Here is a 230,824-nt window from a genome sequence, read left to right on the forward strand (position 1 = left end):
CTAGCTCCACTCACTACACATGCCCAAATACCCACTTGAGTAATGCACAGTTAAGACTCTAGCATATTCTCCAAAGACATGGAGATTTGTCAAACCTGAGCTAAAATCTGCAAAAACAATGCTAATCTAAATTTCTGACTGCCAAGAAACACAGACTAAAACTTTATACTCCAGACTTCTGGCACAGGCTCCCCTGCCAAAGAGTGGGCTGGCCACACGTTAGTCTTTGCATCATTTTTCTTTGTCTCACCTCTCTTCTGGTCTAGCCCAGCCCAGCTCTTTGTCTTTAATCCTTCTTCCCACAGGAAGGCGGGGTTGTGCAGGACATAGTTCAATCCACTTTCTTAGGACCAGACGTTAAGAGTCAAAACCAAGCACCAAACCGCTGGCTAAAACCCAACTCTGGGTTTTAGCTCCCTCCTACTCTTGCCCCATCATGCAAGGGATGTCTGGTCAGTGGGTGTCTTCTCCTCCTCCTCTTTTTTCCACAGCTGACTGAATGTCATATCCGGGCATCCTGTGCAGACCAAACCTGGAATAAAGTGATTGCTGCCACATCCCTTCACTTTACGCTCTGTTTCTGATGGGGGTTGGTGGCCTGCAAAGAGCCGTGTGATGGTGAGGGCTCTGCAGGTGGAGAAGCGGGGCAAAAGCTTCCCATGCTTTCTTGTGCCAACCTGACATCTTTCTCTGTAAGAAGGGGGAGTGCTTGTTGAAGGATGAACTTGGTGCATGTTTTCTACCACTAGAGGCAGCACGGGGCAGGGGATGAAAATTCCTTCTCCCGCCAAAAAATGAACGGTGGGGTTGGTGGCAAGAAGTTAGTAGGTGGGGTTGTTTACAAGGAAGGAGCAGGCTGCCCCTCCATGAACAACACTAGTTGTATGACCCTCTGAGTTCATTCTTGGCAAACTAATTCCCAGCCAAAACTATATGTGGAACCTGATGCTCATGACAGTGGTTGGGTGTTTGCACTCAAGACAGTCATCGGCTGTGGCCTACCAGGGCTTGAGTCAGCATCACCTCGGCAGACAAAGAGGCACAGCCCTCGCTCTTGTACCTTCCTTACCCCAGCACCTCCTGCTCTGATCCTGCGACACTCTCCTGTCTTCCCCAGCTGCTTTGCCTTCATAATCCTGTACTAAAATTGTGAAGAACAACCAGAATTGTTAAACCAGCTCACACTAGGATGAAGGGAAGAAGAAACAGATTCATGAGCGCCTTGACAAAGCATGACCTTGCAACTTGAGCCCTTCTAGTCATGTCCAGCCCCATCACATCAGATACGGCTAAAAAGTTCAAATCCTAGGTGCATCCCTAATCATTGCTAAGGGGGCTTTTGTCTCCCCATCAACCTGCCTTTCTAAATTTTACCCTGAGAAGCGTATTCACTGTGCATGTTGTTCCACATCGCAGCTGGGCCATGGGCAAGTGGGCTCAAATCCAGCCCAGGGAGGAAGAGAGCTGTCGTTTGAACCCAAGGTATGTGCCAAAGTGATTCTGTCAGCAGCTGATTTGGGGCGGGGGGGGAGAGACAAAGAGTAACAGAATGATACCTTTAGACCCCCTTGCTTGAATTGCCTATAGTACGTATCATTAACCTTAACTTGTATCCCTCCGAGACGTGGTGAGTATCAGGACAATCACTGTGAGCGTGTGAACTCTGGAGCACTGGAAATAATTATCCACTTTCCATTTCAACTAGCAGAGCTGTTGCTCTGCTGTAATGAAAAGACCTCACACTTTCCCCTATCACAGCAGGGATCCAGGCTGTATTATGTCATTCTGACTGGCCTTAAAGGCTTTAGTGATGTTTCTTTCATCTGAGCGTTATCTTTCTGCCAATTTAGAATCCCATCTCCTCCCCACAAAGCAAACCTATAGTTATCCAAGCAGCAGTGGGAGGATGGTAGATGGCAAGGAAAACATAGATAGGACAGGAGCATTCTTCATGGCATTTAGAAGTAATGAGTGCAATTTCCCACATCTTAGGACTTTTTAGACCAAGGTTTTAGGAAAAAGAGAAATGAACCTCAGTCAGACAGGAGCTCTACCCATGTATCTGGAATAGCGTGAAAGTAGCAACAAGCTAGGCACTGCTGCAGCTCCAACAGGCAACAAAAATGATGATAATAACATGAGAGATTTGGGACTATCAGACAGCTCCATCCCCCAGGAAGGACATACATTTTTAAATGAAGCAGTGTATTCCTTTCTTCACAGATTCCAAAGAAGTTTTAGATTCCCATCTCCACATGCAAACTAGGTGTTCAGCCTCCTCTCAGTTGTGTGCAGATTACTCTCCTGGCACACAAAGGGAAACCAGCAGTTTAAGAGCAATATGTTGATATTGTATTTTATTCCCAAAAAGCTCTTTTCAGAATGACAGCTCCTAGTGTGATCCCACATGCTGTGCAACTGCGTGGGCAAATGCTAATTCCACCCACCAAACATGCAGGTAATGAGAGTGAATGGAACAGGGGTCAGGAGCAGACACCAATCAAAGCTGTTAAGTACCGCTGGCAGCTGGAGCACACCGAGCAATTAATAAACTCTTTCTGAAGTTTGTAACATATCGGTGATGACGACTTTGATACCTGCAATAGCTGTATCACTAGCATATTGCATGTCATGCATACCATTACTGTTGTGCCTATCCTGAGAGAAACAGAGCTGTAACAAATTGCAAGACTGACACATGCAGAGTCCTTTCATTTTTAAGGTGATTACACCTTAACCCAAGGTTACAGAGCACATGTCTACTGACGTGTTCAAAGTCAGGCCTCAGGACGACTATGGATAATTAAACCCTAAAACCATCAAGGGCTGGGTTTTGTCCCTGACTGCCAGAGCTGAAGGGGGAATAATGCAAGGACATGGCAGAGAGCATCATGTTGGGCACAGGTGAAGTGGGCTTGTGCGGAAAGCAAGTACTTTCCTCCCTGTCTCTCCAGTGCTGCAGGCTGTGCGGCAGCCCACAGCCCCACCTCTTCCCTCCCGGGGCACAACTGGCATGGTAGGTGGTTCTTGGGGTAAAACATCCCACCTTCTCCTTGCAGAGCATGGCTGCAGCCTGGCCCTCAGCCTTACCCTTGTGCTCATCCTGTTTCATCAGAACCTGTTTATGTTTTTACATCACAGTAATACCATATCTGCTGCTAATTACAGCCCCACAATACTAACTCAGTGTGCAAACAAGGCCATCATCCAAGTATTGTTTTACATAGCCAGAATGCTGGGGTTGTGAACATTTGCATAATGTTTAATTATTTAGTCAGAACACAAAATTTGTCTTCCTCTCAAAAACATTTTTATGAAATGTCTCAATAATTAAACACCACTATGTTTATTAACAGCAGGGAAGATTCATAAAATGTATTAGTCAGAAACAAGCAAGTAACTACATCTCGCAACAGTAATCAAAATACACCACTCCGAAGTAGGTCCCCAAGCACGGCAAACACCTGCGTGAACTCCTACGTGCAACTGAGCAGAGTATGATTAAAAGTGTAACAGTTCAGTGGCTGTACCTTGGAGGGGTCAGGGAGCCAGAATTCAATGGCTTAATTCACTCATTAATCAATATATATAATTTTGAGAAGACCGGTTCAGTTATATTGAGTCAGCTGAAGTGAGCCCTGTGTCTATCAAAGGTAAAATGTGGGGTCAGCTGGAGGCCCGTGCGTGGTGCTGCAGCCTGGGGAAGGTATCTGCAGGCTCCTGCTCCGGCATGCTGCCCGTTGGAAGGCGTCGGGACCCGCACACTGGGTGACTGGCCCATTTTTGCACCCCTTGTGTGGGACCTGGGAGCAGGGCAGGGCTCTTCATGGGGTTCCTCTGAGCGACTGCCTAACAGGCTGAAAAAAAGTAAAACAGGATCTAGGAAAGCAGCACGAGGCATGTATTAAAAACATCTGCCTTGATGGCATAGGAAAGGGGTTCCTTCTGCAGCATTTCTGCACCATCACTTGCTGATAGGGAAGAGGGGCCAGCTCTAACCTCAGTTATTTTGGTGTGTAAATAGAAAAATTCACCTAAAATGAATGCTCAGACTCTGGGCTAAAGTTGCTGACTGTGTTGGGCATGTCCCAGCACCTGGCAAGACCTGTAGGTTCTTTTAAGCAAGTAACACTCACAGGCTGCTGAGGAAGAGACAGACACTGGCTGTCACACACAGGGCCCCAGTTTGGTCAGAATAGTTGCTGTGCCCAAGAGTAAAAGCTCCAAATTGTACTAAGTTGTTTGAAGGGAAGGCAGAATTCAGGACCAGAAACTGTTTCTTGTTAAAGGTGCAATCGCCCACTAAGTTAGGAGAAAGAATATCTTATGTCCTGGGAACAAGCATGCAGCTCTAAAATCAAATATTTTAATAATTTGAACTTACTAGCTTACATATAAGAGGAGCATAAAATTAAAAGGTTATTTTATTTAGGCAAGATGGAGCTTTTTATTCTCTGTTTTAAATTCAACTTTATACTTCAGTTGTATTTCAATAATGTTACGCGAGAAATTAAGCTTGCGTCCTTCCGCTCTCTCTGAAACTTGTCTGCTACTTCCTAACAAGGATTCCAAATTGCTCAAGCCAATTTTTAAGACACCCATATAGTTAAAAGGCTCCCTTTTTGTCCATCAGTTATGTAAAAGCAGCCAAGGAAACCATCTCTTTTCCCATATCCTTGGCGTAACTTCTAAGACTCAGTCTGAGCATTACTGTTTTGCAGCACTGTGCTGGGGGTTGTGTCACGCAGGAGCTGGTGAGGGTATGGCTTGCTTTGGTCAGTAGATTGGAGGATCCATTTGTGCAACGGGGTAAAGCAAACAGGGAAACCAGCACAAGTTTGAATAACGACCCTCTGCTTTTCCCAGATGAAGACATAAGCCTGCATAAATAAGCTCTGACAGCAACCGTTGCCTTTTTCCTAAGCCAAAGCAAAACCCTCCTTCCCAGCCTGCTTTAGGGAAGTAGGGCACAGTAAAATCTGCCTCCCCCAATCTCCTGTCCACAATCACAAGGTAAGATAAATTATATCCTCACATTAATTGGGGAAATTGTGGTGTGAAAAGGCCGTTCAAAAGCTCAGTGTCTCTCTGGAGAGCAGCTGACAGCATGATCCACCATCAAAAGTGCCTTGCAACCCGCTGCCTCAGGCTGCTCGTGCCCCGCTCTCCGCTGACGGACCACGCTCAGTAGCTGGATCTGATGTTGAAGACACACAGCCACCCTTCGGCAGCAGGCAGCGCACTGAGGGATGCTTCAGTGCACCAGGAAAACAAACAAAATCACAAGAGGGGGAGGAAGCAGCAAAGAAACGGGACAGTAGGAATTCCCTGCTGAGCAGGAAAGGTTGCCTCTGTTATCTCTAGCTCCAACTTCTTTTCTTTGCATTGCTTTTCTTCACCCCGAGATTGTAACACCGTGGTACACAGCCTGTGCCCACCAAAATACCGTGCCACACAAGCACATGCAGCACATGTAGTCCATGGTGAACGCACACTCACGTGCACGTTGCACGCCTGTTAGTAGATGTGAATTTACACTTGCCTTGTACTCCTATGCCAGCGTTATGCTGCGGCCCAATAACACATGGTCCGGCATGACGCCTGCCAGCCAGGGTTATTGCGGCAGCGTGCGGTGTACGGTTACAGTGTTGCCTTGGTTGGCCCTTGTGTCTCCCAGTGGGTCCTGTGAGCGCTGGAGCTGGAGTTACTGTGCCACGGAACCACCACGTAGCCTGGGGGTTTGAAAGAGCATACAGGTGAGCATTGCAATGCCACAAGGCCGAGGTGCAGGGAGTGACTTGCACCGGCTCCTCTTACTTGAGAGTCTTTTTTTTTGTGGTTCAAAATAAAGACATGAACCAAACAAAAGGCTTCATTAAGCAAAAAGCAAGCCCTTTTGCATACTTGAGGCGAGTGCCGCAGGAAGAGGCAAAGGAGTTAAAAGGAATCAACCCTTGTTTAAAGGAGCAGCCAGATGGGGAAGATGATGTCTGTTGTGCCTGGACAGGCTCAGGGCCTTATTCTTCTGCCTTTTCTGCAGGCAGCCTGCCCATCAAAATTATCCCCGGTGCTGAGTGCAGAGAGGACGAGCCAACAGCTTATTAAGGAGTCTCTGTTATTTCTGCGCAAAAGGGTGGCTTTTATTTTCCTGAAGGGTTATTAACTGAATTCTCCTCTTGTCATAACTTTTGGTGTTTTCCTCTGCTCTTTCCAGACAGTTCTCCTTGGTCCTTTGATGTAGGCAATGGTTTGGAAGGGTTTACTGACAGTCTTGTTAAATTCGGGGCAGAAGGAATAAAAATAATGTGGGAATAGGATCTCTTTGGGAGACACGATCACCAGAGCATGACTTTGGGACAAACACAGCTCTGCAGTTCAGCGACTTCCATTTCCTGGTACAGGAAAAAGATTTCAGTGAAATCTTTACAGCACCTTGGGCTGCCACTCGCACAAACAGTCCTGCGGCTGGAGTTAGAGCCCAGAGACAAGTAAATACTGTTGCTTCACCTCAACACGGTCTGATACCAACTGCTGGTTGGGGAGGGCAGCACGGGTAGTGGTTGGCAATAGGAGGGTCTTGCTGGATTCCTCTGTCTCCTCTCCATCTCTGATGGGGCCATACTCTTCTGCAGTCTGGCCCAAGAGCAGCACCGGTGGCCTGGCTGCCTTCTCATCCTTGAGCTGCTGGCATGGGTGACAAGTGACAGTGTGGAAGCCATGCGATGGTAATCGTCACAGGACCCGTTGGTGCAAAGTGCCATTTTTCAGTAGACAGTGAACAGAGATTTCTTTCTTTTTCCTTTTTTTATTAAGTGGTTCTCAGGGAGAGTTGACTTTCAAAGGCAGGGTAATAAATTACATGTCAATTCTAAACTTTAGAAATCAAGCCATATTTGGGAAAAAACGGGAACAACTTGCTACAGTGAGTTAAGATACCACAGTGTCTGGCTCAGCATCCTTGAATAGGCTTCAGTGGAATTATGGACCTGCAACACATACCACAAATAAGTAAATAAACAAAGCAAAAAGAAAGCAACAATGAAAGTACTCAATGTGAAGCTATGTGAGATGGAAGGAAGGAAAACTGTCCTCCATCACTTTGCTTCAGTAAAATCTTACACACTCTTAGCTGCATTCCTAACAGTTCTTAAGAGAGTGATTTGGGATCCCGGAGGGGGAGATAGTTCAACATTTTCCTGAATGACCTCCATTTAAGCTGCTTTAGGTGAGCTAGAGAGGTTTTCTTCTGGGAATGCAGCCAGTGCACATAGAGAATTAGAATCTTCAGCAAAGGCACTGCAAGATACAGCAAAGGAAGATCTGAATGGGCTATGAAAACGTGTCCTATCAGTCTCCAGCTTCAAAGTGTAACACGATGCAGAGAATTATCTGGGAGTAATAATCCATAAAAATCTTCACACGTTATTTATTTTGTGAAGTCAGACAATAAAAAATCCTGTGCTATAAAAACTCAACAGTTTCTGTCACTTGTTGAGCATCTTGGTGAACATTGGGAGTATGTGAGCCTGAGACCTGTGCCCACTTGGAACTGAAATGCCTTCTCCTACAAGAGGTAATCCCATGCAGCCACGCTGTGCTGGATCATGCAGGGTTACACTCCCCCCCCTGGAGTTTTATGAGACATGCAGCACTGTCCAGTGTTCACAAACGGCTTTTTTTTTGTTGGACTCCATACAGTACAAAAGTTATCTTCTAACCGCAAACACGAAATCCTGTAATTAAACCTTTGTTACCCACAGCAGAGTGCTTATCATGTATACAAAGCAAACATTTTGGCAAGTTTATTATGCTCCTCAAGACTAAGAGGGAATTAATGGCATTGCAAAATTACAGCAAGCTGCTTGCTATGCTGCTGCTGGATATTTTCACTGGCAACAAGATTTTATATTCCTCTTTATCTTGAAAAAAAATGCAACAGATTTAGTAAACATTTTTACTGTCAAAGGCAACACAGTGCAAAACACCATATCAAAGTAAAGGCCAGAGGGGTATTTTGACCTTAAAAATGTATTACACTTTGCTGTACATTGAAAATCATTTAGTTGTAATTTTTTTACTTAAAATTTAAACATTGGGAGGTAGCTAATTAGGATAATCCAACTAGTAAATTGTGTTAAGTCACCAAATGTAGAGTTTTTGCACTGAAAGATGCCTAATTCGCGATCTCATTTGCACTGTGTGCAGTCCTTCACCACTGGGAAGGACAACTGCTTGCAGCCGTCACCTTCCTCTTTAAACAGAAGGCCAAAGACATCTCATGCAGCACTTCTGGGAAAGAAAACTTCTGTTTTTCAAGTCCATTTTGTTGTTCTTCTTGTACTGTAATTCAAACTGTGTTAGTTTATGTGCATGAGTCATGAACAAAGGGTAACTTTTTACATTTTATTTCCCTGTTAGATGTTACACACCAACAATATATATTGCAGCTGCCTGAGCAAAATGGATCAGCCTGAGACAGTCACATCACTTCTCAGCTGGAAAAGTACAATGACGTCCTTAGGAAAGCTGAACAGATCTGAAAGGCTTTTCTGGTGGTATAGAGTGTGAAACATAAATTACTGTTCATACAGAGAAGAAAAATATGTTTGTATTTGCATCTTTCCATTGCCACAAATGAGACATTTGACCAAAGAACAATACATGGGCTCTAAAACCATTTTCTGCCTACTTGTTGACAAGACTGCTATAGCAAGACCTACTTGCATGAACCTTTGACTTAGAATGAAGAAATCTGGGTGCAGACCAATGCCATGAGAAAATAAAATTCCTCTAGTCATTAGATCAGAGGTTCAGGTAGCCAAGTGTCTTCTCTTGCACAAAGGCCAGGGCCATTGGCAGTGGTAGGAGAACATGAAGACAATTCCATCAGTCACACAGCCTCCCAAAGCCTTTCACAATGTCCCAAGCCAAGGCCCCGGCTTTTGTGCTGAGCAGCACTTGGATTTTGTCTTCCACTGATCTGCCTGGCTGCTTTCTGAAGTCAACTAAACCTTTGGTGTCTACAACCTCCTACGGCAATCAGTTCCAGTGTAATTATGCATTGCATGAAAAGCAGCACAACATGTTACCACTTCTCTGAAGCCTGTTTTGAGATACTTCAATTCCTCCATAATTACGGCACAATTGGTCAAGATCCTGAGTTTGCTTCACGTAGGCCTGAGCACCCTGTGGGGCTGCAGTCCCATTCCCTTGGAGGTCAAGTGAAGGTTGCTCATGGGCTCATAGGGATCCTCAGAGCTGGCTGTCGCAAAATGCAGGCTGATGTCTGCCCCACGCTTCCCGCCTCAGCATGCTCCCAAATTCACATCCCAAATGCCACATGAGGAGTAGGGCTGCGCTCTGTGAAGAGCTGGTCACCCCCACACCTCCTCTCCTTGACATGCCTGCAAGGCAGCGGGACAAGGGGCTTGTTCTCCTGGCGACTGCGCTGGTCTTGCCACAATACCTCTGCCTTTCGTCTCCGTTATTCCTGAGCACCTGTCTATGAAAACAGGACATAGTCCAAGAGATTTGTGCTCTTCCTCATACAGCTGCACAGGTCGTGGGCCAGGAATTCAGCCACAACTCAACACAGTTTTAATCATTTTAAACAGTGGGAGAATTGTAAGGAGACAGACCGTACCTTTAACTACATTTCCTGAAAATACTCTGCTCTTTGCATGGGTGACGATAATTAGAGAATACAAATTTGGTCTTTTTTAATATATTATATTCCTTTAATACAGAAACAGGGTTTTTTTTCAAGATTGCTACAAAAGGTAATAGCGTAACTTAAAATTACGCTTTATGCTAATTACTTATTTATTACAGAAAGGACGTTTTGGAGAGAGAGGAAGTTAAGATGTTTTTTATTGTATCTGAAAAATGTACCCATTTCTACTGTAGGTCTTGGAGTATGATTTGAATAGCAAAAAGAAATCACTTGGGATTAAGGACTGTGAATGCTTGCTCATGAGGGAGTGTTGTTTACACAACAAACCTTTGGGTGATTGAACCCAAGGCTGCATGTCCTGTAATTAAGTTACTATTTCTAGTGGATCTATTTAACAGAGGGCTGCCTGGCCAGTTCTGATTTCAGCGGGTATGCCCACACTGTCTTTTGTGATCTGCATAAAGGAGAAGATCCTGGGACAGCTGGCAGAAACCCGTTTGCATTGGGACCACTGACAGCAACTGGGATGGGCTGGAGCATGTCTCCGTCTGACGGCTGCATCAGGCCTTCAGCCGCCACACAGGCTGATTTCAGCAGCCATGCAGGCTGACTGGCTTTATCCAAAGGCTTTGACAAATATAAAACTTGTTTTTCCTCCTTCTATTTTCAACAATGAAAGACAACCTGTCTGAAAACTGTTATCAGTATCTTGGGTATTCATATGTTCCAATGCCCTGTTTCTTTATTCATTACAAAATGCAGCTGTCATTACTGAGGGAGCTCAGGTTTTCCTCCCCACCTCCTTAGAGAAGACAAGATTTCAAAACTGCAAATGCAGGTGTTAGGAAATCATAGGTTTCCTAAACCCTCCCTACATTTTTCCAAAAAGAACGTTAATGCAACAAGAAAAACAAAATCACAAATGTAAACATAAATAAACCTAGGGAGCACAGTGCTAAGGTAGTACTTCACACATATATATCAAAGTGAAACTCTTCCCTCAGCAGTGGAGCATTCAGTTTCAAAGAAATTCCCTAACAGGGTTTGTTGTTTGCTTCTTTAACTCACACAGAGGTCTTAAAATATATTCAGAGTGATTTCAGTCAATCATCAGCAATGATTTCTCTTGTCAGTCTTGTTAAACAGGTGAAGGTGAAGAGCCTAGGAGACTTCATGAGCAGGAGTCCCAAACTGGTGGGGGAGACTCAGGCTGAGAAGCGTGAGAGTTTTATATAAAGGTAGTAAAGTACAGACATGCTACGAATTACTGGGTTTTAATGAGAATAATTAAGATTATGTAGGGGGTGACATGTGAAGCTGACACTGCAGTGAAGTTCAGTTTTTCCCAGCATTTCAGTTTGGACTCCAGGTAAAAGCTTTTCAGTTCTTATTTTTTAACTAAATTCATATTGTCCATTGCTACTAATACTATCCTCCTAATTAGGAATTATGATCTCACATAAAGGAAAACTAGTTGCAACCAGATAAATTCAGGTAGGAAAGTAACTGTGAAGGCATTGATGAGCTTCCAACTGCAGTTCAGTTTTCTCACTGCTCGCCTGCTTGCAAACATTGTGCAACTGAGGTTGCTTGCAGAAGGAGCTGAGGAATTTTTATTTGTGGTCACACATAAAATGTGCTTATTTGCACCTCATGAAATATAATCTAAGCCCAGAAACTGGACCACTTGGCTCAGCTAGGCAAACACACAGCTCAAGCAAGACAGTTTAATGGAGTACTCACTAGCAGCTATTCATGAATACCTGCATGGGCCAAACAGCTTTGACAGAAAGAGTGTTGGGCGGTTCCAGTGAAACACATCAACAGAATCAGGATGTTAGTGCACAATTTATAAATGTAAACAGAGAAAACCATAACAAATAGAAGTTTCCAGCAACAACAGAAATTCAGCAAAGTTTAGCAAAGATCCTGTTTTGATGCAAACATCATTAAAAGCAGAAAACGCAGGAAATACGTAAGGCAAAAGTTTTATTTTCCAAAGTATGTCTTTAGCATAATTTAAGTAATCCGTTGCCATTGGAATCCTGATTGCTACAAAGTTGAAGGTAAACTTTTTGACTGCACCTATTGCACACTTTCTCCACAGATGTATAATAAAACCCTTCTCCTGCATCAAGAGATTCTTCACTGTGATTAGCTGGTCTGTAGAAGTTCAGTTAAGTAGTTGACTTAATTATGAAAGATACTATTTGTTTGCATCGTTCTATTTTATAATCTGTGGCATATCACTCCAAGCTTGTGACTTCTTTTTGGCCAGTTCCATCCACGATGGCTGATCAGAAGCAGTATTACTGGCTTTCTTCAAGTGGTGTATTTCCTCTTTATCCACCAGGGCTGGTGATGGAGCTACTGTGAATAAAACACACGGACATTTTATGTTTGCTTGCTGTGCAGCTGTACACCCTAGCTCTTTCACTGAAAACTTCCCATGCCCTGCCCTATGGTAGAAAATCTTTACATCTCACATGCAAGCTTCTCTGCAATATGTTATTGAGGAAATAACCATTATGTGCTCAAAAGAATACAATGTTTTTCTCATCACTAGTATCTTTTGGTCCCTACATTTACCAAAACCAACACAATGACCAGAATTCCTTGCCGTGCCCTGTGTTAACACCCAGGCCAAAGAAGAGAGAGTCTTTTCATTAGCAAGAGCATTCATTTGTGGACCCCTCCTTTACCCAGCCCCCAACTCAGAGGTATTTCATTACCTCCAAAACTTCTGTCCTTCTTTCAAATTTTAATTTACCAAAGAGATTCGAAGTTATCGTAGGAGGACTGATGGGCAGACAGTTTGTGATCACATCATTCCAGCTTGCTGAGGAAACCACATTAAAATTGAATGCTGTTAAAAATAATTTTGCATACATTTTACATTTTACACCAGGATAATGCATTTGGGACCCTGTCCTGTGAAATGGCCTAGCGCTCTCGGTTCACATTTCTTTCAGCATGAGTTTTGACTACTCTGTAATCAAAGTGGTCAAAAGAATATGCCACCAAAACAAAAAACCCCAGACGTGAGTGCTGAGAAAACAGTTTGCCCTTGCTGATGTGTGGCTGGGGAAGAGATTAGGATCTAACCCCTGATCCTTTTCCAGCACGCTCAAGCAGGATTTCTTCTGACAAGGTTGTGAGATAACAGCCAACATTTTAAGCATTTTGTTTCCTACCTGGGACATGTGACAGTGAATTGGTTCTCAGCAGGGGCTCCTTCACTTCAGACTTTGTCTCTTTCCTCTGTTCTTCAGAAGTGGTTTTAGGTGCCAAGTGTGAAGGTTTGCTCCATGGCTGCTTCACTGACCCCTAGGCACGGAAAGGGATAAAATCCAAGTAATGCAGAGAGAATGAGAAGCAAAGGGAGCGGATGTGGTGCCTGTCACAGTCCAAAAACCACGCGCGCTCATCACACGCTGGTCCCAATCCTGTCACTTGAGCTGATACCTGTTCAGAAAGCTCCAGTGGTTTCACGCTGGCATCCATGATACTCAACTTTACAAATTAAAACTATCCCTCTGTACCTCTTATTCATAATGGTAACTATGAGTAGGTTATTATAGTCTTCAGTGCAAAATGTATTCCAAGCCCTGTGCACACCCTTATTAACATATACAGGATTTGGAAACAGCCTTGTTCTCTCATGTTTCCCTTCCACCTCCCAGATTTAGTGGCTTAGGGCACTGTATTTTTGGACAGTTGATGGTAAATGGATTTTCCATAAAAAAGAAATCGAACACATCTTCCAATGGATTTTCTTGCCAGTATCAAAAACTACCCTGAAGTGACAGTGCCTGGTGCCATGTGGGAGAAGGAGAAAGTGGGAGTAGTACAGTGGCACCAAGCATCACACGCTGCAGTCAGGAGCATCTTGGCATGTTCCTCTGTCAGCTGATATAGGGAAATAAAATGCATGGCATGAATCTTAGGGAACATTGCCAGCTAAAATCTGGAGTTTCCTATTCTGACACAGAAACAGTATTTTGGGATCATTTAAACCCTTGGTGTTTTAAGTGCTATGACAACGTTAAGCATTATTGCAGTTCATAATCTTGCCTAGACATTTTATTAGGTATTATTTCTTGTTAATCTAACCACTGCTATTTTTCATCATCTAGAGATCTTCTCTTATTCCACGATATAATACAGCTACCTATCTGGGTTTCTAACAGTACCATCTGAAGCAAGAAAGTAGGCCATTTGCACTGGGAATGCTGCACTAGTACAGGACACACATGCTTCTGCATCAGTGCAGGGTTCTTACTGTGCAGGAGGCGATACAGGCAGCACCTGCAGGCTGCTGCCTCCGTGAGCTAGCCCAGTACCAGGGAAGCCTTGTTAGTATTCTGGATTAATGCCAAGTGCTTCTGCTGGTGCAGCTTTGTCATCTGGGAAGATCACTTGCTACAGGTATCACCCTCTTTTGCATGGGATCTTTGAAGAGGCAGCGTTAGCCCACATTCCATGGCACCACATGGGCAGCTGAGTTATCCATATACAGAGAACCAGAATTTATATCCTGGCACTGTCTGCAAGTGCAAAAGTTATTTTTATCCTATTTCACTTCTCAAGACTCTAAAAATTGTTACCTAGGAGCTTCTGGGACCGAGCTGTTCATTCAGTGTTAAATCAGTCAGGAGGTATAGGAGGTTCAATGAAATGCTATGCTTAGAAGGATAGTTAAAGACGATGTATTCCTTCTGTATTGAGAGAGACCAGAAACTGTACAGTTTAGCACCTCATTTTGGGTATTTTAGCATGCAATACACACATTAGATCTGGTAAGTATGTATCGGGCACCCAAGGAATTTTACACACTTCGCATAGTTCCAGGATTTCTTGGAGATATAAAATTACATATCTGAATAATCAGAGAATTCTGAAGCTGTACATTTCTGAGCAGTGTCTTTGTTACTTATGATTATACTCATTAAGTATCTGTAATCATTATGGCATGATTGGTAATATAGTAGTAGATCCAAAGAGTACTACAGGAAGGTGATACGAAAGCATCACAAATTTGTGCTGTAAGTACCTCTGTTTGTTCCTTCTCTTTATTCTGTTTCTCTGTATCTGACTTAACATCCAGAGCCACAAGTTTTTCTCTGTCGAGTTCCTGCTCCTGCTGCATGCCCCTCTGCTTTTGCCTCGCTATGGAAATCCAGGCTGGCTCTGCGGGAGTGTCAGGATCTCTTCCAGAGTCTCCAGCAGCCACAGGGGAAGGCACGCTTCTCTCTGTTGACAGATTATTTATGTACATGGTTATATGAAAGAGCTGTAATTAGCTTCAGCTCGCACTTGCTCAATACACCGATTGGTCCCAGGACGTGTGACCAGCCTGGGTAAATAGGTATTCTGTTTAGTTTGATCCCCAGAGAGCAATCTTCCAGTGCTCACTGTTTTAAGTTACCATTCTACTGGTGAGAAATGCTTTGCACCTTTGTTGGATTAGAGTCGCAGTGTCACTGCCCTCAAGTGAGAGAGATGCAGAAATATGAATCAAGCTTCATTAATCTATCGATTTTCCAAGGTTTCCCCTTCTGCCCTCTCCTGCCATCTGCTTTGTGGCCTCTTAAGAGACAAGCAGCAGCCGATTCAAAGCTGGACACATCTGGACCATGGTGTTGCAAAGGCAACCCCCTCCCCGTGGCGGCTGCCCTCGGCTTCCGCTCCTCCCATGCCCAGGCAGCAGCAGCTGATGCCTTAGGCTGGTTCCTGTCTTCCTTCCACCCCTTTAGGGGCAGCCTCCCTCATACAGCCCCTTGGTGCCTGCAGGTGCTGTGGGTGACCGAGCACAATGGTCTGTGGCATCTGAACACACAGAAACACTGCTAAAATCACAGGGTTAATTCACGGTCTTTTGATGTGAGGTTTACCTTCACTTATCCCTGCTGACACTGACCGTGCTCTCTGTTTGGGCCAGTCACTCTCATCGTGCTCCACCAGAACTGAGATTTCAGCAAAACAAGAAAATAAAAGCACTTCTGACAGTAAAGGGTCGAAAGTGCTATGCTGCTGTCCTCACAACTGCTACCCAGGGACGAGCAGTATTCAGAGGTATGGGGAAGGGAAATACCCTCTATTCAAACATTCTGCAAAGGGAAATCCTGTCTGTACGGTGAGCAGAACTGGATCAAGAGAAGAGCCTCAGCTCCTCTGTTGGCTCCTGCACCCCAGTTCTCTGCTTCATGGGTTCATGCTGCACCCAAAATTCAGTTTTCCAACTAACGTAGAGCCTATGCATGGTTTAAAAGAGGAACAAGAATAGTACTAACACTCTTAGAGCCATGCTAGAGCCATACAGAAAGATGATTTAACCTTTCCCAGCCGTTTCTGACCACTAATGTACCCAAATTTATAGAAGGCTACTTCAGAGCAGAAGTTAAGCTTCTCATCCTCAAATCACGCACAGTCCTGCCCCTAGGAAAAGGGGGCTGTTACCTAGTCAGCATCCTGTTCAGGGACTCAGGAGGAGGCAGACCCAGCCAGGAAGCATTACTCAGCTGCTGTGCTGGCGTAGAGCTGGGCCACCCAGCACAGGACCCCATGGAGCTGTCAGACACGTTTCTGGAGGGCTACAGTCTAATTTAGAGGAACGTGGCCCCGATCAGGAAAGCAGGCAAATGTCTCTGAAGGCACGTTTGAGATGCCTCATAAAGGCATAGGAGATGAAAGGGATGATGCTCTCCCAAGAGCTGGAGTCTGCAAACTCAGGCACATTATAAAAGCCCACAAACTTTCTTTGCTCAGGGATTTTCTCAAGTCACTGCTGTACCTCACCAGAGACAGACTAGCTATTTGAGCAAGAAACTATTGTAAAGCCTATGTCAGGTATAAACCATAAAAAGAGAAAGCACAAGTTTTGCTTTAAGGCCAAAGCAAGATGTTTTGCCAGCTGATGTCTGCACTTCCCCTCACGTTCACCTCATGGGATCCTGCAGGGAAACCTCTGACAGAAACAAGTCAGAAAGTCCAGCTGCGCAAATGCAGCGCAGATAAAGCAGGGCCCTTGGATGCTGAACGAGCCTCCCTGTCTCCTGCATGGCAAGCTACTTCAATACTCTGCATCCTACCTATGCCCTGCCTTTCCATGCCAACAGCTGTTTCTCCCATAATCTTCTTCCCTTATCTTCACTGTCTGCCCTCACTTCATTTTGTCTAATTTTACAGGATGATAGAGAATAAGGCTGGGAGAGATCTCAAGATGTCATCTAGTCTATCCTTCAGCTGCAAGGCAAGATCAGTTACAAGATTAATTTCACATAAACTGTTTCCTGAGAATTATATATCTAACCTGTTCTTTAAATGCTCCAAAGATGGGACAGATCTCAGAGTCTCCCTAGACAACCTATCCTGTGGCTTGGGTGTCCTTTTTCTACTCGATTTTTTCCCTATTGGGTAAGTTAAATCTTCCTTGCTCTAATTTGAACCCTTAACTTCTCCTATACACTATGGACACGAGCAGATTGTTCATAGCTCCTTGCAGCAGCCTTTTATGCATGTGAAGACTCAGACCATGTTTTCCCTACTTTTTTTAACTTTTCTGATTTGTCATACTCTCTAGATCACTCTTGCTTTTGTAGAAATTGTCACAATTTGGTCCAAATCTTCTTCAAAATACACTGCTCAGAACTGGCACATAGCACATGAGATGAAATGATGAAGTGGAAGGACTACCTCAGGACTACCTCAGGTGAAGTGGAAGGACTACCCCACCACCTGAGATGGTCTCATGTACACATCAGTCAGTATTATGAGTTTCTCAGACAATTATGTTATTCCTGTTTTGTATTTAGTTCATGAGCTCCAGATTGTGTTACTTCCCCTATTCCATTCCCCCTTTGTATCTGCGCATCACATTATTTTTGCACACGTAACAGAACTTTCTACTTGTTTGTAGTGAAAATATTATTTTCAAACTATGTTTCTACTTAAGATAACCCTGATTTCTATTCTTGTCCTCCAGTGTGCCCACAGGCTTTCCAGCTTGGTAATACTTGCAAACGTACTAAGCACACATTTAGTTCTGTCACCCATGTCCTTAAATATACTGAATAATGTCAGACCTAAGATGGCCACCATCTGATATGACAGTGAATCATTAGTTGGCACACTCAGTAGCTTTGCATCAACCCAGTGAATAGCTTCCCCAAGACTGTATTTAGAGGAATGTCATGATATTTATAGGAATGCCCTATGATACCAGTTATCATCTGATTTGACCGCTCTTGACCAAGTCATGTTGGCTGGAACTTATACCTTTGTTATCTTGTAGACATTTAGAAATAGCTCAATTATTCCTTTAAGTATTTCATATTAAGTTAAGTCGTACATAACACCCCTTCTCCCTCTCTCTCTTCTTCATCTCACCCCTCTTTTCAAGATGTGCCACCTTCTGGAGCTTTCCCTTATCTTCTGCAGTTTGCCAAGATAACAACTAGCAGCTCAAGGACTGCTAACCCATCTTCTCTGAGTATCTTAGGACAAACTTCATTAGGAGCTTCATAAGTAAATGCACACAGTTGAACTGATGTGATGTCTGCTAATGCATCTGCCATCATACTCCCTCCTTTGCTTGTAGGCCCTGCCCTTTAGCCCATCCACACCCATCTGCACCTTTTTATGTCGTAAGCAATTTGGGCGAGACCTGTTAGTGCACTGCCCAGCAAAGCCAGGTGCCACACTTCATTGGTTCCCAAAGCACTACTGTGACACACAGATCGACTGCCACTACCAAAGGTGATCATCACGTCTAGTGTTCCTCAGAGGTGAGGATCCCTCACACAGTACATAAAGTAGCTTTTCACTTTAGCTACCTTCTATCCAAATTAGTCAACTCATTTTCCTAGCATCCTGTAATGAACACCTATCCAACAGTTACACTCAGTATTTTGAAGATGTTTCCCCGCTGAAGCCTCCCTGTGCCCTGCTGGACTTATCCTGTAGATCCATCCCATCAGACATACCCTTTCCCCCTGTGTACAGGCCTCTTGCCAGCCCAGAGAAGACTGGGCTGCTTCTCTGACAGTACAGCTACGGACATACCACCACACGCATCCTTTTCCACCACCTTTTTACCTTTCTTCTCTGGCTGTAAAGTCTCAGTGCTCACAAACACCAATAAATACCTTTAACCTGAAGACCCTTTTCAATCCACCCACCAGCTTTCCCATGATGCTGGGAACCCAGGTTCTGTCTTGGAGCTGCTAGTGATGTACTTCTTAGTCTCTGTGATTCAAAAGCACCCTTTATGTTTTATCCCATTTTCCCTGTCACAGCACAGGAGATTTCTGAAAACACCAACTGAACTGCACATTGGTCCTCCTCTGCTCCCACCACACAATCAACACCGATAAAATGATTGCTATGCCCAGGCTCTATTTACTGTGCTACATGTAATGGTCTTAGTGCTACCCGTGCTCCTATGTCTCTGTCATCCTCATGGACTTAGGATTCACCTTTCTGATATTTTGAAGTGCATTGCCTAGCACAACAGGGTTCCCAGTCCCACAGTGGTATGGCTGCAGGCTGCTCTTACAACAATGTTTTTCGTAAGGCAGATACTCTAACGAAGGCATCAAACACTTTTGCTCTTCAGACAATTCTCCCTGATGAGACGCCAGACATCCTAGTCATGCCAATTAGAAGGCAGCCAAATCAGAGCCAAGTACCATCCCGTAAGAGATGGTATCAGAATGCCCCTGTGATCATAGGGAACAAAAGCTCTTTATCATCATCTTAAAGATTTTATATGTATCTGTACGAGCCTGACTTAGGACAGCAGAGTATTATCACCTACAGAGGATCAAGAGCTGATCTGCTTCTGGGAGGGGCTTTCCTGTTTCTTTAAGCAATTATGTTTTGCCCTTGTTCCTGTGAGAGTCTTTGCTGCAGAAAGACAAGCAGGCAGTCAAGGCAGGGGAAATGCCTTCTCTGCAGCAAAAAAACATCAGATGCAACTCATACAGGATTTGCTACCTCATCTGTCAGCCAGAATTACTGTAAGGGGTAGAAGAGGCATATTCACTATTTATTATCTTTCCCATTGCCCAGAGGTCCTTTACATACTCCCACCTCCAACTAGAGAAGGTTTCTTGGCAGTAATCATGCACCATTGTTCCAGCCAGAAGGATCAAAGGTGGTGAAGTAATCCAGGAGATAGTACGGTGAAGTGAGTCGGCAGTTTAAGGTGATTTGAGACTCTCCTATGAAACTCCTGGTACCCTGAGGGGCACCAAGAGGCCAAAAGCTTTCTCAGGAAGCAACTGTTCACAAGAGAAGTGCTGCTCACACATCTCCCTCAGTTCAACGACTGTCTGATCGCCTTGAGCAAGTCCTCCCTGTCTTATCTCATCCGGTCATGAGGTAGTCTGCATGGTTTTATGGTTCACCACGTGGCAAAGCACAGCATTTAAGGAACCGGATAGCCAGGGTGGAACCAAAAGTACGCAAAAGCACAATCTAATTCCTGCTTCTGCTGCATGTCACGTGCACAGCAGCTAGTACAACAATTCCCAGCTGGTAAATGCCACTTTTAGGGAGACAGCATATTATGAAACGCAAGCAGTGGCATCCTCCGTCAGAAGCTGTGAGTCTGACAGGCCACAGCCACCACAAATGCCCCGTGTTTCACTTCTCCAGCGAATCAGGGCTGAGCCTCTTGCTTCCGTGTTACACTTGGGAGATTTTCTGAATAAAACTAAAATCTGAATCATATTCTTCAGTTCTTATTACAACATGTTATTTTAAACAATATGCTATTCAACTCATTACTTAATAACTTCATAAGCTAATAGAGGATATTGCTGGCAGCAATTTGTCTCTTGTTCACTCACTTTTAACCTTGTGATTGCATCTTTCCCTGGTTTCCTTGGAGCTGGCTTGGCCTCAGGCTTTTTGAAAGACAAGTGAGCCCCTTCTTCCCCTTGGGATAAGTCACCAACAATGGGAAGATACCAGGTCAGAACTTGTCAAGCCAAAAAGCCGCTCTGTGCATAATGTCACCGTGTATTAAAACTAGCATTTAATGTAGGCTGCCAAGGTCTTCTGCTGAAGAGAGGCTGCTGAAGACCTCTGTTCCCTTCTTTCCCCCAGCCACCAAATGCACATGGACAGTCACAAGACCAGCCGCTCTGTCTGTGTTCTTCATCACTTCTACAGCTTCCAGACTGACCACCGAGGATAAGCCCTGAAGGCCATAGCCACCTTCTCAATTCCCTCCCGCAGATCAGAATCACCCAAGCTCTTCTCCACTGGGTCTGACAGCAGCAGGGCTGGCTGCCTCAGTGGTCCCCAAGGGGGGAAATTCCCCTGCTCCAGCCCCATTAAGTGCAGGTATCTGTTTCCTTCAGTACCTTACTAAAGCAGCCTATTTTTGTTCCTCAGACTAAAGCTCTGATCTTACAGATGAAATTTCTTCTGCCTACATATTGTGGAAATGAATGTGTACACTTCTCATTAATAGTTGGATATTACCCTTTAATGTGTGTCAGACTGGTTGTGTGAACAGTAAGATGAAGATAAAACATGAATCTTTATGTACAAAAGGAGATCTGTGATTGACTTGTTATTGTGCACTGGTTTATACACACACAGAGAAAGTGAGAGAGAAATACATACCTATTTCTGTGTATTGACAGACAGATATACTCAGTGTATTCAAGTGTATCTGGGGGTGTGTGTGCTGCTTATATGGATAACTAAAGCAAAGACATATTTAAACATCACCTGAGATTTAAGGATTGATTTATTTTTTTTTAGAGATGACCTCAGATACTGTACCTGTTTTCTTTAAATCTAAAAGCCTTTGTGCTCACAAAGACTTTCCAGCTTGGTAATACTTGCAAATGTAATAAGCACACATTTAGTTGCAGAGCAACTGAAGAGCAGAGGCTCTTTACAACATTTAAATTTCATACCTGAAAATGATCATCTTATGGCTGCAAGGACTGCAAAGAGTGGTTGCTCTTTACATACATCTGTGCAGGCGAAAGGTCAGAGGCAGAATATTAGAGCCTTTTGAAAGTCATACCTCTAACAGCAAGCAAAGCTAACTTGTGGATTCCCTGCGTATTTTAAAAGCAAACATACTCCAAACTAATCCAAACAACTTTACATAGGGAGATAACACCCCCTGTATACAACAGTGTCATTTTTTTATAACACTGTTTATGCATGCATATTTAATTCCACACTGTTGTACCTTTGCTCATTTATAAAACACGAGTTATTTTAAGGAAGGCTTTACCAATGCATATGGAGTTTAGTCTATCCTGGCCTATATATTTTCCTTTGTTTATTAAAGCACTACATGCATTTGTGCCAGTGGACACACCCAATTCCTTAAATTTAGACAAAGCTATTCTAAAACATTTGGCTAAGTATTTCTGACATTTCTTTCTTCTCTAAGCTGCTCTGCAAGGTATTTGACTTTTGGTTGGATCTATAGCACCGATGTCAGGAGAGTCTTTTTTACACAGGAAACTGCTATGTTTGCATCAAAGTCTATTTCATTGCTGGAAAACAGCCATATTGCAAAATAGTCTGACACAACTGAAAAAGCAACTTCTTTGGGAAAAAAAAAAAAAGACAGCTTTCTTTTCCGCTGTAGCCAGGACAGCATTAAAGCAGTGTCTTTTTTTATGTAGAGAGAAACATTTTTCTTGTCATTTCAGAGCCTGTATCTGCCAGACAATACACACCAATTTCGTTCAGTTACGTTCACTGTCCCTCCCCAAGCTCCTTTTCTGTCTCCTGATTACAGCTCCTCAGTTGCTGATTTTTATATATCCTAATATGCACATTCACACAGGTATTGCTTATGATTTTGCTCTTGTAATAACCTGTTAGCATATGTTAATTGTTTCTGCCCTTTGCAGGATTTATAGCAAAGTGTATCAACCCCAAACAACACAGCTTAACCTTTTAATTCTTGCAAAGACTTGTGCCTTTAGCTCCAGAAACTTAAAAATTACTCCTCCTGGGGTGACTGATTTCACACAGCCATTTCAGCTTGACAGAGACCAAGCAATCTCCTGCTTGTTCCCCAGAAACTGGAGAGCAGGGGTGCTGCTTTCACCCGGGGTGGAAAGACAGCATCCTACCAGCCCTCCTGTTGCCTTTGGTACAGGAGTGCTGAAAAGCTAAAAATTGAACTGAATGAACAACACTGCTCCTGCTTACCCCATGACACAGCAAACTGACTTTTTCAAGATGAGTGTACATGAGAAGGGAACTGCACCCCCTTACATCACCATTTCACGGTTTGTCTTCTTGTTCAGTGCAGGGATTTCCCAACAAGCAGTGGGAAGAAACTCCCTGACAACATAAAGTGCCTCCCGACAGTGACCACAGCTTTTCAAAAGGGTTGATAAACTCAAGAACTAGGAGAGGGGTCGGTGGTCAGAATTAAGGGCAGTTGGATAAAAATAAGAAGTGGGTATCCCAGCAGGAGGCCAGAGGTGGCTGGTAAGCCATGCAATCCACGAAGGGCCATGCTGATCGTGCTTGTCAGATCTCTCCTGCTTGCAGTTGCAGACATGCTCCCGACTCAGTGGGCCGAGGCAAACATTTTGAAGAGCTTAAAATGATGTTTGGGCAGGGGTATTGCCCTGCTAAGCCCTCACTGCGTCCTGTGGCTCTGCTATGCTTCACAGAGGGGCATCACATTTGGGGTCACTGTGCAAATCTCCCCACCAAGGCTGGTGTGGTGCGAGGGCAATCAGAGGAGGTGGGCACACCTCGTTCACCCGTGACTTGAGGCAGCCAGCTCAGGTTGATGTGGCAACTTAGCGCAAGGAGATGCTTGGTCAGATGTCCAAGGAGAAAGGTCTGCAGTGGGGTAGGAAGGACCTCAGGTCAGTTTGGAGCAGACTGCTTTGTATTTAGAATTAAACTCAAGAGTCCTGGCATGCCCACACATCAGAACTCGTTACCAAGCAACTCAAAGCCGGAAATACGTGGAAAACCATAGCAGCTTTGCTTAAGGTGATACAGTGAGATCAGTGGGGCAGCAGGTAAGGAAGAAGACTAATTACCATCGCAGACCAATCTGAACCACTGTGTTATACAACCCCAGGCCATACAGATCTGGTGTAATACTGTTGGGTGGAGAGGAACATGTCCAAACAGGGTTCCTCAACCTGCAGCCCCAGGCTCAAATTCCAGCTGTGTGCATCCCTGCCAGGGGCACCAGGGCACGGCTCTCACCCGCAGACCCTATTTTGCAGAGGACAGTCCTGATCCTGGGGACAGGAGTCTCCTTCACCCCAGGGCTGAGGAGCCACAGGAGAACCCTGGAGGACAAACGTGCTGCCCAGCTCCATTTCTTCCCCTTCCCCCTTCTCCAGCACCCACTGTCTCTAGCCCCACTCCTGCTGCAGGCACCCTGGCACTCAGCAAGAGGGATGTGAAGAAAGGCTGTGCGCAGGAGCACGGGTACTGCCATTGCTTTCCTCTGTCCTCTGCCAGATCAACCCTACCATGCTAGGTCTCCTCCTCGCTTGTTCCCAGTATGACCCTCCCCAAAATCTCAATCGATCAGAGATCTGGGCGTCACTACAAATAATCAACTACTCCTCAGGGCAGGGCAGAGGGGAACATACCTTTAAAGGGAGCATTGGAATTATACAAAGGTAAAGTGCCTTGCCCGCAGGATGTAGGGAGGCTCTGGACAGACAGCTGTGATAGCCTTGTCCAGCTGTGGGGGCAATGAACCCCCTCCTTTAAGGCCGCTGGAAGAGCAGAAAACTGTAAATGTGGCCAGAGCCCTGCAAAAATGTCTGTAATACTGCAGCAGATGACAACTGGAATCTGCTGTCACTCAGGGTGTCAGCAGGTTGCCTCTGGGGACAGGAAGAGGCTTTCGTCACCCTACAGGATAACTGTAGGATGTGTCCTGAGGTCTTCTTTTGGCTTGGTGTTCCCCCACTCTGAAGCTCAGACACTGACCCCAACTGGAGAAGAGCCACCATGGAGGGGAGCTCTGCAATGGCACAAAGAAACCTTTTCATCTGCTTGGCCCACATCTCCTCCTCACATTCTTAACATCAAACTCGTGACCGGACAGATTCAGGGCAGGGAAGAAGTTTCTCCCACATATCAGAAGACCTAAAGATTTTTCTCCCATTTTGACTGTTCTCTGAAGTGAAGAGCAGAGGTCTCCTCCTCCAGTTACTTGAGTGTACTTCACCTAACTTGTTTACTGTTGTTGCAAAGACCTCAGACAGTGGTGCCACTTCCAGTCTTTTCTGTTCTCTGCCTGTAGCACACAATATGTTAGTCTCCAGAGGACTGATTTTTTCTTTTAAACTCTAACCCAATTATATAATACAGGCAACAAGGTGAAATTTAACAATCTGCAGTAGACACAATCTTGCAGTCTATCCTGGCTTTAAACTCCAGGAAGCTGCGGGGTAGTTAATTTCTGTTTTTAAACAAGGAATGAGTAATTATAAAGATGGATAAATGAATAAGCAAAGCTCACAGGAGACAATAAATAAATGGCGTGTTGAGCATGCCAGGCAGTTACTACTGTTTCTGCTTCAATGCTATGGTGAAAAAGAAGGTCTAGAGGTCTGAGTCACTCATCCCATGCAGGGCACTGCACTTAATATGTGCTCCTGGCTTTTGAGTTGCCATACTGCATGGGGACACTTAGTGGCTTGATATTTCCGTTTCACAATACTTGCTAATGCACTTTATTTTTTGAGTGTCACTTTGAATATCCTTTAAACAATGCCCTGAAATGCAAAAATCACTGGCAAAAATATCTTATTGTGTCTGCTGCTTCTTCCCTGCTGTCCTTCTAATAATCTTTTCAGCAAGGGAGAATCAGAGAGCAACATCGCTGAAGGCAGAGCCGTAAGCTCGCGCTCACCAGTGTTGTGATTGACATGACAGGGCTGCCTCACGCTCTCTCACAGGTAAGGTCATTTCTTGCCAGTTAGGGTAACTTTATTATAAAGTATTGGGAGTCTTACCAGGCACTTTACAAGGATTTGACTTTTTCTCCAAGTCTCTATCTTCATTTCTGGATTCAGGAGAGTGAATAGTTTTATCCTGCTTCTCCTTGTTTGCAGTAGCATTTGGAATGGTTATGTTTTGCAAGGCTGGCTTTTTAGGCAATGGAGGTTTGCTACTAAGCTGTTCAGAGGATTTTGCTTTGGGTTTGATCTTTTCATTTAAAGAATCACCAATATTTGTATCGGCTGTTTTTTTGATCTGTGCCTTATCACCTTTTAGAAAGGAAGTCAATCCCTCGTTTTCTAAATTAAACTCTGTACTGTATCTTTTAATCCCTTTTGATTCTGGTGATGAGTTGTCTCTATATTTCAAGGACAGTGAGGTGGATCTAAGTTTCACTTGAAAAGGACTTTTATCTTCACAGCTTGGCTGATTCTGAGATATCACTGAAGAATCACTTGGCACTGGTACCACATCGACAGCCGGAGAAACACAGCCAGCCAAAATTTCTGTAGGTTGGCCTGTGTTCTCAGGGTTGGACTCTGGCAACAAAGCCTGCTTTTTCTTGCTACTTTTTCCCTCCTCCAGATCTGATCCCTTCTGCAAGTCTTCTTTCCACTTCTCATTTCTCAAGGAGACCTTTGCTTTGGACAGGAAGAATCCGGTATTTAATGGGCTTTCCAGCTCTGATCTTTCTGGGAAGTGTAGGCTTCTGGTCCTTGGTCTCTCCCGTGCAGAGGAGACAGAAAACTTTCTCAAGGCATTGACTTCATTGGCTGCTTTTTCAGCTTTCTTCCCCAAAAGTTCCTCCTTGTGGAGCAGTGACTGACTGTTCTCCTTACCAGAGGCAGCTGCCTCTTGCGCAGTCTTTGTTTTCTCTAGAGAGCAGGAAGCAGATGATCCCATGCGTGTTGAGGAAGCAGGACGTGAAACATGGAACAAGTCCATGGGCTGGAAAGAACCTATGGAAAATTGCTTGCTGGACTCTGACAATAGAGCAACCTCTTTCTTTGCCTCTTTATTACAGGGCATTTCTGCAGGTATCTGATCATCCTGCTGCATATTTTCTTCTGACCCTTCCAAACAAACAGTACTATTCTTACTAATCAAAATATCTTCTTCAGATGGTATTTTATTTACTGAAAGCACAGGAGGAAGCTCCTTATTTTCTTGATTTAAAATATTGATTGACACATCGCTCACATCCCCAGACAACAGATTGGATGCTTCTAAGGAATCTTCTTGCTTTTGTACTTCTCTGTCTGGACTGGAGTAGGAAGAAGTTGCAGAGTCTTTGCCTTCTAACAGCAGTGAGGACTCAGACTTCACACACGTTGTTTCCAGTGTTGGTTGGCAGCCCTCTGGTTTATTCCCTGGTAGCAGGGCTTCCTGTACAACAGCAGACTCAGAAGTAGGCTGAGTCATCGCTGGTCTCAAAGCAGGGGGAAGGTCCTCAGGCATTCTGGGCTTCGGCCAGGAAGCCACATCCTGCGCTGCAGCTGTGCCACATGGCAGTTCTTGATCACTGGGTTTGAATACAGCATCTGGCAAGTCTGTCTGCATCTCCTTTTCATCATCCTCTTCTTCTTCTGGGGTACAGCTCAAATCAGTCAGAGATTCAGACTGGGTCCTCTGCAAGAAATTAATTCAGAAAGCTCCATCACCATGTACAGATTTACTTTTTTTCTTATTCATCACTGCATTTACAACCAAGATCTTAGAGAGGAAGGCAATACTTGCCTCCAATGCTGAGCTCGCTGTTTTCGTAGCCTTACATATGGGATACTTTTTTATCTAAGCAGATCCTGGAATAATGTATTTAACCAACATAAAAGCAATCAGTGACACTTCCTTCTGCACAACTAGTGCTTTCATGACTTTGTAGATGGGAAGTTCAGCAAAACAATGGCCATTGGACCGTCCTTGGCACTTGACTCACCAGAGCATACTGGATATGTTGTGTTGCTCTTGGGCAAAAAGCAGCACTTGAAAGAGAAAAATCTGTCCCTTTGTATCTTGCTACTGCATACTAGCATTAAAAATAAAACAACCCATTCTTGCATGACTCTGAAGAGGGAAGGGTACACAGAAGGAAGAGCAAAAACCTAACAAGTCCATCCGGTTATGACACTCTATGCCAGCTGAGTATCTACCCCCATATGGCAGTCTTCTGCCTAATCCCACTGCCATACAGCATTACAGCCTTGCCTCCTTTGTGTAAAAGTCTTCTTTTTCTTTCAAGAGTGAGACTATTTGATAAAAGTTTATATATGCATCTGTGAGGTCTTGTGATTAAGCTATGGGCAAGGACTGGCTAAATATATAGGATTATTTGAAAGCACATTATTAAACTGCTGAATATGCCTTTTCATATGGTGCCTATATTAGCTCACTGATTCACTGTAGTTTGTTGGGTAAATACCTATTTTGGATGCAGGCCCTAATTCTAAGAAGACAAAACTTGCACTCTGAAGATACTTTTAGGGTTCTTCCAACTTCTTGTTTTGCATGTGCAATTGCAAAGACAGAGCTGCAATGCCACCTGCATTCACAGTCCATACACACAGAAACATAAAAGCAGAAGACATCAGTTAGCCAGAAGCGAGGTGCACAGGCAGAGTCAGGCAGGAAAACATAAAAATTTGTGTTATTGAAAGACGTGAATGCTCTCCATGGAAAACCAGGAGGCCTCAGTCATCTGGCAGTTCATAGGCAGACTGGACAAAGCAATTGTATTTCAGTAACAATGTTACAATGGAAGAGGAGGTTTGATCAGTGAGTTATTGCTTTACATGCTGTTCTAAATAACTGGCCTTATCATTGTGTTGCTTGCAGAGGTGCTCTACTGAGCCCAAAGATCACTCACAAATTTTGGAAAATACAGAGTATCAGCTAAGTAATATTTAGAGACAGAGGGAATAATATTCCTGGTGTTAAGCAAGCCAATTTAATGGATTTAAAGTATTTAAAATATTGAAAGAAACCACAAACAATAAGGTGGAAATACTGTAGTAAGATCTGCAAACTTTACTTCTAAAAAGAGAAGGCAGAAGAATTAAGCTATGCTCTTCATAAGATATGACAAAGAATCAGATAAATGTTGTTTCAGAAGGATGGTTTTAAAAATGGGTTTTTTTAACAGTATACACTTTTTAATAGTTTTTTTTAATAGTATACAACTTTTTTTTTTTTACCTGTGGAGATTTATTTTAAGCCTCTGTAGTGCACATAAATGGTTTACAAGTTTTGGGCCAGGGAGAGGGCTGAATTCAGAACAGTTCTAATGTACAGAATTTGGCTCCAATTAATAGGTCATAACTTATTCTTTCTGTACTTTTTGAAAATATAAGCCCAATTATATTTGGAAAGTTAAAACAGCTCCTCCATCAATACTCTCTCAAAGACTCAAAATTTTACAGGATCTTTCAGACTAGGAAAAGTACACAAGTTGATCATAACACTTTCCAAAAAACTGTTTTTAAGTAAGAAATGAAGCAGTCAGCTGCAACTTCTGCATCACAAACAAGATTCTAAACTGTACTGCATGGTAAATTTAAGAAGAAACTGTTACATAAACTGCTGCATCAAGAATTAACAAGTAAACTCACAATATTTAATCTGTTCCTAGTGTCTTCTCCACATACGTAGCCTCATCAAATAACAGCTATCAAAACCCAATGACATACCCATGCTGCAGTCTGACTTTTCTTATCGTATCTGATTTTGAAACACAAAGTCCACTAAGAACTTCCTGGTTTTGTGTCAAAGGTGACAGTTTATTTTCACAAGTACCTGAGAAAATCTTCTCATTTTACTGGATCTCTGGTTCCTGGGTTTTATTAAAAGTTTGTGTTTGGCAGCAGAATTATCCAAGCAAGAGGAAAGCTCAGGTGGAGTGTCAAAATTGGCTGCAGGCGAGATGGTACTGTCAGATATCTGGGGAGCTCCAGTTTTAGCATTTCCTTGCCTAGGGAACAGCTGACCATCTGTAGAGTGAGATCTAGAAGAAGGACCCAATGTAACCTGAAAAAAAAATCCCCAAATACAAAATCAAACAAAGAAACAAAGACATGAAAATAATAATTCTACAAATAAGGGGACATGTTTATGGGCATTTTAAGGTTGCCTCCTTTTCTTTTTGACATCTCATTAAAATACATTGCATTTCTTAATATTGCAGTGGAGTACTGTTGTTAGCAATTCTGGTTTTTTAGCTGCTTGAATATCATGCTATATTGTCCAGAAGGAAGGATGAAGTTACATTTAACGAGAAGATCTAAAGCACACAAATACATGTCCAGCATGTTTTAGAAGACAGATTTATGAAGAGTACTCAGTTACAGAACCTACAGGGCCAGTTTCCTTTCTGGATCTGTCCTCCAGCATCTGTGTCTAGGTTCCTACCCACAGTTATGCTGGGCTGGAGCATCTCTAGCTTCCCATATGTCATCAGGTCCCTTCCAACTCTACAACACCCTCCTAAAGACCAAAAGAATCAAACATCAATGGCATTGGCGCTTAAGTCAGCTTGTGTTTTCTCCTCATGTATTTACATCTGCAAAATAACTAGGGAGTTTACCTGAAATATAAAATTTAATTTGTAGACTATTCTGGGGAAGGAAATGGACAATTCCCACTAGAGACCAATAACTCATCCAGAAACAACTCCTGAATGCTGCAAGGGGTGCAGTACTTTCACGAAGCTGGAATCCAGCTTACCTGTGCGTTTCACCAAAAACCACCCTAGTCCCAGGGCTGATGCAAAAAGGAGACTGAAAAATTTGTGAAAAATTACTCTGAAAAGGGTTCTTCCTTTCTCTTGGATTCAGTTGTTGCAAACAGGCAAAACATACTTCCAAACTATCTGTCATGGCATTAACATGACCTCTGACAACTCGTGACAGCACTCCCTTTGTAGGCTTGAAATTCCAGTTCATTTCATTAGAGAAGCTTTCCTCCTTTGTCATGCTTTCTTCTGCAGCCTTTCTTCTTTCTTCTTTTCTTCTTCTTTCTACTTTCTCTGGAAGTGGTATTTTACTGAGGCACTAGGATGGGAGAAGGGGAGAGCAGAATAGTGTTTGTTTTATTTAGGGAGGGAAAAAAGCATCAGTGTTTTCTGCAAGTAGAATTCTGCATTCATGCACTACAGCCGAAAGATACTCTGTAGTGTAGTGAGGGCCTGCTACAGCTTCCTCAATGGCCAGGGGAAAACTCCCATTGATTTTAGCAGAGGCTGGATCCACAGCTTCCGATCAGGCTTTCTATTTAAGAAAAAAAAAGCAGCTCAGCCATGCTGAATAATGGATGCTCTCATTAATTTTCACTCTACAATATCTGCAGTCTAGTACTCAAACATGACTAATGTACAACAAACGATATGTGGCTGCATTATACATTAGTACCTAACAGTGAATACATTGACATTTCAGCTCCATGATAAAGACGCAGCACATGTTCTCTTTCAAGGCACATCATTATTTGCCTGCCTTTCTTCTGGCTTCTGCTTTTCCTCGAGAACTTTGCATGCCTTCTCGTTGGCAGTACTCAGTGTTGGCCATTACACTGGAAAATCAAGAATCTGGTTTGTTACTTAAATTTCAGCAGCCTGAATGAATGCCAGCTCTGAGCCGGCTGCAGAAGTTGCCTGTCCCACGAAGTCTGGCTCTGGCAAAGCCTGCTGGAGGAGGGGACGGCTGGCAGACCCCTTTCTCCAAATCTCATGTGCACATGGCTCAGTTGTCCTTCAGCTGGTCATGCTGAGTGGCACAAGGTGGGGGGCCATGAGGGAGCCCCATCCTCAAAGCCTGGATGGGACAGTCGCAATCCCTTTCTTCCTTCTGTCATCCAGGAAAGCTTCCAAGACACAGCAAGGTGTCACTGCTGCCCAAAACCTCAGGGTTGCGTTGTGTAAAACTCTTCAGCCCTGCGAGCTGGTCTCCTCTGACTTCGAGAATCTGGGCTAATCTCTCTGAGATGCCAGGTTGTAGACCCTGAGGTCTGGGAGGAAAGCCTTCAGATGGGGCTACTTTCTGTTTGTGCTCTGAAGCTGGACTGGGATGAAGAGAGCTCTGAGCTAAATGATGGGGCATGTGGAAAAAGCTGAGCAACCATGTAGTCACTGCCACGGCTCAGGAGTCAGCAAGTGAGTCAGAGAGTGATGTTAATGGAACAACAGGGAGACATAAATCCTCCTTTAGCAAACATGCATCTGGACTGGACAAATTTACAGTGAGCCTACTCCAGTTTTCAATACCTTCTTCACGTGTTCTGTTGTTCTTCTTTAAAAACATTAAAATTTTGCTGCATATAAGCAGTTTTTCAAACAGCTTCACGTGGAATCTAACAAGCGTGGCCAGAAATCTTTGCTGAGCCCTGCTGCAGCTGGCCTTGAAATACATTTTGCATAATTACCAAGGAATAGTCAGCTCAGGACTGGCTTCTCTATTTCCTTTCTGCAGTTCCCCTCCACCCCTCCTCCTATTTCTAAAAAACGCTTTTCCCTTTACCCCCTGTGTTGTTTCCACCATGACTCCAGCTGCGGACAACTAAAAAGGACTCTTCAGAGCCTTTCAAAACCACCCTTTAATCAGCCAGAACGGCTGGCTGCTGATTGAAGAAAGCCATCTATTTGCCTGTACTCAAGTCCTGAAAACATCACTTCAGCAAAATTCACAGCCAGAATCCGACTGAAGGCTGAACCTTCAGGCAAACACTTTCTGTACCAGTGCGAGGTAACCTTGTACTTAAAGCAAGGGGATGGGCAGATTTCAGAGGCAGATCCTCTGAAATTCTTCTCCATGATTTTACCAATGGCTCAAGATTCCTTCCTTATCCTATGTGTGTAATGCAAGCAGCCTTTAGTGCAATTTCCCGTCTTTAAGAAATGGGAGACCGTTTCAGTGTCTAAATCTGGTTGGTCCTGTTCGGAGATTAAATCATGTCTGTAAAGTTTGCTAAAGGATATGAGCTATTCTAGAGGGCTTAATTATTATCAATGGGAGATTACTTGGCATCAGAATTATGTTGATAAATAATCATAACTTTCATGTTAGATGGACAGGCATTAAAAAAGCACAGCAAACAGACAGGCATGCAATTACATACATACAAGGTTGGTTTTTGCAGCAGACAGGCAACAAAATAATATTTATGTCTTACATTTCTTTAAAAACTACTATGCATAATAGCTTGGCCCTTAATACATTTGGCAAAAGTTACCTGTTCTTCTTCTTCACTGCCTGTTCCAGCTAAACTCAAAGAGCTAAGGTGCTTGTGAGAGTCAGAGAACTGTGGGATGGAATGAGGAAGAGATTCAGTAAAAGATGACAAACAAGGTGGATATACTTGCAGAAACCATCTACACAAAGTGCACACAGATACTGACGATGTAAGTTGTTTTTCTCTACAGTCTTAAGGATTAGCAAGGACACTGCAAACATAAAGTGTAAGACATGCAGATAAAGAATGAAATAATATATAACAAAACTATAATTTAAAAAGAAAAATCAGTTTCAAATTCTTTACTGTTTCTTTTTCTGATGACAGTCTAGAAAAACATTAAAGAAGAGAGCTCTCTTATCAGCACATTCAAGGGGGAATACAGATTTTTCAGCCTTTTTTTTATGCCTGGCAGCTCTCTGTAGTCCCTAAAAAAAACCCAGCATCCCCATACACGCACACAAACACATCCTCTCCTTCCTAGTTCTGCATTTTCTGGCATGGTATTTATATTTTAACAGGAACAGAGATTCTAAGTAGCTGTTTACACAGAGAGATAGCATTTTCCCATTTCAAGTAAGGTATTTCTGAATTGTTCAGAGATAAAGTAGTGATACATATAGCAAACCAAATCATATATTCTGCCTTCCACACATATGTAAAACAAGTCATTAAACAATGATTTTTGTCAATACTAAAATTACTCACTCTTGTTGTGCCTGAATTCAGGTTTTCATGGAGCAAAGACATTTCTGGAGGGCTCCTGGGTAATCCATCATCTTCAGAACTGGTGCCAGCATCTTCTGTCCGCTTTGCATGAAGTCCAAATGGAGGCGGAGGTCCCAATTTCATGGTAGGCTGGAGTTTCAACTTCAGCATGGCATAAAACACATTAGCATAGTGATGGAGGTTTCCCCAGTACATTTTTTAGCTCAGGTCAATGAGTTACCTTTATTTTAACTTCACAACTGAATGATGCAGAGCACAGGACATCTCACTTTAGATGTTCTTTTAGGGAGCCAAACAACTTATCTATTTTTCAACTATCATTTAAGTAGAACCAAGATATGTGCTGTCTAATTAATAAATGAGACTTTTAATGTAAGCTGCAGACAGATATTACTTACTAATCAAATGTTCAACCACAAATATTATCCCAAAAAATCAAGCCTGGAAAGACATTCCACCTCTTGCATTTGAAAAAATTATGTTGTGTAAATTACCTGTAATGCTCTAATCCGATCAGAAATGTTTTCTTGAGAAAACACTCTTACTGGCCTTGCAGGCTCTTGCCCAGCCTCAGGGATGAAAATGCTATCATGTGACAAAGCTCTGCTTCCCATAATGCCTTTATGTGTCCTAAAATAATATAACAAATTAATGAAAACATACAGAATTTTTTGCCAGTCCTCTTACTCTTAACTCAGGTGGTCTGTTGAACATGGAGTGGGAGATAGGTGTGCACAGCATACATCACACCTGAGATTCCAGACTTCTCCATGAATACAATACAGACTTTCAGGCTAATCTAGGCAACACCTTTAAAAACCAAACAAAAATTTGCAAATGCTGTTATCTGTCACATCAACAACCTGAATCAAGGTTAAAGACAGTTTAACCCCAGCAATTGAGTTATATCTTATGGAAAAGCTGGAAGCCAGCAGCTGGGTGGTGTGACAGTGCTGCAGGCAAGCCCAGGTGCAAAATGAAGGGAGTTCACATAAACAAGCCTGTACCTGAGGTGGACTAACTTCTTGCTAACGTAAGAACATGACTTGCAAATAACTGACCATTACCATAGGAAGAATAAGTACCTTTTACTATTTAAGCACGGCATAGCATTTAATGTATCTCTGTCATAAACGTCATTAACAAAAATATTTCAGGCAATATAGTTCTCACATAGAATCATTTGCATAAATCCTTACAAGATGCTTACAAGGTCCTGTGCTCTACATCAAGATCCCTGGGATTTTTCTCTTACGAGCCTGGGCGGCACATTTTTTTCACGGACACTCTTTGTGGGCTAGTGAGAGGAAGCTGGAGTTGCTTTGTGGGTAGCTTCTGTCATATTCTGTTTCTTACTTTTGATGCATGTGATCTGTAACTTCTTTTGCAAATGTTACATGTGGGGCACAAACACCTTGTTTTCTCATGGGAATGGCACAGGAGACCCACAGACAGACAGCTAGCTGCTAGGAGGTCTCTTGTGCTCATTTTCCTCAGCTTAGCTCATAGCCCAGCTGAGCAGGGACCAGAAATGCATGCACAGGGAATTTCTTATAGGACTCCCTTCCTATAATTTTTTTTAAATAAGACAGTCATGAAATGGCAAACCAGAGTACAGAATACAGAACTGTTTGGGTTCATGTACCTATCAAGTTAATTGAGCAGACATTCTAGAGGAAAAGAAAAAAAAAAAAAAAAAAGGGAAAAAAAGGAGGAGAACTGTGTATTTTTGGAACTTAGATACTGTCATAGGGACATTCAGGAACATAAATAAACATAGCAGAAAGTAACATTTTCCTTGTAATGGCTGCTATAAATATATTTAATAAAACAATAGCAGGAAAAAGTTGATCTGTATTCCTGCTGCAGAAGGAAGGAAAGCCTGCTGCTTCTGCTTAATGTATCAGAGACATTAGAAGAACAATTTATCTAAGTGAAAATGTGATCTCTGCAATGCATCCAAGGTCAGACAGATCTATAGCAATTTGCAAAGTAAGTGCCAGTCAGAGCTGCGATGGCTGCTCAACGCACCGACATTTTACAAAGACTGCAATGGCAGCCAGATAAGCAGTGTTGTTGCATGTGCACGTTTATCCCAGCATGCTACCTTTTGCTTTCTCTTTCCAGCAGATGTGTACCACTCGGATGTGTAGTGGAGGTAGCCTACATGTCTCCTCAGATTATGAGGGCTCAAATTAATTTTCCTTGCTTTCAAGGAATTTTCTGGTCTTTGTCTGTCTAAACAAATATTAAGAAACAATAATGTAAAAACCCTGCAAGTAATGGCACAGGAACATGGCTGAAAAAGCCAAAGATAGTACCCACTTGGACATGACCTTGTTGAATCGTGCATGAGGGAGAGAAAATTTGACCATTCAAATCTTAAAAATATGTTGTCGAACAACAACGCTATAGCCCACTGCTAGACCTGGTGCTGCCAGCCCGGGACTCCTGGGGCTTCAAGCTGGACTAATATTACTGTTGCCAATGCCACAAAAGACCAAAAAAAATGTTAATAATTTCTTTTGGTTGTTTGGCGCTGCCTGGTGGCCGCGTTGTATAATGTCGTTTTAAATGGCCGGGATGGTTTGCCTTTCCCGTCCCTGGGCACGGCAGCATTTCTCGCCTGAGGACCAGGAAGCTTGTTCTGAAAGGCACAACGCCCACCAATGCAATTTTAGGCAGCCAAGGGGCTCTTCAGTCCATCTTTCCATCCAGGAACACGTTTGAACTTTAGACCGGGTTTCTCATGGTTACCTTTCAGTAGCGGGTAAGATTTTTGGCAATGCCTGAATGAAGACAGGATTTTCAGAGGTAGGCAGATACACAGGCTGGGATTCATCCGGTCTAACTCAGGCATCTACATCAGAGCTGGTCACCCCTGGCTTCCGTTTACATTCAGTAGGGAGAAATAGGCACTTCTAGAACCTGTTTCATCTGAACAGCTTCAGACGTACACAAGAATGATACAAGCTTTCTTAGTAATGTTGACTTCTCTCTTGCTGATCATAAAAGGCAGCTGGTGACTAACTCGGATGCAGACATTTGTCCTTTGGTCAGATGAATTCCATGTATAAAGGCTTCATAGTCTCTGGTTCCTGCTGATTGCCATTGCAGTCATCCCCTTATCCCATCCTTGCTTTCAAAATCTGGTGTAAATGGTTAGGCATCTAAATTTCCTCAACAATCCTTAGGAGTTACATCTTAGGGGCATAAGACAATCCTGGTAAGATATAAGCTGAGTACCTAATCCATTTCTGAAAATGGGAATTACTTTCTTTTGAAATGATAACCCAAGGCTTATTTATGATTAAATGAAAGCTCTTTTAGTTACTACTTCTCTCTGCACCCCATCCAATTCCCTTGTGATTTGTCTTGCATCAGCTATTTTATTTTGTACTTTCCTGAAAAAGGCAACTGTTTGAGAATACAGCATTCTGAACAAGAGGAGGCGGCAATTTTGGGGTGTCTTTAATCTACAAACACTGTAGGAGTTCTGTATTTGTTTACCAGCCAGAGTCCAAAGACTTACTCAAGTTCATCTTCAGAATCATAGTTAACGTGCATGTCATGAGAGGCCGCGACATCACTTGTTGACTGGAATAACTTCAGATTGCTGCTCCCAGAAGATGACGTCTCCTTCCTTTTCTTTTTGCCAAAAAACTTTTTGAAAGATTTGAACTTTGATTTTTTCTTTCCTAAGGGAACAAACATACAGAAGATGCAACCAGCAGCATGTGCAAGTTTTTGGAACTAATAATTCCTTTATAATTTCTGCGCAAGTGGATTTCTTTCATTGAAAACGCAACACAGTCTGCTCTTGCATTAATGTCTTTCAAGACTATACTGATAGCATGAAATTACTATTACCTTGGAGAATGGATTGCAATGTTTATGGAACATAAGAAATAACCTATGGTATAGAATCTTTCCTAATAGAGTTTCTACTTGCCTCTTGAGATAATTAGACTGTGAAGAAAAACTTTGGTATTAACAGCCTGGGATGCAGAGAAGAAATTACAACTTGGAAACCCATTGCCTTTGTTCAGCAAGCTAAATAGTGATGATAAGGACAATGTTACCAAAACCAATTTAAATGCAGAAAAGGCTTACATAGGTGGAATGTACAGTGTCAGGAGGCTAATGCTTTTAAAATGTCAGTTTTATAATACATCCCAGAATATTTTGAATGCTAATTAGGAGACTCAGTGGATCACAAAGTATTAAACTAGAAATCAAGCAATAATCTTGAAAAGCAATGCTAGTCTGCTCAGTGAGGGCAGACCTGAATTAGGATCACCTGCAAGCTCTGTGAAGGAAACTAAAAATGAAATCAGCGTTTTGCACAAGACATCCCAACAACTTGTGCCTGTCCCATATGAGTTGGCATGACAGCACTGCGAGGCATCCCTCTCAGCATTTCACTTATCATTGGACCTTGTTGGGTAAAAAAGTTAACTTGGTCACAAAATGCTATTTTACACAAATCTTATTTCAAGCCTCTGAAAATGTCAAAAATATAACAGCTCTTGGAGACAGGAGGAGAGAAAGGGAGAAAGCATTCTCTAAACAAACAGATTCACTTCTGTGATAGAGCTAAGGCAATGAAGCTCAAGAAGTCACAGCACTTTTCATTCATTGGGGAAGGCAGCAATTCTACCTGAATTGTCCTCTCCATCTCCTTCAGTCTCTCGTACCTTAGGGTCCATTATCCTTGAAGAACTCATGTGACAGTCACTAAAGGAGGTAGAAAAAGTGTCAGTCATATCAACAAAATAATGGTACTTCACTATATATGTGTATACATACATACAGGCAAGTTACTAAAATACAAAAATATAAAATAATACATGATGTGTATGCTTTTACATACAAATATGTAGACAATATATGTCTAAATATATGTATTATATCTATATATAAATGTACATAAAATATAAAAATATACCATAGGATGAAGCTTATTAGTCTAGGTATAATAAATTCCATAGAATATTTCCACTTTTATAAGACAATAGTTCATTATGGGTTAGTTAACCAACTAGCCTCTCTGGAGTGATGGGATTCTCAGATGCTTCTAAAAGCTTCTAAAAGCATGCACCATAGGAGATGGGCTTCTTTGACTCTCTCTCTGTGACTATTCAGGACCACAGACAAACTGTCTTTGTGATAATTACAGAATCTGGGTAACATGCACCACATGTATTTTTCCTTTATTTATATCCAATCTGAAGTCTTCTACAGATTCTAGTTTTTCTTCTTTTTTCAGCAACTTGTGAAAAGGTAAGAGCTCTTTTTATTCCTTTGTTCATATAGACAACAGAAAAATACAAGTAAAAATAAAACAATTGATTTTTTTCTTTTCTTCTCTTTGCTTTTTGGAAGCAAAATATAAATTTGCTTATTAAGGTTCCAAAATTAAAAAACATTTCCAAAACTGTATATGTCCCAAGCCTGAGGACAGAACATCTGTAATTTAAAATGTATTTCCAGAGCCTTAGCCTGTTTGTGTCTCTTTTTTCATCTGTAAAGGCATTATTTCATAGTCAAGGCAGAATAAAGTCATAGATGCCATTGACTGGATGGTGAGTTAAATTCTGCAGAGTAACTGTATGGGCTGTAATGGTGACAGATGCTCATGCCGCAACCTGGATGGGAGGTTGAGTACACTGTGGCTATTTTGATCCCCTGAAGTACCAGCAGACTTAAGTCATGAGGCTCGTAAATTCAAAGCGTTAGTAAAATGGAAATGAAACATTTGTTACTCAAGTCTAAAACATGATGCGTTGTCTGAACCATCAGCAAGCGTTTGAGCTGGGCCGTGACAAATGGCTGCACGACAGCCACAACAAATACAGCTCTGCTGCCCAGTGGCTCCGGGGCTCCCTGCCAGCCAGACCTGCATGCTGGTTGTAAAACACCCCCTGCCACCATCCATCGGGAAACCAAATCAAAGTTAAACACAAACATGAGGGTGAGCATCTTTTGGTCAAGGGCATCTGCCTTATGTAGGGAGCATTAGTAAGGAACTTGCCCTAGAAAAGAACAGACATGGATGATACATGTATTTTTAAAGTAAATGCCCGCTGGGAGGTGACAGATAAATACGTATTGTGGGCTGTGACATATCTAGTCAATTATTAAACAGGTTTGGGGTGTCTCAGATTCATGCTGTCATGTTGCAACAGCAATGGCAGGAGTGCAAATCAATACCTTTAAAGCCTCAGCTGTTATATGCATGCCCTGTAGCATCTGTAAGCTACACACATTCAGAGGTGGGATCCTACAGTCTCTATATAAATTATGGATACCATAACTCAGATCCCCAGCTGTGGTCCACTGGCATGGCTCCGCTGCATCCAGCTGCACTCAGGTGAGGGTGTATTTTTTTAATCTGAATGTCTGTATGCCATACTTCACTAGTTCTGCACAGCAAAGCCACTGGGGGATAAATACCCACACAATGGAAATGTTAGTTTGAAACATGCAGGCAAGTATAAACACATTCCGTCTGGCAAAATTCAAGCAGATAATGTATTTCTGACAAACCAGAAATGTGGTGTTGTCCCATCGCAAACCTTAGCAGACAATTTTCTAGAGAAAAATGATTAACGAAGGTAGCTCCACCATGTCAGAGATTTGTGTGACTGATCTGTGACATCTGAGGTCATGAAGAGTGTTTCCACTGGGTGCGCCAAACATCTGGGGACAGTAATACGTGACCAGGGGGGCGGCATACTTCACTTAGGGGAGACAGAAGGACACTGAACACTGATGAGCTCTCTCCTTGCCAGCCCTGCATCTTGAAGCAAGGTCCTCCCTCCCCTTCTGACTTCATGCAGCCGTTTTTCAGGTCTGCCACATTTTTGCTGTTTTCTAAGGTTATTTTAAGAATTTGTGTGTCTTTCCAATAAGTGCCCAAGACCTGGGGAAGGCAGCACACCACTGCTGTGCCTTTGGGGGTGCTTCTTGCAAGGGCGCAGCATGGGCTGCAGGGCTGGAGCGCCGCCTTGTGAGAAGGAGCCAGGTCCTTGGCCAGAGTTGTGTGATTTGGTATACTACTTATATAGAACTTGTTTAGCGTAACTTGCTTAGCATTAGTAGCTAAATTTGCTGAAGCCTTAGGCTGCAAGCTGTGAAGTTTCACCTATGTATGTTGAACTTTTACCTAGTCAAGTAAAAGAACGCCCCAGCCAAGAAGGTTCAAGCCAGAGGGTAAGGAATCTGCATTCATTAACAGAAGCTGCAACCTTAGAGATGAGAAAAGGAACGGCCCGCCTAGAGACAATGAAAGGACCCAGTGAAGAACAGGAAGACCCCAGACCCTAATATTACTACTGGTCCAAACTGCACATGAGGGTGGGGAATTTAAATTGTAACGGTATAATTGCCCAGGGATTTCTTTGTTCAAGGTCCCTCTTTGGAGGCACCCAGCTCAAGCTGCAGCGCTATTAATAAAAAGTACTTTTATAAAGGAATCTATCTTTTGGCTTATTGATTCAGCAGAAACACAGAGTCGAATCCTGTTACGGTGGCTGGCAGGAGTAATTTCTGTAATACCAGGTCCTGCCACAGCTGCCAGAGTCGTCCCTGGACAGCTTCCCAGTGTCGCCTGGGGAAGAGCTGGCTGCTTCGCTGTGGGAGAGCTGCCAAAGAGATCCAGGCAGTGTGTGGGGAGGAAGGTCATCTGCGTGAGACGACTTTGGAGGGAAGCAGAAAGCAACCTGAGGTGCGGGTCAGAGGCACCGGGGGTGGAGGCGACAGTGGGTGTAAGCACCAGTAGCCTCTGCCTCCTACACAGGAGCCCAAAGACTCTGATGCCCCCAGCAGAGACATGGTTATTTTAAATTACGGTAAATAAATCCTAGAAGTTTGGGTCAGATGGGCAGTATCGGTTTTGCAGTGGGGGGACTGTGAGGCTTTTATAAAAACTGCATCTCAACTCAGTGTGCAATTACAAGGATTGAGGAACTGTGTGGACCTTTCACTGCCCAGAGCTTGTGAGTGGGTGTCTCTCAGGTTTTCATTTCAAAAGGCAAGTTTCCAGCCCGAACCCAGGGTTTGATGTGACTCTCCCAGGCCTGGGCTAGCTGGCACGCAGGAGGAGGAGGAGGCGGCGGTGGCAGCCCTCGCTGCAGTCATTATGTTGTGCAGACACGCGCTGTGACGAGGACCGCGAGGCGCGGTCACCCACCCAGCGCCAAGGGTGCGGGAGGAGTTTTATGGCTGCTGTTACTAACGGGAGATTTGTTTGCATCAAGGGGTGAATGGGCACCTGCTTCCTTAACCTGAGGATAGTGTGTGGGGGTCAGCAAGCGGTGGAGGGGAGTAGAAGGAGTTGTGAAACACTTGGTGGGCAGTGAGCTGGTGGCCAGGTTTTCAGAAATACGCTCGAAAGTCAAAACTTGCATACCTAGCAAACCTTGATTTTAAGCAAATACTGAAGCTGAGACTTAGCTGCTTGCCCGAGTGTTTTGCCAAGTGATGGTTTCCACTGGAGCAATATCCCAACACAGTGCAAAGAGATACCAGCCCCCGCTGAGCATCTAATGGCTGCCAGAGATCCTTCTGAGCTGCTCCACAAGCAGGGCGCTGCCCAGCTTAGTGTCTCACCAAACCTAGCCGTAGGCAATCACATTCATGCCTACCTTAAAATTTACGATGACATTTTTATTGAATAGCGGGAAAGTTGGTTTTCCTTTTAAATGCTTCCTTTGCTGAATGTTGTTAGAGAAACGTTAGTTTTCAACTGCTCACCACCTAGCATGAGATAACCCTATTTTCTTTCCCAAATATATAAACTCGGAGAACTGTTCTATCTGTATCTCCCCTTTTTTCCTTCAGAATAACCTATTTTAACAATATCTTTAGGCAGGTTTTCATTCTTTCAAGCTTTTTCTTCAGTGTCTGTAACAAACCCCCCAGTATTAATACATTCATCGTAGGAAAGATTCAATTAAAGCATGATACTTAAGAGGAAAAACAAAAAAAACAGAGGCCAAAGTTTACCCTTGGTATGACTCTAACTGCTTGTCACTTCCGTGATGTAAACAGAGATTTGATTGTTTGTTCTGGAGCTAATTTTATCTTCCTCAAAGCTTTGCTTAAAATCTGTGATGGCCTACAAGTTTAATACCTGTGCAATGAAATGCTGACAAAATCCAGCAGCTTTGAATCAGCACCACCAGCACTGGTAGTATTCAGTGTGCACTTATGCTTGGATTTGGAGGCTCGGCTGCGAAGCGGGGCTGCTGAGCTTTCTCATTTCCAGTTTCCCCAAGGATTTACTGAAGTCCATCACTATATTAAATCATCATGTGATCTGAAGACTCAGCAGGATTCACATCCTAGAGCAGCAGCCTGCAACACTTCTCCCCTGTTAGCAAGGGCAAGATTTACCACACTGCTGGCAGTCATACACTTTTCCTCCTCTTCTTTTTTCCTTCTCATTTTATGTGTGGTTCTTTTCACAGTGGAATACTAGAGATACCTGCTTTATCAGTTTACTATGAGATTTTATAAGCCCAAAATGTCTGATGATAAATTGCTAAATATTACGTGAGTTTATAACAGTATTTTTTCTATATTGTACTTTTCCCAGCAGAGACTTTTTCCACTTTCCTTCTTCTTTCCCATGCCCTTTCTAGATGAGCTAGGATACAAGAAATACAGCTGAGACTACATGAGTGCAGAGAATAGAGAGGGAATATGGCAACACAAGGTGTGTTTATTCCTCCTCCTATCCCTCCCAAATGTCAGTAATTTCAAAAGTGTATACCCAAAAAAATTACAGCTGAACGACAGCAATTTACACCTTTTATTCCTGTGTTGTGCAAGAATAGTCTATTTCTAGTAGGCAAAGAATATCAAGAATTAAGGTTATTTTAAAAAAATCTGAATTTACAGAAATTATTTCACATGAAAGGAAGGCCTGCCCTTTTCTCTCTCCAATATCATGGTATGCACTAAAATTCCTACTGGTATTACACAGCCTTGTGGATTTGGGAAAGAAAAGGCAGGGATTCTGGGGATATAAAGAGAACCAAGCACTTAGAAAGACTCCTCCAGCTGAGGTAGCAACCAAACTGAAAACATCTTAAATACCAGGGGCAAAGACTGGGGCAGCTTTTCCTCACCCATCCCCCCTCCGAGGGCTCAGGTCTGAAATGAAGGCACCGTCCACAGGCCATGCAGCCCCTTCTCCTGTCACATGGACTGCAGAAAAGGGACAGCTCGAAGTTTCCAGAGAGAGCAATCCCAGGGTACCCGCCACGATCCCCTGCCAGCAGCCAGTGCATCAGCGGAGCTTTCACACCTCTGGAGATGCTCCAGCTCTCCAGCACGTGCGTTAGCGAGAGCACGATCTGGGCATAGCCCTAAGATGCCGTGCCTTGGCATAGTGCAGGTCCAAAAGTGTGTCATGATCACGTGCCTCTCTACCATATGTCAGCACCTATACAGGATCTGTATATATTCTAGCTGTGTCTCCACCCTTTTTTAAATTATTAAAATTAATTTACCCACATATTTTCTGAGAAAACTGTACTGTTTTCCTCTACCAAATCTATATAAAATATCAAAGATAATCTTCATGTCAAACCAAGAAGAAAAATGCTGTCACTTTTTATATACAACTTTGTCTTTTATTTTCAAAGTTGGGCAGATGCTCATCTCCTTCCATTTTGAATCAGTAAACTAAAAGTATTACTTTGCAAAGTCTCTGACTTCATGTGTTCTCTCCTTGTTTTAATAATTTAGTGCAGATGCTGTTAGCACATACTTGTTTATGCTGACTGATGTCCACGGGGACATCATCTTCAAAATGTGCTATTTTCACAAATGGTTTGCTGTCTAAAACATGATAGTTCGTTATACATCTTCATCAGTCTCACACTGAACCTGGTACACCTTCCCCATCTTTTCTTGTCTGCATTATTGATTAATAAAAGGTTTTGTTTCTTTGCTTGTGGTTGACTTTCTCCAGCTACTGCTACTCTTGCAGCATGTTCTCATGTTATTAGAAAATCTGTATATTGCACAACCACGATGATGTGGTGAGAGCCTGTGTGCCACTCATGCTCAGAGCAAGGCTGGCTGTGAGTAGCTTCGCTACCAGCACCCCCTCCCTGGCTGCGTGGGTCCTAGCCCAGCACCCATGTGAGAACACTCACCCTGAACCCAAAGTCAATGCCCCCCCTTTAAAACTCTGTCTTTTAAGGATCCTCCCATTCTCTTCCTAGTCACTGTCAAAATGAATATAGCTACCTGTCAGTGATATGCCCTTTCTCTCAGAAACGACTAACAAAAGTTAGTTGCACCAACACATAATCTCTTCCAATGCTGCTCTGTGTGCCAGAGTTTGCTATTCCTCCACCTCCAGCATCAGTGAGATGGAGGAATAGCAAGCTGTGGCACAGGGACCAGCACATAAAACTACTGACACGCTACTATCTCTCTGCACCAGCCCTTTCCTTTGCAGTACTCGCACCTACCACTCAAATCCCCTGTTGCATGCTGTGTAAACATAAGGTGGTGCCCAATGTCCCTGTGATCACTGACAGAAGAGACACCAAGGGATGCCAAGTAATAAAATACCTGCTAAAAGGAAGGTGGGAGAGGGGAGATAGGGTATAGCTCACTGCATGGGCTCCCCTTCCAAGCCTTTGAGCAAACAGGGTGAGACCTGCCAGGACCAGTATGTCAGACAGGAAAAACAGAAGCAGCAGCAGGTGCATCTTCCCAAGCCTTTCAGTGGGTTTTCTGGGTGTTCAGTTGTTTTGGCTTGCTTCTTTCACTGCTATTGGGCAGTGTGTGTTTTCCATCGCCTAACCAGCCCAACTCCTCTCTGGCGCATCTGCCCTGTTATTCCGAAGGCTGTGCAGATTCTCATGTCGGATCCTCACCAGACCTTTCGCTGCCATGCCCCTGCCAACAGCACATTCCTTTCTCTATTACAAGCACAACACATTTCCAAGGGACGGGGGGAAAAAGCCCTGCTCTCTCTACCTGTTTTTTTCAAGAACTGATAGACGTTCCTTTCCCCATTGTTTCTGAGAGAAATGAGAAACACTCCATAAAATAAACTTTCCTCCCAAGCAGCTTTTGAAGAGTGAGCTTCTTGTTTTTAAAAAAGTGCATTGCAACAGAACACACAAACATAAGAGGTCAGAAGGCACCACTGGGATTGCCAGCCTTATGTCCTGGATAGCACAGGGAATACGCTGTCCCCCAGAAGGGTGAAGGGAACTCTGCTTCCCTGATAGAGCTCTGTAACTCATGGATACACACCTTGTCGAAGGTCATATTCTGTCCATGGGAAAAGCCTTAGCCTGTATGTTTTCTTTAAACAACAACAACAACAAAAAAAAGCAAATCAAACAACCATATAAAAGAATTTAAAAGGGGCGGGGGGGGGGTTACATTCGCAAAAGAATAAAGCAAACTCAGGTGAAATGCCTTATTCCTATGGAGCAACCCTTTCCTTCTTGCTTTCAGTTAATAGAGGGGCTAGGATATCTATTCTACCAATGTGGAAAACATTATTATTAAAAGACCTGTTAGAGTAATAAAGCCACATTGGCTCTCTTTCTTCTTTCTTAGCATACAGGGATAATAAAGACATAGCTGTTTAACACAAAGACTCAAGACCTCCCCCGGCCAGCTCCCTATCAGAGATCCTCTGCTATATTTAGGAGCACAAACAGCTTGACATACTACCAGAGTTTTAGGCTTGTATCAGCCACCTTTAGTGACAGAAGCACAATTTGTATTTTGAGCTTAAATAATATCACGTGTTCATGTAGAGTACTTTGGCTAATAATGTTCTGAAGAAGTTCATCTTTTTTGTACAATAGCAGGTTAACATCAGAGTCAAGGGTCAGGAAAGTATTAAAAACTCACTGTGCCCCTCCTTGAAAAGCAATAGAAAAGAAAGTAAAGTGTCTTGCTTTAGTTAGAACAAAATTACATTTGATTCTACACGTCGCAATTGCAATTATTCTTGAATTCAGCACTGGGAACATTCCTGAAGCTATTTCACAAAAATAATTATACCAGGTCTTTTGGTATTCAGAATGAGTAGAAATATCAACATTGTTATAAGGTCTCAGTGCCTTCAAATTCATGGAAACATAACAGGGCTTTCATTGATCCTTCCTTGCTTATTAGAACCATGAATACAATAAATTGTCTATATACCCATGTACACACACACACACACACACTTACTTTGTGGCAAAGAAAGAATAAGAATCACCTGGAACCACAGCAAGCCCTAAGGAACGGCTGCCCCATCAATTAACCTAATGTAAGCGTGTTCCTGTACAGTGCGAGGTTAACAGGAGTTTAAGATACAGAAAGTGTTTAGCACTACCGAGAATGAGATCCTTATTCAGCTTTATCTGCTATTCTGAAGAAAACTCAGTGCGCCAAGGTAACCAGACAATGAAGGCAATTGCTAACATCAGAGCTGAATGTGGCCCAATTTTCATCCCTTCTGAGCCTATCTATACCACATGGAGTATTTACTCTCAGCTCCATAATGTGTTGTGTACTCAACAGTGTCATTTCAACAGTTTTATTAAGTTTCTTTAAAAGTTAATGACAAATCTTTTCAAATGTCAGGTTCATCTGGACATAGAATATAACTATATCCCAGGCCTACTTCCAAACGTTTTGCCATTAGTGTGATGAAAAATAGTCTGGTTTGGCCAGACACAAGTAACGAGGAAAGTGTATGAAATGAGACTAGGCTGGGCTTTACCAGGTTCCTTGGGAATTCCTATGCTGGAAGGATGAAATAATCACTGGGATCATTTCTGACCCACGTGCAGAATAGTTTTAATATTGTTGATTTAAAGTACAGAGAAAAGAAAACAGGGAATGCAAAGAGAATGAATTAAATAATCTAAGCGAAGCCTGAGCTCTTCCAGGCAGAGAGACACCAGCCTACCAGCTGACACTAGCCAGAACATAAGCAGGTTGATTTCCAGGAGCTGCTCATGAAAGGTGCCATCAGGGGCCCTCAGTCCTCAGCACTCACTCAGCTTTGCCTCGTTTCAGCCCACATCACTCTGCCGAACTAGCTGCAGTTGTGCGCTAACCTGGAGTCACCTCGGATGCAGGGATAACAAGAAGCCATGTCTCCAGCCCAAGGACCGGTTCGCCCTCCTGGGTCATCCTAGCATGAAGGAGCAGTGAGGACGGAGTGAGATCCAACTGGAGCTGCAGGAGGGCAGCAGGAGGTGGTGGAGAAGGGGAGCATCTTCCCCTGCATTCCCTCTGCAGGGCTCTGACTGCAGACTCAGAGGCCAGTTTCTTCCCCAACATCCACACGGAATGTCCAAGAGGTACAGCCACTGTCAGCACAATCTCAATCCTCTGAAATTTCCCCAGGCAATAGCACTCACATATTTCAGCAATAACTGCTACCTTGTAAACACATTCCACATTCCAGTTGCATTAAACCCCACAGGCCAAATGCAAAGCTGAACGGCCTCTTGTCTAACTGCAGTACAAGGCTCACTCTGCAGCGGTACATGTGGCAGGCTTTTAATTGGGAAGGACCTTATTTAGCCTCTTTTGACCCTTTCTAATTTAGTCCCTCTCAGCTTTCAATTGATAATCATTTTCTTGAGCCCAGATGGAAGAGAGATGAGCCATGGGCTCCTTTCTCTTTCCTCCACCCATGTAAACCCTCAGATCACTTCCAGAAGAAAGAGCACGAGATTTTTAATGCAAGGTCACAGCAATACATGACTACCACAGGGGTTTCAGGTAGGGTCCAGTTAAGTTGGACAGTCTTCCTAACCCAAATAATTTCTTACGTGAACAGGCTGGAAGGTTGCTTTCTGATCACACCACAATAAACAAGATTGCTGAGTCCTTTCATCTTTGCTCGGGACCTTCCTCCACAATCTATAAGAAAAACACAATCAGGTTTTCACAAATGTAAGAGCTCTAATTTTTTGTACATCCCTCACAACATGCACTTGCAAACTTTTCATCCTTACTATCCATTCAGGACATGTTTGTTATTTTGTGTTGGAAAGAGGAGATATTTTCCTGTAGCTCTTCTCTCCCTGCAGGTCTGTGCTCCAAAACAAGGATATGAGCAAATGGAAATAACTGCCACTTGCTCAGGTTCTTTTTTCTCCTTCACTCCTTCCCTGCAGCAATAACCTCAGTGAAAACACCCTCTGGCAAGTCACTCTGCGTGTTTCACCTCCAGCTGCCACTTCAGACTTGCAGACTTTTGGAAGTCAATACCGTGAATGCAGCTTAATAGTTTTTACTGCTTCCCTGTCAGAAGTCCAGAGCCAAGTCTCTAGCATACTCTACACCACCAGCACAAGCCCACTCATTCCCTTGGACTGGGAAGTAGAAAGGATTTGCATGTGCCAATTTGTCCAGGACAAGTAACAGTGAGCATGTGTGCTCATATATTCAGAAGATTATATGCAAAAATCTTACATGCAGAACAAAGTCAGAATAGGGGACTGGAGAAAGTACAAGAGAGGACAGTACTGAAGAGCTCAAACCTTCCCTGAGAGTGTTTATAACAGTAAGGGACATAGTCACTGGGAGGGCTCGTGCTCCTTGTCTAGCCCGAATAGCAGAAGAATATGCTAACAGTCACAGCATCATACCAACTGTGCATCCTCTCTCACCTGCAAAACAGATGGTTCCAGCCCTGACAGTGCTTTCATCTTAAACCGGCACAGGCAGACAGGTGATAAACATCACCATACAATGCTGCTACTCCTTAGGTTTCATTTCCTAAGGAAACAACACTTACGTGACTGCACTCTCTCTCCTGCTCCATTTGCCCGTCTCCCCACCGCTTTTGAAGCCGTTTGTCTTTTCCAGCTGAGTTTGATGGAGAAACACATCTCAAAGCTATGAAGCTTCTACCAGTTTTGTGAAAACTGGTGATCATGCAGAGTCCCCTCTACAGAAAAGCTGACAGCAGAAGGAAAGCAGTTGCTTGTTCCTCTTGCTAGCCAGCTGAGCAGCCAGTACGCCCGTAGCCCAGGCACTGCCCTGATGAGCTTCTAGGCTGGCCATTAGAGGTTACGGGCAGTTTAGGGTATGATGGAGAGTCAGAAGCAGAAGGGAGAGACTGAGAAGTGAAGTCCTGCAGAGAGCTCATGGGGGTATGCATACTGCAGTGGGGGAGCGCTACTGGCCTGGCAGAAGCCAGCTGCTGTTTAGAGAATGACACTGATGTTATCCTGGTGCTGCTGCTTAACTTGGAGGTAGAGAAAGGAGGGGAGGGAAGGGGAGGGGAGGGGAGAGTGGAAGAGGCAGTTACCAGCTCTTGCTGCTCTCTAAAAGACCTGAGATTCGGACCTGTTCCTGACCTCAAATCACTTGGGACTTTCTGGAGAACATCACAGCATTTCAAGGAACTGTGCTACAAAGGTACAGTTGTTTCCATTCATACCACTACAAAGCCTACCATGACAAATTTACGCTGAACCAGTCCATACATATACAATGTTGGGATCACAACCAGCCTACAACTTGAAAAGGCTCTCCAAAAGGGGATGAGAATTGTTGGCTTCCCCATTTTCTAGATGGGTACAAAAGTATGGAGAGATTAAATGTTTTTCTTGATGTTCTTCAAGAAGCACCTCTCAGAGCAGAGACCAGAGTGAGTCTGTCATGCAGAAGCAATACTCAGCTCCAGGCCTGTCCCTTGGTCCAGCTCTGCTGGAGCCACTGGAGCAGACTGAGGTGCCCATTCTGGTCCAGGGCCCAGCTCCCCATGGCACCCTGTGGCATACTGGAAAGCAGGAGGCAAAGGGAACTGGATCCCACTCCCTGGATCTCCCTTGGAAGGGGTCCTATGGACCACTGGTGGGGAATACAGTGGGAAAAATGTCCCCCTTTTCCCACATCACCACTTGCCCTCAGTCTCTTCTCATTTCCAACACTGAGGCAGAAATTCACCCTATCTTCCTCTGACCTGAGGAGCACTTTCCTTGTGAAACTCTCTGCTGGTTTAAGATCTCTTTGGCAGAAAGCTCTCACGTGAACATTTTTCCCTGGCTGCATCTCCCTCTAGGCAGTGGAGAAAAGATATTACTAGGTCTAAACCACCTTACTCTGAGGAGATGCCTCTCTGTGGAGGATGGAGGGAAGCCAGGGTTACATAACAGCTCAGTTGGGTGCTCTGCATTCCCATCCCCATTGTCGTAACCCCCATGCCAAGTAAGCCCCAAAGGCTACACAGAAACCTGAAGATGACGTTTAGAAGGGGCAGAAAGGAAAAGATCCATTTTGAGACTTATCCCCTTTATACCCAGGCTCCCTTCTTTGAATATACCACAAATGTTTTACTTCAATACTGAAAAGCCCAGTGAGATGCAGGTTATTAATTTATGACTATGACAAGATTATTATGGTTAATTTAACATGTCCAGGCACTTAACTAACTACTGTTGGGAAATATTTGTCACTAATTCAAAAAATTTTCTGTCTGCAATTTGACAGATATAGCACAAGTGAGCTGCAGAAATCCAGCATGACATAAAGAGCTCTCATCTGCCATCACCTTTACACGTGACTGTACAATACTTGAGCTCTGCCTGATTTAAATAAGCACAACAAAATGTACTGCAGCGTTCATAAATTAAATGGGATTGGAGTTCAGATGCTAGAAAAATCTAACTTAAGTGTATGCTCTTCCAGACATAGGAAGACGAGCAGAGAGGCACACAACCTCCCCATGGGGAGCAAAAGGGACAACATTGGGAGGGAGGGTGGCAGAGCAGCATTTCTAATCAAAGCTCAGAAAGCAAAGCTGTGCAAGCAAAAGCTGCTTGTGTGGGCTTTCCTCCCACCTCCTGTGGGTGTACCATGATCCCAACCAAGTCAGGTGGTGAAGAGTAAAACCACTGAAGTGGTTTTATTCAGGAGCAACCTGTCTCTCAGGCATGGCACAAAACCTCCAGGGCCATCTCACCACTCCTGGGGAGGGAACTACCCACCTCAAACTGCTGTGTTTCACTTGCTTTCCCAGGGAGGCACATGAAAAATCTGTGTGTACTGAGCTAGTTACAGCAACAAATAAACAGTCATGTCCAAAATGACCAGTCTTATGGCACCGCTGAAGCATCCCAGCACTTCTTGGCTTTTTCTGATCCCTTGGGCAGGTCCAAAGTCAGTGATGAATCATTTTGCCCACAAAGGCTCTTTAGCGCTGTGGTTTTGCAAGACCTATCAATCACTATCAGATGCATCCCACATATCAGCCCCTTCCCAGTGCAGGTTCTCCGTGCATTGCCTGGACTTTTTCAGTTCTCTCACACGGTAAAGTCTCCTGAGGAACAGCATGTTTTGGTACACTTAAATCTTTGAGCTTCACATAAGGGTGTCAGGATAAAACTTGGGAACATACTACCAGAGGGGACTTCCTGAGCATTCAGTCCCCCATTGTTGCTGGCAAACACTCCATTTAATCCTTTCACAGGATGATTAAAGTCTTATTTTGAAAACTATTCAATTTTCCCTAGTCCTTTGACTGAAATGCTATTCCAGAACTTTGTAACTCTGATGGTTAGAAATTCCCAGACTAAATGGCCAGTCTATACCTGTTTATTTTTTTTGCCAATGGAATACTTTCTTTGAAGCAGCTTTTCTCTCCTGCTACAGGTATTTAGAGAAGACAGGAGTCTCCCCTCTCAGCCTTCATCTGAGAAGCCAAAAAAGCACAGCACCTTAATTTCCTCCCAGAGATAAGCTCTCCATTCTCCTGGCCATCTTACTAACCCTTCTCTGCACTTGTCCCGCTCCAAGCTCACCTCTTCTGGCAGCCAGATGCCCAGAACCGGACAGTGGATTCCAGGCAGCCTCTATAACTAGATGACACAAAAGTCACTCTTAGATTTAAGCTTCCCAGCTCCCAGTTAGACTTGCACAGGTTGGCAGACAGGCAAAGAGGAAAGCATTCACCTTCCACCTCTAGCTTGCTGTCTCCTGCAGAGTCCAAGGACATGTTTGAGCCACTTACTATCAAGAAATGCCATTCTGTGCAAGGCCTATGTTCCAACAACCTCCCCAGACTTGGCTCTTTCCTACGTCCAGCCACCCAGATCGCTGATGCTGGCTGCCAATATCAGACTACAGGACCCATTCCAGCTTCTTTTCAAACACCAAAGCGCCAACTTACGCTCCCTTCGCTGGTCTCGCCAGGGCGCAGCCATCTGTGTATCTGCAGAGTGTCTCTGGTGTAGGTGTAATGGGAAAATATTTAGCCTTTTACATGCAGTTGGCAAATGTACTAGCTCAAATTTGAGGAAAACCTGGCCCTCTTTGCTGAGGGGCCTCCTTCCTTTTAACATTTTTTGGAGACATTTTAAAAATACTTATGAGTCATGGCAATGGGCAGGGAATGAGATGTCTAGCAGAGCTCCCAGCTCTAGCAGAAGAGCATTACTAAGAGGACACTATAAGGCTTTGTGAACAGAGGAAAGATCAGGGAGTACTGGATGACTTAATCTGTTGGGTCCCACGCTACCCTCTGAGGGTGCTGCTTTACTAAAACAGCTAGATCAAAGTGACTAAAGATGGTTCAGCTGTTAACTGTCTCCTGAAAGTTGTTGACCTTGAGGCTGGAACAATTAAATGAAATGTGAAGCACCTCCTCAAACAGGTATTTCTTCTTCTCTGTCCTACATCACCTAAACACACAGTAGTGTGAAGTTACACCCTTGGGAGAGCCTTTTGTAACAAAGAACATCCCGAACTGCATGAAGATCCTGCCCTGGTATAGATTTTTTTCTCTCTTCTTAATTGGACACATATAGACTGTGGGTCCTAGGAATGGATGTATGAGCTCTCCCATATGTATGATAGAGACAAAAAACTTGGGATACCATTTTGGACACACACACTTTGAAAAGCAGCCGCTGTATCAGGTATGCAATGTGAGACTCTGGGAATTGTTTTTCTGAATACTAAGTGTGGAAAATATCAATTGAAACTGCACTCAGTCTCTCTGAAGAAATCAGCTCTTGAATGCCTTAGAGCCAGCTTCATATTAGAGATAATTAAAATATACAGCTTAAAAATACTCCGGTCTTTTATGTCCCTATTCAGAATCCACCACTACAGCCTCCTGTGCAAAAAACCTACAAACATGCTTGCAGTGTACCTGTCCTAGAGATGTGCAGCCAGACCTTTGGCTGATGTCACTTGGCAGGCCTCTGCTGAAGTTAATTGGAGCTGTACCAAATCATATTGCTGAAAAGCTGGAGCATACTGTTTATAGACTTCTGAAAAATGCAAGTTAAATAGCCTGTATGCACCTGGAGACATTCATTTCCACATTTTTCAAAATATGAAAATTGTATTTCCTGTGAGGAGTGGCCCTTCAGAAAACTATCATGCCAGCCCTGTACCTGTACTAGATATGAATAGACTGCTTTAATTCCCACCATCTCTGCTATCTGTGAGAGGCTAAAGCACAAAAAAGACAATTTCTTTTTCCTAAATTTTTTTTAGAATATCACATTGCTTTAGTTTTTACATTTGCCAAAGGGTTTCTACTTGTAGTCTACCAAAGGAACACAAAAAGCAGTATCAAATCTGACGATTGCTGGCCTCTGCAAAAAATACATAGTTAGGGGGACTTGATGCTTTTCAATTTGTAAATGTGCTAACAAGGAGCCAGTGCTGTGACAGCACAGCAACCAATAACTCTTGATCACTTAAGGATTCTTCATTAGCCAACTCTACAATAAATTAACTAGAAAAGTTTAAAGGTTGTTTTCAACACTTTATAAACAGACACCATAAGGAACTAGGGAAGACAGTTCATCTTTCCACTTAACTTTTTTACTTACCACCCAATGAAATTTTAATAAGTACAAAGGCAGGTCAGTACTCCCACGACTGAATGTTGTGCATCTGTGTAACCAAGAAACTCATTACACCTGTAGGAAAACAACCTTTAAAGCACTTCAGACATAAACTTTCCTCAGCTGCTTACCTGCGTGTGTTCCTGTTTGCCAGATTCAACGTAACACAAAGGGCTACTGGTGTTTCAAAAGGGATCTGTCACCTTGCCAGACATTTAAGCAGTAGCAAAACAAGCAGAGGCACTTTCAATTTTGCACGGAGGATTCCAAAAGTCTCGATTCGGTTTGGCTTGGATGGTACACCCTATGTCTCATCAGCTGCCCAGCACTGTGCTACACTCTGCCTTCCCGAAGCGTGAGTTGTTAGCACTGCCCGGATCCCTTCACCAAGTGATCCCTGTATCTAATGCTGAAGGAGCCGGTCAGAGAGGAGAAAGCACCAGTATCCCCCAGTTGCTAGGAAACAAGCAGGGAGATCCTGACCTGAATTCTTAGCAGAGGCTGATGTTGCTCAGGAAGCTTAGCTGTGTCCTTCTTGGAAAGGCAGGGACACGGCGAAAAGTTACTCCTGGCTTTGCAAAGGCCACCGCGTAGCACCACCCAAGACAAAGGGACAGCAGCTGAGCTATTTTTACGACAAAAAGGCACCTGTTGTGAAAACGGGAAACGTGCAAAAATGGAGGGTGAATTTTCTGTTCTTCGTGCCAATGAAACTACAAAGTTTTTAACCTTAAAATAAGATCTTTGCATTTCAAATTTGGTCATTAGATAAAGCGGAAGAAACCTCCCACAATGCGCACAGCCTCAACATTAGCAAATGCAATGACAGAATACTAAACAAGAAAATCAAGAAATTAAGGTTATCTGAGACACGTATGCTATGAAGCATAATCTAAAGCCAAACTCGTAACAGAAAACTGAAGAGAAGCAAATCGGGAAAGTTAATGATGACACAAGAAGTCAGCATTTTCTGACCTTTTAAATATTTTAAGTTACTGCCATGCCATTGTATTAATTACTCTATTTAGCTTGCAACCTCCTCAGCATGCATTTTCTAAAAGATGAAAAGTAAGAGCTGAACTAGAACCGAAGAGCTAAAGCGGCCTCTGGGTCCCTTGCATAGTGTATACCTGACCCTAGTTATCCTGTAGAGTAGAAGGAAATAATGACTTCACAAATGCACCATAATGTAAATGTCTCACACAGACCTGATTATCTGAAAAAAATGCCTGTTGCTTTCTACTGACTCCAAGGAACATCCATCCTCTTGGCAAAACCAGCAGGAAAGTGATGCTGCGCACACCACGTGGGGCATGGCTCCTGCAGGCTGGAGGGGCTGGTGAGGCCGGCAGGGGATCGAGGGATGTTGGAGCAGAAACAAGTCCTTCCATTCCGGCTGGTCACTTCCCCATTGCATCTGGGCGCGTTCCCACATGTGAGCAGTTCCATCCTTGCTCGGGCAGACACTGCCAGTGCCAGACAGGAGTATCTGTGAGGACCCACACCCAGCCAAGGCAGTAGCTCCAGGATCATCTTTGCAGGGCACACTTTCTGCATGAGAGATTTGCAGGGGGTATACCTACCACCCAGCCACCACGTGGGCAAAAGCCCTTTTAAAGAGGGGTCTCAGGCACAGGGGGACTGGCCTGTCATGTCTAGAGAAGTCCAGCTATAACCTTAAAAGGGAATTACTCCACGGCTTACAATAGACTGTCATCTGTTAAAAAACAAAGCAATGTTTTAATGGAAGGGAAATGCACACAAGTGTCTTTGCAGAAATGACAGACCGTCTCAGCTGTGCAATAGCACACCTAATGCTTACTCCTAATGTGTGTAGTGTACCCCCAAAAAGGCTCTCCTTTCATTATAATATACAGTCCAGTTCAGTAGCCCAGTACAGCTGCGTTCAACACAGGTTCAGGGTCAGGCAACAGTCTCTTAGCTATCTCTCCCTCCCCCATAAATGACTGTATTTACCCAGGGAGTCAGTCTATCTCTGCAGCAATTATAACGGCCCAAAAGCAGATGAGTATTACACTGCTTCAAGTACCTTTCTGAACAAGAGCCAAAGCCCATCATGATTATAGGAAAATTATAGTTCTTTTGTTCATTTCCCTTCTTTCATCTTTTTGCAGAAATAGGAAGAGCTCAGTGTTAAGTCCTTTCCCAAAAGCACTTAAATTTCCAGACAAAATAGTTACAGATGTCATGACCCCAGGAGCAGCAAAGCTAAATTAATCCAGGTTTTAAAGAGAGTCGCAACAAAAAAGTCTTTATAGATAACCAAGTGACCTTTGGAGGAAACAAACTGAAAAATTAAGAAGTATATACTCGCTGCTAAAGAAAAGATGATCACGTAACAGAATACTGAATGCAAGTCAGAAATCATAGCTCTGTGCAGTGCAACTGTATTTTAAGTAGTGCAGGTATTCTGAAACAATTTTCTTTATGAAAGGCCATCTTAAAGATACCATCACCAGAAGGCAAAATGATGCAGAGAACCTACTCATAGAAATATTTGTATTAGATAGCGCTAGATTAATTTTTTTACTATAGATTCTTCTTTTGCAAACCAAGTGGAGTGGATGTCACTTCAGTGCATTTTTTCTTACAAATTCTTCCAAATGGCCTTAATGTTCAGCAACACAACAAGTTGACACTAAATAACAGAAATTACAGAAAACAGAGGAAGCTTGGCAAAATAAAAGGTGCAGCAAAATGTAAGCTTTTAATAATGAGGCCCTTAATAGAGGCAAAGAGAAATTTAAAGACACAAGCATGGAAGATTTGAGAAGAAATGGAGAATTGCTGAGCCTGAAAGAGAGAGGGAAAGGGAAAGCCTTTCAGGGACAAGAATTTCAGATGTGAAAGGGGAGGAGGAAGATGAGAAAAATACTTCTGAATTTTTCTGTAGACAGACTGAAGGACATTTACCAGGGCTGGTGATGAAGACAGTCCTTCAGGTGAATACCAGAATCCAATGATCTCCTGGCCACAGATGAGCAAATAGCTCAGTCAGTGATTTGTCATTGACACTCTTAGAAAGCTGCCAATTATTATATGGCTATTAATTTTTTTAGGTATTTTCAAGCATAATCAAAATGCTGTGAAGACTCATGGGAAGTTTTAAACTTCTGTGCAAAAAAGGGAGTGTGAATGGTACATGGAGAGTGACAACAGGCCGTAAACCAGTGAGAACCACAAAACAATAAAGCAGCTTTATATAAAAGTTAGAAAAAGGATGTAGATGGGAACAGTGCTGCTGGAAATGCTGATTCAAGGGAGAGTCCAAACTGTGCACCTTTCCTCCCTCTTAATATTTCCTCTGTTCATGTCTTGAGCAGCAAGAACAGGTGAGTAGTAAAATGGATCTGGGTGGGATACAGAAAAGCCATTCCATAGCATTAAAAATAACCTGTCACTTCTTCCTATTTTCTAAACTGGCATAACTCCACCAGCTTCATTTTATGCCAGCTTAAGATCTGGCCAAATGCACAGAATAAAAGGTGGCAGTTCCTCTTACATGCTTCACTTTGCCTGCAGGCAGGTTTCAGCAAGGCACGTGTCTATTCTAGGGGAAGATACTTAATGAAGGATTTAATCTTCCTGATGAATACAGAAGGATGCTAAAGTACCAAACTCGTCAAACACACCTTGCAACAAAATACATTGTTAAAAATTTGCTTTACTCAGCTATGTAACTGTAAAGCCACGTAAAACAGACAGTTCAAAATTACTTGACTTCAACCACTGAAAGTCAAACGCTGCTGTCCGAATCTCTCTGCAAAGGTATAGTTTTACAGTAATTGAGATAGTACGTAATCCGGTCACATCTCCGCATACATCAGTAATACAGTACCGAGAAGTCTCCCAGTTGTTCAGACGCAGAAGGAGCTGCGTGAAGCATTGATTCACGCTGATGAATTGTAACCAAGCAACACTGCCAGCATCCCTCCAGCCCATTGTTCATCTGAGCTGGGAAGAATAGCAGCAGAACAGTACTGAAAACCTGCCAAACTCCGGCTTCCCCAGTGAAAGGATACCATCCCTCTAACACTAGATATAGCAAATTCTTTAACCAAAATTTAACAGAAATAAACTCTTATTTCCCTCCCAGTAAAAAGATAATGACATGCCTGAAGGCAGCAAATTAATTTCTGTGTGTCCATGACTCTCCTGTAAATAGCCTTTACAAAAGAAACAGTTCAAATTTACTTTACACAAAAAGTGCAGGCCAATGAATTATTCATCTGAGCAGAGGGACAGAAATACTGTCTTTTTGTTAGTCTGGCTATTAGATGCTGAGAAAAACTAAAGACAACTTTCTCAGATACAATAACTAATCAGTAACAACACAGATGAGATGGAAAGGAAGTAGATATACTTGAAAAATTTGTTCAGTGAGAGTTGGCAACAATTTTCCATGTAAGTGTCTGAAACCAACAGTTAACACACAAAATTCAGCTACTACATCATCATCAATGCGAACCTTATTATCAACACAGGCATAAAAAAATGATGTTACAATACTGAATTTTTTCCTTTTATGGCAGTTAAGTCTGAGTGGTGGGATTATTTGTTCTGTTTAATGCCACAGACCTGGACATCAAGACCAAAATTCACTGTAAAATGATCCACTGTTGCTCTTTATGGGAATAAGAAGATGACACAGTCTGCCAACAAAACTGTTGGTTACTAGAGAACCTGAATTTTCAAGATGTGCCACAGTCCCCCATTTTACCAGAAAAAAGAACCCAAAAAGCACATATATAAGTTAAGAATAAGATACAGAATCAACTTGTTCTTGTAATGTAAAAGACAGGCTACCAGCTGTGTGCATTTCTCAAGAGTATAAAAAACCAAAGCACTGACCTGTAAAACAGAAATAGTAATAACATCTGCTAGACTTCTGGGCTCTGAAATCGCATTCCCTGAGAGCGAGTTTCCAAAAGAAAGGCTGGGCACTTATGTAAGATACCACTTCCCTTTTCAATGAATCGTGCTTCTCTTTTGAAACATCACTTAAAAGCCTGAGTGCAAAACCACATACATCTCTCTTCTCTGGGAATAAAAGTAGAGCAAAGTAACAAACTGCCATGGCATTGACAAAAAACCAGATTTATCAATGCCTATCAGAATTTGGGATATATTAGATCACCCTCTTTGCTTACTCCCTGCTCTTCTTTTTAGTCAAAACAGGTTCCTAGATGTGGTCTTTTCAACCCCATCGTGGGGGATCAAGAAGTCCTGTTCCCTATTCTACATGGAGTATCATCAGGATCTCACACAGGCAGAAATGCTGCTCCTGCTTAGGCTCTCTCTGCTTGGTATTTAGGGTCTTATAAAGTCCTCAACACTGCCAGAGGTTTTGACACTCCACAGAACTTCTTACAGGGTCAAAGTCTGCTCTCCCATGGCATGAGTTCCCAGCAACTTCCTCTCGGTTGTGAGCAGGTATTTAGAGCAGAACTTGGTCTCCTTCTTTCCACTCATATGTTTGCCAGATGGCTTTATTTAATGTCTATTCCCTGGATTGGCTCTGAGATTGATTTTTTTCCTCTACATTTGCCATCTGCTGGTCCAAACAGCTAAATGATATACTTGCTTTTCAATCTCATGGCACTGATTTCATTCTTCCTGTCAACTTGGCATCCAGAATAGTATGGCAGGCAGACCAGCAGGTCTGGGTAAGGCCTCACTCCACCAACAGGAATTGCTCCTTCTCGTGCCTTTGAGAGCCATTACCACAGGAGCAAAGTTGTAAGAGGGAACAAAGCACAAAGCCAGAGCAAAAGACAATTACCGAGAGGAACTGAACTGTTTTGTCTCGATGACGAAAAGTGGTCTGTGTCGTGGCTATCGCCTGGAAGCAGGATTTGCAGCCCCAGCAGCTGGCGTTGTGTGGCCTCGTACAAAGAGAAGACATCATGTTGTGCAGCAGCTAATGGCAGAGAAATGCATGTGCACTTCCAAAAGAAACAAATGCTGTGCAGAAAAAAACCTGACTTAGATCACCCAAATCATTTTCCAGAGTCTTCGGCAACTGTCTTGCTCTTTTGTATGGGGACTCCTCTGAAATAACTAGCGTGAAAATGGGTACCATGCCCATGCCCTACAGGGTACCCAGCCTGGGCAGCACTCCAGGGGACAGGGAAAGGCCAGGACAGGGGCCTGCAAAACTGCAACAGCAGCTGGCTGGGAAGGGTGTGAGGAAGAGGATGGAGGCAGCACTGAGGAAGGAGGAAGAGAAAGGTGCCAAAAGGTCTTGCTATGACCCCACCTAAATGCCTAACAGCAAGGTATTACTGAGCTGCCTGAATGTGCATGTTTTACCCATCTTGTTACTTTACACTCAGAATTTTCTAGAGACGATTCCATCTCTTGAGTGCTTGCACAGTTCCAAGCACAATAGCTCCTTGTGCTGACTGAGTCCTTTGAACGCTACGAGAATACAATTAACTAATAAGAGCAGTAAAAAGCTTGGTGCTATTCATACTTGAGAAGATTTTGCATGGCTCTGGACAAATCATAGCCACAGCAATACCCTCAACAAACACATTTTCTAATCCCCTCATTATTATTTTTGCTCTCTCTTAGAAGTATTTTAAAGACAGAAACAAACATTTCTTTCACAAAAAAAAATTATTAATTTCATTTCATATCTGAATGTCACAAAAGACTAACAATTTATCCAAATAGTCTAAGTGAACAAAAGCTTGAGAACTCCTAGTTCAATGCTTAAATTTGCACATACACTTGTCTTTCTGATTCTCTTGTGGTTTTGGTGGCTCAGCTGACATCCAAATAGCCTGCCTGCTCTCAGGTTTGCACCACATGGTGAAGGAAGTGGGAACAGTGTTGAGGTCTATAGCATCTAGATCTCTTAATGTTTAGATAAATGCTGAGACTACAGACCTGGTCCTACTTTTCCAGAGCTCCCCACCTCAGTCATGAAACTAATGAACCTATCCCAGCTGTTCACAGTGTTCTTGGTCTCAGCAGCTCTGATCCAATGCCCACTGAGGCCAAAAGAAAGATTCCCTAATTACCCAGTGAGTGCCAAATCAAGTGCAATGAGACTCAAGTGCAACTGAAGAACAGGATGTATGAACAAGATGTATAAATTTTTTTGCAATGCAAATTCCTTCACTACTGGACTGTATTGCACTGACCTGCCTGCTCCAGGTCTTTGTGTAACCTGATACTTCGTACACCGCCCAGCGTTCAAGGGAGTGGTCTGAGAAACAAATTTCTTCAAATTCCCAAGCTGCTTTATGTACTTCATGTTAGCAGTTCACAAAGCAATGACAATCAGATTTCTGGTTGTCACCATCATGAATGAAAGGATAAAAATTCAGTGACAAGTTATGAAATGTTACATCTGCTCGAGAAGGTAGAACAACCAGCCAAAACCAACATGTCACAGAAATGTGTAAAACAGCACCAGATCTAGTCAGATAGAGCACAAGCCAGGTCTATATTTGAAAGCTGCACTGGTACAGATGTTAGTAGGTGTACTGAATAAAGGACAGGAAGACTGTACCACCAGTCTGCATATCCATGGTAACCAAGAGAGGATCTCCCGGGGAAAGGAGTGGTGAGGTGGGAAACAAAGGAGCTTTATTCTTTTCCCCTTTGCAGCAGGGCTAAACAGCTTTCCCATTATATAGCGAGATTATTTAGGTTGGGGCTGTGTTCACCCCCAAATAACAACAGCAAAGAAGGAAAAAGAACAACAGGCGTTCATCAGCATCTTCAGTCCACAGAGGGCTTGTCTAGCTTTCACTGTGGTCCACGTCTCTGCATGTTCACAGCTATTGTTCCACATAAACTGAAGTTGATGCAAACACACCCAGTCATATTACAGACAACCCATTATAATATACACAATACAGTATAGTACCCAAGACATACATTGGTTGGCTGGGGCATGCAAGCTAAAGAAACAACGGCCTGCTATGCAGCTATCAGTATACAGCAGTTAAGTATGAAGTACCAGAAGAGCTCATTTGTCTTTGTGTATACAAGTATGTTCTGAATACATTTATGATGATGCAATTGCATCCGCTCTAAGCAAAGTTTGACAATCTTCAGTGTCTTATAACTACTCATAAAAGTTCTACTGCTGAAGGACAACATCCAGTGAAAGAACGAGCTATTGCATAAGCAATGAAATGATTGGGATCTCCATACAATGCACAGTGATACCAGTGTGCCTATTGCATTACTCTGATGACCCAAAGTGCAACCCCTTGAGCTCCCACTCCTCTGTGTACCCCAAACGGCCCTTGCAGAGTCACCGTCTCTGTCCATTTCCTTCCAGTTATCAAGGGGGCAAGACACAGCGCTGCGGCCGACACCAAGCTGAGCCCACGTGGACTGGCTGCTGGGCACCTGATCTGCCAGGCAGGAAGCCAAAAAGAACAAAAGAAATAGGTACTATCCACCCTAAAGGTCTATGTAACCTCTGAAGTAGCAGGATGAAAAATTATTACAAATGCAGTTACTTTTAATAATTTCCTTTTCTTATTCTCCTGCCTCTGCCACAAATTTCAGTTTAGTCCCTTTGTGAGTCTGATAACTCTCTGCACATGGTCCATTTCTCTGGCTTATTCCTTGGTGCAGGTTCTCCCTCTGCTTCACTAGAGGCAAGAAACAGTGACATCAAAAAGAAAAGGGAAGAGAAAGAAAACCGAGGCAATAAAGCCTTAACATACTCAAAATGCCATCTGAACATTCAAACAGGAGCAGCAAAGCTCCTTCTTCTTTTTAAATATTTCTTTTGTTTCCATGCTATACTGTCTACAGGGTATTTTTTTTAATAGTCTGTTCTAAAATGAGTTGGGCATGGTCTTGTTACTAAATATTGTATGATTTGATAATCATACAGCAGAGCAAACTACTTTCCTAATCTGGAATAAATTCTTAAATTCTACAGTGCCTTTAAGAAAATGGGGTTTAAGTACATTTTATTTCTCCAATGACATATAAGCCCAGGAAAAAGTAATTTTCTCTCTATTTTAGTTGAATTTGAAAGCCTTGGAATTGACAGTTGTACGTTAAAATTTTACACCTTCATTTTTACAGCTACATGAAATCTACATTGATTTACGCAGCACACAATGTCTTTATTTCTTGATTAACCTCCCTTCAGGCTTTCACGGTAAGCCAGTGATATTTTATTAGAGAGGAGATAACGGTGATACTTGCATTAACTTCCTTCATTATAATCAGTTGCTTGTAACATTGGCAGGTCCTTGTCACTTTAAGGTCCTTTGGGTGGGAGGGCAAAAGGATGAATAGCTTGTGATGGTGTAATTGAAGACCAGCCCACCTGTAAGAGGCAGGTTACAGCTGCACAATGAACCTTGGTTCTGACACACTCAAGTTTGCACGTTGACTCAGCAAAGTAAATAATGCTCTTTTCAAGCAGCCTGCACAAAGTTGTCAGGGCGTTCTGGTTTAATACACAGCATGTTATCAGACATTACACATCCAACATAATTAATTAAAACATTTAAAAACTGAAGTGGTTTCCCCTGGTATTTGACAATCTGCTCTTCCTAAGCAAAGTGGCTGAGAGTTTAATAAGAAATGTCAGGAAAACTAGTTAAAATTTGAAGTTCATTTTGATTAAGAACCTTCTCATGTAAGTAGACCATCTGCACTTTCCTATCGCAGTAGCTCTCTTACCTACACTACCAAATGGCTTTTGCTTCCTTACCTTAACCTATTAAAGCAGATATTGTCTCCAGATCACTACACGCTGTACAGACCTGTTGTGGAATATAATATTTTAATGACACCACAGCAGACTCTTGAGCTGAGCTAATACAAGCTCTCAGCTTTAGTCCAAATCTGATAGCAAAGTAAACAGAGGTAAGATGATGCTGAGTGCTACTGTAAATTCCAGCCTAATTTCATCCTGAAAAATGGATGGAGAAAATAAAATGGTGTAATCACTTATAAATATTATGATGAAAATAGAACATTGGTCAGGTTTATTTTGCCTTCTGCTTCAGAAATAGAGGCTATTAAAGTAACAACTAGTCAGATAAGAAAAGCTAATAGAAAATGAGGCTTTATATTGTGAAGATACAACTGACAAAATTTAGTGTTGTAGGAGCAGATGCGGTTGGAAAAACAATGAAATACTTTCCTGCAGAATTGGCAAGTTTAGTGGTGATGGAGCCAGGAAGCCTCTGCTGGAGGCTCCCACCACCATCACCCACAGACCCAAAGTCCCCACGAATCCGACAGGAAGGCTCATACTGAGATGTACCTATTTGGACACATGGTCCTCTTTTACAACCCAGATTATTGTTGTGTTTGAGCTACAGCTTGTGGTCTTCATTCAGAATAAGACTGCAAAGCGGCTGGGCTGGTTATTAAACCAGATAATTAAAGCAACATTAATAAAAATTACAGAATTAAAGGTTACTTACAGTCTAATTGCCAGTAAGCCCTTTTATTTATTTCGCTTTGACTAAGAAACTTGCTACATCAGGCTCATTGCAAGAGTTGCAGAGAAAATTTCTGAAAAGTTTCAAGAAAACTAACCAAAAATCTTGTGTGTTCACATGACAAACTCTTTACAGTGCTCTCTGCTCACAGAGTCATTTGGCATCAGATTCACAGGGCCAGCTTTTACTAAAATAACCTCTCACCATGAGAAAGCTTGTGGAAACAACCTCTTTACTCTAGAGCAGATAGGATTTCCTTAAAGCGCTCCACCAGAGTCCAAATATAAACCCTCATATGCTTGTGCTAACAGTGCTGAGTTACACAAGAGATGGTAACCAGCTGAAAGAGCATTATTTTGTCAAAACAGCAGGTCAGCTAGCATTATCCTTCTGTATACTGCAGACTCACTGCAAATGTCAGAAAGGAGCCAGACTGTTTATTTGTTTCAGATATCTCTGAAACGGACCAACTTTCAGTCCCATAAAAACTTTGAACTTTGTCTGTTCAATGGTTGAAGCCCACTCAGGGATCCCGGAATATCAGGTATGCAGTATTAAATTATTACACACCCATGATTTCAACTTGCTTCTAGGCAAGAAATGTCTCTCTTTTTCTCCGATCATCTTCCACTGCTAAATTTCAAGCTAAAAGCCAACGGGAAAATTAATAACCCAAGTTATTGATGTATCTGAGTTAAGCATTACTAAAGCCATGGCTATAATTCAGAGCAAGTGTAAAATGCAACAGAGCTTCTTTATCCAAGAAGGTAATGAGAGCAACAGAACCACTATCTACAGATGCATGGCAAGTTCAAAGAAACAACTGATGCTGTGGGCCAAAGGAGATGTCCCTTAAGATTGTTATCACAAATGCAGATATTTGTACGGCAGAGGTGTTTCTGTGGGAAAGAAAGGAAGGAAGGAAGGAGGAACTCTGTAGGAAAAATGATACAATAAAGGCAGCAGAAAGTCTGAGAGAGTGAGAATAGTTGTTGGGAGAACTTCCCTGAAAAGACCTAACAACAGAGCACCACCTCACTGGTGGTAGAACAAAGTAGGGAGCAATGCTCAAAGAAGCCTTCCTCCTCTTAGCTGAATTCTATTTCATCCGTGGAATCAAGGTTTGGGTTGGGTTTTTTAATTACCAGGATTGGATCTGGCTTCATCACCAGATTAACATTATCTAAAACTGATTAAAAATTGCCTGGTTTTGACCTAAGGTTTGACAGCCTGAACTCAAGTGAATCCAGGGTCACAACCCCAATTCTGACCTTGCAGCAGTTCCTCGTTCTGTCTTGCCCAAGCATGGTTTTATTTGTACATGCTGCTCTATGTTCTCAAATGCCTGCACAAAAGTGGAAGAAGCAGCAGTAGTTTCACTTTCAGGTGGGTTTTGTTGATTTCTTTCACAGCTGTGGCAAGAATTAATAATGGCAAACCTCTCAAAAGAAGCCAGTAAGCCTGTTCTACAGCCATGAGGTCACAGACAGGAGGACACCTACGCACCACACCAACCAGTGGGACCCAACACTCGCAGGAGCTGTGCTGGAAGGCCCCATTCTCCTGTGCTGAACTCCATCAATCTTTCACAGGAGCCAGTAATGCTCCTCACTGTCTCCTGTAGCCCAGCTTACCAGACACATTACCTTCACACCATCACGGCACTCAGCACTCCTTCAGACACGTGCACAGGGGAAGCAGGTACCTGTGAAATTCTGTCCAGCAGATAGAAGAGCAGATTTCCTGAAGTCCCTTAGGCTTCTCAGCTGATTGCAGTATGTGCCACGGTTTCTCAAAACTAATCAGTTGTTTCAAAGAAACATAAAACTTATGAGGAGAACGTGTCAATTCATTCACAATATATGCTCCTCTACAAATACGTAACACAGATTGGAACTGACATTTAAGATGACCCACACCCTATATAAGCCTCACACAAACTGCCTAGTTATTCACTTTTCCAGCTTGGCAAACTAAGCCTCCATACTCAGTGTCAAGCTAAAACATTTGTTAAAATAATTCTTGGCTTCCTTCCACTCCAAACAAATTCATCAGGCAGATATTTCAACTCCTTTTTGACTCAAGCAAGCAGAAGTAGGGAGGTACAAAAGTAGAGGTATAAAAGCCTTCATTAGCTAGAACATGACTTTTTTGTACACCTTCTTCTTCCACATAAGGATAATGGAAGGTTTCGGCTATTTTTAAGGTCACTGTCTCCAATTAAGAGTAACACATGAGCTTTAAGCAAATCAGACAACCGTGGAACAATTTTAATCCCTGAATGAATAAATCCCTTGGGGGACCTGGCTGCAGAGAAATCAATGGGCAATTCTATTAAGCCCTAACAGCAAATAAGGCACAATCCGGCTTCTACAATGAACCTCAAAGCCACAAATCCTGTCATAAGAATTTATCAGATTCGTGTGATCAGTCATCAGTGTACAGAGCCAGATTATACCCAGAATGTCTTCTGCTTACAGCAGCTGTTGGAACAGCATTGTGCTAGATCATCTTTGTGTTAATCTTACGGGGGAAAATAAGACAGTAATAAGCGTTAACTGGGTGAATACTCATTTGTTCCAGTGAACTCCTACCCTTATCAGCACCCTGCTGCTCACTGACCTTACCTCTAGCTCAGAAGCATTAAGAGAAGTGTCAGCTGTGACTGTGAGAAGCTTGGCATTTGCTCCCACAGCCTTTTACAGCAACATATAAATGACCTCTCCTGCCCTACAGACTGGAAGCGCTCTCTCTAATGGTGGGATCAAACACAAATCATTCATATCGTGCTACAAAAATACACCACAGGTTGGCAGATAAAACAGAACTGTGCTTTTAAAAAAATCATCAAAACAGAAGAGACAATTTCCCCTCCCCTTCAATATAACTAAATGCTCACCTGCTGACAACTCTCAGGCTAAGGACAAAATGACTTTGCTTGGTATGGTTGATACAGCCTAGCCCATATCTAGGAGCCTCTGCAGCATGCCTCAGGCTGCATCTGTTCCTAAAAATGAAACACTCCCAGGACTGTTCTATGATGGCACTGGAGCCAACGGCTTGAAACCAGACTGCTAAACTCTCATGGTCCTCGAAAGAGGGTGACTACATCCACACTGCTTGCTGAAAACCATCACCAGCCTATCTAACCAGGACTATGTCCAGGGCTGTTCTAACAACCCATAAGGACAGGTGACCAGTGACAGCCTGACTCAGGAACGTTCCCTGCACTGTTCTGTAGTATAGATGCATCTTCCCTGTCCAGCCACCCAGGCTATTCAGATATGGGGCATGTCCGAGGTGCATGACAGCTGCCTCTTGGTTCACAGAACCGAATTTCCCTTCTTTGAAACCAAGACACATGAATAAGGAAAGAAGGTGAAAATAACACACATACAGCTATTACCCAGGCAGAGCCATGATACGGACATGGTACACCCAGTGCTCAGAAGTTCAGAAGTATTCACTCTGAGCATCCACTGTTTAGATATATAGTTCTAGAGAGTCAAGTTTTCAGAGTCATTAGGTGCTTAAAGATAGAGATGGGAGCCATCACCTCTTGTAATGAATAGGACTCATTAGCTGATAAGATGTACTGTGGAATTTTAAGGTTAGGTGCCTCAGTCCTATTGCAGTTGACTGGAATTACCTCCCTGAAGATGTTAAAAGCCTGTGTGTTAAGAGAGATGCCTGTGTTATCCCTCGGCACCCAAGTATAGTCAGTGTGTAATCTATTTTGCTGGCTTATGAAAGAAATACGGAATTAATACTACAAGCATTTTCCTCCTTCTCCTGGGTAAATAAAAAATATCACCTGCATATTTCAGCTTCGAGATCTTGCTTCAAGTCTGTCTCCAAGCAAATAAATGGAAGTCCCACAGAAGCTGCTGAAGTAAATTTCAACATTCCCTGGTAACGTGAGACACAAGACAGGCAGAAATAGTTAAGTAGCTTAATTCACACTGGTTTGGCATTCTGTCAAAGGGTTTTTGTGGAAGTAATTAAAAAAGGGAACCTGAACTCATTAGAAAGAACAAATAATTTTCACAGTGACACTTTATTTTTTTTCCCCAGCATCCTTTCACTGATACATGTCCAGAACTCTGTAATCTGCATAATCAATTTAAAACACCAATATACAGTTATCACCTCACTTGAAAAAACTAAACTAGTAAAGAATCACAGCACTCCATCAGTTGGTTCAGCAGCAATTAGATAAGCTGGCTTCACAGTCTGCAGCATACCTTCTTCCAACTTTGATCTCACAGAAAGATGGGGAAAAAAGCTAAGCTAGAAGATAAAAATATCATACATATTGTCTACCATAGCTCCCATTATTTTGAATGAAATCACTTTTGAGATAAGTGCATATTCAAAGTGAGTATTTGAGAGCAGTAAACTGGACAGTATCTTCTTATAAAGCAGGTTGGTGAGAAACAAGAAACCCATGGACCAGATACAGTCTACGACTTCACTTTGATAATCCGGGGCTGAGTGATTTTGGAGGGATACATCTGGACAAGAAAGAAAGTGAATCTGTGCCCTATGAAATAGGTCTGACCGTTCTCCCTGGACTGCAGAAAAAAAAAAAAAAATTGTCATTTCTGCTATAAAGCAATTAGCACACTAGGAGAAAATGATAGCACACACTGACACAAGACAATACACCACATTAACTGTTCCCATAAACCTTAATGGGAAGTAGGAGAGACAGAAGTAAAATATGTTATCCTCCTTATTGTAACAAGGGCCATTTTTTTTTTCAAAATTGACTTGGATGTATTCATGTTTGGAAGCTAAATTTAAAATACCTGAAATAGGCTCCATTTTCTTAAATTGTTGAGCACTCCTCTTGGAAAAAAAAAATCAGTCTTTGGGGTCCATCTACATTCAGTGACCCAAAGACACTAGCCTAAGAAAATTCAGAACACTTCATGAAATACACTAATTTGTCTTTCTGCTTTTCAAAATCCTGGGAGAACAGTGCTGATGAGGACAGCATTTTCTTTTTCAAGCTTGGATTATGTGCCAGTGTAGCAAAATCCAGCTACCACTGCTGGCCTGAATAGACCAAGCAAGATACTGAGGAGGATCTCTGCAAGTCCGCATGTTCAGTCATGCTTATGAAACTAAGAACACACAGCTTTAAGAGCTTGATTGACCTATTTTAACTGTTTGCTTAAATGGCAATCAACCCCAACAAGTTTGTCATCTGCTCTTTTTGATTCACACTCTTTTGTATATTTGTTCATGACACACTGCTGAAGGAACAAAGGACTGATCTCTGTTTGGCTAAAGACATCAAGTAAACTCTATTTTATTATGATGCTGCCACCTATAGCCTTTTTGATCACCACACTATCCCTGCACAGTTTTGATTTTCATTTAAGCTTACAAAAATTACATTGTCTGTCCTTTGATAACCCTCAACATATGGCCCCCAAGAGAAACATGAAATAAAACGTTTGGGGTGACAATCTTTTGCCATCTTTCCTCTGTGATTTCCAGCCCCAAAGATCTTCCCAGTTTTGCCTGCTCTGATGTTCTCCGATGAAGACTGCTGTCAGCATGTCTGAGAAGAACAGATGACTCTGAGGTGAATGCTTACCAAACTAGCACAAGTGGTTTCTTCCAATCAACAGAGAGTATGCCTGATCACACTACACAACCGGCCTGCAGTGCAGCAGACAGGAATGGAAGCCAAATCTAAAGTTTCTGTGAGGCCAAACGGAGAACTCTCACCAGCTACTCTTATATATAATTCACTCGTGCTCTACTTCTGTACCCTGATTAGTACCACTAAGCAGTGACGTCAATCCTCTTCCTCTCCCAATGTTTTTCTGTACAGTAGTTTTTTTAAGTTAACATATCATCAAGTAAAAAATGGATCTTGCTGAGAGCAGACTTATGTGCCTTTTTGCTGCAGAGCAGCACACGAAGTGATGTAAATTCAGAATCCCTGTTTTGTAGTCTTACAAGCAGAGACCTGAGCTATATGGATGTTTCACACAGCAGTCCTAGCTATGAAACTGTCAACTCAGTGGTGATGCATTAAACACTATAGCAACTCAGAAGGCCCACAGCTACAGAAATTAGCAGTTCATTCTTCTTCTAGGAGTGGAAGTAGTTAGAAGGACAGACAGCATGTCTGTCCCTCCTTAGCCTCCAACTTCTCCAAGGACGTATGGAAACTCTTGCCTTGTTTCCATGGTCAGCTGATGCAGTGAAGCCCCTGCTTCTGCCCAAACCCCTAATACTTTGCAAAAAGCCTAGTGATACTGATTCCAGTATTAAGGAAAGAATGTCACAACTGTAAGATTTCAGGAGTTACTAACCTTGAGGGCATACAGTGCCCTTTTATCTACACGCCTGAGTCCTTTACGTTCCATGTTATATTGTATTTATAGCTTCTTCCTTCAGTTCTAGAATATTTTCCATTTTAGGAAGGAAAGAAATCTAATCAAGTGTAGAATCAAATAAAACCCGTAATCTAAAATACAGGCAGCTGATAGCATTGTGTTAGACAATGAGTTAGAAGACGAAGCTATGCCTTTGTTATTCTATTTTTCTTTAAATAGCAGAGTTGCCGAAGCTGGTGTGATAAAAGAAGAATGACATGGAGAAAGAAAAACCGGGTAATCTTCCCATCTCACTTACCACTTTTGGATACAAAGGGGTAAAACTGCAACTTGTCTCCCCTGCCTAGTACCTTCATGTGCTACAGATAAAAAAACAAAGGACACTGAGTTTTTAGCTTTTCAGGGAGCCAACATTAACTATGCTATTCAAAATAGACTTTAAAAAAAAATAAAGTCCTTTGCTGTTTAAAAAAAGCAGAGCTATTGCGTATTTTTATCCACAGAATATAATAAAATGTTTATGGAGACTGTAGCTTAGCGGTACGAGCTGAAGCACTTTTTGTAACTCTGTATACTCTCAAAAGTGGTCTCCCTTGTAAACTCAGACTTGCACATCATACCTAAAACCGTAAGTGTAGCCATAAAAGAAAAAGTTGTACTTCAGTACAGTCAAGATATTTTCCTTGGAGGATACTTCTGTCTTAGCTTAGCAACAGACTTCATCAGAAAACCAGCTGGTAGAGGATACCACCGAACGTATGTACCAGCTTATACACACATGGGTTTTCCATACTCCCCAGGCTGACTGATGAAGTCTGCTCTGAAGCAGCTGAGATCATGGAAGTCCATGGGCCTGAGAATTCTGAGAAACAAAATGTACTGGAAGAAATACCAAAGAAATCAGTGTCCTGTTTCATCTCATCCTCTTTGAACATCAACAGACATGCTAAAAACTGTTTGCCCTAAGTAAATAATCTTGTAATTACACTTCACTAGACTCTTCAAGGTCACAGAGAGTCAATGGTGACAAACTGCTAAAAAATCCCATTCTCTTATACCTGTTTCGATGCATATTTCTCCAAGTTATTGATTTAATTTTCCTCTTGAATTATTTCAAAATTTGTCAGAATTTAAGGCATCACCAATGCATACAGTGAAACTTGCTCCCAATTATGTTTCAAACATGCTCTACAAAAGTAGATGCTCCATCTGCTGTTTAAAGGGCTCTAAGACAGTTTTCTGTTAGTTAAATTCCTACAACTACTGGATAAGCTACTACTGCCAAGAAGAATTTTGTTGGCTCCAGCTGAGGCTATACAGAGTACAGCCACCAGGAGTAATGGGACTTGCAAGACGTATGAACGCAGTAAAACATTACCCTTGAAATCAAGACAACGACTATTTAAGTCTCAGCTTCATTACAAACTTCGTTGCTGATTGTTTTTGCAGAAACATCTACTAATACACTTATGTTATGCTCCCAGACTGCTGTCTGTATTTTCCCAAGTGCCAACAGACCCAATTGATTTGTTTTTGAACTGCCAAGATTTCTAGTTTCACCCTGTTATAACTCATCAAACAGATGTAGGCATTTTACACTCAGAATTCTACAACGCACAATGTTCACACTTTATAGACACCAAAAATTAAAGTACTCCAGAAATACTGTACTGGTTGCACTGTTCACTTTCATATTTCATTTTAAAACCTTCCATTTTCAATGTATTTCAGAACAGCCAAAGACCCCCTTGCCTCTTAGACTGCACTTAGTTTTATCCAGATCTACCTGCAAAATGTTAATCTGATACTGAATTAGAAAGATCTTTCCCTTAATGACTATATGAGATGACACACACTTAATGAGCATATCTTAGCTTAGCCTTCTTCACGCAGGGTGACGGACTGAGAGAGGCTGCAGTACTATACTGAGAAAGCACTGGAGAAGGACTTGTGCCAGTACTGGCCAATTCAAAAACATAAACTGAGGGGAGCTGACCTTATCAAACCCAAAGTTGAAGGAGGGAGAAACATAATTTTGAGGGAGTTCTGCTGACTTTAGGATGAGTAGCAACCCACAGAAATGCTTCAGTACAGATAAAGCCATCTTCCTTAAGGGACCATTATGGCCATGAATGGATATTTCACTGTAACAAAATGGGTAACTAAATGGTCTCCTTCCCTGACCTTTTTGCATAGCCTCTCTTTTCTCTTTAATAATACAGAACCATAAAACCCTCCATAAGAGAAGACTGTATACTTAATACCTTGGACACCTCACATTTTAGTGGTTTATGATTGAATTTCCATCTCTCCTGTGATTGCTAACTCTCTTTCAGAATATGCAAAGCTGGGAAATGAAGTAGCTTTTTCTATATGAGTATGTTATAACCCTGGCATGTACAGTCTTCATTCTACTGCCTTTCAACAAAGATTTCCATGTTCAAATGGATGTCCTTTAGTATTCTGGACTGATACAAACCAGACACATTCAGTTCATCAGCACCTACAATCTCAGAAAGGCACTTCTAGGCATCTGAAAACGTAAAGATAAATTAATTGTGCATTGCTGGACACATACTACATTTAATGAGCCAAAGCCAGTGCTTGCTGTTAAGCAAGATCTCAGAAGGCGAGAGAGCTTGTCCAGGGCACTGCACGAGAGATCTGTGACACTAGTAAAACCAGACTTAGGAGACACCTTGACTTTCTGCACCACGAGTGCTCTGCAGGGTCCCTATCCACAGTGTGGTTTGGTTATAGTGCCCCAGTCGGAAACTGGTTGTGCTGGCAACATGCATGTGAAACCAAGAGTGGAACGGCCAGATGCTCTACGAGGCAAATGGCCATTTATTAAATCTTCACACAAACATAGGGAGAACTTGTCTCTGTGTCATTAGACATCAGTGACTTAACTTTAGTCCTGCTGAATCGGAAATGTAGCTTTGCTGCTGCGATAAATATTTGCCTGAGACACTGCCATAATTTAATCATATTTTCAGTTCCTCGGTAACAGTCCAGTGCCAGTCCCTGCTATTACAGAGCTCGCTCTTTCCTCTTTGGTACTCTTCCATCATGACTATAAACCCTAAATCTGCCAGCCAAGTAACTTACAGCTGTTAATGTCCTGCACAAAAGGACAGCAGACGATGTCAGCACCGCTACAGGCCGCATATGAGCAGAGCCCTTTTCTGTGGAGAGCTCAGTGGCAGGCACAAGGCATTCATGTTCCCACACACTACCTTAGAAGCAACACTGCCGCAGCCACTATTGCACAGATTACATTTTTTTTTTTCAAAAGAAGAATCAGATTCTATATATCCACAAGCACTTTTTATGCTAAAGAAAATGTTTTTAATTAAAAACACAGTAGAAGTAAAGTTCACAAGGTCATTGTGAAAGCAAAGAAACAGGAGCTCCTACTGTCTATAAACTCTGACGTCTGTACATAGACAAATTAATTACCCATCAGTACAGCCACAGAAAGTTCCTACTTCATCACTGGATGAAGTTAAATGCACCTGCTCCCTTTCCTTTAATGATAAGCCAACTCCTACCTTGAAACTGCCTTCCTTCAATGATTAAAGAGCTACAGGGCAAGTGACAGTAATAATGTTACATTTTTTCCTTCTGTAATCTAATCTTTGCCCCATAGAAACTGCTGATGAGAGCTCGCTTCCACTTAAAATTTACATAAAAACAATCCATATCATGTTGCATGAAAAAGGACTGGTGCCCCAGTGTTTATTGGCATGGTGATATAAGGAATGAGAAATTATTCTGATGCAAAAATGATATACAGCCTTGTATGAGTATCAAACAGGCTTTGATGCATGGTTACTATTTTTGGAAGCTAATGATACGTGAGTGATAAAGCAAATGAACTTTTTAATGATGACAAATACAGGAGAATCTACAGCACTGAGAAGAGAACACGATGTCCAACTGAAGAAAGATTTATGGGAGCTAATTATGGTACATTAGGTTTATAATGGAAAAATAGGAGAATAGGAAGAATGTTTGGAAGATCTTGTGTGTGTCAAACTGTAATAACAATTTACTTTCAGACAAAGCATGTAATGTATAGTCCACTGCACGCTTCTTGCTGATATTTATATTGCTTTGGTATTTATATGCATATAAAGCCTAAGACATGCATGATTTTATGTAAATTAAATACAATTAAACTAGCTGTAGAAAAAAATGTAGGTATTTAACTAGTGTGAAAATATGCAAATAATTAGTGCTTATATTGGTATTAAAGATACGTGGGGGGTTTTTTCAGTTAATCGTATGGCAAAACTAAGCAGGATGATGTCTTCACAACAAAAATAAACTTCACTGCACTCTTAAAGCTTTTTGAGTTGAAGAGATTCCCATACAAGTGACCTAAGATCTATCAGTAGCAATTAAAATTCGATACACTAAATATACTATTGTCAGTAAAGTTTGGCAATAGAAGCTAATATAATAAGGGGAGAAATTGACTTGTGATATTTCAGATCTCATGTCAAAGAATATATTAAAGAGGGGAAGAAGTCACAATGTTTAAGGCCATAGCATCAGTCAGCATTTTGCAAGAGGTCTGAGGAATGTGAGAGGGAAAGCCACAGTCTTTTGGGGCAAGAAAACACTCCTGCAAGCTAAACTCGGCCCTTCCGAGGGCGTTGAGGCGGTGGAAGCACAAGCCTATTCGCCTCAGCCTTATTCACACCTTTGATAGACCTCGACAGGGTGATCGCGAAGGGGCCTTTTGTGTACACCGGTGCCCGCGTCTTCCCACTACGTGCCGCCGGCCCTGAATTAAACGCCCACTGCGATTCAGATTAAGTGTCTCCCTTCACCATACTCTCAGAAAAACGGGCTCCGGAGACCACGACGGGAAACAAAGCCCCGTCCCGGCGTCCAAAGCCTTCCCGCCGACAACGGCTCCACCTCGGCCCAGCGCCCACCGTGGGCAAGAGGGAGCCGGCGTGAGAGGCTGCCCTCGCCCCCCTGCGCCGCCCCTGGCGGGCAGAGGCGGGCGGCGAAATCCCGGCGGACGGGGCTGAGGGGAAGGGGGATCCCGGCGGGCGGGCTGAGGCGAAGGGGCAGCGGGGAGCCCCGGGGGCGGGCTGCAGGGAGACCCCGCCGGCGCCCAGCGCCGCCGCCTCACGCGTCCACGACCAAGCCCGCAGCAAAGGCCTGCGGCGAGGCTGCCCCCCGCGGCGTCCATCTTTGGGCACCTGCCGCCGCTTCCTGGCAGGTTTCCTGGCTCCCGCCGCGCGGGGCCGGCGGTAACGGGGAGCGGCAGCGCCGCCGAGGCCTCCCACCGCCCCGCCGAGACTGACTTACGCGCTGCCGACGGCGGGGCTCCGCGCTGCCTTCTCTCGCTCACCTGGAGCCGGTGCGAGGGGCGAGGCGGAAGCCCTCCGCCGTCAGCCGTGGGGCAGCCCGGGGCACCGGCAACCCGCAGGCGGCAGGAGAGCGGTGCCCGCGGCTGGCGGCGCCCGGGAGGCGACGGGGAGTGAGTCAGGCGGGACCGGCCCATCCGAGCGCGCCGCGCCAGAGCCGCTGACCTGCAGCCACCTGCCCGCAGCCCTGCCTCGCTCCTCCCGGCCCGGCCCGGCAGCCACCTGCGGCGCAGGACCCGCCTGCAGCCGCGGGGCCAAAGGCGAGGCGAGGCAGCAGCGCTGCATGGGGAGCGGCGCGGAGGTAAAGGGCACGGCAGGCGGCCCGGCCCGGCCCGGCCCGGCCCCCGCCTCCGGCCGGCCCTGGGGCGACCCTGACTACGGCCCGGTCCCTGAGGGACACGGGGCTGAGGAGAAGAGAGCAGACCAGGAATTGTAAAAGGGGCTGTTTCACCACTGGAGCTTTCTGCCTTGGCTTCACTTTCCCCTTCGCCTGCCCTCACTGGTTTAAGGTAGCAACTGGCCCTCTCCGGGTTGGAGAGTTAAAGACTATGGCAGATGTCATAGGGCAATGGCAGCACAGTCCGTAGGTACATCTGCTAAAAGCAGATCAGACCCACATTAAAAGTCATTCAAGATCCTTACAGTGGTATCAGAGTAAAAGGCTCTAGCTGAAGTTGCTTGCAGCTGTGAATAGTAGCCCATTTGGGTAGTGGCTTTGAAGCTTAGTTTCCATGCAAGAAGCAAGAAAGGAAGGCTGGAGGAATGGGCTGGAAGAATTGACAAAAGTAACTTCAATGGAGTAATTTTTCACTTCAGCATCTATTTCAATAAATTTGTTTCGAAGTTGTGAGTTCTAGTTTCAGCCTTTTGTCTCCTAAAGAGTCTCCCTGGTGTAAAGTCAATGAGTCTGAGGACAGCAGTTTTGCATGGAAAATACAGGTGTTGCCTGAAAAAAGAACAAACACCACACTACCTTGCCTCGCAGTCCAAGGTAAAAGTGTTAGAATGAAAAATGCTGTGGCGCTTGCTTGTTTCTTAGGGCACTGGTAAGGGGAGAGGAAATGAAAATGGAAAACTGGTGCACGCTCACTCTGTCTTAAAATGAGAAATCCTTTCAATGTTACTGCTAGAGTAGCCACTGTCGGTCAAAAAAGAAATTTAGTTATAGGTTTTACTTCTATTAAATAGCATTGTTTCTAAAATGCGTATGCTATTCTGGCAACAGTAATTATAAAATATTACCATCTGCAGGAAAGACATACCCTTGTGTAACGCAAATCCGAGAAGCACATTGTTCACCTGCTAAATTGCACTGCAGCTCTGACAGAAGTGTTCTGCTTTGTGTACTCTGTATAATTGCTTGGGTGTAGGCTCCATTCAAGATAAAAAAATGTTTGTTCTCCCGCCTCAGGAAATAAAACCACTGAAAATACAATGTAGATGAGAAGCACAAGCTGGGAAACTTAAAACTAAGCTTGGACTTTTGCATCTCTTGAAATAAATGATTAAACTGCTTCATGGATTTTAATAAAAGTCAAGTGTGGGACAGCCTAGAGAAAAATCAAATTGCATATATTAGGGAGTTAGGTCAAAAAAATCCATTGGATGGAAACATCATTTCAGGCCATGTCTTATACGTAATGTTTTAATTATAAGCAAACTTTGGTTTTTCAAAGTTTATTAATAAAAAATCTCATCCTTGTAATGCAATAAGGATCCAAGGCAAGTCACATGCAAATTTTATCCGTGTTATCTAACTATTTTTATTCTGTGTGGAAAGTGTCCAAAACATAAAACTAAGTGAAATATCTTTCCATGTATTCAGATAACTGTGTATGTTAATACCACAAAGCTATGTATGATTCATTCATCATTTCACATACTCCCTCTGCTGGAAATTAATATGAAGGTTCAGTGGATCAGAAGAAAGATCATTAAGAGTGCATGATACATTAAAAAACCCTCTTGCTTCTTGTATTAAAAGATCACACTGCTTTACAGGTCTGTGTCAGTAAAACAACTTGTATTCCTTGTTGCAAGGCTATTTGTACCAAAACCACTAAGACATGGAAGGAGGAGCTAATGCAAATTAACCAGTTAAGTATTCCATATATACTAATTTATATGCATTCTATTGTATCATTTAAGATCTGCTAATATCAAATATTATATAAATACACAAAAGCAAGTGAGTAACAGAGCTGCTAAAGTGTATCTGATGCCAATAGCCATGTGGCACTCTAATACTCCACAGGCTACACTGATCCCGACAGGATTAGTTGCTCTCAAAAGAAAGGAGGGGGATAAAATAAAAAGCTCAGCTGTAGTACTACCAAAGAGTACCCCACACCATGTGCATTTTTCCTGGTCAAAGACTAAAACCACTTGCTTTAACACTGACAACAGAATATTAACTCTGATTACATGTTGCTAAAGTTCAAGCTTTATTAGTGACTGAAAGGACATAAATCTGGTTTTCTTTGAGCGGAAACAGCAGGATAAATCACATAGATACATGGTTCCAAATGCTGCTGGAAGGTTGATTGCATAGATTTTACAAAAAGCAGTGAACTACTTCTACCCAGCAACACACAATGATTTGCTCCTTGGTGGGACTATACTAGTAATGGAGATACAGTTCTGTATATGTATGTCCTGTTTCTTCTAGTGTGGAGAAAAAGACTGAGGAGGGATGTACCAGACGCACCAAATTCTTTGTTCCACAAACCCTGTAAACCAGTTATGCTCAAGTAAAATACCTTCTACTGATTAACAGTGACAGTTTCCATTGCTGTGGGTAAACAAACTCAGCTGGAAACAACTCCATAACCAGTGGCTAGAAATTAGAAAAATATTGCTGCAGAAGAGCATGAATACTTTTTAAAGTACTGTAGGATTCTTTGTTATGCAGATAATTTTAGATCATCACAGAGTAGCCGGGAACAAGTTTAATATGCTCTTATTTGATATAAAACCACAGATTGTATTTTCAGGTTTGCCTATGTACAAATATTATGGTAAAAGGCCATTAAAAAGAAGTATAAAAATCAAGTATAGCATTGTTCACAGTTGCAAATAAGTGTCACAAATGCAAAAAAATGATAAATAGATTCTTGGTGTATGTTTCCTTCCAATCAAAATACTGTAATAAAGCAACAAGAAAATCACCCTACCATGAGTAACACACAATATGAGGAAATAGATACTGTCACAAAATGTGTAACATTTCAGTTTGGGCATATTCAATAGTACTTCCTGGTTTTTGATAAAATTAAGGCGTGTTACAGATTAGAGAGTTTGCAACCAAAAGTAAAGAACTTTACTCTGTTTGAGCTCATTATCTATCTTTACTTAAGGGTGAAGCAAAGTTATTCAGCAATGGTCTGAAGGTTTTCAAAATGTACTATTGGGAGCAGTACATACCCAACCAACAAACTGTGCAAGTCCTCTTGGGCTACTGCTACAGACATGGCCAACAAGCAGCTGTTTTGTTAAACTAAAAGTTACTACTTGCAAACTTCTGCAAATTCCATTTTTTAATTTTTTCTTTCTGTCAGTTCCTGACAGTGTTAGGTCAAATGTAGGGGGATTGCCACTACAGTGATATTGCTCTCTGAATACACTCACTAAATACACTCTCTGAATGATTTTTGTTGTTTTTTTTTTAAACCATCAATAATTACATAGCAATTAATTGCTGTCAGAAGTCAGCTGAAGTCTGTATCCCATCATCATTGACAAAAGTTCCTTTGGCCCCATCCATGACCTGATGATCTCCTTGCAATTTTCCAGCAGAAAAACAAGGTTCTCCTTTCCATAACATTTTCTAAACAAAGGCTAACCCTAATAATAAAGGCTATTACTTTATCAGAGTACTCTAAAAGAAACAAGTTTATTACATCTTGATATTTATAATCTCACATTCCCTTAAGCTTCTCTACTTAAGAGAAGAATTTTAAAGTCCAAATTGCTTAAGAATCTTGCCGTTTGTAGGGGAGCACCTCGTTACTGACTTCTTTATGATCTTATATGGAAAAGCTAACATTATTGCAATTACATGTTAGGACATGGGCCTCTGCACAGCATATCCACTCCAAAAAAGAACTCAGTTTTATCTATCTTTAGCTAACCTCTCATTCTCATCTTCTAAATGATAGGATATTAGTTTTGTAGACAAAGGTCACATTTTTCAAACTTTTTTGTGATCATCTAAAAAAATCAATATGGCAATATGATTGCAAAACAACAAACCGCTTTCTCATCTTCTGGGATGATGAGATGATCTCCTCCTCTCACCTGGGAAAGTATACAATATGCCTTTTAATAACTGCATAATGTGGAAATGGTTAATATTACTATGTGTGATCCTACAATCTTTATTACTTGCAAGTAGTCCCATTAACACTGGTGACTGTTGAAATTTGAAAGGCTGTGGATGTAGTTTACCTTGACTTCAGTAAGGCCTTTGACACCGTTTCCCACAGCATTCTCCTGGTGAAACTGGCTGCTCGTGGCTTGGATGGGCACACGATTCGCTGGGTAAAAAACTGGCTGGATGGCCGGGCCCAAAGAGTTGTGGTGAACGGAGTTAAATCCGGTTGGCGGCCGGTCATGAGTGGTGTCCCCCAGGGCTCGGTTTTGGGGCCATTCCTGTTTAACATCTTTATTGATGATCTAGATGAGGGGATCGAGTGCACCCTCAGTAAGTTTGCAGATGACACCAAGTTGGGTGGGAGTGTTGATCTGCTCGAGGGTAGGGAGGCTCTGCAGAGAGACCTGGACAGGCTGGAGCGATGGGCTAAGGCCAACTGTAGGAGTTTCAATAAGGCCAAATGCCGGGTGCTGCACTTGGGCCACAACAACCCCCAGCAGCGCTACAGGCTTGGGGAGGAGTGGCTGGAGAGCTGCCAGTCAGAGAGGGACCTGGGGGTGTTGATTGACAGCCGGCTGAACATGAGCCAGCAGTGTGCCCAGGTGGCCAAGAAGGCCAATGGCATCCTGGCTTGTATCAGAAATAGCATGGCCAGCAGGGACAGGGAAGTGATCTTACCCCTGTACTCGGCACTGGTGAGGCCACACCTCGATTACTGTGTTCAGTTTTGGGCCCCTCACTCCAGAAAGGACATTGAATGACTCAAGCGTGTCCAGAGAAGGGCAACGAAGCTGGTGAAGGGTCTGGAGCACATGTCGTACGAGGAGCGGCTGAGGGAACTGGGGTTGTTTAGTCTGGAGAAGAGGAGGCTGAGGGGAGACCTCATCGCCCTCTACAACTACCTGAAAGGAGGCTGCAGAGAGCTGGGGATGAGCCTCTTTAACCAAGTAACAAGTGATAGGACAAGAGGGAATGGCCTCAAGTTGCACCAGGGAAGGTTTAGACTAGATATTAGGAAGCATTTCTTTACAGAACGGGTTGTTAGGCGTTGGAATGGGCTGCCCAGGGAGGTGGTGGAGTCCCCCCTCCATCCCTGGAGGTGTTCAAGAGTTGGGTTGACATAGCACTTAGGGATATGGTGTAGTTGGGAACTGTCAGTGCTAGGTTAACGGTTGGACTAGATGATCTTCAAGGTCCTTTCCAACCTAGATGATTCTGTGAAATTCTGTGAAATTACTTCTGTGGCTATCTGCCAAATAAAGAATGAAGAATCAGGACCTACAAATTAAAAACAAGTCACCTGTACTGAAAAATATTGTTGCTCTTATGGAAGATAATCCTAGAATTTATGTTACTGGTATATATTTCTATTTTACTTTTTTTTTTTAAAACGCATTATTCATCAAAATACTCTTACAGGCTTTTTAAAGCTACCTGTTCCTAAAAAGCAACATAGAATCATACCTACAGCTCATATTAACAGGTTATAAAAGGCAGTCAGAAGCATTCATATGGGTTACGCTGTCTTTAATCATTACTCAAAATATGAACGTTTAGTAGTCAGGTTATCACAAACGAAATTCATATGAAGAAACGAACGTGCAAGAGATATGTTTAAACCACTACCATGACCAAAGTGCATTTTCTTTCAAAAATAAACTGGAGATGTGTTTTAAAATTCTTTTAGGAAGATAGCAAGAAGAATGAATCTATCTTTAAAAATTGATAATTTAAATGAATTAAACAGGAATTACTTCTCTATTTCCAAATACAAAAGTATAGATTTCCCAGATGATTTATAGGAGAGAATTCTACATTTTCTCTTGCATTTAAAGGGTAAGAATCTAGAACATAGACAGATGTTATGACATAAAGTGCAGAAATTCTGAACAAGTTTAAGTGCCAATACCTATCACCAAACAGTACTCACTCATATTAAAGAACTCTTAAGTAGAAACTTTGTGCAGTTTTAATGAAATTCTTAGAAGTTGAACACACCTGCAGTATGTATGGAAACCTACAAAAGAATATATATCTTCACAGATGGATTTCGAAACACTGGTATCTGTTGGCATTACTATCTTATTTATCCAAATTAATAAGTGAGGTTTGAAGGCGGGGGGGAAACCCAAAACTCTTCCTATCTTGAGATGGCACAGCATTCTCTCAAGCATAATATTTGCATAGTTCAGCAAAAATACATCCAAATCATAACACCTGAATATAGAAATTTTTCCCCAAAAAAAGTTTCATATTGTTGTTCTCTTTCCCTTTTTTTCAGTTATATCAGTAGCCTTTTAAAATTACGCAGACTTTTAAAATAAAAGCACAGTGTCAGTAAAGTCAATGGAACTTGGGCTTTCTGTTTACTGAGATGGGCCATCTCACAATAATACAAGAGCTGGGAGAGGAGTGGGAGAGGAAGCTATCTATACGGATTTCTTCCCACTGAACAACATTAAGACTGAGGAAAAAGCCATGCAAGCATTTTTGAAATGGCTTTAATGAAACTTAGCATTCAGCAGGGAAAAGCGATGATTAAATGAGCATTAAACTTGAGCTCTAACTCTCCAGATGGTGTGCAGAGTCTCCACAAGCCATTGTGAATATAACATTACAAGTCCTCGACACAAGAATTCCTAGGAAAAAAAAGAAATCTAATTCGTTTCATCTTCAGGGAATACAGAAACACATTTTGATGTTTCCATGTGCAAAATTTTAAGTTTTGATTCTGAAAGCACTTTGAACAGGCTTCCCAGTCTCTTCAACAGTCAATCCAGATCATTTGAATGATTAGATTTTATTGTACAAAAATGCTATAATGCTCTTTGAGGTGAAAGGCAAGCTTTGGGCTCCTATCACTTAAGAAAATCAGATAGAAAAGGTCTTTCCCACTAGGTCTGCAAGACTAACTACAAGGCACATCCTTTGTTTACTGAAACAAGGAGTCTGGTGCAATAAAGACAGAGAGAAAGATGTAAGAATAAGAAAAAGTTACTGTCCAATTTACTCCTGATATTACATTCTCAATAAAATAAAAAGGTGACTGTCTGCCTCATCTCCCATCACAGTCTGGCTGCTAAAATAGCACCAAAACACTAGAGGGGAGGAAGGGTATTAATGGTGATTCCAGCACTGCCATCTCATTATACTTCATGTATTGCAGAGTCAGACATTAGCTGTGGAAGAAGCCTCTCTATCAATGAGTAGTTGTTTCTACAGTAGCTTTTTCAAACCCTGGTAACTTGTCTTCAAGCAATTGAAAAATGATATTTCACCTCCTGGAGGACTATTTCTAGTAGTATTCTGCTTTAAATCCAACAGGAACTTACACCCAGACTGTGTTTCAACAATTCCCCATACATCTATTTTAAAAGTCTTTAGAAGTCTGTGATATTTGCACTAATATTCTTGCTTTTACTCAGGCCATATTTTACATTGTGGTTTTCTTTTATTCTGGTCTCAAAGAATTTTTATGCATCTTTCTAGAGTTAGCTGGGAGGGAAATGATTTCATCATTCATAAATATTTCAGACATTTCTACTATTCCATCTTTTTCTTGATACAGACTCTAAGTTCTTGACATAAAATTTATGAAGAACCTTAGTATTGTGGACATTAGAGCACTCACTCAGAGACAGGTAAATCAAATGTAAATCACCTGTACAAAGCAGAGAGATCCAGATCTGGATATCTGCTCTCAGGAAAGCCTTATCAAACAGGCTATTTTATTCGCCACTGTATCACTACACTACACAAACCTGATAAATTCTTTCCAGTTAAGCTTTTGAAACATAGCACAGACTGCCAAAGTTTCAGGTTTTATTAACAAAAATAATCCCAAACCTTTTAGTATAAATAAATAGGTAAGTAAATAAGTCTGGAGCAACTCTAGTTCTTCCCACTTAGCCAAAAAAGTATGGATGAGGAAAAAAGTTATGAATTATATTAGTGTCTTGAGCACTCAAAAATGGAAAATAATTAAGCAGAAAAAAACCCTGAGTTAATTGGCACTCAAAAGCTACATTGAGAAAGATTTAGCTTAAACCAGCTAAAGATTTTAAGCAAATGAAGTATGTATACTTCATTTTTAGTCCTTACTTAAACTCATTGTTCCCTAGGAATGTGCCAAAGCAGATCATGCCACATAAGCCAGTCAGGCGGAGAAAAACCCAACCAAACAAAAAACCCCCACAAAACCCAAAAAGTAAACAAGGAAGGAGTTGAATTCATAATCTAGTTTGTAGAAGATTAGTCTTGATCTGGTATTTAGCCAGAAGTTTACTAGTTAGAAAGAAATTCTATCACCCTGAAAAGGGTGTGATACAAATAGGAAAAGCACCATAATTGTTAGTATCAGTGTGATGACTACATGGATTGACCCCTCTCTTCTTGATACAGAATCAAAAATAGAAGAAAGTGTTATGGTAATTAAAAGTAAATTAAACCATTCCAAATGATACAATGCTTATTTCAACAAATGTAAGAGCTACACTATACTCAGACTAAGGAGGTTCTATCAGAGGAATGAAGATTCCCTGTACTTGCTATCAAGGACTGGCAATAGCTACAAAATCACTGCCTTGCACAGCTGTGTTTTCCTACTAAGGGCACCAGAACCAGTTCATATTCTTAGGACCTACCTTAGAGGAGCCTTTGATAACCAAGATTAATCAGATGTGAAAGGTAATAATCTCAGTTAACAAAGTATTAACAAAATTCATCTTGGAAGTACATAACCATCTCAAAAGCAGAAATTATTTCCTGCAAGTCATGAATTGAGACTTTTTCCCCCTCAACTGGCTTTTTTTTTTTTTTCTTATTTTTAATGTGTGCTGCCAGCAATCTACCAAAACAGTGTGATGCAACAAACATGCAGCTACCAAATATGAAACTAAGCTGAGACTGAAACTGACAGGAGAGCAGCTGCATATTGTGGAGGCTTCATTTCACTGATTGTTAAAAGCAAAGCTGGGCTTGTTCCTACTCATCATTACAAAAACTACTAGAAGAAGAAAGGTTGGATTGTTAAAAGCTTTTATGTAGGAAAGATGAAAATATTTACATCTACACCTGCACAAAATGGTGGCAAGTCAAGTAGAGATATTCTGTAGCATTATTTCTATTACTGTTTTAAGAATTTATGACTGTAGCATCCCAGTGCAAGTAGTTTCTATTAACCATATAGTTTTGATACAGTTCAATAAAACAAAATAAAAGGAGTATCATCAAAAGATTGTGGTCCTGAACCTTCTTGTAACTTTTCTTGGCACAGTGTAATTCCATGGAATTCAGCCAATATTTCAACAAGAAATATCAGAATTCATCTTTGTATTTTACTTTTTTTTTCCCCCCTCGGTGTTTAGAACTTAAATGTTGTTGAACCACTTACCCTTCCAGGGACCAGTCCAGAGACCAATCAGGAGGTCGATGATGGGAATGTTCAGATGATGACATTCTTAACGTAGAGCTTAACTGATACGAGATTGTACGATTCTGGTGTCGAAGCTCCTGTACAGCACATTCTCTAAATAAACATTATTTTACAGTGAGGCTAAGCACTTTTACAAAATCATCAAAATGATTTCATAGTATTTATAATCTCTTTTTCTTTTTCTATTTAAGATTGTCAGCTTTTTTATTTTATTTTAAAAGAAGATGTGGTGTTCATCATAACCTTCTGTGAAAGACAGATTAGTGACTCTCTCTGTAGTACTCCCTTACTCAGATTTAGTTCTACATATCCATTGTCTCTATTTTCCCTAAAAGACAAGCTAGCCATGGTTGCTGCAGGTTAAACTCTAAAAATTGTAAAACTCTCCAGGGAGGAAGAGCCTAATTTTAAAGTTATTCACAAGTCTGCAACATAAAGATAATCACTTTAATATCATTACTGATTTTATTAAGAACAGTGTTGGTTGTGGTATTCTTGTGCTGTTTGATTTGGCAAGGCCAGTGAACTAGAATCTACCTGAAGTGCACTGAAACTTATGGATATTTAAGGGATGGGTATTTAAGAGATACCAGTGGGAAAGTTGTAAAATGGTAGTCTAGTCGTTTTGACTGCAAGGGACAGGGCCTGGATACTGGATCAATCCATAACTCTTGCATCTGGGTGTACGGGGAGGAAGTATGTGGGATTGGATAATACATTGGAAAATTTTGGAGGTACATACTCATCTGGGATCCTGGTTTCAGGCTGCCAATTGTTTACAGAAGAAGAATCTAGTCTGGGTTGGATTGGAAAACTACTAGAAAGGGTGGCTACAACAACCCCAGAGTTTCAATGTATAACCCCAGTAAAACCTGGACAATAGTTCATTATAAATGAATGGGTGTTTTGGGAGGTAGCACTGACCCAGGCTGGAAAAAAGGACTCCAATTTGCCCAAAACGTTGCAGATGAAGGTATAGCAAGGACTGCCTGTATGGTATTGAACTGAAACCAACCCCAGTGTGGCTTAGCCATTACCACAGGCCTACCTATGGAGTGGACCACTGAAGCAGATCACCAAAACCTTTAGGAGAGTGGTCAGATCCAGCATCAGCTCATGGAGCTCAATCTACAGGCAGGAAAAGGGCTCGCTCTAGCAGCAGGAGCCCAGTGAGACAGTAACAGTCTTCCACCACGTAGCTACTAACATCCCACAACCTTGTGCCTGGGGAGGTATCATATACATTGACGGCTAGTCTTATTAGCATTATTGCTTTTAAGGGCTTTACTATGCACATGCTGTACTGTCTTTAATGGTCAAGATGGTGCTGGCAGTGGTGGGAAGTCAGAGTGCAGCTGCTTGCACCTCTCACAGGTAACTGCCATGGAGAATACCAAGTTTGAGTATGAATGTAGCAAAACTGTGACCAATGAGGAAAAGTAACTATGGGCAAGTTTTTCATTTGGGAGGAGACTGGGGCAGAGAAAGGGAGGTGCAAGGCAGCAAAAAGGAGGGTCAAGAAACAGAAAGGGATAAAGAGATGTTCAAGTCTTGCACTTGAGGCTGTCCAGGGGTACCTGACAGTCAGTCCCTGCACTTGGTGACCACAGCCAACAGGACAGTAAATCAAACCTGTTGTTTCCACATGAGTCCAAACTGGTTCTGCAGTCAGGAGGATGGGAGTGATGGGAAGGTGCTTTTCCTGACTGGTATAGAAAAACCCATACAGATGGATTAAGCCTCATGGTATCACTGTGTTGGTGCTCATTCAAGGCCTGACAGCGTGGGCACTTCCACCTCCTAATTTCAGGCATTATTTCATTCTGCACAAAGGCAGTAAATCAATACGACTAGCTAAGTCAGTGTTATAACAAGGATATCAACTACCCTCTTCTTTAAACTAACAACAAAAAAACCCAGTCAGTACTCACATCTGCTGCTTCCATTATATACTATCATGGTACTGTCTTTAATGATAGTATTTTTCCTCTCTGGCTAATTATCTCATTTTCACTTGCTAGTACCAGAAAAATAGATTGGCTGTAAGAAGCCGGCTTGGAGCTTTAATCCCTTGCCCTGCAAGCAAGAGAGACAGATACCTGCTCTTGTAAAGCATGACTTTCCAAGGAAAAACAGAAAAGAAATAGAATTCCTGTAACCTTTGCAGGACACTGAAGGGACACTGTTTTGATTTTATGAAAAAGCCAAAAAAAGAAAAAAGCTCTAGCCTTTCAAAGACAGCTAAATTGAATGACAGCCTCAGATTTTTATATGAGAACATTTCAGTCTTTGCTATCTAAGATTTCTGCATACAGTTTTTGCAGCTGCCTTACAGACTGCATAGTGGAACCTAGATTTGTTCTTTCCAAAACAATTCAGGTAATTATGTTTGTAATTCTCCTGAAGTAGAAGAGAAATTCCCTTCAGGAATGAAAACTGAAGATCTTTGCCTCAGTATAGGCTCACTCTAGTATTTGTTTTGCTAACCAACTGTAAACTAAGTGTTGATATTGCAACTATAAACAATCACGTGAGTAACAAATTATCCTTAACCAGAAGAAGAGATTAAGTATGGAGGCTGATTCAACTTTCTGCCAATGAACACTTCAAGAAGAAACACTTGCAATCCCTACCAGGGAGCATCCATACACCATGAGATGGATGCACTCACATAGGGGAAGTAGAGAAACAACAGTCTGAAGAAGATCGCATTTCTTTTAAAACTCGTACTCCTGTATTAGCATAGTATGTCTCATTCTATGCAGCTGAAGAAGCACAAACGATGCCACCTTTTAAATTGACTCAACAGCTAACACAAAAATTTAGATGTTTTTGCCATGACTTCAGGGTAAAGGAGAATCCAATTTGAAACATACACTGAGATATTTAAGAAATCCATCTGTAAAAGACCTAGCATTAGGTATAGAGGTGCTCCCTCCAAAACCCTCATCCTTACTTATGAGAGAACAGAGTATCAACAAAGTAATTTACTACAATTAAACAAGACATCTGATTCTCAAATCTGTGCTATAATCACATCACTCAGCTTCTTTTAGCCATCCTTCTTACATACCCAAACTAATGCCTGACATGGTAGTATTTTATCCTCAATACATCTATGAAATAGAGAAGTACTGATGTTTCACAGATAAGAAAACTAAGTAGATAAACTAACTCATGAAACAGGCTAGGGACTGTTCTCTGGTACTGTGGTCAAATCACATGAAACAACTTGTACATATTGTTAAACTCTTCCCACAAGAAAAAAAAAAAAATTACTTTGGCCATGCTGCCATTTGGGAACTATCTCTAGCACCTCCCACGCCCCAAGTAGTACCTGGGAGAATGCAAGTTGGTACAGGCTAAAGTAATTCCAGAGTGTCTACTAAACTTTATGGACAGTTGTGTGGATCCCTCAAGTCAATGCTCTGACTTGGTTTACTTCAGCTAGCACAGGTGTAACCAAAAGGTAGCCATTCATATCGCAGAACTTAGTACTCTATAAACCACTTTTCTAGCCAACTAGTCACCTAGACTGTGCCTATAGATCAAGACAGGCATCACTATAAATGAGTGAAGACAGACGAGCACCTTCAGAAAAGTGATCCGTTCCATCCTAAAACAGGCAATTCCATAGGGCAGTTTATCTCAGTGTCTTGTTCCACTGGCTATAAAGGGAACCTAGACAACTAATTTAGACAGCATGTATAAAGCTACACAGACTGAAGTCAGTGACATGAATAGCCTCTGAACACAGAGGAGATGTACAGCAGAGCAAACCCAAACTTTGCTGTTTATCCTACTAATCAGTCTAAGTCTTAGTACTATATTGTATTTCACCCGAGTTAGATGCAGGAAGCTTAATACAAACACATATACTTGCCTTTCAAAGTGCTCAGTCCCCAGCTGTCTTTTGGCGATATACAGTTCCAACTCTAGCTCAGCTGCTCTATTTCTGAGCTGAGTAAGATCTTGACTCTGCACAGCACTGTAAAGTCCATACACTTTAATTAGATAGCAACTATAATCCTCCAAGTATGTTACCAAATACAATTATCCAAAGCCAAAAGGGCAGCTATTCCATGCAATTGAAATTAAGAAAATTTTTTTGAGTAAAATGTAACACTACACAGAAAAGTCTATCACGGTATAGCTGAGGAATCAGAAGCAGGTTTTTGGTATCTTCTGCTGTTAAGGTGACCAAAGTACATTGGCCATTTGAAAATGCAGCTTGATATAAAATCATCTTTGAGTATATACACTTGGAAAGAATGGTAACACCTGAAATATTCTCCTAGTCATTTACTCACAGTTTATTTTCTGCTAAAGAATGCTGTTCCTTGAGAAACTGAATTTCAGAGTCTTTTTCTTGCTTTGCTCTCTGTGACTGAAAGTCTTTCTCACGACTGGACACAATCAAAGATTCCAGGTTTTTCATAGACGCTCTTTCATTTCCCAGTTGTTTTCTCAGCAGCTCAATTTCAGAATGAAATGAGTCACACTTGCTCTGCAGCTAAACAAAGATTTTAAAGTTTTAGATGTATGTTTGTTAAGCTTACTGGCTGTCTGTTATGGTAATTATTTTTTTTTTAATAGAAAAATAAAAAAGGAAGTCTGGGACCAATGAGAACTAACAGGAGAGTGATAGAATCATATGGAAAATACCTGAATAATCTGAGCATGTATGAACAATTTTTCAGAGTTTATCCAAGCTGAGTTTTTTAACATTTGCCTGTCAAATATTAATTTTGTAGTTTTTGTAAAAATCAAAGACAATAGAGATTGATCTTCAAGGGAAATTATGGAAATATTATTAAAGAGATATTGATAATTCCTAAACCAGCCAAGCATTTTAAAGTCCATGACAAGTTTCTTTGCTAATAAACTGCTCTAGCTATTCTGCTTACTTAGTGACTAGATGTAAAATCCAAGACATCTTTAAAGAAAACAATCAGTAATTTTAAGTCCTGACTTTTGAGTATTCATAGTAAAACCTTGCAAAGCAGTGAGCTTTTCAAATAGTATACAGCATCCACCCTCTGAGGACTAAGCCAAATTAAACATTCAAAAAATACTAATCATCAATAAGGATTTCTTTGATCATTCTAGATATCAAAGTAGATTTAGAACCCTTAAGTATAACGTTAACATAAACTTATTTTTCTAATATATTTCACATACCCTTTCTACCTTCTCTGCTTGTGGAGGATTTAATCATTCTTTGACTGCATCTAGTTTAATGCAAAGTTCTTGTGTAGATGGGAGATTTGCGAGCACAGAGATTCTCTCCCAATATATGCTTTGAAGGTCTCTTTCCATTTTCACAAGAGACTTGCTTAAGACAGAAATCTGAGCCTCGTATGCTGCTTCTGTTGTTAAATGCTACAGTAAAGCAGTATCAGATAACCAAAACTCTACTGCAAAGAGATTTTAAAACTGCTTCCAAAATCCTTCAAAAATATCTCCATGTAGTTGTGGTGAATTTTAAGAAGCAGTGGTCATTTATTCTGGAATAAACTTTGAAGTTATTTCTTTAAATAACTCCTGTATATAAAAACTAGAAGAGAAGAGTTCTTGCTTCTGGCAGCAAAATCAGCTACTAACATTTTATCCTCTACTCCTTCTTTGGAGCTAAAAAGGGTCAAAATTCTGTCATGGGCCCCATTCCATTTTTAGATTAGACCCTCTTATTTTAGCAGTAAAATGTATTCTTGCATGTAGATGATCAGTGAATGTTGAGATATTGTCAGTCATATTTATACTGCTGTCACCTGTAAACTCAGAAGTCACACTGAAGAGAAGGCCAGCAGCAGCAGTTCTGACTAAGCACATTCAGAATTTTGTATAATTAACATAATGTAGGTTTTTCCTTTTTGAAAAATACTTGTACTTTGCCCAGTGACACTTGTATTTCCGGTCACTTTTAACTACTTAATTTTCAGTGGATAGCAGAATGAGTCTGGGAGCTTGACAAAAGCAAAGAGAGAGACCAAGCACTGTGACTTCCTTGAAGGATTTATTAGGATTGAGATCCAAAGAGATGATTGTAGCATCACATAAGAGCATATCACATAAATTCTAGCTCCGTCTTGCCTGAAATAAAGCACAAGGAACACAGAACACTGCTGAGCATGTTAAGATTTCTGAATAAAAACTTATGTGTTTTAGATACGTGCCTTACACATAACTGCTATGAACCCGAATATGACATCTGGAATTCTGACTCAATTTGCTGACAAAGTTTTCATGAAGAGGCCTGTTTATTCCTATACTTAATAGCAGGCATGTGGGAAGGAAATAGAAGGATGAAATCTCTATCCATTTGAGGCTCGCTGGACAAACTAGGACCATGTACCTGTTTTATTATATTAAAAAAATGTCAAAATCTGCCACACAATCTTCCTGTGCTGTTTTGCTACAGTTCTCATCCACTTGCTGAACAGCAGCAGTTCAGTTCCTCTTGGGTATCTAATGTGCATGGGTAGCCCTCAGTAGCCTATGTCATATTCAGAAAGCAGAGATGATCTGCAACAAAAACTGTAACAACCCAAAACCAGAAGATAGTTTATGTGTTCATAACATATTTCCAAAGCCATGCTGTGCATCTCCCTTTAAGTTCTTCAGATTCTCAAGCACGGAGAGGATCTTTAGGACACCTAAAGTTGTGGAAAGAAGGTTGAAAAGCTGGAAGCAAGAAAAGCAGGGACAAGAATCTAACAGATGACAAAGCTCTAGGTATGTTTCAGGTATGCTGTGGAGTTGTGTGTGACATTATGCCTTCAGTCATTCCAAACATGAGAGCATTTTATAACTTTTTTTCCTTGAAATATGCTATTTTATTTAAAGATTTTTTTTCCAAGTGTGACTAGTGGAATTCTAGTAATGTTTAATTAAATAAACTTGAACTCCATACAGTTCATTGTAGAAGTACCTCTAAGATACGAGAAGTGGCATTAAGCATAATTTTAAACAGCTGCAGGCTTAAAATACCACCAGATCATTTCAAGGGTGAACTATGGAAAGAATGATTTCAACTTACTTGCTCTATCTCTGTTTCAAGGGACCCCATTTTCTCTTTCAACCTGCGGTTCTCAGACTCCACACTGACCAGTGCCAGTCTAACAGAGCTACAATCTGCTTCTGCTTGATGGCATTTTGCTTCCCAACTTTCTCCTTGTTCACAGGCTTTGTGGTAATTCTCCAAAAGCTCGCAGTTCTCTCTCTCCTAACACATAAAGCTTGTTTAATAATTTACAGTAAACTTCACAAAATATGGATATCTATACATGTATGACATGATATTGGATGTTCTCTTTCCATTGAAAACTTTGCTGTTTAGCCAAAACGTTGAGACACTTCTCAGGAACCAGTGTTTTTTGTACAAGATGGCTGCATTTTAATGCTCAAAAGAGATCTGTTAAAAATGGCTAAACTAAAATTACAAATATGAGGTATAGTAACGTATTGCAGAAATATTTTTTTTACTGTTAATCCCATATGGTAATAAAGACAAAAGAGTCCCAAGTCTCTATTATTCACAGTCTGAATTCTTAAGTTTAATAAACACATTTATATAAAACCACAGTGAAATATACTTCCTTACTTGTGTACTGCAAAAACAGCTAAGGAAATGTGTTCAAACTATTAAAAACATGTTAATAGAATACAAATAAGTTTCAGCTAGGAAGCAAATTCTTTCATGGAAATATGGTTAAAATTTCATTTTTAGTTAAAACAACAGCTTTTGTTAACAGGTTTAATCCATTTACTCACTTTAGACTTCAGTACACCCTTCAGCCTGACAATATCTGCACTTGAATCCTGGGCTTTCAACTTCATATCATCAAGCTCATTCTGGTACTTTGATAGTTTTTTATATAGTACCTATAATGAAAGATTTGTTTCATAAGGTTAAAGTATACTGTTTGCACCTTTACAAAAAAATAGTATGTATCTAGCACCTATGACTTTATTAACTACTTATTTAAAGGCTATATAAAATCTAAACCATCTATATTTCTAGAAATAAAAGTTTGCACATGTCAAAAAATATTTCCCTTCTTTGACTTACAAATAATGCTAAATTATCTTAAAAAGAAGAAAAGTGACAATAAAAGAACGCAGAAGCTAAGAAAAAGACAGATGGTTTATTTAGCAGATAGGTGGTCATAACAAAATAGCCTGCCCTATTTAAGGAAAAGGGCTCAAGAGTCAGTTCCCTCTTTTTTACATGTTACAGTCTCTTAAAAGCCCACATCTGAAAAGGCAGAAGACAGCTAAAAATGGAATTAACTAATTAAGTGGTTATCTCCTAATCAGGAGAAAAAAAGCCACAAGTATTAGGAGAAGGTACACAGTTCTGGCAACTACTGCTTGAGAAACAAAACAGAGAAGAAAAAAACCCCACAGAGAGGCTGTTTTGAACCGCCCTGTTCAGAAACTCTTCCTTCCTTACAAAATTGCTATGAGAACACTCATCTACAAGAACCAGGTGGGGCAGGGGTGGGGCAGGGGTGGGGCAGGGGTGGGGCAGGGGTGGGGCAGGGGTGGGGGGGAGTGGGGTGAAAAAGGTAGGCTATGGAGAAACTCCTGTTCCTGTTGTGAAAAGGCTGTGAATTGCTGGGAAAGGTTCTGTGAAGTTTTCCAGTGAACCCAACTGAAGAAAAGGGAATGCTACTTTAAATACTTGGAATGTCACCTAAATTAATGGAAGAACCTAGAGGAACCATTACATGTTATAGAGGAAAGCCCATTAAAAAGTAGTTGATCCTACAAGGCTAAGACCTTGTTTCTAATTGCTTCTACAAGCATCCAGGCATTGTAAAGAAAACCATGAAGTTTTCAAAAGTAGCTAGAAGCAACAGGAGGCTGTTTTGTACCAGCTGACCACATCAATAACAACTGGTCTTCTGAGAGAAGGTTCAGAATAGTGATTCCCTGAAGCAAACTCTTTCAGTAATCCATGTTTCTAGTCACACTACTACCTACCTTTGGCGTCCAAGACTACTAGGATCTCTTTTCTAGCATACTCAAAGAGGGCGCTAAAGAGTTAGTGTGTTTGAGAGAATTATTTAGCATTGCAGTGCAGAATTAGGCACCTGATCTAATGTAGTTAACTATGCTTCCTCTGTAGTGAAGGGAGAGAGACAGGTAAAATGAATCACTTTAAAAACTGGGATGGGATGAATCTCCTTCTGGAGGACTTTTCTTCATGTAAAGGGGAACCTTAATGCCCAAAAACTTTCATATAGCTAAAATCAGGTGAAGTTAATGTGTTCCTTCAAAACAGGGTAGCACTTCTAGAAGAAGAGAAAGCCAGGTGAGCAGAAAGTATTTTCAAAGACAAAGATATCCTAAACAGTAGAATAAGTGCAGAGAAGAAAGAGCAAGTATCAGAAAACCTAAATGAAGGCAAGAAGTTGAACAAAAAGAAGAAAAGCCAGACATTACACAGTGATGAACTACTACAGGCATTAAGCTTAATTTCTAGCTGCTTGGAAAATACATTGATGCGTGAACATTTTGTGTGCATAAGATGACACTTTAGTTTTAAGTATTTTTAACTACTTTCATTAGTAACTGCACACAGATAAATAACACAGTAGATAATGTAATTTTCTATTATAACCAAGTATTTGCAGCATCTTTTATCCAAAAGCCACTTTAAAGGAATGTAAATAAATACAATACTATTCATAAAGCTTTGAACCTTATTAAAATATGTACTGTGTTAAATTATTAGCAAATCAAATTCATAAGCTTGTAAGTGCTCTGGACCAGTCACAGCACAGTATAAGAAATAGTGCTGCCTTTATAGTACTTTTCCATATAAGCGATAGTTATAACTGCCAGAGTGTTTTTACATGAAGATCAAAGAGAAACATTAATTAGCTCTTCCTCAAGATAAGCATCCAAACCATTACATAAGAATAGCAGGTCCTCTTTATACAAGTGAGCTGAGCAACAATGGAAAAATCGGAATTTGAAAAATGAGCTTAAAAAGTAGTTTGCAGATTTACTTCAGATGAGGGCTCAACAATTCTATGCACTACTTGAAAAATACACAATTTGCCTTTTTATACAGGGGTTCTCCATTCAAATATACCTGATTTTCTTGCTTAATATTAGAAAGATGCTCTTGTAACCTGTCATTCTCCTGAGCTAATGATTCTCTGTTCTTGTCAGCCTGTGCAAGTTGTTTGTTGGTTTCTTGTAGCTGTTGATGCAAACTGGTGATATCTTTCTCACAGATACAGAGAGCTTCAGCAGATTTTCTATGCAGCAAACAATAAATACTTCAGGTATGACAATATTGCCCAACCTAATACAAATGATAGCTTTTCCAGTGGTTAAGTTTGTAAGTCATGAAACAAAGCTGTAACACTTTAATATTTAATAGAGTTTAAAAAAATTCATACATTAGCACATTCCATGATTCAATTTTTGAGTTAATGTTATAAATTAATCAAAATTTAGTAATGATCTTGATATTTTATCCTTACTTTGTGGAATGCTCCAACTCAGAAATCAGAATCTTGAAATCTGAAATTATATTCTCCTTAAAAAGAAATAAAAAATTAAAACAAATCTCTCATCACTCCTCACTATAAATAAAAAAAAAAATAAATAAGCTTATTTATATTTTCCTTTCATTCAGCTAGCTGGTTCATTTAACTATTTAGTGCAAAATGGATTGTGGGTTTCCAAGTTTCACCATGTGCTGTTTAGGGCTGAAAATTCTGATAATCTAATTTGGCAAATAAAGGAACAAATATTGTTATCTTCTGCAGAATTTAATAACTTTAATTAAATTCTTTAATCCTTTGTGGTTCTAAAGGTAGAATTTGGCTCACACTCCCAAAACTAAATGATGTCTTCTGTCTATTAGATAAGTTATCACAGCTTTTCTACAATGAGTAAACTACCAGAGTCTGGTAGCTTGTAACTGATAAAACAAGAATTCCATCACTGTATTTCCATAAAGAAGACGATGTCGCTGTAGAGACGGACAAAGCCACACACACACACACTCTCACACGGGTGAATAAGCGGCTAGGGGTTTTTTATTACTAAAAGCATGCATTTTTATATATTTCAGGTGCCAGAGTGTCACAATATATTTGGTCAAAAAGTTGTTTTTACCATTCTCATTGGATAACCTTTATCAGTTTTCTCCCTGCTTACTTCATCCTGCTGTATAATCTGCAGTTCCTTGGAAGTTATTTGCTTGAAGCAAAGCTTCCCTATCTGGAGGGTACACCGGAATCTTGTCAAGGTCAAATCAACAACCTCTTCAATCAGGTTGTTGGCAGACCAGCTGCCTTCCCCGACAAGACAGCACAAAGTATATCACTTTATTCCCTTGTCTTTGGATACAGATATTAAAAGAAGCATAGATAGGCTAAGGAAATGCCTTCCACTGGAGACACAAGAGAGGTGAGAGACAGCCATCTCTTCTCTGAAATGGACCCCATTTTACAATTTACAGTTTTTAAAATGTATAGTCAGTGCTTATGGCAAAATGATTACAGCCTCTCCTGCAATATCTTTTCTTTAAGATTTTGCTAAAATTCAGTGCAAATTCTTGAGTTAACAATTGCAACAGTTAAAAAGTACCTTCTTTAGTTTACCCTAAATACCCAGATTACCTAAGCTGAAGTGAAAAACACTGGTTCAGATCTAAGAACTAAGCATCTTCATTATATAGTTTGAAATCACACTGTGCAATAAACTGATGACTCTTGATAAGTATAAACCATACAAAACACCGAACATGAGATGTTCAACACTGCTCAATCCTACTGCTGTTGAAGTCAAAATGAGCTTTATTGTTGCCTTGAAACTGGAGCAGAACTAGGTCAGCACTAAGCACTGTTGCAGATACCAATATAAGATAGGTGTGATGACCCAACAGATCCTTTCCCTATTTACATGTTAGAACATACTTTAAATGCCATGCTTTCCTCAAAAGTAGCTATCTTCTCTCTTTCTTCTTTCACACAGTCTTGCAAAGCTGCCTTCTCTTTACCAAGTTGTGCAATTGTTTCTTTCAAAGCACAGATCTCCTCTTGTTGCACAAGACTTTGTCTTGAAAAGTTATCTGGACACAAGCAGAAAGGTCTCATTTTTCTTAATTCAACCCATTTGAAATAAAAATTCTTTTGATGCACTTCTAAAGCGTAAAAGAACATGGCAAAATCTTCCCTTCAAGAAAACACTGAAGCATGTACCTTTTTGAAACATATAAATAATCCGACTAATACTTATAGAATCGCAGTCTTCCTTAGATCAAGGCCATAAATTACTTGGCTCAAAATAAATCTATCTTTAAACAGCAAACGTTTAGATCATTAAAAACAACTTTCTCGGGTATTATAACAATAAAGGCTTAAACAGAATTAAAATAGAAGCAATATGTAGACTATAGTATGCAATGATTGATGAAATAAAAGAGATTGATATCCTGATATTAGCCAGTTTTTTTCTGAAATTCTTTTTTTTATTTATTTAAATGAACTTCATGTAAAAGTGAATGAGTAATGCATTTATAAAATTCAACATCACTTAAAAATTGTGAAGATAATAATGAAAAAAGCAATCTAGTCACTAGAAAACCAAATTTTAAAAGATCTGTCTCTCCCTATCTTCATTCAGGTAATAAGGTGTTACACACTACATTTACCTTTAAATGGTCAGAGAACCAATCCTTATATGATCTATATACATTACATTTGCAGAGGGAAAACACAGAAACCCTTCTTACAGTGAACCTTACATCTCATAAAAACCATGCAGGCTGAAAATTACTCTTTAAATATCAGAGTAGTTGGGCTTATTGAATGATACTTATTAACCATTTCCAGGAGATAAAACATCCAAAGTAAAATGATGTGTAGCTCAGTCTTTCAGGGACATCTTAGCACATATTCACATTCTGTTTTTTCCACAAAACTTCTCCCTATTTCAAAACACAAGATGAAAGATGCTCAAATTTCTGCCTGATATTTTTGGATGCATGGCTGTGGAACCTGCTAAGACAGTGTTCAAACCTGGCTCAAAAGAAAATTCTGATGGAGGAACTAATCCTGGAAACCACTTCCAGGCACATTAAGGACAAGGAAGTCATCAGTAGTATCCAGCATGGCTTCACCCAGGGGAAGTCACGGTTGATGAACTTGACAAATTTCTATGATGAAATGACTGGCCTGGTAAATGAGGGAAGAGCAGTGGATGTTGTCTACCTTGAGCTCAATAAGGCCTTGGACATTCCCATAAGATACTCATAGATGAGCTGTTCACATATGGTCTGGATGAGCAGTGAGGTGGATTGAAAACTGGCTGAACAGCCAGGCCCAGGGTGGTGATCAGTGGCACAAAGCCTAGTTGGAGGCTGGTAACTAGCGGTGTGCCCCAGAGGTTAATACTGCATCCAGTCCTGTTTTACATCATAATTTCCCAGATGATGCAAAACTAGGAAGAGCGGCTGATACACCAGAGGGTCATGCTGCCATCCAGAGGGACCCTGACATGCTGGAGAAAGGGGCAGACAGGAACCTCATGAAGTTCAACAAAGGAAAGTCCAAAGTGATGCTCCTGGGGACAAACAACCCCAGGCACCAGTATGCAAGCTGAAAAGCAGCTTGGCAGGAAAACTGGGCATCCTGGTGGACGCCACATTGAACACGAGCCACCAATGTGCCCTTGCTGCAAAGAAGGCTATTGGTGTCTGAGACTGCATTAAGGAAAGTATTGCCAGCTGGTCAAGGGAGGTGATCCTTCCCCTCTACTCAGCTCTGGTGAGACACACCTGGAGTGCTGGGTCTAGTTCTGGGCTCCCCAGTACAAGAGAGACATGGACATACTGGAGAGAGTCCAGCAAAGGGCCATGAAGATGATTGAGGGACTGGAGCATCTCTCCTATCAGGAAAAGCTGAGAGAGCTGGGACTGATTAGCCTGGAGAAGAGAAGGCTCAGAGGGGCTCGTAAATGTATATAAATACCTGAAGGGAGGGTACAAAGAGCACAGAGTCAGGATCTTTTGAGTGATGCCCAGTGACAGGAGAAGAGGCAATGGGCACAAATTAAAACACAGGAGTCTCCCTCTGAACATGATGAAACACTTGGGTTTTTTTACTGTGAGGGTGACCCAGCACTGGTACATGTTGCCCAGGGAGGTTACGGAGTCTCCTTCCTTGGAGTCATTCAAAAGCCATCTAGACATGGTCCCGGGCAACTGGGTCTAGGTGGCCCTGCTTGAGAAGGGGGTCTGGACAAGATGACCTTCAGAGATGCCTTCCAACCTCAGCCATTCTACATCATTTTACAGAGAGGGAATGGAGGCACAAAGATCAATTGAAAATGCTTTCTGATTATTTTGGATGTCCAAACTGTGACCTAAATTTTCAGGATAGAAAGTATTACATGTTCAAAAAAACAACCACAAATTGCTGCCACGGCTGTGAGTGCTCAACATTTCTGAAAATTAATATCCAAAGTCTCAAATCAGGCACGCTAGAAATATATAATATATATAGTTAGTGAGCAATTCTGTAAAGGTTAGTTGTGCATCACTCTAAAATTCTAATGTACAGACTGCAATACTATAAAATACTGCATAACAATATTTAACAGTTTAAATAGTGTGTGTTTTCTCTTTGTGCAGTCACCTGCTTTATTCACTGTATTTTCAGCTAAGGAGATCTGACAGACAAGTTGCTTCACTAGACAATACTAATTTACTCCCTACAAAACCATGCAAAAGTTGCAGCAAGGATCCTATAGAGAAACACCACATGATAGTATAATTAAAAACATTACTTAATAAGTTTAAAAAAAACCCCACCAGAGTTTATTTATTAAGTAGTACAGACACCTTAAGAACGGCATTCCCAACTTCTTAGTGTTTGTCTCTTGAAATAAGTTACTTGTGTGAAAAATAAAAAGTATAATTTGGATTCCCATCATGTGTCACATGACATAGAAGATGAACCTTTGGGGGACTATATCGCTCTTCTCTCTGCAGACAAGCACTGGAAGAGACACTTTGCCAAGTTTATGTTATGTTGCTGACAAGAGAAGATTATGCAAGACTTGGAAATCACAAGTTTCATTCCAGACTCCAAAAGGGAAAAGGTTCTCTAGTGGGCACACACACTTTCTTTCCATCTTCTCCAATTCTACCTCTCCAAGGAGATACCATTTAGCTGCCCATCCTTTCTCTTCACTTTGGTCAGCCCTGCGTCTTAAGGTTTCTCCTCCTAGACTCCTTCCCTAACAATCTTAAATTCCTAAATCCACATTTTCCATCTCAATCTCCTTTTACTTCCAATCTTTCCCCTGCTTTCAGCTTTATTGTCCAAGTCCTGCATATTCTGTGTGTGCAGCTGCTCGCAGGTTCTAGTCATGGTGCGTGACAATAGCTCCAAGTCCTACCCCCAATCTCTGAACTAGTCATTCAGTTTTAAGGATGTTTCCAGTCTTTAACCACTTCATACCAGCTCTCCTCACTGCATATCTCTGGATCCTTCTTCACTTCCTCCCCTCACTTCATTAATTTTCAGGCTCTGATTTCTTGCATTGCCCCAGTTTTCCCTGGCACCACCTCCACACTGTTTCTCCATTCACTGACTCCCAAATCTCGCTGTTTCATACTTACAGTTTCCTCTGACAACAAATCCTCCTCGTTGCAAATTCTTATCCAGCCAATAACCCTATTTCTCACTTGTCTTCTGTCTCTCTATTAACTTTATTTCTCCTACCTATTTCACTAGGATTATGCTGCCTCATCCAAATTGTAATCTCAGTATCCTCTCCTCATTGATCCTGCATTTAAAACCTCCCAACTTTCTTTTCTCTGTCCATTCTCTCCCCACACCTACACTGTAGTTCCTCTCCTTTGGCATCTTCCACTGTTATCCCTGTGGTGACAGGGTAATAGCACAATACAGTCAGTCTCCATTAATTTCAACATTCTTTGCCTGGACTTGCCTCACAGTAATGAGAAATCCTAATGAATCTAGACTGGAACATGCTTCAGTCAGATGATATGAGACCTCAGATGACAAATTCTGAAGTCTCTATTCAGCTTTAATGAATGGATTTTTTTATTTTTCTTTTAGGCTTCAAATATGCTTAATTTGGACACATTTCCTGGGAACAATCAAAAGCATGCAACAACACATAGACTGACATGCCTATCAAACATTAAGTTCCTACTTTACTGTACCAGTGGACTTTTAAAACAAAATACAAGGATTTTAATGTGAACAAAACATCCTTTTCTATAGCCTTCTCAGGAGTGGCTTAAACACCTTAGCTAAAGCATTAAAAAAATTAAGTTCACTTTGAATTAAATGTTTATTCATTTGAGTGAAATGTTCACCTCAAATTAAATATTTAAATCCAAATAACAGGAGTTTGAAATTTGTAAGTAACAGAAACCAAGATATTTTAATAGCATAAGGCAGCTTTAACATTAGATGCCATTAGCTATAGGTTAGCTTTATTTTCCCTTCACAAATGCAGCACTGCATTTGAGAACAGATTATGTCAACTGCATCTATAGAAAATAATAGAAGACTTCTAACACAATACAGTTGTAATTTTGGAATTAAGAACATATCCCTTGGCACTACAGGAATAATAATTCCTGTATCCACCTCCTTTACTCCCATAATATAAAAAAGGTGCAACATACAATATAAGATATATACTATAAAGGATGTTTTCCTGATTCCATCATCATCATCTTATGATGCTGAGAGGTGCTACCACCACCTCAGTGGATCATGAATATAACTGATATGCTCAGACACTGCACATCGGTACCAACACACATTGTTCAGCTGACAGTATGTAATGTCACTGAAACTTACTTTCAAGAGATTTATTACATAATTTTAAAACACAAAAACCTTCCAATAATGAAAGAAAACAGATGTTTTGCACTTGAAATATTAAAACTGACAAAAGTATATTTATTTTTTTCTTTCAACCCAAAAAACAAACAAACAAAAAAATTGGTAATACAACAATTAGCCTATTGAATTTTATTGTAAAAACTATCTGTCACTCACCAATTTTTTCATCCAAAAGCATAATTTTCTCTTGGGTAAGTTGCATTTCATATTTTTTCTTAACAAGGCTTCGCTGAGTCTCTGAAAGACTCTGTTCTGTCTTTTCATTCAATAAACTGGAAAAGCAGAAGCATTAAACAGGAGAATTCAGAAGTTTATATATTAATATTTTTTCCTTTTTGAAATGTCACTAAAATTTTAAAAGTAAAGAAAAAACAAGATTCTTCTGCATATTTTAGACTATTTGGGGTATTTTATTAATGTTAACCTTAATCTTGGGATATTAAAGTCTGAATACTCTTGTATAGAATCAGAGAAAAGTAAGAAGAATTCTTTACAACAAGTGGACATAAATCTTCTCAAAAATTATTAAAATAAAAATCATCACTTGGGACATACATTGGAATGCTTGACCTATTTCAAGTTATATGCAAGTCATACATTCAAATCATGTAGTAATATTAATGATTCTCAAACTGAAACTGAAGAGAACTATTAGCCTGGTTGGGGGAAAAGAAAAAGATATTTTAGTAGCAGTAACTAATCTTGAACAACTCAATTTTTACAGCATTCATAACTCTGACAGCTTATTATAAAGCAGCAATAACCCAGGACTGGTTTTGTAAAGGAGTTCATGTTATTTTAGAAATCACAGTATCCTTAGAAAGGTATTGTGGGCCAGCACAACATTGCACTCCAGCACCCAACATTTCCACCAATCAAAATCTAACAAAAAAGCCTACAACACCCATGCATCGACTACACCAGTCACTTGTAAGGACTTGTAAGGACGCACAGGTTTAGGAGAGTGTTTGCCTAACTGAATTAAATTTAAGGAAATACAAGAGGAAAAAAATCATAGTATCTTCTCTTGCAGTCTGTTCATTCTGTAGCTTAGTCAGTCTGTGATCTAGTCCTTCTTATCTCTCCACACAAAACTTCACATGTGCTTGATCTTCCCCTCCAGTCAGTAAATTATCCTTTTTTATCTTGCACTCACTGACTTATGCTTTCCTCCCTAAAGGCTTCAACTGAGTCTAGTCCCACTACATGCTTCTGAACATGGTTAGGAACTCCAGTTGAGCAGCAGGCCATAAACCCTACTCAAGGCTTCAGTTTTGTTTCATCTCATGAAAAAGCTCCAAGACTAAGAAAAGCATGTTTGAAACTAACTACACGTGACACTTATTAGTTTATGCGTGTTTGCTTGCCTCTATAAAAACAACAATAAAAACTGAAAAAAATATTTTAAACTCATACACAATTTACCAAAAAACATCAATCCCTGCAGCTTCTAATAGAAAGCTCCTAACTCTAAGTCAGAGTGAATTTTACTTTTTCACTGAAGATGGTTTTCAGCATATCATAGTATCAACAAGCCAAGAACATTTACATGTAAATAAGCACTGAGGAAAACAATTTCATTCCAAAAAGAAGGATACCTCATAAGCACAACTATTGTAAATTCCTTTCCCTTTGAGCTACATAACAGTTAGGAAAACCAATGAACGTAGGCTGACGTTACTCATCAAATTAATGCAATTATATACTTTTACTTACCTAAGTGAAACATATTCAGCTTCCTGTCGGCTCAGCTCAATTTCAGAGTCCAGTGCCCTTCTTGCCAATCTTTTTATCTCAGTTTCCAGAGAATCAATGGTGTCTTTCATTAGTGCCATTTTGGACATCTGTTCTAACCGCTCACTATCTAACTGTAAATATAATTAAACATTAAAAGCTCCCAAAAAAGCCAATTTATACATAGAATTTCCCCTATTGATTCAAATTCTACTCTGTTTTTAACGTAAATTTTTTACTGAAGAAGAAATGTCCAAGTATCTTATTTACTGAAGGTAGATGGCAAAGAGCTGAAATGTGATTTTCACTTCCTTTGAACAACAATCAATTTCCTGTCTTTCAGATCTCTGGGAATATTTTAATTTATTAATGTAAATTTTAGGTTGGCGATTATGCCTGAGGGCAAAAATGTTTGGCACTGATCAGCATTAAAAGTTTTCAGTGCAAAATAACATAACAGAAAACATTATTATGAGTGTACAAAGGGAGAAATCCCAATTCAGGATATAACATTACCAATGATGACTTTAGGCCTCTACTGATTTATATATCTATGCCAATAACTGGATAGAGAAATCACTGTAGAACACTTGCATAAAGCACTGTCCAAATTACCACCATGAGGCCTTTAGGCCTGTATCTAGAACAAAGAACAGGTCCAAAACCTCTTGCACAGACTCCAGCAAAGCTAGTTTGAAATCTTGAGTTTAAAGAAAGGTTAAATGCTTACACTTAACATTCAAAGAACTGCCCTTTCTCAATTATTTGAAGCAGCTTATTTTAAGGTAAAAAATTCTCACCTCATCCCTCTCCTCCGTTACTGATTCTTTCAGTACTAATTTCTGTGTTACTATAATCGAAGGTCAGACCTCTAAAGAGCAAGTCAGTAAGCCTCTGGTACGCAGTAACTTTTTCAGTACTAGTGTCATAAATTTCATATTGATTTATCGCCCTCAAAGGGTACCAAATGAACTGAAGAAATAAGATGATGTACCTAAAACAGGACTATTCCCAATATTCACTGCACATCATATGTCAAGTGTGTGATTAAAGCTAATTTACTACTCGGAGAACTCAGAGCTATTTAAGCCTACAGTGTATTCTTCATCACAGATGCACTCAGTTTAATAGTATAATCCTTGGAACTATACTTATAAGCTTGGTAGGATTTAAAATGCTGAAGGGGAAAAAGAAAATTAACCAGAATTTACAACCACAAGATCTAGAAGAAAGATACACCACAGAAATCAATCTTAATCTATTTAAAAATCAAGTTCTATCAAGACTGTAAATATATTTAAGATTTATATTCATTTTGTTAATGTTTTCATTTTCTGTTTTAGTGCCATATTAAACAGGACTTGCCAGAACAGTACAATTAGATTTGGTTTCGGATCAGGTCTTAATAATATACAATCATAAGGTAATTCACATTGGAATGGACTCCAGGAGGTTTCTAGTCTAAACTCCTGCTCAAAGCAGGGCCAGCTCTGAGGTCAGGCTGCTCAGGGTTTTGTCTAGTCCAGTCTTGAAAATCCCCAAGGCTGAGGACTCCTTGACTATCCTCATGGGAAAGAAGTATTTCCTTGTATTCAGCATGAACCCTTCTCATTTCAACTGATGCCCATTGTTGCTCATCCTTCCACCATGCACTGCTGTAAAAGCCTGTTTCTGACTTCTTGATGAGTACTGGCAGGTAGGACTTAGGTTCCCCTTAAGCCACCTCTCTTCCAGGTGGAACAAGCCCAGTTCCACCAGTATCCTCTAATAGGGAAAGTGTTCCAGCCCCAAGTATCGTGGGAGCCCTCCAATAAACTCACTCCAGTTTGGCAACGTGTTTCTTGTACCGTGGCGGCAAAACTGAGTGTGGTGTATTCCACATGTGGTCTAATAAGTGCTCAGTAAAGGGGGACAATCTCTTCCCTTGAGCTACTGGCTGTGTCCTGTTCACATAGCCTAGTACACTCTTGGCCTTCTTTGCCACCATGGCATACTGCTTGCTGGCTCACATACAGCTTGCTGTATACCAGGACCTCCAGGGCCTGAATTTTCAGCGGAGCTGCTCCCAAACCCATTGGTCCCCAACTGGTATTGGTGCCAGTGGCCCTTCTTCCCAAATTCAGAACTTGGCATTCACCCTTGTTGGACTTCATAAGTTTCCTGTTGTCCATTCTTCCTACCTGTCTTGGTCCCTGTGGTTGACAGTCCTGCTCTTGAATATATCAACAGTTTTCCCTAATTTGGTGTCACCTGCAAACTTTATGAGCATGCATTCTGCTGCCTCCTTCAGGTCACTGATAAAAATGTTAAACAGGACAGGCCTCAGAACAAAACCCTCTGGTGCTCCATGTTAAGTCTCCAGGCCAAATTAACTGCTACCTGGTAAGACTGACCATCCAATCAAATTTTTCCCCACCTAGCTGCCCACCCATCCAGACCATAACGTCCTAATTGGATACAAGAACACTGTGGGTAACAGTGTCAACTTGCTACAGGGTAACTTGCTACAGTCTTAGTAAAAACATCCACGGCTCTCAGCCTGTTGTTTCCTGATAGAGAGCAGTCAGTTTGGTCCTGCAGGATTAACCACGAACATCACCTGTATTACATTTACAATTCCATAAATAATTATTTTCCCTTACATTTTGAATAGTAGTTTCTAGCTCTTCAATTCTCTGTTCTAAATGAGCCTTTTCATTAAACGCAGTCTCTTGAGAAATCTGTATCAAATAACAACAAAATCACATATAGAACAGGTCTGAACTCACCACAGACATGTAATGCCATTAACTTTCAGGATTAGAATAGAAATCTTTAGCAACTTTAATTACACTACTAAGTAGTTTTCACGTTAAAAAAACCTTGGGGGAGGGTGGGGTAGAATCAAACCTTTAACTGCTCCCTGAGGCTATCACGTTCTGTAGTCATCCTTCGGAAATCTGACAGTGCTGTGTCCCTTTCTATCTCCACGTGTCTTAACATAGCTTGAGCTGTCACAGTACTTTTAGGAGTCCTGGGGCATCTGATAACTTCCTGACGAAGTCGGGAAATCTCCTCCTGTGCCTGTTTTTAAAAACAGCAGCATAACAGAAATATGGAATAGATGTGATGTAATATAATGTATTACTGTTGCATATGGCTGGTAATGCAGAGCATCCCAGAAACTTTGCAATATCGAAGATGAAGTAATGATTTGTGCATGTATTCTTTGATTCAGGAAAGCATCCTTAACTCAGGACAGCACTCACAAACTTGTATTTAACTGACAGATTCAAATCACAGAATTTCCATAACTTTTTTTTCTATTTTTTTTCCACACAAAACCAAAAATAGGATTTTTTTCTTGCACATCACCTTAAGTTATTTTAATTAATCATGCAAATATAAATAAAATTACCTGTTCATAAAGATTGACAATTTTGTCTCTCTCAGCTGTTAAAACTTTGCAGTTACCCTGAATTTCTGCCACATGGCGCTCATATTTTTTCAGCGTTGACTTAAGTTCTTCACGTTCTCTCAATATTTTTAAAACTTCTAGATCAGAACTCACTCCCTTAAAGAATAAGGTGATATACGGTTAAAATAGAGAAACAAAACTCGATTCACTTTCTTATTATATCTGGTTTGGAAATTTCTATGAAAGATTTAATAAGCCTTCAATCTAGTAACCTCTAGATAGTCAAGAACATGCATATATATTTCTTGGTATTAGAGACTAGATATACATACCATTTTCTAAAACAGACATTATTTTGAGCAGCGAATGTCTATCAGAAACGGTACTAACAATTATGTTAATTATTTAAATGTAAGCAGTTGTCAGTAACCTTTAAAGTGATACACGCGCATGCAATGTGAACTTAACTGCTGCTCTACATTATTGGCCAACTCCCATCTTATGCATCCTTCTCTTTATAATCAATTAATTTTTCTTCCTGGTAATTACAGCTTTGGTAGTTTAGCATAAGATAAACCAACATTTTTTAAAAATGCATTCCTTCTTTTCCAAAGTGTTTTCCCAAGCTCACCTGGATGGATGAAAATTTTTTTGACATGCTGCCACAAGTAGAGGTTTGCTTAGGACTTGAAAATGCGTTTCTAAATACCTTCAGCAAATTCTCAGTCTCACATTTATAGTAGTCTCTGTCCTCTTCCAATGTCTTAATAAAGGTATCAAGCCTTGAAGGTGACTTGCCTTGTTTTATTTCAGCTTCTGTTTGTAAAATAGCCTGCATGTGCAAAAATGAGAGAATTTATTCACTGAAATAGAACTTTCATAATGAATGATACTTCAGTGTAAAATGGATAAACATACTCTTCAAAATGAAGATGAAGCAGATATCCAATAAAAATAAGTATCCATTTAATACTTTAACTTCTGAATATCTGTATTTTCTTTTTTTGTTATATTGCAGAATATGTCTGACTGTCCTTCTGAAATGGATCTAATAGGACAGAAAGTTACATAAAAGCTAAATGTTAATTAACTTGGAATATATCTGTTTGAAACTAAGGAGGACAATTAAGTAGATTTGTATTGGAATATCTAATGAATTTTTAAATATGAAAGAAATGAGGCCACTATGTTTGCTTAAGATACATGAAAGGTGAATTTTGGAAACAGAAATAAAGTGATGTGCAAATAAGTAGAGTCAAAATCCAGGAAGTCCTGTAGGGGCCTAAATGAGATTTTGAAGATTAATTGCAATTCCAAAGTTCAAAATTGCACACCAAATCCCTCTTCGTTACAACCTATCTGTTGGAAGTACCTGGACTCATGAAGGTTTAAGCAACTAGGGAATACTAAACTCTGCAAATTTATTATTTTTGTTAAGACAGATGCAGAAGTAGGTGTTTACATCCCTGAAAAGTTATAAATTAATCAGCTAAATCTCTCAGTGAATCTAGCTCTCAAATCCCAAACTTTCTCGATGAAGGACTGAAATATTTCAGTCGACATAGCGCTGAGGGATATGGTGTAGTTGGGATCTGTCAGTGCTAGGTTAATGGTTGGACTAGATGATCTTCAAGGTCCTTTCCAACCTAGATGATTCTGTGATTCTGTGATTTCCAGGGTAGTTGAGCAGTAAACTCTACATGATCAGAGTGGTTTTTTTCCAGAGGGGGTTCTTTGCAGGATTGTGGCATAAGCTCAAATATTTTATACAGGAAAGAAAAAAAAAAACATTCCCACCCACTCCCCTGAAATTCGAGACAAATCTTTAAAATATATTAAGAAATCATTATCCTGAACATATAAAAATTCCTGGTCAACTTACACTGGAAGCAAGTGAATGAGTCCACTTAATAAATTCAAATGTTCATTTAAGTTAGATTTACCACTGGCAAATATTTCTACAATTACAACATCGTATACATTTCAAAATATTCCACAGAATCACAGAATCGTCTAGGTTGGAAAAGACCTTGAAGATCATCCAGTCCAACCATTAACCTAACATTGACAATTCCCAACTACACCATATCCCTCAGCGCTATGTCAACCCGACTCTTAAACACCTCCAGGGATGGGGACTCCACCACCTCCCTGGGCAGCCCATTCCAACGCCTAACAACCCGTTCTGTAAAGAAATGCTTCCTAATATCTAGTCTAAACCTTCCCCGGCGCAACTTGAGGCTATTCCCTCTTGTTCTATCACTTATTACTTGGTTAAAGAGGCTCATCCCCAGCTCTCTGCAACCTCCTTTCAGGTAGTTGTAGAGGGCGATGAGGTCTCCCCTCAGCCTCCTCTTCTCCAGACTAAACAGCCCCAGTTCCCTCAGCCGCTCCTCGTACGACATGTGCTCCAGACCCTTCACCAGCTTCGTTGCCCTTCTCTGGACACGCTCGAGTCATTCAGTGTCCCTTTTGTAGTGAGGGGCCCAAAACTGAACACAGTCATTGAGGTGCGGCCTCACCAGTGCCGAGTACAGGGGTAAGATCACTTCCCTGTCCCTGCTGGCCACGCTATTTCTGATACAAGCCAGGATGCCATTGGCCTTCATGGCCACCTGGGCACACTGCTGGCTCATGTTCAGCCGGCTGTCAATCAACACCCCCAGGTCCCTCTCTGACTGGCAGCTCTCCAGCCACTCCTCCCCAAGCCTGTAGCGCTGCTGGGGGTTGTTGTGGCCCAAGTGCAGCACCCGGCATTTGGCCTTATTGAAACTCCTACAGTTGGCCTTAGCCCATCGCTCCAGCCTGTCCAGATCTCTCTGCAGAGCCTCCCTACCCTCGAGCAGATCAACACTCCCACCCAACTTGGTGTCATCTGCAAACTTACTGAGGGTGCACTTGATCCCCTCGTCTAGATCATCAATAAAGATGTTAAACAGGAGTGGCCCCAAAACCGAGCCCTGGGGGACACCACTCGTGACCGGCCACCACAACTCTTTGGGCCCGGCCATTCAGCCAGTTTTTTACCCAGCAAAGCGTGTGCCCACCCAAGCCATGAGCAGCCAGTTTCACCAGGAGAATGCTGTGGGAAAATTCCAACAGTATTGTTACACCTTAAGGAAGACAGAAGATAGAAATTTTAAAGAAAAAAATGTTACTTCTTTCTGTTTTGCAAGTGATTTACGCAGTGTCTAAAACAGTTCTATGCAAGTTTGTAAAAAAAAATTATTAATATTCTCAAAAGCAAAATCATTACAGGCTAGTTGCAAAACAGAAACAGATTCCCATCCACCTAGAGACAGAGAACTACAAATGAAAACAGATCTGTTTATCCATTATATAATTTCTCTGTTAACAGTGAAAACAAAGCAAGTGAAATGCACTTGTACAAGTATTAATTTCATGTGGAAATGACCTGATTTCATAGCTACATATATATTAAGGATACATGTTTAACTCACAGATTTTAGTGTTTTCACCGTGTGTTCCAGCTTCTTTATCTTGTTCTGGTGGTGTCGAATTTGAATCTACCATAAAAAAAATTGAGAGCACAGATGCATTAACTTTGTATGATCGATGCAAATCCAGCATTTTAGCTCAACTGTTCTAGTTCAAAGAGCATTTTGTACATGTCTTCTAGTTTGACTAGGCTGAAAACATATTATTTAGTAACAATAAACATAATTTAGAAGGGGATCAGTTAAAAGTGTTATCTTCAGATGCAGTCCAGGATTAGGAAAAACAGTAACAGTTAAGTTATTCTCGGGTGAGTGAATGAAAAAGGAAACATGGGACACCTTTTCCCAGAACTGTCTTACTGAGAAACTTTTCAAAACAGGGACAGTTTGACTATACCTACAGGCTAAAGAAATAAGTATGTAGTTACACTAATGGCAAACAAATAATATGCTTTCTCCCATCTGACCACTACTACTAAATCACATAATTGTATGCGCATAGAGTACAATTTTCCATTATCCTGTGAAATCAAAAGCAGTTTTCACTGAAATTACATTCTTTCCAGCTGCAAGCATGATTTTAATCCTTGAACCACTCTACACTTGAAAAAATACCACACTGTACAGAACCTACTCCTCCTTCATCCCAGCAAACATACTTCAAAGCAGAGATGAAAGCTGGAAATTCAGTCCGAAAGGTAAAAAACCAGTTCCCCATAATATTAGCAACTAACATTAAAATATTACTGCACAATATTAATTCTAATAAGTAGATACCTTTGCTTCCTCAAGCTCCTTATCAGCGGTACTCAATACCAATTCTTTTTCCAGCTGCTCTGATAGTTTGCCAATTACAGCCAGTTCTTTACACAGCTGATCATTTTTACAGGCGAACCTATCTACTTGACTCTCTACCACTTGCTTCTTATCAAGAAGTTGTATGACATGTTGCCTTAGCTCATGGTTTATTTTCTTCAGATCTTCAATCTATGAAGAAGTATTTTACTTCATCTTCAAGGATTTGCAGAGAGTATTCCATAATAAGTAATTTACACTTAACCAAAAAAAATCAGTATACAGTATTCACAAATTAAGAAAATGCACACTATTAGCACCAGTTTGAACAGATTAATTTTGAATTAGTGGAGAATCTGATCCTTAATGTTTAAGATAAAAACTATCTCAAGCTGGGCTGCCATTACAGTTATTCTCCCACAGCACTGTGAGAGGAAATGTCTCTCCAGGCCTGGTCTCAAGTTTCCAACAGCCTTACTCACTACGGTTCTGTCAGATTTTAGGAATGCCCTTCAATCACCCTGTTTGAGCTGGGCCCATACCCTTCACACATAATTCACAAAGGCCAGCAGAAATGTAGCACATCAGCTATTACTATTAATTCATCAATTAATCAATATAACATTAATAAGTTTCCTGAAACAATATTGTCTTTTTAAAAAAATATTATAGGGCCTTTTTGTAAGAAGTTGCCAACTATTTTGGCACTATCAACTGATTTTAATATCTCAGTCTATAGGAGAATTACTGCCTCATACAGCTTTTCAATTTTCTGAGTCCTCAGATTTCTAAAATCCCAGCATAACCAAGATATGGATACAGTGTGATGCAGAAACTCCATTGCCTGCACAGGCTGATCCTGTAAGGCATGAGAAATCAGTATCACTGGATACTGAACTCTGTGAGGTTCACTTGATTCTAATAGTCAGAGAGTTTTCTTCAGAAATGACTAGTAGTGCACAAAAATACATTTTGAATTATTTAGGAAGACCTGAAAGATGCTTTGTGAAAAAAAGCTTTATGGGTGGGCTCTGTCCTGTGACATTCAGTAGTAAATTTTCCCTCTTATTCTGTTGAATGGACATACAAATATATTAGAAGGGTCAGTGAAAAAATAATTAATTATTTTCATTGCAGTTTGATTTTTGTTTTCATCAAGCCTGATCCAGCTAATGCCACTGAATTAATAACAAAGCACAGTTATAAACCTGAAAACGTGATAATTACAGATTAAGTGGAAAAGTAGTTTAAAAATGACTACAAAAAAGCATCCACAAAGGGCAATAGAGACAGCAGCAGTGTTTGGTGATTTCCACACTTTTATTAAGTTGTTAAATTTAGGAAGAATACAGCTCTGCTATTACTGGAAGTTCACAACAATGCCTGCTTTACATGGTGAGAACAGGAGTGCCAATGAAGGGCAGGAAGGCTAAATCCTGCTCTGCGTCTGAATGTACAAAAACCCACTTAAAATGACAAAATTGAAGACTGAGTCAGGACTACACCCTCAAGCCTCAAGTAACGGACTACACCAAAAGCAGTTTTGTTGCTCCTTATAGCCAACCTGTATCATATCTTTAGGTTCTTTGCCAACCTAAATGATTCTATGATTTTCCCCTGTCATCTTCTCTTGGATAACCCAAAAAAGTTCTAACAAGCACTCAGAGATACCATACCTAGACTACAAAATTAAGTGTTCTGCTTTATACAGACATGAATTACAATTTGAGCCCCTTAACTAATTACAGTTGTGCTCACAATGCTATACGATGAAAGCAGTCCAGTCCCTAAGCAGACAAAATTACTGATCGCTTAAGGCTTTATAGACTCAAAACCCAATACCCCACTACCAAAAAATACTCATAGCCATAAAAAAATGATAAAGTACAAACAACCTTTGCTCCTGTCATGTCATTGCATTCTGCTCTAGCTCATGACAGCTTGTTCCAGCAATATAAAGTGGGGAAGAGAATGCTACCATTTCACTTCCTAGGCACAAAAGGATGCAAAAAAGCATTTTTTTGTATTCTAGCTATATCAAAAGAGAGGAAATACGTAAGAAACATGGACATAACTTACAAATTATCTCCATCTATCAGCATCCTCTCAAATATAGAGCAAGGCCAGAAACATTTGTAAATGTTCAAATTCTGTTCAGTTCAGCTGAACATAGGGATATACAGCTGTTACGTTCAACCCAAAGTACTGCCACTTGCACTTCCTCACAAATCCACAAACACGTTGAAGTACAAGAAGGAAGAGAAAGATAGAGCACTCTCTGGCAGCTTTCTCGCAATAACCATGATAAAGTAGGGGCGCTGGAATGAGTCCTTCAGTGAAAGATGAACAAGCCACAGCAAGACAGGGTGAGTGGCAAGCACACCAGTGCCTCACAGAGCTAGTCAATGCCTGACAGTCCGCTCCTGTTATAAAGGGGAAGTAGCCCACTGGTCTAACAACAGGATATGAAGATTCAATTACCTGCCAGCAGGAAGTTATTGCCACCAGCACGGCCATAAGTTTCTCTCCGTGCTCAGATTCAAGAGTTTCAAGGAAGTTTAGGGCAGCTGATTCGATGAGTTATTTCCCCACCACATTCAGCCTCATCTGAATCAAATCTCTGCCACCAATTACCAGTCTGACCATCAGCCTCAAGGTATTTTTAAGCACCAGCATAAGTGATAGTTCTGTTTAGGAGTAAGCTGACTGAATTTTGGGTATCTACAAAGAGGCATTTCTAAAAAGTGATTCCTAGTAATTTTAGGTATTCATCCTAAAATGCTCTAAGAGTACCTCTGACAATAAAGACAGCCCAGACATCTCTATTACAGTCATCATCACTGTTGACACATCAAATCAGATGAGGTGAATCCCATCCTAATATCCCATTCTCTCTGCAAGAGGCACTCACAGCTTTATACAGTCATATGCATTGCCCTAGTCTTTCTGGAAAGGGAAGAGAACAGATCTGAGAAATTCGCAAGCTAGCGGTACCTTCAGTATCTCACTCACAATACTACTCACTCACAATACTACTTTTACTCCACTTGTGAAAGCACTTTTTGAAAAAATTATGTTTATATATCCTAAAATAACTATTATTTATGCTCGCCGCAAAGCCCTAAGATATAGCCACTGCTGTTGACACACTTCACCACCATCCTCTGAACTCTGATCATGTAACCCCCTTGCAACCGGGGTGCAACTCCGCACGAGGACCTCGTAGCACCACCAAAAGAATTCAGAGTTAGCAAACTTCTTGGACTGCGTAAGTCCCCCAAACTGATTTGAGTTCCAAGTAGTATTTCAGCGATTAACCATTTAAGACGCTCCTTTCCTTCTTCTCCACAGTGTACACAGCAACGGCACCCGAAACGCCCGCGCCCCTCGCCCCGGCCGCTCGGCGCATACCCCACCCGGGTGTCCCGCCGGTCTCTACCTTGGGGCGACCCTCCGCTCTCCCCCTCGAGCTCCCCGGGGAGCGCTGGGCGCTCATGGCGGCTGCCGGGGCGCAGCTGAGGGACCGGCCGCCGCTGCCGCCGCCGCCGCCCGGCCCCGCCGGCCCCGCGCGCTCACCCGCCGCCGCGGCTCAATGGGCAGCTCCCGGGGCGCGCCCCCCCGCTCCGCTAGGGGGCGCCAGGCCGCGGCGGCTGCCTCCCGCCGCGTTCCCCGGGCGCCTGGCAACAGCCGCCGCGCCCGCCCGCCCGCCGCCCCGCTCAGCCTGCCCGGCGGGAAGGGGCAGCCGTGCGCCGCCGTTCGCCTGCTCCGGGGCGCGCCACCGCGTCTCTGCAGGCGACCTCCTCAGCCCTGGGGACAGCCCGCGGGCCCCTGCGCCGGCAGGCATCTCCTCGGCTCCACGCGGCGGGAGCACAGCTAAGGCGGGAGGGCGTCCATCTTCTTCCAGGTAGCTGAGGGAAAGCTTGGCTAGTCTGGATGGTTGTGAAGAGCCGTAGAAACCCCGGGTCCAGCTCTCCCCCTGAAGGAAAAGCCGCCCATAACCATCACATTCCTACAGTATTGTCCTCCCCCACGAGGCTGTCCCGTTTCCGTGAGCTGGGGAGCTGGGAGTCCGGCGGCACAGAAGTCAAGCAGCTGCAACGGACATTCTGACTCCTGGCACAGTACCAGCACAACAGCTTGCCTTAGTGGCTCTGTGTAGCGAGTCTATACGCTTTTATTCTCTCTAATCTTCCTTTGAAGATTGCAGGGATCTTACTGGCATCACAGAGATGTGGTGGGATGGGTCCTGTGACTGGAGTGTTGGCATGGAAGGATACAGGGTCTTTAGGAAGGACAGGCAGGGGAGACGAGGAGAGGGTGTCACCATCTATGTCAGTGACCAGCTGGAGTGCCTGGAGCTCTGCCTGGGAATGGATGAGGAGCCAGCTGTGAGTTTATGGGTCGGGATTAAAGGGAGGGCAGCAACAGGTGACATTATAGTGGGAATCTGCTACAGGCCACCCGACCAGGAAGACCAAGTGGATGAGGCCCTCTATAGACAGATAGGAGCAGCCTCATGTTCACAAGCCCTGGTCCTCATGGGGGACTTCAGCCACCCCAATATCTGCTGGAGGGACAGCAGGGCATAAGCAATCCACGAGGTTCCTGGAACACGTTGATGGTAACTTCCTTCTTCAAGTGATAGAGGAGCCAACAAGGAGAGGTGCTATGCTGGACCCTGTTCTCACCAACAAGGAGGGGCTGGTGGGGAGTGTGAAGCTCAAGGGCAGCCTTGGCTGCAGTGACCATGAAATGGTGGAGTTCAAGATCCTTAGGGCAGCGAGGAGGGCACACAGCAAGCTCATGACCCTGCACTTCAGGAGAGCAGACTTTGGCCTCTTCAGGGATCTGCTTGGCAGAGTAGCATGGGATAAATCCCTGGAGGGAAGAGGGGCCCAAGAAAGCTGTTTAATATTCAAGGATCCCCTCCTCCAGGCTCAGGAGTGATGCATTCCAACAAAGAAGTCAGGTAAGAACACTAGGAGGCCTACATGGATGAACAGGAAGTTCCTGGACAAACTCAAACACAAAAAGGAAGCCTCCAGAAGGTGGAAGCAAGGACTAGTAGCCTGGGAGGAATAGAAACTGTCTGAGCCATCAGGGATCAGGTTAGGAAAGCCAGAGCCCTGACAGAATTAAATCTGGCCAGGGACATCAAAGGCAACAAGAAAAGCTTCTATAGGTATGTCAGTGTTAAAAGGAAGACTAGGGAAAACATGGGCCCTCTTCAGAAGGAAACAGGAGACCTGGTCACCTGGGATATGGAGAAGGCTGATAGTATGATTCATTTTTTGGCCTCAGTCTTCACCGGCAAATGCTCCAGCCACACCACCCAAGATGCAGAAGGCAAAGGCAGGGACTGTGAGATGAAGAACTGCCTGCTGTAGAAGATCAGGTTCGAGACCATCTAAGGAATCTGAAGGTGCATAAGTCCATGGGGCCTGATGAGATGCATCTGCGGGTCCTGAGGGAACTGGCAAATGACTTGTATAAGCCACTATCCATCATATTTGAGAAGTTGTGGCAGTCCAGTGAAGTCCCCACTCACTGCAAAAGGGGAAACATAACCCTCATTTTTTAAAAGGGAAAAAAGTAAGACCCAGAGAACTACAGGCCAGTCTGTCTCACCTCTGTGCCTGGCAAGATCACGGTGTGGATCCTCCCAGAAACTATGCTAGGGCACATGGAAAATAGGGAGGTTACTGGTGACAGCCAACATGGCTTCCCTAAGGGCAAATCGTGCCTGACAAATTTGGTGGCCTTCTATGATGGGGCTACAACGTTGGTGGATAAGGGAAGAGCAACCAATGTCATCTACCTGGATTTCTGCAAAGCATTTGACACCGTCCCATATGATATCCTTGTCTCTAAATTGGAGACATGGATTTGACAAATGGACCACTGGGTGGATAAAGAATTGGCTGGATGGTTGCAAAGAGTTACGGTCAACAGCGGCTTGATGTCCAAGTGGAGAGCAGTGACGAATGGTGTTCCTCAGGGGTCAGTGTTGGGAGCAGCACTGTTTAACATCTTTCTTGGCAACATGGACAGTGGGATTGAGTGCACTCACAGCAAGTTCACCGACAGCATCAAGCTGTGTGGTGCAGTCGACATGTTGGAGAGAAGCGGTGCCATCCAGAGGGACCTTGACAGGCTTGAGAGATGGGCCCATGCAAACCTCATGAATTTCAACAAGGCCAAGTGCAAGGTCCTGCACATGGGTCGGGGCAATCCCATGCACAAATACTGGGTGATGAGTGGGTTGAGAGCAGCCCTGCAGAGAAGGAGTTGGGGGTATTAGTGGATGGAAAACTGACTGTGAGCCATCAGTGTGCACTTGCAGCCCAGAAAGCCAACTGTATCCTGGGCTGCACCAAGAGAAGTGTGGCCAGCAGGTTGAGGAAGGTGATTCTCCCCCTCTACTCTGCTCTCGTGTAACCCCACCTGCAGTACTGTGTCCAGTTCTGGGGCCCCCACATAAGAAGGACATGGACCTGTTGGACCAAGTCCTGAGGAAGGCCACGAAGATGATCAGGGGGCTGGAGCACCTCCCTTATGAGGAGAGGCTGAGAGAGTTGGGGTTGTTCAGCCTGGAGAAGAGAAGGCTCTGGGGAGACCTTATAGCAGCCTTCCAGTACCTAACGGGGGCCAACAGGAAAGATGGGGAGGGACTCATTTATCAGGGAGTGTAGTGATAGGACAAGGGGTAATGGTTTTAAACTGAAAGAGGGCAGATTTAGATTAGATGTAAGGCAGAAATTCTTTGCTGTGAGGGTGATGAGACACTGGAACAGGTTGCCCAGAGAAGCTGTGGCTGCCCCCTCCCTGGAAGTGTTCAAGGCCAGGTTGGACGGGGCTTTGAGCAACCTGGTCTAGTGGAAGGTGTCCCTGCCCGTGGCAGGGGGGTTGGAACTAGATGATCTTTAAGGTCACTTCCAACCCAAACCATTCTGTGATAGTATGATTCAAAGATGATCATAATACTTGTTGTCCTTACAGATGTGTATGACTGAAATGCTAGACGCAAAACCAAATGAGAGGTTAGAAATAATCCTAAAAAGTCATTAAAAAAATGATACACTGTAAAATCTTGTACAAAATTATCAGTAAAACCCTTTTTCCATTAGTTTGATATAAATATTTATGAGCACTGCCTTCACAGAAATTTAATTATTTCTCTACTTGGTTTCATCTTGGGAGGTTTTTGAGTAACTCTTATCTATGAAAATTAAACTTTCAGATATCAGATTTATGACTTACAGTATAGTTCCTCAATAAACATTACTAAAGTCAAGAAAAGGTGCTCATATTTCTTTTCGCTTTTAAGATGAATGTTGAGTGACTGGTTGCTGTTATATCTTTTTGAATGGCTTTTTTTGGGGGAGAGGGGAGCTAAGCCAAGCCTCTCCTCAAGTGACATAATGTTCTCTCCAGACCTCAACAGATAAAAAGATGACTTCCTCAAATAATAGTTCAACTCTTCATAGTTATTTGGAGGTGGAGGCAGGGAGGTGGGTGACTATCACAGATTGGCATACTCTGACATATGCAATAATACCGCCCATTGTTGGTTTGAGTGGAATTCTTTGGTTTTGATTTTAAAGCACCCTTAACTACCTTTAATTCCAACCTCCTTTGGCCCATCTGCACACACGTGGCATAGGCCTTGCCCCTGATTAATCCAGAAGTCTCAAAAGACAGGGAAAGGCAGCATGAGCAATGCTTACAGGTCAGAATATTTCAGGGACAAAGTCAAGCAGCCGTGCCTTGTCAGTCCAGCCCCAGGAGAGAAGACGGGTATTCTAAAACTGCCACAGCTGATCAGCCAGGACAGACCGTGAGCTCAGGGAGCACAGCTGAACACCTCTACTCTGATTAGATTCATTTCTTTCAGAAACTAATATCCAAGGAGACACTTTTACAGACAAAAGCTCCAACAATAGCCATACAATCTTTCTGACTTGACAAGCGTTAGATAAGAAAGAATTAATCTTGAGAAAATAGCCTTCCTTTAATTAAACCTCTTCTTCTACTCAAAACCCATCTGATTTACATACAAGTTTGTAAGATATATGTGCCAATTGTAAATCTTTAACATTACACTTGTTTCTTGACAGTGTCAAGCATTAGCTTTGCACATATGATAAACCCATTTTTTAACGCTACAGCTAACACATTCACTGGTTTACAAACAGTGTAAAGTTAAAACATCAAGGTATTAAAAGGCTAATTACATTTTCCTTTATTCCACTAACAAAATCATAGCAAAGAAATTATTTCTTCTGTTTTCTTATACCCCAAGATAGGAATTCTTATTCACAGCACCTCTAGCTGCACATCTCTTCTTGGAATAGCAAGACAGGGATGAGAAGACTGACGCCTTTGAAGAAAGGGATGAGAAAAGGGTAAGGAGGCTTTTTGAATCCTGCGGCTCCTATTATTGCCTGCTTGTGTTGGGCATGGATATAAGCAGTCTTTGAAAGAGGCTGCTTTAGGTTGTCCCAAAGCCAAGCTGAGAAACCAGAGAAAATGTACTGTCTTCCCTGTTAGGCATTAGCACAGATTTTCTATTCTGGAAACAGTGCCTGGTGAATGACCAGGTTTTTTGGCAAGCGGCCACTATAAAGCACTCACGGATAGAGCTCACCTTTTTGGAGATTAGGAGTGAGTAATACCTCTGAAATATGATCCCCACCCAAAGACAGAGAAGAAATTGGAAAATTTTAACTTCCAGAAAAAGAGCAAGAGAAACAAGTCTCTTTCTTTTCCTCTCCCCATCCTGGATTTCGTACAAGTCTTCCTTTGTGATTTTGGTATGGTGGAAATCATCAGAGAAGACTCAGCATTACCATGTTTATCTCCAGAAGAGATGTGATGAGAAGAGCATTTCAGGTTTTCATAACTTTACCAAAATTATTACTCATGAAAATTCATTTTAGGAGTGAAATTATGTATTTTGAATTGGTTCTGTTCTGGTATATCTGTGGTTTTCTCTAAGTGACATATGGTGAGTTCTCTCTTATACATTAATGCTGATTAACATTGTGCAGAGGAGTTATTTTGCTTTTTGTGTACTAAACAAAGCTCTGTTGATCAAAGAAAGAATGAAAATCGTACACAGAATTGTTTTCAAAAGCAAAATAATCACTGTATTTTGTAGGTATGTGATTTACACAATAACAGTTGAAACATAAGACTTTTTAAAAGTCCAATCCAGAAATGTGATTATTTAGGTCCACACAGAAGATGGCATTAGTATGGCTTTGCACAACCTCTTACATTAACCTCACCCTCCAAATCTCGCAGTTTCCTACATAATGCAGTCCTCACTAGACTGAGCGAAGAGATAAATAAAGCATGGTATGTATTTATAAATTAATACTTTCTGCTTATTGCCAGAATATTTCTGATTATCTTGCCGGGTTTGTCTTCAACAGCCATTTTTTCAGGGAAGGTATTTATTATTGCATGTGTATTTTATCCTTCAGCACATCACAAACAGATCCATGTAATTTTTACCAATCCACCTAGTATTCTGCACACTTTACATTTTTTAGCAAATTCTGGTTCTAATTAAGGGAACAAGAGTTGCTCTGGTTAGGCCCAGAGTTTTCAACTAGAAAAACATGGAGTGTGACAGCTCACAGTATGATTTTAGTGACACCCCGTGGCAAAAATGACACATTACAAATTTCCAAGTCAAGTGCCAAAATGGAAACAAAAGGTCCCACATTTTGGTTCCTAGTAATATCAGAAGTCCCACAAGATGCAATTCACTTCCTCTGACCAGGTTCACTTTTGCATTTTGCCAACTGCCTCAAAAGCCGATTTTCCAATATTTAGAACACTAAATCAACAGATTTTTATGAACAATCGAAGTCCACCCTATGCATTACAGAATAGTTCACCCCAGTGAAAAGTTATCACCAGTCTAATTTAGCAACAAGTTAGCCCCTTTCAAACTGCTTAAAATAATTCCCAACTTTTTTCTTTTTTAATGTGACGGTATAACATGCCAAGTGGTTGGGCACACATCACATCAGGCTCCTCTTAGAGCCTGTTTCTCCCACTAATCACCACCAGCATACACGATGGTTTCTTACTTTTTGCTTGCCCTACTACATTTCTTTTGAGAGTTTGGTAAGGAATTGTCATACTCTTAATGGGAAGTAGGAAATAATCCCAGGCTCATATTTTTAATCTCGGAAGTCTTCCAGCCTTATCTACCTTCTTTTCTCCTTCACCTTTCAGCTAACATAGCTGTCCTAGAACCATTTCTTCACTTAGAAGGTAAAGGCAATTCAGGCCCCATTGTGAACAGTTTTCTTTAATGGTAACGCAAATATGTGAACACCCAATTACACACCCAAAGCCAAACTGCTTCTTAAGTAATTTCACTGTTTCATCTGAATAAGGATATCAACTTGGCATTTCTTCCTAAGCCACCTATTCCTAGAACTAGGAAGAACAAAAGTTACTTACCTGTGTTAACTGTTCAAGAGGAACAGCCTATGTGAATTCTCACAACCTGGTATACCAACCTTTTTCTCTACAATTCCTTCATGTCTTGGGACTCCAATATTAAGGCATAATGGAAGATAAAAGCATGCAATGTATCCTTTATGAACACACATACACTAGCAAGAGATACAGAGCACATATTTGCCCATATAGATACAACTGTGCATAAAAACTTCAACTACTAGCATTGAACATTATCCCACAGTCTAAGTTTAAATACAGACAACAGTTCTTGAAGAAGAGTTATAGCTAAGGTCCAGTAGACTTTAAGAATGGCTTGTATCAATGCAAGTCTGAAGACAATCTGCTGCATTCAATACATCTTTAATTATCTAGTCTTTGATCACTTCCAGCTTGTTAATGAATTATGCTATCAACATTTAGTTCCTGTATCTTCGTGAATAGCATGGATAGTTTCTTTTTATTTCACAAGCCTCTGTGCATTTGTGTTAACTTATTCAGTCTCCCTCTGAACTCATGAAAGCTTCTGGCATCCAGAACATCCCACGGTGAGGAACTGCGCAGCTGGGTCTCACACCAAGAATCATCTGTTTTATCCGTTGTGCACGTGCCTCTTGTCGGCACATCCAATGCTTCGCAGTTACGTGTCGGCGGAGGCAGTGAAGATCAACACCGACCTACTTTCACAGAATCACAGAACTGTCTAGGTTGGAAAAGACCTTGAAGATCTTTATATACTTATTATTAAGGATATATATATCCTTAATACCGCTTACCAGTTTACAATCTCTTACCATGGGAGGTTTGGTGCGGTTTTTTACCAGGCCGAAGAGTCTTAACTGACTCAGCCGGACGGCGCACAGCACCTGATCATTCTCGCTCCTTCTCGCTCCTTCCCAACTTCCCGCGGCTGCACCACGTCCTGGCTGCGGTGCGAAGAGCGCGCACCGCTCCCCTCAGCTGTCACCCGAGCGGCAAAAGCCGCCTGCAGCCCTCCGCCGTCAGCGGGGACCGGGACTGCCTCCCGCCCTGCCTCCCGCCCTGCCGCCGGGTCCCGTTCGGCAGGGCAGCCCCTCCGGCCTCTCTGACCTCGGGAACCGGAAGGACGTTCCGGAGCGCGCGGCGGGGCCGCCGCCGGCGCTAACGGGCCTGCACGCGCACGAGGGCCGGCGCGCCCCTCCCCGCCGTGAGTACCGTCTCGCGCCCCGCGCGCGCGGCCTCGGCCGTTGCGGGGCGCGGGGGGGGCGCGGGAGGAGGGAAGGGAGAGGGAGTCGCGCGGGCGATGGCGGGCAGGGCGGGTGCATCGCCTCAGCGCAGCCCCGCGGGGGGACGCGGCCTGCTGCCGCCCGGGCTGCCGCAGGGTGAGGGGTGGACGCCGAGAGAGGCCGCTGTGGCTGAGGGAACGGCTGCGCCGAGAGCGAAATGGCGCCCGGGACGGCGGCGGATGGTACCGACTCCGGTAACTCCGCGGGGCTTTGCCTCGCCCCTCGGGAGGGCGCTGCAGGCTCCACGGCAGCAAGCCCTGCGCCTGACTGGCTAGTCCCTGACTCAACAAGCTCGTGAGCTTGTTGCGCCTGTTTTTTATCATCAGATCAATGAAAAAAACCCACCAACTTAATTGGACTGCTAAAATTAGGTTTAGCGAAATACACAAAGTAAAATTGTATTAGCAAGACAGTACTGAGTGAGGGGAAGATGCACAGTTTAATTCCATTTCTTCCTTTGGTCTTTGAGGCACCAAGGACTGCAAGGAGAAGCTGCTCTGACAACCCTGGCTTTTATGTTAAGCACATGGTTTGAGCAGCATCACTAGCTTGAAGAGGAGAAACGTGCTGTGTAAACTCACATCAGCTCAGGAGCATTGCTACTTTGGGAAGAGCATGACTCCATCACGACTGCCACTGACATTTCATTTATGTCACAACAGCAGGTTGTGCATTTGCCACATTCGGCTTTACCAGACCAAGTTTTTCTTCCATCTACTGTCCAGTTATTAAAAACATGGTATTCCAGTCATCCTTAAAGACCTGCCTTCAGCTATCCTGCATCCTCAGGACTCCAAAAGCTGGCTTCAGAAGCAGTAGTGGAGGCCTCATTATCCAGTCTGTTTCTAATGATGTTTACCAAAATCTAGCTGTGGAAGACTGGATCCATGACCACATGAATTTAGAGAACCGACAGGTCCTTTTCCTTTGGAGAAATTCCCCTGCTGTGGTAATAGGGAGACATCAGAATCCCTGGCAGGAATGCAACCTCAGGCTATTGAGGCAAAAAAACATAAAACTAGCCAGGAGAAGAAGTGGAGGAGGAACAGTTTACCATGACTTAGGCAATATAAATTTGACTTTCTTTACAACCAGAAAAAAATACGAACGAATGGAAAACCTGAAACTAGTTGTGAAGGCACTGAAAGCCTTATGCCCCCAGTTAGATGTACATGTCACCGACAGATATGACATCTTGCTAGATAGGCAATACAAAATCTCAGGTACTGCTGCAAAGCTGGGAAGGACAACTGCTTATCACCACTGTACCTTACTCTGTAATGCAGATAAGTTTGTTTTATCTTCTGTGCTAAAGAGTCCTTATAAAGGGCTAAAAAGCAATGCCACTCCTAGCGTGCCTGCCTCAGTGAAAAACCTCTTTGAAGAGGATCCTAGTTTAACTTGTGAAATGCTCCTGGATGCCATTGCTGAAGAATACGCTACACAACACCAAACAGATCATCAGATCACCTTAATAAATCCAGCTGATGAGACTGTGCTTCCTGGAATTAATAATAAAACTAAAGAACTACAAACCTGGGATTGGGTGTATGGAAAGACACCGAAGTTCAGCGTTAGCACTTGTTTTAACATAGCCTATAAAGGTTCTGTTCTTGACGTTAAAGTAGATATGGATGTAAAGCATGGAAGGATTGAAGGCTGTAACATTGATCTGCCGGAGCAGTGGCTGCCACCGGCGCTGTGCAGTGAACTGGTGAAGAACCTTACTGGCAGTAAGTTCTGCCCAAATGAAACCACTACACTAGCAACAACGTTACTGAGAGTGTGTCCACAAGATGATGACTTGCACAGCAGGTGGAATCTGTTGTGTGAGAATATGATAATGTTAATGTGACTTGCATTTTGAAAATGTAAGTTAAACTTCTGCTGCTTTTTTATTAAATTTATAGAAAACAAAATTAAAACATTAATTTCTACAAGCTGAATTTTTCTCTTACTAGTCATTCGAACTGTTTAATCTTGGCTTTTGCTTAATATTACCTACTAACAATTAGATTTCACGCTGCCTGCACCATAGGTTCCCAGACTGTAGGCTGCATGCCACTGCAGTAGGCTGCAGCCCCGTGTCACTCCATGCTGACAGACAGCATCCCTGCCTAAACCAGGGAAAATGGTGGCGGCATCCCAAACTGGCTCTCTAGCAGAGAAGGTGCAAATGGCTGACACAGATGGGATGGGGTAGATGGAAAAGTGAATCCCCCAACCTGCATCCTGCTCCTTGCAGACAGTAGCTCAAAGGCCATGTCTCAGCCCCTGAGCTGTGCGGAGAGGGATGTCCCCCTGGTTTCTGGTGGCAAGTCCTTCCTTGGAGAGTGGTGGTGACCCTCTGCCTCCGCTGTGCAAGCATAGTAGTAAACTAAGCTTGTTGCTGTGTAGTGCATCAGTCCAGCAGTTCCACGCTGGATTAGGGCTTTTATCCATGCGTGTGCAAGAGCAGGGGAGATATTAGGAAATTCAGTGGGGGGGGTTATGTGATGAGGGCAGGACGGAGGGTGTATGTGCCTCCTTTGTACCGGCACTGCCTGGCAGAAAGCTGGGAGTCACTGTGGCTGTAGGTACGGGTATCGAAGCTGAAACTGGGAACATTTCTACATCAGGAAATATACTTGCAAATACAGATCGAGGAGAAACAGGTTCCTTTTCCCTTTCCAGGAAAAAAATTTCCTAATGAAAGGCAATACTGAACTGAGGATGACAGTTTTCACATTAAGTAAAAATAATAGCTCAGTATAAAGTAACATTATGAAAGAAAGACTCAAGATGTCTTTCACTGTTGTTGCCAAATAAGCAGAATGCAATTTTGATCAGGTCAGAACAGCAGCAGTTTACTATAGGAGAGAACACAGAGCAGCGGAGAGACGGCCTCTGCTGAGATGAACTGCAGACACCAAGTTGGGTGGGAGTGTTGATCTGCTCGAGGGTAGGGAGGCTCTGCAGAGAGACCTGGACAGGCTGGAGCGATGGGCTAAGGCCAACTGTAGGAGTTTCAATAAGGCCAAATGCCGGGTGCTGCACTTGGGCCACAACAACCCCCAGCAGCGCTACAGGCTTGGGGAGGAGTGGCTGGAGAGCTGCCAGTCAGAGAGGGACCTGGGGGTGTTGATTGACAGCCGGCTGAACATGAGCCAGCAGTGTGCCCAGGTGGCCATGAAGGCCAATGGCATCCTGGCTTGTATCAGAAATAGCGTGGCCAGCAGGGACAGGGAAGTGATCTTACCCCTGTACTCGGCACTGGTGAGGCCGCACCTCGATTACTGTGTTCAGTTTTGGGTCCCTCACTACAGAAAGGACATTGAATGACTCGAGCGTGTCCAGAGAAGGGCAACGAAGCTGGTGAAGGGTCTGGAGCACATGTCGTACGAGGAGCGGCTGAGGGAACTGGGGCTGTTTAGTCTGGAGGAGGCTGAGGGGAGACCTCATCGCCCTCTACAACTACCTGAAAGGAGGTTGCAGAGAGCTGGGGATGAGCCTCTTTAACTGAGTAATAAGTGATGCAACAAGAGGGAATGGCCTCAAGTTCACCAGGGAAGGTTTAGACTAGATATTAGGAAGCATTTCTTTACAGAATGGGTTGTTAGGCGTTGGAATGGGCTGCCCAGGGAGGTGGTGGAGTCCCCATCCCTGGAGGTGTTTAAGAGTCGGGTCGACATAGCGCTGAGGGATATGGTGTAGTTGGGAACTGTTAATGTTGGGTTGATTGTTGGACTGGATGATCTTCAAGGTCTTTTCCAACCTAGACAATTCTGTGATGCTGTGATCCTGTTATGAATAGCTTAGTCCTTTGCTAATTAAATTGTGCAGACAAGACCAGTAGCTGCAAATATTTCCTAACAAGTGAGGCCTGCAAAGGCCTATGTTACTACATTACCTGCACACTCATTTTTGAAAGATGGCTGTTTGGCCAGCACTCCATAGGAGGAAATTATGTGGCAGAAGAAACTTACCTTTAGCTAAGGAGAGCAGTCAGTGGGGGCGAATCCAGTCCTGGGACTGGCACTCATGCTGCAGGGCTGAACAGCACTCAGCTGACTCCAGCGGGGAAGGCAGCTTAAGCTCATCTCCACAGAGGGTGCCAGGAGGGACAGTCCCGGCCGCACAACCCAGGTGATGACCTGACTACGTAAGTGGGAGTGGCAGCACAGAACATGGCCTGGAATCAGTAAAATGATTGTGGAACTGTACTCTTAAGATTTCTCTGATTTGTTTTTTCCCATTCATTGATGCCCATTCCTCTTCATACATGGTGTTCCTACTGACAGTGAAAGGACCTATTCAGAGATAAAGGGTTTATAGGTAAAAATTGCAGTGCAGTGCCACCTGGTACATCACTAAAGGCTTACTTGTACACATGTACAGATAATGCATATCCACGAGATCTTCTAGGAGATCTGCAGTCTTAACTAGTGAATTATAGTCTAATTAGAAAACAGAGAAAAAGTTCTAGCCATGAACAGGCAAGAGGGAAGACCATGCTTGCCTCTTGTAGTTGCAGGGGACTACATCATAGGGGCTCACTACTACCACAGAAAGACATACTGTATTACAAGATGCAGAAAGCATAAAGATTTTTATTTTGACTTCCGCTTAAGTACTAAAATTTAATGTTGATCTAAAGTCTTTAAGGTGGCTTTTTATTTTGCGCCTGTATGTTTGAAATTGCTGGACTAGGTTAAAAGATACAAAGCTTCGCACTTGGGAAGCTTACTCTATTTACAGTGAACCTTCTCCCCAAATGGCTGATTTAGAAGACATTACCTAGCTTCTTTGAATTACCTATGTAGTACAGAGAAGAATTCAAACAGATGACTAGAACTACAAATAATAAAAAATAACCTTTATTCCCATTAAAAATAGGCATATATTATATGCAACTGAACAAAACTGATGACAGTGACCAGAAACCTAGTATCACACCAGCAAGCCAGAGAGCTTCTGTGGAATGTCTGGGGGGACTGACCGGTAGCATACAGCTTCTGTGGCATCTATGTTACTCTTTTTGCTGATGTAACACTGAAAAGCTGAGGCATTATTATGCAAAATGATAAAGAAGGCAGACCACTGGCAAATTGTGACCCAGAGAACAAGCCAAAGACCAAGCTGTTTCTTCTCGATAGCTGTGGAATAGATTTGTTGTGTTAACGGAAGACTAAAAGAACAGCAGCATTAGGTGACAGAAGGTGAAAGAAGAATAAAGCAAATAATTAAAAAAGGATAATGGAATACACCAGTCATCAGGAAAAAGAAACACAGGAAGGAGAAAAATCTCTAGCAATGAACACGCTACTAGAATATGGAGGTATATTGTATTACAAGATGCAGAAAACATAAGGCACCTATCAGTCCAATGGCTGAAAAGATTTTGATGGGACCTGCAAAAGAGGTTCATGTCAGAATATATGACTTTGCCAGATTCTTGCTGACAATGGTCACGAACTTTTATACTAGGAGAAAAAGCAACAGCAGCTCACATGATCCCTTCTGCTTTCCAGAGGATGAAGGGAAGAAAAGACTCTTGTCTTTTTTCCAATCAGCATATCCTTAGAATCATTATTAGCAAGAAAGTTTCAGGGTATCCAACTTCTGGAAGAATTTTAAAATAATTGACTTTTTTTTTTCAGGGGAGTACCTTAGTAGCAGGGAAATAGCTTACTACAGTTCAGACTGGCATGACTAGCTGGAAGGACATTAAACGTGCAAGTCAGGGAAAAATATTGGGGGAGGATCATACAACCTTTCCATGCCTAAAGCAAAGGATGAAAATGAGTTATATGACCATACATCACAGAATAAAAGAACATACAGGAGTGACAAGGAAAAGAATACAGCTGTTTGCATCCTTTCCAGCCCAAAAGTCATCATGCAGAGACACATTAAGACAACCCTAAAATGTCTGTATACTGAACACTACAATGTTTGTATGCAAGAAGCTTGGAAAATTGAACGTTAGGTTTGGGTTTACTAGTAAAGTCTGTGAAATCAGGTACTACGGGATTGACTAAACCAGCAGAACAGTAGTCATGACTGGAATACAGGAATTAAAGGAAATAAATAAGGCTGCTTACAAAAGAGGACATGAGGCAGCCCAGCTTCCAATGCTTGTGAGGTGGTCATTTATATAAAGAAAAAAATCTGCTCAAGACAAAGTTAATAGTAAAAATAGAAATGACAGTAAAGAGGTCTTTGAGAGACAGTATTGAGGGTTTGTTATGAAATCAAGATCGAATAGAGACATGGATTGTATTAATTAAGATTATGGAAGAAGTACAGTGGAGGAATTGTATGGTTGTGTTTTCTCAGACTGAAAAGTCTCAAATATTCTTAAACCTACAGATTATAAAAGCTGTGCTGGACTAAGTACTTAGAAGAATTGCTTCTGAGGGTGGACAGCTGGACTCAAGCAGCATCTTCTAGTCTCACATTTTTATACTTATAAAATCACTCATTAAAAGCAGTCATATCTGATCACATTTTCTTTGTATGTTTAGTATGAAAGACGTCCACTGTTGTTTCATAACAAGGTCGCAAGTCAAAGTCACAGTATCCAATGCTGAAACGACCCTGCAGAAATTAACAGAATTGACATGGTGAACTTAGAATGAGCTCTTCCACGGTCTAAGTTAACTAAAGATATCAAAGCATTCTTACCTTTGGTTTCTTAAAATAATCAAGACCCCTTCCAATCTTAATCATCCATCCATTGTTGAATCTGTTTTAAAAATTCACAGATGTGAAAACCATGAGTACACTGAATAAAAAAAATAGTTCTATCCACATGACACGCAAGCTCCTTGCTTCAATCAGTTATTTCCTAGTGTCACTGATACCCGTATGAACCATGGAAGACACTATTCTGTATAAAGAGACATCTAGTATGTTCACAGTTAGAATCCATGAAACTACAGAGGGTTGATTTTACTGAGTGAGGGCCACTGCCTTCCACTTTGTTAACCACAGCTGTAATCAGAAATTGTCTCAAAAGTTAGGGCTAAGCGGTGTGACTTCAAATAACTGGCATTCATTAGTTTTTTGTATCACCCACCTAATTTCTCGATCATGTATTGAAGATGAAAATTCAAAATTCAGTGTTACTCCATAGTTCTTCAAGGATTGTTGTATTTCTTCCAAGCCATTTATCTGTTGAGTCCTCCCACTGCCCTGTTAAAAGCAAAAATAACATGGCAGTGTTTTTTTACCATATATTGTACTTTGGGTCACTTCTTCCTAAACTCACCAACAAAACCTTTTTAGTAATAACTTAAACCCAACGAAAGTCACTTGGATGAAGGTAGATTCACAGTTTTGAAGACAGGATAAAAAGCAGACAGATTACAGGTACACCTTGTAAGGGATATGGAGGAGGAGCTCACTCTCAGCCTGTTGAAACTAGGTATGTGTTATTATTTAAGCCAAAACAAATGCAGCGATAGTTTGAGAGGTTTTAGCTCATCAAAACCTCTAAAATGACAACAATATACAGCTGTTGGAAGAGAAAAAGATGTATCTCAACAGATGTTTTGGTTCTGATGACATTTTCCACAACAAAGCTTTCACAAAAATATCTTTTCCATTTAAGATCCTGCTTACCAAGAATTCTTTCATTATCGGAAACTCTGAACTTATGAAACGACTTATGTTCAACTGTCACATTTTTATTTTGCTCTTCATCTGTGTTTTCTGCTGAAGGTGTCAGAGCCTCAGTCTAACATGTACTGTTAAGTAAATCTATATTTAAAAATAAGTATGTATGCAAATAAAAATATATTTGCATGTGGTATCACGTGAGCACAAGGAAACAGAACCAAAATCCAGTCACTTACTTCATCACAGGAAGTGAGGAGGTGGATTGTTTTCACTTTGCATGGCCCCTTAACTAGCATCTCGCAGAACCGTAGGAAGTTATACAACTGTAAAAAGTTTTATTTAATTTAGTAACGTGGATTTTTTTTAGTAGTTACATCTGTATCAGTTACGCCGAATATACTTGCCTGATAAACACTCCTAATGTATGGGTCCTCCACCCAAACTTCGGAAACAATCTCAGTAAGATACTCTTGGAAAAGCTTTTCATAGCTGAAACCTGTTGCATTTTCCTCTATCCTGATTTGCTTATGGTATTTGCCATCTGAAAAGATCATGACATAAATCCTAGGTTAACTGCCTCACCCATAAAACACTCACATAACAACAGTACATCGCAGCTCCATACCTTGTTTCTCTTTTTCGACGTGTTTTTTAATGTCTTCAGCCCTGGTCATGTACTCGGATATTTTCTGCCGGTAATGATGCTTTTTGGCCTCATCTTTCGTGGCTGTGAATCAAAAGCGCACAGGCCAGGTCTGTTGGCGGCGGGGGGGGGGGGGGGGGCGCGGGGAGCTGAGCCCTGCCTGGCCGCCGTGGAGGGACCGCAAGCTCTCCTCTCCCTCCCCGTCAGGCGACGGGGGCCCGGGGCCGGCCCTCGGCAGCAAGGGCGGCTCGTGTCTCCTCAAAACCACCCGCGGACGGCGGCCTCCTCCACAGCCGGGAGGTGTTTAACAACTGACCGCCTCAACGCCTGCAGTAAACCGCTGCCAATCCGCCCCTCGCCCGCCCGCCGCCGCCCGGTACCTTTCACCACCTGCAGCAGGAGGTCAATGCCTTCCTGGTAACACACCAGCGACTCCTGGAACCGAGACGCCAGGTCCAGCTCCACCGCCCGCCTCACCGTCTCCGCCCCGGCCCGCTCCAGCGCGGCGGTGCCATCGCCCCCCGCCCGCGACATGGGCGCCGCGGCGGGGACGGGGACTGGGCAGACGGGGCGCTGCGCATGCGCGCGCCTCACCCGCCGCCGGAGAGGGGATTGTGCCTCACCGTTGTCCTTCCGCCGGCGCGGAACTCAAGTGCGGTGGGGCCGCTCCCCCGCCGGAAGGGTGCACACCGAGATGGCGGCCGCGGCGGGCCGGGCCGGCCTGGGGCATGTGGCCGCTTGGAAGGTGGTGGCCCGGGCTGGGGTTTGGTTCGGACGCCGCTCTGGCTGTGCGCGCTCCGCTGCCCGTGGGGTGGGGAAGGGCGCGCTCCTCCGGGAAGCAACGAGGCGCGGCGGGGAACGGCCCTGTGGGCGCCCCGCAGCCGCTGCGGAGAGGGGGAAGAAGAGGGAGGGGGGTGGCTTCACGGGTGGCGCCAGGGACCGAGCTTCGCCCTGCTGCGAGCTTCGCCCGCTGCGGGGCCCGGTCGGTGCCTCCCCTCAGAGGAGAGCGCGGCCCTGGGAGAGGCCGAGGTGCTTGTGGGTGCTCGGTGTTGGCGCAGTCAGTCCTTCAGCCACGGGGAGATGTAATAAACGCGGGATATGTGCTCACCCGGTCTGAGTTTGAGTAGCTGCGTAGTCTGTCTGCGAGTATGAAGAGCTGTAAGGAAAGTCTCGACAAGTTAAGTCCTGCTCTTTTTGCAGGTGCTGGGAAAGAGGATGGAGGGGATGGCGGCAGCAACGTGGGTTCGTTGTCTCTTTACCAAGTCGAGAATTCCAGACTCGGTATGTGGTTCAGTAGTTAAGAAACTGAAAAATAGGTATTAGCCTGCTTAATTCTGTGCTCTCTATGGTATGACAGATTTCTAGAGACTGTGAGATGAGCAGGTTCACAGTGTGATGGGTGAAGAGCTGGCTGAAGGGCAGAACCCAAAGGGCTGTTGTGAATGGGTCACCAGTGGTGTTCCTCAGGGCTCAATTCTAGGGCCAGGTCTGTTCAATATCTTTATTTTTGAATGCACCATTAGCAGGTTTGCTGACGATACCAAACTGGGAGGTGCTCTCAACTCCCTCAAGGGATGAGAGGCCTTGCAGAGGGATCTAGGTAGGTTGGAGCACTGGGTGATTATCAATGGCATGAAATTGAACAAGAACAAATGCTGGATTCTGCACCTGAGACAGAGTAATGCTGGACCACACAAGTATAAACTGGGAGAAGAGTGGCTGGAGATCAGCCCTGCAGAAAGGAATCTGGGGGTGCTGATCGGCAGCTGGCTCAGTGTGAGCCAGCAGTGCCCTGGCAGCCAAGAGGGCAAACTGCACCCTGCGGTGCATCAAACAGCATAACCAGCCGGGAAAAAGAGGTGATGATCCCCCTGCATTCAGTGTTGGTGAGGCCTCACCTTGAGTCCCGTGTGCAGTTCTGGGCCCCACGATTTCAGAAGGATGTTAAAGGTCCTTGGATGGGTCCAGAGGAGGGCAACAAAGCTGGTGAAAGGGCTGGAAGGAATGTCCTGTGAGAAGCGACTAAGGACTTTGGGCTTGTCTAGTTTGGAGAAAAGGAGGCTGAGGGGCGACCTCATTGCTCTCTAAAGCTCCCTGAGGAGGGGAGGTGGAGAGGGAGGTGCTGGTCTCTTCTCTCTGGGATCCAGTGAGATGACATGTGAGAATGGTTCAAAGCTGCACCAGGGGAGGTTCAGGCTGGACATTAGGAAGCATTTCTTTACCAGTGGGTGGTCAAACACTGGAACAGGCTTCCTAGAGAAGTGGTCAATCCCCCAAGCCTGTCAGTGTTTAAGAGGCATTTGGACAATACCCTTAACAACATGCTTTAACTTTTGGTCAGCCCTGAATTGGTCACTGTAGGCCCCTTCTAGCTGAAATACTCCCATTAAATAAATAACTGAAACCAAAGTGATGGGAAGTTTGACTTACACTGTACATTTTTACGTTTTCATTTTTAGCTTACCTTTTTGCAAGGTACCATTTAGTGTCAGTTGACTCTTTTCCTTAAAAACATTCTTAAATCCTGGGGAAAAACTTACCATTCAGAGGCTAAGCAGAGATTCTTCAGTGAGATGCGTGTGAATTAAGTACTGTGCTGGTGTAGTGTTGTCCATATATTTCTATGCAGTTGTATGGCCAAACTCAAGAGTGCAAACCATTATAAAAGTGTTTGACTTAATGTTATAAAAGGTAAATTTGAGGTCACTTGTTAGTGCTTTGACCATCTGAAAAGAAAGGTAGTTAAAAATGTAAGAATTTTTACTAAGGTTGAAGTATGTTTTAGAGAGTTATTTTGTTAACTATAGTAATAATTCAGATATTTAGGAAAAAAACCCTCTGGTTTTTGTGAACTTCTTATTCTAGGTATTTCAGCCACGGCCTGGAGATCATGAAAAGTATGGAGGTGACCCTGAGCAGCCTCACAAAATCCATGTTATTACTAGAATAAAAAGTGTGATTGGTCGCCCATATTGGGAAAAGAAGATAATACATAATCTCGGACTGGATAAAGTATGGTGGTTGTTCTTTATTGTGTACATCAGAAGTGTCGAAACATAGGGTAGAATTAAGGTGGTGTTTTTTTTAAGGACTTCAATTTTGCAGTTACAAAACTCAGATTGCTTTACAGCTGCTATAAATGTAGTTAAGAAATCAGTGATGTGTTTTAAGAGTTGAGAGGAACATTAATGGTAAATGTCCTTTTAGTGGGAATTCAGAATATCACTGTATGGTATTGCTATGCATGCCTGAGGAGAACCTTACCTTGAGAATTTAGCTAAAATAATAAAAATAGATTTGTAAATGCATTGAGTTCGGTTTTCTCTGTGGGTAATATTAGTCATATATTGCAGGTAGGCTTCCAAATCCAAAAGGGATGATAAATTTTCAAACAGACTCTTAAGAGTTTGTGTCAAAGATGTGTGTATCCAAATTTTTTAGGTCAACTGCACGTTGTGCAAAAATTTGCTAGTCAGTGTTATATTACAGAGAAACAAAGTTTGCTTGATCAATTTAAGATCTAACTGAAACAAGCAGTCTTACCCCTAAACTACTGTATTTACATTTATAGTATTTTTAACAGTTGGAAAAGTTTGAATATGTTGATAGTGTAATGGGAGTAAAGCTGGATTTGTAATTGTACTGGAATCAAGAGTTTGATCAAATTTTGATTTTTGTACTTTTATGTGTGTTCTTGATGCATGACATTTAAAGAAGCCTATATTTGCAAATATGGTTTATATTTTTACTGATAGTCTGAAAAGTTCAGTGAACAGAGATTTGGGGTTTGGCGATGCATTTGTAAAACCTGTTCTATCTTTTATATAGGCGCATCAGCCAGTACTGCACAAAAATATCCCTTCTGTGAATTCCAAACTGAAAGTTGTTAAACATCTGATAAGGTTTGTTAACTATTTGTTTAATTTGGAACACTTAATGTAACTGTCTTCTAGTCACAGGACTTCACTAAGCAAACTCTTTTGCCTTAGAATACAGCCACTGAAACTACCTCATGGGTTGCCAACAGAAGAGGAAATGTCAGACACCTTTCTTACGAGCAAGGGAGAGCTTGTCATTAGACGGCATCTGAAACCTGTGGAGCAGAAAGAAATAAAGTCATAAGGTGTGCTGGTTGGATTTATACTTTATAAAATAAATAATTTCAATCCTGATTTAAGGGTCTGTGTATGAAATGTAAGCTTAATTCTTACCCTGTCTCGTACAAATGGCTCAGGGACACTGATGCTTAGAGAAGGATTGCATGTACAAATATAAAATTCAGTGTTGTTAATATTTGCCTGAAATATTAAATGACTGATAGGCTTTTTGTCCTCATGTTTTAATTTTGTGGCTAGATTACTGCGGTTTGTGACTAACTGTTAGTGAACTTTATAAGGTCAGATAAGCAGAGAAGTAAGTAGAATAGATCTAACTAATGATGGTGAGGACATTTCCCAGCTAACAGTAAAGGTTTACAGTGATGGTGCATGACTTCTCCTTTGCTGCACAAAGGAAGGAACTGGAATTGAAAAGCCCTCTGTGTAACTACATGAGAATTGACTCGCTGTCCACCGAGAGTGTCGTTTGGTTGAGGGAGGCATTTGGGTGACTTACCTTGGTCACACTTGTTCCTTAGCAAATAGAGTATCATCTGGCCTGCTCTGTAGCTTAAAAAGTACCTGAATTCCCATTTGGGAGTAACAGAAGGAGTGATTCACATCTTGGTAGGTTGTACAAATTTGCCTTTCAGGAAACATGCTATCTCACTTCATACATATTTCTTCATCCTAAATGTTTAATAATAGCCTAGGAGCTGCAGTCTATGTGACAGTTGATGCTTTTCCTGTTCTAAAATTGCAAACTTTAGAAATCTGGAGACGCTGAAGCATACCTCTTTGATGCAAGTTAGTATTTATGAGCTGGAAGCTTATAAAATAACACCTTTTACTGAAGGGTCTTGAATACAGCCCTTCTGTGTGCATATTTTTATTTACAGTTTTAAGAATTGTGAATTAGCTGCTGCTGTATCAAATGATAAAGTAGTTTGCATTCCAGCGAGCATAAATTCCACAGTTTAACACACTGTAAGCCACTCCCACACTAGACACACAGTAGAGGAGTTAATCTTAATGACTGTATGTTGTGAGAAGATAGAGGGATACAGTCGCTGAAAATCAATGTTTATCCTTTCTGCATGCTTGCAAAGAAGCGTAAACACCAGTAGGAGTCCAAGTGAATAGATATATCAGTAGTGGGACATAGAAGCTGGAGATAGTGTGAGCAGAAGAAAAAAAGGATAGGCTATGGTAGTGGCATTGAAGAGTGTAGTGGCTCCTACAGGCAGGTTGAAGGCAGAAATGTGAAACTGAGCTGGAAAACCTCAATTTCTCAACAGACAACAGGCTGTGGTTTGAAGGACACACGTAATACTGGTGTCAATCTGAAGTGTATAGAATAGCAAGGAAAAAGTGAAGCAGATAAGTGAATGTTGCTTTTTTCTTCCCTCCCTCCTTACTTCCAGCATCTGCATAGTGTCATGCCCTGCAGTGTCTTGTAGCAGCAGGCTCTGTGGGGTGTTGACCATGTTCCCACAGGGAGGTACTTGGTACAAGCTGAAATTTCAGCCCTTTTGAAGGATGTGTGTAGTGCATCCAAGGTACAGGGCACGCTTAAAAGAGATGGCACAAGTACTGGGGCCTAGAAAATTAGGCAAATGGATCTTGTTGCTGAGAGATAGCAAATAAAAGACTTGTACCAGGCTTGGTGACCCAGAGCACCAAAGCCAGGATTGCTCAACCTTACCGAGCACGTTCAGGATTTGTGAGCACATCGCTGCAGCCTGCTCAATCTCCAACAGAGGGAGCACAGCCGGTTCTGCCATACACGATATGGGTATGAATGTGGATCTTCTATTTGTTACACTATACAGATACTGCAACCTTCAAAAGTACTGCAATGTAAACTGGAAAGAATGTGTTAATGAAAAAGCTTGCTTGGTACTGTGCACAACTTAAAAAGTGTGTGATAAACTACCTAAGTTAGACCAGAGCTAATAATTGCTTCCCAAGTACAGAGAAGGGATAATGCTTTAGATAGTACCTCTTACTTCTGGGTAAGATTTAGCTACAAGAGATGTTTACAGCTGTCTTTAATTGATAAGCTGGCAGTTTTAATGAAAAAGGAAATTGCATTTTCTTAAAATTTTTAATACATATTAAGTGTGGGTGTGTCTGAAATGTTGTTTCCTCCAAGGTCACAACTGTCATACAGTCCATCTGCTATCCCAAACCTTCTCTGTATAAGCATACGTTCTCTAAAGATTTGCTCTCAGGTCTAAACCTGAACCAACAGGGTACACAAATACAGCGTGTGTCCACATCCTTTCATTAATGGAACATTGTAAATGCTTCATGTAACTGTTCATGAAGCACAGGTAAGAGATGCGGCCCTTTTATGCAGGAAATAGACTGACTGAAAATGATGGAAAAATTCAGGTTGGAAGGTACCTCACTGGTCTCTAGTCCAGCCTCCTACTCAACACAGGGCCAGCGCTGAGGTCAGACCATGTTGCTCAGGGCTTTGTCCAGCCAGGTCTTGAAAACCACTGAGGACAGGTACAGCGCAGCCTCTCTAGGCAGCCTGCTCTGCTGCCTGGCTGTCCTCATGGGGTCACATCGCCGAAGCTAAGAGCAATTATACTGAAAGTATATGATACACTGGGATATACTCTTCTGGTAGATTAAACATATACGATATTTATTGCAAATATTCAGTTCCAAAACTGCAAATTGTTAACAACCAATGTTGTACTGCTGTTAAACACGTGTATTGACAGATGAAATCTAAGGCAGATAAAATCTTGTTAAGCAGTGTTATAACTTTCTTGCAGCATTAATCTGCTGCTTGAGAAACTGCAAGCACAGATGAAAACTTCTTGAATATTCTTGTGAAGTGAGATAAAAAATAAATGGCAAAAGATTGGTTACAGTTTGGATTATTAGCAGTGTTATTTTTTAAAGTTATTTTTTTTAGCCTTAGCCAAAAAAAAAAAATAAAATGAGAGCTTGCACTTGTTTCTGGCTTCATTATCCTCCCCCATTCTTACTGTTTCTGGGGGAGAAGTATAGGATTTTTTAAATTAAAAGCACAGTATGCAATCAGTGACTCAAATCTAATCATTACTCAGATATATCAGTATCCATTTCTCTTAAAAAACTTGGCTCTTGCAACCACATCATTGGCGTAGTCATTGTGTGTTGTGCCAATGTCCATTCTGTCATAGCTCCGGACGTTGTTAGCTCCCGCATTATAGGCTGAGATCCCACCTGAAATGAGAGTGAAAGAAACACATAAGCAGAGGTGATACTTCATTAGTAAATAAGCAAACAAACCAAAATCACAACTTAAATGTATTGCTTTAGTTTGTAGCTCTCTTTTCACCAGTATTGTTGGCCATCGTATTACCATTTCCAGCTGGTTTTGTCACTGAGGTGTTCCTTTTGTGTTTTAACTTTGTGAAGAAATTGTAATTTCCTCCTTTACATCCAGACTTTGTGATCATTGTCCCTATGCAGTATTTTGCTAATGTTAACATCTACAGTTGGATGACTGTTTCCTTTTGCGCATGTTCCTTCATGCCTACCTGCATTAATAACCTCAGACATACTTGTAGCTGGAATAAAGGGACCCAACCGTAACAACTGCTTCAGCTGTAATCAGTGTTCATGAATATAACCGTGTTTCCTCCAGAGAGGACCATACATTTTCAAAATTAATGTGTTCCTTCTTCAGAGTCGCCTGAATAATAGCTTTCTATAGGTGGGTATAGAAACACAAACCAAATGAAATGGAGAGAGAAGTGCAAAAACCCACCCTTACTCCTTGGAACTGAAAAATGCCGTGATACTTGCCAAGTTTTCCAGAAGCCTGCTGGAAAGCTAACCAAATCTTATTCCCCTATTCCTTTTAGTGAGTATTAAGGAATATTATTCCACACCGCGATAAAATGAATGGAGGGACTGGGATGTGTTTAGTTTTCTGAAGTGTTCAGTTTTACAGTGTTATCGTGCTTGACTTTTATATGTGTGAAGTGTTCTAAAACTGACAAAATTCTACCTTTGAGCTGCTGTTCCTTTGTCCAAGTTGGGAATTTCTTCTGAATTTCATTTATCATCCCACATAAAATCTCTGTGCCTTGTGCTAAGTGCTCTTCACTGTCCCATGACCCGACAATCCTATGGTACCGTTTGTCAACCTGAAAGTGAGACAGCAATATCAGCACACCAGAAACCCCACTACTTATCCACAGCTCTTCATTGCCTTCAGGCTGCTTGTATTCATTTTGATCTTTAATTTCATGATTTACCTCTTTTGTAATTGTACAGAGGAAGCAAGCTCAGGTCAAGGCGCAGGCAAAGCCATTAGGTGTGTGAATGGCAGACTGTCAGGGCACTGAAGAGGAATGCCTGCTCTACCTCCTTGTCTGTCAGAGTCTTAAAAATCTGACACAGCTGCTGCTGTAAAGGTTATGATGCAGAAAGCGGGCTTACTGCTGCTTAAGCTTTTCCAGCTGCAAGGTGACTGCTCCTCTCCTCCTGAGCTGCAATAGGGTGGGAAAACCCCTCTTTCCTCTAGGGATCTCCCCTCAATCTCTGCCCCAGTCCTCCTCCTCCTTCTCCTTCTCCTTCTCCTTCTCCTTCTCCTTCTCCTTCTCCTTCTCCTTCTCCTTCTCCTTCTCCTCCACCTCTTATCCACAGGGTAGTAAAGTGCAAGTCTGAGAGTGCTGGAGCAGTTACAAAAGCAGATCCCAATGCGTGCAGCAAACGTTCAGGGATTGCATGGATAAGCATATGACTTGGCAAACAAGTGAGGCGTGAATGTAGGCATGAATAATGAAACAAGATCCCCCACTAGCTAGGCCCCTCTGGTGCATAAAGGGTAATTCACCTAACTGTATGTAGCTGCAGCCTACCGGCCTCTGTGCTTAGTTAAAAAAAATGCTTTCTGAAACAAGATTTATTTTCTAAAGTATGAAATAGGAACAATTAACCTCTCCATTCCCAAGAGAGCGCTGGGAAGCAAGCAGCGGTTTCGCAGTGCAAAAGCAGTTTGCTCATGCCCTGACACTCCCTGGGGCCCTTCTCTGGTGCTGGAAGTTGACAGCTGGGTCAGTGTCAGCTTTATTCTGGCCAAAGAGTTGTCTGAAAAGGTTTAGGGGGTTGCCTTTCAGTGGGTCCACTGCTGCTCTTCTGACTTACTGCTTCAAAAGAAGGATGAGGTTTGTGTTTTTGAGAAGGTTGACCATACCTGCATTAAACCGAATGCATTTCCATGGTCACCCCATCCGTCATTCAACACTGTACCAGCATGTGACTCTCGAGAGATAATACCAGCAATCACAGCTGGATCAACACACTTGCTGTTGCCAACTTTTGTAATCTTGGCTTGGTATTTCTGCATGTTCTTCAAATCTTTTTCTGCAATCTTCTCTGAGGCAGGAACTCCTATAACACAACACGTATGACTTTTCCTTTCGTTTTAAAAATCAGAAACAAGTTGTTCTAACAGTCATTATGACTGAGCTGATGTTTTGAATCCTCCTGAATCTCTTTAGAGAGAAGCAGTGATAGAATTGACCAATTTTGCTGAAGGATAAGTGCCCTAGAAATCAATACACAGATGATATAAAAGAAGGTTTTTCAGATACAGAGGGCAGTTCTCTAGTGTGCAGACTAAAAGGTGGGTCTTCTTGTTTTAAACCTAAGCCTTCGAGTGGATTAGTCCCAGATTTAGTTCCTTTTAATTTAAGTCTATAATGGGGAAATGTTCAGAAACTTAGGTCATGAGGAAAACCCTCTTCAGGGAGAGAGAAAAGCAGGCTTGATGGAAGGGGTTGGATGCACCCAGCAGACATTGCATTTTCTCTGCAATGGTCTTGAATATAATCTCAAAGGCAATTCTATTCCCAACATATATTTATGTGCCCAAGTAGTAGCTTTGCTGATTGTGGAAAAATCTGCTCGCATGGCAATGACTGACAGCCAGACACCAGGATCCGTAATAGGGACGAGCTTGTATGTGAATGTAAGGGGAGATGAACGACTGAATTAGTGCCTACCTGCATAGCTCAGACCTTCTGGTCTCGCGGTTACCTCCGAAGCTCCAGTTGTGTCAACATTCAGTATATTCCCATAACGCTCCAGACAGCCTAAGAGCAGTATTTACAATCAAATGTCAGACCAGCGCATGCCGTTAAAATGTTTTCGGATCCATGTCTGAAACCCATGGCATCATTTCGATACTAGTGCAGGTATTTGTGCTAGCAGATGCAGCCGTGGTATCATATGCTCTGGAAAGGATTACCTCTTGGCCATGCTAGCATAAAGCCACAGTGTAGCCTGTGAGGTGAACTGGTGTCTTGTGCACCATTCATCTTCCCTAATTTTAGCTTCCCTAAGCTTGTGACTTGGGCTGCCCACATAGCCAATGGAGAAAGACACCTCCAAAAGGTGGTTTCTCTATTCCAAAATAATTTAAAAAAAAATCTATGAGAGTCAAAAGAAATCCTACACTACTTACTGACTCCAGCTTGCTTTTCCATCAACAAGAAAAATTGAACAGAAACATCCTTCAGTTACATCCATTACAATTTATCTGACTTGTAGTTCATTTGACTTGCAATTTATCTGCATTTATCTGTTGTCTAAATACACCATTGTAGAAGGGAAAACATACAAACAGCAACTGAGAGGAACAATGCTAACCCAAGCCCCGCAGTTAATGGAAAACAGACTTTGGTACAGTGAATTATTTACAAGAATATTAGACAAACATCACAGACCTGACATGTTTGCTGCAGGACGTCTCCCCACCTTCTCACCACAATTCCTGGAGACAAATGGGCTTTTTATCTGCTGGCGGTGTTTTGAAGCAGCTGACTCTGCACTTCCCGCACGCCGCTGGTATTACGGGAAACAGGAACGCCTAACAACTTCTTACGCCTCCACCCAAACACAACAGGGTTTCTTTTCTACAGCACAAACACAACTAGAATTTTAAAAATTAAATACCTTTTAATTTAATTTCAAACCCCGTTGCTAACAGTCTGCAACTAGGAGGAGCATCGTCTGAAAACAACTTCCCCCCTTCAGTTGTTGGGAGCAATATCATGCTGACAATGGGGAAACGAGAACCTGCGCTTTTGGATGTAATAAAGTTTTTGCAGACAAAGACCCAGCAACAATAACATGACACAGAGCTGCAACCGCTGAGAATTTGGATATGCAGAGATGATGCCAGGTCCCTGTTGTTATCCCCTCTTGTACAGCGACAACAAAGGTGAAGGCACAAACCCAAATTAGCAGGCAGCGTGGATCAAAGCCACTGTAGCTTAGCTGTTCAGCAGTAAGGAAAAAAGCCACTGGATGGCAGACCTCCCCGTCACTGCTAATCCATCCAGACATGCTTCTCCCCCATGGTAATTTTTGTGAGGGTGAAATGCTGTTTCGCTGTTTCATCAGCTTTTTCACATTTTAAGCCAGGGAATTCATCCCATGTCATTGTATTGGAAGACTCAATTCTGTAAGTTTTTCCTGTACTGTTGATACCTCCCATAGACAACCAGCTGCAAAAAGTGCAAAAAGTGCAAAAAGCTGCAAACCATGCCTGGAGCTCTTCATGTTCACCATTACAAGTGAGTTCAGAGAAGGTTCAAACAAAGGGAAGTACATCTGGCAGGAGGGAAAATAGAACAGATATGGCTCATACAGAAGTGACATTAAAAAACCCTGAAAATTCAGAATACCACTGAAGATGATTCACAAACCAGTAATTTTCAAACGGCCTGTGTTACCATTCCCTTGTTGCTGGGGAAGAATCATAAAGGATGTACTAGTTTGCTTCTACATCACAGTGATTGAGACACACAGGTAGATCTCTCGTGTTTTCTGGAGCCCTATACAGAAATTACTGTTTAATCATATATACATGCATGGAGTTTCACATGTCCTGGGAAGTGTTTTCCTCAACAAACCTGTATTCAGACTACTGAGGGAGAATGGCATGTCCACAGAGTGGCTTGTAACAGCAGCGCTGTCACCTGTGTGATGTTGAGCAGGCTGCAGTTTGCAGGCTCCAGTGGGAGCTTGGGAACTGCTGCAGGCTCGGTTCTCCAGGGACAGAGAACTGGTTACAGCTTTTGTCAGTGCTCTTTGCAGCATCTCTCACTTGTCCCATCGTTGCTTGTCACAGAGGAGGCAGTACATAAGCCACGCTGCATTGCAATCTCCCCTGCTATGTCAGGAGTACAGGTGGTGGCTTTGGGCAGCTTCAGAAGTGCCCCAAATTGTTGTTTATGTCCTAGATTCCCCTTGTACTCGCTGTTAGTTAAGGCATTCAGCAATCTCCAATTCAGATCCAGCTTATCCTAGTTTTTCTTCATCTTTCAGAAATGCTACAAAGGACCTGTCAGATCTGCAGTTCTGCCATGAAACTTGGTCTCTTGCGTTGACCTCACGATGGAGCGCCACGAGCCAGTGCCACAGGCTGCAGGTCGCCCTACTGCACTGCAGCGCCGGGGACTGCTGACTTCAGTCCCTTTTGTCTGTACAAATGCACTGAACGCAGGGGTATAATCTGAAAGTAATGGGAACATAAACATGACCAAAGGAATAATTTAACTTGTTGATCATCTGTCAGGAGGGGTAAAGCCTCAAAGAAAGAGTAGGAAGAAGGGGAAGAAACCAAGTCAGTTAAATCTGGTTTCCATGAATGAGAGATTTATCAAGACAGAAACTTATAAACTGAAAAGGTTTGGTGTAAGAACTGAGATAATAGCTGTGGAGGCAGGCTGTCACATTTTTCAGAAGCAGATTATGCATTAATTGAAAGGGATTCAGAGAGTTGTTTCTTAGTTGTTTCCAACAAACAGTTGGGAGATATCTCGTGGTCACGTGCGTTGTTCTTGTGGGGGACTTTAACCTCCAGGGTATCTGCTGGGATCACAACACAGCGGAGAAGGAACAATCCAGGAGGTTCCTGGAATGTCTGGAGGATAACTTCCTCATACAGCTGGTGAGTGAACCGACCAGGGAAGGTGCCCTCCTGGACCTGCTTCTTGTGAACAGGGAAGAGCTTGTGGGGCAGGTAAAGGTTGGAGGCTGTCTAGGGTGCAGTGATCATGAGATGATCGAATTTTTGATCCTTTGAGAAACAAAGAGAGGAGTTAGTAAAACTGCCACCTTAGACTTCCGGAGGGCTAACTTCGACTTGTTCAAGAGACTGGTTAACAAAATCCCTTGGGAGGCTGCCTTGAAGGATATGGGAGTCCATGAAGGCTGGACATACTTCAAGAGTGAAGTCTTAAAGGCACAGGAGCAGGCTGTTCCCGTGTGCCAAAAAACAAGCAGGAGGGGAAGGAGACCGGCCTGGCTAAACAGGGACCTTTGGCTGGATCTCAAGAACAAAAGGAGAATCTATCGCCTTTGGAAGAGGGGCCAGGCCTCTTATGAAGACTATAAAGTTGTAGTGAAGCTATGCAGGGAGAGCATTAGGAGAGCCAAAGCACAGCTAGAGCTCAACTTGGCTGCAGCTGTTAAGGATAACAAAAAATCTTTCTATAAATTTGTTAACAGCAAGAGGAGGATTAGAGAAAATCTCCCTCCTTTACTGGATGCAGAGGGAAACATGGTAACTAAGGATGAGGAAAAGGCTGAGGTGCTCAACGCCTACTTTGCCTCAGTCTTTAGCAGTGGAACTGGCTGTTCCCTGGACACCCAGCCTCATGAGCTGGGAGATGGGGAGGGGAAGCAGACTGAGGTCAGCACAGTTGAAGAGGAGGTGGTCAGAGACCTGCTACACCACTTGGATGCACACAAGTCTGTGGGACCGGATGGGTTACACCCAAGGGTGCTGAGGGAGTTGGCAGATGTGCTCACCAAGCCGCTGTCCATGATTTACCTGAAGTCATGGCTAACTGGGGAGGTCCCATTGGACTGGAGGGTGGCAAATGTGACACCCATCTACAAGAAAGGCAGGAAGGAGGATCCAGGAAACTATAGACCTGTCAGTCTGACCTCGGTGCCAGGGAAGGTCATGGAGCAGATCATCTCGAGTGCCATTAAAAGTCATATAATGGACAACCAGGGGATCAGGCCTAGTCAGCATGGGTTTATGAAAGGCAGGTTCTGCCTGACAAACCTGATCTCCTTCTACACAGGGCGACCCGCTTATTGGATGAGGGGAAGGCTGTGGATGTTGTCTACCTTGACTTCAGTAAGGCCTTTGACACCGTTTCCCACAGCATTCTCCTGACGAAACTGACTACTCGCGGCTTGGATGGGCACACGCTTCGCTGGGTAAAAAACTGGCTGGATGGCCGGGCCCAAAGAGTTGTGGTGAATGGAGTTAAATCTGGTTGGCAGCCGGTCACGAGTGGTGTTCCCCAGGGCTCGGTTTTGGGGCCACTCCTGTTTAACATCTTTATTGATGATCTAGATGAGGGGATTGAATGCACCCTCAGTAAGTTTGCAGATGACACCAAGTTGGGTGGGAGTGTTGATCTGCTCGAGGGTAGGGAGGCTCTGCAGAGAGACCTGGACAGGCTGGAGCGATGGGCTAAGGCCAACTGTAGGAGTTTCAATAAGGCCAAATGCCGGGTGCTGCACTTTGGCCACAACAACCCCCAGCAGCGCTACAGGCTTGGGGAGGAGTGGCTGGAGAGCTGCCAGTCAGAGAGGGACCTGGGGGTGTTGATTGACAGCCAGCTGAACATAAGCCAGCAGTGTGCCCAGGTGGCCAAGAAGGCCAATGGCATCCTGGCCTGTATCAGAAATAGCGTGGCCAGCAGGGACAGGGAAGTGATCTTACCCCTGTACTCGGCACTGGTGAGGCCGCACCTCAATGACTGTGTTCAGTTTTGGGCCCCTCACTACAAAAAGGACATTGAATGACTCAAGCGTGTCCAGAGAAGGGCAACGAAGCTGGTGAAGGGTCTGGAGCACATGTCGTACGAGGAGCGGCTGAGGGAACTGGGGTTGTTTAGTCTAGAGAAGAGGAGGCTGAGGGGAGACCTCATCACCCTCTACAGCTACCTGAAAGGAGGGTGCAGAGAACTGGGGATGAGCCTCTTTAACCAAGTGACAAGTGACAGGACAAGAGGGAATGGCCTCAAGTTGCGCCGGGGAAGGTTTAGACTAGATATTAGGAAGCATTTCTTTACAGAACGGGTTGTTAGGCGTTGGGATGGGCTGCCCAGGGAGGTGGTGGAGTCCCCATCCCTGGAGGTGTTTAAGAGTAAAGTTGACTTAGTGCTGAGGGATATGGTGTAGTTGGGAACTGTCAGTGTCAGGTCAATGGTTGGACTGGATGATCTTCAAGGTCTTTTCCAACCTAAACGATTCTGTGATTCTGTGATTAGTGTGGGAGTGAGTGCCGGCTCATCCGCAAAAGCTTCATCTGAAGAATACCCATGTTTAGCTCCTGAGAGGGCAGGTGATATCATACAATTTGGGACAGGGTGGCTTGGAAATGTTTTCAATTAAAGGCAAAGCAACGACTAGTGTGCTGCTTTTTTTTTTAACATCATGATACAGAGATGATTAATTAGTGTTTGACTATTTTATATTTAACTGCTTTTTAACTGTATTTAGATGTTTTTTAACTGTAGGAGTGTGACTTGACTTGTTTCTACTGGATTTACTTTCTCTTGTGTTGTCCTTAGGTGTGTCCTGTCCAGTTTTGCAGCATTTTTGATGGCCAGAGAAACAGTGAAATAGTGACTCTTCTTGAGTCAGAAGGTGCAAGTTGGGTAACCCAGCTGGGAAATGTTTAAACAATGCATGAAGGCAGTTGTGATTTATGGTACTTTAGCTCTTGTTTATCTTCAGTAACAAGTAGCAAGAACTTCGTCTCGTAAGATAAAACAAGTGTCTCTTTCATTCTGGTAAGCTGATAGTTGAGAGTTTTGGCATACGTTTAATAGAAGTTGTCTCTGTAAGGGACAGAGCCAAGGAAATCAAACAGGACCCGTCTGATACAAAACAATGCTTAAGGCAACATGAAGCAAATTAAGAGCATGCTCTTAGGCCCTTCCTTCATTTCATAAAGAATCACACAAGCCCAATTTTAATAAGAATTTTGAATGGATTATTCTTCGTATGTTTTACTGCTGAAGACTTGTTTTAGAAGCACCCATGGCTTGTCGGTGTTGGATGTGAAATTAAATTGGCTTGGATCAAGTGGCACTTCTTTTTTTTCTCCCCATGTAATTTTTAGGTAGTGTAGTCCCATCAGTAAACTAAATCATTTGTGATACATGATTCTCAGCTGCTGCTTTGGTAAATTCTTTTTCTTTTCTGTAATAATGGTTCATATTTAACAAATTAACTTAGGACACCAGTGTAGCAACGCTCAGGTTTATAGTTTAGCATTTAAGCAATCAAAAAGACGTTAAGCCCGATAGTGCAGATCCAACAGAGTACTGGAAGAAGGAAAGCAGTGGCTGTGGCTGTTACAGGGAAAGAGTTGCACCATATGTTTCAAAACTCTGCTGGTTTTATTTATTGGTTTAGTTTCAAAAGTCCCCAATAGTTTTTGCAGAAGTTCTTGTCCCATCAGCAGACATAAAGCCGCATGCTGGAGGGTGCAAACAGGACTGAGACATGAAACTTACAGAAATTGCACAAATTTCAGTGTCTTTTGTAGTAAGTTCATTTTTGCAAGCCTTGGGTCTTGCAAAGCTGAGCTGAGACTTTAGATTAATTCTTAAGTATTTTGGAAGTCTTATTCATGACCCTACCTAAGTACAACAAAGGCTGTTCTTGTTATAAATACTAAAGAGCAATACTTAAATGCCTTGTAATCATTTCTGATTAAAAATGAAAGCCAAAAATGGGAAACTACATGTATTTTTGCATTTATGTATATGTACCTGCTCTACTCTGTCCATATGGATGTGACAAACTTGTTTACTTCTTTTCCCTTTCCTGGCTGTCTATTGTATAGTTGTAGACACATATACCTGTTCGTAGCATGTTTTTTCTTCTCTCAGCCATCCCAGTTCTGAATTCTTTTCGGGTCACATTTTCTTCACTTCTGATCATGGTTGTTACTGCAATTTTGAGGTTCTCCAGTTGGTCTCCATCTTTGCTGAGCTAAGGCTACCTGAGTCGAACACAGTCCTTAGCTGAGGCTTTTCTGGTGCTGATTAGCATGAAGACTTCATGTGTCTTGCAAAGGGTACACTGTGTTGTGCATCCTAGTGTGGTGGTTGCCTCTGCACCACAGAGGGACACTTATGCCATCTCCACTCCTGTCTTCCACCCCACTGCCTTGCCCTGGCCCTGGGCTAGGGATGCTGGCAATGTTGGTCCCTGGGCTGGAGGACAGGAGATGGCGGATGTTGAAGACTAAATCCCCTCTGTAGCTGTGGGAGGCAAATGCTGCTGTGCAGAGCACAGCCCACCTCGGTGGTGTGGATGTGGAGAAGGTGAAGTTGCCACCTGTCCGCATGGAGGGATGTCTGCAGTGAACGTCTGGTGTGAGGTTTGCAGCCATTCCCGTGTGTACATAAGGAGGACCTTGTGAAGATATATATTAAGCCAATTATATCTTTGCTAAGACAAATTACAAAGCTTTGGAGCTTTTCTTCTGAATAAGAAAGAAGAAAGCAGGATGTTTTTGACACGTGTTTATTATATGACTACTGGAAAACTCTGCTACATCAACTGCCAGGAGATAGAGAATACCAAGGTGCTCCTGTTTAACTGTATTTAAATGCACAACAGCCCTTACCTCACCTGACACTGGCTGTATGGGCTCAGTGGGAGTTAGTACGGAGACTGCCAGTGCTAAGACCTTGCCTTTAGATTTACTACTGAGCAATTTTGGTACAAGGTAAGACAAGAGAAAGTAGCTGGTGAAAGTGATTTCACAGAAGCTCTAGCTGAAGTGTCAGTAAGGTGCCTTCCAGCTAATGGATCTGGTGGGCTGGTGAGCCCTGGGACAGGGACATCCCTCTGTGATGGTCCTGGAAACTAGTGGCATGAGGCATCTGCAGAAGCAATTGATCGGTCAATCTGCAGGACTAATGGGTTGAATAGTGATCACCTCTGGGTGATTTGTGTAGACTGCATTTGTAAAAATTAAATGAATCACCTGGCTTTCTAAGCATATGCTGTCAGACAGCCACTTCTCCAGGGCGGCAGTGAGGCAGACACCTCTCAGCTTACCTTCCCGTGCACACTGCTCACAGCACCATGTGGGTTGTGGTGATGGCAAGCAAGGTCTTTCCAAGTCAAGGTCACATGCTAGGACAAGTCTGTAGTTACAAGACAGGTTCAAGAGCAAGCCAGAAAGGAAACTCAGCGAGGCAAAAGCAGGATCAGTAGGTTACAAAGCCAGGTGCAGGCTGATTTCCAGTGCAGCTCAGGTGAGGACCCAGGGCAAGGTTGTGAGCTTAAATGCAGCTCCTGAGCCAGCAGGCAGAAGGTGCATGGGAGGAGACCACAGAAGAGGCTCATCATAGTGCAACATGAAGAGCTGACCTTCAGTGCAGGCAGCCAGATCCTTGGAGAGTGGAGGAAGAAGCTGCAGAACCCAGCAGTGAGGTCAAGACCCAAACAGCATGGTCTCCCCAAAGGTGACTTCTCCAGGCTGAGTGTACCCAGCTGCCTCAGCCTCTCCTTATGTGTCCTGTGCTCCAATCCTTGACCAGCTTGGTGGCCTCTGCTGGACTCATTCCAGTGTGTCAGTATCCCTCTTGTATCAGGGAGCCCAAAACTGGGTACAGTGTTCCAGATGTGGTCTCTCAAACATGAAAGAGAGGGAAATGACTGCTCTTCTCCCTGCTGGCTAGAATTTTGCTAATGCAGCTCAGGGTCCTCTTAGTCTACATCTCCATGAGGGTCCATGTGTCCACCAGGACCCCCAGGTCCCTTTTTGCACAGCTCACTTTTAAGACAGTTGCCTCCCAGACCGTATTGATGTGTGGAGTTGTTGTGTTCCAGGTGTAGGGCTTTGCCTTTGTCTTAATTGATCACCATGGAGTAACCATCATCCCATTTCTCCACCGTCTCCAGGACCCGTTGCTTTGTATCATCTATAAACTCACTGGGAGCGCTCTCTGTCCCTAGTCTGAATTGCTGCTGAAGACACGAAGCAGTACCGGCTGCAGGATCTGTCTCTGGGGGATGCCACCAGCAACTGGCCACCAGCTGGACCCTGTGACACTGACCACTGTGCTTTGAGCCTGGCAACTTTCTAGCCAATTTTCTACCCACCTATCCAGTCCATGTCTTACCAGTCTGGCTATAAGGATACTACACCAGGCTAGGGCAAAGACCTTGCCAGGTCAAGGTATACCATATCTGCTACTCCCCCTTTCTCCATAATGTCGGTCATCTCATTGCAGGAGACAAACATATTGGCTGGGCACTATTTACACTGTTTAAACCCATGCTGGATGTTTTTAGCATGGTCTCTAATTGCTCCTGGGAGGACATGTATCATAACTCTGTGCACTGTTAATGGCTTTGGATTGCATTTTCCTATCCATTTGAGATGCTTGCAGCCAGTGGTTTTTCTAATTATTTTGACACAGAGTTATTCCCAGTCCCAGAAGGTGTGTTCATCGTGGAGGAATAAAGGAAGTTCCCTCAGCATGCAAGTGGATGCTGGTGGGGAAGGCACGGCTTGCACTGCTTGCTGCCAGACCAAAACCAACTCTTCCTTTGTCCCTGGAGAATGTGTGTCACTCAGTCCTGCAGGCATCTACCCCTCTCCTTTTGTTGCCTTCTCACCCTCCCACCCCCAAAATAGTTCAATTCCAGGTCTAGAAGAAATAGGAGCACCAAAATATGCCAAACTCAAAGATTGTTGTTTTCCCAAGTGTCACTCTACAAGCAGCAGAGAGGGAAAAGATGTATTTCATCCTTTTCCCTTCTCAGTTTCTCTATCTGCCTAAAATTAACATTGTACTTATCCAAACTTTGCTAACAGACATGACAATATGAGTACACTGGAGTCCTGCTTCATTTGCTAACACTTTTATTCAATTTCTGTTTGCTTATTTCTGTATGACTGAAAACATCTCTCTCTATTCTATGCATTTATATGAAAAATTACCATTCAGAAAAAAATGACTACTCCACAGCATAATGTAAATATCAAGCAGCTTTGAAAAAATAAATCATGAAGCTAATACCCAAGGAAGTATTTTGCTTTTTGATTTCTTAAGAGAATGACAGATTTTGCCAGAAATGTGTTTTAAGATCTGGAAGGCAGCAAATTACCAATAGCAAAACAAGATAGTCCTCATAACTCAGAGAAATATGTAGATAGCAGAAAAAATATTAAGATTTTGGTAATATTCCTTTTGTAAAATCCAAACCATATTGCTTGTAAAGAAACTACCTGACCGGTGTCTTACTGAATATTGTTTTAAAAATTCAGGGCTTTATTCTGCAAATGCTTATTCATGTAAATCATTCCTGTACATTTGCACCTGTATGGGTTTGCAGGGTACAGCTGCCCTGTGTCTTGTCTCCCTCAGGGGTGTCATGAAGGTGATGGTAAGAAAGTTACTCAGTAGAGATTACTGAGTCTAGTAGCCGTGTTTCAGGTAATACTGGGCTCGTGCAACCACATCATTGGAGTAGTCATCATGGGTGGTGCCAATGTCCATTCTGTCATAGCTTCGGACATTCTTAGTACCAGCATTGTAAGCAGAAATCCCACCTGAAATGAAACATCAAAAGAACTCATACAGACTTAAAAAAAAATAGGGAAAATTTCCATCCTGATGTGTTCTGCTTTTACTGGTTTTGAAAGCTTTCACTTATCAGGACTTTGGAAGGAGAGTAGGCAGCGTTATCAGATCTTCTCTGACTTACGTGGGGGTCTGCAAGCAGCTTAGTTATTCCTGAATCCACCAAAACATCAGAAAGATACCTGAGGTTTTGTGTTCACAGATATTTGCCGCTTGATGAACTTGTACCGTTTACCTGGCCCAGCACAAGCCCTTCATTTACATGGGGCTTGTTCAGAATAGAATAGAATAGAATGGGATAACATGTCATGTCATGTCATGTCATGTCATGTCATGTCATATCATATTCAACATCCTTGTAACTTCTCACCCTTAAAAATAACTGCTTTTAAAAGAGTTAAAACACACTCATACATTGCATTATCTTTGTCTTGCAGCTGTCTACATGCTACTCCATCTGCCGTGCTGAAAAGCAGAGGTATCAGAGGTGTCTCTGAAATGAGCCTGCTGTGGCATCCCAGCAGTCCAAGGGGGTTGCAGGGTGTAGCCTGCTTTGAAGGAGGCAGCTTTTCCACATTGCACAGCACAGTTTTGCAATTCCCTGAGAGCAAACACCTCATCTTCTTTGTCAACAGAGATATGGAGTGAACTGCTGGTCCCATTCATGGAGCTATGTGTTAACCTGAATGGCTGTAGAAGACTCCTCATGGCCAGATAAGGAAAAGTCAGCTTTTACATAGACTAGATTTCAAGTGTATAAATATTTGCCACATGATGGTGGAAATTCAGCAAGACTGCTATACTAAGGAAAGGCAGAAACTACACAGAACTGACAACGCTTGTCTTTTGCTGGTGAAGTAAAAAAGGGGTGAAAAGCTAAGCAACAGTCTGTTAGAAACATGGGTTTTGAGGAGCATGGGAACTAATTCAGTATGTTTTTGTCCTAAAGTTTTTCTTCTCCCCTGGACAAAACCTGTGGCCTGTACCTTACCTTTCAGCTGTTGATCCCTTGTCCAGCGTGGGAATTTTCCCTGTATTCTCTTTATCATCGTGATAAGTATGTTTGTGCCCTGGATAAGATGAGTTTCGCTGTTCCATCGTCCCACAGGTGTATGTGATTTTTTGTCAACCTAGGAATACCAAGACAACAAAAAGAAGACATTTCCCTGCTGTAATGGATGATATGTTTAGGAGGCTTACCTTTATTTATATGTTGTTTATCAGGTTTTAGTGGAGTATCAGCAAATACCTGCATTAAACCAAATCCATTGCCATTGTCACCCCAGCCATTCTTCAGTATTTTGCCGGCATGAGATTCCCGGGAGATGATGCCAGCGATCACGGCTGGTTCCACGCACAGTTTTTCACCAACTTTCTTAATGAGTGTTTTATATTGATTCATAGCTATTAGGTCCCGTTCAGCAATCTTTTCTGAAGCACTAACTCCTGTAATTAAAATCAAAAGTAAAGATATTTGCTTAATAACTGAGTTTTAAAACTCATAATTGTGTCTCACTTCTCTCCTTCTAATACAGACAGAATTACCTCAAAATTTTGTTTACCTCACCTTTGGGAGGAGGTAGATGATCACCTACAGGGATATTGTGCAGGCTCAGCAGCTAGTGCGTATTCAGCACTTTGGAAATGTGAAGGATTTGGGATTATTGTGCCATGGAGAAATGGAGGCATCTGGCTGAAGAGGGATACTCACCACAGTAGGGTAAACCTTCTGACTTTGCAGTTTTGCATGAAGCCCCAGGGGTTTTAATTCTGTCTACACTGCCATAGCAATCCGTGCGGCCCTCGGAGGCACCTGCAGAGGCGACATGCTCAAGCAGTAAAAACCTTTTGTAATTGCATGTAAAACCCAAGGAGAGGATGCACCCCAGAGAGGACAGGCTGCAGGGCGCAGGAGCTGCGTGGGGCTACCTCTGTCACTCCTTGTGATGGAGAGGAGGTGAGGTCCTGCCCTGCGCCTTGCACCCTGCATCCACCCATCCCTCAGAGGCCACCCCTCCTTCTGTAAGACTCCCAAGGGGGCTCAAGCACTCTCCCCTCCAACAGAGTTTAATGGTAACCGAGATTCTGGGAAGTGGGGTGAGGAGGTGCATCAATGTCTCCTGCTTCCCGGCCTGGGGAACATGTCCCTGGCTGCTTGGGGCAAGGCAGCAAGGGCCACCAGACTTACCCAGGAGGGCAGCGAGGCCCAGCAGCATGAGCATCGAGTACATGGCGTGGTTCTTCCTGAGCACACAGAACAGCCTGAAAATCAGTTGGTCAGCATTGGCACACATGAAGACATGAATATGTCTCACTGCTTGCCGAATAAACACAAAGAAACTCTTCCTGAGCTGATGGGGTATTTCTCCTGGTTGGGTAGGCAAAGCAATAGACAAATGGAGTTGTATCTCTTTTTATGAGAGACCCCAAAGGCAGCTCTCCTGCTCTAGCCAAGTGAGGCTGCAGCTATTTTCAAGAGACTTGTGACCTCTCACTTCTGCTGGTGTTTCAAACCTGCATCTTCTACAACATCTTGGTAACTTCTTCCAAATCTCAAACCCCAATATTTAATTCAGAAAAAATAAAACTAGTAATGTTCAGTGCCCTGTGCTATTGCACTCCCACTACGAACACTCTAATTCCCTGTCCATACTCTGCATACAAACCGCCTTTGCCACACCTGGACAGCTTTGCCTGAGTCTCCTGAGACTTTCTTTATACTCAGAAATTGGCACTTTCAAGATGCAAGCTGGCTAAATCATTGTGGCTACCTACTTCAGGGTGAGTAGTACTCTGGGAGCACCCATTTCCCCTCACGGGCTGTGAAGGGAGCCTAGGAAGATAGGCTCACGTATGGATGAGAGCCATCTAAATATAGGTGACCTAAATTGAGAACTATAGGACAAATCTCGGTATCCTTATTCAAGCAGAAATCTCACACAGCAAAAAGCTGCAGCCTCTTGGCCACCAAGGAGATGGTATTGCTGAAGGAAATAAAAAGAGCTCCTCCCCTGAGTGGTGATATCTTACCTTCTTGTCTGCAGCTCAGCTTCTGGCAGAGGACTGAGGTTTGGGGAAGTTTAATATATAAGGAAAGCTACCTTCCGTTTAGTGGTAATCTGACACTGTGATGAAATGTATTGGGCTGTGGTTTTGTGAGACTTAACAGCATTTTTTTGTCATGTAGACAGAACCTGTTGTGCTACAGACATTGGCATCATGGCAAGTATTCTTGGGAGTGGCATTTCCCAGGTTTCCAAAGGGAAAAAAAACCACTTGATTTTTTTCTGTGCGTGTCTCCACCTACATCTTATATTTCACACCCTATTCCTGGAGGGAGCTATGGTAAGACCCAGAATCCAGCTCATCTGCAGGTGTTTGCTTCAGTCCCATCCCAGCATCCTGGACTGTGTCACTACTGCTCAAGAAAAGAGGGCTGGGACTGAACCTGGGCTGTTGGCTATGTGGCACAGAGGGGCATGCAGCACTACCACCTGGGCTAGCATTCTCCTGAGAGACTGGCCATGTCCACGCTGGTGGCCCATCTGCCCCTGCCTAGGGGGATGTTCCCATGACAGTGTGCTTTGCCAATATTGCTTGTCAGCGGAAAAAAATAATGACACCTTGTCGTTTCAGCTTTTTTTTTCCATAATAGTTTTCAACAACCCCAACGCATCTCTGAAATGATTCAGACAACCCTTTGCCTCAACATTTTTCTCTGCTGTGAGAGGGAGAGGTTTCTGGCATACATCTGCTTGCAAGTAGAAGGATTGTAATGAGCCAGGTGTTTCCAATCACTGAAATGGCTTTTGCCACCTGGGGATAGACACCAATGCTAAGGATACCAGTGTCATGTTATCGAGGGGTTATTTGCCTGCAGTTGCCCAAATCAGAGATTCTTGGAGCGCCTTGCCTCCATCCACCGAGCTCCTTGCCTCCCCTTGAGAGACGTCTCTGTCCCTACACTCCCCAGCCACATTTCTGCACTCTCACAACCCTTTTCCCATCACCTCACATGCCAAAAATACCGCAGGAGGGGAAAAGTACTGCCCACAGTGGATGGGGGAGTCTGGCTGATGTCTTTGGAGTCTGTGGTCAGTCTCCAAAGGATGCATAGGGGACAGAAAGCAAAGTGCAGGAGGGCTTGTTGGGCACAGCTTTATTAGTGATGGGACTGACTTGTTCTGCCGATGTCCTCCTTTGCAAACACTGTTTCCTTCAATGGTGTGGATGCATGGGGTCTTGTCCCACCTCTGACAGTGTCTTCACAAGATGCAGCCACTGCACAAGGCTGCTGTGATGAAAGGAGCAGCACACTGCTCCCCCAGGTTTACCTTCATTAGTTAATACCTGGACAAAGGAGTGTCTCATGGACCTGGCATATTTGCTCAAGAAGATTGATATTTTAACATTATCTCTTGGAAATCTTACAGAAGGAGAAGCTGATAATGAATAGTGGAGTGGGGATTTCCCCCCACTTTTATTTGGAGCAAGGCAAATAACACCAAATTAGTTATTAACCAGTTGCTGTTGTCACCAGATTAGCTGAACCTGTCTTCTCCAAGAACATGCTCAGGGTCCACAATGTCACCTCTCCCACAGGGCTCATGCTTCTGTGGTGGGACTGCAGTGCTGACTTTTCCAGCTGCTCTGCTCTCCTCTGTCCCCGCAGTTTATTCTCCCCAGTAGTCTGCAATCGGAGGAATGAGGTGACCCAAAACAACCTTCTTAAAATGTTCCTTCTTTACCTCTAAAAGCAAAGCCCAGCTATGTGGGGAGAAGGGCTAAAGATGCCGAAGTGCCACTTAATATGCTAGGTGAGCTGTTTCGGTCCAGGCCCATTATGCCTGTAGTGTTGGCATCACTGTTTTGCTGACAGTCCCTTGTCCATCCCTTAAATGACTGATGCATAAACCATATTGGTGCTTCCAGAGCCAACATGGGGAGCTCCTCTGTGCCACAAACTGTGCAGTATCTGTTTGAGTGGCTCCTTCATTGTCTCTCACTATGTGTGCCGAGAAGATTACATTTACATTTTCCATTCTCCCCTCTGGCAGCATCTTCACAGAGCCACAAAAGCACAGAGTGACCAAGGTTGGAGAGGACCTTGGGAGGTCTCTAGTCCAACCTCTTGCTCAAAGCAGTGTTAACTTTGAAGGTAGATCAAGTTTCTCAAGTCCTTGCCCTGTCTTGTTATGAACACTTCCAAGGATGAAGATTCCCCAGCCTCTCTGTGCAACCTGGTACAGTGCTTAATCACCCACTATTTTTTGTGAAAAACTCCTTTTCTTTTATCAAGTCCAAATTGTTGCCCTGTTGCAACATGTGACTGTTGTCTCTGACCCTCTTTCTGTGCAAGGAAAGTCTGACTCTATCTTCTCTATAAGCTCCACAGAGGTAGATGAAAATGTCCCCCAAAAGCCTTGTCTTTTCCAGGCTGAGCAGACCTAGGTCCCTCGGCCTCTGCTTGTATAACTTGTGCTTCAGCTTGGTGGCCTGCACTGGCCTACAGCATGTTAGGGTCTGTTTTATCCTGGGGAACCCAAAACTCAACAGAAGTGCCAAGTAGATGGGAAGGATCACCCCTCTGGACCTGCTTTTCCTAACGCAGCCCAGGATGATGTTGGCCACCTTTGCTGCAAGGGTGCATTAACCACTTGTGGTCAGCTTGTAGTCCACCAGGACCCCCAGGGCTTTCTCTGCAGAGCTGCTTTGAAACTAGCTGGTGCCCAGCCTGTACTGGTGCCTGGGGCTTTTCTGTCTCAGGTGTGGGACTTGGTAGCACCTGTAGTTTAATTTTATGAGAGTCCTGTCCAGCCTGTCCACATTCCTCTGACCAGCAGTTCTGTTCCACCAAGAACCTGTGAACTTGCTGGAAGAGCTCTCTGTCCCTAGCCCACGCTGGTGCTGAGGACACTAAACAGTACTGGCTGCAGGATCAGTCCCCGAGGGATACTACTAATAGCTGGCCACCAGCAAGACCCTGAACTATTTGCCATCAGCCTGTGGCCACAACAGCCCAGTCAGCCCTTCAGCCTCCATATAGAACAATCCAACAGTCCTGCTACTGAAATAGCTCAAGTATGTGGTAAGCGCACAACACCTACCTATAGTACATATAGACAGGGCCACGACGATCCAGTCAATAAATAGTATTTGTGAACTATCAGTAGGCAACTCTTCATTGATCACAGCAGTCACACATAAGAGACAATTCTGGGTTTACCCAGAAGCCAGACTGCAGGGCACTGGATCAGATCCAGTACCAGTGACTCACTCTTTATGTTCTCTCCTGTGTCTGGCAGGACAAAACCCTCCTGAACTTTGTCAGTTCCTTGATCTGAATCAACTGAGGTGTGGCTGGATAGGCAGGAAATTCATAAAATAAAACCTGATTTAAAGGATAGAAACGGGACCAATTTTCTCTTCACCTGCCTTGCAACAAGAAACCTTTCCAGTTGTAAATGTTTCTGGAAGGCTGAGGGCTGCAGCAGGGCAGCTGGTGGGGTGAAGGCACTAGAGAGTCTCAGGTCAGCTGCATTCTCACTGTGTAGGTTTTTTCATGCTCTTGAGCATTTCTCCTCTATTGCTAATTAGCTTAATAAGGGTAGAGTAAGAAATGAGTGATCCTAATTATTTCTTCAGGGAAGAAACTAGGCTGATATAAGCTTCCCAAAGCAATTAAGCATTTAAGCTGTGGGAGGTTACCCAGCCTGTGGCAGGGAGGCAGGATGCTCTGAGTGCCTGGAGCTCCCACACTGGGGCGAATCCTTTGTCCCAAGACTGCACTGTGGCTGCGTGGGGAAATGGAGGGGCTTGTAGATGAGGCATGTCAGGAACTGGCAAAACTTCATGGACGAGGGGAGCAGCCTAGAAGGGGTGGGCTGCACCTGGGCTGTAACACAGCCAGGCTGTGGCACTGGAAATTAAAGAGGTTGTAGAGGAGCATTTCAACTAGAAGCAGGGGAAAGCTGAGAGATGCAGAGGACTACTCAATCTGAACTGATGTGATCTACATGGTGGACATGGCTGACATTCAGTTTACCTCTGAAAAAATCAGGAGGGAAATGAACATCATGATCACAATAAATCAGAAAGACAAAATAGACAGAATACAGTGTCAAGAGTTTAGCACGTACGATATTAAGCAATGAAGCGAGGGCAAACTTAAAAGTGCTTCTGGACTGTTGCTAGCGGCTTCAAAAACAGGCCAGGAGAACCAGAATGCCTGGTGCCAAATGGCAACCTGAGACAACAGTGACTGAGGTGACGGATAAGCCTGGTCAGCTGGGAGAGGGTCAGCCCAGCTCCCATAAGGAGCAGTCCTGCCTTGGTCCCTGATGGTCTTCTGGGACAGTGTCAGTGAGTATGTGGATTAAGTCCAGTGGGTGAAGTATAGCTGGGTCTTCAAAAACGCTTTTATAAAGATTCAACCTAGCATTATCAAGGAATCTATGGCCATGGCCTTGCTACCCAGGAGGCCGTGGAGGCCGACAGCACCAGCACATTCCCAAAGCAACTGGATGGATTAATGAACAGCAGTGCCATACAAAGGGTGGACGTGCCTCCTGCCACCGCTGTTAAACAGCTGGGCCTGTGCAAGGGAAATGGACTGCAGAAAGCAGCCAAGCTCATGTGTCCTCCCCAGGCAGCATCTCCTACTGCTGCTGCTGGAGGCAGACTTCGGGGGTGACTGACAACCAGTATGACCCCCGTGGTGTTTCTCACAGTCATCTAACATCGCCAGTTTAAAGGGAAAGCCAGTGTTGCCCTTTCTGGACTTGAAGTTGCTCTTATCAGGAAGAAAACCCCATAAAATGAGAGTAGTATTTTGGGGTGTGGTCCTGAGTGTGCCTAAGGCAACCACAAGAGAAGCACTGTTCTGGGAACAGGTTGCTGGCTAGGAAATCCCAGACCACTTTTTCAATGAGTAACAAAGCAGAACAAACACAGTGATTCAGCACTGCATTGCTGTGGTGGCATTTCCCTTTGTTTTCTGCATGCCTTGGTGAGAGTGACATGGACATGTGGCTCAAACTGATCCAACTTCAGTGTTCAAAGTCAGTCACCAGAGCAATCTGTTTGCCCATGAGGCTTACAGCTCTGGCCCACGGGGACTTGCTTTTGGCAGTGGCTTCCTACTGCTTCAGTTACTGCTGAAACAGGTTGTTTAATTGCTCCCTCTGCCTGGTGTCTATAAAAGCCAGCCATTGCAGCCCCAGACTTTAGACAGATCCCTGTCTGAGCCATGGAGGGATCGGCCCATACTACCTGCAGCTTAACAAGGGGATGAGAGAGAAAACTTACCACCTCACATTTGCTGTTTATTGTAAGAAGCACATTTAAATATGCTTCCTAATACTGACATCTGTTGTGAAACCAAAGCAGAGGAGATTTTGCTTCCCTGTCTGTAATTTGTTGTCTTTTCAATTTGCTGACTGCAGATTCTGATGCAGCGATGTTGGTCTGGAAAAGTCCTTAAACAACACCTACTGCATTTCCCTGCTCTACAACAGTATGACATACAGATACTTTTACATGTTGGTCTTGTTTGTTCTATGCCCAGTGAATATTGCATTGCTTCATTACCCTGAAAGGAAGTATCTGACACAAACCTCTGCCAAACTCAGCGCTACTTGCCTTACCCTCAAGGGGAAGGGAAGGACATGTGTCATTGCCCTCCATTTCTTTTGCATATTAGAAAATCAAAACTGTGTTCTCTTTTCTGGAGAAAAAAGCAAGTCTAATTCTTTGTTTCCTATAGGCTGTACCTTCCATTTGAGTTGTGATCCTCCTGAGCATGTTTTTGTTGGTGTGACGCACCCAAACACTGCAGGTGAGCCTCACAGCTGCTGACAGCTGAACAGCTGAGAGGAGAATTACTCCAAGTGCTTCATACACAGTGCTATGATAAAGATAAACCTCCAAATGCTGCAGAGATTTTCCTTATTTACTGCAAAGTGCTGATACCCTGAAATAATATTTGCAACAAAATATGGAATACCTGTAATCAGGATTTTTAAATAGACTTAAAAAATAAATAATGCTTTGTGGCAGTGCTGTACAAGCCAGCAGGCAGGTCTGCAGGCCCTTGGGTGTTGCTACCATAACATGAAGCAGCAGCTTCATAGGTAACGCGTGCAGAAATTGGACTCCTGAGCTGCTCACAAATCTGCAGGAATGGCAACACCAGTAGTGGTGACAGGGAGCCTGCTGGCAGCAACTAAGGGTGACATGAAGGGAACCAAAGAAAGCTCCACTCTTGTTCACCCCCCAAACTCAAAAAACAACATTATATTCATAGGCAGCAATGAGATTCCCTGCCCCATTTGAAGTTTATACTGATCTACCAAAAATGCATTCATGGGTTTTACATAAGAGGTTTGTATAACATAGAGGTTTATATAACATAATTCTCCAACGACTTCAACCTATGAATCTTACATAAGCTATTTCAAGTAGAGGGGATCAAACCACGTGATATGTTTCATAAGTTTGTATTACAAAGTAATGATTTTACTGAAGTTATCTTAATATATGGCAGAATTCACTAAAGGCTAAATAATACACAGTTTAATACCTGCGGTTGTTCAACATGAAACTGTTTTCTGTAGTCTTAAAAAAAAAAATCAGTAACCTTAGAGGTCCTAGAGCTCCCTCTGGTCTCCAGAGATGATAAAACGAGTTTGTTTGCAAATACATTAATCATGCACAGTCCTTGCTGCAACAGTAAGCAGATGAGTGACTGTCAAGATGAGGATCACAGCATTAAAACTGCTCCATTTCCAAAAGCTGTCTCCAAACCAGCTTTCATGCTGTCTGTGTTGACCCTGCCCGGCATGTTGCTTCTGCATTGGTGATGGTGAGAGCTGACAGAAAGGTGCCCTGATTCTTCCAAAATGGTTATTCAAAAGGCTAAACATGAACGTCCTTATTTCCCTGGTCACAGATTTGGGGGCAGTGGCTGGGTTTGGGCTGCCTCATGCCCTGCCCAAGCGCTGGCTCTTCTCACCCACCCCAGTCTGTGACAGCATATTCCTCTCTCTGTTCTCAAACTGAGTTTTAGACCCATTCCAAGAGTACCAAATTGGGTTATTTACTCAAGTCACAGACTGTTACCCACCAGGGCCCATGGAAAAAAAAAAAAAGGGATTCAACATTAGGATTCAACATTAATCTTTATTTTCTCTCTTGTTCTCAGTATTATTCTTAGTAAACCTAATTTTGCACCCAGACCCATCCACATTGAAGAACACTTTCAATCAGAGCTTATAAACCCAGAGCTAATTCACTCCTAATTAGAAGTTGGGATTCCTGGCAGAGGGACAGATGCTGAAACGCTTTTAAACTTGGAGGAAACCCAGCATAAAGGTGCCAAAGCTAAAGCAGGAAAGGTTGTGGGTATTTTTTTACCAACACTACTGTTGTGATACGGTCTCCTGAGGCAGGTATGTTTGGGGTCAGCTCTTGCTCAGAGGGCTGCTCTCTAATGGAAACGTGTTTTGCATGCCTGTTATGGGGCTGGCAGTACTGCCCATATAGAGGATTTCCCCTGTGTGAGGCTGCTTTTCACCCTGTCTCCAGCCCCACCATGACTGTGGGCTTCAGGGCTCGGGAAACTAACAGAAGCATGTTTTACGTTGTGCCCCACAAGACTGGCCACAGGAATACACAGCTAGTGTGGAGACCACAGGCTTGGTGAGAAGTCTCTTCATTGCCCTGTAGCCAGCACAATCAAGGGGAAGAAAGACTTTAACTCAGGGGCTTCATCCCTCCCATTGGCCAGGGAGAGGGAAGGAGGTGGATGGAGGAGATGGAAAGAGCTGATTCCCAGGGACAGTTGCTTTCATGCCCGTGCCTGGTGCCCGTGTCGAACAGCGCCGGGTTCAGCTTCAAATGGGAAGAGTCATCTTCCTCACCTGACACTTAAACTTTGCTGGTCTGTCCCTGTCTGCCTTTCAAAGGCCCCAAGCTTGTGGTATCTTGTCCCTGTGGGTCCCCTGGAAGGCAGTGCTGAGCTCGCCCATCGGCAAGTGGTGAGCTGGGGTTTGCTGGAGCGAGCAAGGTGCCGTTGCCATTGCCACCAGCGTTGGTCCTGCCAGAAGACCCAATGAACTGCTCTGGGTACTACAATCACTACTGGGATAGTCTATGTAGGGGAGAGGCTTGGTGGTGGTGGGGTTTATGAGCTAGAACCCATGTCTCTTAAAGTACTGGGCTCGCCTAATCACGCTGTTGACGTAGTAGTTGTCTCTGTCGCATGGGTCTTCCTCATAGACCTGGAGGTTGCCCATTTTTGCACGGTAGGTGCAGATTCCCCCTGGAAAGAGTCAAGAAGGAGTTGTTATGGGATTATAAGTAAAAAATAAAGATTTAAAAGTAAAAATTCCTAATCAAAAGAGCCATGCGTCTCACCAGCCTACACAACTGCTTGGGAAATTGCTAATTGTGCATTGTTGTTGAAAAGTAACTGATTTTGCAAAATCCTTATTTCTATAGTGAAGGAACCCATGACTGTCTCCAAATGCAGGTGGGAATAGCACATTGGTCCCACAAAAGGGTGTAATCTAAAAAGGCAGTGGCAGAACAAGGATGAGAGAGTAAGAAATAGCATAGGGTGAACAAATCAGCATGCAAACAAAATGGACTGGAAGCAAACCTGGATCCCAGGCTTCCTTGACATGGCTTAACAGCCTGCCATGATAAGTCTGTTGTGTTGCAGTGTCTCAATTTCTGCCTTCCCCAGTGGCTTTTGTTTGGTTGGCAGAGACATGGAGGCCCTGCGCACACTGCTTTGAGCTGGGAGGCTGCATCTATATTCAGACCTCTTGCCAGTCTGCTGTTTTGGGATTGCCTCTTTTAAACTAGAAAACTCTGGGAGTTCTTTTTGGTAAGAGATGCTGTAAAATCTGCCAGACTTATGCTTTTTTTCCCTTAAAAGTGACACCAACAAATGCACAGCACTCCCATCACTCAGCGTGTCTCCCTTTCTAGTATATAGCCCATCATGTACCTCTCAGCTGCCGGTCCCAGGTCCAGGTAGGATGTCTCGCCCGTACTTCATTAATTGAAAGAACCAGGATAGTTGAGCACTGATTTATGTGTTCTTCACTATCCCACACTCCAAAAGGGAGGTGTTGCTGCCCACCAAGCTAGAAAATTCAAGCAAGAAAATGGGTTTCCCTCTGAACACAACCACCACTATAGCTTTCCCCTGTTCTTTGTACTCCCAGGCTGTGACTCACTGAAGTGACCTTATTCAGGACAACACTTAAGCACAACCTTTGATGTAGAGGGAATGCATTTAAGTCCTATCTCAAACACAGAACAGTCATTTGCTAAGGTAAGGCCCTGGGATATACACTATGTTACTGTTCTGTTACTCATACTTAATCATCCCGATGTACCTGCATCAAGCCGTACTTGTGACGTTCTTGGTCCCAGCCATTGTCCAGGAGCAGGCCGACACGGCTTTCCTGTGAGATGATGGCAGCAATAAGCGCCGGGTCCAAGCACAGGTTTCTGGCTACTCTCTTAATCGGGATCTCATATTTCCTCAGGCGTACAATGTCTGCCTCAGCAGACCTCTGTACCGTGGCAATTCCTGCAGCGTAGAAAAAGGCATACTTACACACCCTCCTGTCCAAAACCCTCAATTTCCCCTTGAGTGGTTGTATCAAAGGAGTAACGCGAGTTTTGAAAAAAATGCAGCTACACCAAATTGGGCAATGGTACTTGAGGAACAAGCACAGCCCTATCGGCTCTAACCGTGGCTGAGGAGCTGCCATGCCAGTACCCAAGGATGGTGAGGGGAAGAGGGCAGCTTCCTAGGGAGTGGGACCACATGTTCGTGGTCCTCTTCTGCTGCCACACCACTGGAAATGCAGCTCTGGAGCTGGAAAATTGAAATTTAAAATTGCATTTGAAAAAATCAAGAGATGCATTACTACTGACCTGCCAAACTGCAGTAACAGCTATGTTGTTAGTCTGTGTATAGGAAGGTGGGGGTTTTTTAAAGTAATTTTGAAACAGTTTGAAAACACGCAAGTGGGTTCAGATCCATGCTTGAACACCTGTAGTCAGGTGTCTGCTCTGGAGGTGCCTACATCTGAGGTATGTGGCAAAGTCCCTGGAGTTCTCAGTAGTATGAACCTGATGTAGTCAGCTGTGCAGTGACACAGGGCAATAACACAAGGCAAGAAAGAGGGAAATGGGAAGAAGTTTCTGAAAACGGGTCACCCAGAGATAGATGGCTACACACCTGGGACCTTCCCCCTGCAAACTGTGTCTCTGGCAGGTCACCACTGGCCAGCTCAGCTCACACACCAGCACTCAGGACCTGGCTCTGTACATCTTTCCTTTCAAGCAGACAGGCCCCCAGGGTTTTGTGAGGATGCTGATGCTAAAGTCCTGGCTGATGAAGAAGCTGTTTTAACTGGAAAGCGGTTGAGCCATTTCCCTTTGCTTAGAGGCTGAGGATCCTGACTGTGAGCCCTGAAGTTTGTCCTCCCACTTCCCACCAGGTCTGGAGGCTTCACAGCACCTGTCATTTTGAGAGAGGAGGTGTTGCTTTCTCCCTTTTGGCTAATTGAATAGCTGCACCACATTTAATTTGGCAATAACAGAAGGTGAAGCATCTCTCTGTCAGGTACAAACAGGTTGACAAACCAAGCAATGAATAATACCTACCACAGTCCGGGGCTCTTACGGCTGCACAGGAGATCGCGGGGGCTTGAAGAGCACTTATATCGCCATAGCAACTGTAACTCATGGATGGACCTGAAAAATTAAATGGAAGTGTTTGAACACAAGATCTCAGAGCAGTATTGTACAGCATGCTGCAAGTGCATAGAAGTCAAACACAAGGGATTCATCCAGACCTGTAACCCACATCACCTGTTTGTATGGTTGCCACTGCTCTCCATCAGTAACATTATCAAAGAAAGCTAGAGAACAGAAATTTGTTCTTTTCTAATTTAATAGGTTGAAGCAAATGAATCTAATGACAATTTGGATGAATAGGCATCTGCCCTGTTAGGTCTAAAGGCTGGTGTGGGAGAGGGGATCCACAGCCTCTGCATTTATTTCAGAGGGCTCTTCCCATTCAATGCTCACCAATGTCTGGGATCCCTCAGATGATGTCTGGCAGTACCTGAGCACCCTGGCAGGGAGCACCTCCTTCATTCCTCTGTAACTTGGTGAGGAATTAATTCAGGAGAGTGCTTGCATCAGCCTGGGCAAACTACTCTGCTTCCCCAGTAGCTGAGGAATGAATAGCCTCCACCAAATAGATTGTCACGTTTGTGAGACCATTACTGACTAGGCAGGGAGATTGGATGAGGTTAGCTGGGAAAATCAAGAGGAGGAATGTTTGTGACTCTCTTTTGGTGTCAGTCCCGTACTCCAGACGTGCTGGTTTAAAGGACACACGTCAGCAGCAAGCAGCCTCATACGGCAGCCAAGGACCTTCAGGGTTTTACAGTGCCATGCAGAAAGGGGACCTCAGGCCTGACTGCACACCTCCTCTCCTCAGTCCCTCTGCAAACAGTTCTCAGGGTGCTTCCAACAGCAACCCAAACCCAACCCTGGCTCACCGAAAAGGGCCATAAGGCCCAGCAAGAGCAGTGCAGGGATCATGGCGGTGGCTCTCCTCAGCTGCCCCAGGAGACCTGGAAACACAGTGGTTTGCAAAACATGAAGAAATAAGTGCTGACATTCAACAGTCCTGTAGCAAAGTTTGCGTGCCAGAAGTTCCCACCCCAGGGCACCAGACTGGGATGGCATTAGCTGAAGACAGCTTGGGGAGCAGAGTCACCCTCTCCGCAGCATGCTCCCCACCTCACTCCCAGCACAGGATGCAGCCACCAGCTTCAGAGAGTGGTGATGGGAGGAGAGGCAAGTGATGGGAACCCCATCTGCTCCTTATTTCCTCCTTGTTTGGGGGATATAGGCTTCTCCTGCAGCTAATGTCCTCTCCATCTCCTGTGCCACTACACCATCACATTGAGAGGGAAGGGCTGAGCCTGGGGAGCTTGGCAGCAGGGAGGTCGCTGTCAGCAGCCTGGGCCAGCAGGAATTTTTTTTAGCTCCTGTCACTTCACATCGCTTTACTCACATGGCCCCTCCTGAACACCCGTAGCATGTCTTTATGATGAGAAGGTACAGGACCTTGCTTTAATTATATACATGTTTGAAGTCTAAAGTGCTACAGAGTGCACATCTTTTGCTTCTGTGTTCAAAAGGCAATGGGATTTTTGTTTGTCTTTTGGAAAAACATGTTTTCAAAAATCAAGAAATATGACCCTTAATTCTCTACTAAGAGCTTGCAAGGAAACTCCAAGATTTATCTGGGGGATTAATATTTCTGTGTTAATTTCTGTGTGCGATAATGGCAGATAATCACTTTAGTAATAAATACATCTGTTGTGCTTATTAATAAAATTCCAAAATGTCATCCAATAATAGGTATCAACTGCAAAAAACATTAACTACTTGCCTTGCTGGTGAATGCATTTAAACTGAGCAGTTTTTACAGCTTACGTACTTTTTTTCCCCAAGAGAGTTTCAAATACAAAACACGCCATGAGTCTCGCAGGCAATCATCACGCAATGCTGTTAACACTTGAAAATGCCTTATTGATTTTAATAATGTGTGACCTTTTCTCCGGCCTGTATTTCTACTGCAAACCAGACTGCATGGATGCAGAAACACAAAGAGTCCACCAGTGTCATTGGAAAGACTCCCTTGTCCTGAGTGAGCTTATTCAGGCCAGCAAACACCCATGGCCAGAGCTGAGTACACACAGTAGCTCAGTATGAGCTCTAACACTAACACTGAGTATTCACAAGCCCGGATCAAAACAGCTTGACTGAGTACCTATGGATTCAATGGCAAATCCATATGGGGCCCCATCAAAAGCTACCGGCTGTAGCTGTTTCCACATGCAGAAAATTGCCGGATTATAAAGTTTTAAGTTATCAGCCTTTTTTTTTCCCTCCCATCACAAAATTCATCACTGGCCGTAGATAGCAACAGAATAGCAATCACAATATTGACAAAATACTAAATCAAAACAAAACCAAGGCTTCTGGCTCTAAATAAATATTCTATGAGAGAATGCAGACTCACCTGTTTTCAGTTGGCCTTCCTCTGAGACAGGTCCCTTGATGACTTTTATATATATGTATATGAAAAGGTACCCACCCTATGGGCTTTGGAATGTTAATTCCTACCTAGCATGATGACAGTTGTTTTAAAGTACAATAAGTAATATATATTAAGAGCTTAGAACTCTTACTATTCCTTTCATCCAAAGATTTGCACAAGTGGTGGTTAGTAAGACTCAGGACAACTCTGTGAAAGGAAATAAATACTGGTTTTCCTCCATCAATGAGGACGTTGATGCACAATAAATGACTTGCAGAAAGCATTGCAGTGAATCAGTGGTAGAGGCCAGGCAAGCAGCAGATCCCTGTCTGGTGCTCTCCTTGCTTTGCATCTGAGATAAGGCTGGACACATTTCTGGAAGGATTTTTTGTCTCATTTCCTCAATGATTTCAGATTGGCAAGCTTTTAATTAAGTATAGTACTGTCACATGAATTATAAAAAGGACAATTACAGAAAAGCATCTCACTGCTTCATTGCTTACAGCAAGCCTAATTCAGGAGGGTGACTTGAACATTTTGAGAGCAGAGGCAGGGTTTGGCTTTCAGGTCTGGGGAGACAGGATGCTGCAGCTGAGGTGAGGAGGAAGGAAACTGGTCTCTCAGCAGCCTAAGCCAGTGGGGGCACACAGAGGGTCTCTGCAAGTCTTGCACCTTGTGTGCGAGACACTTTTCACATATGTAAAACATCTGAGTCACTTGGAGATGGAAAGACAGTCTGGGAAGCCAGTGCCCTTCAATCCTGCCACCTTCCACACATTTTTCTCTTCCCAAGACTCTGCCCAGCATGTGTGGAAGCTAGGAAAGCAAGTTTTTCTTCCAGTAGCTTCCTCTTCATTATTTAATACATTGCAAATCCATCTATTCCCATTGCTCTCTTTTGGGCTTGAGATGTGGCAGGTAGAAAACACTGTTTTGGCCAGATACTAATTACTGGGTTCAAACCCAAGCTATAGTTATTAGTCTGTAAAGCACAGGAAATGATCAAGTGGACCTTGTCACCTTAAAAATCAGTAAACATAAATATCATGGACTTAGACCCTGAGATAGTATGAAGGAGGAGAACTTAGCCCTGTTGTTACAGGAGGGTTGGGGTATGAGTTAAGGTGAGTCTTAAGTATAAAACTCATTTATTTGGGTGAAACATGGAAATAATAGACATCTTCCCAAAGATTACAACAAGGCTAGGCATCCATTCTTCATGTACAAGACTGGTAACTTGTTGTGGTATCTCAAACTAGACTGTCACTTAATTCTTTTACTAGGGTTTAACATTTTAAATAGTAAAAGGTAATGTTTGACATAATGTAAGGTAAGAATCTATGTGGTATCTTTGGAAATAACAGAAAATAGAGACATCACATGTATAGTGTGGCTTTAATCCTTTCAAAAGGAAATAGTGACTGAAGAAATGCTGGAGGGGAGGAAAGTCAGAATAAATGAGCTGGGAAAAGGTCAGAGTGCACAGCTTGATGGCAACAAACCCAGTAGATGTATTAATTTACCTTCTATAGAACAAGATAGTCTGTATTAGAAGGAGATGTGTTCTCTCAAATAGATGAAAATAATTTAGTATTAACCTCCAGTTACCTTCTGTAAAAGCAGTATCATGTTAGTGATAATAAACTAGTGTTCCTCTGTCACTGAACTCATATTCATGCTAATGACTTGGGACCTTTTTTTGAAAAGTTAGCTTCTGACCTTAGGCAAGATTTCTCTCCTAATTTGTTGGCCACTTGCTGATGGTCCTTAAGATAAAGTTTTGAATTTAAATACTCTTTGTCTTTGCTATGTATTTTCTCTCTTATTTATTACCCATGTAATCACAGATTTTCTCCGTTTCACAATACTGTCACGTGAATTCTTGATGCCTGCTCTGCATTGCATTGCTCTTTATTTACTCACTGAATGGCAGATGTTATCTTTAAAGTAAAATTATTTTTTATCTGTGCTGCTGTATGCTCTTAGGTCCCTGGGTCACATTCCTTGTATTCACATGATATCCAGTATAAGGCCAAATAAGGATATTTTTTCAGCAGCGTTATGAATGGGACTTTTTCTTGCTAAAAACCTCTTATCCTCACAAAATTTGACAACTGCCTTTTAGAGTGAATGCTGAAAGCAGACAGCCTCTGTGGAAACAAAGTCGTACTCACATATGTTGAATGGGCCAGGGCTCTAAGCCAGTGCACTTGTCCAAGGCACCACCACGTAAGGGGACCTGCAGGACGTTAGAAAACACGATCTTCTGCTCAGGGGTTTTTGTGGGGCTTAAACCCAGAGCATCGAATTCAGGTGAACCGCTTAGTGAGAGTGGGCTGCATCTGTCACTACTACGGCATATTTTCTCATTTTTATGCTAGATTTAATTTGGAAAATTATGTTAAGAGTCAGATAAGGTCTACCTCCAACAGCCCATAATCTGTCAGAAGGGATGTACACAGCTGTGATATGATGCTACTTTTGATAGGACGAAGAGGGGATGAGTTAGAAGGCATCTTTGTGTATATGACTAAAGCAGCTCTTCCTAAACGACTGGACTTCATAAACGGATATCCAAGAATGTGCTAGACTGATGTCCCTGAAAAATGTTACCTTCTCTCGTAACACTGCCATACCTCTTTTTGTATTTTTCTTTATTATTCTCAGTATTTTGTTTAGAAGCACAGCTTTTTGGATTCATATGATATTGTGAGACTTTCATTTAGAAGGACAGCAGGTTGCTAGCCCTCATGCTTGGTAGTAGGGAAAATATATGAAAGCCATGGAAATGTGATGTTATTATTAAATTAATATTAAAGAAAAAGGACACAAATATAATTTTAAAAAAACCCAACCACCCTATAATTTTAAACTCCTTTTGCTGTTGTGTAATTTTTACATGTAAAGAATGCCAGTACATATTCCCCTTGTGCTGGATTTTGGTCAGCACAGCATGTGATTGGGAGGGAGGGGATAGAAAAGTCAAGGAAAGAGAAGTTCACTTATCAAATGGTATCTGCATCTTCTAAAACTTAGGAGGCAGGAAAGCTTCCTGGTATTCACAGGAGCATCCTGGCAATAAGCTGCAGTCAGTGATCACAGACATGGTTTCCCCACGGTCTTTTGCTGACACTGTTACACTGAGCTAAAGGGAGTACAGAGTGGACAAAAAAATGTTACCTGACAGAATAGCATTTTCCACTTGTTTTACATAAGCTAGAAAGAGCACACCTGAGATCGAGAGCACACCTGAGATCGAAAGCACACCAGGGTTCAATACCACCAGTTCTTTCCTACTCACAGGTTTTCACTTTGTATTTTTTTTTCCTCATGCCAAGAGATGTACCAGGGTGAGGTTGTTTTTTTTCTTTTTTATGCCACTTAATGGAGATGTGATCAAAATGGAGCATCATTTTGAAAAGCATTATATATTGCACATGCTATTCTCCTTCAGGTTGCAGGTTATAGCATTGCATTTCACTGGGTGGTGAGAATACTGTCTAAAATTACCTGGAACAATACCCATAATAATTACTGTCTCTGTTGTGAGTTTCAACTTTGGTTTCATAACATCAGCAGGCAGATGCATTTCTCAGGTTGTTCCTTTTGTCTGGGATGTAATTATACGTAACACCAGGTATTCACAGACTTTATAACTGCTTTATAAGCTGCCCACGACAGCTGACGCATGTCGGATGCCTACCTTAACTGGCCAGTTAAACATGCATCTGTAGCATCATCTCAAACAAACCCTCTAGAGCTGTCTTTCCCAACTTTTAAAGGGATACAGCCAGTTTAATAATTACATTTCCACAGATCTTCTTTTCTATTCCTAGCATACCTGTAAGTAACGATAGCAATGGTCTTGTAAGACATGAAGCTCTTGGTTTTCATTGTGTTCAGAAGTGAACAGGTGCTGAGGGCCCCTATCTCTTCCTTTATCTTGTCTTTCTGAAGAATGCAGGTGGGCACTGAAATGACATCCCACTCTGTGCAAAGCATCTCTCTAGTCATCATGTTAAATATCTAAGACCAGAAGTGTTTTTGTGTGGGAGGAAAAAAGTATTTGCCTTCTGTTCTCTAAAATGAGACTTTGAATTTTACTGTAGGAAATGTGTTCTAGCAAAGAGATCACTGGACTGGATCTTATGAGATGTCAGTTCACATCCCAGCTTAAAGACAGATCTATCACCTGAAGCAAGTCATTTGAAGTTTGAGCCAGGAGAGACTCCTGCACATGGATCAAGGCAATCCCAAGCACAAATACAGGCTGGGCAGAGAATGGATTGAGAGCAGCCCTGAGGAGAAGGACTTGGGGATATTGGTTAATGAGAAGCTCAGCATGACCCAGTAATGTGCATTTGCAGCCTAGAAAGCCAACCATATCCCGGGCTGCATCAAGAGGGAGGTGATTCTTGCCCTCTACTGTGCTCTGGTGAGACCCCACCTGGAGTAGTGTTCAGCTCTGGGGCCCCCAACATAAAAAAGACATGGACCTGCTCAAGCAGGTCTGGAGGAGGGCCACAGAGACGATCAGAGGGCTGGAGAACCTCTTCTATGAAGAAAGGCTGAGCGAATTGGGGTTGTTCAGCCTGGAGAAGAGAAGGCTCTGGGGAGACCTTATAGCAGCCTTCCAGTACCTGAAGGGGGTCTACAAGAAAGCCAGAGAGGGATTTTTACAAGCATATGTAGTGATAGGATAAGTGGTAATGGCTTTAAGCTGAAAGAGGGTAGATTTAATATAAGGAAGAAGTTCTTTACTGTGAGGGTGGTGAGACACTGGAACAGGTTGCCAAGAGAAGCTGTGGCTGCCCCCTCCCTGGAAGTGTTCCAGGCCAGGTTGGACGGGGCTTTGAGCAACCTGGTCTAGTGGAAGGTGTCCCTGCCCATGGCAGGGGGGCTGGAACTAGGTGATCTTTAAGGTCCCTTCCAACCCAAACCATTCTGTGATTTATGATAACTATTAAGAGCATTTCTGTGTGCCTGGAATTCGCAATACAAAGCATTGAGGACGGTCAACATTTTAAGAACCAAACAGGAAGCAATTTCAGGCTTTTTTCTAGGGCAGCACACTAACAAAAGAAATAATTAGCAGGGAGGAAGAAGATCAGGAAATGAATTAATGTGGTTTTGTGTATTACAATCACCTGATTTTCATACAATGTCATCTTGGGAAAAGGCAATGGTTACTGAAGATTGCATGGTTTGTGAAGCAGATAAGTTATTTTTTAAACCTTTTTTATAAGAGTCACATGTTGAAATCATACCACTGGGCAGATGATGTCTGAACAGCTTGTGTTCAAAAAGGTAAAGTATTAACACAGATTCCACACTGAGCTGACACAGCTACATGGCTCCTGGATCAGTAGTGGTTTATTTTAGGCAGCTCAAACCATGGCCATAATAGCTAATCCAAAGAAATGTAGCCTTAGAAGATGTACCTCACGGGAGTTCTAAAAGCAAGTTTTCTTAACTACTCCCTTTCCATCAACAAGCATCAAATATCTCTCAGTGTACATGCACTTAAAATTAGTCCACTGAATTTGAAGATTTTTTTGAGTGATGCTCTGGTCTCATATGTACTACTTTAGCCACTTTGATGTGTTAACTTAAATTGATGAAGGTATGGGCATGTGTTCCCTTTTGCAGCATACAATGCAGAATGGTGCCCTCCAGGGGACAGATAATAAGGAGCATCTGGGAGACCAGAATGTCTTGGATCACTACAGTCATATCAGACTGGTTTAACATTGAAGGCTCCAAAGCATGATCCAAGAACAAAAGATCAGAGTAGACCTTCAGAGCAGTAATTTGCTCAAATGTGGTGGAACTTATCTATTTATTTATCCTTTAGAGGGGGCTCAGGGGCCACATCCCCCTCAGAACAGTTCTAAAATTTTCTTCTGTAACATCAAGTACCCTCCACCTCCAATTCCTAGAGAGGCTTTCTTTAAAAATTCTGGAGCGTAACCCTCTCTCTCAAACAGTTGTGAAGAGCTGTTCTAAAGAGACAGACAAATCAACCCACTACTGACAGAATTTTCCTTTAAAAAAGTAGAATACACAGCTATTGAATATGCAACAAGTACAAAAGATGTATTATTTCTGTGTCAACTTGTGCTTGTTTGTGTGCATATGTGAGAGACATGACAGCATCCCTTGCACTGGGTTGAGGGTATTGGCTTTACTTGTACATGGAAAACAAAAGGCTTGTTTTAAAGACCATACTGTTCAAAGCCCAATTTTTCTGCAGAAAAGTATTCCTTTTAGAATTTCTAGACGGGAAATAGCACAACGTGGATTACTTGGAACCAAGAACGGGAAGGCATCAATTAATCTTTCGAGTTGGCCTCCCTCAATGACCCATTACACTTACAGGCAATCCAACCTACTAATGGGGTCTGAGAGCAGCTGCTCAGTCACTGCCCTCTCCAGAGTTTGTTTCTCATCCATTCTCTTTCAGGAACCAGACTTCTTCATGCTTCCAAAAGCTCAACTCAGCAATTCTAGGCAGATTTCTTGAGCAGACATGGGATGGCACAAGAGTACCCAGTCAAGTCCAAATAATCTAGCATTAAGAGCTGAACGACACAGATCTTGTTTGGTTATTATTGTCTCCATGCATTTCTTTAATGATTACTTCATGCAAGCATCAAGCACAGACTTAAGCACTAATCATTACTAAAGTTAGATGCCGAGTTCATGCATAAGCCCCATAACTTCAAAAGCTGTATGTGAACATTTCTCATCTCTTTTGTATAATACCTTTTCATGGCTAACACATGCCAGACCAGGCACCATTTTGTGATTAGTCTAGGCTCAGGAACCTTATTTAGTCATGTCCTTACATATACGATCTATCTGCTGTAAGCAATTAATTACATGCAACCTGCATCCTCTCTAGATACTGCATATCATCATCTTCTCATCTATCAGCCATATTGCTGCTAGATGGATGTTGACAAAGTCAAGCTTTGTGCTTTTCAAGTCTGTACAGGTGACATCTGTTTGAGTCAGTGTTCTCTGTAATGTTTACACTTCTAGCTTGCTGACTCAAGTCTTATTACTATGGACACTTCATATGTGTCTATATACGCTACTGTAGAAGAATAATTTGTTCCTCACTACTCAAACCAGAAGAATTTCCAGTTTAAAGAATTTTTAAGTTTCAGCCAAAATAAAATTCTTGGATTTCGATTGTTCATCTCAAAGTAATGTGCAGATCAAGAATGGAGCTCTTACCAAGAGGACCATTCAATGACAGTTTTAATCTTCATTCAAGACAGAAAATGCAGAAAGCAGACATAAAAGACTCAAAGCAGACAGATCTAAAAGGCTGCTAGTTCAAAAGTAGTTTAAACGTATTAGTACAAACAGTCTCAACTCCCCCTTTTACTCAAACTATGCATTCCTGCAAACTCCTTGTATCAGCACTGGAGTGCATGTGGCCATATTACAAGCCAGATGAAGGAAGAGGTCCAACTGAAGAGTAACCTAGAAAAAAAATCAGCAGCTTGAAGTGACATGAAACCACAGACTCTGACTAAGACTTGCATTGAGTTTGTAATGGGGCTGTTCACACATGGAACCGAATAACCTCTAACAACGCACCATGCTGGAATCCTGACAAGCCCACACGTTTCCACACAGCACGCAATTACATTAGACATGATTTTATATTTCCGCAGCCTATTCAACATAATTAGGACTCAGAGATGAATACTGCCAAGGCACTCTTAAAAAAATACTGTTGGAACATTCGTTTCCTAAATTAAATTTCACCCAACAGGATTAAAAAAAAAAAAACAACAACGAACATTTCTTCTTTCTGATGCATTTAGAGAGTTTGTCATTAAAAAGGAGATCAACTTGAAGCAAGTCTACTTTATGCTTCTAGTAGATTAACAGGCAGCTGTGTACATCTTAAGCTGACTGCCTTCTCAAAGTGATGCTGTAATGCTAAGACAGAACTGTATGTAATTTGCTAGAAATCTAGAAAAAGCACATGCAACTTTCTCATGGACCTTATTAGAAGAAAAAAAAAATAACCCACGGCACCTAGATCACCTTATCTGAAAGGATGCAAAAGTCAACATTAGAATTAAAATATTTTTATTTCAATGTACATGAACAGAAATAAAATATAATTTTTTTAAACTTACTTACAGAGATATATTGCTGGGCTGGCCCAGTCACACATGTGCTCCACTACAAGGCAGCAAGACTGACTAGACCCACTTCATTGCTTTTGGGACCAACTGGATTTAAAGTACCACCTCAAAAGGGTCCTTCAGCACACAGCAAACTATTTTTTTTTTTAAAACAAAAGGAAAACTCATCAACTCTTCACCTAGCCAAAAACTTTCCATTGTGTTCCAAAGAAGATCTCCCATGAAAATTCTGCCCATTATTGAAGAATCGTACATAGTATGCGGTGCTATATCTAAACTTAACAGATCAAGGTTTCTCCCAAATACTTTTCTCTATTCTACTCTCTTGTACAAAGCATCTGCTATAAAATTCACACATTCAAAACCACAGAATTATACAAATCCATGAACAAGGCTGTTTTCAATAGGCTTGTTGCTATGTGCTATCACCCGCTCTATCAGCTTTAACATGCAGCGTACAGAGATGGTAAAAGGGCATTTCTCTTGACCATCTGTTTCGGAATTCACAGAAGTTACAACTGTTTTTACAACTTATAGTGCAACGTAGTTAAGTTATTCAATGTCATGATATGGCACCATAAGATAAGCAATCATTTTTTTTAAAATGCACAATTCCTTTACTAATAATTCTGTGGTGCTTTACTGATAATATAAGTAATAATAAATTTAAAAAGACAACTGGAAGAGGAATTGATAGGGAAAGATCTTTTTTAAAAGTGTCTATTATCTGCTTTAATAAAGAAAATTAGAAAAAACTCCAGAACTGTCAGATTCAAGGCAAACAAGAGGAAGTAGTTCTTCACATGACACAGTTAAACTGTGGACTCCTTGCCATATGATGTGGATGCTAGGATACTACGAGGACTTAAACAGATTTTTCTTCCACGACTTGAACCAGCAAATGCTCTCAGAGTTCCCCAAGCCACAGACTGCTTAAAGTATATTCTGGGGAAGCATTGTTATCTGCTCACCCTGTTTTCACTCTTCCTTGTGCATCTGCTTTTGGCCACTGAGACTGGACACTGGGCCAGAGGGACCTTTGGTCCGACTTGGTACAGTTGTTTGCAACAGTTACTTCAAAACACTTCATAAACTTATACTTAAGACAAAGTTCATCATTTGCCATGTTATTTAGTTAGAAGGACTCAGATTTTTGAATTACAAATAACTTCCAAAAGAGGAAAAAAAAAATATTTAAGCTTTTTTCTGCTATGACTCAGTTGTATAAAACTGTATAGAAAAATGAGCATTATGTGCAGATGTAATGAAAAGCAGTAAGCTTTATAAAAAACATTCGTAGAAATGTACCAAGCATAAACAAAAGATGATTTACAAATACATTTAGCTGCTCTTCTAGTCATCATCAGAATCTGAATCATATTTCTTTCCTCTGATGGTCTTCTTATCCAACTTCGTAAAGCTTGTTCCAAATTTCTTTTGACTTTGAAAAGGTGGGTCCATCAAATTTCCACTAGAAGAAAAGAGCAAGACATGCTGATTAAAACTGCATTCATGCAGACAGTAAGTAGCATCTCTACCTGTTTCTTCAGAAAAACACTGTAAGAGAACACAACCCATACTCCCTAAAGGCACCCTATGTAGCATTGTGGTGTTGCTAGCATAGCACATCCTGGACAAAATGGCCTGGATATCTGTAGTTAAGACAGGAGTGTGAACAGCACCTGTGAGTAGAGTTCTAAAGAAAAACTGTCTGAAATGGCTTTTGCTGCAAACTGATCACGCTAAAGAAACCATCTGTCAGATTAAACAGTAACCAGTGAATTACAGAGACTTTTCAAAATAAATGAGGAGCCAGAAGTACAAAAGAAGCTAAAATTTTGTAACAGGGACTTTGGAGTAGAAACAGATGAGTCAAACCTGGGGTTTGTACTGCCAGAAGTCACCTTGTACTATCTCTGCCTAGGCCAGGCAGAGCAGTTTCCCCATCGGACACTGCACTCCAGCTAGTGGATTATGGAGGGACTCATGCCTCAGTGTGCATGTACGACCTTGTAGGGGCTTTCCCAGCAGCGTGTGGGTCCACGTGTTGTTGGGCTCAGCAGGTGTTCACATAAAGCTGCAGCATCCACCTCTCCTACAGTGGGAGTGAGCAAGGAGCGGAATCCCCTCCCCTTGCTCAGAAAAGGGTGTGTGTGCTGTTACTCACATGACCTGTGAGGTGTTTGCATCTAAGGGTCAGTGAGTAAGCAAGTAGAACTTTCTGGATATAGCTATAGAAGCGTATTTAGAAATTCAGAGGTATTAACATTTCATAAATAACATTTTGCTGATATTGATCCTAAATGTACAGTTGACTGATTGCTAGTTAATTACATGTCAGTAATAGGTCAATAGACCACTTGAATCCTGATTTTGGTCAAACAATGTGACCTGAACAGTTTCTCCCCTAAATACAGTATATCCTTTCATCATCTGCTATCCCACACGTTGAAGGAAGAGAACCGTTTCTAGGCTCTGCTAAGGACTAGCTCCTTTTCAGGAACTCTAAAGAGCAGGACATTACAACAACTCCCCCACTCCACAATTTGCTAAGAGTGGAATACACAGTACTTTGTAGAGTCAAGTAGGAAGTAAAATTATGCCGAAAGCCAATGTACTAACATTTAGCAAATTCAATGCAGCTTGGTACAACACAACTAGAAAGACTTCTCCCATAAAAGGCTGTTGCTGTCTAGAATATATATCCAAGCTATCTTTGACTCCTCTGCATATTTGCTGAACAGGGAAGTGCGTATTACCACTGGTTTTGAATTATAAATTTTCACTTCAGTCATTTCCTCTGAAGTTCAACAGCTACTAAGCTAAAAGAAACAGTAGTTTCTTTGCCTTTAAGATACAACAATACTTCTTGCCAAAATTTGGACATTAAACATTGAAATGAATTCAGATAATGAAGTTTAAAATTAAAAAAAAAAGCCAAAGACATTCAAAACCAAAGAGCAAAATTAACCTAAAAAGATAAAGATGATGTTTTAGCCACACTGGAAAGCAAAGCAGAAACTTCTGGTAAATGATTCTCCTGTAAAGTTAGGCTATTCTGGTGACAATTATCTTCTATTGCCTTCTATCCAGTAGTCTTAACCGTGGGATTTATGATGATAATATTGTACTTCTACACAAATAATAATTTGCACTTCTGCAACTTATTTTCACTTTCTGTACTGTTCATGGGAAAAACCCCCCCAAACATATTAATCTGTGTAATATGGACTAAGATGCACTTTAAGGACAACTTCCTGAGTTTTCTCTGAAGTGGATTAAAAATGCTCAAACTTTACTGCATTGCTGTAAGGAACTGAAGGAGGAATGCCTCAAACATTGACACAGAAAACCTCAAGGACAAGCCGTGGCCTTTCTGATTAGTTTAAGGAATGTCACCCAAGGAAGTGGGAGTGTATTGAAGGACGCACCCCCCACTCCTTGCAGTTGCATTGACAAACTCCTTAGATAAACCCCAGAGGGGGGAAACGTGGACTGAGTGAAACCAAATGTTTCTCATCAAGCACAAGGACCGCTAATCACTGGCTCCATTGTGTAAGAGGCAACAAAGCTTGATAAGAGGTGAGCATTTCTGCCCCAGAAGCCAATGATTGCTGAAGAAGCATGAAGTCAGCAAAAGTCTGTGGGAACAGAGGAAAAACCAAAGGCGGGCAGGGTGAGCACGACCACTGACTCAACTGGACAAGGAGTGGTGGACCCCATTCCCCCTCAATGTACGTGCAGTACCCACGCTCCACCTTTTTCCTCATCCCTCATGGAAATGAGTTTGTGGAATATCTGCCCCTCCTCACCTGGTATGCTAATCAGCTGATAAAATGAACTTAAAAGGTGACAGAAACTTTGCTGAGTGTGCACTCACCACCCAAGACCCAGGACCTGAGATAATGCTGGATCCAGGGGTGGTGAACCGGATTTCTTTGACTCTCTTTCTCTCCTTTCTTTTTCTTTCCTTTCCTTCCTTTTCTTTCTTATAGATTTATAAGAGACCACATTGCCTATTATCCTTTTCCAAGTTTAAATTGTTTTCTATCACAAGTAAAACATTTTAACCGGTCATTTGGTGGTGTTTCACCTTAATTTAACCCGAGGGGAATCACAGAACCATTGCAACTCTCTGGGCTTCCAATCTGGGTCGTGACAATTGCAACTGTGACATCTAAACATTTACAGCTGATTTAGAAAGGATTACATTAGATGCGTGACACAGAGGCCATAACAAAGCAGTGTAGCTACTCTATACACCTCATGGCAAGACCTCTGTTTATTACTGTACAAAAAGGACAATGTAACACTCATTGTAATGTCTCAATGCTTTGCCAAAGAGATACTCTCTTCTTTCCCTTCCCAAAGTACATAGATTAAATAACTGGATTAAACTCTCAAGTTTTAAGCATACAATGTATCTGTCAAAGATACAAACTTTTCAGATTCTCCTGTCTGCATGTTCTCCTTGCACTGTATCTGAAAACAAAACAATCACAAACCAATTAATTACCTGTAATTAATTATGTCTGCACAGCCTAATCTCCATTCTAAGGTCTCTGTAGTGAAGTCGTCAGTGTTACCGAGATCAGTAAAGCCCACAACATAGTCTTGTGTTTTTCCATCTTTTACTAGTGCTAGAGTGGGAATTACTTTGATGCGCAGTCTCTCACACAAGAAAGGAGATTTTTCAGCATTTAATTTCAAGAATTTTGTCTCAACATGCTTTTTTGCCAATACAGTCAAATGTCTGTCCATTATTTGACACCTGTTAAAACAAAACCAAAACGAAATATATAAAGTGTTAGACTCAATATGCTGAAGAATATGTACTTTACAGAAAGTTTAAAAGGAACAGTAAAGAGCTAGTTTTATCATGTTAATTCCTCAGATATGACCTTTGTAATTAGGAATTTAGTTTCAAGAAAAACTGTGTTTCAAAGGTAGCTGGATTTAATGGCTAATAGAATAACAGCCTGGAGCACCTTTTTGCACAATTACACCATCCATTTCTCTAATTTCTTCCTAATTACTCCCCCACACACCTGAAAGCCTCTTTCATTTCTTAAGACCTGCATTTATTGATGAAGTTTCCCTCTGACTTCTATTCTTCCTGCTCTAGCTTCACTGCCTGTCAGATGGAAAAATTTCTCTATAATGAACTTCACATCTTCAGAAAAGTACTCTCACCATGTTAGTGTTTTGGTTTTTTTCCGTCACTACCTCCACAACTGAGATGCAGTAAAACTCATTGTACAGGAAAAAAAAAAAAAAAGTGATTTGCACAGACTGCTATAGGCAAAAATATTTGTCTTTTCTCCTGCAATGGAACAGGAGTGAGCATACAATTGTTGTTTCTCAGCTAAGGGACAGTAACGTGAACTGCTCAAAATACTTGTCAGATGACATACATTTGTGGACTTGTCATCTGCAATCTCAACTTTCTGGATTGTCTTCTTTAAGTGGTTTGGCTTTGCCGCATGAACTCTGTGATGTGACTGTCCTTTAACTCAAGAGGAGAGCCAAGCAGATCAAAAAGATCAAGTGGGCAAGGATGAAAGCAACTTGATAATTGGCTGGTAAACCTGACACATTTTCAAGCTGGTTGTCAGCACAACACATTTTACAAAGAACTCCCTCTAAAGGTCTTTCTCCTGTCTGAGTCTACACACTTTGTTGGTTCAAGAAACAAGAATCAAACGACTCAAACCTGTCCTAAGCTACTTTATTTGCAGAGACAGTTTTTCAACTTCTTTGAATAAAATCTAGCCAAATACAACTGCTTCAGATATTTCTGAAACTTAAACATTTAACTTAGAAAACGTAGGACACAGATAACCTCACTGCATAATCCAGCTCTTCCAATTTTTCACATTGAAGCTGTTTCAGTTTATATTCTATAAGGTAGAGAGAATATAACACCTTGGGGGGCGAAAAACCAACCAACCAGCCAACAATAGGATTAACTGTCTCCTCCTCCAACAAACTACTCTACTTTGCAACTGCATTTTAACAGAAGACATTGAGACGGACCCACTGAGGAACAGCCTACAACCCAGGACTTTGGAAATTCTTCCAAGTGGGAGATCTTAATTTAGGTTCCTATTCTGAGTCAGGACATACTCTCAGATCTAGGTCTCTCACACCCTAAAAAAGTGACATAATCACAAAGGGAAAGCAGCTGCAATTGGTATCCACAGGTCCTTTCAAAGTTAAAGGTTAAATTCTGAAGATGCCTAGACAAGTTTTTTGTTTTATTTTCATTTGCCAGAACTATCCAGAATATCTCTGTCTGGAATAACCAAAGTGATGCTTTTTAAATGCTGTTCTTGTATGGTCACTATGTTTACAGACCTGGCTCCCTCAAACTAAATCAATAATGAAACACAGCACTGAAATATTGCCAAAGAAGTTATACATTTATATTCTAATCAACTGTGTAACAGAGTATTAATTGTTGTCAAATCAGGTTCAGATTAACTGGAATGAAAAAAAATAAAAATCAAATGCCTTGAGAAGGGACTGAAATTTGGAAAATGAAGGAATTTGGATAGTTCTAAAAATGCATACTTTTTTGTGGGATTTGAAAGAACAAAGGAACATGTCAGTTTTTGTAGATATCTATAAATAAAAGGTTTTTGAGCATAGCTTATTTACTATACCTGAAAGTTGTATCTCTATAGAAATGGCAAACAACGTTTTTACTTTCTTTGACTTCTTGGAAAAAGTCTCTCTCACTTGGGATTTCTCTGTATTCTCCATGTCCTTTTGAAAGCCATTCCTTTTGGAAAACATAAAACGAAATAATTAGCATGGAGTTTGTTAGTCCTGCACCTGTCATGCAAGCTCTACAGCTTTTAAGAAAACTTAAAAGAGGGGGCCTGCAGTGGAAACCCATTTCATACAGTAATAGGAGGAGAAACAAATTACTTCTCCCCTTTTAGTTCTGTTTGGAAAATACGCAAATGCCACTACACTAAACAATACTTTTGGGCTGCTTCTTTCTCAACAGATAGGTGGTTGAGCAGTAAGGTTGCTTATTTGGAAATACAAATCTTGTACAGAGCTGCATAAATGTCTGCAGTGCAGCGTCTCAGTAAGGCTAGAATAGTTCAAAGAGAACACCAACGACAGAAAATTCTCAGCATTTGAAAACTGCTAACTGACAGCTTGGACCACTCTCTCTAAAATGTTTTTGTACACTCAAAGAACTTGTCTACAACTGATTCAAGTCATTACAAGTGTTAAAATAGATTTCTTCTGATTTTACCCCTCTGAAAATATCAGGGATAAAAAAGCCTACTAACTCACTGGCCACAGATGATGTTTACCTATCAAATATACACTGAAGGTATCTTAATATGAGCCAGGCTTCCAGAAAACCATTCAGAAAACACATGCATGTTAGTCATAAAATGTATGGAGAAACAGAATTTCACAAGCTAAAATTTACAGACTTCAAAAACTGCCTGATTACGTGCAAATACGTTTTAGAAAAAGCTAATCTAGATTTTCAACAAATGCACTTCAGAAAAAAACCCCAGCTTCTACAATACTGAAAGTTAACTGTAGTGTATTAAAACAAACAAGTACAGACTAAGCTAAACAATTCAAAGTAGTGCAGTATGACAGAACTTGTCAAAAAACTTTAGTTTCCAGTGGGGGGGGGGAAATTTAGATAAATCACTGTTCTTGGACTTGCAGTTTTGTCTTAGCAGAGTGAAAAAAAGCCAAAGTTTCCAAACAAACCAAAAATATGCTGTAAACTAGATTAGGACAGAACAAAGAATTTCCTGAACATCGTGCACATTAAGAATGCATAGAACTATGAGCACATGAAGAAGTCATCATAATGCAAATCCATCCATGATGACCTATCATTCAGCAGTGGGTATGCTTTAATGCCCCTCTGCACAATCCTATTCCAGAATAGTGTGAGAGCATACTCCTTTTACTGAGTAGTATTTCAAATTTGCATTTGAAAATACAAATGAATGGTGACTTAAGATCAACTGACATGAACAATTTTTTGCATGAGAACCACCACATGTTCACATCCAAGAACACCCAAGTGTTATGAGAAGGAAAACACTAGAATCAAATATAAACTGAACTGTCGAAGACAAGCAAATAGCATGCCACTTTTTCTACTTCTTTGTTTAGAAAATCAAAGCCGCTAACACTGCCTGTCCTCCAGCATCCCAACTGTGCCATGACATTTTACTGCGCTCCCGTTTCAAAGCACGGTATTAACTTCAAACCACAGTGAGAGAATCTCCTTTCAAACCAGTCACCTTCCCCCCAACCCAGTCTATTTCTTTGTTTAGGTTTGTTTAGATGGAGTAAGCTAGTAGACCTGTGGCTTCCCTACTTACAATTCAGGTCTCACACCAACATTTTGGCGATAACTATGTTCAAAGAGACTTTTTGGGTAGCATAAAGACCACAATTTAGCATGAGGTATCGGGGATCAAAGCAGAGTTTCTTTCCTGCAAGAATAAATGTGCAGTCATACCAAAACAACATTTCATTGAGTTAGAACGAGTGGGACAAATGATTCCACCCTAGGAACAAGGAAAGACCCTGTATCATTCTTCTACAAAATACCTTAAGAGCACGCATCACTTACGTGCTGTAAGTAACAACCTCCAGAATTCAGGAGCCTAAAGGCTTATGATTAGGTTGCCTACAAGGGTTATGTTTCCAGACAGCAATGTTCAGTGAATACGAACACACTCAAATCTTTGTATGAGACTCTTTATCCTACCCTTATTGTAAACAATCACAGAGGTTCTTCTCTCCCCTTGTTGAAATATACAAAGCATGCACACATGAACAGACACTCGATTTCCTGGATAACTTAAAATTAGTAAGTACAGAAAGGTGAGGAAAAAGAAAAAAAACCCACAAAACCCCAAAAAACTTAGTTCACATTTACAGTTTCCCTAGGATTTCCAAAAAGGCTGTTACACCGTACACATCAAGAGTCAATATTACTACAGGAATTACTTGTTTCTGCTGCTGGGCCTTTTTTAGTGCCTCAAGCCTCCTTTGTTTAAGGCATTCCAATTCATCTTCATCCATTTGATCCAGCTTCTGCAGTTCAGCATCCAGATGTTCTTCCACAACCTTAGTAGTCTGAAGTATTTCATTCTCCAGAACTTTTTGAAGTATTTCAACAGAGGTATCAGCAGCCATCTTGAACTAGAAAGGGATCTCTTCAGAGCTGTGGAAACAGTGATAGTGGAATTAACATATATACAAACACTTAATTAAAAGCCTGACCTCTCTTACTTGTAGTTCACACTGTAGAGAAACAAAATGCTATGCTATTTGAAGATAACAGTATATAGTTCTTCTCTATATTGCAACCCCCTTTGGAGAACAGTTTCACAGCGAACACAGATGGCAACAAAGATACCAGTCAAGGCCCATTCTCTCAATCCCAAAGGCAGCTGTTGAAAGTGCACAGGAACCTGAAATTACTTGTTAATATAAAGAAGCAAAATTGACCAGTTCCAAAGGAACACTCATCCTGAGCCAGATCCATGTACCTTTACTAAATATGCTGGAACTAGAAAATGCAATCAGAAGCTTCCAAGCTGCTGGGAGGACATGTAAAATGTCTCAGAATAAGTCTAAGCAATGCTCAGTATATAAGCTTCCACCAGTAGTTTAACTGCAATTACTTTAAGAACCTGATTATTAACATGTTTAAATCTGAATTAACACCCCTCTCCTCAGCTAAAAGAAAGACAAGGTGCTCAACAGCAAATGCTTTAGGCCAATACACTTCTTCAACTAGTACAAGAAAAGTGCTACTGCAAACACAACCCTATGGCAGCCAGCAATTCACCGCTACCTAATTGTTGTGTGAAGAACCGCAGCTAAAATAATTTTCTGTAAAGTTCTCCCTGACCAAACACTTCAAAAGGCACAAAATACCAAGCCTTGGGTGCATGAAGAGCTGGGGCAACATAATTGATTGTTCTACTCAGTAAACTTACACTACCAAAAACTATCACTGTAATAAGTGACAGTTTTGAAACAGGAACAGTGCACAGTCATCCTAATCAGACTCTTAACCTACAGGCCAGGGATTTGATGTGCTGAATTTGGGTTCCAGAGTACTCTTGGCTGTATTTCAGAATAGCCAAACTACAGGTGCCATTGGCTTTGTAAACACTTTGAGGCAAGAAAGCATTAAGTAGTGACGGGCAAAGTACCAACATCACAGCAGCACTCCAAGTGTAACGCAACATCAGCATTGCTGCTGACACACTCCACATGTGTCACAGCCACGCTTGCTCCGACCTGCAGCACCTTCTCTTGAGTCCCTCTCCTCGAAGCAGCCAACTACAAAATCTCTCCGTTAGTGCTTTCTATCCCCCTTTCTTCTATTTCTAGAGGAAGTAAGAACCTTGCTAGTGCAGGTCAGAGGCCACTAGGTCTTCAGGAGAGGGAGGGAACCCTGCTGAGCTGGGGCAAAGGGAGACTTGCCCTTCAAGCAAACAGCAAGAAAAACGGAAAACCAACTCCAGCCAGTCTCCATTACAGCCCGAGGTCCGCAGAGAGCTCCCAGCTCCCCAGGCCGCGGAAGCCTAGGTGCCAACAAGCGCTCCGTTCCCCACGCAGCTGGGGGCCTGCACCCACGGCCCACTCCTGGGGGACTCGGCGCCACCGACGGGGCCGCGGCCCTGCCCTTTCCGCTAGGGAAGAGCGCTAGGGGCCCGGCCGACACCGACCACCGGCGGGGCCGACACACGGCGGGACATCGCGCAGGCGCCGCGCGCTCCCGTGGGGCCGCTACAAACAACGGCCGCCCACCCAGCTCCTGACGAGCTCTCTTTCCCTGGAAGCCTCACCCTCCCCAGACCACAGTGACCCCCCACCACCCACGGCAAGCAGCCGGACCCCTAACAGCCAACCACCACTCACCCCTCCTTCTCCGCCGGGCCAGGCCGGGCCGTGCCGTGCCCCTTCCGCCTCTCCCGCCGGCCAGCCGCGCCCCACCGACGTCTCGCGAGAGCCACGGCGGGGCGGGGCCGGCCGTCGCGCGCACGCACACACGCGGAGCTCTCCGACGCGCTCATTGGCCGGGGCGGCCGGCGCGTCCGTGGGGCGGCCGGCACCCAGCGCGCACGCGCCGCACCAGTGTGGGTGTTGCACCTGCGGTCGGCAGCCGGGAGGGCGGGCGCGTGTCTGCCCCGCGGGAGGGGCGGGGGCCAGGCGCGGCCCCTCCCCTTCCGCCCCGCAGCTCCGCCCCGGGGGACACTCCCTCTACCGGGACGCGCTGCCCGTCAGAGTCCCGTTCCCTTAGCAACCGCGCTCCCGCCGGCACGCGCGGCGGCTGTCTCGACCTTTACCGCCCTTTGACCCGCCGAACGGGGGTCTGCGGGGCGCCGCGCGGTTCCCCCGGGGCGCGGAAGCGGCGCCGCTCTAGGCTGCCGGCCTCCCGCCGCCGCGCTGCTCTGGGCGGGGCTCGCCCGCGAGGGGGCGTGTCCCGCCCCGCCCCTTCCCTCTCCACGGCGGGGCGGGTGCGCAGCGGATGCCGGCGGGAGTTGGGCGGGCTTGTCGTCGTCGTCGTCGTCGCCGCCGCCGCTGCCGCCTTTCTGGGGGACTCCTCGGGGTTGGGCGTGTGAGGCCGAGCCCCCGCAGGGGCGCGGCGGGGGCGTAACGGCCGGGAGCCGCGGGGCTGGGCCCCTCGAGCGATGCCGTGAGGTAAGGGCGGCCCGCGCGGCGCCTCGGCGAGAGCAGGCGGGGCTGGCAGGGGGCGGGCGCCGGGGCTGCGGCCTGGCTCGGCCGGAGCGCTCCGGCAGTCCCCTTGCGGAGTCGGCTGTGTTGGAGTAGCCGGGGCTTGGCGGCTCTTTGCGCTAGAAGACGCACAGATTTAAATAATGGAATATTAAAGTGTGTTTTCAAAAAAACCCAAGTGTTCTGCTTTCTTGTTTCCTGGAAATCTGATTCCCCGGTGCTGAAGTATGCTGATTAGGAAAGTGGGGCGGGAAGATAAACTCTTGGCCTTTTCTGCAGGCCGCTGGGAGCCTGGGTGCGAGAGACTGATAGGGCGTTGTGGGTGTATAAAGGCAGAGAGAGGAGAGCGTGAGGGGTTTAGGGAGTGAAGCAAGATGGAGGTACTGATCCTGAGGCAGAAAGATGAAGAGAACCGTGAGGCTTGCTCTGTCCACAAAAGCAATTACTGTAACAGAGCGACGACAGCAACAGAAAAGGTGCAGCTCTCGAAGCATATGAAATAGCTTGTTGACTGTCACCACTGTTTTTCCTGCTTCATCTTGCTTTGCTCTTGAGAAACGTGGCCAGGAGGAGGTGGGGTTGCACCTGAGAGGCCCCTCTGCCATGACACACAGTGTTTGCCATCTTCCGTGCCATGTTTCTGTGAATGTAGGCTGTCTTCTCCGGCTCCCAGCAGCAGTATCCAAGCTCCTGTGAGAGAGCGCAGCACCGTTTCAGCTCTCCTGCTACAAGGCTTCTTGGAGGGGAGAGGAAGGAAAAACTTGGTACGCTGAGAAAATCTGGCGAGGAGGGAAGGAAATACTTTTGATGTTGCTGCCTGGCAACCAAGCTCCCTGCAGGGCAACCTCTTCTGTCCCCAGCACTGAGTTTGATCATTGCCCCTGCACTGGGCTGTAAATCCAACCCGGCCGCCTCTGACCCCCCCGTTTTGGCGGGAGGCCACTCACCACAGGGTCAGGCAATGGACTTTAGTTGTTTACACTTCAGCTCCAGCATGGGACAGCGCTGGGGATAAAGGACCAGCTGAGCCCCACAAAGGGCTGGGGGAGCGCAGCTTGCGTGCATGGAGGAAGAACAGCGAGGCGCGCTGGGCAGCACTTGCCTGCGTGCCTTACACCTGAATTACCGCCCTGTCGCCGTGCTGGCGCGGCGCACCCTAAAAGCTTTCCCCTTAACCTCTCCCTTCCCCTGCTTCGTCCCAGCTGTCCTGTTTACCTGCAGATTAAAGCTTTCCGAATGTGCTTATTTTGGTGATGCAGTCGGTTTTTGTAGCCAAATGGGCTACAATCCTTGCCGGGAGTTCTGGGCCTCTGTGCAGCCGTCTGGGGAGGCAGGAGGACTAGAGGGAAACTACAGCTTTGGGGCATCACTTAGAAATTTGCTAGGGCTGTCTGTGGACCAAACCGATGGGAACAAAGCCGATTTCAAGAAGCCGGTCGCTGCAATCCCCCGAGAGCGGCCGTGTCCCCGGCGAAGGGGCCGCCGCTGCTGGCTCTCCCCTCCCCGGCCTGGGCCTGGGCCTGGGCCTGGGCCTGGGCCTGGGCCTGGGCCTGGGCCTGGGCGCGCCGCCTGCTCCCCCTCCGGCCGGCAGGGGGCGCCAGCGCGCGGAGGCGCCGGGGCGGCCGCTCGTCGCGTGCCGGCGCGGGGCAGGCCGGGACGGCCGGGGGCGGGGCGGGCGCGTGCGCGGCGCGCGGCGGGGCGGGCCGGTGGGGGCGGCTTTACCATATGCACGGGGCTGCGCGCGGGCGGCCGGGCAGCGCTGAGGCGGGGGACGGGCGCCGGGGCCGTCGCCATGGGCAAGAAGCAGAAGAACAAGAGCGAGGACAGGTAGGGTGGCAGCCGCCCCTTCTTCTCGCCCCCCTCCCCGGGCCGCTGACAGCGGCGGCTGGCGCCGGTGCCGCGGCGCTGAGTCAGGCCCTGCCGCGGCTCGCGGCCTCGTCGGAGGCGGCGGGCAGGCCGGGCGCGGCCCGGCGGCCGATGGCCTGGTGGCGGCAGGGCGGGAGGGGCCCGGTCGTGGCCCTCGCCACGGGGGGAGCGGTACCGGCTGTGCCGGCGGGCGCGGCCGGCGTCGGAGGCCGCCCGAGGAGCCGGCGGCCGGGGGGGCGGCTGGATGTCGTGGAGCGGGGGGAGGCTGGTGTCGGCGGGAGAAACTCGGCTGTCGGCGCCGGGGCGGCTGCGTTGCTGCCGCCGTCTTTGCGCTCGCTCCCTCTGAAAGGCGCTTCCCTGAGCATGGCCCGCGTTCTCGCGGAGCCTGGCCCGGAGCGGGCAGTGGCAGGCAGCTGCTGTTTGTGAGCGCAGGTCGCGGTTGTCAGCTAAAAATAGCTGCTTGGTTTAATTGCAGTGCCTGAAGTTTTGTTTGGGGTTTTTTTTTAATAATTATTTGGAGACAGCTCTATAGATCGTGATATAACTTAAGTGATTTGTGCATGTTTAATGAAGGTACATGTTAGACACTTTAGTGATTGGAGGATAAAAGGATCACTTCTACGGTTATGTACATATTGTCTTGGATACTGCCCCATCTGTGAACTTTTTTTGTGTGTAAGAGATTCTTAGAATGGCAGCTATGTTAACCATATGGAACAGTGACTGAATAATGTTATGCTAGCAGGAGAGAACATATTGTTACTTGTCACTGCGAAATAATAAATATGAAGATACAGTCAATTTGGAGAGTGTTTTTAGTTGCTAATACTGACAAGGAGTTAAATGAAAACTAACATCTTAAGATGTGTGCGAACTAGAAACTACAGCTTTTTTTGCTTACCTAGACTGCTCATTTTGTACATCCTTATTGAGTCATTAAGTGTTTCTCTTATGAAAGTACTCCTTATGATGGCTGTTTCACAAAACATTATTTCCTGTCTGAGTGTTTCTTACTACCTAGATGTGTATTGCATTGAGATGTTGATGTTACTGAGTTAAGGTTGTTACCCTTTACCAGGTTAGGGTGTAAACTGTTTTAGTTTCTCTGGTCCTTCCTGGGCAATGAGTATTTTGCCAGTGAAGTATTTTGCTCATTGAGTATTTTTCCTCACGCCTTTTGCTGTACTGTGTATGCTGCTTTGTAGTGTCATTACCAGCTTGTTTCATGGGCTGTATTTCACAGGTGTATCTTGGGAGCAGCTCTGGTGAGGAGATGGGTCAAGTGTGAGTTGAGAAAGAAGAGGGAAGGGTTGGATCTTTGTGCTCTGGAGGAAAAAAGGCCTAATACTCATCTTCTTACCTGGTGTGGTAGATGCCAGGATCACGCAGAAGCCTTCAGGTGCTGAAGCAGTGCTGCTCGGGGCCCTTCCATGACGGTGGCTAGTGGGCAGTCGCTGGAAGAGTGACTTGGAGAGTCTTGGTGCCTTCTGGATACCTTGTTCTCTTTGTGTATCTCCACGTGTATATCTGTGCATCTGCAAATGAGCGAGCATGGGCCCCTCTTGGGCGCTATGTGCAAAATTTCATTTTATCATACCTTGAGAGGCCAAGAATTTATTGTTAGACTAATTGAAATCCTGAGAGCCTAATGATTATTAATTCAGATCCAATCGTTACCAAAAAAGAAGGAGCAATAATGCAGTTACAGTAGTTATGCTTACCGACTCATTGCTGCTCTGAGTCCTAAGGTCAGTGGTTTCATCCTGAGCTGTAACGCCGAGTTGTCAGCATCAGGTGTCCTTCACAAGGAACAGTATGGTCATTCGTGTTGATGGTTTCATCTTCCTCACTCTAGGATCCACTTGAGATAGATCATTTTTATATACTTGCTAACATGCTTCTATGCCTTTGCTCTTCATTGCTTTGCAGCTATGTGTTACATCCAAATATGTAAAAGGCACTATATATTAGATACTATTTCTTTCTTGTTTGCTACCCCTAAAACCAGTTTTGTCCAGGCCTGCATTTCTCTTAGCTGACTGCTGGTTAGTTGTGGGGTGTCCAGTGCCGAGGCCCATACAAGCCATCTCTGTTTATCCCACGCCTGCACTCCTCTCCGCTGCATCCTGTGTCTCCACTTCTCAAGGCCTCTGCTACCATACCAGGCATGTGTTTCTCTACACTACATCATTGTTGTAGAGTTGTGAATATCTCATTCTACACAGAGTAATTGGTCGTTACTGCTTTCTATATGAAACTATGGTTGCAGCATGCCTTGGTAAACAAAAGTAGAATCAGGCATAGGCACCTGGTCAGTTAGAAAAATTGCTGTCATAGCTAAATCAAGTAACAGTTGCAGGCAGGTCAAGAAAAGTTCAGCCAAAGTAAGCCTGACAGGCTTTAGTCCTAAGGTCTTGCAAATGCAGTACACAGCTTATAGACTGCTACTAGTGGTAACAATACTGTGTTAGAGGGCTACACAGTTGTATGGCAATGGGAGGGGTGATATGGAAGAAGAATTCAAACATATACGTGTTTGAGAAGGACAGGGTGGTTAGACTGGATTTATTTATAGCAGGGAGTTTGAGGGGATGGGAGTAAAGATGGACCTGGAAGGCCAGTGATGTTTTGGAACAGGCTCTGTGTGCAGAGGTACCCTCATCGTCCTGTGGTGTTGGTTCTAGCTGACACCCTTGTGAATGTCAAGCTCCTTCCAGGGAGAGGCTGCGTCATGTATTTGCTTCTTTATCTTGGAGTTGGACTTCAACATCTCAGTCTCCCTTCCTTTCCCAGTAGAGCGAGAGAGGAATGGCACTGTGTAATCAAAGGCTTCCAGTTGGTTTCGCCTCCTGCATCTTCAGTTCTGTGCTATGTAGTCTTATTTGTTTCCTCTTCCTTTTTCTCTCTCCTTCCCCAACAATTATGTTACAGATACAGTCCCTTACATCACACTTGGCTGCAACTCCCAAGGCATGTGGCAGCTCAGGGGCATAACTTGCAGTGCAGAGGAATTACAAGGGAAGATGCAGGTTGTATGTCTGTGTTGTGAATATTGGTTTGAGAATTGATGTGACAAGAAGGAGGCTTTCTGCTTGTCTTCTGACATACTGAGACAAGTTATGGAAGGTACAAGTCATCTTTACTCTGCTTTTATCCCCATAGCTTTGACTTCTGTCGTGTAGTTTCCTCCTCCCTTGTTTCTGTTGAGTACAGTAGAGGTCATACTGATGAGTATTGGTAAATGTCCAGGAAGTGTGCTGGAAGGGGAGGATGAATTTTGCCATGGGAACATAGGGACAAGACCCTGAGCGACATGATAGCTATGGTGAGCAGGGAAAGAATGGGAATGCAGGACTGTCACCTGTTATGAATAGAGATTGCTACCTCAACAGCTATACCTACAAATCAGTTTCTACTATACCAGCACCTCTGTTATGCTCCTCTGGAACTCTTACTGACTCCTGCTGCTTGATTGCTGTGCATCTGCTGATGAAGAACATACTTATCTAGAACGCTCAGATATGTGGTGACTGTAGGAAAAACTCGGTGTGGTATACTAGAGAGGTGCTTTGTAAAGGTGGAGAGTGTCTTGGGTCATAATTAGCTCCTAAGCCATATGGAAGTTGCTTTAATTGTTTCCTCTCTGGAATTTTTATGGTTGCATTGATCACTCATTTTCAAATGAGACTTCATAGCAAATACTTCAATAAAAAGATGAGGTATCTGACTTTTCAGGCTTTCCTAATGGAAGAGTACATGTTCTGATGTGTAGTCTAGCTCCTCCTGGGAGTGATGTGTTATGCTTTGGTTCTTGGATAGAGCTGTAATGGCAGAAAGTATGTCAAGGTTCTACTCTGCTGTCTTTGTGAATTTAGTATAGGATTTTTTTTTAAATGTGTGGGAAGAAGGGCTGTTGTAAAGTACAGAACTGTGCTTTGAATTCAAGCTCAAACTGCTGCTGTAGATTTCCAAGTAAGTGTGCTATATGCTACAAATTATTTCCTGACTGGAATATGGATCTTCCCCTTTGGTGCTAGCTTTTCATGTTTTTCGTCTTCTCCCAGCTTTAAGTCATCTTCCTCTTCTCTTAGTTTTCCTTAGCTTCCAGTAAATAGTCTTGAGGTATGTTTATTCTTGTGCCCTTTAATATTGTGAACTGTTGCCTAGGCATACCACTCTGATCATTCATGCATATTGCTTTAGAACTTACAGGTGCCAGCTGTGATTCTGCAGCCAAGAGTGAACACTGCTGCTAAAATAAGACTTACAGTGCTGTTGCTGATGCTCTATATTGCTTTGTCTTCTGCAAATTAAATTGCTGGCATTGTATACTGGTCATTCTATTTGACTCTCTTTTTATTAGCATGTTAAGTAAAATCTTCTTAATGGCCTGTGGGAAAGTTCTGTGAAGGCTAGAAAGCCTACAAACACCTGTAGTTCAGAAACATTCTGTACACCAGAAAATGTGCAATAGCTATCTCTGTCTGGTTCTCAAAAATATTTCCACAAGCAGAAAGCTTTGAGCTCTGTCAAGGAGAACAGCTGATAAACCCTTGAAATCCCTGTTTCGCAAATCTCATCTGGAAGATGCCAGGATCTTGCACTGAGATGGAGTAAAACAATGCAAAATTATTTCTCCATTACAGAAATTTATTATCCTGTTCTAAGCAAAAGTATAGTTCTCTTCCCCCCAACCTATAGCTTTTAACACAGGCATTTCATATTTACAAGAAAACTATTTTTATACATTTGTTGGATTTTTATTGTTTTTTAAGCAAAGCATCATTGTGAAAAGACTAAGGATCTTCAAATATTTGTGGTAATGGCAACATAAACCAAAAAACACCACAGTACATGAAGTGGATTGTTAGGAGCAGTTTTTCCTGTCAAAATCTTGATTCTCTTCTTTGGTTACCTTTATGAATATATTATGCCTTATGTATAACTACTGTTTATGAAAAGTATGAAAATAGTATGTTGTAAGCCAGCAGGAATTGCAGAAATTGTTCTTTCAGTTCTCTGAAGATCTCTAGAAAGCCTTGGTCAGAGGTTTACGTTAAGTTAAACTTTGCTGTTGTTGTTGATGTTCATAATAGTAAGCCAGACAAGCTGACAACTCTGCATACCTTTGCTGGTTTTATTTGCATTAGTATTGTCCTGTTTCTCTGAGCCTGGGCTCATGTGCACCGCTGTACATTTGTCCTGTGCTGTTCATCACTTAAAAGCTGCCTAGGAGTGAAAGTTACAGTTCTGGACAAAATCTCCAGTTTAGTAACTTTTAATGCTTGCATAATACTCATTTTCTTCCTCCCTTTGCAAAAATAGTCCCCTAGATGGTAGAGGAAATAATTTTTCTGCACACAAATTATGTGCACACATAATTATTTTGGTCATTAAGCTTGGCTTGCTAAAGAAGTACAGTGTAGTCTGGTGGGTGTTCTGGTCTGAAAGCAGTTGCTCTCTTACAGAAGATGTGTGCTTTGATGATCCTGGTGTTTGCAGCACTGATAACTTTTTCTGTATGTAAATTTATTTTTTCTTTTACAGTAGTCTAGTGGGGATTTTAAACATGAATCTGCTATCTTAACACTGAAATATGTTTTAGATACATGCTGTAAGAAGGAAGTATTGGTTTTAATTATAGTTAATGTAGGTGGGCATGCTTTGCTCTTCAGGATTGTAGGCAATCTAAAGTGTATTGCATGAAGTGTTCTAAATGGTATTTTTGTGATGTATTTTGATTTTTTACAATGCGAGATACACAGGATATGGAAGTTGTAAAACACTGGACTTGGAGGTAGTTTCTCTCATCTTTCCACTTTTTCTAAACCAACAAAACCCAAAAGAACTAGTTCAGGGAAGACTGAATGCTAGTTCTTTACCTGGTGTTTCATATTGCATGCTTTTAGTCATCTTGTTCTCTTGGGATGTGAACACTTAAACTGAACCTTGAAGAACTGCTTTCTTCCAGAGCTCTGTGTTGCCAGGTACTAGCCACAACAGAAGCTTTTTATATAAAAATTTTGCTCTATCTTTGTTTAAATGGGAATTCTAGTTTATGGTGAGCTTTTTTCTTTTTTCTTTTTTTTTAAAAATCTCAGTTGTATAAAGGAGACTTTCTGTTTTTCTAGAATTCGTTGAGGTTAAAAGTTGTGTTTTCTATGTCTTTTTCAGAAGGTTTTGCTTAGCTGATAGTTATTCTACTCTTCCCCCAGCCAAACTTGAAAGAGAAGACATGACTCTTTAATATTAAAAATTGGAATCATTGTCTTGGGAGCCTGAATAAAAAGCAATTACCCTTTTAGTCAAATTTTACTTCCTTGCTGTCTCATGTAATTAGGTAGCTTCGCCAGCTTCCTTCATCTTGCTAGGGAAAAATAGCGAAGGTGTAGTTTCACGTCACACTTAATTCGCTTGAGCTGTCAGACGTTTCAAACCTTGTGGTCTTAACTCCTGCTGTCCCCAGCTGTGTGCAGTAACTGCTTCCATTGCATTGGATTCAATGCTTATGTACCCACAGTACAACTCGGGTGTGAGATTTGAACTGCTGCCAAAAAGGTGTTTTCTGCAAGGATTTGTGGCTCCAGGATTGCCTGAGCTGATGAGAGGGGAAAGTGTGCCTGGGAATGGGGAAGGAAGTCACTCCTCCCCTCCCCTGTCCCATAGTTGGAGGAAAAGGCAAGAGGAGGGTGGCCTTTTTCTGGGGCTGTGATTTTTTTTTTTTTTAAACCTGTCAGCTACAGTGGTGGGTTGCATAATTGGTGCTCATGTCGACAATCCTTCACTGCTTGGGCTGAGGAAGGAGTGCAGTTCATTCTTTCCTGAATTTCAGACTGTCTCAGGCATGTGTAATTCAAACGTTTTCAGCAGGAAAAACAAGGTGACTGCTTCTACTCTTAAAAGAGAAGTTTGTGGTGTTCATGTTCTTTGATAGGTAAGAATGAGAAAAAGGCCATGGCTTTGTTTTTGTGTTTTGAATAGCCTTGCTGAGCCAGCAGATGCTTGCATTTTCAATTTCATAACCCACTTAAAGAACAAGTTGGTGGTGCATGGTTTTGAACAGTTAAATAATTACTTTCCAAGTGGTTTGTGTTCTGTAGAATTTTAAACCAGTTGCTCTAAAAACTTATTTGGAAGAGAGAATGCCAATTTATCTTAATACCTACAAGTAAAACCAACTACAAATATGCCATTCAGTGTTGGTAACTTGCTAATTTTGGATAAGTTTTATATTTAGAAATGCACCTTTGTATATGTGGGTCGTAAGCCCAGTAACAGAGGATGGATAAGGTGCTCTAGGGGAGTAATGGTAAAGACCTGACTAAAAGAATTAGTTTTATCTGGGCTAAAACTATTGCAAAACCAAACACATGGAAACAGATGGTTCAGCTTCTTTCCAGTGTTTTTGAAGTTCAAGGGCCTTTTTTTTAAGCAAAAGAAAATGACTTAATGACAGTGATGTTCCTTTGAAGGTGGTTAGAAGAGCTGGTGTCATGTAAATGATGAAATATTTCCAAAGTTGCCTCAGCAAAAATGAGTCTTCTGATTATGCAGGAATGTGGGCAGTGAGTTCACAGCAGTGATGCAACTTTCTTGCTGTGTTGACTTACTGACTCTTCTGCCCCATGCACGTGAATGTTTTTTTTTGTCTGGTTTTAATTGTATGGTGTTTTCTGACATTTGAACTTCATCTTTACAGAGACAGCTTAAAACCAATCCTAACTAAAATACCAGTCCTAAAATATTTTTAGTGTAATTTGACTTAGCTTGTTATCTCAGTTAGCTCTAAGATGAAGGCAAGCTTTAGTAATCATATTTGTGTCGCTCAGTGGAGTGGATCAAAAAGTGCTGGTAATCTTTGAGTCTGCATGTGGCCTTTAGTTTTAGTTTCAGCAGGAGAGTGTTACCCTGTTTGGTTGCAAAGCTGGATGCTGGATTTCCAGTAGTTAAGGGCTTGTTCTCATTTTAAGCTGAATTCTTCCATTTAATTTGTGCAGTTTCATTTAACTAATTTCAATAGAGTCAAAGTGATATAAATGAGGGCAGCTCAGCTCCTTTGTATACTGCTAATTAATCCCGTTGCTCCACTCTTTCAGTTCATGTATGGATTAATAGTTTCCTTTGCTCTTTGTTTTACTGCTGCCTAGTCAGGATGCCATCTCTGTTATGCATAGATGCATGGTGCCTATTTATAATGAAGTTTTGCCCCGTGTTTAGGGATATGTATTGTAGGCACTATAATAAGTGTACTCAAAGTCATAATTGTGTGTGGTCTTAAGAAAGAGCGTGAAGAAAACATGCATGTTTGCTGGTGGTCTGCTAATAAAATATGCTTTTCTGTTATCAGAGTATCTGTGAAATGCAAGTCGACTGACACTAGTGAAGGACAGACTTCTTGTTAGAACCTTCACAGAAAGCTGGAGAAGCTTGTTTGGCAAGGAAAGGCAGTTATGCATTTCAGCTGCAGAAGTTCACTGAGCAAAAAAAAAAAAAAAGCTAAAAGTCTATTGACTCTTATTTCGATAGCTGTAGTCCTGTCTTCCCTGCATTTGGCCTGGTTTTCCAGGGCAATGCCAGGAAGTCTTTCAAGTTTCTGTGCCTAGATTTGTCTGTTACAGAGATTATATCGCCTGTGGTATCTGTCCTTAGTGTGGAAGCTTCACACTGTGAAAATCCCTAGTGATGAATATATTGAATATGCCAGTACTTGGAGTCATTTTTTTAACCTTCCGTGTAAGAGAGAAGCAATAGATAATTAAAACGTACTTGTAACTGTTCTGAAATACTTTGTTAGGAAGCTCTGATGGTTTTTATCTTATTTCAGAATTATAAGTTTAAATCTTGATTTGGAGCATGACAACTTCTGTTCTGGTGAGATGTGCACTAATTAACACCTGTAATATTCTAGACTGCAAAAGTAAAGGTGAAACTTCAGACTTCAAAAATACATCTCGCTAATTGTGTGCAACTGTTAGAAACTATGGAACTTTAAAATTTAAGTGTTTTGTAAGCAAAATGGCAATGCATACCCTTAAAAGACTAAAGCAAAACCATAGTATGTAGAAACCAGGATTAACATAAGCTTGAACATCGGTAAATCAAAGCTTGTGTTAGGGTGAACTTTGGCCTCATGATGGCTTCCACAGGGAATTTCTAGGTTCTGGCTGTTGCAGGCTGTTGCATCAGAAAAAGAACTTGCTCCAAAACTGTGTGTGTTTCTCATGCTTTAAACCTCTCCCCCCATGCCCCACCCCCCTGCAACAAGCCCAACACTTTAAGGTATGTGTTATTTTAGTATTTTATTAGCAGATGCTTATATAATAGCTGAGGGTTTTTTTAACTGGGGTTCTAGCCTTAAGTATTGTTTCCTTGCTGTACTAGCAAGGGAAACACTGCAGTGTTTTTTTTTTTTCTACAGACTGTGCATCTATCAGTCACGAGGTTTTTACACTTTTCTGACTCAATAGCTTGCAACTGTGTGGGATCTTATAAGTAGGAGAGCTACTGGTTGTCTTTTTACATCTGACTGAGCAGTGGTAGGTGACAGCTCTTCGTTTATTTTCTAACTCTGCTTTAATCTTCACACTGAAAAAGTTTCATACTTTCCCTTTTAGGCAGGATTTGGGATTGTAGCTTTATTTGTCACTGTTTTTGCTTAATGTGTAACACTTGTCTTTTTGGAGTGTCACTTTCTGTTACTGGCCTGATTTGATGCGTTGATTATGTGAGAGATGTTGATGAATTGCCTTTGTTGCCCATGCCTGTCTTAAAAAAAATCTCCAAACACTTGGGGTTGATCTGGGTATGTTTGATCGTGGTTTGGTACAGAATGGTGTGCTAGCACGGCATTTTAACTAGTGACCCAGTGATTATTCAGGAATCTCTTCATAAGCATCTTTCCCTATGTAATGCAGGTTTTCAGTCTATGCGGATGATTTTTACTGGAACCCTTTTGGGCAACAGGTGATTTCTTAATGTCATTTCTAGGGCAGTAAGGTCAATATTCTTCAGTATAAAGTACGTGAATGTTTCTATATGCTACTTGAAAAATCCCTTGGAATATTTTGAAGTCTTATATTGCTGTAATCCTGTTTAAATGGCAGAAGGCAGTCAAATAGCGTAGGGGAAATGTAGAGCACTTTTTTTAATCAGTGATGTAACTCTAAAGAAGAGTAGTTTTGCTTGCTATCTGAAATGTGGTGATCTCTGCATATTTATTATTGATTACTGCCATCTCCTTTAATTAGCCTGACTGTTGTGGCTTCTCCTGCTGCATAGTTTTGCCCTGTATTAGGCACAGACCTCTATGGAGGAATGTGTGCAGCCATTTAATGTTTTGAAAATTGCTTGTTTAGGTTTATGACTGAAATACACTCACAACTCTTGCTTTAATTTTATTGCACTGAAATGCTGGTTTAGCAGTGTCAGAACTCTTCATATCTGGCAGCGAAAATAGGCTGGAATCAAAGGTATGTGAGTATAAGAAAGGTGGCTCAGGCTTTACTTCTGAAACAGAGACAAAAGAAAATCAGGGAAACAACCCTTTCTCAGTGGTGCAGTAGCACTTTGCTTTTGGTTTCATGCGTTCCAGACCTCCTTGAGCTTCTTGTGCTGGGGAAACATGGAGTTGTCTCCGGGTGTGAACCTGATCAACAGCAAGCCTCCTTTGAGTCCAAAGCATTATGAGCTCGAATGGCCTAAGGCAGTGAGGATGTGAAGTCTGTGTATGAAGTCTTCATGCAAAATCAATTCAAGGTCAGAACTGAAAACTGACCATATTGGTGCTTTCAGGTTCCTGTGTCAGACAGACTTAGGGTTGGGGTTAGGACCCTTGTAAAGGCTGAGTGGAAGGGCAAGGGAGGCTGCGTGGAGACCTTTTGGGGGACTTGGAGGAGGTTCCTGTAAGAGTGGTTGGGTTTCTGAAATGTGTGCTTGGGGACTGCTTAATAAAGTTCACAGGAAAAAGTTCCTAGGTGTATCTTCCAATGCCAATAGGAAAGAAGCTCTCCTGTTATGTATCTAAGTGCAGGGGGTTCCTTATGACATAAGAATTTCCCAGGAAGAGAGGGAGGACACCTTCTCAATCTTCTTTTCAACTTTCTTTTATTATGAAATCCTTGTGGAATACTATTACAGTTTTCAAAGGTGAGGAAATTTAAGGTCAGTGTGGGAATAAACTCTTAGTAATGGAAGGCAATATTTGAATTCCTTGGCTTTCCAATGATATTCGTGCTTTACAGTTCTTAAGAAGAATTATAACTGTATATATAAGTGCATGTAGCCTTAATTTTACTTTTTACTTCATCGAGGCTCAAATGTTTGAAGCTTGCTGTGTCAGTAAATGGAAATATAGTGGAAAGTATAGATTTCTTGGAAACCATTGACTGTTAAGCAGTGGAAGCCAAGGTTGGAAAGGCTCTTGTACTGTATTTATGCCACTATTGTGATAGGTGAACAGTCTTCATTATTATTGCTAAACTGTTCTTCCTGGTGGATGTTAAAGCTTAATATCTGTGAATGAATTAGGTTTTTTACTGTTTGATTTGAGATTTTCTCTTTTTACCCAAAGAAGTTTTCTTCTTCAAGGTTCGGTTGAAGTGAGTTGATTTAAAAACAGATAAACTCACCCCCCCTTAAAGTCTGTATCCTGGAAGGCATAAGGTACCATAAGCACCCTCTCTGCTAGTAGCATAAAAAAAAAAAAAATGTGTCTTATGTTTAGACATAACTTTCTGCAAAGTTGCAATGTGAAAAGTCAGCCTCGAGGATATCCATGTAAAATATAAGCTGTTTAAAAGGTTGGCTCTTTAATATCTGTACAACCATATGGTTAACATCCTGTAGTAGTGGGAGCAGTACAGCCGTGGAAGAAGTAGTAGTGGAGCTTGTGTTTTGGTCTCTTCAAACTATTTCAGGCTTGAATTTGACTCAATCTCCTCCATTAACTCCTAGAGTAGGAGGAAGTAAGCAAGTGTGCTTAACAAACTGATACGCTGCACTTAATGCAAAAAGAAACATGAGGGTCTATGTGTAGGCTTAGATGCAATATAGTTAGTCTGATATTAGGGCTTTAACTCTTAACTGTAGAGATGATTGTTGACAATTTTATTTCAGCTGTCTGTGCTACCCCTGGTGCACAGCCAGTTAAACTGCTTATAAAGGCAGCTCTTAAATTGCTGAAACATCAAGTCAACTGTTCTTAAGGTGGATGTGGCCAAAAAGTTTATTCTTTCTTCTTGAGGGAGGTGGGATTGGTTTAGAAATCTAGCATTAACTATTTGAGAGTTACTTTTCTTTGAGAAATTTATTACTTACCATGTCAGCACATAAGAATTACTACTAGGTGTATTCAAGGTGATACTAAAAGTATCTCTGGTAATAAAGGTGCTGTACAGGGAGGTGCTTCATTGTGCTGCTTTTTATTTGGCTTGTTCAGTCCTATGTAGAAGAAAATTTAAGATCTTTAAAAATACAGCTAATCAGCCTTGGACTTAAAAAAAAGGAAGTGCATTGTTGCTTACTTGTGTTGTTGTCACATATAGACAGTGAGTTGCTTGTGTCCAATATTTGGGATAAAATGGCTTTGTGGATATCAGCATTCACTTAAACTTATAAAATGGTTCTCTCATCCCTCTCCTTTTGCAAAGGGGATACAACTTAGACTTACTGAATTTCAGAATCTTTAAAGGAATAATGAAGTACTTGATTTTCTTTAGTAATATTCAACTTCTGGGTTTGTAAATTGGCAGGGCTGAAGCTCTGGTAGTTTAGAATTTGCTGATACCTTGGAGGTCCTGAATCTGGAAGAAATTTATTTCCCTTGTTTTCTGGATATAGATTCAGGTGTTTGGTGGGTCAACCTTTGTCTGTCTGATTTGTCCTAAGGGAGTGGTAATAATTGAGACAGTGAAATTGTAAAACAAAGAACAGTTTTCTGCCCACATATCTAAAAGGGAGTTAGGTGAGATATAGATTGATTAAATGGTTTTTGAAACTGCAAGCTGATGAAAGTAGCATCCTAATATTTGCTATTTTAATAGACCAGTTTTGGTCTGAGTACTGAAGTCCTAAGTGTGAAGCAGGTAAATCTTTCTTACAGGTGCATGTTGAGTGTGATGAGGTAGAAAAACCTCTGGACACTAGACATAGTCTTTGCTCAATTCTCATGGTATGAGTCATGAAAAAAGTGCATCTGAATTACAACTATTGATGAACAGGAAACAAACCACTTCTGCTTAGTTGCAGATGAGAGGTTATTTATAGCAAGAAAAGAAAATGCTTTTGAAAGAGAAACTTGATATAATGAGATCTAAGGAGGAAGGATGCATATTTCAGATGCCTAGTGAAACTTTTGGCTTTCTTTAGGCCTGGGAGAGGTAATAGTAAGGCAAGTGGTGGAAATGATTGCTTGCCAACTATGTTGGTATTTTTTATTACCTGCTTTAGAGTCTGGCTCAGGGCTGAGCTGTGTTCTTCCATGTGACTTCTTTTCTTGAAAGATAAGAAAAAAACTTTTCAGTCTGACAGCAAAGCATAGGCAACTGTTACCATAAGTGTAAGTTCTTCACAGCTTCCAGCTTACTTGCTAAATAAAAATACAGTAGCTTTTTTGTTTGTTTGCTAAAGGGTGTAAAGGAGCAGGTCAAGTGCTTCTTAACAGAACTTTAGAATTTCCTGGTCACTACACTGCAAGACTTCTCCTGTTTGTACTTCGTTTTTACGTTTTCATTGTGGGGACTGCTAGTCTTTCAGTGACACTTACTGTGATTTGAAGGGCTAAAGTGAAACAGCCTAGTTATATCCTTCCAAAAAGTTTTATCAAATCTCACATCTAAACTTTTAAAGACCGTGTTGCAAAACCTGAACATGTTTTACTGTCCCACCTCCTTTCAAGCAGACGACGTGTAAAGGTTTTTCCTTTTCATCCTACTGGGTAGGATGAGGTAATAGTGCCTAATGATTTGTTAAATGTGGTTTTTGCCCCTGCATTGCTTATGTTTTGTGATTGATTTTATGTTTTGAGGCTTTTATTAATTTTATGCTTTCCTTTTGCATTTTAGTGCAAAAGATGATATTGATATTGATGCCCTTGCTGCTGAGATAGAAGGTGCAGGAGCTGCAAAGGAGCAAGAGCCTCAGAAATCCAAAGGCAAAAAGAAAAAAGAGAAGAAGAAACAGGATTTTGAGTAAGTTCAGTTTTTTCTATCTGTCTTGTTTTATTTCATTATACAAAAACTCTGTTACTTAAGTACCATAACTTCTTTCTTATTTTAGTGAAGATGATATCCTGAAGGAGCTGGAAGAACTGTCAATAGAGGCGCAAGGAGGGAAAGTTGACAGGGAACCTTCTACAGGAAAGGTGAACACGGAGAGGGAGGTGGGCTATTTAATAGGAAATAGTTGAAATACGAGACACCTTTGTCCCAGAAAAGTTCTAGTGTTGCAGTGTAGTTAGAGATCCTATGTGAAACATACAGCTAGCATGTATTTTTAATTATACTTGATCATATTTTCATGTTCAAGTCAATTGTGAAAGATTTTACCAGAAGCCATGTGTTCATGCTGATAATTATTCAAAACCAATCAGAAAAAATTTTAATTGTGGGCTGAGGTGTAGTACACTCAGCAGGAGTAGTTACTGCTTTCAGACTTTGTCTTCAGTAAGAGAAGTTTTTCTTGATATCTCTCAACGCTATTTCTTAGCTCACAATAGCAAGTAATTTTTCATGGCTGATTATCGAATTGTTTAATTACCAGGTTGAAAATGACAATGAAGAAAGCTTATCAAAACAAGATAAAAAAAGGAAAGGAAAGAGTAAAAAAGCCAATCTGGAAAATGACTATGACAGTGAGGAAGTGGAAGATAAAGATAAAAAACCTAAAAAACCTCAGAAAGCAAAACAAGACATGCTTTCTGGCAGCGATGATGATGATCATGAGACACAGCTTAAGAAAAGCAAAGGGAAAACTCAGAAATCAAATAAAAAGCACGATCTGTCAGAAGAAGATGAAACTAACATTAAGAAAAGCAAAGAGCGTGCGGGGGCAGTGTCTACAGGTGAGAGCGGTGATGAATCAGATGAGGTCTCCCAGTCTAGGAAAGGACAAAAGAAAAACCAAAAACCAAAGTCCACTCCTGCTGCTGAAAGTGGGGATGACGAAGAAGAACCTTCATTCAAAGTAAAAACAGTGGCTCAGAAGAAGGCAGAAAAAAAAGAACGTGAAAGGAAAAAACGTGAGGAAGAAAAAGCCAAACTCAGGAAGCAGAAAGAGAAGGAAGAAATAGAAGGCTGTAAAGAACCAGCAAAGCCTAAGGAAGCTCCAAAAAAAGCTGAAGACAAGGCTTCTCCTGAAGTCATGGCAATCCCTGGCACTGGGGAAAAAGGAGACACTCCTGCAGGAACAGAGGGTTTGTAACATGGTTTCTAAATCTGTAATTCAAACACTGTAGCTTTTAGAAGAAGACCATAGAGTTAGCAGGCAGTGAGAGTGATTTGTTGCTTTATTATGAATTGGGAATACTGGACATTTGGTAGCCTTGTCTGCCTCTTTGTGTGGGCTCACATGTGGCTTTTTTCTGGCCTGTAGTTTGTTCAGGTACATGGGAAAACAGAAGCCAGATGGTGAATTCTCATTACAATATATGCTTACAGTTCTGTATTGCAAACATACTTTGTCACTTCACAGTTACTCTGACTTTAAGACTTCAGGCTCTGACTTTATAAGTCAATTTTATTTTTTCATTATGAAGTGCTTATGTAGTTAGGTAGTCAAAGTGTTCCTCATTTGGTGTTACTTATCACATTTGAAACATTAACTGTATTTAGAATTTCTTTAAAATTCCTGGGATCTTTGAATGTATGCCTTTTCTTTCGGTAGCTGATGACAATGAGGGAGACAAAAAGAAAAAAGACAAGAAAAAAAAGAAAGGTGAGAAAGAAGAAAAAGAGAAAGAGAAGAAGAAGGGTCCCAGTAAAGCCACAGTTAAAGCTATGCAAGAAGCCTTGGCTAAAATGAAAGAGGAGGAGGAAAGGGCAAAAAGAGAGGAGGAGGAACGCATAAGACGACTGGAGGAACTAGAAGCGAAGCGCAAAGAGGAGGTACTGTATATCTTACTCCCTCCCTTATTCTATCCTCAGAGTAATCTTAACCTGTACCCTTGCTGGTGCAGTTGGTGGATTGCTTCTTAATATGTTTCTCAGGAATAGAATATACACTTGGCCAGCTTTTGTGTGAGGCATGCTTTAAAATATCTGCATGTTTTTTAACCTTTTTCTAGGAACGATTAGAGCAGGAGAGGAAAGAAAGAAAGAAACAGAAGGAAAAAGAGAGGAAGGAGCGTTTGAAGAAGGAGGGAAAACTTTTAACAAAAACTCAACGAGAAGCCAGAGCCAGAGCGGAAGCTACTCTTAAACTTCTCCAAGCTCAGGGTAAGAAGTAAAGTCTAAAATAATAATAACTTAAAAAAACCCCCACAAATAAAACCCCAAAACAAACACAGAGCAGTAAAGGATATGAATTGTTTTTATCTGGAGCTAGAAGGGCAAATACTAAGTTAATTCCATGTAAAGGTACTCTGTTGTCAAGGAAGGCAGTGTGTATGGGACACCACCACCACCACTCCCCCCATTTTTTAAAGTATGTTTAAATATCTATATATTTTCATCTTACACTTCAAATATCTAGCTTTTTAATACATTCCACTTGCAGTTTAAAGATTTTAGTTATGAAACTTAAGAAAAATCACTTCTTTCCATTGCTTAGTCCAAAGGCCAGGAAAAGTGGATGGGCTGTGCTGCAGGTCTCTTGAGACCAGCGATCTGGATCCCCTTTGGATTAATTCATGTGCTCACTTAAGCAAGTGCATTGTTTTGTCTCAAGTTAGCCAGCCCACAGGAGCAGTATATCCTCTTGCATTTGCTTCAGGATATATAGGAGCTTTGCTGCTTTTCCATCAAATATAGTCTGTTTCCATTGCAATGAAGTAAATATATCCAATCAGTTGTAAGCCCATGTCCTAATTTGTTCCTGGTAACTTGTTTGTGGCTAAGGAAACAAATGAATTCCTGAGGGCTGAGTATCCTTTTTGTATTTGTAGAGAACACTGACTTTTTGCTGGTAGGTGGATGTGTAATGGTAGGAATCTCTGTAGCTAGTAAAATGTTTGTGTATCTTAAACATACACAAAGGCCATTTCAGTCATTGTTGTAGTTATTAAAATTCTTCTATTTGTGTGCTGCCACAACTGGATTTTTGTCAAATCTATACTGTAAATCACACTGTACCAGAAGGAATGTTGAGTGTTTCAGAAGGTGCAGCAGTAGTTAAATTATTAATTTGTCTTTTCATGAAACTTCTGTTTTTAATTGAATCCCTTCCAACATTACTGTGCTGTCTTTCTGGTGAGGTGAAGATGAAACTGATGAATTAAACCTGGCCATTATTTTAATACCTATAAACATCTATGTGGTTGAAAAAAACCTCAACCAAACAAAAAAACCCGACACTGAGCAAAAGGGAAAATACTAGCTACTGAACATCCTTAAACTTTTAAGAGCTGTGCATCTTAATTACTCCAGATGGTCTGAAACTAGGATGACTGGCAGACTGATCTTAAGTGAGTTTTAGCATAGCAGACTTCAAATTGACATATGCTTGTTAAACTTGAGGTATGTGTGTTCACGAAATCCTATGTAAGTATGTGATAGCTTCACACCTGGAGTCTTAGGATCAGATTGTTCGGGTGTTGTTCCACTCCCCTGCTCCCCAGTAATCTAACTTCTTCTTGAGAGCATTCAGAGCATCTGAAGAACTATAGTCAAGTTTTGCAGCTTTTGAAAATCAGACTTCTTTTTAAAAAGAAAATATGCATTGAATCTAATTTTCACTTCCTTCCTCCACACTGCAATTCTGGAAAATGTGTTCTCATTTAAACCAAAGCTTATGTTAGTAATTACCTGGATTTTCTTTCTAACAATTTTTTTTTCATAGGTGTTGAAGTGCCATCCAAAGACTCTGTGCCAAAGAAGAGGCCAATATATGAAGATAAAAAGAAAAAAAAGCAGCAGCAGCCAGAAAATAAAGAAGGTGTGATTTGCGTATAAGGATACTTAATAGTTTAGGATCAGCTGATTTATTCTATAAACACTGCTGGAAATGTGATTAACCTAATTGCACTTCATGGTGGCTCTGAGGTTCTTCTGACACCCCTGCTGTCACGTGCAACTGCTGATGCATTAGGATTCTAAAGTTGTTTTGAAGGCTGTGCACTTAATCCTTTGTTTTGCAATCTACTCAACTGTTACTTTTTTTCCTAACCTGGGCATTTTCTTTAGAATTTCTAAATGTTGGAGATGTACAGAATGTAAAGGCCTTTTATGAATGTGAGGTTGAACACTTTGTGTGCTTATGTAGATTAAATACAATATAGTGTAAGTAATAATGACTTGTAATTAAGTCTGAGTTGATGTCCCAGGATGAAAGGGGATTGATCCTAGTTTTAGTACTTTTCTTTTAAATTGGAGACAATTTGTTTGTTTATTTGTTTTCTTGCATATAAAACCAGTTTGCTGTTTCTAGGGTGTGAGTAGTTCAGAGAACTTGCATTTTTGAAAACTTAGAACTATTTAGGCATAGATTGAATGTGTCAGAATTTTTTACTTTTGTGCTTTGTAGTTTTCCTGGGGGGGTATTACTGTGGCTCTTCTCAAGACTATTCCTTAGTTTAAAAAACCCCCCCAAACCTCCTTGCATCAGTGGTTTTTGTTATTTAGCTGGGGTTTTTTAACATTTGGCATGAGTTATGTGCCTGTTTACCACTTAAGCACCAATTCTCTTTACCTTATCTGAATTGTGTCAGTGATTTTTTTTTTTCCCTAATATGGAACAGTAGGGCAAGAATGGGTAGTTCATTAGTATTACTTCATTTTCTCTTGTCTCTTAAAGTGAGGATTTTTTAATGTTCAAAAGCAATGGTAATCCTTTTAGATTTATGTGATAGGTCAGTTAGTGGCTAACTGCTTAGCCAGATGTTTTTCAAATAAGCCACATGCTCTAACTTTGTTTCAGCTCAATAAGTGGGAGTTGAGTTCGGTTTGGTATTACATACATTCATATTTTGTTTGCTTATAACAGCACAACTTAAAAATATAATTTAAATGTGAAGCTGTATGTCTAAGTTGGTTTGCACTTTGAAAGAATGTAGCAACCAATTTGCTTTGTTGCAATTTCAGAAAGTGTGGAGGTAACTTCCCCAGCTGAAGATGCTGTAGAACTGGAAACACCAGTAAAAGAAGAGATTCCTCTTCCAGTAGAGCCAGGTTAGTAGTAATGCAAATAAACTTAAAACATGTAAGCCTGTGTGGCACTACTGCATGGTGGGTATGTGTGGTGGTTTAGTTCCTGCCGGGGTCCGAGACCACGCAGGCGCTGCCCCTCCCCCACAAAGGGAGTGAAATACAAACCCCAGAGCTGAGATAAGGAGAAGTTTAATACAACAGTGCAACAGCAACAAAATGAACAACAACAATAACAGTAACAGTAATAACAATGAACAGAGCAAGAAATGTACCGATACAGCAGTGAGGAGAGCAATCGCACAACACACGCGTTCTCTCCCGCACTTGGGCGCCCGGAGGTCAGCATGGTATTGAATAACCCGGCTAGAGCTTCCCCCCACTGCTGAGAAACTTAACCCTATCCTGGCTAAACCAGGACAGTCTCATACCTTGCTGGATGGGGGCTGAGTGGCCATCCTTTCTTCAGGTAGTTGCTTTTTGTTTTTTTTTTCTCTTTTCCCAAGGGAGGAACTGATGGAATTCTATGGAATAAAAAGGCATGAAGCTTCAAAATGAGTGTAAAGGTCCGTTATTCAGAGTGATCTTCAGTGTTTGATTGGCTTAGGCAACTATCTCAAATAAGCACATTCAGTGCCTTATAATTAGCTCCCTTGACTTTTCATTTGCTTTCTAAAAGGCTGTTTGTCAGCAACCAGGGGAGGGCAGGGAGGAAATACACTGCTTCTAGTATCGATACTGTGATAGTCACAGTGATTGTATTCTTGATTCCAAATGTTTTGCTTTCACAAGTGCTGAATAGAGTGGATACAGGTTAGCTTGTGAAACTGAGTATCAGCCTAGCAAGCGATTGTTGCCCTCGTTTTTGCCTGCACTTTTGGCAAAATCACATTACTGGACAGCTTCCTCAGCAAGGAGACTGTTTCAATTTTTACCCTAAGTCTGAAGTCAGACAAATACTGACAAATTTCCAGCTTTTTGAAAACAAAGCTGAATGTGTACTCGACTTATCTCTTGAAGGAGCAGTTCCTTTGCCATAAAAGAGAAGGGCTCACGGGCAGAATGTTAGTTCCCAGTTAATATTCTAGCAGTCTGGAACTTAAGCTTCATTTCAAATAGCTGAAGTCTCATGACACTCTATGTGCTGCAACATATATATTGTTTAATGCCTCTTTTGGAGAGGGCTAAAAATTTTCATTTTGCCATTTATCTGTTAGGAGCTGCAGTCTCTTCATGTATCTGACTGAATTCCTGCTGGAATTAATATATTTAATGCTTCTGGAATTCATGGTATAATTATGTTAAAGCATCTGGAGTCCTAAAATAGCACTTTTTATAGACAATTTATTTTCCCACTAATTAAAATTAATACTGTAACCCAGCTTGTTTTCTTGTTTCTCTGTCACTTTGCTACACATGGCTAACTGTTAATTGGGCAGCTCCTTTCAAGGAACGTGGTTGTGGTGGAGGTTTGTGTGGCATGCATTATGCAGGCACTTGCATGATATGCAGACAGGAACTAGCTGAGTAGTTCAGCTATGTCTTCCAAAAACATGTTTTGCTGGGCAAAGATGCTGACACTGTAAGATTTTGTGGAGAGAACTGAAGATTAAGTATGCAGCATTTTCTGTTCAGGGAACATGAAGATAACTTGGTAGAATTATGGTAGCAGCAAACTTGTAAGTTGCAGTTGTCAGTATATCAAAGGAAGGGGCACTTAAAAATGCATGTTGCTGGTCTGTTTCTTCTCCTTTAATGTTGGATTTCTTAGTTTCAGAAGAAAAGGAGGAAGAAGAAGAAACGGAAGATGCGGGTTTGGATGACTGGGAAGCTATGGTTAGTGACGAAGATGGAGAGAAAGGTGGGCATGTAAATACCAAATGGATGCTTTTTCTGAATAAGAGGTTTCTTTGGACTGAGTTTTTTTGTTCCTGTAGAAAACAATATTGTATTTAGAGTCTCTCCCTGCCTCATTAGATAAATTGTGAGGCAAGTGTGATGATAAATAGATAAATGGAAGGTCCTCTTCTCAAAGGCAGAGCTTTCAGAGACTGCACAAATACTGCTGAAGAAGACTCTTTGGAAATACTCACACGTGTGGTTACTACCTAAAATAAATCAGCTGGAATTTTTTGTTCGTTATTATGGGTGTAAAAATCCTCTCCTCTTAATATGTGCTTAAGCCACGTCTGGGATTTTAAGGAAACCTTTTACCTGGTACTGTATTTCTCTAGTAACCATTCCAAAGCCATAACAGCTTGGCTACACAAATCTGGCAACATCTAGGAGAGTACCTTTTAAGACAAGTTCTCAAGGAAGTAGGAGACTAAGACAGTGTGAAGGTTAGTGTGTGTGTGTGTTGTAGTAAGTTCTAGCTACCTTCTCTCATCTTCTTCTGCACCTGCCTCTCAGAGAAGCAAGGGAAGAATTACCAGAACATTCATATTCCTGCATGTATATGCCAAAACCCATGTTCTGTCTGCGGCCAAGAGCAATGTTTATGGGGAAGTTAGGGCTGCACAGGAATGCAGGGATAGCTTCTCAGATGTTTTCTTCCAGCGGTGGAGAAAGCCATATTGCTGTGAGTCTTCCTGAACAGGAGTTGATGACTGTTGTTAGTGCTTCCATGATGTGTCTGCATTCTTTAAGATCAAAGAGTAGTCATCAAGTAATCTTTGACTTGCTCAGCCCTATACTCCCAGCACTTTATATACATATGTGTACATCAGTATGGAATTTATTTCAGCACAAGTGTGTGTTCCTGTGATGCTGGACTGCCTTTACTCTGAGGACTAAGGGCTGCTCACCTCTTGAAGACTGTTTTAGTCTGTCGCCACTGTCCTGGGGAGAACGTCACATCCCACTTCTTGCTGCTTGGATGTGATCCAGAAAGAGCCTTCCTGGGAATTAGATTTAGTGTATTACTAAGCTGATGGACTTTCAGCGTAGCAAGGAAACATAACTAATCTTGAAGAGCAGTGGGTCTCCTAGCAGCTCTGTCAGAAAGAGAATGCATGGCTTTAAAGTGTTCATTAGCCTGTCTCTTATGATTTTGCAAGTATGATAAATAGGAAATTTGTTTACTGAAGAATTCCTCTGAAAAATATTAATCTTCCCTGAACAGTCTAGGAAAACCTTAAGATGAGATTTTTTTTTAAAGACGTAGAAGAGACCATTTGTTTTGATTGTTACTTCTTAAATGTGCATGCCTGATCAGTAACACACAGAATCCATATTTGAATTCGGAGTATTTTGGCTTTCTGTTTAAAAGTGTAGTGTGTTCATTCCTTTATGAAGTGCACACAGCTTTAAAGAATGTCACTTCATCTGAATGTTTGTGAATGATGTCAAGTGTAAGTGTCCTGATAATATAGTTTCTCCCCCCACCCCAAACTCATGCTGCTTGCACAGATGCTAAACACAAGTCAGCAGCTTTGAACATAAACCACTTTCAATATAAAAAAGTTGAAAAATTGTCTTGACTAGCACTTGACTGGAACCCGCTCTGTCCTCACTTTACTATAGAAGTCTTTAGGGTTTTTTTGTTGTGCTCTCCCCCACAAGTGTGAATTTAATAGAGAATTTTTACTTCAGATTTTTTTTTTTGACAGAGAGCAAACCTGTCCACATTGAAGTCAAAGAACAAAATGAAGTGGATGAGGAAGAGGAGGAGGAAGAAGATGAGGAGGAAGAGGAAGAAGAGAGTGAAGATTCTGAAGATAGTGAGGGGAGTGATGATGAGGATGAAAAGACTTCAGATGAGAGAGAGGCAGACTCCCAAGCTATTGGAAAACAATCTATGGAAAAAAAGCCCAGCAAGGAGATTAGCTCTGATTCTGAGTATGACTCTGATGATGACCGCACTAAGGAAGAGCGAGCTTATGACAAAGCTAAACGGAGAATTGAGGTATTAAGATACAGCTTTATTTGAACAACCGGACTCTTGTGTTGTATAAGCAACACCTTAATCTTCAGTTCATTGAAAAGCCTTTTAACTGTATTTGTTGAAATGATGGCTGTGTCATGACTAATATTTAGCCAGGTCCAGAAATTGGGTTAAGAAAAAATACTTCTTGCCTGAAGATAAAGTATTTGGTTTTAGACAGCTTGATCACAAAGAGCGTGCACTCCAGTCGATCCCTTCCACCTCTCTCCCTCTTGGAGAAAGAGGCTTTTATCCTTTACAGATAAATATTTCAGAGTTTTAAAAGGTGTATTTCTAAATTGTTCAACGTTTTTGTGGCTGCTAATGTCCTCGGTTTCCTTACCCAAGATGCTGCTTCAGGATGCACCTTCCACAAAGCTACATGTTAGTGGATATAGTAACTTAGCCTGCTAGGCTGTAACCAAAACCAACCACCCAAACTCAACTGTTAGTTGTAAGTTTTTGATTTGCCAAAAGAGGAATGACAGACATCGAACTGCCTTGAAAATTCAAGTCCCCCAATTAACTCTGTTTTATGTATGTATCGAGTCAAGAGGTGAGCTGTGATTTTTGGTTTATACTTACTAGTTTTTTTGTCTTTTATGTAGAAGCGACGAGCTGAAAACAGCAAAAATATGAACACTGAAAAGCTCAGAGCACCAGTTATCTGTGTCCTAGGGCATGTAGACACAGGCAAGACCAAAATTTTAGATAAGGTAAGACATGGATTGTGAAGGCACTGCCTGTGCATCTTGTTTATACATGTGTGGTTTGGGTTGAAAATAAAAAAATTAAAGCGTACTCAAAGAGATGACTTCAGTCTCTTACATGTAAGTATTTCTGGTCTCTTTGTCTCTAGCTCCGCCATACTCATGTACAGGACAGTGAAGCTGGTGGTATTACTCAGCAGATTGGTGCGACTAATGTTCCCCTTGAAGCTATTAACGAGCAAACTAAGATGGTGAAAAATGTAAGTTTTATAGCACTTCAAATACTGTTTTTTTAAAAAACATGAAATGTAAACTAGTTAAGGCTTCTGAGATCTGACGTGGACAGCTGTACTTTCCCCCCATCTCTAATATTGAGGTTGGTTCTTTTTTAATTCCTATTTTCTTCCCCACCACCCAAAAGGGGCGACTGTCTCATTTTTCATTTTAGTTGATATATTTGGTTTTGGTTAATGCCTTGCCACTTCTTCAGAAAAAATACATAAATACTGCTTACTCTGTTCTGGACAGTACACTTATATACACAGACTGCTTATTTGTCAATATTTTGTCTGTAAATTGAGATTTTTTTTTTTTGAAACTTACTGAGTATATTTTCTGTTTAAAAACTTACCTTTTTACTGTGTGTGCTGAAATTGGGCCAGTTCCCGAGTGATGAATGTTATTGTGTTACAGAAATAGTAACTGTTCTGTATTGCTTGTTTTGGATACTGCATCCTATTTTGCTTGCAGCAGCAGCTGACTGAAAAACCTTGATAGTGATGGCTTTTTCCAAGATTTTACTTAATTTATTAAAAATGTAAAGTCAGTGGAGAGAAGGAAATCTTCAAAACCAGGATGATAAATCTCACTAGCCTGAACTATTTTTTCCTCTGTAGGCTTGTCTTGTCTTACCAATTTTAGCTGAGCTTATGGCCACTTGATACCTAGGGAAATGTGCTGCATAATTTATTTTATACTGAAATGAGCTTTGACCGATTTGGTTTATGGAGGGTGCTGCCCTTTCTTAAAATATGTATCTGGATTTTTTAAGCAAAGGCTGTCAGTAATGCTGCCACCTCTTAGGTTTTTTCTTTCCTTCTTGTGTAATCTTTACAAGATGGCTAATATTTTGAAATATTAGTTTGACAGAGAGAACATAAAAATTCCAGGCATGCTGATAATCGACACTCCAGGACATGAGTCTTTCAGGTAATGTTTCTCACAATATAGTACTTCCCAGAAGTGATGGCTAAAGCATCCAGATATGTTTTTAACAAAGTGCTAGATCTTTGTGTAATCCATTGTGTTTTTTCTCACTTAAAAGAACCCCAACAACCTGAAGTAGAGGAATAAATGGATTTGCTTAGTTTGTAGGTGCTTTCTGTATCTGGGTAATTGCTGGCCTTTTATATCTGATTAGTTTTCTGTCTTCATGCCAATTGAGCCATGAATATCTGAAAAAGCATGTAAATAACTTTTTCTTAATAGTTAGTGTAAGAGGAAAGATGAAAGCAGAAAGCTAGCTGGAGAAGAAAACGTGAGAATTTCAGGTGGCTAAGTATTCTGCTCTGAAAAATTAAAACTTTTGTCCTAACCTCCAGTTCACCCTGTCCTAGTGAAGGTAACTGAGTTCGTTAGACTGGAAATCAGCTGAGTCTTAGCAGAGATCGCATGCTGTCTAGGAACACCAGTGGCATGCAGGCAAGCCACTAAATCGACTTTTAAGTTTAAAACATGATATGTATAACTACTCACTGAGGTAGTGCTTGGGTGAAATCTCCAAACAGAAGGATTAAGACTTTGATGTGACATTCTTAAATGTAAATCTCTTGCAAGCATTGAAATGCCATGTCTTAGGGCACTTGGTAATATTCTGATCAGTTTCTTGGCATCTTATCACAGCGCTTCATCTTCTAGCCAGGTTTCGTTTGGCACCAAAGATGTCTGATAATCTTATTGTTTATGTAGTATTGTATAATAAACTGTCTTGTTCAGATTTTGCACTCCTGTATTTCACTGTAACTGTCTCAATTCTCATTCAGAAAAAAATCAGAACATATCTCAACTTGTAAAAAATACAGTAATAGAAATAGTAGTTTCTTATTTTTGCTTACACATACTCTAATGGAATTTACAGTGTGATTTGAATTATTTTTCTGATATAGTTTAGATTTTTGAGGAAAAAACTACCTGATCAGCTTTAGCTTTTTGTTGGTCAGTGTAAGTTTCACATTGTAATTGTTTTTATTAAAGCTCCGTTTGCTACATGACTAACTTTTTTTTCTCTTAATGACACAGCAATCTAAGAAATAGAGGAAGTTCACTTTGTGATATTGCTATACTTGTAGTTGACATCATGCATGGTTTGGAGCCACAGACAATTGAATCAATAAATCTGTTGAAATCAAAGAAATGCCCCTTTATAGTAGCTCTCAACAAGGTAAGATAGCTTTTTACTCCAACAGTGTGTTTTTCTAATCTAATGGTGTATTTGGCATCTGACAATTTTCTGGTTTCTTCATGAACTGGAATTGTTGTGTAAAGTCTGAAGCAGTGGTTCTTAGATCCTCTCTGCATTTTTCATGTGCTTGATGCCCTCATGGCTTTACAGCAGCTTTGCAGAACAATATCTCTGTTCTTCTCAGAGTCCTTACTGATTAAGTTTCTTTACCTTATGTAACTTCCATATATGCTTCACACTTCTGGAAGTTGTACTTCCATTGTGCTGCTTTTTCTTGCACCTACTTAAATGGATTTGTGTGCATTTTCTGATAAAACTGAAAGACGAGCTTTGTGTTGAAGAGTCTTACTTTATTTTAGCTACTGATAAGTGTTAGTTTGACTTGAAGACAAGCTGACTTTTAGGCTCACGGAACAGTCGTGTTGGGAAGTATTTTAGGCTCTGCAATGTTAGATGGTAAAGCCAGTTATTTTCAGCCTCGTTTTTAGAAATCCTCTGCGTGAGAAATTATGCTGGCTGTTTGTGATGACTTATATGAATTCTAATAAGGAAATTACTCATGTCCAATGACTGCGGATGCTATTTGACATGCTAACAGGGAACTTACAGAAGGGTATTCATGTGCAGTGTTAAAATTGCAGTATACTTTAAAAAATGAAATGAGCATTAAGATTGAAGATGGTTGGAACTGGGGACGCCATTATCTCATTGTTGAAAGCATCTGCTTTTTTAAAAAAACTGTTGGATGGAGAGGTGTTACGGCTTCCAGTGAACATGAGATTAAATAGCTGAAAGTTCTTGCATTTCAGTTTATAGTTCTATTAATTGACCAGGCTATAATCCATTTTCTAAAGATGGTAGTTTTGATTTGTGCAGCAAACGTAATAGTTTCTTGGACTGAGTCTGTCCTGCTTTGAAAACTTAGGGAAGTATTTCTGAAGTATGTAGCTGTGTCTTTTGAACACCTCCCCTGTGATCCTTTCTCTAGCAATGGGAGAGGGTCCAAATTCACCACTAAATTTTGAAAAGTTCTTCGTAAAACTAGTACAGTCTCTTTTCAGGAAAAAAAAAATCCCTTCATGTTTGGGCTTTTTGTGTATGTGAAGCTATATGTGGGTCTCTTTCTTCTGAATGGTTTAACTTGAACTTGATGTAATTAATGTATATAAACTTTCCCTATGTGCACCTAGATTATTGTAGCTTAAATCTTTAAAACCTGAAGTAGTATTGCTGTCAGGAGATACTGTCTGACATTGCGTAAATACATAAACAGAGATAAATATAGCAGCCAAAGCAAATAAAAAGATTTAATTACTGGAGCAAATGGCTAGCTATGTTGACTGGTAAAGTATTTCTAACAGGTGATGTGGCATAAGCATAAAGATGCCCTTTAGTAAGCTGCATAAGTTGACATATTACTATATTTTTAAGATTGATAGGTTATATGACTGGAAAAAAAGTCCAGATACAGATGTAGCTGTCACCTTAAAGAAGCAGAAAAAGAATACAAAAGATGAGTTTGAAGAACGTGCAAAAGCCATCATAGTGGAATTTGCGAAACAGGTAGGCTGGAATATTCAAGGTTCTTTGGTTGACAAAAATGATAATAGGGTGAGTGGATGGTGTGGTTTGTGTGTATGGATTTTTGTTTTGGGGTGTTGTTTTTTCTTTTTATTTCCACAAAAGAACTTGCAATATCAAGAAAACTGTCACATCTCTTCTGACACTTTGTTTACATCTGATAAACCAAAGTTTGTGTTGCTAAATTAATCTCTTTTTCCTGCTCCATCCTTAGAGTGCTAGTTTGGAGAAAAGTAGCAGCTACTTGCTGTGGGTGGTCAGTGGAGTCATGAATAGCAGATTAAGTTTTCTGTTCTTATTCTTTCTCTCTTTGGGAATTGCCTGGGAGAATCCCATCTGTCTCTTGTTCCCTTGGATGCTGGCAGGGCATGAATCACATCAGTTCTGGGAACTTCTGTTGGCAACATACAATGCTGTTTAGAAGCTAGATGTGGTAATTAGCTTTGTAGAGTTATTCTGTACTGCTCCTGAGTGTGGGTTGAGGCTTCGTCTTCTGTAGTGTACTGTCAGTAGCAATGTTTCTTAAAATTGGTATTTAAAAAATGCAATAGTAATTGTCTGGGGTTGAATGTTACTGTTAATACTGATGTGTATATATGTTTTTCCCTATATAACTATTAATCCTGATTCCAGGGCTTGAACGCTGCCTTGTTTTATGAAAATAAGGACCCCCGCACTTTTGTTTCTCTTGTACCTACCTCTGCTCACACAGGGGATGGCATGGGAAGTCTGATAGCTCTTCTCGTTGAGCTAACGCAAACTATGCTGACCAAGAGACTAGCTGAGTGTCAGGAGCTGAGAGCTCAAGTCATGGAGGTAATTCAGCAGCTATTCTTTGAAATTCATCTAGAAAATTCTCCCTTCCTTACCCCCTTCTCCCTGGTTAAAAAAAAAGTGTGTTTAAAGTGCTTAAATAGGGAGTAACTTTTTCCCCTTTCATTCAGGTTAAAGCGCTGCCAGGCATGGGCACTACCATAGATGTTATTTTGATAAATGGGCGCCTGAAAGAAGGAGACACCATTATTGTTCCTGGCGTAGAAGGTCCTATAGTAACTCAGATTAGAGGGCTGCTGCTGCCACCTCCGATGAAGGAGCTACGAGTTAAGGTATGGAAACTGGTCAGTGTATTGACATTGAGAGAAGATTTAGCACCAGGAAAGAAAAAAAATTGTGTTTTATAAAAACCAAGAATGTAGTAGAGTGCAGTTATATCAGCAGTATCTAAGGATGACTTGGAGGGGAAGAGAGTGCGCATCCGCTGTTTTTGTGAATGTGCTTGTATATACCTATCGGTGTGTCTGTTACAACCGTGGCAAAGAGGCGGATCAAGGAGTTTTCCTTGCAGCAAGGATTAAGATGTGTGCTTTAATAAGGGATTCAGGCATGTGGCTACGTGTGAGAGGGAGATGCCCATCTTAAATGGAAATTGGAGTGTACTAGTACAGTGACTTCTGAGTTGAAGTATATATTATTAGTAGAAGTGTGGTTTTGATAACAAAAACCCCATACACTTATATTTGAGAAAAGTGAAACAAGCGAGTTTGTAGGAGTAGTTGGTGAGTGGCGATGACCACGACCTCTGCAGAATCTGCAGCATTTTACCGTTTTTAAGATTTCTTGGAGGTTTTGCTGCCTCAGACTTAAGTAGACTGGGAAGAGACAGTGAATTTGAGAACCTGCCTGTATTGCCTTCCATGGAAGGAGGAGGAGAGCCACAGAAATGAAAGGCTATAAATACATTAATACATTAATATTCATAAAATACAATTCAAAGATGGTGAGAAGAGCTGCTCTGATTTTTCCTGTTTGAAAGGGAAGGAATTTGTCTGCACAGATTTTGCTTAAGGCAAAACCATACAGATAACCTCGGTGACTGTAATAGGACAGGCCTCAAAGGTTTGGTTTAGAGGTAGAAAACTAGTATCGGGGTCCTAATCTAAGGCTGTAACAATTGTGGGGTGCTTCATTTCATTGGAGAACTGTGTCCCTGCAGGCCACTGCAGTCCTTAGCGTTTAATCTAGTTCCTGCAAACTTAAGATACTCTTGTAAAGTCGTACCGATGACTGCTGGGACCGGGCTTGACGTTGGTGTTCTCTCTCTGCCACGGTGATCCCGTTGTGAGACTGTTGTGGCCTCAGAGGCACTGAAGGATGCGGTGTTGACGTTGAGGTGGAATCTGAGCAGAAGCTGCTTGGCCTGCCCTGAAGAGGAAGAGAAGAGCCCCTCTTTCCACTTGTGTGTGCTGCACTCTTAGCTGTGGGGTAGGGCAGTTGCCTTGGAGAATCTTAAGTCAGGCTTCCTGCTCTGGAGCACAGCTTTACTGTAATAACTTGCTAATGTCTAGAAAGTGGCAAAAGGAAAATAGATGCTTATACTTGGGTTATGTTCTCTGCTTTGTTGGAAGCTGTTGAATGTATTCTGGTAGTGTGAGGAATGAATTGAAAGCACTTCCATCTATTTGCTTCCCTTTATTTAAAACCGAAGATAAACTGGTGTGTGACACTCCTATGAGACTGAAGTTTTTTTGTGGGACTGAATAACAATGTAACAGATCCCATGTTCCCATCAAGAAGGTCTTCAGATGAGTTTTGATGCTTTGGTGGGAGATGGAGTATGGGGTACCAGCACCATGAAGAAGAACACTGGATTTGGGAACCTTCAGCTCGGAAAGTGGATCTAGGGGAGCTGGGCTTTTGACCAGGAAATGAGGATATGTTTCAATTCAGCCTGTTCATGGGGAATTGTCATCCTTGAAATAAGACCCAAATTTTGGGGTGGAGGGCTAAAGAATAGAGGCTTGCAGGAACAAAACTGAGGAAGGAAGCTGCCTTGTGGTTTCAAGAAAAGGACGGGACATCTCCTAAACAAAAGAAATGAAGAAACAAACCAGAAAATCCTTCAAATGTTGATTTAAAGGTCTTTGGGAAATAACCTTTTCTGTGATGCCTTGAAGCCATGCCCTGAGTGGGGAGAGATCTTGGAGGTTCCCCTGGATGGGGAGGAGCATCTGCGTAATCCGGCATGGAACTATGTACGTGGGAAGGCTGGATGGGGGAGGCCTCCAGTGGGAGACCGTGACAGCTCTTGCTGCCCAGAGCCTTGGGCTGTATCTACTGAGGTTTAGTGCATTGGCTGAGCTGTCGGCATCTTCCCCTTACCCCTCCATATGGGGCTGAATTTGTGGGGTTTTCTTTTTTTAGTGAGCAGCTGCCTATCACTGCTTGGTCTTTTCTAGTATATATTCCCTTTTGGCTGCCTCCTGTGTTTTTAGCTGATTCCCCTGCCCTGCCCCTCTCGGTAGAGGGGGTGGGGGTATCTGAAGGGAGAGGAGCATGCAGACTGAAACATGCAAAGTAAAGAAAAATCACTGATGAAAGATGGGAGCTGCTGGACTTCACTGCTGTGCTCTCTGCTGTGCTTGCTGCTGGCAAGTTCTTTAGTTGCTCAGCACTACCTTGTGTTGCTGTGTAGCATCCATGTGCACTCTTTGCTAATGTGTATTCTCCTTTTCAGAACCAGTATGAAAAGCACAAAGAAGTTGTTGCTGCTCAAGGTGTGAAGATTCTTGGGAAAGATTTGGAAAAAACACTGGCTGGTTTGCCATTGCTTGTAGCTTACAAAGAGGATGAAGTCCCGGTCCTCAAGGTGAGATGACTAATGTTGAAGTAAGACACTTAAGCTGAGGGTAACTGAGTTCTCTGGTGCTGAAACTCATTCAAATGTGGAGAGCTCAGTATGTGAGTAACTTGCTTTTTGTGGTTGTGTTTTAAAAACTGTTACAGTAACATGCTGTAGCCTTGTGCCCCTGTGCAGCATTAGTGTGGTGGTGACTTTAATATTTTGACCCTTAGTTTTTCCCTGATATTTTGCTGGGGTGTCTCTGCTGGTAGAGTAAGGTTTGAAAACAAGTATCATAGTGTAGTATGACTATACATTAATTACTAATTCGGTATTTTGAATAATTTATGCATATATTTCAATTATATTAGGCAGATATCTGCTAGTGGAGTTCTTCAAACTATCAGAATTGCAAAACTGATTTAAGACTTTCATAATAAATTTATTTTGTAACTTACGTTTTAAAAATGGCAGAGGAAAAAATACAGCTATCCTAAAACCAAAAATGCAGATGAGAAGTTTCTGTTGTCCAAAGTTGGGAAGTTAGTTTAAATAGGAAACTCAGGTGTTGATAGTTTACTTTTAGCCATGGTTTTACTTTAGCCTGCTGTCTGCTTATCTTTCCCTCTAAAGGAGGGTTGATCTTTCAGGTCCTCCAAATCTAGGCCTTGTTGCTGGGTACGTATGAGCATGTATGTCAAGTGTACTAGTAGTAGATATGTGAGGGCTTGAAGTAAATGGCAACACCCAGTTGTCTGTCAGAGGGAAGGACGGAGTGCTCACATTTAAAAGCACAGGCTCTTAAAAAATGTGGTTTTAACTTCTCTGAAAGCAGGAAAATGGCCCTGCTGCTCTTGCATCCTCTGTTTTGTACCTAGGCCTAAAGAGCGTTCAGAATCCTTTTCCAGCTCGTGGTTTTAGCAGTGTCTGCTTTTATTGTTGGTCCTCAGGCAACCAAAGATACTGCCACACGTGGCGGGGTGTGTGCATGCTCAGTCTTGCCAGTAGAGACTTAGTGCTGGGCAGAGCGATGTGTAGTCTGCAGAGAAATGTTACAAACTCCCAAGATGGGCATCTGCTTTGTGTTTATATGATCACCTTCTTGCAAAATCCTCAAGTCTGGTTCAGTTTGGACTTTTCTAATGCCAGAAGCAAGCAGCAGTGTATCACAGGGCTGTGTATGGCCTGTACTGCAAGTCTGTAAGTTGGTGCCTATCAGTATGGCTCTCCCATACTTTCAGCAGCTCATGAACAAGAAGACTTTGTACCCTGAGACGTAAATAGCAATAAAACTAACACTTGCCTTTTTCTCTCTTTTTTTTTTTTCTAAAGGATGAGCTAATACATGAACTGAAGCAAACACTGAATGCAATCAAATTAGAAGAGAAAGGTGTTTATGTCCAGGCTTCTACTTTAGGCTCTTTAGAAGCATTACTTGAATTTCTTAAAACATCAGAAGTGCCAGTAAGTACTTCTGTGCTCTATCTGATGCTGTTACTGCATTTTAGTTGGTAGCTGTTTCCTTTCAACTCAGAAAGATTAGTGACTGATTGATGTGGCTTTCCCTCTCAACAGTATTCAGGAATTAATATAGGTCCGGTCCATAAAAAAGATGTTATGAAGGCATCAGTGATGTTGGAGCATGACCCACAGTAAGTAACTTCTTTGCTTTACTGTGTTGCTAAATGCGCGGTGGTGTTTCAGGAGGGCCCCCTCCTTAGCTCTGGTTCTATGGTCTGTCTAGTAAAGCCTTTGACACTTTTTTACTTACAGATACGCAGTCATTCTAGCATTTGATGTGAGGATTGAACGTGATGCACAGGAAATGGCTGATAGTTTAGGAGTTCGAATTTTTAGTGCTGAAATAATTTATCATTTATTTGATGCCTTCACAAAATATAGACAAGACTACAAAAAACAGAAACAAGAGGAATTCAAGTAAGTAAGAGCAATCTTATTCTGGCTGCTTCCCAAATAAGTGTCTCTTAATTGTTTTATTATAAATGAAATTGCAATTAACTTCTTGTTTCCATATTATTTAGCATGTAGTTCTAATGGGAAGGAAGGAAAGGAGGAAGAGGATAGGACAATAACTCTAGTCTAATTGTTTACATCTGGGATTAGGCTTAGTAGGGTGAGAGTTGTGAAGCAGTTATAAGATTTAGCTAAAACTGTCATGTAATATGGAGTGTTCTTATTAACACTTGCTTTGTATACTTGGCTTCTGCTCCTGTTTTGTGACAGATGGGTTAGACTTGCAGAATTAAAACAAAACTAACGGGATTTGGCTTCTGTTTCATATTTATGCAATTCCAGTGTACAGGGCTTAATTCTGACTGCAGTAACATGAATATGCAATCATTTAAGAATTTACAGGGACCCAAAATTAATTTTTGGATGCTATGTCACTGGCTGATCCTCAGTAAAGTAAGGACAGATGAAATAAATGAAAGTGTATTTTAATTTCATACTGATCCTAATTTGTGTTTATATACCTCAGCATTTAAACATATTTTATTCACTCAGCAAACAAGAATCTTGAAGTTTTGGAGTCCCTGTGATGGGTTGAGGCAATATTTCTATTCCTGTACTTTTCTGAGATTCTAATTATACTGCAAAATTACTATTCCTTTGGTATTGGTCTTAGCTGACTGCCCAAGCCAGTCAGAATGAAATCCATGCCAGCCATGCTTGATTATTGTTCCCTATAGTTCTTGAAGATCAAGTGTTGACTAGAATTAGCAAGATTGGAAAAGTGTTTTCCTGCTTGATTTATCCCCAAGTCACGCTCCTAGAATAAATGCCCAATAAGTGTGGGAGAAGATAGAACTGCTAATGTTGTGTATGCTGTTCAGTATTTATTTCAAAATGCCTTTTCTTTGTCACCTTCCAGGCGTATAGCAGTATTTCCTTGCAAGATGAAAATACTCCCTCAGTTCATTTTCAACTCTCGTGACCCAATAGTGATGGGTGTGGTGGTGGAGGCCGGCCAGGTGAAGCAGGGGACTCCCATGTGCGTACCTAGCAAAAACGTAAGTAAGCGCCTCCTCCCAGGGGACGTTTGACCTACCTGGTAGTGCCTGGGACGATGCACCAGGAAAGGCTTCCACGCCATTCCCCAGCGTGCAGAGTTTTGGTAGGAGATAAGGTTCAGACTTCTAGATCAAGTCTCTCTCTGGTGATCAGCCATCTTAGTGTTCTCCGCTGGAACAGAGCTGGGGCCTGTAGCAGGTGCGGCCTCCTCGCTGCTGCCGGGCCCCACCAGCAAGCATGGCTGGGGGGTGTCTGCCCACCAACCACCCTCCTTCCCCCCCCGGCAACTCCTGTGCTGGGATATAAAGTAATGAGCAAGGGGGCAAAGCCAACTCCCGACATGTTAAGGGATAATGAATTGATATCCCAGGTGAACTATGGATGGGTCGATGTCGCTGCCCTTTGCCGTATGATGTGCTTAGTGCTGTGTGTTTTGCTTTGCCAGTTCTGAGGTGGCCGCTCTGCTTAGCGCAGTACTTCACATGAGTGAGTCGGAATCCCTAAACAGGAATTTAGAGAAGCGTGTGTGGACAGAGGTGTTGTGGATGTGTATTACAGCTGCTTCTTTGTGTTACAGTTTGTTGAAATTGGAATAGTTACAAGTATTGAAATAAACCATAAACCAGTGGAGGTTGCAAAAAAAGGCCAAGAAGTATGTGTTAAAATAGAACCTATTCCTGGTGAATCGCCTAAAATGTATGGACGACATTTTGAAGCGACAGATATCCTCGTCAGCAAGGTAAAAGCAACCTGCATTTTTGGAGAGGGCTTATGGCATAGCAGTAGCTTTCTTGAAATGTTGCATGAAGCCTGAAAAACATACACGAGGAACCTTCCGGCAGACTAACGGACACTCAAAACGGTTTGTGTGTGGCATCGTTCAGCCGAGTTTCTCTGTAGCCTTGTGTTGAGGTTCACAGTAGTGCCACCCCTCAAGAGGACTGAGGGGATGATGTACTGCAGCTAAAAATATCTTGCAGCTTAACTGCACCTGAGGGGGTAAAATGCTAAATTAGCTCTTCACATGCTGTTGTACGCAGCTGGTGCTCCAAGTGGCTTAGCAGGCCCCCATGGCATTACGGCACAATTGTGTTTGCCCGGTTCTGAAATCATGTGATAAATAGCAATACTTTAGTCGCTCTGATTGTGGAACACTGGGCTTAGACGAGATGATCCCTTGCTCAGTTTTCTGCTGTCAAAGCAAAGCCGCAGCTCTCCAGGCTCTGAACTGCTTTAGTTACTGTAAGACACCCTCCACCCCATGCACGCTGGGGCACGTACCCACAAATGGGGTGCGTAGTCACAGGGGCTTTTCCACCCTGGTGTGTGGGCCTGGGGGGAGCGGGGAAGCCGCGCTGCTCACAGGTTCTTGCCCGAGCACAGGCAGGAGATGGTCGGTGCTTCTGCTGTCTCTGGAGACCAGGTATGAGGTGTGATGAGAAAAGGGAATGGATGGGAGGGGTCATGCAGGCAGATCAGCAGCAAAACCTGGGCTGAGGATGATCTTTCCTGCTGTGCAGACTGATGCCCTTTCTTCTGATTAATTGCTTCCAACGCACTAAAAGCTACCTTTATTAATATGCAGGTGTGTGTTTCTGATGGGTTTGTCTTGTTGCAGATCAGCCGTCAGTCCATCGACGCTCTGAAGGACTGGTTCAGGGATGAAATGCAGAAGTCTGACTGGCAGCTTATAGTAGAGCTGAAGAAAGTGTTTGAAATCATCTAGATAACTTTTTACAGCACCGGGGAGGCAGGAATAAATGCACTATTCCTGTCCTAAAAGTTACCAACAAAGTCATATATTGAAGACAGTGTTGGATATATGTTTGGGAGGAAAATATGTGGGTAAAATGTTTTCCATGAGAAACCAAGAAATTTACACTGGTTTGACAGTGGTCAATTTACATGTTCCCATGGTTCCAATGTGCCTGTTCACCTCTCCTACTGCCCTTCCTAATACTGGCTGCTGTTTTAAAGTTTGCCCTTCCTTCTCTTACACCTTCCTTCCACCCTGTTTCCCGTCCCCCTCTCCAAAACAAAATAAAAGAAATTGAATTTTTATTACAGAACTAAAGCTCTTTCACTTTTATACTGATGAGATCAGTACTGCAGTATTTGATTAACCAAGCTTCTGCAGACTTTGTGATTCTTGGGACATTTTTGATGTAAGAAGTACTTCTTTATTTATGCATACCTCTTCCCTTGACTCTCTTTTCCAACATTCTTCTGCTTTGTGCCTATAGACATTTTTTTAAATAGACAATTAGGCAGTTGGGTATTTCTGTATTTGCTTTGTGTGAAACAATGATGTAAAGCATAGTTGGCCGCCTTTTACTGCTTGTACAGTTCATGAAAGTTGACCTGTAATCATTATAACGCAGAGCCGCAAATAAAGGAGATGGACATAGTAGCCCACTTGTTTTACAGTTTGCTTCAATACCCAGCTTCACTTCACGGGCTGTGACAGAGGCAGAAGTGCCAGGCGGAGGCTGGCCGCGCCCTGCTGGGCAAAGGAACGGAGGCGCGTTCCAGCAAAGGCCTTTCTTCCTCTGGCTTCACGTCCCCTTGCGGAGCGCGCGGTGCCGGTCTCGGTGGCTCGTGTCTCGTGCCGCCTTCCCGAAGCACCGGAGTTGCAGGCCGGGCGGTTAGCAAGCCACAGTCCCCAGAGAGGCTCTGCCGGGAGGAGCTGAGAGGTGGCATCTCTTCTCCAGCTGCTGCTCGGAGTTGGGGTAAGCACCTGCCAAACGGTTGTCTGCAGGCGAGCTGTGACTCTGGATCCTCCATCAAAGCTATCGCGTCCTCTGACACCGCGGGACTGAACCAGCTCAGAAGGCGTTCGGCTGATGATGGCTGTGATGAGCAGGAGTCGGTCTGTAATCCCAGCCTGCTCCTACCTGCCTTCCCCCGTGGTTCCCTCCTTAGGATGACAGCTTGCTGCATCCCTAATCAGGTAGTCTCCTGGTAACTCACAGCTCATGTTGAGAGGAGCTAAATGCTTTTCAAAAGCACAAGCTGAAACACAATTGCTAATGATCTTTCATGTAGCTGAGATTTTTAGCATTTAAAATATTTACAAGAATTTAACTTGCAATAAGCAGTTTGATCAGATTTCTTCTGTCAGATTACTTTTTTTTGTTGGAAAAATCTGAATTTTATAATTGGGATTGTGTGGACTCCGTTACAAAGGAACATTTAATAACTTGCGTCCTTTGGCAATGGAATTTAACTTAACGGAATTTCTTGGGTTTGTTAAACTTGCCATTGAGAAGGATCTTTTCAGTATGGTTGGTGTGGTGCAAATTCACATCACTGGGTGTGTCGATGGTTTAGAATAGAGTGATCACAGTGAGGAGACTGCATTCAATTGTTATTTTCTTTTGCAAACTATGCAATCGTGAAAACTACACTAATAAAAGAAGTTCTTAACTTAAGAACTCAGATATCAAACATTGTGGTCTTGATGTATTCTTGATTTGTTTCCTTGACTGAGGAAGGGTGTTCTTCCCACAGGTAAAAACTGCAGGTTGAGTAACTTAGGAAATACCTTCCCTAAAAGGCTTTGAGGAAGCAGGTAACTGTTGAATATCATTTTTAAGGGCTTGAAGTGGGGATCACTAAGGGAGAGTGAATATACAATTACCAATAGCCTTACTCAATTAAGTAATGCTTTGAGTCCTTTTTCTTTAAAAAGATGCTAGTTTCAAGTACATCTTGAACAGCACTCCCAAAACCAGAGCTGTGTCCCTGAGACCTAATTGGTAAAATTCTTGCTTGAACTTTTCATGATATAATTTCATTTTGAAATTATCAGTTATCATGCCTGTTTTCTTAAATGGGGGAAAAAAGGAAAGGCAGTAACTAAAGGAGCTCTGAAAGCCCCCAGCTAGAACCTAGTGGAAGCCTAAACAACTTAATTTGGGTAAGCTCCCTCCCCCTCTCTGTAGATGCCCATCTACAGCTGGATGCAGTTAGAGACACCTACAGGCTAACCTGAGCTGGAGAAATTGCTCTACCCCAGGCTGGGTGAGGTTGGAAGGGACCCCCTGCAGCCCCCCGAGTCCAAGCCCTGCCCTGTTTCTGGTTGGGTTTGGAGCATCTCCACAACTCCTGTGGACAACCTGTTCTGGGAGGTTTAAAAGGAACATTTTGTACCAGTCAGTGCTGATTGTCTTGTGCCCTTTCACTTGCTACCATGGGGACAGACATTCCTCTGTCTTCCTTATTTCCCCATGGGGTGTTTCTACACATCGGTGAGCTCCCCCAGCCCCTCTTCTCCAGGCTGAACAGTCCCAGCTCTCTCAGCCTCTCCTTGTATTACAAGAAGCTCCACTCCATCAAGTGACTCTGGGGCCCTGTGCTGGAGTTGCTCTGTGTGACCCTGTTGTCTTGTACAGGGGAGCCCAGAACTGGGCCCAGCCCTCCAGGTGTGTCTCACCAGTGCTGAGCAGAGGGGAACAATCCAGCTCCTCCCTCACACAGCCCGGGAGGCTGCTGGCAGCCCGTGGCCTCCAGACAGATCCAGCCCTCTGCCCTATCAGCCACTCTGGCATCATCAGCAGAGCCTGCTGAGGGAGCGCTCTGCCCTGTCCTGCAGGTCCTAGTGAGGATGTTGAAGGGGGCTGGAGCTGGTGCTGACTGTGTGGGTACCGCTTGGGATTGTGCCTGGGGCCTGCCTGCCCAGGTAGTTTTCAATCCATGTCCCTCTCTAGCCTCTACT

General features: G+C 42.3%; 10 protein-coding genes and 2 long non-coding RNA genes across 17 annotated transcripts; 4 read left to right on the forward strand and 8 right to left on the reverse strand.

Moving 5' to 3' along the window:
- Window positions 1-11,386: 11,386 nt before the first annotated feature.
- Window positions 11,387-54,690, reverse strand: CRACDL (CRACD like). 2 transcript variants are annotated; one of them, XM_074860957.1, is made up of 11 exons: window positions 54,597-54,690; window positions 38,262-38,338; window positions 37,134-37,299; window positions 34,096-34,231; window positions 33,581-33,742; window positions 32,873-32,941; window positions 29,447-29,677; window positions 25,672-27,286; window positions 14,727-14,926; window positions 12,868-13,000; window positions 11,387-12,040 (listed from the first exon to the last, which is right to left on the reverse strand). In XM_074860957.1, exons 2-11 carry the CDS (start codon window positions 38,326-38,328, stop codon window positions 11,898-11,900), a joined length of 2,922 nt encoding a protein of 973 aa, XP_074717058.1. In that variant the 5' UTR covers window positions 38,329-38,338; window positions 54,597-54,690; the 3' UTR covers window positions 11,387-11,897. The 2 variants fall into 2 exon arrangements, with proteins under 2 accessions (XP_074717058.1, XP_074717057.1); XM_074860956.1 differs by having other exon boundaries at window positions 11,387-12,043.
- Window positions 54,691-86,437: 31,747 nt separating this feature from the next.
- TSGA10 (testis specific 10) lies at window positions 86,438-116,282 on the reverse strand. The gene is made up of 17 exons (XM_074860773.1): window positions 116,226-116,282; window positions 112,769-112,978; window positions 111,995-112,060; window positions 109,165-109,365; window positions 108,534-108,689; window positions 108,026-108,199; window positions 107,779-107,856; window positions 105,119-105,270; window positions 103,559-103,674; window positions 98,429-98,583; window positions 96,986-97,041; window positions 96,589-96,757; window positions 94,257-94,367; window positions 93,523-93,708; window positions 90,794-90,996; window positions 90,367-90,471; window positions 86,438-86,576 (listed from the first exon to the last, which is right to left on the reverse strand). Exons 1-17 carry the CDS (start codon window positions 116,280-116,282, stop codon window positions 86,438-86,440), a joined length of 2,334 nt encoding a protein of 777 aa, XP_074716874.1.
- Window positions 116,283-120,778: 4,496 nt separating this feature from the next.
- LOC141939386 (uncharacterized) lies at window positions 120,779-124,198 on the reverse strand. 2 transcript variants are annotated; one of them, XR_012627570.1, is made up of 2 exons: window positions 124,063-124,198; window positions 120,779-123,948 (listed from the first exon to the last, which is right to left on the reverse strand). It is a non-coding gene; the product is annotated as an uncharacterized LOC141939386 (long non-coding RNA). The 2 variants fall into 2 exon arrangements; XR_012627571.1 differs by having other exon boundaries at window positions 120,779-123,945; window positions 124,063-124,181.
- A 190-nt stretch (window positions 124,199-124,388) lies between these two features.
- LIPT1 (lipoyltransferase 1) lies at window positions 124,389-126,479 on the forward strand. Its single transcript, XM_074859033.1, has 2 exons — window positions 124,389-124,454; window positions 125,003-126,479. Exon 2 carries the CDS (start codon window positions 125,270-125,272, stop codon window positions 126,386-126,388), a length of 1,119 nt encoding a protein of 372 aa, XP_074715134.1. The 5' UTR covers window positions 124,389-124,454; window positions 125,003-125,269; the 3' UTR covers window positions 126,389-126,479.
- A 2,888-nt stretch (window positions 126,480-129,367) lies between these two features.
- MITD1 (microtubule interacting and trafficking domain containing 1) lies at window positions 129,368-133,353 on the reverse strand. 2 transcript variants are annotated; one of them, XM_074859047.1, is made up of 7 exons: window positions 133,159-133,353; window positions 132,761-132,862; window positions 132,540-132,676; window positions 132,372-132,458; window positions 131,594-131,709; window positions 131,200-131,260; window positions 129,368-131,112 (listed from the first exon to the last, which is right to left on the reverse strand). In XM_074859047.1, exons 1-7 carry the CDS (start codon window positions 133,310-133,312, stop codon window positions 131,017-131,019), a joined length of 753 nt encoding a protein of 250 aa, XP_074715148.1. In that variant the 5' UTR covers window positions 133,313-133,353; the 3' UTR covers window positions 129,368-131,016. The 2 variants fall into 2 exon arrangements, with proteins under 2 accessions (XP_074715148.1, XP_074715149.1); XM_074859048.1 differs by having other exon boundaries at window positions 133,169-133,285.
- Window positions 133,354-133,406: 53 nt separating this feature from the next.
- MRPL30 (mitochondrial ribosomal protein L30) lies at window positions 133,407-136,950 on the forward strand. Of its 2 annotated transcripts, none has more exons than XM_074859051.1 (5): window positions 133,407-133,523; window positions 133,979-134,059; window positions 135,644-135,790; window positions 136,607-136,680; window positions 136,768-136,950. In XM_074859051.1, the coding sequence occupies exons 1-5, from the start codon at window positions 133,473-133,475 to the stop codon at window positions 136,898-136,900; spliced, it is 486 nt and encodes a 161-aa protein (XP_074715152.1). In that variant the 5' UTR covers window positions 133,407-133,472; the 3' UTR covers window positions 136,901-136,950. The 2 variants fall into 2 exon arrangements, with proteins under 2 accessions (XP_074715152.1, XP_074715151.1); XM_074859050.1 differs by having other exon boundaries at window positions 133,492-133,566.
- A 2,985-nt stretch (window positions 136,951-139,935) lies between these two features.
- LOC141939395 (lysozyme g-like) lies at window positions 139,936-143,754 on the reverse strand. Its single transcript, XM_074859049.1, has 5 exons — window positions 143,619-143,754; window positions 142,896-142,985; window positions 142,085-142,281; window positions 140,894-141,032; window positions 139,936-140,103 (listed from the first exon to the last, which is right to left on the reverse strand). Exons 1-5 carry the CDS (start codon window positions 143,623-143,625, stop codon window positions 139,970-139,972), a joined length of 567 nt encoding a protein of 188 aa, XP_074715150.1. The 5' UTR covers window positions 143,626-143,754; the 3' UTR covers window positions 139,936-139,969.
- Window positions 143,755-145,802: 2,048 nt separating this feature from the next.
- On the forward strand, window positions 145,803-152,660 carry LOC141940186 (uncharacterized). Its single transcript, XR_012627907.1, has 3 exons — window positions 145,803-145,849; window positions 146,994-147,132; window positions 151,855-152,660. It is a non-coding gene; the product is annotated as an uncharacterized LOC141940186 (long non-coding RNA).
- A 144-nt stretch (window positions 152,661-152,804) lies between these two features.
- Window positions 152,805-156,585, reverse strand: LOC141940185 (lysozyme g-like). Its single transcript, XM_074860958.1, has 6 exons — window positions 156,573-156,585; window positions 155,731-155,804; window positions 155,254-155,355; window positions 154,792-154,988; window positions 154,534-154,672; window positions 152,805-153,511 (listed from the first exon to the last, which is right to left on the reverse strand). Exons 2-6 carry the CDS (start codon window positions 155,771-155,773, stop codon window positions 153,378-153,380), a joined length of 615 nt encoding a protein of 204 aa, XP_074717059.1. The 5' UTR covers window positions 155,774-155,804; window positions 156,573-156,585; the 3' UTR covers window positions 152,805-153,377.
- A 7,190-nt stretch (window positions 156,586-163,775) lies between these two features.
- LOC141939388 (lysozyme G-like) lies at window positions 163,776-172,808 on the reverse strand. 2 transcript variants are annotated; one of them, XM_074859035.1, is made up of 6 exons: window positions 169,672-172,808; window positions 168,137-168,211; window positions 167,232-167,321; window positions 165,950-166,146; window positions 165,556-165,694; window positions 163,776-164,862 (listed from the first exon to the last, which is right to left on the reverse strand). In XM_074859035.1, exons 2-6 carry the CDS (start codon window positions 168,177-168,179, stop codon window positions 164,732-164,734), a joined length of 600 nt encoding a protein of 199 aa, XP_074715136.1. In that variant the 5' UTR covers window positions 168,180-168,211; window positions 169,672-172,808; the 3' UTR covers window positions 163,776-164,731. The 2 variants fall into 2 exon arrangements, with proteins under 2 accessions (XP_074715136.1, XP_074715135.1); XM_074859034.1 differs by lacking the exon at window positions 169,672-172,808 and having other exon boundaries at window positions 168,137-168,742.
- Window positions 172,809-177,784: 4,976 nt separating this feature from the next.
- On the reverse strand, window positions 177,785-188,919 carry TXNDC9 (thioredoxin domain containing 9). The gene is made up of 5 exons (XM_074859036.1): window positions 188,802-188,919; window positions 186,873-187,089; window positions 184,526-184,644; window positions 182,377-182,631; window positions 177,785-179,331 (listed from the first exon to the last, which is right to left on the reverse strand). The coding sequence occupies exons 2-5, from the start codon at window positions 187,059-187,061 to the stop codon at window positions 179,214-179,216; spliced, it is 681 nt and encodes a 226-aa protein (XP_074715137.1). The 5' UTR covers window positions 187,062-187,089; window positions 188,802-188,919; the 3' UTR covers window positions 177,785-179,213.
- Window positions 188,920-189,949: 1,030 nt separating this feature from the next.
- Window positions 189,950-228,517, forward strand: EIF5B (eukaryotic translation initiation factor 5B). Its single transcript, XM_074859038.1, has 24 exons — window positions 189,950-190,093; window positions 205,544-205,669; window positions 205,758-205,842; window positions 206,241-206,892; window positions 207,363-207,583; window positions 207,763-207,913; window positions 209,475-209,570; window positions 210,716-210,802; window positions 212,550-212,639; window positions 214,390-214,685; window positions 215,312-215,419; window positions 215,563-215,673; window positions 216,555-216,622; window positions 217,712-217,853; window positions 219,306-219,437; window positions 220,089-220,271; window positions 220,400-220,561; window positions 222,970-223,101; window positions 224,407-224,538; window positions 224,650-224,726; window positions 224,848-225,012; window positions 225,968-226,106; window positions 226,685-226,846; window positions 227,726-228,517. Exons 1-24 carry the CDS (start codon window positions 190,020-190,022, stop codon window positions 227,831-227,833), a joined length of 3,699 nt encoding a protein of 1,232 aa, XP_074715139.1. The 5' UTR covers window positions 189,950-190,019; the 3' UTR covers window positions 227,834-228,517.
- The last annotated feature ends 2,307 nt before the right edge of the window (window positions 228,518-230,824 follow it).

The sequence above is a fragment of the Strix uralensis genome, chromosome 2 (assembly GCF_047716275.1).
Source record: "Strix uralensis isolate ZFMK-TIS-50842 chromosome 2, bStrUra1, whole genome shotgun sequence".
Classification (NCBI taxonomy): domain Eukaryota; kingdom Metazoa; phylum Chordata; class Aves; order Strigiformes; family Strigidae; genus Strix; species Strix uralensis.

Excerpts from the sequence above, each read along its gene's own strand:
- CRACDL (XM_074860956.1), bottom strand. The coding sequence starts at position 38,328 with ATGAGTTCTTCAAGGATAATGGACCCTAAGGTACGAGAGACTGAAGGA. Across the intron at positions 34,232-37,133 it reads GATTCTGAAGATGAACTTGA|GACACATAAAGGCATTATGG; the intron begins GTAAGTCTTTGG and ends ATATTATTTTAG. Across the intron at positions 33,743-34,095 it reads ATCGGATTAGAGCATTACAG|TTGAAACTCCAGCCTACCAT; the intron begins GTAATTTACACA and ends GCCATGCTGAAG.
- TSGA10 (XM_074860773.1), bottom strand. The coding sequence starts at position 116,282 with ATGAGCGCCCAGCGCTCCCCGGGGAGCTCGAGGGGGAGAGCGGAGGGT. Across the intron at positions 109,366-111,994 it reads CGGTGAAAACACTAAAATCT|GCTATTTTACAAACAGAAGC; the intron begins GTGAGTTAAACA and ends TTGCACATGCAG. Across the intron at positions 93,709-94,256 it reads AGGGTGTACTGAAGTCTAAA|GAGAGAGAGAACTGCGAGCT; the intron begins GTGAGTAAATGG and ends TTTATGTGTTAG.
- LIPT1 (XM_074859033.1), top strand. The coding sequence starts at position 125,270 with ATGGTATTCCAGTCATCCTTAAAGACCTGCCTTCAGCTATCCTGCATC.
- MITD1 (XM_074859047.1), bottom strand. The coding sequence starts at position 133,312 with ATGTCGCGGGCGGGGGGCGATGGCACCGCCGCGCTGGAGCGGGCCGGG. Across the intron at positions 132,677-132,760 it reads CGTCGAAAAAGAGAAACAAG|ATGGCAAATACCATAAGCAA; the intron begins GTATGGAGCTGC and ends TGATCTTTTCAG. Across the intron at positions 131,261-131,593 it reads ATACATGATCGAGAAATTAG|ATTCAACAATGGATGGATGA; the intron begins GTGGGTGATACA and ends TTTTTAAAACAG.
- MRPL30 (XM_074859050.1), top strand. The coding sequence starts at position 133,507 with ATGTGGCCGCTTGGAAGGTGGTGGCCCGGGCTGGGGTTTGGTTCGGAC. Across the intron at positions 133,567-133,978 it reads GTTCGGACGCCGCTCTGGCT|GTGCTGGGAAAGAGGATGGA; the intron begins GTGCGCGCTCCG and ends CTCTTTTTGCAG. Across the intron at positions 135,791-136,606 it reads ATAATCTCGGACTGGATAAA|GCGCATCAGCCAGTACTGCA; the intron begins GTATGGTGGTTG and ends TCTTTTATATAG.
- LOC141939395 (XM_074859049.1), bottom strand. Across the intron at positions 141,033-142,084 it reads ATGCATTCGGTTTAATGCAG|GTTGACAAACGGTACCATAG; the intron begins GTATGGTCAACC and ends TCTCACTTTCAG. Across the intron at positions 140,104-140,893 it reads AAAGGAACAGCAGCTCAAAG|GTGGGATCTCAGCCTATAAT; the intron begins GTAGAATTTTGT and ends CTCTCATTTCAG.
- LOC141940185 (XM_074860958.1), bottom strand. The coding sequence starts at position 155,773 with ATGTACTCGATGCTCATGCTGCTGGGCCTCGCTGCCCTCCTGG. Across the intron at positions 155,356-155,730 it reads GGGCCTCGCTGCCCTCCTGG|GTGCCTCCGAGGGCCGCACG; the intron begins GTAAGTCTGGTG and ends TCGCCTCTGCAG. Across the intron at positions 153,512-154,533 it reads AAGGGATCAACAGCTGAAAG|GTGGGATTTCTGCTTACAAT; the intron begins GTAAGGTACAGG and ends GTTTCATTTCAG.
- LOC141939388 (XM_074859034.1), bottom strand. The coding sequence starts at position 168,326 with ATGCCATCCCAGTCTGGTGCCCTGGGGTGGGAACTTCTGGCACGCAAA. Across the intron at positions 165,695-165,949 it reads ACAAGTACGGCTTGATGCAG|CTTGGTGGGCAGCAACACCT; the intron begins GTACATCGGGAT and ends TGAATTTTCTAG. Across the intron at positions 164,863-165,555 it reads CTGGGACCGGCAGCTGAGAG|GGGGAATCTGCACCTACCGT; the intron begins GTACATGATGGG and ends GACTCTTTCCAG.
- TXNDC9 (XM_074859036.1), bottom strand. The coding sequence starts at position 187,061 with ATGGCTGCTGATACCTCTGTTGAAATACTTCAAAAAGTTCTGGAGAAT. Across the intron at positions 184,645-186,872 it reads AGGCCCAGCAGCAGAAACAA|GAATGGCTTTCAAAAGGACA; the intron begins GTAATTCCTGTA and ends GTTTTCCAAAAG. Across the intron at positions 182,632-184,525 it reads TATAGAGATACAACTTTCAG|GTGTCAAATAATGGACAGAC; the intron begins GTATAGTAAATA and ends TTGTTTTAACAG.
- EIF5B (XM_074859038.1), top strand. The coding sequence starts at position 190,020 with ATGAAGAGAACCGTGAGGCTTGCTCTGTCCACAAAAGCAATTACTGTA. Across the intron at positions 215,420-215,562 it reads AGACCAAAATTTTAGATAAG|CTCCGCCATACTCATGTACA; the intron begins GTAAGACATGGA and ends CTTTGTCTCTAG. Across the intron at positions 224,727-224,847 it reads ATGTTGGAGCATGACCCACA|ATACGCAGTCATTCTAGCAT; the intron begins GTAAGTAACTTC and ends TTTTACTTACAG.